The sequence below is a fragment of the Prionailurus bengalensis genome, chromosome B1 (assembly GCF_016509475.1).
Source record: "Prionailurus bengalensis isolate Pbe53 chromosome B1, Fcat_Pben_1.1_paternal_pri, whole genome shotgun sequence".
NCBI lineage: Eukaryota > Metazoa > Chordata > Mammalia > Carnivora > Felidae > Prionailurus > Prionailurus bengalensis.
Window position 1 is genome coordinate 11,019,966 of NC_057344.1, and position 288,358 is coordinate 11,308,323.

The following is a 288,358-nucleotide window of genomic DNA, read 5'->3' on the forward strand; positions in this document are numbered from 1 at the left end:
GTTCTCTATAGTTGACTCTGCATTAATGGCATTATGCTGATTGGACCCAGTGAACAAGAAATAGCATTGAACAAAAGGCCACGTATCCACCATAGGCATTTGTTGACTTTAAATCACCCTATGTATATGGACACATTTGCTACTTTTATCCATAGATGTGTTGTCTTCTTGGAAGTTGTGTTGTTAGAGTAGATGTAGGTTTTTTTTTAAATGGAAATAATGGGGACAGATTGTTGGGCAAAAGTTGAAATATCTTTGAGTTACTTAGAAAGTCTTTTCCTTAATTTCTTACTCTAGTAAAGTGATTTCCCTCTTTCTATTTGCACTCTTGGGTTTGCGGTAAGAAGATACCGTGGGGTTTTTTTTTTGTTTTTTTTTTCCGGCTGATCCATTGCTCCATTGAATTAATAAAGGTTTGTAATTTCATAACCATTGTTTAGGATTTGGCCATTATAATGTATATCGTGTTTGTTACTTTGATTGCTTGAATTCCAAAGAGAAGTTGGAGAATAGTGAATCTCATCTCACTAACTTTTGGCCACCATCACCTAGAAGATCACAGAAATTTCATAAGCAGTGAAAAGATAGAACCATGCATGTCTCAAAAGCATCAAACACAGTATTGTATTCTTTGTTAATATATAAATGAATGAATGAGGACAAGGTTAAAAACTGAATATGAAGGGCATCTGAGTGGCTCAGTGGGTTAAGCGTCTGACTCTTGATTTCATCTCATGATCTCACGGTTCATGGGTTTGAGCCCCATTCAGGCTCCACACTGTCAGTGCTCAGCCTGCTTGGGATTCTCTCTCTCCACCTCTCTCTGTGCCTCTCCCTCTATCTATCCAGATCAATAAGTAAACTTAAAAACAAACCTGAATACAAGGGAGAAAAAGAAAAAAATGTTTGTTTTACTTAGAAAATGGGAAAGGGAGATGTAGATCTTCTGGACTGTTGTCTGCTTCCCACAAAAATAGGTTTTAGGAAGGTAAATGACATCTGTGTTATTAGTTGTAAGGAATCTGCGGTTTACGGGAGCTGATTCTTTAGAACAGGATTTTCAAACTGCAGTATTCCTTCCTTTGGAGGTACCCAGACTTTGAGGAATGAATACTTTTAGCAAATTCCTCAACTCTTATTACACGATTTTCTTAAATTAATCTGCCTTAGATCCTACCTGCTGTTTTATCACGCCCCTTTCAAAATTGCCTTACCGCACCTTAGAAGAGAAGCCCTGACCTCCCAGCCACCTCGAAGACGTGGACCGTGCTGCCCTGTGGCGCATGACACTTCCTGTATGTAGGAGACAATTCACAACATTTCTGTCGGGATTGAAAACGTGAATGACTGTAACAACTGGGTGATCTATCCTTGTGAAAGTCCATCGTTTTCCCTTTCTTTAAACGTTTGAAGGAAGGGTTGAGCTTTAATCTGGTAGATCATTAACCATATTTTTTATTATTTTTTTAAAGTTATTTTGTTTATTTTTGAGAGAGACAGAGCATGAGTGGGGGAGGGGCAGAGAGAGAGGGAGTCGCAGAATCTGAAGCAGGCTCCAGGCTCTGAGCTGTCAGCACAGGGCCCGACGCGGGGCTCATACACATACCGCAAGATCACAACCTGAGCTGAAGTCGGATGCTCAACTGACTATGCAACCTAGGCTTCCATAAACTTTTTTATTATAAATTACTATGTGATCTTTTGTATGTTATTTTGGAGAAATTAAAAGAATTTTACGACTGTTATAAAAAATCCTCTGTTTTCATCAATTTAATGCTTTTTAGATTTACATGTATGTTTTATACTTAGTTTAAAAACGAAAGTAGAGAACTAATGGTCAATAGCGTTTTCTTCAAGCAGTAAATTCTACTAATTAGTAGATACAAGAATGAATTTGAAAAAATAAAATAGGCCTTTCCATCTGTTAAGGATGTATTTCCATCCATTAAGGATGTATTTCCAATAAAACTTTTTTTTAAAGTTTATTAAATTTAGTAATATTATTAGTAAATTATTAAAGTTAGTAATAATATTTCACCAATAATAAAAATTGCAATGATAAATCAATCTAGAAGAGATATTTAAACCTTATTACTCTAAAGCATTTTAAAAAATGCATGTAGGGGCGCCTGGGTGGCGCAGTCGGTTAAGCGTCCGACTTCAGCCAGGTCATGATCTCGCGGTCCATGAGTTCGAGCCCCGCGTCAGGCTCTGGGCTGATGGCTCAGAGCCTGGAGCCTGCTTCCGATTCTGTCTCCCTCTCTCTCTGCCCCTCCCCCATTCATGCTCTGTCTCTGTCTCAAAAATAAACGTTTTAAAAAAAAAAAAAGAAAAAAAATGCATGTAATTTATGTTTTTGATTCAGAAAAGCATGATAGTGTAACCAATAAAATAATTTTGAGTGTAAAATTGTATTTCTTGAAACCAGTATTCTGTAGAGAAAATGGAATGGGGATATGAAGAGAGAATAAATAATATAAAATTTCTGGCTTTTAAAGAAACTGATTTTATTTTGAATGGATAATAGTATCAAAACCTAATATATTTTTATTCCATTGGGTAGATTAATTTTTTTTAATTTTTAAATGGTTATTTATTTATTTTTGAGAGAGAGCAGGGAAGGGGCAGAGAGAGGGGAGACGGAAAATCCCAAGCAGGCACCGTGCTGTCAGTGCAGAGCCTGATGTGGGGCTTGAACTCATAAACCGTGAGCTATGACCTGAGCCAAGACCAAGAGTCTGTTGCTTAACCCACTGAGCCACCCAGGAGCCCCTCCATTTGGTACATTTAAAGTAGTTATGTGCAGTTTATTGTAAAGTGCAAATGTTTACATTTGGCCAAAAATTACATCATTTGCAACTATTTAAATTGTGACACAATTTTGGATATCACAGTAAAAAGAGGTGAAGAAATACATATGCTTTCAAAATACATTACATGTTTAATCCAGCAAATAGTTGTGGTGGCCAGTGCTTTGTAAGATACTAGGAGTGCAAAATCAAGAGTGTGCAGATGAAAAGAGAAAGAGAAAGACGAGTACACAGAACAGCAAAGGAAAAAAAATGCTAAGAAAAGACGTATATAGCATTAGAAGAAGCAGAAGATGACTAAGTACGTAAATGAAACCTCTTCTGTCCTTGAAGAATAACTGGGTCGAAGTGTGGCAGGATAAAAGGAGTTTAAGATTTAAAGTCAGAATTAAGAATAATCCCAGTACTATCACATGTTATCTTTGTACTAGTCACAAAACATAGGTGAGGCTCAATTTTCCCAACTGTACACAGGAAGTCTGTCTTTATAGTTTATTAAAGACTAAATATGGTAATAAATACCACTCACCCCCATTGGACTTGATGAATATTTATTAAATTAATGAGAATTCCAGTAATTAGGAATACAGTATACTTTTTATTATGTCTTGTTGAAGGTGTACATTTTTTTGTCAGCGCCCCAATTAAGGAATCTTAATTAGGAATTGTTTGTACTAGCAATCACAAATCCATGTGGACTTTGCCCAGCATCTGGTCACTGGATTAATGCCCAGAAAAAAAGATGGAGTATTCACCCCTTCATACACCTGAACACCTTCTCTTTGGTAAGAAAGAGGAATGCACGGATAATGCCAGTAGTGTGTGGTATACATGATATTACATTATTAGATGTGTTAAAATCTAAATGCTTGAAATAACCGTTGTTAGAATCTGTATGCGATACATTTAAAATGTAGCATTCTCACATTTGATTTGCCATAAGAGAAACCTCTGCCTGCTAGAAACGCTGGTTAGCCAATGACAGAGTAGAATACTAAACCCCTATTTTTGCCAGACTCAGAGTTAATATTGAAAGAGATGGTATGTTGTCTTACAAGAGACCAAAATACCGCATCTGGTGGCTCAGCCGATTATGCGTCCGACTTCAGCTCAGGTCATAATCTCAAGGTTGGTGGGTTGGAGCCCCGTGTCGGGCTCTGTGTTGACAGCTCAGAGCCTGGAACCTGCTTCGGATTCTGTGTCTCCCTCTCTCTCTGCCCCTCCCCATCTCACCTTGTCTCTGTCAAAAGTAAAATAAACATGAAAACTTAAAAAAAAATACCAAATATGATTGAAATATTTCTAAGGATTGTTCAGCAGTTGAGGGCATGTCTAATCAGAGTTCTGAGATACAAAAGTGTATTATTTGAAATAGAAAGTATCCCACCTATTGTCTGTCAGGCAACCATAATTTGACTTGAGTAGCAAGTAACCTTCACAGTTGCTAGCAGTTACCATTTAACAATAATAATTTTTGTTACAATTAAATAGGATTAATGCCCAAAATATTGTTATTCCTTCTTCCAAATTCAGAATAAAAAAGGGTTCATTCATATCCTGTAAAACTTAGTAACATAATTATATTTATGTAACCACTTCAAAATATTTTTTTTTAATTTGACCTTTTGGGATACTGTTATCCTAAGCAATGTTATTTCTGTGTTGAAATGTAATACACACATTTGGAAATATTAACTGGACCTCAACTAGCTGTTGTTTTCTGAGACTTTGACCTGAACCTCATGTTAATGATGAAACTGAGTAACCTTCTTGTTTGCTCAAGGTCATTGTCTAGAGTGAACTCTAGAAATATGTTAAAGGAGAAACATGTCTTTGGCTGACAGTTGGAGACTTTTATGCATCCTTACGTGAGAGTTAAAGACACTGAGACAAGAATGTGATAAATTAGCTAATGAGGTAATCTACACTTGTCTCCTTTTCTTTATATTTTTATAAGAAAAGTTTCAGCCCCCCCCCTTTTTTTTACATGAACAAAGACAACTCACCAGTCATGGTTTGCTTTACATTATTTTTTATAAATCCTCTAGGAAATTCAGCTTAAATCATTAAGGACTTAAAGATAAAATATTGCCAAAATGTTTATTTCGTATCTTTAGGAAGAGGTATTTATTAATCAGTACTTTGTTTATTCTTTTTTGTTATTTAGGTGAAAAATACATAATATTTGAAGGAATACTTTTCATGGCATGACACAAAATTTATTGGGATTAAACACAGAATTAGAGTTTTTTAATAGCCTGATAATAGCTCCAACAGCAACACTGGTACCTTCATTAGATTTTATCCTTTTTATCATTTTCATAGCTAGTTCTTAACATCTTTTCTCAACAAGGTACTCAAATAGCTTTCAAGTTCTTTTTTTGTCTAACAGTTTTCTTTGTTTGTTGACTTACTTATAGTCAGTAAGATTTTTCAATAGCTTTAAAACCAAACAGCCAAAGCAAACACTGAAAGTTTGTAGCAAGTGATATATTTATGATTATAGTATAAAAATTAAAATCTCTGGTATGTTACGTGTGCATAAATGCTAAATATGTTTTCTTAGTACATGCTAAGCACTCAAATATTAAGCAGCTGTAGTTAACCTTTTATACAAACTATTAATAATGTATTATTAGTAGTGGTATGATATATAAATTTTTAATTAAATACTGGCACATGGCACCATATTGTAATAGTAATACATTTCCATATGAACCAACTCAATTGAATGAGTAATTTTTAAGCATGCATGAAACTGGATAAGCTAAGAAACTGGAAAGGAGTAAGTTCCAGATTACTTTTTCAAATTGTAAAGCCGGTCCTAGGCAAACGGCTGCTGGATTAAGTCTCTTGAATGCTGGTGCATGCTAGTTACCACAAAGCCTGTTTGGTGGCAACATATTTTCATGTTTGCGGTTGTCTGCAGGAAATCCCTTGTTAATTTCCTTTAGGATTAGAGAATGGACTTTCTTGCAAAACTAGAAGTTTTTAACTGGCCTTGACCTTCCCACTGGCTGCCCCCAGTGAAGAAACTATGTTGAAGCACGTTTTCCTGAGTCAGTTTTTCATTCAGTGGGAAAAGAAAACAGAAACCTTTTACGTCTTCTTTTTTGGGAAAAGGTTGTTCAAGCTGCTATCTTGCTTGGCAAATCACTTTATTCCGACTAATTTACTCTCTTCCTCTTATCCACAAATAATTTATATTAAATAATTTCCTTAAAACTCCACTAGATTGTTGCTAGCATTTATGATAACAAACTCCTTTCTTCTGTACCAGCTTTTAATTTTTCAATATAATGGAAATTTTTCATCATACGGAAATTTTGAAAGGATTTTTCAGTGAAAACCCACATAATAGGAATTTGGGTTCTACCACTGATGTGAATGATACACATTACATGACTTAGCACATATCCATCCCTCCGTACTATTTTTCATGCAATAAACGTACAATGCAGATCTCTGCACACTTCCACCAAAAACTTCGTATTTATGACATTAACTACAATTCAGCATTGTTTAGAGTTTTTCTTCTTACGAAAAACTTTGCATAGTGAAAGGCACAAATCTTAAGTGCCCGTTTGCTAAGTTTTGACAAATACATACCTCTTTGTTATCAAGACATAAAGCATTATGATAACCTAAGAGTTTTGTCTTGCTCTGTGTTGCACATCACCATTCTTCTTAGGACCCCCAGAGGCCATCCTCTGTTGCACTGTTTCCCACTACAACATGGATTGGATTGACTTGCTCCGGTCTTATGCACTTTTATGTGTTTGGCATTTTTCACTCGGCACAGTGCCAGGACTGATCATATGGACAAAGGTACCAGCATATTGCTGACTAGCATTTTCCTATGAGCACACACAATTTGTTTATACTTTCACCTCTTTGTGAACAATCTAGTTTTGTTTCTGATTATTATAAAGTTGCTCTGAATGTTTTTATGCATGGGTAGGCGTATCTAATGCATATCTATAATATATATTATAGATATATAAATAGATATTATTTCTCTTTGTTAAATACTTAAGACAGATATTTCTGTATTATAGGCATATCTTTACTTTGATAAGAAAAGGCCAGAAATTTTTCTCAAGTGACTTTATATTCTCACTATATATATATATATATATATATATATATATATATATATGAGAGTTATATAACTCACTATAAATGTCTGAGAGTTCTGGTTGCTTGGCATCTTATTGGTAGCTGGTCTCAACAATCTTTTTTTTTTCAACGTTTATTTATTTTTGGGACAGAGAGAGACAGAGCATGAACGGGGGAGGGGCAGAGAGAGAGGGAGACACAGAATCGGAAACAGGCTCCAGGCTCTGAGCCATCAGCCCAGAGCCCGACACGGGGCTCGAACTCCCGGACCACGAGATCGTGACCTGGCTGAAGTCGGAGGCTTAACCGACTGCGCCACCCAGGCACCCCTCAACAATCTTTTTCCAGTTAAGTCATTCTGGTGATTATCATGCAGAATTTTTAGTGACTGTTTTTGATGTTTTATTTTTTTTAATTGTGTTTCTTAATCTAGGAATTAACTTTGCACTAAATACCAAGTCTTCTTCTAGCATTTAATTGACAAACTTCCAGTAAGTTGATTTTCTGTAAAATGTTATCCATAACTTTATTTCAAAAAAGTATATTATAAGTTTTACAATCAGCATATTAATGTTATCATAGTTCATGAGAGAAAGTAAAGTTCAAACCTTAAAAAATATAAATACTATAATTAAAAAAGTATTTTAGGAATAAAATTATTAAAAAGAAACTTTAATAGTCATCAAGACTTAGATTAAATATTGTTTTTTCAGTATTTTCTTTTGCTATTTTTAAGAGACTGATAAAAGCATTTATATACTCAATTTAGAACAACTTTGGTAAGCTAAAAAAGTAAAAGTTGGAGAAAGTGCCTTTCATAATAACAGGCAATATGTGCAGGCATGATGCAATGAAATTTATTAACCTCTCAATAATTTGATTGATGGGGACAAAGTTCCGTGGAAAAGAACAGTATTCTAGAGGTATAGCGGTGCTACATTACTAATATTCATTTTTCAATTTATTTCTTTTATAATATTCAAGAAACATAACCTTGGAAAATCATTCTTAAATGTTAATGTTATATCATCCCCCTGAACAAATTGCTACACTATAGTCCATAGACAAATCTTTACAATATGGTTGAGAACAGATTTTATTGCTGCAGTGAATGGCTTCTGGACCAGAAAATGTGTACCTTGCTTTTAAATCTTTTATAATGTACCCTTTCTTGCTTCTATAGCTAGGGTTTGCTCATTCTTTTCTTAAAATGCTGTTCCCTTTATTGACTCAAAGATTACTATCAGATGTCACCTATGCTACTTAACCGTATATCATAATGCCCATTAAACTATATGCCTATGAACATATGGAAATAATACTAAATAATGCTGGGCACAGAGGCTCAGTGCACCCATGCATCAGTATAAGTAATAAAATGTTTTACTGACTAGAGATGTGGTACTTTAAGACAGGGTTACAAAAAGTCCCCAGTGCCCTCTTTAAGAGAATATGTCAAATGATTTCATTGGATATTATTCCCATGTAAACCAACAAAAATGAGAGATGTACCTAAGCTATCCTTTCTCTTACTGATGCGTCAAGTAAAGAGAATCACTTGAGTTTAAGAATTTGCTAGGACCCTAATTGTGTCCTTCTGTCTTTCTCAAAGAGTGACACAGCTGGGTGCAGGACGTAACTTCAAATATGGGATGACTATTATAAACTGTGAGAGCATAATTATGTGGTTTATAGCATAAGAACTCTCCAGCAGGCTGCCATTATAGATTAGTGAAGAGTATTGTACCGCTAAAATCAACAAAGAGCTGATGAATATGTAATCCATAAAATTTGAGAGCTAACCACTAAAGTATTGTCTTCTAATTGTTGTGTCGCATTGCTTTAATAATAAGAGTCAGTATTGCAAAAATGGTGAAAATTTTTACAATTAAAAAATTTGTCTACATTAACAGATTCTGCCTACAGTGGAATATTCATCAGCCCCCATGGTCAAAAAGACTCTTTCAAATGTACTCTAAATGTTTTATCTTACTTTGAGGAATAACATTGTTTAATATCACCACAAGTTTATTGTAATCTTTCATAAATATTAGATCATTTCTTAGCCTCAATGGATGTTGATTAATAAAAGAAATATAAAGTTGTAAAAATAACTTAAACCCATTAGTTATTGAAATGGTTACTTTGGTAATCATTTGCGTTCTCCAAGTACAAGGTAGAATTTTCCTTTTTTACCACTTTGAAATTAAATATGACAATGTGACTTGCTTTGGCTAATGAAGTATGGTCAGAAATGATGGGTACCGTCTCCAAACAGAGATGTGAAGACCCGAGAAGGAATTTTTCTAGAGTCTCCTTTCTACTGTCACAGGGCCTTACAAAGATCCAGATGTGATTCCTCTTTCACTCTGGGCCCTGAAGGGAGGCATGGCATTTTAATGGAGACCCTAGCCAATCTGAGATGTCCATAAGACACAAGAAAGAAAGAAGACTTGGGGCACCGGGGTGGCTCAGTGGGTTAAGTTTCCGACCTCAGCTCAGGTCACCATCTCACATTTTGTGGGTTTGAGCCCAGCATCAGGGTTTGCACTGACAGCACAGAGCCTACTTTGGATTCTCTTTCTCCCTCTCTCTCTGTCCCTCCCCCTTCTCAAAAATAAACATTAAAAATATTAAAATAAAGAAGTCTTTATTGTGGAGTCGTTTGTTGCCACAGCATAACCCAGACCATGCTGACTGCTACCACTTTTGGGTGTTGCCATAACAAACATGGTATTGTCTTCATGGTTGATTGGAAAACAAGAAGGAAATAGATGCTGCGGATCAGTGCTGGTGATCCATAAAGTACAGTAGCCAAGTATGTGGAAAACCGTAGCCTCCCTTAATGTGGGAAGGTGACCACATATCTAAAGAATCCACAGCTGTAGGGAAAGATATTGCAAAGTAGAATGTTAATTATGTGTGTTCATTGATAGGGCTGCATTTGGAAAATGCAGTATAAAAAGAGGCAGTCTAATAAGGGAGAGTCTAGTTTAACAACAGGAATAAAAAAGAATAAAGTGCAGAAATACAGGGACTTGAAAGGTTAGAATTAGCAAATGTTCCTCAATCTCAAATGATTCGTGATAAAACTGAAAAGATACTTGAGAGTTAAGGCCAGTTACAACTCGACCTTGTGATAAATAGCGAATCAATGCAATAGTCATCTGACCCATTGTTAAAATATCTAAATAAATTAAGATGACTCAAAGAAGAGATATTTATGCTTGTGACACCCAGTAAATCCTTTGAATTTAAGAAGTGGCTTGGAGAAAGGCTCAATATGGGACTCTTAAATCTAAGTCTTTTAAAGTCAAGATACTACAACTAATTTGTGATAAAAGGCACAGGAAGAAGAAAGTAGTATGTGTAGCAAATCTAAGAGTTGTCTTGAAATAACTTTGGATGTAACTGTTGGCTCATGGAAGTCAAGAGAAATAAAATAGAAAAGAAGCCAAGTAAGTTGGTGGTTTTATTTAGTTAGTTGGTTAATTAGTTTATTTAGTTAGTTATTAGTTTATTTATTTAGTTAATTTAGTTAGTTAAATTTAAGTTAGTTAACATACAGTGTGGTATTGGTTTCAGGAGTAGAACCCAGTGATTCATCACTTACATATAATACCTGGTGCTCATCCCAATAAGTGCCCTCCTTAATGCCTATCACCCATTTAACCCATCACCCTACCTGTCTCCCCTCAGTTTATTCTCAGTTTGTTGATGGTTTCATTCTCCATGCAGAAGCTTTTAATCTTGATGAGGTCCCAGTAGTTCATTTTTGCTTTTGTTTCCCTTGCCTCTGGAGACATATCTAGTAAGAAGTTGCTGCGGCCGAGGTCAAAGAGGTTGCTGCCTATGTTCTCCTCTAGGATTTTGATGGTTTCCTGTCTCACATTTAGGTCTTTTAACCATTTTGGATATTTTTGTGTGTAGTGTAAGAAAGTGGTCCAGTTTCATTCTTCTGCATGTCACTGTCCAGTTTTCCCAGCACCGTTTGCTAAAGACACTGTCTTTTCCCCATTGGATACATTTTCCTGCTTTGTTGAAGATTAGTTGGCCATACGTTTGTGTGTCCATTTTTGGGTTCTCTATTCTGTTTCATTGATCTATGTGTCTATTTTTGTGCCAATACCATACTATCTTGATTATTACAGCTTTATAATATAGCTTGAGGTCTGGAATTATGATGCCTCCAGCTTTGGTTTTCTTTTTCAGGATTGCTTTGGCTCTTTAGGCTCTTTTGTGGCTTCATACAAATTTTAGGATTGTTTGTTTTAGCTCTGTAAAGAGTGCTGTTGTTGTTTTGATAGGGATTGCATTGAATGTATATTGCTTTTGGTAGTTTAGACATTTTAACAGTATTTGTTCTTTTAATCCATGAGCATGGAATATTTTTCATTTCTTTGTGCCTTCTTCAATTTCTTTCATAAGATTTCTATAGTTTTCAGTGTAAAGGTCTTTGGTTAGGTTTATTTCTAGGTATCTTGGGGTGTTTTTTTGGTGCAATTGTAGCAATCGTAAATGGGATAGATTCCTCGATTTTTCTTTCTGCTGAAGAAGCCAAGTAAGTTTTAATAGAATTGCACAAAGAAATTAAGTAAATAAATAACCCACAAGCCATAACTAAGAATGTCTAAGATATCGAACCTCCAACTTTCAATGGTAATAAAGCAGTCTGAGAAAATGGATTGCCTCAAGTAAAAGATATACTTTAATGCCCATAACATACAGATAAGGAGAATAGCAGAAAATAAACCATTTCCTGGTGCAGAAAGAATCAGGGAACAGAGGTTATTACAGACTGGAAAGTCCCTCTTTAGGAAGAAGATTTGTGTCCTAGGTAAGAAATATTATCTACCACCCAAGTCAGAGACCATGACGTTGATGCCCAGTGGGATACCAGAATCACTATGATTTCCCATGGCATGTCTTCCTCAGTGGGAGTGTTTATTGTGGCTGCACCTGCCCCAGTTCCTCCATTTTATATTGAATATGTATGGCACCTAATTTTTTCTGTTTTAGTTCATAGACCTCTAGATGAAAGGAGACCCATGCTGAGTGGATGATGAAAATATCAGTCATTACTCAAGTTCTTGAACCTTTAGGTAGACCCAGTGAGTAATGGACTTTGAGTACTATTTGTCAAAGGGTGTGAACAGATTTGGTATATAGGGAAAAGGATACACTGAGTATTTAGTGATAAGAAATTCAGACTGTGGTCATAATTAGTGTTCCCCCTAATATGCAAATTCCCATCTAGGCACATATGACCATCCCTACCACCTTAAAGTCAAATGAAGCCATTTCATTTTACATTAATATGAAAATAATTGGCATATGCTTCTTTCAAATGCATTCCTTGTGCATTGCTTTCTTGTGCATTCCTTATACTTTCTTTTCTTCTGCTATGCTTTCTTTGCCTTCTGCAATGGTCCAGGTGGTGGCTGTTCTTCAGCTGAGGTTCAAGAATGAAGACACTGTGGAGGGACAACCCTCAGTAAATCTGAGATGCACATACAGCTTGAATGAGAAGTAAGTCTATGTTGGTTTTTTTGTTTGTTTGCTTAATGTTTATTTTTGAGAGAGAGAATGCTAGGGAGGGACTGGCAGAGAGAGAGACAGGGACAGAGAGACAGAGAGAGAGAGACAGAGAATAGGAAGCAGGCTCCATGCTATCAGTGCAAAGCCTGATGTGGAGCTTGACCTCATGAACCATGAGATCATGACCTGAGCCAAAGTCAGACACTCAACCAGCTGAGCCACCCAGATGTCCCAAGTCTATGTGGTTTTAATCACTAAAGTTTGGAGGGTCTTTATTACTAGTGCATGGTCTAGACTGTACTCCCTGACACATTTTATACTATTGATTTGATGTGAACCCACTGTAAAGTGCTCTTAAGTTTTGTATCAGTGGACTATCCTACTACCTGTTGGGATCTTTAGAATAACCTCATCAAATTGGAATAGCTTTAACATAAACAACCTTTTAGATATTTGAGGGAAAATTACTACCTTAATTATAGATGGAATATTAAAACTAAAGGAAATTTGGTAAGTATTTGACTACTGGATTGGTAATAACTGACTAATCGTGTAAGCAATGACAGAAAAAAATACTTATTTTACTGTGTAAGCATCAAAAAAGTTTTACTCCTGTATGTAATAAAATGACAGAAAAATGTAACAGGCAAGAATGTGAACCAAATACAACAAAATGTTAATATCTTTATTAGTGAAAACAAGAAGATAAACACTGGGAGCTCCACAGAAATCTTAGTAAAACTAAGAACAATTCAGAAGAGACAAAATGTAAATGAATATTAAATACTAAAGGTTAAATATGAATATTAAAAGTTGGGTTAATGAGTAATTGTAATCCAAATGAAAACAATGAAATTCCACGTTTGATGTATAAAAATAGGCAATATCTTAGATAGGCATCCCCACATGCTAGAGAGGGCTCTTTTAACCAAAGCCAATTTGACAGTTATATGTGATTTATTTTTTAAAATAATATTTATGAACTTGTAATTTTATATCTAGAAATGTCCTTAAAGAATAACTGTAATCATTTAACACACACACACACACACACACACACACACACACACAATTTGTGGGGCACCTAGGTGGCTCAGTTGGTTGGGTGTCTGACTTGATTTCGTGAGTTCGAGCTCTGCCGATGCACTGACAGTGCAAAGCCTGCTTGGGATTCTCTCTCTCTCTCTGCCCTTCCCCAACTTGTGCTGTCTCCCTCAAAAACATAAATAAAACTTAAAAAAAAAACTTAAAACTTTTTTTTCACCATTGTGAAAAAAGATGTTCATCATTGCTACATTAATAGTTTTAAACAACTAAAAGCAATGTAAAAGTCCAAAAGAATTGGGGCACCTCAGTGGCTCAGTCAGCTAAGGGTCCAACTCTTTATCTCTGCTCAGGTCGTGATCTCATGGTTAGTGAGTTCCAGCCCCAAGTCAGGCTCTGCACTGGCAGTGTGGAGACTGCTTGGGATTCTGTCTCTCCCTTCCTTTGCTCTGCTGCTAATGCTTGCACTCTGCTCTCTCAAAATAAATAAATCAACTTTAAAAAAAGTCCAGAAAAATGGAATTATTGAGTACTTTATGCTATGTCTTCATAAGGGATCATGCAGTTTTTAAGTTGTGTCTATAAGAATTTCGAGAAAACATGAAAATTCTTATATAAGGTTATATAATAAAAGATTATATAAGAATTTTCAGGTTTTCTCAAAATTCTTACATAATCTTTCATTAATAGCAAAATATATAATTAAACACAAAATATGAAAGTCTTAGCTATATTTTATCCTTAGAGTGAGGATTATATATAACTTGAATTTTGTTTTTCCACTGAGTATTATCAAAACTTTCTCTTAAGCTTGAATTAGTTCCTTAGAATAGAAATATAAGCAAAAACCCATTAAGTCTTTTGGAAAAAAGGAGGGAAGAAAAAAATGAATATTATTAGTTAAATGGAAAATAAAAATCTGTGGCTCTTATTTATTTCTAAATATGGGTCACTGACAATAATAAGGAAATAGCAAAATGTGCATGTGCTAAAAATTAACCGGAAGAAATATGGGAAAAAGTACAACCTGAAGACCAGTGATATTCAGAGACACATCCTTTTCCTGCGAGCTTCTGAATCACATAGATTGGGAAATCTCACTCTACTACTATGGTTGTTCCTGAGGGAAGTTTAATGTTCTTTCTGAAAAAGAAACGTACTTCCTTAAAAGCGTCTGTAAACCTAATATAAATGTCCTAAACACTTTACTGTTCATTTAATTTACATGTACTTTGAAGCAGGAAGGAAGGTAAAAGCTTTTAAAAAAGTATTAACTTCATTTTGTATCACTCAATTTTAATAGATGAGTATGTAATCCAATGAACATAGGATAGTTAATATCTTGTGTTGATTATACTTAAAATATACATTGCATCAATATAAAAATGAACTTAATTAGGAAAGGAACCTAGTGTCAAGATCACTATTTTTGTGAACTGTTTCCTATAAAAATCAATGAAGATTAATTTGAAAAGAGTATTGTAGATATCTAATTACACTAAATATGAACTGATCTGACAAAAGGAAGCATTTTATCTACAGGTGAAAAAAAGTGTAGTAATTAAATTCGGCATTTACTTCTGAAGTTTTAAGTTTTTCTAGATATTTTTGCAAAATATGGTGTATGATTTACAGTACTGGTTTTAAGATTTGCATTAAAAATAATGGAATAACTATCACATTGATAAATCTATGGGGAAGAATCTTCTCATCAATTATTTTAGAGTTTCACCTCATTTTTTTTTTAATTAGAAATGACCTTAGAGGTCAGATGATGAGATGAAGGAGGTGAGGCTAATTTATTTGTCAGAAGCTACACTGCAAATTAAAATTCAATGTGGTGTGGAATTCAGACGCATTATAGTTTGTCCAATCTATAAAACTAACATAAGTTTTTAAAGAAGAAAGCAGTATGTACATTTTTATAATATCATAATGTTAATAATGTTTTATATAATGTTTCTTGGTCTTTAATAATGTTTGTTGAAGTCAGTTAAACTGAACTGCTTTAAAATCCATTTTAGTATTCAGAGTAATTTCTTTTGGAATCATTGTTAGGGTAATGTTCATGATTTCAGTAGATAAGAATAAAATCTACATGTCTGCACAGAAACACAAAAGCGTTCAATGTCTGTAGTGTCCACAAAGTTACATCAAATATCAATCAATTTGGGGAAAAATCTATTAGAAAAGAAATATTGTTCAGTATTTTTGAAAAAAAGAGGATTATTGGATTCTCATATTAGTCCTTTGCACAAATATGTGTATGTCTACAAGCTGTTTCATCATTCACAAATATTTTAACATGTAAAAATACAAATTAACCTTTAATCGGGATGTTAGGGATTTTTCTTCATTTTGTTAATGAAAAGCAGGATCTGATTCACTACTATGGATAGATGTTTGCTGATTGGATTAGATTAAGCTATCATCTTTCCATGAATAACTGAAGCCAGTATGCATAAAACCACATGCTGTATCTACACACAAATTGACCAAAGTGAGGCATACAAATATTCTATTCTTGAATATTTGTATAATATTTATTATCTGGGGAAATCAAACATCAAGTCTCTCTTCCACTGAGAATATGTAGACTGGCAGCTTACAAAGTTATGCAACATATAGACATTGACAAAAGCGTAAATTATTGGATTTGAATCCTAGTTTTGAAATTATTGACTCTGTGACATTTCCAAGTCAATTAATTTCTCAAAGTCTTCATTCCCTCATCTATAAAATAGTAGTTAAGGTATGGAGTTGTTGTAAAGAGCCAATGAGGTACTACATTTAAATACTTAGCAACTTTGCTGGCACAAAACAAATTCTCAATTCTCAATAAAGTTTGTCAGTTATATTTCAAAAGTGACATTCATAAAACCACTTAGTATACCAGAAGAATGTTAACAGTATAAACATCTTACTGGCTGAAAAGCAGGGAAAACAAGTGGCTAATCATCTATAAAATGGAAAGAACGATGGGAGAAACAGACAATTCCATGCTTTATGACGGCAATATAAACTAAGTCACGTGTTACAGTTCACTTGGCTTAAGCTATTTATTCACATTTCTTCAGCCTTTACCTTCTCCCAAACAGATTAATCTAAAATTTGTCTATACTTAAAATTCACTTTTCTACAGTTTTCAACCACCCCTCCGCAAGTTCATCTCCTGTTTCACGTATCCTATTTTTAGAGGCCATCGCATTGTCCCGTCAAATGTAACTCTATCTGTATGTAACTATGAATCTCCCTGATCCCAGGCTAACACCTAAGTTGCCAAACAAAAGCATCTGAAAACAGAAGAAGAGGCAAAGGTATATAACCCACATTTTAAACCCACTAACTCAAGTGTGAGTATCTAAAATTGTGCCATTTTTCAGTTTTTAAAGTTGATCTCGCTCACCTTTTGGTACTGAGAATGTGTTTGAGGTTCTGGGTTGGAACAGGTATCAGAATTTCCCAAAAATCTGAGTTCAGGGGTGAGAAATGGATGACATGAGCAGTACTAGGAATTCCAGCACATCTGTGTTGAAAGATGTACAAGGTGCTGCCATCCTGTGCCTGGCCTGGAGCAGGTGCCACATCAGCACATACTGGCCTCTGACTCTTCACACAGACACAGCCAGCAGGGTCAAGCAAGGAGAATTGGCTACTGCTGTGTCAGCCAGAATGCAGCATTTCTCTTCACTTAAAAAAAATCATATTTTCATAGCTCTCACGCAAAAATAGCAATAATTTACAAAGAAGAACAGTTATTTTCTGTTTGACAGTTGTAATGCTGCTAGATTTTATTCACGGTCAGTTTAAAACTCACATGTAAAAATAATCATGGGTGTTTAAGATATTTAAAATATGTTTATGGTTACAAAAATGAGGAGGACAGAAAAAGGTAAAGCAATGTCCTGTGGAAATTTTTCTTTTTTATTAAGTTTATTTGTTTATTTTGAGAGAGAGAGAGATAGAATCCCAAGTAGGCTCTGCACCATCAGCACAGAGCCCAACGCGGGGCTCGAACTCAAATCCCATGTGATCATGACCTGACCTGAAATTAAGTGTCAGATGCTCTTGTCAGATACTGAGCCACCCATGTGCCCCTGTTAGGAAATTTTTCTATGGAATATATTTATGATTGCCTCCCATCATAAAGGAAAAGCAGTCCATAGTGAATATTTTGGTTTAACAATTAACAAGAGATAAATGTGCACTGGTCTGCACTGCTGGCCAGGAAAAAAAAAAAACAACAAAAACTTTGTTTTATATTATTACACACTTCTAATTACTAAGGGAGATTATACATATGTCAATTTCCCCAATGGATTTTAAGAAGAAAAGAACTTCCAAGAAGTGAAGTCAGTATTTTTATTTCTTCAAATTTTCTTTTTCTTTTTTTTCTTGAGAGAGAGAGAGAGAGAGTGGGAGAGGGGAAGAGTGAGGGAAAATCTTAAGCAGGCTCCATTCTCAGCGTGGAGTCTGATGTGGGGCTTGATCCCACAGCCCTGGGATTATGGCCTGAGCTGAAATCAACAGTCGGAAGTTCAACCAACTGATGCACCCAGGCACCCCAAATCACTATTCTTAATACACCAGCCTTGGAGGAGATGAACCACCTGGAGCAGGAGTAGTGGGTCTAGGAGCGATGGTTTGGGAAGTAGTAAGAGTTCAGCATCGCAGCTGCAATACACAAATTGATGTTTAGATCGTGCGGTGAAACCCAGCAATGATCCAGGATCCAGTGGTATTACCAGGTTAAGTAATTCACCCAGGATGACACAATCAGCAAGTGTTAGAGAAGGAACAGGCACTAGCACGGTGTGACCAGAGGCCATCTGGATTTAGAGATGCAATATCAGCTCCTGATAGGGTATCCTGCCCCACTTTTAGACAAGTTAGGAAACGAATGATTCTTGTTTTACTTTTTAAAATGTTTGCCTTCCTCCCTCTTCCACTGGTCAGCAAATAGCTTGAATGATTAAAGAGATTGGTGCTGGGGCGCCTGGGTGGCTCAGTCGGTTGAGTGTCCGACTTCGGCTCAGGTCATGGTCTCACAGGTCAAGATCTCACTTTGTCTTCCTCTCTCTCTGCCCCTCCCCTGTTCATGCTCTGTCTCTCTCCCTCTCTCTCTCTCTCTCTCTCTCTCTCTCAAAAATAAATAAACGTTAACAATGTTTTTTTAAATAAATAAGGAGGTTGGTGCTAAGTGGGCTGCATTTGTTCAAGGCCAACAGATGGCTTAGGAGCAATTGGAATAGACTGCCTCAGAAAGTATTCTGCAATAACGAATAAGATGCAATTCAATTCTTTCCCCCAAATTACAGTGTTGATTAAAAAAAAACTGCCACAGCTCCATTTTTAAAATATATGCTCTAAACTGTTTTCTGCCCTTTAGTCTACCTTGCAAGGCCACATGCAAGCTACAAAAGAAAGCACCTTCTATATAGCAATAAGCAGGCACTTAGAAGCTCAGTGAAAGATCATACAGTTTCCTAGTGGACAAAGTACTTAACTCCATTAGTGCCATAGGCTGATTAAATCACCCACATTACATTTCAACGGGGTTTCAGCCAATTAAGCCAGCTCAATTCATCTCTGCTTTCTGGGGTCATAAAGACATTTAGAAACAAATTTACGATCTGGCCTGTTAGTGAAATGACTTGTGGAGTTGTTTTTAAATCAGAGTGACTAAATTAATAATTAAAAAAAAGTTTAAAATGATCTGAACTGGGTATTTTTTTAATATTCAAAGCCATCATGATACGACCTTAATTACATTCAGCAAATGCTTTTTTCTTTCCTTCTCTAAGCAGACTTAGAAAGCACTGAACTGAGAAACCAACCAACTGGAACAGAGGAAGAAATAAGCTGAATTCATTTTCAGTCAGGTGACCCCATTGTGGAACTATCTTCTTAGAGCATTCAGTTCCCCTGAATGATAATTCTACCAGGCAGCTCACAGGAGAGGGCAGATTTGATCCCTAAAGTGACATGCATCTAGAAAATACAGTTTAGCCAATTAGGTTGTTCAATTTCTAGAACTGTGCAGATACCGCTTCTGATATCTCTGCCCCTGATTCATCAAGTCCACCACAGAGATCATCTATCAACAGACCTTTGCTGAAAATGAAAACAACTGACAAGGTACGGGTAAAAAAAATGTATATATATATGTCAGTGGACAGTGGCAAATACCACATGAATAAATACATTTCTATGTCATTATGCTGGAAAGAACCATAGATTTTGATTGTCTCCAATACATTTTACAAAGGGGTTAGAAATATTTTGTATTTAAGAAGACTTGACTACTTTTTGATGAGAAAAACTATTATACAAGATAGATTTTTTTTATCATAAACTCTCAGAAATTTGAACATGGTTACATCTTGGTTCAATCATTAGAGCACCTCATGCTTATAAATCATCATGGGATTCAGGAACCATCCTTGGTGGTCTTTAAATACATTTGTTTCATAATTGTAGATAATGTTTGTCTGCTTATTATTAGACACATTAGTATCCGTAATGGCTTAGACAAAATAGGATTTGTTGTTTAGTTTTTCTCTCTTTCTCTCTAATTTTCTCAAGTGAGAGAGAATATATAGAGAGAGAATGAGAGAGAGAAAAAGTTATCTAACTCTCCAAAGATAGGAGATGCAGGCTGTTATAAAGGCTCTATTTGAAAAATTCGTCCAAGGACCAATCATCTTCTTAGTGGTCCATCATTCCTGTGTTGTTTCTCTCCAAGCCATTGTGCAGGATGGCAAACCCAACAATTCTGCATTTCAGCCAGCAGAAAAAGGACAAGGGAAACAGCCCTTACTTTTAAGAATACAGTTCAGGAGATGTGTATTTCACTTGCATTAAATGTCATTTGCATAACTTATTCATAGGAAATACTTGGCTCCAGAGGCCTATGGATAATGTTGCAGTTTCTGGCCGGCTCAGTGTTCAGCTTAAACAACTATTATCATGGAAAAACAAGGGAGAATAAATATCTGGACACAACAAGCAAGCTGCACTGTAGATGGGAAGTATAAAATCGCCTGAAACAGGTAAGTAGCAAGAAAAGATGCTCCAGGATGTCCGGGTAGGATGATTTCACACAGTATAGTGTTTGGGGACTTTATTCCTATCTAGTCTCTAGTAATGAGGTGTTGAAAAGTGCATCTTCTAATAAAGCCGCAATTGCAGTGCTCCACAGACTAACCACCAACAAATGCAAACTGACACTTCCGAAATGGATTAATGTGCATATCAACAATCTCCTAATGGCTTTCATCCTTTCTATCACATTTGACCTTGCCTTTTGGAGGCATTTGATAAATGATTAATTATTCATTCTAGAACTTGATCCTTGAACAACTAAACTACTTCCCGGAAGCAAATATGGATGTGTATTAGAGCATCAGAATCAATCAATTATTCATTGATTGTATGACTTGTATTTGCCTAGTGTGTGCCAATCTCTAAGTTAGGCAGTGTGTGAGATATAAAAATAACGGAATACATGGCCTCGGACCTCAGAGGACTTACATGTAGAACGAAATAAATACTAAACAGGATGTGGTCTGGGGTTATTACGTGTGGCTATATTAGTGTCTATCTTCAGGGTCTTCCATGAAGCCCTGAGTGTGGGCCAAATTACAAACTATCTCCAGAGCATGTGGGAGGAAATATGACTGACACAAACAAAAAATCTGAAAATAAACAACAATGAAGAATTTGGTGGTAGTGAGGGAAAAAGAAAATCACCACGGAATCACATTCTAGACTACAATTTTAATACATCGTTATCATCATGCAGGAAGAAGCGAAGAAACAAATAAATAGCTCAGATGTGAGTACCTTGGAGGGTAACTAGTGGGTAGAAGAAATAAAATGAGTAATCACATGCCAGAAGTGTAAGAGGGGAAAAAATGGAATAAGGGAAAGGGAAACTGGAGGCAAAGATTTCTGTCTCAGAAGGGGGAAGAGTGTGAGACCCAGAATAGTTGGTCATTGAGTCAGTTCCAACTCAGGGGAATGAACAGAAGAGAAATTCATGTTTGGACTTTGTGAACGTGGTAAGTGTTGACCCACTGAAGGGTGCATTCTTGATGCTAGAAACTGGCAAAACTTTGAAAGTCCGGAGTCTAGGAGAACCCTCTTCCTTTGAAGTTACAGGTATTCTTTTAAACATTTTTATGTGGAATAATTATATGCACATGGTTTGGTATCTCAAGGAAGTACCAGGAGTCTATTGTAGATAAGTTTTATTCTTTGGCTAAAAGTCAACAGCTGACCTCAACATTCTATAGAAATATCATGTGACAGAGAAAGCAAAGGGCACTTCTGCCAAGTGGTAAGTTTAGAGGAGACTTTAGTCTTGCCCTTTTGCTACTCCTGAGTTGTTCCTTAATTTATGTATTGCTTTATATGTAACATTTGGCATGAGTTCTGGTATAGCTAGGGCAGTGAGTTTAAGACAGAAGTTGTTTGACTGCATTCTGGGTGTTATGATTGAGGACAGGGGTCTTGGAGGCAGATGTATTAGCTATCACAGAGATAGGGTTGACCATTTGAGAGAGAAGAGCATAGAGCGATGATGAGGAAGACAGACAGTAAATACGATAAACGTGGTTAAGAATCTCACTGCAAAATTAGCTCACAATTTCTCAGTGTGTAGCAAACCCCAGGGTTATTTGGCTTGTCTTCACTGAAGTCCCTTGAACTGGTTTTGGTCCTCATTCAGTCTGATAATAATGCCCCTCAATGGTAAAGTAACAAAGAGATACAAAATTTAAAATTTCTTGTTTAAGCGTTTTAAGTTCACTGAGTAAATTGTTTTTTTTAAATTATAAATACCTCAAATATTAATACTTCCTTTAAATACATTTGAAAAAAAATTAGTCTCATTTTATTTGTATTTATTTATTTTTTTTTCATTTTAAATGTTTAATTGAACACCTTACACATTTTCTAAACTGCACTAACAAATTAGCATGTTAGAAAGTATTGAACTATAGTAAATCAGCGTAAAAAAATCTTCTAAGGCACTAATTGTTTTTAAGTGACAACAATGTAAAAATTGAATTTAACTCATTAAAGAGGGTAACAGGATGATGAATTTTTTTTCAAAAAGTACGCCATTCTTACAAAAAGAAACAGACAATCCAAACAGGCCTATATCTATTAAAGAAGTGGAATCAGTAATTAATAAGCTTGCAAAAGAGAAAGCACCAGGCCCAGAAGAGTTCACTAGTAAATTCTACCAAATATTCAAGGAAGAAAATAAACGATTTCTCTACAATCTCTCTCAGAAGACAGAAATAGTGAATATTCCCTAACTCTTTCTATGAGGTCAGCTTTGTCCTTTTTTTTTCCATTCAGTAGCATTTTTCTTTTTTTTTTTTTTTTTTTTCTGAAATTTATTGACAAATTGGTTTCCATACAACACCCAGTGCTCATCCCAAAAGGTGCCCTCCTCAATACCCATCACCCACCCTCTCCTCCCTCGCACCCCCCATCAACCCTCAGTTTGTTCTCAGTTTTTAACAGTCTCTTATGCTTTGGCTCTCTCCCATTCTAACCTCTTTTTTTTTTTTTCCTTCCCCTCCCCCATGGGTTCCTGTTAAGTTTCTCAGGATCCACGTAAGAGTGAGACCATATGGTATCTGTCTTTCTCTGTATGGCTTATTTCACTTAGCATCACACTCTCCAGTTCCATCCACGTTGCTACAAAAGGCCATATTTCATTTTTTCTCATTGCCATGTAATATTCCATTGTGTATATAAACCACAATTTCTTTATCCATTCATCAGTTGATGGACATTTAGGCTCTTTCCATAATTTGGCTATTGTTGAGAGTGCTGCTATGAACATTGGGGTACAAGTGGCCCTATGCATCAGTGCTCCTGTATCCCTTGGATAAATTCCTAGCAGTGCTATTGCTGGGTCATAGGGTAGGTCTATTTTTAATTTTCTGAGGAACCTCCACACTGCTTTCCAGAGCGGCTGCACCAATTTGCATTCCCACCAACAGTGCAAGAGGGTTCCCGTTTCTCCACATCCTCTCCAGCATCTATAGTCTCCTGATTTGTTCATTTTGGCCACTCTGACTGGCGTGAGGTGATACCTGAGTGTGGTTTTGATTTGTATTTCCCTGATAAGGAGCGACGCTGAACATCTTTTCATGTGCCTGTTGGCCATCCGGATGTCTTCTTTAGAGAAGTGTCTATTCATGTTTTCTGCCCATTTCTTCACTGGGTTATTTGTTTTTCGGGTGTGGAGTTTGGTGAGCTCTTTATAGATTTTGGATACTAGCCCTTTGTCCGATATGTCATTTGCAAATATCTTTTCCCATTCCGTTGGTTGCCTTTTAGTTTTGTTGGTTGTTTCCTTTGCTGTGCAGAAGCTTTTTATCTTCATAAGGTCCCAGTAATTCACTTTTGCTTTTAATTCCCTTGCCTTTGGGGATGTGTCGAGTAAGAGATTGCTACGGCTGAGGTCAGAGAGGTCTTTTCCTGCTTTCTCCTCTAAGGTTTTGATGGTTTCCTGTCTCACATTTAGGTCCTTTATCCATTTTGAGTTTATTTTTGTGAATGGTGTGAGAAAGTGGTCTAGTTTCAACCTTCTGCATGTTGCTGTCCAGTTCTCCCAGCACCATTTGTTAAAGAGGCTGTCTTTTTTCCATTGGATGTTCTTTCCTGCTTTGTCAAAGATGAGTTGGCCATACGTTTGTGGGTCTAGTTCTGGGGTTTCTATTCTATTCCATTGGTCTATGTGTCTGTTTTGGTGCCAATACCATGCTGTCTTGATGATGACAGCTTTGTAGTAGAGGCTAAAGTCTGGGATTGTGATGCCTCCTGCTTTGGTCTTCTTCTTCAAAATTCCTTTGGCTATTCGGGGCCTTTTGTGGTTCCATATGAATTTTAGGATTGCTTGTTCTAGTTTCGAGAAGAATGCTGGTGCAATTTTGATTGGGATTGCATTGAATGTGTAGATAGCTTTGGGTAGTATTGACATTTTGACAATATTTATTTTTCCAATCCATGAGCAGGGAATGTCTTTCCATTTCTTTAAATCTTCTTCAATTTCCTTCAGAAGCTTTCTATAGTTTTCAGCATACAGATCCTTTACATCTTTGGTTAGATTTATTCCTAGGTATTTTATGCTTCTTGGTGCAATTGTGAATGGGATCAGTTTCTTTATTTGTCTTTCTGTTGCTTCATTGTTAGTGTATAAGAATGCAACTGATTTCTGTACATTGATTTTGTAGCCTGCAACTTTGCTGAATTCCTGTATCAGTTCTAGCAGACTTTTGGTGGAGTCTATCGGATTTTCCATGTATAATATCATGTCATCTGCAAAAAGCGAAAGCTTGACTTCATCTTTGCCAATTTTGATGCCTTTGATTTCCTTTTGTTGTCTGATTGCTGATGCTAGAACTTCCAGCACTATGTTAAACAGCAGCGGTGAGAGTGGGCATCCTTGTCGTGTTCCTGATCTCAGGGAAAAAGCTTTCAGTTTTTCCCCGTTGAGGATGATGTTAGCTGTGGGCTTTTCATAAATGGCTTTTATGATCTTTAAGTATGTTCCTTCTATCCCGACTTTCTCAAGGGTTTTTATTAAGAAAGGGTGCTGGATTTTGTCGAAGGCCTTTTCTGCATCGATTGACAGGATCATATGGTTCTTCTCTCTTTTTTTGTTAATGTGATGTATCACGTTGATTGATTTGCGAATGTTGAACCAGCCCTGCATCCCAGGAATGAATCCCACTTGATCATGGTGAATAATTCTTTTTATATGCCGTTGAATTCGATTTGCTAGTATCTTATTGAGAATTTTTGCATCCATATTCATCAGGGATATTGGCCTGTAGTTCTCTTTTTTTACTGGGTCTCTGTCTGGTTTAGGAATCAAAGTAATACTGGCTTCATAGAATGAGTCTGGAAGTTTTCCTTCCCTTTCTATTTCTTGGAATAGCTTGAGAAGGATAGGTATTATCTCTGCTTTAAACGTCTGGTAGAACTCCCCTGGGAAGCCATCTGGTCCTGGACTCTTATTTGTTGGGAGATTTTTGATAACCGATTCAATTTCTTCGCTGGTTATGGGTCTGTTCAAGCTTTCTATTTCCTCCTGATTGAGTTTTGGAAGCGTGTGGGTGTTCAGGAATTCGTCCATTTCTTCCAGGTTGTCCAATTTGTTGGCATATAAGTTTTCATAGTATTCCCTGATAATTGTTTGTATCTCTGAGGGATTGGTTGTAATAATTCCATTTTCATTCATGATTTTATCTATTTGGGTCATCTCCCTTTTCTTTTTGAGAAGCCTGGCTAGAGGTTTGTCAATTTTGTTTATTTTTTCAAAAAACCAACTCTTGGTTTCGTTGATCTGCTCTACAGTTTTTTTAGTTTCTATATTGTTTATTTCTGCTCTGATCTTTATTATTTCTCTTCTTCTGCTGGGCTTAGGCTGCCTTTGCTGTTCTGCTTCTAGTTCCTTTAGGTGTGCTGTTAGATTTTGTATTTGGGATTTTTCTTGTTTCTTGAGATAGGCCTGGATTGCAATGTATTTTCCTCTCAGGACTGCCTTTGCTGCGTCCCAAAGCGTTTGGATTGTTGTATTTTCATTTTCGTTTGTTTCCATATATTTTTTAATTTCTTCTCTAATTGCCTGGTTGACCCACTCATTCGTTAGTAGGGTGTTCTTTAACCTCCATGCTTTTGGAGGTTTTCCAGACTTTTTCCTGTGGTTGATTTCAAGCTTCATGGCATTGTGGTCTGAAAGTAAGCATGGTATAATTTCAATTCTTGTAAACTTATGAAGGGCTGTTTTGTGACCCAGTATATGATCTATCTTGGAGAATGTTCCATGTGCACTCGAGAAGAAAGTATATTCTGTTGCTTTGGGATGCAGAGTTCTAAATATATCTGTCAAGTCCATCTCATCCAATGTCTCATTCAGGGCCCTTGTTTCTTTATTGACCGTGTGTCTAGATGATCTATCCATTTCTGTAAGTGGTGTATTAAAGTCCCCTGCAATTACCACATTCTTATCAATAAGGTTGCTTATGTTTATGAGTAATTGTTTTATATATTTGGGGGCTCCGGTATTCGGTGCATAGACATTGATAATTGTTAGCTCTTCCTGATGGATAGACCCTGTAACTATTATATAATGTCCTTCTTCATCTCTTGTTACAGCCTTTAATTTAAAGTCTAGTTTGTCTGATATAAGTATGGCTACTCCAGCTTTCTTTTGGCTTCCAGTCGCATGATAAATAGTTCTCCATCCCCTCACTCTCAATCTAAAGGTGTCCTCAGGTCTAAAATGAGTCTCTTGTAGACAGCAAATAGATGGGTCTTGTTTTTTTATCCATTCTGATACCCTATGTCTTTTGGTTGGCGCATTTAATCCATTTACATTCAGTGTTATTATAGAAAGATACGGGTTTAGAGTCATTGTGATGTCTGTATGTTTTATGCTTATAGTGATGTCTCTGGGACTTTGTCTCACAGGGTCCCCCTTAGGATCTCTTGTAGGGCTGGTTTAGTGGTGACAAATTCCTTCAGTTTTTGTTTGTTTGGGAAGACCTTTATCTCTCCTTCTATTCTAAATGACAGACTTGCTGGATAAAGGATTCTTGGCTGCATATTTTTTCTGTCTAGCACCCTGAAAATCTCTTGCCAATTCTTTCTGGCCTGCCAAGTTTCAAAAGAGAGATCAGTCACGAGTCTTATAGGTCTCCCTTTATATGTGAGGGCACGTTTACCCCTTGCTGCTTTCAGAATTTTCTCTTTATCCTTGTATTTTGCCAGTTTCACTATGATATGTCGTGCAGAAGATCGATTCAAGTTACGTCTGAAGGGAGTTCTCTGTGCCTCTTGGATTTCAATGCCTTTTTCCTTCCCCAGTTCAGGGAAGTTCTCAGCTATGATTTCTTCAAGTACCCCTTCAGCACCTTTCCCTCTCTCTTCCTCCTCTGGGATACCAATTATGCGTATATTATTTCTTTTTAGTGTATCACTTAATTCTCTAATTTTCCCCTCATACTCCTGGATTTTTTTATCTCTCTTTTTCTCAGCTTCCTCTTTTTCCATAACTTTATCTTCTAGTTCACCTATTCTCTCCTCTGCCTCTTCAAGCCGAGCTGTGGTGGTTTCCATTTTGTTATGCATTTCGTTTAAAGCGTTTTTCAGCTCCTCGTGACTGTTCCTTAGTCCCTTGATCTCTGTAGCAAGAGATTCTCTGCTGTCCTGTATACTGTTTTCAAGCCCAGCGATTAATTTTATGACTATTATTCTAAATTCACTTTCTGTTATATTATTTAAATCCTTTTTGATCAGCTCATTAGCTGTTGTTATTTCCTGGAGATTCTTCTGAGGGGAGTTCTTCCGCTTGGTCATTTTGGATAGTCCCTGGCGTGGTGAGGACCTGCAGGGCACTTCCCCTGTGCTGTGGTGTATACCTGGAGTTGGTGGGCGGGGCCGCAGTCAGACCTGATGTCTGCCCCCAGCCCACCGCTGGGGCCACAGTCAGACTGGTGTGTGCCTTCTCTTCCCCTCTCCTAGGGGTGGGATTCACTGTGGGGTGGGTGTGGCTCGTCTGGGCTACTTGCACCCTGCCAGGCTTGTGATGCTGGGGATCTGGCGTATTAGCTGGGGTGGGTAGGCAAGGTGCTCGGGGGCAGGAGGGGCAGGCTTAGATCGCTTCTCCTTAGGTGATCCACTTCAGGAGGGGCCCTGTGGCAGCAGGAGGGAGTCAGATCCGCTGCGCTGCCAGAGGTTTGGCTCCGCAGAAGCTCAGAGTTGGGTGTTTGCGCGGAGCGAGCAAGTTCCCTGGCAGGAACCGGTTCCCTTTGGGATTTCGGCTGGGGGATGGGCGGGGGAAATGGCGCTGGCGAGCGCCTTTGTTCCCCACCAAACTGAGCTCTGTTGTCAGGGGGCTCAGCAGCTCTCCCTCCCTTTGTCCTCCAGCCTTCCCGCTTTCCGAGCAGAGCTGTTAATTTCTGACCTCCCAGACGCTAAGTCGCGCTTGCTGTCGGAACACAGTCCGCCCGGCCCCTCCGCTTTTGCAAGCCCGACTCGGGGGCTCTGCTTGGCCGGCGAGCCGCCCCTCCGCCCCGGCTCCCTCCCGCCAGTCCGTGGAGCGCGCACTGCCTCGCCGACCTTCCTACCCTCTTCTGTGGGCCTCTCGTCTGCGTTTGGCTCCGGCGACTCTGTTCTGCTAATCCTCTGGCGGTTTTCTGGGTTATTTAGGCAGGTGTAGATGGAATCTAAGTGATCAGCAGGACGTGCGGTGAGCCTAGCGTCCTCCTAAGCCGCCATCTTGCCGCAACTCCGAGGTCAGCTTTGTCCTAATCTCAAAACAAGACAAAGACATCTCAAGAAAACTCAATAGCTCTCATGGGCATAGTTGCAAAAATACTTAACAAAAATATTAGCAAATCAAATCCAACAATTTATAAAAATAACTATCTGACCAAGTGAAATTTATGATAAGTATGGAAGCTTGGTTCAGTATTACTAAGGCAATTAATGCAATTCATCACACCAACTGGCTAAAGAAGAAAAATCACATGATCATATCAATAGATGCAGAGAAGCATTTGACAAAATCTAACATCCAGTCATGATAAAATCTGTCAGCAAAGTGTGGATAGTGGAGAATTTCCTCAACTTGATAAAGAATATTTACAAAAAAACCTGTAGCTAACATCATACATAATGGTAAGAATCTTAAAACTTTCCAACTAGGGTCCTCACTGCCTTTCACCATCATACTGAAAACACCAACTAATGCAATAAAACAAGAAAAATAAAAGGTGTACATATTAGGAAAGAAAAAACTATCTTTGTTCACAGATGATGTATTGACCAGTGTTGAAAATCTGAAATAATTCATAAAAATAAAATAAACCTCCTGGAACTATTATGTTATTATTGCAAAGTTGTAGGATAAAAGGTTAATATGCAAATATCACTAGGTTTCCTGTGTACCAGAAATGAACAAGTCAAGTTTGAAATTAAAAAACACAATACCATTTAAATTAGTATCCCCCAAAATGCAAAACTTAGGTGTAAATCCTACAAAATATGAAGATTTTGCGAAAAATTACAAAATGATAAGAAATTGAACCAAATAAATGGAGAGATAGTTCATATTCAAATAAGAATACTATATATTGCTAGGATGCCTGGGTGGCTCAGTTGGTTAAGTGCCCAACTCTTGATTATGGCCCAGATCATTATCACAGTTTGTGAGTTTGAGCCAGAATTGGGCTCTGTGCTCACAGCATGGAGCCTGCTTTGGATCCTCTGTCTCCGTCTCTCTGCCCCTCCTCCACTCGTGGGTGTGTGTGTGTGTATGTGCGCGCGCGCGTGTTCACGCATGTGCGTGCATGCTCACTCTCAAAAATAAATAAACATTAAAAATTTTTTAAATAAAAGGAAGACTGCATTTTGTCAAGATGTCAGTTCTTCCCAACTTGGTTGACGGATGCAGGCTTGATCAAAATCCCACCAAGTTATTTTGTAGATATTGACAAAATGATTGTGAAGTTTATAGGGAGAGTCAAAAGACCCACAAGAGCCAACACAGTGTTGAAGGAGAACAAAGCTGGAGGACCGAGTCTACCTGACTTCAGTTTGCTGTGAAGCTACAGTAATCAAGCCAGTATGTTACTGGTGAGAGAACAGACAAAAGATCGATGAACTAGAAAAGAAGGCCCAGAAGTAGACCCACAGAAATACATCAACTGATTTTTGACAAAGGAACAAAGGCAATAAAATGGAGCAAGCACTGTGTTTTCAACAAATCATACTGAAACAATTCTATCCATATACAAAAATAGTAAATCTAGACACAGACCTCACAATATTCACAAGGATTAACTCAAAATGTATCATAGACCTAAATGTAGAATGCAAAACCAGAAGTACTCCTATAAGAAAAAAATGATAGAAAATTTAGACAAGTTAGACTGCAATGACATTGAAATTAAAAACTTCTTGGTGAAATATGCTATCAAGAGAATGAAAAGATAGCCAGCTTGGAGTGAATATTTACAAGAGATATATGTGATAAAGTACTATAATTCAAAATATACAAAAAAATTCTTAAAATTCAGCAATAGGAGGGGTGTCTGGGTGGCTCAGTTGATTAAGCCTCTAACCCTTGATTTCATATCAGGTCATATCACTTCAGTTCCTGAGACTGAGCCCCGTGTTGGGCTGTGTGTTGACAGCATAGAGCCCGCTTGGCATTCTTTCCCTTCCTCTCCCTTTGCCCCTCCCCCACTGGATCATGTGTACAAGCTCTCTCTCTTAAAATAAATAAATAAACTTAAAAAAAAAAACCTCAGTGATAAGAAAACACAAACCTAATTACAAAGTGGGTCAAAGACCTTACCAGACACCTCACCAAGGAAGTTAATCAGTTGGCAAATAAGCATATAACAAGTGATTCCACATCATATGTCATCAGGGAATTGCAAATTAAAACAATGAGCTACCACCGTGTACTTATTAGAATGGCCAAGATTCAGAACACCATCAAGGATGCAGAGCAACAGGGAGTCTCATACGTTGCTGGTGGGAATTGTAAATGGCACAGCCACTTTGGAAGGCAGTTTGGAGATGTCTTAAAAACTAAGCATACTTTTATCATATGATCCAGCATTCATACTCCTTGGTATTTACCCAAATGTACTGAAAACTTATGTCCACACAAAATCCTATACATGAATATTTATAGGAGGTTTGGATATTTATAGAATTTCTATCCATAACTTCCAAAACTTGGAAGTAACCAAGATGCCCTCCAGTAGATGAAATGCTAAGCAAACTGGGATATATTCAGACAATGGAATATTATTTCTCACTGAAAAGAGATGAGGTATCAGGCGATGACAAGACATGCAAGAAACTTAAATGCATATCACTAAGTAAAAGAAGCCAATATATAAAAGCTTTGTACCGTATGATTCCAACCATATGACATTCTGGAAAAGACAAAACTATGGAGCCAGTAAAATGATCAGTGATTGCCTAGGGTAAGGAAGTGAGGGATGAACAGAGCACAGAGAGTTTTTTTTTTTAAAGTAGTGAAACTGATACAAAATGGTGGACATGTGTCATTATTTGTTGAAACCCATAAAATGTACAAAACCAAGAATGAACCCTAATGTAAACCACGGACTTTGGACGATAATGACGTATCAGAGTTTATCAGTTATAAAACATGGGCCACTTTGATAGGGAATCTGATGATGGAAGAGGCCACATATCTGTGGGGCAGGGATATTGAGGAATATCTGTACCTTCCTCCCAACAGTCATTTTAAACAGAAGGACAGGAAATACAGATGTGTATATAATTACTGAAAAGAAGAAAATTGGAATAAAATTGTTAATCTGCATACAAAACTGAATAATGTTCTATAGAGCAGTACAATTATAACTCTGTTCTGATTTTTTTTTTTTGCACAGAAAACCTTTGCATGATTGCAGAACAAAATTCATTTACATTGCTCTCGGAGGAAAATCTATTACATTGTTACCTATTTTCAACAAGTTAACCTCTATCCTTACAGAGCTGTAAGTTGAAGTAATCAATAGTAAATAATAAGTAAAGCAAAGATACATACCTATAGAGAATGAGATCGTATTTGGATTGGCTTGTTAGGCAAGGACATGAAATGACATAGTCATTCTTTTCTTATTTCCAAGCTTCAGATACTTATTTTTTTCCCCTAATAGTGAACCACACTCAGTGATTTAAGAAAATCTCCACATGGGCACCTGGTTGGCTCAGTCAGTTGAGTATGCGAATTTAGCTTAGGTCATGATCTCATGGTTCATGGGTCAAGTCCCTGTCGGGCTCTGTGCTGACAGCTCAGAGCCTGGAGCCTGCTTCTGATTCTGTGTCTCCCTCTCTCTCTCTGCCCCTCCCCTACTCACACTCTGTCTTTTTCTCTCTCTCAAAAATAAATATAACAATTCTTTAAAATATAAATAAAATCTTCAAAGACTTTTTTAAACAAAATACCTGGTGGCAGCAGAAGGTGCTGGTTAACTCACCTTATTATGTGATATACAAATCAAGTCATACAGTGTTGATTAACTACTAAGACCATAGAGCTAATTTCCATGTAATAATTTTGAAAGGGATCTAGGATTATGTTTTTTTTTAACGTTTATTTATTTTTGAGACAGAGAGAGACAGAGCATGAACGGGGGAGGGTCACAGAGAGAGGGAGACACAGAATCTGAAACAGCTCCAGGATCCGAGCTGTCAGCACAGAGCCCGACGCGGAGCTCGAACTCGGACCGTGAGATCGTGACCTGAGCCGAAGTCGGACTCAACCGACTGAGCCACCCAGGCGCCCCTAGGATTATGTTTTTAATATGCTTTATGACTTGATGAAATTATTGTAGTTGTATTGTTACTTGCTCTTATATTACATGTTTAGGATACTGAATCTCAGATATTCATTTTCAGGTGTTATTTGCAGTATCAATAAACACAGTTGAACTGCTCTCTCCAAAATTTTCTAGGTAACTCACTGATAGTAAGTGACTTCCTCCTTTTATCACCTCTAAAGGGACATTGTTATAGAACTGTTAACAGTTTTTTAGTACTGCTTCCTAGGCCTTGGTTCCAGAAAAATAGTGCAACCCACGTTCCTCAGTGTTGTGCTTGCCATATCTCATTAAATAAATAAAATTTTTTTCAAATACGACACACCAGAAAATTCAAACACCATTTCAGCAACTGATTCATAAAACTGTGTCCTAATTTATTTTTAGGGAGAACTTAGTTTGGTTGTCCTATTTAAATAACTACTGCCGTTAAAAGTGAAAAAAAGTCAGTAAGAACATCTGTTCCTGTATTCTGAGTAATTAAAATAAAGACGGCATACGAATAAGGAAGGGAGAAAGAAGGGAGAATTACAAGGTGGGGGAGGTGTGGGGAGGAGAACCTTCAAGATATCAACAATATTCTAAACAAATAATTATAGTTAACTGTTCTTTGTCAATTCATTCATTCTATTTAACTGACTTTTGTTCTAATACATATCAATTCTCTAGTCCGCTTTTATAAAATCCTCAGCACCTGTGTAAAATTATTCTAAAATTGCTCTGATTCTGGCATCTGTCTATGTGGTATCAGCTCAGAAGCCTGTACTATTAGTCCTTCCCTGAAGTAACAAGAGCTTAGATTAGCTGTTACAGTTCTGTCCATGAAGCTCTGAGCCCTGTGTGGTGGAACACATTTCTACTCTCCAGCATTTAGCCAAGTCTTCAGGATGGATGAGAGAAAAGCAGAAACCACCTATAGATGACTAGATGCCTGTCTAATTTACTACACTAGCCAAAAATTTCACGAATGAAAAGAAACAAATATACTCTAACATAGGTATAATAAATGACTGGTTCAAAAAGACTTCACGAGTATTTCCCCCGAAAGAGACATTTGATAAGTCGTGAGGGCTTCCTAAATATTCACGGGTTTTCTCCAAAATATACAACCTCTGTAACATTTTATATTAACATAGCTTTACCTGAGTACAGTGAACCTTGGGAAAAATGAGTTTCTGATTTAATATGATTGCTGTTTGAATATGATTTAATATGATTGCTCTTTCCAGGAAGCCAATGCATTGTGCTAAGTAAAAAATATGGAACATACCAAAAACAATTACATTTAGCATACCACATATTATATATATATATCTATAATTATAATATTGTTTATATATTATATATAAATTTTGTGTAATATATATGTGTGTGTGTGTATATATATATGTGTGTGTATATATATATATATATATATATATATATATATATATGTGTGTGTGTGTGTGTGTGTGTAGTGTAAAAGACTACCCATCTGGAAATCTTAAATGTAATTTAAATGTAAAAGACATCTTGACTTTTATTTGAATTTAGAGATTCATTTCGGAAAGACCAAATCATGAGAGTTGTCAGAGGATAATAGTTAATGTGATTAAATAATCCAGTAAGTTCTTAGAAATAGTGAAAAGCTGTAGCTTGCCTGTTGTAATTTGAGAGACAGCATATATTTTCAAATATAAATATAAGAAAGTACCACAATCATAAGGAATCTTAATTTTCTCAGAAGTGAGAAACTTGATTATTTACTTAAAATAACCAAGGATAGGGGCGAATGGGTGGCTCAGTTGGTTGAGGGACGACTTCGGGTCAGGTCATGATCTCACGGTTTGTGAGTTTGAGCCCCACATCAGGCTCTGTGCTGACAGCTCACAGCCTGGAGCCTGCTTGGGATTCTGTGTCTCCCTCTCTCTCTGCCCCTCCTCTACTCATGCTCTGTCTCTCTCTGTCTCAGAAATAAATAAACATTAAAATTTTTTTTAAATCAAAGTTAGGGGTGCCTGAGTGGCTCAGTCGGTTAAGTGTCCCACATCAGCTCAGGTCATAATCTTGCATTCCATGAATTTGAGCCCCTCAGGCTCTGTGCTGACAGCTCAGAGCCTGGAGCCTGCTTCAGATTCTGTGTCTCCCTCTCTCTCTGCCCCTCCCCTGTTCGCTCGGTCTCTCTCTCTGTCTTTCAAAAATGAATAAACGTTAAAAAAGTTTAAGTAATCAAGGCTTTAAAAAAGTCAGCATAAAGCTTAGAAAACTACTCTGATGAGATACAAAATCTCTGTCAACTGGAAAAATTACAGAAAGGGGAAAGAAACACTTTTACTACCTTTTGTTATGAGAAGACTAGATATTCTAAAACCAATTTATGATATTAACAAAATTTTGATCTTACAGTATTATGATCTGTAACATAATGTAATCAAGTTGTGTGTGTGTGTGTGTGTGTGTGTGTGTGTGTGTGTGTGTATGTGAATAAATCTACCTAAATTGAGCTAATTTGCCAAAATTTTAGCCCAGTCTATTAAGTTTTACAGAGTCAGCATTTGCCATTATTATAAACCATGGCAAAAATAATATTCCTATCTGTCTGCCAACTTTCTATGGCCTCATATATCCATTCAAATCTTGGTTTCAGGGCACCTGCATTGCTCAGTTGTATAATATTTGATATAACAATAAAAACAGTACTTTTTAAGGAGTCTCTTTAATTTATTAAAACATTCCAAGATAGGAAATATTTCTAATACACACAATAAGAGATAAAAGTTTCTTCTCAATTATAGATGTATAGAGCATAGAGAGCTTTATATTTGGTTTTACAAATTTGGTCATGGTTTAAGTGAATGCAAACACAAGAATCATACCAGTCTAGATCTCAAAGGCTGTCTTCTTTCTAGTGAGATATAATATTGTATAGACAAACAAAAATGGCTGAAAGTCAGATCCTTTATCATCTCTTGTCTGATAGAGAATAGATCCCCATCTCTACATAACAGAGATCATCAACTGGCCAGTCAATAAATCCAGTTTTTTGATCATCAGTAACCAGCAAAGACAAATGATGTATTCGCCATGAGGAAGCCAGACCACATCCAAGCTTGGCCAGTATCAGAAACAAAAGCACAAACAACAGAGGAAGACGAATGACAAAAGAGAAAGGATCAATGATGGTAAAGTTTATTGTATTTGTAATTCATTCCAGGGACGAAAAACTCACTTGAGTCCAAGAATTCCATGTTTAACCAATATATTTTAAGTGGCTTGGGCAATTGTATCATCTTGGCCATCTCGATGGGACCTCCATCAACTGTCAAAGATGGTTTTCAAAAAGTTAATAACATGATTGTGCCACAAATCTAAGCATCTGTTGAAGATTTATTTAATTCAGTAATGAAGGAACCAACAATCTGGGGAAGCCAGTTGCTTAATAATTTTTATGAATTTGATAAATTTTGTTCATAAAGATGGTGCATCTGAAGATATTTTAACTCTAATAATGAGCAACAATTTAGTAAGGCTTTATTTTAAACCATTCACCAAATAAATTACTTAATTCTACATTTTAAATTGTGGTTACAGAACTATGGCTACATTGTTAACATAGCTCATAATTGTGGATTCAAACATAAACATTTGCTACTTCCATCTATATCGAATGGAATTAATAGAATTTTCATTTTATTAATGGAGTTTTCATTTCTATTGTGAATATATATAATTGTCTTTTTAAAATTCTAACTCCAAATATAGTTTTTAACTTAATGGGATACTAAAGAATACAAATGTATCTTTCAACAAAGTTTACAGATTTTTGATGTTTGCCAAAACTTGCATGCTCCCATATAAATTCTATGTAAATGATATCCAGTATAATTTAGGGTTATAACTTGAAATTTTTATTTTGTCTGCAATTTATTTTAAAACACTTAATCATAGGCAATGTTGTGTTAAAATTACACTGGTTAATTTTATTTAAGCCATAGGCTCAATTAGATGCTTTAATTGATAATTCAAATAGGAGGAATTAGGTGCTTGGGGAAGGCCATCCTCTAAGGTGACCACAGCTAGCATGTCATGTCTCTTTGATTACATCAGATGGTTTGTCTTAAACTGGAACTTTTTGCTCTGTCATACCATATTTTGTGTGATATGTGTGTTTGTGTAATACAAATTAGTTTATATCATTCTTAAGTAGGGAATGACATAATTTAAAATTTTTTTTTTTTTACATTTTATTTATTTTTGAGAAACAGAGTGAGACAAAGTGGGGGAGGGTCAGAGAGAGGAGACAGAATCTAAAGCAGGCTCCAGGCTTTGAGCAAGCAGTCATCACAGAGCTGGTGCGGGGCTTGAACCCACAAACTGTGAGATCATGACCTGAGCTGAAGTCGGACGCTCAACTGACTGAGCCACCCAGGCGCCCCAAGGGAATGACATAATTTTAATATAGAAATTGTGTTAATTTATATGTAAAGTTTCCCCCTTGTTCATTTTTGCACAACCAAATCACAGTTGCTGGGATAAAGTACACTGAGACCACAAAATACAGCAAACTGTAGAGAAATACATTGTTGAAAATGATGCCTAATCACCCTAAAGTCTTTCGGGCCACATGACGGTTGCTAGAAAGTCTTGTTGTGTTATTTTCACTGATATTATGTAACTTAACTAAACAGTCTCAACCCATTTTTATACATTTTTCCATGAACTAACTTAAACTCATTTTTAATGGCAGATCTAAAATTTAATGTAGTATTACTGTATTTAAAATTTAATGGAGCAGGGGCACCCGGGTGGCTCAGTCGGTTGAGCACCGACTCTTAGATTCAGCTCAGGTCATGATATGGTTCTGGCTTTGAAGACCACATCAGGCTCTGCAATGACAGCGCTGAGCCTGCTTCAGATTCTCTGTCTCCTCCACTCACTACTCCTTCCCTGCTTGCTCTCTCTCAAAATAAATAAGCATTTAAAGAAAATATACTTTTTGTTTGTAGGTTTGCTTGCTTGATTATAAATATTCATATGCACAGAAAAATTTGTGAAATCTCTTTTCAGTATAACCTAGTAGCAAGTTTAAGGTCAAAATGTTCTTGGCCTAATTCTATCAATTAATTATGTCCATGATACCCCCAATTCCGTTAATATTTGTGCTTAATAATATTGATACAGATCAGTCTGATTTTTAACATTTGTAATTTTCCATAAGTAATTTTTTAAAGGAACACATTTACTCTCTTGGATCTCTCTTATGTTATAGAAGAATGCATTCAGTGTAGTCATCAGTACTATTTGTCAAATGTTTCTGGCCTGTGACTTGTGGTCTCCGGGAGTTGTGGGGGCCATATGTCTGGGTCTTGTGTGTAAACTATGAACAGAAAGGATGTTTATCACTTGCAAACTAGAGTACTTAATTGCTGATGCGGGACCTACCTACAGAGCTTTTTTTTTTTTGACTTTTGGCAGGGTCATTGACATCCTTCACCAAGTTGCTTCTCTGCCAGCTTGAGTCCCGGAGTTATGAGCTGCCTGAATCTCTGAGTCACTACCATTAGTGATGGATATGCAGCCAAGGTAAGCAACTAATCTTTGCTCAAGCCCCTCGGATTTGGGGGTTTGTTAACTACAGCAAAATCTAGTCCATCCTAATGATAAGATGTAAAACTGTATCTTAGGTCAGAGATACCCTTTTAGTCACAGGCTAAAATTTATTGTTTACCTTGTATATTTGGGTACCTAGAGTTCTTATTTTTAAATTATATCTAAAATTCATGTATAACTATATAAAATCATTCTCCAAAGTAATTTACAAATGTTAGATAAATTACAAATATATATGTGTGTGTATATATACATATATGTGTATATATGTGTGTATATATATATATACGTATATAAGCATGCATATATATATATATACATATATATATGTATATATAGTGCAATTAAGTTAGTACACCATTGTTAGAAAACTTTTGCAAATATTCAGTGTTTAGATTTTACTCGGAACTTTTATGATAGAACTCTTAATACATTCAAATAAGATTCTATGACTTTTATTAAAAATCCATCCATAAATGGCACCAGTTTTGCAAATACAGCACAATTCAATTCCAATGCATTTCCTTAAAACCTATGTTTATAGTATAGCTTTAATTATGTTAATTATTAATTATATTTAATTAATTTATAATTATGTATTAATTTAGATATATATTAATTTTATTAATTAATATTAAAGATAATGTTAAATATTAAATAATGCATTATTTATTATATTTAATTAATTTATAATTGTAATTAACATATAATTATAAGTTAATTGAATATTAAATTTAATTATGCACACACGCACGTATTCTTGGATGGGAGCTAAATATTCTATAATAAGTATTAAAATTTTTCTTCCTACATGTTTAGAACAATTAAAAATGAACTAAATTCATCTCCATAAAAAATATTCCACAGTGCAATGCATTTTAAAATTAAGAGAAAAATGTTAAAATTTGTATTTTCATTATGAAGTATTTTTAATCACCTTCTAAAATGTTAAAATATTCCCAACATGAAAAATGTTCAGAAAAATGATAAACGACAATTCTTTATTCTTTTTTAATTTTTAAAAAGATTTTATTTTTAAGTAATCTCCAGACCCAGTGTGGGATTTTTACTCACAGTTTTGAGATCAAGAGTCACTCACTCTACTGACTGAGCCAGCCAGGCATCCTGACAGTTTTTTTTAATAAACAAGTCAGAGATGGTTTATCTATATCTATTTTAACAACTTTTATTACAAAGCAATATTAAACTCTCTTTTTTTTTCTTTCTTCCCTTCTTTCTTTCCTCCCTCCCTTTCCCTTCTTCCTCCCTCCCTTTCCCTTCTTCCTCCCTTTTCTTCCTCCCTCTTTCCCCTCTTCCTTCCTTCCCTCCTTCCTTCCTCTCTCTCTCTCTCTCTCTCTCTCTCTTTCTCCCCACTTCCCTCTCTCTCTCCCCCCACTTCCCCCTCTCTCTCCCCCCACTTCCCTCTCTCTCTCCCCCCACTTCCCTCTCTCTCTCCCCCCACTTCCCTCTCTCTCTCCCCCCACTTCCCTCTCTCTCTGACTCTTTCCAGAGAACTTTACTTAGAATAATTAAGCTTCTTATCTGTTGGCCTATAGCTTCTTTATATTATTCTAACACTTAGAGTTTTCTTAAGACAATCCACAGTGGCATAGCCTAGCATTTAATAGCATGTGCTTGGTGAGACAGCTTGAATCGTGGCTCTAGATCTTATTGTTTGCTTCTAGGGAAGGTTTCTTAACAGTGTTTCTGAGAAGGTTTTACATTTAATTTGCTTAATTATAAAGAAAAATTCAGAAGCTATATTTTTCTTGAATGCTTTTGTTATTTTGTGTCTCTCAGGGTACTTTTTCACTTAAATTTGTTGAGCAAGTACTTTTAAAAAAGTAGTTCATTATATTTTCTTCTAATTTCTGTAGGATCTGTAGTGATGAGCCCTCTTCAGTTTTGTTACTGGTAATTGTGTCATTAATTTTATTATTATTATCATTCTAAGTAAGAGTGTTGATTATTTTCAAGTAATCAACTTTTGGATTTACTAGTTTCTTTTTTTTTTTTTTTTTTGGTCCATTTTGTAGTCATTCATTTTGCGCTCTGTCATTTCCTCATGCTAATTTTGACTTTAATTTGTTCTTCTATATTTTAGCTTAGTAAGATTGAAGCTTAAATCATTGACTGTAAAACTTTTATCCTTTTCTAACATACCTCTTAAAACTATAAATTTCACTGTAAGCACTATTTTATCTTCATTCAACAAATTTTAATATATTCTGATTTTAATGTAAGCAAGTTAGAAATATTTTCTAATTTTATGTAACACACAGTTTATTTAAGCGTTTGTTTGATTTCCAAATCATTTCTTTCATTAAAATCAGAGAACAACCTTTCTTACCATATCAAATCTTTGAACTTTGTTGAGACTTGTTTTAGGGTCTGTTTTGTTGAACACTCCTTATTTAATGAGAAAAGAGTGTTAAAACTGTACAATATAATTGCAGATTTGTCTACTTTCCTTTTAGATTGCCAAATTTTGCTTCTCTTTTTAATCTTTTTGAGTAGGTACATATTAATGATTGATATATTTTACTGATAAATTGATCCCTGTTATAATACGAAAAGTTCCCCTTTATTTCTTTTAACAGTTCTTGTTCTCAAGCCTAGTTTGATAGTAATTTAGCCACCCCAGAATTCCTATGATTAGAGTTACATATCATGTTGTTTTGTTGTAACTGATTTTACTTTTTAAACATGGAAAATTGTATGCATGCTCGCAAATTTCCTTAATCTGTCCGTTTGTTCTTTCTCTTGCTTGCTTGCTTGCTTGTTTGCTTTCTTTCAACTTAAGAAATCTGCTTTGATATATTGAAAATGGGTTTATTTTAGATAGCACATGGTTGGAATTCATTTTTTTATCTAGTTTGAAATTTTCTCTTTTTTTTTTTTTTTACTTTAGGCCATTTATATCTGAGGTAATTTTCCACATGTTTAACTCTAGCACTTTTTAAAATTCCTTATGTTCTTTGTTCCTGTTTTCATCTTCCTAAAATTTATTTTTTAGGAGGGCATTTTTTTCTTCCATTCTTGGCATAATCATTGTAACATTTATTTTTTATTTTGTACTGTTTTTTTCCCCAGGATTTACAATATGTATGTTTATAGTATAATCTACTTTCCTAAAATATAATGGTAATTCACATAAAAAAGCTTCAACAATTTAGGCTCATTCCCTTCTTATCATTTATTCTCTTGTTGAAATATATTTTGCTTCTATATGTTATAAATCCAAAATTAAATTACCAAGTATCATGTACACAAAATAAACTAGGAGGAAAAATTTATGATTATTTGTTTATTTACCCCTATCATTGTTCTCCTTTTATTGTTTCCATCTGTATCATTTTCCTTCAGCCTGAAGAAGTTCCTTTAAAATTTCTTTTAGATTCCTAAACCAGACAGAGACCCAGTAAAAAAAGAGAACTACAGGCCAATATCCCTGATGAATATGGATGCAAATTCTCACTAAGATACTAGCAAATTGAATTCAACAGCATATAAAAAGAATTATTCACCATGGTCAAGTGGGATTCATTCCGGGGATGCAGGGCTGGTTCAACATTCTCAAATCAATCAATGTGATACATCACATTAATAAAAGAAAAGATAAGAACCATACGATCCCATCAATCGATGCAGAAAAGGCCTTTGACAAAATTCAGCAACCTTTCTTAATAAAAACCCTCGAGAAAGTCAGGATAGAAGGAACATACTTAAACATCATAAAAGCCATTTATGAAAAGCCCACAGCTGGGGCGCCTGGGTGGCGCAGTCGGTTAAGTGTCCGACTTCAGCCAGGTCACGATCTCACGGTCCCTGAGTTCGAGCCCCGCGTCAGGCTCTGGGCTGATGGCTCAGAGCCTGGAGCCTGTTTCCGATTCTGTGTCTCCCTCTCTCTCTGACCCTCCCCCGTTCATGCTCTGTCTCTCTCTGTCCCAAAAATAAATAAACGTTGAAAAAAAAAATTAAAAAAAAAAAAAAAAAGAAAAGCCCACAGCTAACATCATCCTCAATGGGGAAAAACTGAGAGCTTTTTCCCTGAGATCAGGAACACGACAGGGATGTCCACTCTCACCGCTGTTGTTTAATATAGTGTTGGAAGTTCTAGCATCAGCAATCAGACAAACGAAAGGAAATCAAAGGCATCAAAATTGGCAAAGATGAAGTTAAGCTTTCACTTTTTGCAGATGACATGATATTATACGTGGAAAATCTGGTAGACTCCACCAGAAGTCTGCTAGAATGGATACATGAATTTAGCAAAGTCGCAGGATACAAAATCAATGTACAGAAATCAGTTGCATTCTTATACACTAATAGTGAAGCAACAGAAAGACAAATAAAGAAACTGATCCCATTCACAATTGCACCAAGAAGCATAAAATACCTAGGAATAAATCTAACCAAAGATGTACTATAAGCTGAACCAAAGCTGAAAACTATAGAAAGCTTATGAAGGAAACTGAAGAAGATACAAAGAAATGGAAAAACGTTCCATGCTCATGGATTGGAAGAATACATATTGTCAAAATGTCAATACTACCCAAAGCTATCTACACATTCAATGCAATCCCAATCATTATTGCACCAGCATTCTTCTCGAAAATAGAACAAACAATCCTAAAATTCATATGGAACCACAAAAGGCCCCGAATAGCCAAAGGAATTTTGAAGAAGAAGACCAAAGCAGGAGGCATCCCAATCCCAGACTTTAGCCTCTACTACAAAGCTGTCATCATCAAGACAGTATGGTATTGGCACAAAACCAGACACATAGACCAATGGAATAGAATAGAAACCCCAGAACTAGACCCACAAACGTATGGCCAACTCATCTTTGACAAAGCAGGAAAGAACATCCAATGGAAAAAAGACAGTCTCTTTAACAAATGGTGCTGGGAGAACGGGACAGCAACATGCAGAAGATTGAAACTAGACCACTTTCTCACATCATTCACAAAAATAAACTCAAAATGGATAAAGGACCTGAATGTGAGACAGGAAACCATCAAAACCCTAGAGGAGAAAGCAGGGAAAGACCTCTCTGACCTCAGCCGTAGCAGTTTCTTACTTGACACATCCCCATAGACAAGGGAATTAAAAGCAAAAATGAACTACTGAGACCTTATGAAGATAAAAAGCTTCTGCCCAGCAAAGGAAACAACCAACAAAACTAAAAGGCAACCAACGGAATGGGAAAAGATATTTGCAAATGACATATCGCACAAAGGGCTAGTATCCAAAATCTATAAAGAGCCCCCCAAACTCCACACCCGAAAAACAAATAACCCAGTGAAGAAATGGGCAGAAAACATGAATAGACACTTCTCTAAAGAAGACATCCGGATGGCCAACAGGCACATGAAAAGATGCTCAATGTCGCTCCTCATCAGGGAAATACAAATCAAAACCACACTCAGATATCACCTCATGCCAGTCAGAGTGGCCAAAATGAACAAATCAGGAGAGTATAGATGCTGGAGAGATTGTGGAGAAACGGGAACCCTCTTGCACTGTTGGTGGGAATGCAAATTGGTGCAGCCACTCTGGAAAACAGTGTGGAGGTTCCTCAAAAAATTAAAAATAGACCTACCCTATGACCCAGCAGTAGCACTGCTAGGAATTGACCCAAGGGATACAGGAGTACTGATGCATAGGGGCACTGGTACCCCTATGTTTATAGCAGCACTCTCAACAATAGCCAAATTGTGGAAAGAACCTAAATGTCCATCAACTGATGAATGGATAAAGAAATGGTGGTTTATATACACAATGGAGTACTATGTGGCAATGAGAAAGAATGAAATATGGCCCTTTGTAGCAACATGGATGGAACTGGAGAGTGTGATGCTAAGTGAAATAAGCCGTACAGAGAAAGACAGATACCATATGGTTTCACTCTTATGTGGATCCTGAGAAACTTAACAGAAACCCATGGGGGAGGGGAAGGAAAAAAATAGAGGTTAGAGTGGGAGAGAGCCAAAGCATAAGAGACTCTTAAAAACTGAGAACCAACTGAGGGTTGATGGGGGGTGGGAGGGAGTGGAGGGTGGGTGATGGGTATTGAGGAGGGCACCTTTTGGGATGAGCACTGGGTGTTGTATGGAAACCAATTTGACAATAAACTTCATATATTGAAAACAAAAAACAGAAAAAACGAAAAAAAATTTCTTTTAGGTCAAGTCTGCTGGCAATTACATCACTCAGATTTGTTCATGTTACTCTTTAGTTTGAGTTTATTTCTGTATTTATTTGTTTATTTGCTGGCTTTATAATCGAAGATTGACAGCTTTTTCTTTCAACACTCTAAAGCTTCATCATTTTGATGAAAAAGTTATGTAAATTTTTATCTTTGTTTCTCAGTATGTAATGATTGTGTGCATGTGTGTTTTCTTGATTGTTTTAGTACCTGTTTTCAACAGGATGATTATAATGTGACTTTGTATGTTTTCATTTTTGTGTCTCTTGTTTTTGTACTGCTTCTTGACCTCCTGGGTTTGTGGCTTTCATCAAAGTGAAACATTTTCAGATACAATTTCTTCAGATATATGTTCTGTCCCTTGCTCTTTCCTAAGATTTCAGTGATGTGTGTTATTGTTCTACAAGTCACTCAGATTCTTTTGCCTTTTTCCCCACTCTCTTTTATCTCTGTGCTTCTTTCTGAATATATTCTATTCCTGAGGTTTCAGGTTCACCAGCTATTTCATTCTCAGGGTCTATTCTGCTATTAATCTCATTTAGGAAAATTTCAGACATAAATTCTATTTTATACCTTTTAGAATCTTTGCTAATTCCATCATTCTTACTTCTTACATTTTTTTTTATTGCCAGATTTTTCTCCTGATGGGTCACATTAAGTTATTTATTTATTTAATTTTTTGGTGAGAGACAGGGGAATGTCATTATTCTAAGATCAGGCCTGCTTTATTTCTATGCTACCATGCACCTGTATCCTGTGTCTCTTGTATTAAGCAGATTCTCTCCATTCTGGTTGTTCATTACTCTAAAAGAATCAGGGAAGTTTGGAAGTTGTTCTTTCTACTAGTTTTTCTTGTTTGGCATTATGGAGTTTAATCCTGAGCATGTATGGACTGGTATTTAGCCAAAGACTCAGGCACCTTGAATTTCTGCAGTTTATTTCTCTGGGTAGTTTCTGCCTCTTAGGTATGCTGACCCACAAATGTAGTTGCCTTCCCTTTCTTGAACACTAAATTCAGTTTCTTCAGCTCAGGGAAAGTGTTGGACTCCGTTGGGGTTTCCTCTCCCACACTACCTTCTGTAAATTGTCTCCAGGCAGAAAACGCACGTCATGAGACTCATCTCTTGTTTCCTTTCTTTCAGTATTAACAGTTCTGCACTACCTGTGGTCCAATGATGGAAACCTATTATTTCCTGTATGTTGTCCAGGGTTCTAGTTATTTGTGTGAGAGGGCAAATCTCATAGAAATTACTCCTTCATAGACTGAAGGACAAAAATCCCAAACACCAATTTAATTAAATAACATTTGTGTTAACTATAGAACTCCAGAGTCTTTTGGAGGAAGACAGAATCCTAAGTATAAACAAAGTCATATAAGATACTAAAGACAACTTTCCTACTTGTAGTCAAATTTATCTACTTAACATTTGTTGCTAATCTAAGATTTTTTATTGTACATGCAAATAATTCTTCTATGCTCTTTTTGTAAGTTTAGACTTACTCAAGTAAAGTCTTATTTCACTTTTACTTTTTGATGAACTTTACTGTATAGAAAGTTAAGGGATTGTTTTTAGTGAAATAGGTTTCTTTTGGGCACATGTGTTAATATTGATTTAATAGCCTGTACTAGCATGCCACATTTCTTGGCATGTTATCTAGGTGTCCATTATCTCTAATGTAGATTCATCTAAGGATCAGGAACTTGAATTACAGAAACAAGAGGGATAAATCTTTTATTGAGGTGATCTGACCAAGAGTTTCCTGGTACCTGCAGAAGTGGAAAATGATAGGCTGTGTGATACAATTTTAAAGGTAGATTTATTTGACACCAAAAGCAGAGGAGAAGAAGAACTAGCTTCTTCAGCTCCTATAAAGGCAGTGAAACCAAGTGAGAATCTCTGGGGACAATACTTAAATGAGGTAATAGGGACTTAATAATTGTAAGGGTTCATCATCCCTTTGAAACCTTCTCCACTTTTGAGTTTCTTGGTTCAAGATCCCAATGTATATTAGTCAATTTGTGGCAAGACTCATCTTTCTATATATACCATGACTTCATGTAGTCAGAATGAGAGTTTAATTTTAATTTTCCATTAAAAATATCAGGAAAAATATACTCAGAACCCATGAAGAGAAAACTACAACTTGATGTCATTTCTGCTATCGTAAGTATGATTTTTTAGACCAGGAACCTTTCTTGTCCATCACAAAATGAGTTGGGTAGATGTCCCCCTGAACCCTAAGATGGGGAAAGATCCTTTTTTAAAATTCTTTCCTCAAATATGAAGGAAAGAGGGAAAGATGTTGACAGAGACACTTGACAGATTGACAAGCAGCCAAGCCCATTTTATGTTTCCTATCTGAGATAACACTGTATTTCAGTGTGATTTCTTTTCAGAAACAAAGTCAGACATGGAAGTCTCTGGCAATAGAGAGGTTGGAAGAGGAGATATATAAAGTAAGTCAACTGTGAAAAAAAGGGGCGCATGGGTGGTTGAGTCAGTTAAGTGTCCGACTTCAGCTCAAGTCATGATCTCGTGGTCTGTGAGTTTGAGCCCCGCGTCGGGCTCTGTGCTGACAGCTTAGAGCCTGGAGCCTGGTTCAGATTCTGTGTCTCCCTCTCTCCCTGACCCTCCCCTGTTCATGCTCTGTCTCTCTCTGTCTCAAAAATAAATAAACGTTAAAAAAATTTTTTTAATAAAAATTAAAATAAAGACAACTGTGTGATGTCGGTACTCACAATGCAGTACTCTCTATTGTAGTAAGTGTATATATTGCTATGAACAATCAAGGCAATGCCAGAATGTTGTAGCAGTTGGGATCACAGACCCACATTTTAGATTAAGACTGTCATTTACTGAAATCTGTTTATAAGAAAACATCATTAGCTGGAGGGTGGGTGGTTCGATTCATCTCCTTCTTAGTAGTTTGAAATTACAAATGCTCTTTTGTAAGGTTATAAGGAACTCTTGTATTTAAGGAGTTGTAACTCATTGTTAATTGACTTTCATTCATGTTCTCTTTCTAAGAACTCTATAGTCAGCGGTCACTTTTGGTATAAGAACATTGTACCCAGACGTTTCTTGTATCCAAAAGAATCTTGAGCATTTTCTGGCAGGAGAGATAAAAGGAAAACAGATGAAGAAAGCCAAGTAGCTTTAGTTAATTGACTTATGTATACATGGTTCTTCAGTCCATTTTTGAAACTGGTTGACAAGGCTACCACCTGGTTTCCGATCCTCTCTCCTCTCTGATTCCCAATCATATTTCCTCCCAGAATCACTTTCCATTCCCTTTGCTTCTACAACATCGAGGGATTCTCAAAGCATGATCACTGGACAATTTCCCCAAAATTTTCCAAATCCACAGAAGAATAGTGGAATATGCCACTCCAAAATCTTCCACTTTGGGATATTGATTATTGGGGCTGTAGGTACTTGAGAAAACAGCAAATGCAGGGAGATTTCTCTGAACCTCCCTTATCTGCTTAAAGGCAGATCTTCCAAAGGGAACTCCTTGTCATAAATCTCCTTCCAAGAGTGTCATTAACCAGGAAGGACTGACTCTTGTCACAAGAGAGGAACCTGAAAGTCAAGATCACACCTAAACTTTGTCACAAATTATCACACTTCCCATCTCTTCTCCAAGTACCCATCATCGTTCCTAAAAATAATTTCCTTTCGCCTAAGAGGCCCACAATCCTCCCCTTTGTCTCTTAGAATGGCACCTAAGCCTGCATTCTAAGCCACCTCACAAAGTTACTCATTTTCCCCAAGGGCATCTTCCATGTATACCTGTGGCATACATGTTAATCAAATGTATGTTTCTTTAACTGTTATTAATCTGCCTTTAATTGCAGGTGTCTCAGCTAAAGACTCTGGAAGATACAGGGGAAATTTTCCTCCCTGTTGTAGACTCTGGGTCTGGAGTTCTCTCTTGTCCAGACAGACAGTGGGATGCAGAATTAAAATGCGAGAGAGGCAAATGTCTGGGAAGAGACTAGAGCCCCGAGTAAGGGTCCTTGCTCCGTTTTCATTAAGATCATAAGGCTTACAAGCATGATGGATGTGCGTAAAGAGACCATGAAACCATGAGCATTAATTCATGAGCATGGGGAAAGGGAGTTTTGAAGATAAGCGGTGTTAGGGGTTTAGGTCAATACAAAACAAAATTGCTCTGCTGGGTGGAAGGTTGTTTACAGCAGACATGAGGCCCCAACTCTGTTTACCTAAACTGGCCTAGACAAGAAAGAGCAAGCACCTTAGGGACAAGTCACCTTTCTTTTGCTAATTAGCTTCCTCTGGGCAACTTTGCCCTGCTTCAGTCTAATGTCCTGTTACCTTTTTTTGTCCTTCCTTTCTGTGAAAGCAGTTTTCTTGTATTGTAGTAAATTGGGGGGCCTTTCTTCCCTGAATACCTAATCTTGCTTACCTAATCTTGGATATTTTCATCCTGAGATTTCCTCCTCTTATACCTTTGTCCTATACTGGGGCCTTTGCCAGGTTTGCCTAATCTTATTTACCCAAATTTGGGTGTGTACATCCTATGCCTTTCTAATTCTTTATGCCTTGTTAACCCATGGTGCAGCCCCAAGGAATTCCTAAGCTTATTCCCCACACCTCCCTATACCACAAATAATTTTCTTGATAAAGCATGATAGTACAAGATCATGGCACAGTGGCTTGAATCCCTTGCACCATATTTATTTGTTATAATATATTCATGGGAACAAATATTGAGAAATAGCTATGTGTGAAGTATTGTTCTAATTACTTCACAGTACATATTCACTTATTACTCATAACCTAGTGAAGTGCTATCATCAGCCACTTTTCATAGATGAAAGAAGTTAAATAATGTTCTCAAGTTTACAGAAATAGTTCCAACCCAGGCAATTAGATTCAAACCCATGCTTTTACACATTATACTATAATGTATTTGTATAGCCTCACAGGATCACACACAGTATTGTACAAATAATGTGAACTCAGTAAATATGTATTGACTAATAATTTGAGGTCAAACAGACTATTTAATAAAATTATTTTCTTAAATGTTTTAAAATATATACTATTAAGCACTATTTTTAAACTGTTGAAGATATTTTGTTCACTTAGAAAATAAAAATGTAAGAAATAATTTTAATATGTGATCAAATAAGGTATGAGTAGATGAGTAGGCCCACTCATTTGGAATTTTCTAAATTACCACATGTAATTTTAAACAACTTTAGCAATTTACTAGGGTTTCTAGAACTCCTCTTAGAATTCTACTTTTGAACAGCTCTCACATTTTGGTAAAGTCACTTAACCTTTCAATTCTCACTTCTGAAAAAGAAAGATAAATAATTCTTACCTTAGTTTAGGAGGCAATTCACAGAGCAGTAAATAAAAAAATCCCACACATTCATAAAATTCTAGAGCTAAGCTTGACCTCAAGAGCTCATTCATCCTCCTGGGAATCAAATTTCTTGTAGGTGAATGTTTTTTTCAGTGTGTTTCTGTGCACCTTCCAACAGTACCAAGAATTTTGCTATAAGGAATTAGACAAGAGTAAAATCTGGACTCTAAATCATTTTCATATCCTATTTTTAAGACACCATTTCAGGTTCAATATTTATCTAAGATGTACACTAACTTTTTCTTATGTTTATAATCCAACATTTAATCTTTACCTTTGACCTTAACATCTCAGAAATGTCTTACTACCCTTTGTTTTAGAGCTACCTTTCTCTTCATCATGAGAGTTCCTGTGTAGGCTCTCCATCAAGATGAAGTCTCCCTTTTTGATCTTAAGGTATTCTTCCAGTGTCTTCCAACTTTACTTTTCTTTGTCCTCTATCTGCTTTGCTTCATTCAAGTGAGAATCCGAAAGAGGTCTTTAGTCTCTGCTTCTCTTTTGTTTTTAAGCTCAACCTGTTTTTTACACTTAGGATGATATCTTTTGAAATCAAAACCTAAATGCTGACCTCATGGCCTATTAATGTACTCCAAGACCTAGGATATTTATATATTTTGGATTTATTAATAATAGATTGTAGAATCTCGGCTTCCTTAGCCTATACCCTCAAAAGACAATTTATTCTAAATACCATATGTCAATTTTCTTTGTACTCTTAAAATTTTAGTGCATGTATACTGGGAATGAGAAACAAAAAGAATGAGAAACAAAAAGAAACACAGTGAATCCATAAAACTTAAAAATGTAATGAATACAATGGACTAGGAAGTATGGAAGGTGGAGATAAGATATCGAACAATGACAACTAGATGACTAATCCTGACATTAATAAGGATTTTGAATTCTGGATGGAAACACATTTAGTGGGAAAAATTGTGGTTATTTTGAATCTGAGTTGCTGGCAATGCAATAAGGTATAATAGTTTTAAAAGTATTTAGAAATTTATGACTTTAGAATCTTGACAATGAGTTAAGGGTTGGAGATACAGACCTATATATTTCACAGAGAGATGAGGGTTGAAGTCACAGAAATAGATGAAATTTTAAAGAAAAAGAATAAAAAGTGAGTGGAAAAAGTGATATAGTGAGAAATGCTGACATTTGGAAAAGAATTAGGAAAGAAATTACAACAGACAGAAAGAAAACTAGGAGAAAAGGGGCACTTGGGTGGCTCAGTTGGTTAAGCATCCAACTCTTGATTTCAACTCAGGTTGTGGTTCGTGGGATCAAGCCCCACGTCATACTCTATTCTCATAGCACAGAGCCTGCATTGGATTTTCTCTCTCTACATCTATCTCTGTCCCTCTTCCAGTCTCTCTCTAAAAAAATAGTAAACATAAAAAAAAGAAAACTAGAAGAATGCATTGTTACGAAAGCAAACAAAGTTTCTAATTGGAAGTACACACTCAAAAAAACATATAACCAAGATGCTTATATGTAGATAGAATTAAGATACTTCAGGGAGTGATACTTGCCAGTCTATTTTAACTCGTAAGTGATTTACTACCATAAATGAGTGAATTTATTGTGGGTAAATTTTATGAGAGATAACTTGGAAACAGTATTTTTAATATCATAATACATTTTAATAACTTGTGCCCAGATTCTGTCTTGTAAAGAGTCTACACGGTCCATGGTGCCTGACTTGAACAGAGGCTGATTCCGAGGACTTCATATTCAGAACGTGCTGAGCAGTTCCTTCTCAGATTAGTATGGTGTGGTCTTCATCTGCCACAGGCACACCGGTTGTGGGAATTGATCTACCTTCCAAACCATGTCACAGGAATGGCCATATTTCATTGATAACTAGAGTTAAATCAAGACGTCCTGGGTATCCAATTGCCTAGTCTTTATAATTTAAACCTGAATTTGTCCTTGGTATTATTAATTCCTTGTCTATCAGCTCCAAAGTAACCCCATTGTTCTACTCTGTGTAAATGGATATGCGCCTTTAAAATATGGTTATTTTTTTCAGGTGGTCCTGAAGCTTTCACAGTAGAGAATGTTAGACACTGTGGGAAGAAAGGGCTTTGCTTCCAGCAAGTTCCACCATCATCCACCATAGGCAACTTTCTGGCAACATGTGAGTCATGGTGGTATACTCTTCAACAAGGTCTGTATCTCAGCAGGATGGGGATATATATGGAGCTTTTCCTTGGGTGTTCATATCAATACTAGGATTGGTGACTACTCTTTATATCTGACATTTTTATACTCTTTAGAGTTGTCTTTACTTATTAGCCCATCTCTCATTATTTTAAACTCTTGTTATACTTCATTTTTCTTTATATTGATATTCTCTGTTCAAATCCTGCATGGTTGCTCTCTCCTGATTGGATCCACACTGACACAATGACCAAATGACATTCTACAATCAAATTTATGACACTTTATGATACTGAAGTATAAAATAAAGATTTTTGTGCTAGTTATCATAATTAAATTGTACCACCTCTCCAAATCTATATCCCACATGGATTATAGATCTAAATGTGAAAGTTACGTTATACAGTCTTTGGAAGAAAATATCAAGGGACATATTTATGGCTTTGGAAAAGGCAAAGATCTCTTACACAGAAACATTATAAAACCCATTAATCATAACATTAAAAAATGAAAAATTGTACTATGTTCAAATAAGAATTTATATTCATCAAAAGTCACAATTAAATAATCAAAAATATAAAGTGACTTTCATTTAATATATAAAAACAACTCCTACAAATGATGACAAAAGGCTGAGAACACAATACAAAAATAAGCAAAAGATTTTATATTTCATAAAACAAGACAGCTACCCAGATGGCCAATAATTTTATGAAAATATATACAACTTCATTAGTCATTAGGAAATGCCAGTTAAATCCAAAATGTGATATGTGATAATACTACAACTACCAGAGAAGCTAAGATGAACAAAATAAAAGTTAAAAATATACATAATACTAAGCTCCAGCAAGAGTGTAGAGCAACCGGAATGCTCACAAATTGATAGTGAGAGTGCAAACTGGTATAAAAACTTGTCCAAAATGTTTGCCAGTATCTACTAAAATGAATATGTGCATAGTGTATCACCCGACATGTCTGTTTACCAAAAATATGTACAAAAGTGTTCATAACAGCACTATACGTAATAGCCTGAGATTCAAAATAACTGCTGCCCATCAGCCGTGGAATGGAAAAAGAAATGGTAGTATACTTAAGCAGTTTCCTACTGTACAGAAATGAGAAATGTCAAACTATTATGTACGCAAGAAGTCAGACAAAGAGCAAATACTTAGAAATCAGCCTCCGTGAACAAAAGTCAACCTCTGTGGAAGAAAGTATCTGGACAGACAAGACGTGGGTTCGGAGATGCCTGTTAATCTTCTGGCTCTTATTAGTGCTGGGATGACAAGTGTGCTGACATTTTAAAATTCATTAAGGTACACACTAATGATTGGTACAGTTTTCTGGATGTTTGTTATACTACTAGAAAGACTTAAAAAATCATAAAAATAAGACGGTTCTTCAATAGAATAAGAAAGATTTTCATACAGGTAGGATATGATATTCCTATCCAGTCATATTACTCACCGAAATATTATTAATTCCCAATTAAATTTATTGATGTTACTTTCTAAAGAGTCCTTTAATTACTCGTATTACTCACCAAAATATTATTAATTCCCAATTATCTTTATTGATGTTACTTTCTAAAGAGTCCTTTAATTAACATTTGTCACTTCTATGCGTCTCTTCTTTGAGCTTATAAAGTAGCCATTCAGTTACATGCTCACAGTCTGAAGCTTTCCATTTCTCACAGATTTATGTGACAAATAACAGAGTTATATTACTTAGAGAAAACTGTATGAGTCCCTTCACAAGCGCCCAGAAACAGGTCATGTATAACACTTTGTTAAATGTAACAACAACCATTCTTGCCTTAGAAACTCAATACTCAAGGTTTATGGGAAAAGAAGCAAGCATGTGAATGAAAGCACAAGTAACAGTAAGAGCTGACATACTTGGCATGTAAGGATCCTTTCATTTTGTGCTACTCCATTTGTTAGAGTCCAGAGGCCAATAGCAAGTTTAAGTTCTCGGGTCTTGATGCCACGATGAAGTGCATTTTATGACAGGCATGATGTGGTGCTCAGCTGGTGGATTAATGTGTTGTGATGGTTGCTATGCTTGTGATCGAAAGAATGACTCACTATTCGTCTATTTATTATTTATGGATTACATGGTGGGCCAGCAGAGAAACAGAAGAAGAAAACTTGCAAACTAAAATCAATACAAATAATAGCCTCTCCCAAGAGAAATCCCAGGGGCTTAGGTATCTCTCTTCTTTCTATCTTTGAGCCTTCTTTTTCTCTCTCACTTTTTTCTTTCCGTCTTTGCTCTAAAAGCAATTCTCTATGAAAGACTGTTTCACTATTATGCTCTCTTCTTCGTAATCATTAATGTTTTTGCTCTGCCTTTTCCTAAATGTTCCATTTTAAATTAAAATGGTAGAGATATGATACCCTTTGATTAATTCTTCACTCCATTATAATTTGTGGAAAGTATATGTTCAATGGTAGACACTCTTCAAGACCAGGAAGACAGTCAATGTGAATAATCAAATATGTAATATTTATATTTTGCTCTTCCTAATAACCATATGAGATAATCCCTTCTTACTAGTCAGTAGTAAGTTTACATGAAGCAGTATGATGAATATACATATGTCTATAACATATACATATACCATTTTGTTCATGGTCTTCAGGATTTTATTTTCTTATATAGGACTATACTGGGATGGGTTTCACATTGATATGAATAGCACCTCAACATTAAATATATTATTAATGGGTTAAAAAAGAAAATGAAGTGAGCAAATTAAAAATTATATATTATCTGGAATCACTGCAAATAGTTTTTTTTTTAACGTTTATTTATTTTTGAGACAGAGAAAGACAGAGCATGAAGGGGGGAGGGTCAGAGAGAGGGAGACACAGAATCTGAAACAGGTTCCAGGCTCTGAGCTGTCAGTACAGAGCCCGACGCGGGGCTCGAACTCACGGGCCGCGAGATCATGACCTGAGCTGAAGTCGGCCGCTCAACCCAGGCACCCCACAAATAGTTTTTTTAAAGCAGCCTTTCCAATATTCTACTTCTGTTCACTAAAGTTGGGTAATAATTTAAGTAGTTGAACAGAAACAGAGTTTATGAATCTATTTACTTCTTGAAAAAAATAAGTGCTGTTCAAAATGTAAAAAGAAATGTGTAAGTTTTATGTTTAAGTTTGCTGGTATAAATTTCTATAATACTTTCTACAAAAATAGTTTCCTTCAATATACTAATCAATACTGTGCCAATTTTTTTTCTTGTATCCATTCATATCAAGTGCTAACTATATTCTTTCTGTCATCAATTGGATTATCTGCCTGACAGTTTATTTTATTGTTTTTCAGTTCAAAAATGGGAACTTGATTTAATATAGCCACAAGAGTGATGGTTGATGGAGTCAAATTATGAAGGGTCTTGTGGCCCACAGAAAGACACTGATTTTGATTCCAAGTAGATAAGAAGCCATTACATAATTTTCACTGATGAAAAATATGGTAAGATTCCGTTTAAAAGCTTTCACTTTAGTCACTCATTTGATAATGGACTGAAGAGGCCAAGAGAGGAACTAGGAAAACAGCAAGAAATGATCAAGGTAGTAGCAGCAGGGATAGTAACAAGGTGGCTGAGTTCTTGGCATGTATTTGAAGGATTTAATTCCCCCAACAGGATTTCCTAATGGCATGAACATATAAAGTGAAGAAAAGAGTTAAGGAAGACTGAGGTGGTTGATATGAACATTTCAAAGATGAAACTGCTTTTAACTCTGAAGGAAAAAACAGAAGAAACAGTAAGGTCTTAGGAAAAACATTAATTTGAGATGCCCATTAGATGCCTATCAAGCATCCAAAGAACCATGTGGTCGAAAAGTTTGATGAAAGAATCCAGAGTGCAAGGAGGGTATAAATTTCCCAGAGGGTAAAATTTCCCAAAGACACATTAAACATTATACTTTGCTACTGAATGTTAAGTTGAAATGATAATTTTTTGAAATTTTTACATAGCATCTTGGGTCCTGCGGTCAAAACTAAGAATATGCATATTCAAAAAGTATGAAATCAAATTTACAATTCATATTGTCTGAATATTGCCATGGTTTACACACCTTTCAAAAAGTTAACAAGTCCTTACAAATATGTGACGTTAGTGGGATTGCTTCATCTTTTGAAGAGGCTATGGACTAATAGCAAGTTTGCATAACTGTTAATCATATTTTGATTTCCATAGCACCTTAAAGGTTGTGTGAGAAATGAATGTCTTCTCTCCAAAATAATCAAAACCTAGCTTTTGACAGACTTATAGTGCAGCAAAGTATGTATTCTTTTCCTTAATAACTTACAGTAAATTATAGGTCCAAATCACATATAGAAAAAACTGATTATACAGTCAGTTCTTCTTATTCATATAGTTGTGCTCTGTATAGTCTCTACAAAGATTGCATTAGCTAATACTGAACAAGTTTTCCTAGGGGAACTATAGAGCTGGTTCCTGCAAACTCTGGTTACAACATTTTCATCAGCTTAGCCTTGATCAGTACATAGCTTTGCCTTATAGAAGTTTCCTTCCAACAGCACCTTACTTAATATATATCACTGAATAATGTACAGTGAACTCATGGCCAATAGCATTGTAACTCATATCTGAAGGGAGCTTATCTAACACATGTACTCATTTCCTTTCTCCATGAGGCACATCACAGCCTTCTTGCACTTAGGAACACTAGACAGCACTTCAGCACTACATCTGGGGTCATTTTAAATAGTAAAGTCACTAAAAGCTAAAAAATGTGAAATATGTCACACTAAATAGACTATGAAAAAGGTGCATTTGTAGTATGAGAGCTGAAATAAGAAGGCAGAGCACTGTACTCTTTCAACTTCCCTGGAAACATACACATAGAATGACTTCAATTTTTAGCCACTCCATACAAATCCAAGCATGACCGTGAATGAGCTGCAAGTATTGGTTTGGGGGGTTACAAAAAACTTGAATGCATAGGCAAGTTGACAAATATAGAATCTGTGAATGAGGATCTATTGGTCATATATGCCTATATTCTTAGATTCACATCTAAATGTCCACTCCTCCCCCATAGACAATAAAATGTCAACTACTTAGTAGCAGAATGGGAAAACAACACAACAAATGAAAAATCAAAACCAAAAAGCATAAAGCCTGTATCATAATGTCAGTGCTATCCTAATGAAGAAAAATTATAATGAGGGGGAAATGATTGCTGGATACTAACAGAAACATTTTGTTGGTCTGTAACTGCTTAGGCTTGATGTAGATTTTCAAACCAGTATTTTTGGTGGTTCTATATAATTTTTCCTTGTAAATATCACGCCTATTATCTCTATTAATGTCATTATTTTTATTTCACTCTAAAATGGGTTTCAGCTGTTATATATGCTATGGTAGAACATGCTGTATTAGTTGATTTTAAATTGATCCTTGTTACCAACATTATCATAGTCCCCTTCACTCTCCTATTGAGATTATTGCTTTTCTGTTGGCCAGGAAGAATAAGATGAATTTTGAATTTTTAAAATTCTACAGAATATATTTGGGCATCTGAACAAAATGAATAATTCTTGATCATTGTCCTTTGTTTATAAGGAAACCTGAATGAGAGAGTATGAGAATCTGTAAATATTTCAAATTAAGCAATATTTTATTATTAACACAATAAGATAATCAATGCACAATGGTTTTTCAAATTACTTTACTTACCTTTGTTCAAAAATTGCCAATGCATTAGGTCTCAATTTTGAATCCTACCAATATCTTTATACCACACTGTTTTACAAATATATTTTAAGTATTATTACGATGTAGGCAGGCCGGCTCCAAGGATCCAGAGGGGGTCCCACAGGACCCACCAAAAGGATCCTTGGCTCTGTACAGGATAGAAATCAAACGTAAGCCAGCAGGAAGTGAATCAGAGTCTACTGAAGATATACAGAGGGAGTTCAGATGCAGGTGGAGAGTCTGGGAGATTCAGAAAGGAAAGGAGAGTCTCATCTTTGCTTTGGGTTTGGGGGTTTTATTGAGGATTGTGCTCTGGTGTATGTGTCCTTCTAGGCATCCAGGTACTGGTAAGAACAAGGACAATAGTCCAGGTGTCCTCCATAAATCTCTTATTCCTTAGAACCAGGGGGTCTTGGTATCAAGACTTCTAGCACTGGTGGTCTGGAATATGCACACGATGGCTTCATCCAGTCATTCTTGCCTGATCCGTCCTTGGATGTTATCTATTATGCTGGAAGCTCTAAAGAATCATTAACTACTTGACCTTTACAAGGAGAACATACAGTATGAAGCCCGTGTAAGGTAGGGGTGCAGGTCTTATCAAGAATAGAAGCAGGAAAAGGAGCAAAAAGCAGATTTCTATGGAGTCCCTTCAGCTTCCCTATTCTCAATTATATTAACAAAAATAGCATTGTATAGTTTTTCATTTGTCCTATCTGATATTTCTAAAGCTATATTTGCTATCTAAATTTTACTTCCTTTCTTTGCTGTATATTTATATTCTTTGAGTAAATTTTACTCTGCTGTTCTAGATTTCAGGTAATTGTCACAGTTGTGTATCGCTTTACCTATCACCTACCAGTGCAGACCAACTGAGCCAGACACGAAGGGAGAAGGATTATGTATGTAAGTAAATACCGAATCACAGTTTACAGAATAATTTAGTCTCACTGCTTTCGATGACTTTTGGAAACTCAAAGTATCTACTAGATATCACACTTAAATGAGCAGTTAGTTATCATGAAAACACAGAACTAACAATGCTCACTTGCACTTGGGTTAGAATTATGCTACCTGCTTATCACTTGGTCATGGTGCTTAAAATCTTTTAATTAAATATCCCTATGCAAATATATTAATATTAATAAACATTTCAAATTAATACATATCTCATATCAAACAATATTTGACTATTACACATTTGATTCAAGATTTGTTCAGCCAGTACTTATACCAACTATCAAAAATTCATGTTCATAATTTGTGTGTGTGTATATCTATATATAGATATATAGAGAGAGATACACAAATTCTACACTCCCTGTTTTTAAAGATGCATCACTCTATTGTCTTTCACTGATTATTTTGCTTTTAAATAATTTCTTCTGGTCAATCATTTTGTCTTGATACCTACTGGCACATTGATTAGTTTTGACACATCAAAAATAAAAAAAGTCAGAAAAAGTGTAGAGTGAAGAAATATTGTAACAGAACTAACTTGAGTTTGCTCCTTGGTGAATCACAGATAGAAACCATAGCAGGTAGAGTTGTTGCACAAAGCAAACTATTTGCAGCAAACAAGGAGATCATGGAAAATAACCGCCACAACTGTGATTTACCAAACAAAGGTAAATGGGTTCCTTTTATTTAGGGTTAGGGATAAATAGTTACAAAGGGAGGCCTTGTTCATCATTTGTAGAGGCAGGCGGAGCATTGCTCCTGTGACTTAAGGAAACATGCCAATCAATGCATTGGATGTCATGTAAATGAGGCTTGTGCCTTGGGCAGAGATCTTGGTATTATAGTGAGATAAAGGTAACTGTTGGGAACTCCAGGAGTCACTTCGTGGTCTATCTGTGCAGGCCTGAGTTGGCATTAAGTTCAAACTGGCCTGGGTGGTCTGGGTCGCTGGAGTTCCTCCTCCAGGTGGTGGTTATTGCTTCCGGGGTAGTTTTGATTTCCACAGGGGATGCTTTGCCTGTATGGTCTTTCGCCACAGTGACAAGATAAACTGGAAAGAGATTACAGAAAATTACGGGACAAAGATCGGTGGGTACAAGCAGGTGAGCAGTAAAGGTCATGTCTTGGGGTGTAGCTGGTGACAATATTATAGCAAAAGAAGTTTTTAAGTGTCATTGCAGGAGCATATATTAAAAGAGGCTGTGGCCTGAAAGCTCACAGAGAGAAAAAACTGAGAGGGTTGGGGTGGGAGGTCAGGACATAGCAATTATTCTGCATTGTTCTCTTCAACTTATTAACCACTAAGTTCCCTGGAAAGAAAATACACACTTGGTTCCTATGAATTACTGGAGCTGTACTTCACATTTTTGTCATCATTTGATAAATAGTACAGTTAAAACATGCATCAGTGTTTTACCTTTCTTGACATTTTAGACACATAGCATTTGGAAAAAGAAACTAATTATAGAAACTTTCTCTTGATTAACCCGAAGTATTTTAGTAAAACAATATCTTGATTAAGCCACATAAATCATAACTCTTAATGTTTTTATCAATGGAGATCATGTATATTTTTACTGAGTCCAAATCAATAACAGAAATAAATTAATGATGAAGTAGCAAAGACCATATGGTAAATTCAATTAAATTAATTAAGAATTTAATTAGAAACAAACATGTGCCTAGTAGTCTATTAAATATTGAAGGGCACACAAAGGAAGCACAGGGTACAGAACATGTTCTCCAGATACATACAACAGCACTTGAAAAATACATGAGATACACACCTGAAATAATTAAGATTAAGGTAATTCAGAACTTTGGAATTGGAGTGGCATGGGTAAAAAACTTAGAACCCCAGCTTCTAAATCTTTAACTTTGGGCATATTGCTTGAATTCTTTAATCCTCAGGGCCTCAACTATACAATGGGACTATGAACAAACACATCAATGGATTGCTTCCAGAGTAAAATGAGGTATGAATATAAAATAGTTTATGAAATACCCATCATACTGTAGATATTTTTAAAGTGGTAAAACGTGAAAATATGGTGGTTCATTCACCTGACACGGTAATGGCTACATAGTATCTAACCATATAGAGATGCAATGATATGGATATTAAGAGGAAAGACTACATCTGTGTACAGCATGATGCTATATGGAATGGTATAAAAATGATTTTTCGGATAGGTTGAAATTATAGGTGATATTTATTTTATGTTTTATTTTGTCTATATACTCTTCAAATTTTTTGGAATAGTTTTTGTAACAGTCATGGATTACTTTTTAACCATGAAATTGAGTAATGAATGAGATACATTGTACTTGTCAGTGTTCTCATGAAGTAGAACCAACTGGAGAGAGAGAGAAAGAGAGACAGAGACAGAGAGAGACAGAGACAGAGATTGGTTGATTGCTTGACTGATTTTGAGGAACTTGCTCACACAATTATGGAGGATGAGAAGTCTCATGATATTCCATCTGTAAGCTGAAGACTAGCAAAGCCCGTAGTCTATCATCCATACACTCTGTGTCCAAAGCCTGAGAACCAGGGGACCCACAGGTGTCAGTCAGCCCCAGGGGCAGACGAGAATGGTGATCCAGATTCACTGTTAGCTGAAACACAAATTCTGCTTTCCTCCAACTTTTCATTCTATCAGGCCTTCAGTGGTTTGGATCCTGTCCACTCACACTGGAGAGAGCAATCTGCTTTACTCAGTCTACCAATTCAAAGGCTACACTCTCCCAGAAACACCAATAATAGACATACCCAAAAATGTTAACCCAACTTCTCAGCACCCTGTGATCCATTCACACTGACACATAAAATTATCCTTCACATATATTGCACAGACATGATATTTTAAGAACAATTAGGTATGGAAAATTTAGTATCAGAGAATAAATACTATCTCTTCCACCCTTCTGTAGTTGTAAGAAGGTTATGCATGTAGGGCATAAGCTTGAAAGCACTGGATATAGTGATGGCTCCCTCTTTGAGATATTTTGTATTAGTCTTCTAGGGCTCCCATAATACAATATCACAGATTGGGTAGATTAAATAACAGAAACATTAAAAAAAATTTTTTTTCAACGTTTATTTATTTTTGGGACAGAGAGAGACAGAGCATGAACGGGGGAGGGGCAGAGAGAGAGGGAGACACAGACTCGGAAACAGGCTCCAGGCTCCGAGCCATCAGCCCAGAGCCCGACGCGGGGCTCGAACTCACGGACCGCGAGATCGTGACCTGGCTGAAGTCGGACGCTTAACCGACTGCGCCACCCAGGCGCCCCAATAACAGAAACATTTTTAATCACAGTTCTGGAGGTTAGAAGTCCAAGACCAATGTGCCACCAGAGTTTCTGGTGAGATTCTCTTTCCGACTTCTAGATGTTTGCCTTCTCATTGTGCACTTACGTGTCCTTTCTTCTAGGCAAATGGGGAAAGGAGATCTTTGGTGTCTGTCTTTTCTTATATGGATACTAGACAAACCAAATTTGGGCCTCACAATTATTGTCACTTAACCTGACCTATCTCCTGAAAGGTCCTGTCTCCAAATACAGCCACACTGGGGGATAGAGCCCCAACATGTAAATTTGGGGGGGGACATAATTCAGTCCATGACATCTTTATTGATTTAAACTTCTATAAGACACAATTTCTTTTGATGTCTCTTATTCTTTTACCAAACCATGATACTGACTTTGTGGGTGTGCAAAATGTGTGTAGGTTCACAGAGTATCCTACTAGAAAGAATCCCGATTGTTTATATTCTTTGCTGTTGTCGTCCTGAAGTTATTAGTAATTTTGATTAATGAATTTTGTTTTATACAGCAGGTTTTGGTTCCCAGGAAAATTAGGTGGAAGGTGCAGAGATTTCCCAAACACCCTCATCCCTGCCCACACACTGTTTCCTCCACTTATCACTATCCCCCACTAGAGGATGAATCTATTACAATTGACTAAACTACACTGACACATCATTATCACTCACAGTCCATACTTTATGTAAGGGTTTTCTTTTGCTTTTGTATATTCTATGGATTTTGATAAACTATATAATGACATGTACCCACCATTCTCCTATCGTGCAGGATAGTTATACAGCCCTAAAAAATTTTTGTGCTGCCTACCCATCCCTCCCTTCCCCCAACCCCTTGATGGTCACTCATCTTTTCACTGTCTCCGCAGTTTTGTTTTTCCAGAGTATCGTGTAGTTGGAATCACACAGTATACAGCCTTCTCAGATTGGCTTCTTTCACTTGATAATATGTATTATATATTTCCTCCATGCTTTTTCATGGCTTGATAGCTCATTTCTTCTTATCAGTGGATCATACTCCATTGTCTGAATATACAAAGTTTATTTATCCATTTTCCTACTGAAAGATATCTTGGTTGCTTCCAGGTTTTAGTAGTTTGGTTTTTTTTTCCATAAGACTTCTAATATTTGATTCCACTCTCTTCTTGCTTGCATGGTTTCTACGAGAAATTGTACATAATTCTCTTTGTTCCTTAAGTTTTTTTCCCCTTCTAACTTTGTTCAAGATTTTTTCATTATCTTTGATTTTCTGAAGTTCAAGTATGATTTGCCTCAGTATAGCTTTTTTTTTTTTACATTTATCCTTCTTGGTGTTGTCCTTAAGATCTCTGCAGATCTTCCTAGATCTGCAGTCAGGTGTCTGACATTAATCTGAGGACATTTTCAGTCATTTATTGCTTCAATTATTTCTCCTGTTCTTTTCTCTTTCTCTGGCATTCCAATTTATGCATTTTGTGCCTTATGTAGTTGCCCCACAATTCTTGGATATTCTTTTTTCTTTCCAAATACTTTTCTCTTTGCAGTTTTTGAAGTTTCTATTGTCTAATCCTTGAGCTCAGTCATGCCCAATCTTTTCCTGTGTCCAGCAAAGACATTCTTTTTTACTACACTGTGTTTTAATGTCTAACATTTCTTTTTTATTCATTCCCAGAATTTCTGTTCACATTACCCATATGTTCTTGCGTGTTGTCTATGTTGTCCTTTAAAGTCCTAGCATATTAATCATAGTTTTAAGAAAATCTCGGATCTGTTTAATTCCCAATTCCTTGCCATATCTGTCTCTGGTTCTGATGGTTGTTCATTTTCTTCAGACTCTGCATTTTTCCTCTGAGTGTGCCCTGGGATTTTTGTTGAAAGGTGTATATGATCTGCGTGAAAGAAACTGCTATAAATCTTCGTTTACTAATGCAGTGAAGTGTGGGGGAACGGGATGTGTTCCGTAATCCCATGATTAGGTGTCAGGCTTTTGGTGGGGCTGTGTACCTGAATTGTGAACTTCACCAGTGCTGCTCTTCTGTGCTCAAATAGGTGAGACGCAATGGCTGAAGTTCACTGAAGCAGTGTTTCCCCTCCCCCCCCACCCCCCCAGAAAACGGCTAGAGGGGGCTGAAGTCGGGGAGCTCCTTGCTTGCAAGTGTCAGACTCCAGTGAAAGTGTCTCCTCAGAGAAAGGTTTGTTAAGAACAGTAAACTCTGGTGTATTTTGGAACGACTCATTTTCCCCTCTGCTTACCAGAACCCTGAGGGGATTTTTCTACAGGATTCACTGTGAGGCCTGGTGCAGCTCCGAGAGGTAAAATTGGGTCCCCCTTGGAGTTTTTCCTCTCTCATACTTGTCTACACGGAGACTCCAGCAATTTGCCAATTACAGTTGCGGTTTCCAGCCCCACTACTGGTTCCGGTGCAGGTCTCTGCACGTGGCTTTCTGGTACCATAGTTGTGATTCTCTGTATCTGCTTGTCTCTCACTCTCTGATTTTGCAGGCAAGAGTTTGCCCTTGGAATCTGACTTTTCTGAAAGATCTATGAAGAGGTTGATTTTTTAGTTTGTTCAGGTTTTTTACTTGTCATTATGATGGAGTGAAGACTTCCACACTTTGTAAATGCTGGACTGGAAACCAGAAATAATTCAAGTTCTCAGCAATTTTTTTAACAAGGGGCCCACATTTTTGAGTACTGCAACTTGTGTAGGACAGACCGTTAGCTCTCTCCCTTCCTGTTTTGTTCTCACCCTCATCCATACGACTGTCTAACCATCTGTCCTGTGCTGACTTCTCCCAGATGCACTATTCCCAACTGCCTACTTGGGATCTTGATTCTCATATCTAGTAAAATTCCGAAATATTTTCCTTGGAGATTTGTCATCATCATCATGAGGATCACCATACACATAATCACACAATCGAAAACAAACAAAAGTCTGAGAATCTTTTTATGTTTAATTCTTGTATTCCCTTTAGATTCTCCATCCAATTTAAGAGAATGTCCTTCCAGCTCTACCTCCAAAATCAATCCCAAGGTAGGCCACATCTCATCCTTTCTATTATTCTGGCATTAACTGCTATCAGTAATCAGGCCACATATAGTATGAACCCATGTATATGAGGTGTCCACAAAAAAACCAAATTTATAGAGACCAAAAGCAGAGTAGTAGTTGCCTGAGGTTTGGGATGGGAATGGAGATTAACTGTAGGTGGACATAATGGACCTTTGGTGGGAAGTGAGGGGGAGGGTATTCTACAACCAATTCATGATGATGGCTAAACTGTGGGGTAGTTACTAAAAGTCAATGATATGTACACTTGAGATGAATAAACTTGATTATATATAAAATATACCACAACAAAGCTATTGAAAAATAAATAAATCCTTAATCTGTTCCTTTTCTCCTAAACCTGTACCTATAGAATGTATTCTCTACTCAACTGCCAGAATAAAAGTTCCATCAGTCACTCCTTGTCAGGTTTCCATTTTGTATTCCACTACAGTCTCAGTGCACTTGGCTGCTTTTGGTTCATGTTTCTTGAACTAGCAAACATTATTCCTGACTTGGGCTATGCTCATATCTGTTGTTATCTTGGCTCGTTGGTTGGGGTCTTCTCATTATTCAAGCGTGATATCAAAACACAAAAGAGCATCCTACATAGCCTAGCTAAATCGCTCCCTCACTTTATCCTAATTTTCTTCATACCAAATATTGGTCTCCTAAATTCTTCTTTCTGTGTTTATGTTTATGTCTTTAGATTTGCTTCTTCCATCAGAATGGAAGTTTCTTGAAAGCAGGGATTCTGCTTATTGGTTCACCATGAAATTCCTTATGCTAAGATTAGTAGCTGTTATAGGTTAGGGGCTTCCATACTTCCTGATTGACCTTAGAAATGAAGCCTAATAGTGAATTCAAAAGACACCTTTAATTGTATAAGAAAAAAGATTTAAAAAGAAATCTAAGACACAGAGCTGCACATCTTTTCCTAAATACTGTGTCATTTTTCATAACATTCATAATATAAATGGGTCTTTAAAATGTTACCCATGCCAGACTTTTTTATCCACATTCCTCATCATTATAATTTTAATACTACTACTTACGAAGCATGGCATGTTCTAGCCTCAAACTGCTTTATAAATGATAACTGACATTAATTAATTAGTCATTATCAATTGATTTGTTGAATTAATCTCATTTCTAAAATTTCATTTTTATTAAAGATAATTAAGAAGGTGTCCAAACAGGATCTCAAGCCATATCTAATCATATCTCCTGTGCATATATTGTGTCTCAGTAAGAAATTGGAAATTCTTTTTTTCTGTATATTTCTAAATTAGTGCAGTTAAAGTGACCTTCAGCTAACACCTAATTTATTCATAGTCTCTCACTTTTCTTTCTAGATCTCAAAAATCTTAAAAATGTCCTATGATAATACATGTTCTTCTCATAGTCCAAAAAGCTCACAGGCAATCAGAATAAATTCCCTATTTCACTTCCTTATCTTTCAAAGTATCTTGAATTTTTATTTTTATTAATAATGTTTAGAAAGCATTTCTGCATTTTATCATACTATATTTTATCCTCAGATTTGGGATATTAGTAAATAACAACAAAAAAACCCCAATCCACATTTACTTTTTATATATAATGCTACACAGAGAACTTCTATCCCCCAGCAACAAAATATCAACAAAGTATGAAAGAACTCATCTTTTCACTAGTATTTCCAAAGTATTTAATACTTTCATGTTCTTCATTAAGAGAGATAAGAAGATACTTTAAACACGTAAAACCCATCCTAAATATCTGTTTTATATCATTTAAGTAGTATGAAGTATAGTAAAATAGTAACACTCCCCGAATGGCAGGTTAAAAGTCTCAGTATTTATGTTTGCTATCTTTATTTTTTAAAATTTTTTAATGTTTATTTTTGAGAGACAGCATGAGCAGGGGAGGGGCGGGGCAGAGAGAGAGAGAGAGGGGGAGACAGAATCCAAAGCAGGGTCCAGGCTCTGAGCCTTCTGCACAAAGCCTGGTGCACAGCTTGAACCCATGCACCGTGAGATCATGACCTGAGCGGAAGTCAGACACTTAACTGACTGAGCAATCCAGGTGCCCCTTGTGTTTGCTCTCTTATCTCTGTCAGTTATAGCAAAACTGAATAGGATTCGAACTATTCTATGGAGATCTATTGTCAACATACCAAAAATAACAAAATATCATAAATGACATGGCTGAGCCAACAACAAAATAGTATAAAACAATATTTTCTTACTTGTATTCCTTTAAAAAATCTAGCTTTAAATTTAGTGTCTTATCATTTGCACATGTGGGTGACCATATTCACAGTACAACCTGAAGTCTACTTTGATGTAGGCATTTCCCCTCCATCGTCTGCTTTTATAATCTTTTTCACTCAAATTCCAACCAAACAAAAACAAAAAATTTACAAAGTTCATGTTAGTGTATCAAACAATATTTCTGGTTGAAAGTAGGTTCACTAAATACAATTTGTGTTACCTGTTTAGAACAACTGGAAACCGACTTAGTTGAATGACTGAATATATTTTTATCTTAATTTGTTATTAGAGGGAAAAATTCCTATAAGCTGTGTTACTGCTTTTCCTCTGAATATAGCACATCATGTATATGAATAATGTGTATTCGTATCCTTTTCCTATTTGGTCTCCATTTAAATCAGTTATACTCTTTATAAGGTTAACCACACAGTTTTGAATATATGGTCGTATGTTTTAGTTGCAATGTAAATTTATATATTAAGGGAGTTACTAGGGTGGAAAATCTATTATTAGTTTTACTATCACCATTTACAATAATGGCAAGAGTATGTATTAGTTTCCTAGGGCTGCTATAACAAAGCAGCACAAGCTGGAGCTTTGAAAACACCACAAATTTATTCTCTGACAATTCCAAAATCAAGGTTGGTGTTGGTGTCATTTGAAGACTCTGAGGGAAGATCTGTTCCCTGCCTCTGTCCTAGTTTCTCGTGGTTGACAGAAGTTTTTGGTGTCCCTTGCCTTATAGATGTATCCATCCAATCTCTGCCTCCATGTTTTCATATTCAAATTTCTCATTTCTTAAAAGAACATCCTTCATACTGGTTTAGAGCCCAAGCCATTGCAGTTTGACTTGACTACACCTGTAAAACCCTATTTCCAGATAAGGTTACATATTGAGGTTATGGGTAGATGTGAATTTGGGGAGAGGACTGGGTTGAACAGTGCCCTCTGAAGGACCAATCCAAGTCCTTCTCATGTGCAAAATACATTTACTCAATCTCAACATCCCTAAAAGTCTTAACCCATTCAAGCATTAACTCTGAATTCAAAATCTCATTTAATATCAACTCAAAAATATTCCAAATCTTATAAAATCAGATATAAGTGAGCCTCTGCATATTGCCCATCTGAGGACAAAATTCCTTTTTGTTCAGTGACGAGCAAAACTAGAAAACCGATTATCTGCTTCCAACATACAGTTATGGGACAGGGATGGAATACAGATTCCCATCCCAAAAGGGAGAAACTGAAACAAACAAAAATATATATATAGGGGTTACTGGTCTAAAGCAAGCATGTATCTCATAAGAGCAAATTCCAATAGGTCTCTAGGCCTGAGAGTCATCTCACATGGCTTGATGCTCTGCCCTCTCAGCCCTGGGACAGCCCACAGTCCTGGCCGTCCTAGGCACCAGACTTGTCTTTTCTGGCCTCAGCATCCTTGTCTCTGGTCTCAGCATCATTCTTCGTTTTGTCCCATCTCCCTCCTTTTTAGTCTAGCCAGTAGTGTAGCTATAAAATTCTCAGAAGCCTTATTATTGCTTTTGTGGGCTGTCAAGGGGATCCATACCATCAAATATGAGGATTCTCCACAGATCCCTCCTGGATAATCCCATCTCTATTCCTGGCTTCTGCAGAGAGGTTTATTGGATCCATAAGTCACATTCCTCATCTCTTTAGTGAAGATTGCCCAGATACACCCTTGGGTTTGTTTCCCAGGCCTACTGTCCTGATATACTGGGAAATTTTCAAGTCGTCAAGTGCTGATAACTTCGTGCTTTTCAGTTTCTCTCTTTCCTCTCACATTTCACCCTAAGCAGCAAAGAGAAATCAGGCTTCATCTTCTCCACACTGCTTGGATAGTTCCTCAGCTAAATATCCAAGTTTGTTACTTACATGATCTACTTTCCACCCAACAGAAGTTAATTCAGTCACATCCTCTGCTACTTTAAAGCAAAGAAAGGATCATCTTATTCCAGTGTCCAATAACGTGTTTCTCATTTGTGTCTGAGACCTTACCAGAAGCACTTGAACATATTTCTGGCAGCATTCGGGTAGTGATAATATACATTCTCCTCAGATAACAGACATTTTCTCTACATCTAACTTCTTTTTGAGACCTCACCAGAATTGCCATTCACATCAATGTTTTTTAAATTTTTAACAATTATTCATTTTTGAGAGAGAGAGAGAGGGAGAGAGAGAGAGAACGAGCATGAGTGGGGGAGAAGCAGAGAGAGAGGGAGACACAGAATTCAAAGCAGGCTCCAGGCTGTGAGCTGTCAGCACAGAGACCAGCACTGGGCTTGTACTCATGAACTGTGAGATCATGACCTGAGCCACAGTCCAACACTTAACCAATTGAGCCGCCCACGTGTCCCAACATTATTTCTAAAAACAATCTCTTTAAGGCTATCTCGGTATCTCTATCCTAAGCATCAAAAGTCTTCCAGGCTCTACCCATTACCAATTCCAAAGCCACTTTCACATTTTCTGTATTTGTTGCAGTTATACCCAATTGGTTAGTACCAAACCTTTATGTTTCCATGGGCTTTTATAACAAAGTCCAACAAACCAGGGGGTTTAAAACAACTGAAACGTATTCTGTTACAGTTGAGAGGCTCAAAATCCAAAATCAAAGTATCAGCAGGGTTGGTTCCATCTGAAGACTGTGAGGTAGAATCTGCTCAATGCTTCTTTTCCTAGCTTCTGGAATCTGTCAGAAATTCTTGGTGTTCCTTGCCTTGTAGATGCATCATCCCAATCTCTGTTTATATCATCATGTTTTGTTTTCCTTCTGTGTCTCTATGTCCAATTTCCTGCATTTCTATGTAGGAATCCACTTTTCATAATTTGAGAATGCACTATTCAACCCAATACAGCATATTTTATGGAAACAGATAAACCCCATAAGATGATATATTCACCGAATAGCTGAAAATTTATTATGTCAACTCAATATTTGGAACTGTGTCAATGTAATTCCTTGAATTTGAAGAAACTGAGAAAAAATGACATAAAATAATTTGGTGCCTCCACTTTCTATAAAACCATCATTATAATATGAATGCCTACTTTACTAACAGAAATTACTACTGATTACTAGTGACCAAACAAAAAGTTAAATATTAAAATTTAACTGGTAAACTTGAATTGATCAGTAACTTACCTTTGAATATTACAAGTTTTATCCTATTTACTTCTCATTCCCCTTCCCTAACCCACATAAGCTATTATTTAGTCCATTTTAACAACTAGGGAAATTAAAGGTCACAAAGATTTAGTTCTTGATTAATGCGGGAATGAGGAGACAGATCTGTTTAATGGCATGTTTTAGCATGCTAAACATGATTATTTTACTACAGTCTTCTTCAATAATTTTTGCTTTGTGCTATTTCCTTTATTATTAAATCTTTCTTCTAGTCTTAGATAAATTTTATCATCATAAATTCCTTTATGATTCCTTTAACTTGAAGGCAGTCTTGCATAACATCTACTGGAGAAAGGATGGTGTTTTGGTACCATTCAACTTTCATTAACAAAATATTAATGAAGGCCATATAATGTATATGCTGATATAGAAATTTATATCTAGGCAGGCTTACAATTATGGTTTTATCAAAGAAATTATTTAAGAGTCAGTCTCATATTCACTATGTATTAAAAAAGGAACCAGGCTTTGGGCAAAGAAGACTGTTCATCAGAATTGAAAGTAAGATTCATGTCATTATTAGTGTTTTCCTTGGGGCCATGGTGCTTGTAACTGCAGTGTCTTCTGTCCTTTCTTCATTGTGTTCTTGGAAAATGGGAGTAAGTGGGGGAGTGGGCCCACGGTGGGGGCTCTGGAGGAGGATAAAAATAGAATTTGTGGATTTATCTACCAGTCAGAAATTTTCTTTAGTAGCTTAAAGTGACTGATGACCATGATTATTACATTAATTTTCATGACACCCTTGGGCGACAGTCTGAAGTATCATTTTCGCTATTTTTAGAGAGAGAAACCTAAGATTCTCAGATTAAATAACTTTGCACAGGGCAAACAAGTCCTGAAGTGGGAACAATGTTCCCAGAACAGGACTTAAGTCGACTCTTTTGTAAAAGTACAGGAAATCTTTCACCAAAGGCAGAACTGTAGTTGCAGATGGGCCTCTTAACGTCCCGTAGGCTTCCAACACGGTGCACAATAGACAGTCTGAACATCTGGATTCAAATCCAGTATGTACCTCGATTATTTCTTAACCAGCGCACGACTTTATGCAAGTTACTTAACTTCTCTGAGCCTCAATTCCTCCCTAACAACTTCACTTCACTGTGTTTTTGCGACTGACTGAGAGCGTATATACCTGAAAACACTAAGCTCACAGTTTGGCACATAACAGGCGCTCCTGGAAACATCCACGTCAGTTCATTACATCCACGCATGCCTCCAGGACACAAGATTGCAAGTCACAGTTAGAAGTCTATTCCTACCTTTAATGACCCTCAGATTAAGTCTCTGAAAAACATTTATTTAACAAGCTTGTTGTTCTCAGCCTGGCATGCTTGAAGTACATTAAAAAGCACCTGTTTGGCTCTTGCAGAAAATCAGGACTGAAGAATGACTAACCTCGTAAGCCAAGCAGAGTCAGGAAATGCTACTAGCATGTATTTCAAACTGGAATTGATGTTTGCTCCATAAAGCAGGCAGGCTACAGTGTAAGTCTCAAATATAGTAAACCGTCAACAAGATGTTAAGGGTAGAAGAAAAGCGTCATATAAATATCAGAGCACTTCTGGCGGAGAAGTGATGCAGACCCAGAAATTACAGCTTGAGTGGTTTTAGGCACTTTATTCCACTAAGGATTGAAAGTGTAATTATTAAACATTTGTGAAATTTCTTCATAGAATATTAACGTAATACTCTTAAACATTTCATTGTAGAAATCTAGGCTCCATTCTAGCAATCCTAAAACTTGAATGTAGGGTTTTTTTTTAATTTTTTAAAAAGTTTTTATTTATTTTGAGGGAGGGAGAAAGAGAGCTTGAATGGGAGAGGGGCACAAAGAGAGAAGGAGACAGAGAATAACAACCAGGCTGGACACTGGCAGTGCAGAGCCTGACGTGGGGCTCACAGCCATGACCTGAGCTAAAAACAAGAGTCTGTCGCTTAACTGACTGAGCCACCCAGGGGCCCCTAGATTTGAAAATAGTTTTAAGGTAGTAATGATCAGGGGAAAATATTTTAAGTATCTTTTATCTATGAAGTATACTTTATTGACTGATCCTTCAAACTGTGCTCTTGAGTTAAAATTATAACATAGACATTAATTCCTCTCCCACAAATATTAGGTTTAATTTTACATGATGGATTTTACAACAATAAAGGCATCTTCATTTTGCATTTTTTGAATATTTGAAGCTTCTCTTCGAAATGTTTTCCTCCTTTAAAAAGTCTATCAAATGCACATGCCTATCTTTCATACACCATTTCCTTTTTCTTATGTAGAGAGAAGACAATAAAATATAACTGTCACTCTTTTGGGATGTTGTTTTAGGGTTCAACAACAGACAGACAAAAGACATCAAAAATACCTTTGTAGCTAAGTCCAAAAGGAAATATTTTCAGGCAGGGTAGACAGGAAATACACCATGCAAATTACAGTGAGTGAAAATGCCTTGGTTAAGAGTGGTGCATGCATTCACGGAGCCCCCATCAAGAGCTGATTCTTGGCTTCTTGTCAGGCTTTGCCTGATCATCTAGGGGTGGTTCTCACCTCAGCGCTTATCTGCAATTTAAGTGCAATATATGTTGATTTAAAAACCATTTGAGAGCTACGATTTTTTCCAAGGAAGTTTAGTTTGTAATTAAGTCCTTGTTTCTGGGAATCAAGTTTGCATATTAAAAAATTTTAAAAAATGAGCATTAACAATTAAAACTATCATTATAGGTTAATACCATTCCCAATATATTCATAGATCAAATAGATTAAATGTGTCTTAACATAAGTACGTGTCTATTACACTAAAAGCAAAAAAAATGTGAATAGAATAAATTATTTCCAGAGAATCAAAAGTTAACTACCCTTTGTTATATATTTTTTTTTAATTTTTTTTTTAACATTTATTTATTTTTGGGACAGAGAGAGACAGAGCATGAACGGGGGAGGGGCAGAGAGAGAGGGAGACACAGAATCGGAAACAGGCTCCAGGCTCCGAGCCATCAGCCCAGAGCCTGACGCGGGGCTCGAACTCACGGACCGCGAGATCGTGACCTGGCTGAAGTCGGACGCTTAACCGACTGCGCCACCCAGGCGCCCCATACCCTTTGTTGTATTTAATAGAACCTGTGAATTGCATATTTGCTTGTATTCTTGAGTTATTTACATGGGGGCCAATAACTTAAAACAATTCTGGAAGGCATAATGCTGGTGATGACTAGGGCAGGTGTGAAGAATCCAAGACTAAATCCTATGTCAAACCTATTATATACCTAGGAGAGTCTTTGGCAAAGAAATTGAATGTAAATATGAAAACAAACGGTTGTCATATATAGTAGCAATATAATAAATCCTTTATCCATGAATTTATCTAAGCTTTTATGAACCTATTTATATTTTCAGTACTTACCACGTTTTGATATAATAAACACCATAGATTTGCTACCAGTAAAACCTTAAGGAGATTGGTTGTCCACATCTCAAAAAACATGGTTATATATTCACACACACACACACACACACACACACCTTAAACACTTTCAATTGCACACACACACACACACCTTAAACACTTTCAATTGCTCTGCTGTCAATAGATCAGCCCAAGGATATACAGCAAAAAGCAAAAGAGAGAGCCAGAAAGAGGGGGACGAAAGAGGGAGGGAGGGAAAAAGGGAAAAAGAGGGAGGGAAAAGAGGGAGGGAGGACGGGACGAAAAGATAGAAAAAGAAGGAATCTAATCCAAATTTCAAAGAGTACACCTAGTGTATTGTATTTTGCTGTTATAACTTGGAGGAAAAAAAAGCCTCTTATGAGTTTATGAAGTCTATAAAAAAGGGACAGAATTTTCACACAAAAGCTAATCAACATGGTAGAAAATAGAGGCAAAAAAAAAAAAAAAAGCCAAGAAAGGAAAATGAAGACGCTACTGGTAATTTGGGACAGAAAGAAAAACTATAATAACTAGAGTATCATTAGACATGGCAGAAATCTTCCAACAAAGCCTGCCCTGATGCCTGAGGTGATTCACATCTCCGGGTGTGCATTGGGGTTGTGAATCCATTGAGGAAGAGAACAGAGAGCCGTGCTTCAAACCAGTGAATTAAGACTTTTCATAAGAAGGCAGGACAAGGTTCGACTGTTCTTGAATGTGCTGATCCTGCAGAATTCTAGAAGACAGAACATCTGGTAAATGGGAATTTTATCATTCTAGAGTATCCACATTGTCCCATATTTACTCATTACTGCAAAGGCAGTAGCTTTTGTTTGACTAACTGGCTTACCTTTAGTAAAAAATCATTTCAGAACCCTGAGCATGCCTAGGAACCGAAGAAGCAGGAAAGGACTCCACTGCCAGGCAACTATGGAAGTAACCGGAAGAAGCAAGGGTGTTGTTGGAAGTACATTTGCTGTCCTCTTGCTCTCTGATTACTTCAGTCATTTCTTTGGTTTAGTTTGTGAAGGAGGGTCTTATTTAGAAGTTTTACTATTCAGAAAATGTTTGGGGATAAACCATTTCATTGTCTGTGACTCCCATTCTTGAATTTATCTAAGTTAATGTTTTGATTCTGGCTTATACGTGTATTCTAGTCAAAGCAAAATATTAATGAAAATTTGAATATTGATTCTAAAATGTCTTCTATTGGAGCCGTCATTCCTCCTTGGTGTCACTGCCACAGTCAGAAGACAGCATTGTGGTGATTAATGGAGCTTCATAATGCCTCCCTCCCTGTGGTATCTGGAAATTAGTCATTCCTTACCCCACCCCCCCCAGCTTGAGGGACACTCTGATATATGATGATGTAAGCACTTATCATATTGTTTCATCACGACTCTCTGTGCCTCAGAAAAACCTAACAAGTGAGCTCTGTTAAGTAGCCTCTGAACTGTTCATCCTTAAATTCCATGCAAAAAAGCATAAAACGTGACAGAGCTTTCTGGATTTTGGCGTTTTTGTTTTTCCTTCAAGTGGGTTCAAGGAGAGCGATCAATTTTTATTAATGTTATTATGTATTCAATGTAAAAATAGGATATCAGAAATTAGATTAAACCTGCTGAGACTTTAAATCTGTTTAAATTTGGAAAAGAAATGTATATCTAGTGTTTTCTAGACACTGCTTCATTTTTAAACCCTTACAAGTTCGTACATCTTAAATTCCGAAATTTGAAAACCCCATTGTTTAGCACAGAGCATTTAAAAGGATTAAAAAATTTACTTTTTGCCATTAAATGCAACTTGGTAGACATTAATTTTTCAGTTTTTCCCACTACTAACCTTTTTGTCAGGTATTAGGACAGAAAAGCCTTGTTTCTTAGTCTAGCATTTTCCACATTAGTATCAAACTAATCCACATAGACAAACGAGTGATTAATTTTTTCCAAATAAATTATTTGCTAAGATCCTTTTTTATAAATTGTTAGTTTAAACCAAGATCAACTATTAGTATTGCAATAGGTGATAGTTTCCAAGAGTTTAATAAGCAAAATTCAGTCTGTCGGCTTTACAATTTCAACAAGATATAATTTATCAAAATCTTCTAAGATTCCTATAAACACTTATATCCACATATTCCTATTTCCCTTACCTCCATCCTTAAATAGAAGCTGAAATGGAACTTCTTCACTTACTAAAGATCAGCTCTTTATAGGGGGGGTATTTTATTTAAAACAGTTTAAATTTGCATAAAGGAAATGGTAAAAAATAGAGGCACCTAATCACTTCTCTTTTTTAACCTTAAAAATGTAATTGCATCAGTAGTTCTTTTATTTCACTGGGGTTTGTTTCTTTGGTTCTTCATTTATTTTCTGTTGGGGCATTTTCTATTTCAGGGAAGGGGTGATTACAAATTAATTCTGATAGGAATTTTGGCTGAGAAGTCTAAATTACACTATGGTGTAGAGCCATAAACATTTCTCCGGACTTCCATAAGAAGATGGCTTGACTTTGTTACAACAGTGTCCAAAAGAGTATGTGTCAGATTATGAGAAGTTGAAAAAGGCACTGAAAACATGGCATAAAGAGCTAATGTGGGCAGTGCTACTGATTAAGTATTTGAAGTGTACTTGGTGTTTATCTTTTCATGCTAACTTCATATGCAGCCACCGTAATAGGGCCATTTAGTGCCATCATGACTTTTCTTTTGATCCAGATGTCATATAAATTCAATTAATTTCAACAGTATCTAGGTCTTCAAAGACCATATGCTATCTCTGGGGAATGTCTGTGCAATCTACTTGCCAGCTGTGAAACCAGAGCTATGAACCAGCAATTTTCCGATTCACAGTTACAGCATTTATGGTCTAATACCACCATCCACACGAAGGAAGAACACAGACCTGCTTCACTCAATGTTTGGTGGAAGGATGTAGGCTGTGCAATAATCTGAATGATCTTACATTAGGCTTGTTTCATTGTGCCCTACCATCCCTAAGGTGCTCTGCCCCAGTGTATTTTGTGTGAGAAGTTAGAAGTATGCATCACAAAGTAAGTACATGTCTCCTTTTAAATGATTTATTGTGTTAATGTAACGTAAACAACTTCTCTCTACAATGCATATCCCTTATTAGAGAATCCAGAGTATCTTTCCTGTTGCAAAATACCCAATTTGTATCTGAAATGGTTAATTTTATGTGTCAACTGGGTTAAGAGATGTCCAGATGGCTAGTCAGACATTATGCCTGGATCTGTCTGTGAGGGAATTTCTGAAAGGGATTAGTATTTGCTTCAGTAGACTGGGAGCTGGCCACTCATAGTGGTGAGGGAAACTCTCTCACTCAGTCTGCTGATGGCCCCAATAGAACAAAAGATGAAAGAGGGACCGATTCCCTCTCTCTTCTTGAACTAGAGCATCTATCTTCTCCTGCCCTCAGGCATCAGTGATCCTGGATGACAGGCCGTTGGACCCAGACTGAAATATACCACGAGTTTCTGGTTCCTCAGCTTGCTGACAACAGACTGCGGACTTCTCAGCCTCTGTAGCCCTGTGAGCCAATTCCTGTGACAAATATCTTCACATATGTATATATATCCTACTGTGGTTTTTTTTTCCCCTCTAATACAATATCTAAGCAAAGTTGAAGATGTCCTAGAACATTCACACTTGATGGATTTATTGTCAAGGGGAAGAAAAGTGGCTGGAGAGGACTGTGTATGTGCATTGGTGTTAAAGCAGGTGGTATGCGTATTCAGATCATAAAATGTAATCTAAGAGAAAACAAAGGTGAACAAAGGGCTGACCCAAACATTACTCAGTGTATCCTGTTTAGCACTTCCATTTTCTTGTGCAGTTTACTTTTTCCTTTATTTTTCCTATTGACTATGTCCTATTTAATGGAAAATCCAATTTTCACCCTCTCTCATTTTAGAAAGACTACATTAAATTCACTTTCCTCCAGCCTTGGACTGGATGAAATCCCCACTCTGAATCTAGCAGTTGTTAACGGTGCACTAAGCCATCTAATGTATCTCATAAGGATTTTTAAGTACAAGAAGTTTTGGAATTGAAATAAAGGTAGCATCCACCTGATTTACCCATGGATGGTGGTTCCACTGGCAGTTTCCATTTTGTTTAGTGGTTCAGTGGTGTTACGGTTTGGTGTAAGTTGTGTTTTTACTACTCGTGGTTTTCTGCATTTTCAGTTTATATATTTACATATCTATATTAGACATACAGGTATATTTTAATTCAAAGAAGATCAGACTGATACAGTGGTGTCTTTCTCATTGGTGTCAGATTTTTCTTTAAAAAATAATTAGATAAAAGGTCACGTCGGGCAAATTCTTTATGAAAAGTAAAGATTTCCGATGCCGAAGTGTAGTGAGCGTGTTAAGCCCTTGTCAAGGAATGTATCATTTCTATTTAGCTCTTCCTAGATAAAGTGACTGTACTGAGTCTTCAGTGAACTCTGTTATTCTGGAGTAAAGGAGAGATGACTCAGAGGAAATACGTGAAGGGCATCTTGAAAAAGGGAATTGTAATTGCAACTCTTCAAACCTTTGCAAATTATAGTATTCTTCTCGAGCTGGAATTCTGCTTTGTGTTCAAATTAAGTCGAAGGTGATTAGTAACCCTTACATTAGAAACTCTTCCCGTGATGACACTGTTAGCTTTGAGAGAAAATTAAGTTAGGAAAACGTTTAGTTTGATAAAACACAGTTGCAGAATTGTAAGTCAGTGTCTGTATCGCTTTATTACTTGGAAAACGACTGGAAGGAAGCAGTATCCTAGCAGTGTTTCCATTCAGGTTTTTCATACTGGAAATGTTAATTCATTTATAAAAACTAGAGACATAGAACTATTACAAATCTTGATTTCAGCTCAGGTTCCCCTAAAATAGAAAAGCTGCCAGCGTGCCTATTTCTGATCCAAATGCGGAAAACACGGTGCCATTTCTCAAAGGTAACAACCCTGCCATTGCTCTGCCTGAGGACTTTATTAGATTTAATACTGAGAGCTCACAGTCAGCTACTGCCAGTGAATCCCTTGAAAGCTGGAAACTTGGATTATCTTTTGTCTACATTTCTATTACACAGACTGTTGTTAACCTTCCATTCCCAACTTGAACCTACTTAATGGTGTTGCCAACCAGCAGCTGTACCTCTGAGGGCCTCCAGCAAAATAAAAGCTGGATTTCACATCTTAGGTGTAGTGTAGATTTCCAAGAAGAAAGGTAACCTGATCTTTTAACATTCTGTTTGTACTTGCAAAGTATAGCACATTTGCAATATGATATTCCTTCTGGGAGATCACCATGTGGATTATTCTGCAACTTTCAGAGGTGATTGAAGTATTTCAAATTAGAGTCTTGAAATAAAGGAGCTCATGGCCAGGAGCATTATCACTTCACAGAGTGGAAAATGAGGTTTACTAGTTACTAAATCAATAGAAATAACAGGATTTGTATGAATAACGTAGGGACTCTTTATTGAAGCTTTTGTTTTCTTCATTCTTTTCCTTGCTTACTCCTAATTTAAAACATAGCAAGTATGGCTTCAACTTCACTCTTCATTATACAATGTCAATATTCTCGGTTTTTTATACATGACACATACACACAACACTGCTCCAGGTATACATAAGGGCATCGTAATTGCTTGCTTACATGTTAAACTAAAATACGTGCCTATTAGTTTTCTCATTTAGACACAGGTAAATGTGAAGGGAATAGTTTTCAACGTAAGAGAAAATCAGAATGTCATCTCTGGATGAAAGTCATTTAACAGTCAGTTCTTTACTGTGCATCCCAGGGCTACATGCTCTTATTAAATATCTAAGTCAATACTTCACTATTGTTTCGTTTTACTTTTTTAAGGTTTATTTATTCTTGACAGACAGAGAGACAGAGACAGAGACAGAAACAGACACAGAATCTGAAGCAGGCTCCAGGTTCTGAGCTGTCAGCACAGAGCCTAACGCTGGGCTTGAACTCACAAACTGCAAGATCATGACCTGAGCCAAATTCAGACGCTTAACTGACTGAACCACCCAGGCACCCCAGGCCAGTGCTTAGTCATTATTAATATTCTGATTAGTTACCACAAAATATTCTTGCATTGAAGCAAGAGTTTTGTTGCATAGAATTCAATGTTCTTATTCAACATTTAGAGATCATGATTAAGGAAATCCTTTACTCAGGATATATACTTAACATGAAAGAAACAGAAAAACAAAAAGAAAAATGATTACTCCCCATAACTTCTTAATGTCCTCAAACTTCTGAAATTTTTTTGTAGTGGCATTCCAGCTTACAAGTATCTTTCCAATGAATAGGATAATTCTTGGCTTTTTTTTTTTTAATTTTTTTTCAACATTTATTTATTTTTGGGACAGAGACAGAGCATGAACGGGGGAGGGGCAGAGAGAGAGGGAGACACAGAATCGGAAGCAGGCTCCAGGCTCTGAGCCATCAGCCCAGAGCCTGACGCGGGGCTCGAACTCACGGACCGCGAGATCGTGACCTGGCTGAGGTCGGACGCTTAACCGATTGCGCCACCCAGGCGCCCCGATAATTCTTGGCTTTAATGTCATATTATCCCAAGCAAAAACTCAGGGAAGACTACACATGCATAAATTAACCTGACCCGTAATTCACAGCCTTGACACTAGCTTCAGAAGGAAAACTCAGTATACACCCAAACCCTACCAGTCAAATATGTGGAATGGTGACTAATGCTTTGCAAAATACAGAAATACTAACCGTTCTTTTTATTTTTTTTTCTAGTATAGTTAACATACAGTGTTATGTTACTTTCTGGTGTACAATGTAGTGACTCAACAATTCTATACATTACTCAGCGTTCATCACCTTAAATATACTCTTATCCCCTTCACCTATTCCATTCCTTCCCCGATCCACTCCTCTCTGGTGATCATTAGTTGGTTCTCTGTAGTTAAGAGCATGTTTCTTGGTTTATCTCTTTTTCTCTGTTCATTTGTTTCTTCAGTATTACGTATTAGTGAAATCATATGGTGATTTTTTCTTTTTTCGCTTAGGATTATACCCTCTAGAACCATCCATGTTATTGCTGGTAAGATTTCATTCTTTTTTATGGCTAGTATTTCATTGTATACATACACCACATATTCTTGTTTTCTTTTTTAATTTTTTAAATGTTTATTTTTGAGAGAGACAGACTGTGAGCAGTGGAGGGGCAGAGAGAAAGGGAGACACAGAATCTGAAGGAGGCTCCAGGCTCTCAGCCGTCAGCACAGAGCCTGATGCAGGGCTCGAACTCACAAACCATGAGATCATGACCTGAGCTGTAGTAAGACACTGAACCAACTGAGCCACTCAGGCCCCCCATACACCACACATTGTTTATCCATTAATCTATGAAAGGACACTTGGGTTGCTTCCACAGTTTGGCTGTTGTAAACGATGCTGCAGTAAACACAGGAGTGCGTGTCTTTTCAAATTAGTGTTTTCATATTCTCTGGGTAAATACCCAGTAGTATAATTCCCAGAGTGTACAGAACTCTATGTTTAATTTTTGAGAAACCCCCATACTGTTTTCTACAGTGGCCACACCTGTTTTCACTACCACCAACAGTGCACAATGGTTCCTTTTTTTCCACATCCTTGTCAACACTTGTCTCTTGTGTTTTTCATTTTAGCCATTCTGACATGTGTGAGATGATATCTGTTGTGGATTAGATTTGCATTTGCCTGATGACGAGTGATGTTGAGCACCTTTTCATGTGTCAGTTGACCATGTGTACGTCTTCTTTGAATAAATGTCTGTTCATGTCCTCTGGCCGTTTCTTAAACTGGATATTTGGGTGTTTTGGTGTTGAGTTGTATAACCTCTGTAAGTATTTTGCATACTGTTTATCAGATATGTCATTTGCAAATATCTTCTCCCATTCTGTAGGCTGTGTTTTAGTTTTGTAGACTGTTTCCTTTGCTGTGCAGAAACTTTCTATTTTGATGTAGCCCCAATAGTTTATTTTTGCTTTTGTTTCCCTTGCCTCAGGACACATATTTAAAAAGTGACTGCCGATATCAGAGACAGGACTGCCTCTGCTCTCTTCTCGGATTTTTACGGTTTCATGTCTCACATTTAGGTCTTTAGTCCATTTTTGAGTTTATTGTGTATGATATGAGAATTTTGTACACTTTGATTCTTTTGCATATAGCTGTCTAGTTTTCCCAATATTATTTGTTGAAAACAATGTCTTTTTCCCATTGCTTATTTTTGCCTCCCTCATCAGAGATTGACCATGTAATTGTGGGTTTTTTTCTGGGCTCTCTTTTCTGCTCTATTGATCTATGTGTTTCTTTCTGAGCCAGTACCATACTGTTTTGATAACTAAAGCTTTGTATTACCTTGATACCTGACATTATGATACCTCCAGGTTCAGTCATATTTTTAAGACTGTTTTGTATATTCAGGGTCTTTTGTGGTTCTACACAAATTTTGAGATTACTTGTTCTGATTCTGTGAAAAAATCTGTTGGTATTTTGATAAGGATTGCATTAAATCCGTAGATTGCTTTGGGCAGTAGGGACATTTTAACAATATTTGTTCTCTCAGGCCATGAGCATGGAATATCTTTCCATTTGTTTGTGTCATCTTCAATTTCTTTCATCACTGTTTTATAGTTTTTCAACTACCGGTCTTAGGGTAAGTTTATTCCTAGGTATTTTATTATTTTTGGCACAACTGTAATGGGATTATTTTCCTTCTCATTCTGCTACTTCATTATTAGTGTATAGAAATGCAACGGATTTCTCTATATTGATTTTGTATCCTGCAACCTTACTGAATTCATTTATCAGTTGTAGCAGATATTCAAATCATGAAAAGAAAAAGCATAGACACTTAAAGCTGGAAGGAACCAAAATCAGTTCATCAGACTCCCATATTGTCTGCAAAAAGAAGGGGGAGGTCAAGTGACTTATAGCGTTAATACAGAGCCATAGTGAAACACATTCCACTTGCATTCTACTATATAATTTAAAATTACTGTATTGGATTTTACCGTAAGATATCTGAAGCCTTCTAGAAGGGCTGAGCTTGCTATTATTTGGCTAAGGCCATATTGGACACGTCATGTGTCTGCTCAGCAGGGCCATTGCCAGAGAGAGCGCACATTTCTGGGACAATTTCCAGCCCTTTATAGTTAGTTCTTCACATACCCCAAACATTACTAAAGCAATTAACCTTGTTGAATCTTTTATTTAAATCACTGACTTGAAGCCTTTGATTTAAGCCAACAAAAAGTCCCTACAAAATGTCGGCAGTTTGTTTTGTGATAACTACAAAAGTACTATCTAGGCTTACAACTAGTTTATTGAGTCAATAAGCTTTTTCAAATAATTCATCAAATATTTATTGAATACCAATTATATTTGAAACAGGGTATCAACTGTCATTCAAGGCTGGGAAAGTACAACTTTTTTTCTCAAGAAGCTTATGAATCATGTGAGTAACTGTAATGTATTGTATTCCAAACATTTGATTGGTCCTAAGAAAATAAAGTGCTCCATGGTTTCAAAGTTCAAATCAACTGTGTTGTTTGAGGAAGATCAGGAAAGTCTTGAGAGATGAGATGATAATTGACTTTGTGCCTAGGTAGTTTTTTAAATTGTAAAGAATGTTTTATATTGTTTTACAAAAGAACACATTTTCAGTATAATAAAAAAAACATAAGCAAAAACCAAAAATACGACATCTAAAATTCCATCATTCACAGAAATGGGTATGCATGATACCTGGTGCATGTTACTCCATACATTCATATGCATGATATACATTATATATCTTACATTTAAAAATAGCTTCATGAAATCAAATATTATCCAAGTAGAATATGGCTGTACATATTTTATTTAATTTAAAGAAACTATCTTTCTTTCAATGTATTTTAATGTCCAGGAAACAGAAAAATCGATCTTTCTATCTATAGCAGAGACTTTTCTAAATCTAATTGAGTGGCAGGAAGCTCCTGAAATGCCAAAATTGTGTTTTTATTTGTTATACAGGATGTAGTGATATTCAAGTTGCATTTTGGAGTTTTGCATCTCCCTATAAGAAAGGTCTTTTAATTAGTAATATAGTAGACATATAGAGTTTATTCATTTTAGTTCTTAATACCACAGTGAGTATATGGTAATTTATTCTTTTACTAATATTCAGTGCCTAGCATCAGGTTACTATATTCTCAGTAATTTATCATCTGGGGATTTTTTATTTAATTTTTTTCTTAATGTTAGTATTAGTCTGCATTAGCAAGTAATAAAATGCATTGCTTCATTAGAACTTCAATAAGGATAGAATACATCTTTATTTCCATATATGTAAACCAAAATAAAAGATTTTATCATATTTTCTCTCCTCAACCAAGTGCTAAATATTAAAAATTTAAATATATACCTACCAGTTTACCAAAAGAAATTTTCCTACAATATGAGGGCCTGAAGATCTGTAAATATATTTAGTTAAGCCAATCATGATAATAGTACATATGTATTTATTCCTAGTGTGTGTTAGGAATTGTGTTACTCAGTGCTGGAAACTTTGAAGATTCACAACAACCTTATGAGTAAGGCATTGATATTATTCCCATTTCACAGTTTAAGTGGCTGAAGCACAGAGATAGTGATTATTATGCACAAGGTTACCTAGGTGATGAGGGCGGGAACTGAGAGAGTAATCCAGGCCATTAGACACTATGCAATACTACTTCTTGTGAAATGAAACTATACTTATTCTTTTACCAAAGGAATATTTTCAGTGGAGAATTTTTTGAAAGATTTTTTTTTTATTCTTTATTTATTTTTGAGAGAGACAGAGGCAAAGACGGAGGGAGACACAGAATCCGAAGCAGGCTCCAGGCTCTGAGCTGTCAGCACAGAGCCTGATGTGGGGCTCAAACTCACGGACCGTGAGATCATGACCTGAGACAAAGTGGGATGCTTAACCGACAGAGCCACCCAGGCACCCCTCAGTGGAAAATTTTTGTTCTTGGTCGAACATCTTTTACATATACCACTAGGCCCTATAAAGACGACACTGTAACTTTATGATTACACAGCTTTTAATGTTTAGATCAACACTTTTAAAAAATACTAGTTTCATGAAATGTTTAAATGTATGACTTGAGGAAAGCTATCCATAATAAAGTAATTTGATACATTTGGGCTTAAACAAAATTAATCAGGCTTCTGTACTATGCCATTTTAGAGACTTTACACGTGAAATATACACTGTGACTCTTCAAGGGTAATAGAATATGTCCAGTTTATCATATGAAAACCAAGCAAGGAATGGGTTTATTGAAACAGTTACGTAATTTTATTGCTTATCTTAAATATGCTACATGATAGTGGGTACTGGATACAGTATAGATCTGTTTAGTGAGGATTTGGTTTGGGGTAAGGTAGACACTTCAGGGTTTCCATTGGTACTGGATTCGAGAGGTACATCAGTTTTCCTGGGCTGGAGATATTTAAAACAATCATATCTAATAATATAACCATTTGGATACTCAAAACTGTATTACCAATTCTGCATATGCCATCTTGTGATTTTTTTTTTCCCTGAGATACAGTGTGGTGCAGATCATACAGCTTAAAACATGTTGAAACTCAAATTCCAAATATCTACTCGAGAATATTTCTCATCTGTTTCATTTATTAGCAGAATGAAAATTTTCATTACCTGTGAACAATTTTCCATTAGAAGTCATTTACCGTAATTTCATAATTTCAAACAGAGGTTCTCAAACTTTAGGGTGCACAGGAATCACCAAGAGGCCTTGTTAAAACACAGATTGCTTATTAGCAGATGTATGTTGGAGCCAGATAATTAGCATTTCTGGCACCACTGGAAGGTTCATCCTTGTGAAGAATGTATATGGCAGTCAATATTTGTGATCATATTATTTTGAAATATCATTCAAGACAAGATATTGTGACCTGTGGATTACCAGATTACACAAAAAGTTATTCAGTTAAATGCTGATATGGTATTTAAAAAACATTTTAGATTACCTCACACCACTAACTACTTTTCAAGCTAAGATATGGAGGAGATTTGAATTACTTGGAAAATATCACACCTAGAATCAATTCTGTACTTAGTGTGGAATGGATTGTTAATAAACCATGAGGTACAAAGCCTGAAACACATCTCTAGTCTCACCTGGATTTGTTAGTGATGACACAATAGATAGTCCACTCATCTGTTCACCACGATGCATGGTATGGAAAAGAAAGAGAAAGTGGTAAGTCAGTTACTAACTTTTTAGACAAGCTCCTTGAGTCAAATAGTACTTCCAGATATATGGTCATGAAGAGCAGACTGCGGTGGAAAGGATTTGAAGGGCTGGATTTTATTGCTCATCGTTTCATGATTATGTCTACCGACAAATCATGTAAACTCGCAACATTTCAATCTATTCGTGAAATAAAAGGATTCTGTTGGATGAGCTCTAAAGTCTCCTGTATTTCTGAAATATACGGATTCTTTGCTTTTGCTCCTACAAATATTTCTCAATTCACTGGCTCAGAACACTGTGGTATTCTGACACCGGTAATGCTCGATTTTACTTATTTAGGAAAATTAATTAGGTGCTCTCTGCTTGTAGTAGCCATAACAAAAATCAATTGGAAGTCATTAAAAGATCGTAATTACATTTAAGCAAGCTCTACTGTAATTCAAAATTCATGTTAATAGAAACTTCTAATAAACTCATTAATTTCAGATTTAGAAATTATAATTATCACGGTTGTATCCACATATTTGCCCATAACAATACAGAAAGATAGCAAGCACAGTGGTCAAGTAGGTAAGAACAAAATACACATTTCTGAATATTTTCACTAAAGTCATATACTCTACAAATATACACATATCTAACTCTTTAGATTGCAAAACATAACGCTCCCATGAAGCAATCATAGAAAGAAAACTGTCCTCCCAAATGTCAATGTTTCATCAAGTGTAAAGATGATCTATATGTAAGGAAGAGTCATTAGAGTCCCAGAAGGAAACCAAATCATAAGCATATTCAGGTGACTGACCATGGAAGATGTTTTAGATTAGAGTCAGAACCTCAAGCCCAAATTAAATACTTAGCTTAAAGAAATGCTCATCAATCTGCAGTTAGCATGGATATGACCCACAATCCAGAGAAAAAAAGGCTGTTGATATGTGTGTGGACCATAAGTCTAAAAACGATACTTTCTCAAAGAGCAAAATGACAGCACCAGATAAAAGAGCAAAAGGACAGACTTTCTTTAACTCAGGAAATTCTACTTAGAGCAAAAATTCCACAACAAAACCAATTTATCAAACAGGAAGACCTGAGAGAAGCATTTTGATTTTAAAGCTGAAATGAGGTTCCTTGCAGGATATATTTATTATTTTGATCAAGTCTTCCAGCCATGTGCTTTTGAGGTACTCTGCTAATATAATATTCTTTACGTTTTGGTTTTGGTAGTATATTATTATTCTCTTGTCACTGGTGTTTCAATATACATGGTTCTCTTCTGGTTAGTGATTCCTTTTAGCATGTAATTAAACTCAAAGAAAACAACAGATTTAAAGTTTGGTTATTATAACATAAACCTACAAACTTGGTAAAAACTATATCCAATGACATAGTGTGAGACATCTTTTGTGTGTCAGCCATAGGGGAAGAAATGATAGGCAGTTTCAAAATGCTAAAATGTGTAAGAACAGGAAGAGAACTCTATCATAACCTATTGTAAAAGAGAAATCTGATTAGTATCCACATACACTAAATAAAAATGTATATACTAAATACATATAATATGGTGTCTTACCAACTAAAATAGATAACTGACCAATGAAAACAGTATAATTTTAAAACAGTAAGAATAAAGAGCGTTTTATACACCAGATGTCTTGTTGATGGAGAACTTTTAGAATCAGCATAGGTAATGAAAACAAATGGCACAGGAATTGAAATCGATATAATTTGTGAAGCAAATATGAAGACAGAGATAAATTACTGAAAGAGGAATAAAAGTAAGCTCATCAACACTCTCTAACTCCTGTAAGGAAACAAATCAGGAATGTGAATGGTGTTTATGACTATTTTTTAAATGATCCACAGTAAAGGGTAAATAAAGGAGGTTACTAGGAATTCAAAGAAATGAACAAATGCAGAATGCAAAATCTGGCCAAGAAAATAGACTCAGAAACACTATACATACAATTCTGGGATAAAGAAATACTCAAACTCGTCATGATGGAGATTAATGACACATTACTGATAGAGAATAATGGGTGGAAATATTGAGTTGAACTCAGAGAAAGGCAAAAATCTAGGTCAGGTTGTCACAAAGTAAGGAGATTTGCTAGAGGACAAAGCTGTAAAATGTTGTCTAAAATGTCAGTGAATAAAATATGTGCATCTTTCTTTTGCTTAATTAAAATAATTATGACATGAACTTTGATTCATGGATAGTTTTTGAGTCTCTGTAATTGAACTTAAATTTTTAAAACACACTAACATTCTATCTACAGCGATGGATGGATAATGTGGTAGTTGTCCAGTACAAAATGACCCCTACTTCCCAGGAAAGGTCTACAACAAGCAGAGTATCACCAGCCAAATTTGTCCCAGTAGCTCTGTTACTCAAATTAAAGCTACAGTTTTGTATACACATACCCCATACAAAGGCAGTTAGAATGACCCAAGCCACATCAATCAGAATTTGGGTACTTTTCAAACTGGAACAGGGGAAAGTTACTTCCTTTTAGCAGGCAGGAGCAGGACAATGTAAATACCTAGTCAACTAGTAGGCTTATTTCCAGATGCATTCCTAAGATTGTGTTTGGAGAAATTAAGCTAAGCGAGACAACAAGAGAAATTTAGAAGTGAACAGAAGAAGAAAAAGAGATCACTCCAAAAGTTCAGTTGTTGGACAACTACTGTGTTAATCTCATTTACAATTTGGCTTAAGGGAGAGTGGGCTTGCAACAACAAAATGTAATCAATAACACACCATGGAGCACTGAATCCCTTTTACCATAAGATTATAATATGGGTAAAAAATGCTCTCAAAATTATCCCAGAAGTTTTACTTCTAACAGTATGTGGGAAACCCCAAGTATTTGGAAATTAAATCACACATTCTAAATAATCTACTGTAAAAGTAGACATCACAAACACAAAAATCTAGTATGTTTAACTGAATGATGATAAGTAGACAACATAAAAGCTTTCAGAATACATATAGTACTTACAGGAAAATGTGTAACTGTGAAAGATTATATTTAAAAGGAAATAAAAATACATAAATATAAAGATCTATTTTTCCCAATGCAGAGATACAAGAGCAAATTAAACTCAAAATAAGAATAAGGAAGGAAATAATTTAAGAACAGAAAACAATGAAATAAAAATAGAGAAATATTAAAGAAAATACATAAAACTTAAAGTTGTTTGGAAAAGATGAATAGATTGATAAATAACTAGCAAGGATGATCAAGTAAAGAGGAGAGACAGAATTGCTCACTTCAGAACAAACTAGAGACATCACAATGTTACAGACATTAAAATAATAAAAATGAAGTTTTGAAAAAAAAAACTATTTGAATAAACTTGACAACACAGAACATTAAAAAGTAATTTGTAATTAAAAACATTTTCACAAAAATTCTCTAGCTCCAGATGATTTCACTGGTAAATTTTATCAAACTTTTAAAGAAGGACAAGTATCAATTCTACTCAAACTCTTTGAAGAAATAAAGGAGATTGAAATTTTTTTCAATTCATATTCTGAGGCCAGTATCATACTGACTGCAAAAACAGAAGTGGATATTAACAAAGTGGATATTACACAGAGTAGTATATCTCATGGACACAGAAACAAAACTCCCTAACAGAAGATGACCAAATATAATTCAAAAATATAAAAAAAAGGATAAGCATCCATAACCAGTGTAGGTTTACTATAGGAATGCAAGGTTGCTAAAACATTAAAAAATCACATCTAGGGGGCACCTGGGTGGCTGAGTCGATTAAAACGTCTGACTCTTGATTTCAGCTCAGGTCATGATCTCACAGTTTGTGAGTTCGAGCCTCATGTTGGGTTCTGGGCTGATGGCACAGAACCTGCTCTGTCTTACTTCTGTCTGCCTCTTCCCTGCTTGCCTTCTCATCGCTGTCTCAAAAATAAATATTTTTAAAAAATACTTAAAAAGTCCAATCTTTTAATTTGCCATATTACCAGTATGAAAACAAAAACAAAAACACAAAAAACAAAGACAATCATTTCAACAGGTACAAAAAAGCATTTGCTAAATTCAAAATCTATTCATGGTAGAATTTATTAGCAAATTAGGTATAGAAGAGAATTTCCTCAGCCTGATTTAGGGCATGCACAAAATGCCTACAGCTAACATTTATTTGTGGAAAATTACAAAACATGCTTTCTAGCTATACATTAAGCAAGGACATTCAACTCTCAATTATGTCACTGTAGAAAACAAAAATGCAAGAAACACAAACATAAACTGTCCAAATCTTACCAAAACTTTAAAAAGAGATTCAATTAGGTTTCACAATTTACTGATTGGTTCTCTACATCCATTTCCTTTCTCATTTCTCAATCTGTATAAAGGAAAAGTAAGTATGCAGGGAAACATCTCTAGGACAGAAGCAGTTTGATAGGGATTTTGGGAAATTAAGAGTGAGATGCGTTTTTTTTTAATATCAAAATTTATTGATTGAATAAGACTGTCAAAAAACAAATTTTATAAATATACTTGTAAGCACATTTTTGTTCATATAGGAGTAGATTCTTACACAGTAAAGACTTCTCATGAATTTTGCTTCACTACTGAAGCATTGAATATGCTTGAAATATTTTGATATTTTACAGATCACATAATCCTGATATTATTTCCAGCATAATTACACAACTTGGAAATTCACTTTCAGAGCTACTCATATTAGCATTCACAGACGAAATAGAAGAAGAACCAATATATACGATGAATAAAGTTAGTAAAATTTAGTATCATATATTTCATTTGAAATATGTATTTTTAAAAACCATGTTAAATTAAAATTAATAAACCTAGGAAAAATATCTTGAAGAAAGAGAATGTTTTGGCAAGTGACAAGTCAGAGTATTTCAATAATAGGGAACAGTTATAACCATCCATTATGTTTTCATTAAATTTCCATTCAGTGTAAGAATGTAGTAATCACTACAAGGGATACAAATAAAGATGAGACACAGCTTCTACACTACACTGGTTTTCTCTTATTCACTGGAATATTTGCAAACATCAATCATGGTGTCCAACTAATTAGGACAAGTTGCCACCAAAAATGACAATTGCAGCAATATCACATTTCATAACTATTATATTACACAGATTTTATATGAGGATTATGGAAGAGGAAGAGGTGAAAATAAAGTAATAAAGCTACAATATAAATATTAATTTATATAAGATAAAACATCAGATAACATTTTGTTTTCACAAACTGCTGAGTTTATTGAAGGCAGGAATAACCTATTCTATAACTCATCCAAAGGACCATTGAAGAATGCTTAATTATAAGACTGAAAGAATAGAAAAAGTATGCGTATTGCTTTCACATAGATTCTTTGAAATGTGGTTTTTAAAAGATGAACTTTAAAGTGCTTAAACGGTGGTTTGTTGACCCTTTGGTTACTTTCATCCTTCACTTTTATAGGCTATATTGATTCAAATACTGGAAGACTATAATGGTAAAAACCAAAAATACACACAAACCCAATAAATCAATAATACTGATATTCAAGCAATATTACATATTATTAAAATAATCTCATTATGTATTTCATCAAAGAAAATTGAAGTTCTCTAATACTTAAAATATATGTGTGACTCATCTATGTGTACACGCATATTATGTAAGTATACGAATAGATAAATACTTGGGCAATATTACAACAGAGACACAATTGACAAATCGAGAGAAGTTTTACTAAATTTTTTTGATGGACAAAAGTTCTTATATTGATACAATGCTCATTAATTCATTTGACAAATGTTTATTAAATACCTACTGTATATTAAGTGTTGTATTATACATTGGTTACACATTGTCAAAAAAGAAACACCTCCATGGGTGTCTGGGTGGCTCAGTCAGTGAAGCATCCAACTCTTTATTTCAACTCAGGCCATGATCTCACAGTCCATGAGATTCAACCTTGCATTGAGCTCTGCACTGTCTTCGAGGGCTGGTTTAGTGCTGATAAATTTCTTTAATTTTGTTTGTCTGGAAAACTCTTTCTCTCTCCTATTTTGAATGATAGCCTAGCCTTGCTGGATAAAGTATTCTGGGTTCCCAGGTTTTTTGTTTGTTTTTTGTTTTTGTTTTTCTTTAAGCGGTTTGAGTTTATCATACAGATCTCTTCTGGCCTTGAAACTTTTGACTGAATCAGTTGATAGCCCTATGGGGTTTCCCTTGAATGTAACTCTTTCTTGGTGATGTGTTTGAAATTCTCCTTATCACTATGTGTCCTGGTATGGACCTCCTTTGGTTGATTTTGTCAGGGGATCTCTGTGCCTCCTAGATCTGGAATTCTGTTTATTTTCCCAGATTCTGGAGGTTTTTGGCTATTATTTCTTCATATAAATTTTCTGCCCCATTTTCTCTCTTTTCTCCTTCTGGTATCCCTACAATGCAAATGTTATTACACTAGATGGTGTCCCCGAGTTCTCAACTTTTATTTTTTGAGTTTTTATTTTTTCTCTTCCTTTTCAGTTTGATTTCTTTACATTACTCTGTCCTCCAAGTGACTGATGTGTTCTTCTCCCTTTATTCTACTATGTATTCCCTACATTTTTAATTGCCATTATGGAGTTCTTCATCTCGGATTGGTTATTTTGTTTTCTCTTTGTTGAGGGTCGCATTGAGGTATTCCACTCTTTTCTCAAGTCCAGTGAATATCTTTATGACCATTTCTTTAAATTCTCTATCAGGCATATTCCTTACCTCCATTTTGTTTAGCTCTCTTGCTGCGATGTTGTCCTGTTCTTTCATTTGGGACATATTGCTCTCTCCCCTCATTTTGACTAACCCTGTGTCTATTTGTATGTGTTAGGAAAGTTAGCTAAGTGTCCTTCTCTTGGAAGCAGTGGTCTTATGAAGAGGAAGTCCTGTGCTGGCTTGCAGTGCATTGTACCCTAATCACACAAACCTGGCACCTCAGGAATGTCTCCTCTGTGTGTTGTGTGCACCCTAAATTTGTGGCTGAGCCACTTCTGCTTTTAGACCATTAGTCTTAAATGGCTCTCTGCTTTTTGTGGGCAGAGTTTGATCCGCTTGTTGTGGGCCACTCTGGGACCACACTGGGCTTGAGTTGTCAGACCAGGTGTTTGCCAGAGATGAAGTAGCACTGAACTGTAGGGTACTTTACCTGAGGTGCCTTCTGAGAAGCTTGGGTTGTTGGGTGGGTCCTGCAGTCTGACTAGATGTCTGCCCCAACACATTGCTGGCACTGCCGTGGGACTAGAATTTAAGCCTCTTGAAAGCGGGAGCCCTTTTTTTATTTTCATTTTTTATTTTGATAGAGAAATAATTAGAGTCAAGCAGGGGAGGGGGAGAGGGAGAATCCCAAGCAGACTCTATGTTGTCAGAGCAGAGCCCTATGCAGGGCTCGAGCTCACGAACCACAGATCATGACCTGAGCCAAAACCAAGAGTCGGATGCTTTGTGTGTGTGATTTCTACTTTGACAATAGATTACTTAGAATGTTATTTAATTTCCAAATACTTGGGGCTTCATACATACATTTAGAAGTAAAATTTCTGGGATAGTTTTGAGAGCTATCATGCTCATTATGCTATATGCATAAGATGTTATATATAAACCTAATGGTAACCACAAATCAAAAGCCAGCAAAAACAAAGAGAAAGGAATCTTTATCACTAAAGGAAGCCAGCAAACCATCAAAGAAAAAGCAAGGCAAGAAAGGAACAGGGAAGAACTACAAAAACAACCATGAAACAGTTAACAAAATGGCAGTAAGTAATACCTGTCAATAATTACTTTGAATGTAAATGGACTAAATGTTCCATCAAAAGACACAGGGTGACAGAATGGATAAATAAGCAAGACCCATCTATATGCTGCCTCCAAGAGACTCATTTCAGAGTCAAAGACAAAGGTAGATTGAAAGTTAAGGGATAGTAAAATAGAAAGTAAAAGAAAGCCAGGGTAGCAATACTTACATTGACAAAACTGACTTTAAAAAAAGACTGTAACAGGACACAAAGAAGAACAGTATGTAATCATAAGGGGAACAATCCAACAAGATAATATACCAATTGTAAATATTTATGCGCCCAACACAAAAGCACCCAAATACATAAAAGCAGCTAATAACAAATATAAAGGAAGTAATCAATAGTGATACAATAACAGTAGTGGACTACAATAGCCCACTAAAATCATTGGATAGTTCATCCAAACAAAATCAACAAGGAAACATTGGCTTTGAATGACACACTGGGACAGATTGATCTAACAAATATATTCAGAGCATTCCTACCTAAACCAGCTGAATACACACTCTTTTCAAGTGCACATGGAATATTCTCCATATTAGATCACAGGGTAGGGCCAAAAACAAGTCTCAACAAGGTCAAGAAGATTGAAGTCATATAACATGCATATTTTCTGACCACAATGCTATGCAACTAGAAATCAACTTTAAGAAAAAAATCTGGGAAGAACTCCAAATACATGGAGGTTAAACAACATACTACTGAACAATGAATAGGTCAACCAAGAAATCAAAAAGAAAATTAAAAAATACAGAGAGACAAGTGGAAATTAAAACACAACAGTCCAAAACCTCTGGGATGAAGGAAAAGCAGGACTAAGAACCAAGTATATAGCAATACAGGGCTACTTCAAAAAGCAAGAAAAATCTCAAATAATCTAACCTTACACCCAAAGGAGCTGAAAAAGCAACAACAAAGCCCAACGCCAGTAGAAGGAAGACAATAATAAATATTAGAGCAGAAATAAATGATACAGAAACTTAAAAAACATAATAGAACAGATCCAAGAAACCATGAACTGGTTCTCTGAAAAAAAAAAATCAATAAAATTGATAAACCCCTAGCACGACTTATCAAAAAGAGAAAAGACACAAATAAATAAAAAAAATGAAAGAGGAGAAATAAGAACCAACACCACAAAAATACAATCTTATGAATATGAGAGAGTATTATGACAAAATATATTCCAACATGTTGGAAGACCTAGAAGAAATGGATAAAATCCTAGAAACATATAAATACCAACTGAAACAGGAAGAAATAGAAAACTTAAACAGAAAGGTAACAAGCAAAAATTGAACCAGTAATCAAAAACCTCCCAATGACCAAAAATCCAGAGCCAGATGGCTTCATAGGTGAATTCTGCCAAACATTTCAAGAGTTAATACCTACTCTTCTCAAACTATTCAAAAAAAATAGAAAAGGAAGGAAAACTTCCAAATTCATTCTGTGAGGCTAGCATTACCTTGAGACCCAAATCAGAAAGACTCCACTAAAAAAGACAACTACAGCCCAATATCCCTGATAAATATGGATGCAAAAATTCTCAATAAAATGCTAGCACACCAAATCCAACAATACATTAAAAAAATCATTCACCACAATCAAGTAGGATTTATTCTTGGGTTGCAAGAGGGGTTCAATATTTGTAAGTCAATCAATGTGATACACCACATTAATAAAGAAAACACTAAGAAACATGATCATTTCAAAATATGCAGAAAAGCATTCAAGAAATACAATATCCATTCATGATAAAAATCTTCAACAAAGTAGGTTTAGGGGGAATATACTTCAACATAATAAAGGTCATATGTGAAAAATCCCACAGGGGAAAAAAAGATTTTCTTCTAAAGTCAGGCACAAGACAGGGAAGTCCACTCTCACCACTGTTATATAACATAGTACTGGAAGTTCTAGTCACAGGAATCAGACAACAAAAAGAAATAAAAGGCATGCAAATCAACAAGGAAGAAGTAAAACTCTCACTATTTGCAGATGACATGATACTTTTTATAGAAAACCCAAAGACCCAACAAAAATTGTTAGAACTGATATACAAATCATCAAAGTCACAGAATACAAAATCATTGTGCAGAAATCATTCATATATCTATTCACCAATAATGAAGCAACAGAAAGAGAAATTAAGGAATTAACCCCATTTATAGTTGTGCCCAAAACAATAAGATACCTAGGAATAAACCTAAACACAGAAGTAAAAGACTTGTACTCTGAAAGTTATAAAACACTGATGAAAGAAACTGAAGATAACACAAAGAAATGGAAAGACATTCCATGCTCATGGATTGGAAGAAAATACTTTGTTAAAATGTCTACACTACCCAAAACAATGTACACATTTAATGCAATCTCCATTGAAATACCAATAGCATTTTTCAGAGGTAGAATGATCCTAAAATTTGTATGGAACCACAGAAGAGCCCAAATAGCCAAAACAAATTTGAAAAGGCAAAGCAAACCTGGAGACATCACAATTCTGGACTTAAAATTATATTACAGCAGGGGCGCCTGGGTGGCGCAGTCAGTTAAGCGTCCGACTTCAGCCAGGTCACAATCTCGTGGTCCATGAGTTTGAGCCCCGCGTCAGGCTCTGGGCTGATGGCCCAGAGCCTGGAGCCTGCTTCCGATTCTGTGTCTCCCTCTCTCTCTGCCCCTCCCCTGTTCATGCTCTGTCTCTCTCTGTCCCAAAAATAAATAAACGTTGAAAAAAAATTATATTACAGCTGTAGTGATCAAAACAGTATGGTACTGGCACAAAAACTAACACATAGATCAATAGAACAGAAGAGAAAACCCAGATATAAATCCACAACAGTATGGTCAATTAATCTTCCACCAAGCAGGAAAGAATATCCAACGGGAAAAATAGTTGCTTCAACAAATGGTATTGGGACAGTGATTGGGTTTATCAAAACTGGACAGCAACATGCAAAAAGAATGAAACTGGACCACTTTCTTACATCATGCACATATACACAAAACTTTAAAATGGATTCAATACTTAAATGTAAGACATGAAACCATAAAAGTCATAGAGAAAAACACAGGCAGTGACCTCTTTGACACTGGCAATGGCAATTTCTTTGTAGGTATGTCTCCTAAGGCAAGGAAAACAAAAGCAAAAATAAACTATTAGGACTTCATCAAAATAAAAACCTTCTGTATAGCAAAACTAAAACTAAAAGGCAACCTATGGAATGGGAGAAGATATTTGTGAATGACGTATCTGACAAAGGAATAGTATCCAAATTATCTAAAGAACTAATAATTCTCAACATCCATAAAACAAATAATTCAATTAAAGACTAGGCAGAAGGTATGAATAGACATTTTTTCCAAAGAAGACATGCCGATGGCTAACAGACACATGAAATGATGCACAACATCACTGATTATCAGGGAAATGCAAATCAAAATTACAATGAGATATCACCTCACACCTGTTACAATGACTAAAATCAACAACACAAGAAAGAAGGGTTGGTGAGGATGCAGAGAAAGGGGAACCCTCTTGCACCGTTGGGGGAAATGCAAATTGGTGTAGCCACTTCAGAAAACAGTATAAAGGTTCTCAAAAAGTTAAAAATAGAACTACCCTATGATCCGGCATTTGCATTTACCCAGCATTTGGGTATTTAGCCAAAGAACACAAAAATACTAATTCAAAGGGATCCATGCACCCTGATGCTGATAGCATTACCTACAAAAACCAAATTATGGAAACAGCCCAAGTGTGCATTCACTGGTGAATACATAAATCTACACACACACACACACACACACACACACACACACGCATGTTCACACACACCCAATGAAATATTACCCAGCCATTTTAAAGAATAAAATCTTGTCACTAAAAAGAATGAAATCTTGCCATTTGCAACAACATGGAAGGAGCCAGAGAGTATAATGCTAAGTGAAATAAGTCAGTTAGAGACAGACAAATACCATATGATATATCTCATATGTGGAATTTAAAAAACAACACAAACAAACATAGGGGAAAAAAAAGAGAGAGAGAAGCAAAGAAACAGACTCTTGGGAACCAACTAATGTTTACCAGAGGGGAAAGGGATGGGGGGATTAAACAGGCATTGGAGATTAAGGAGTGCACTTTTTGTGATGAGTACCTGGTATTGTATGGAACTGTTGAAGCAGTATATTGTACACCTGAAACTAGTATCCCACTGTATGTTAACTAACTAGAATTTATTTATTTTTTTTAGCATTTATTTTTGAGAGACAGAGAGAGACAGAGCATGAGCGAGGGAGGAGCAGAGAGAGAGGGAGACACAGAATCCGAAACAGGCTCCAGGCTCTGAGCTGTCAGCACAGAGCCTGATACAGGGCTCGGACTCACAAACTGCGAGTTCATGACCTAAGCTGAAGTTGGACGCTCAACCGACTGAGCCACCCAGGCACCCCTAACTAACTAGAATTTAAATAAAAGCTTTAAAAAACCCACTATAGAACAGTTCAGAGAAACGAGGCACTGTTTCTTTAAAAAGATCAACAAAATTGATAAATCTTTACCCATAATTATAAAGAGAGAGAGAAATCAAATTAAAAAAATCACAAATAAAAGAGGAGAAATAATAACCAACAAGACAGACATACGAAAGATTATGATAATATTATGAAAAATTGTATACCCACAAATTGAACAGCCTAGAAGAAATGGATAACTCCTCAAAACATACAACCTCGCAAAACTGAACTAGGAAGAAACAGAAAATATGAACAAATCAATACCAGCAGTGAAATTAAATCAGTAATTGCAAAACTTCCAACAAATCAAAGTCCAGGGCTAGATAGATTCACAGGTAACTTCTACCAAACATCTAAAGAAAAATTAATACCTATTCTTCTCAAACTATTCCAAAAAATGAAAGGAAGAAAACTTCCAAATTTGTTCTACAAGGCATACATTACTATGATATCAAAACTAGATAAAGACACTGCAAAAAAAAGAGAGCTATAGGCCAATATCTCAGATGAATATAGATGAAAATATCCTCAACAAAATACTAGCAGAACGAATCCAGTAGTATATTTAAAAAAAATCATCCACCAGGATCAAGTGGGATTTATTCCTGGCATACAAATATGGTCAATATTTAAAATCAATTAACATAACATTGCATAAATACAAAAAAGGTTAAAAACCATATAATATTTTCAGTAGATACAGAAAAAAATTGACAAAGTACAAAATACATTCATGATTAAAAGAAACTCTCAGCAAAGTAGGTTACATACCTATAGGTTACAGGAAACATACTTCAACATGATAGAGATCATATATGAAAAACTCTCAGATAACATTATACTCAATGGTAAAAACCGAGAGCTTTACCCCAAAGATCAGGAACAAGACAAGGATGTCCACTGTCACCACATTTATGCAACATAGTACTAGATGTCTTAGCCTTAGCAATCAAAGAAAAAGAAAAAAAAAAGCATCCAAATTGCTAAGAAGTAAAACTTTCACAACTTGCATATGACATGCTACTATATATAGAAAACCTGAAAGACTCCACCAAAAAAAAAATACTAGAACTTATAAATGAATTCCATAAGGTCTCAGGATACAAAATCAGTATACACAAATCTGTTGCATTTCTATACAATAATAATGAAGTAGCCGAAAGAAAAATTAAGAGAACAGTCCTATTTACAGTTGTACCAAAAAGAATAAAATACCCAGGAATGAACATAACCAAGTAAGTGAAAGACTGTACTCTGAAAACTATAAAGCACTGATGAAAGAAACTGAAGATAACATAACCAAATGGAAAGATATCCCATGCTCATGGACTGGGAAAACAAATATAGTTAAAATATCCTTACTACCCAAAGGCATCTACAGATATAATGCAATCCCTATCAAAATACAACAGCATTTTTCACAGAACTAGAACAAATAGTCTTAAATTTTCTATGGAACCACAAAAGACCCCAGATAGTCAAAGTATTCCTGAAAAAGAAGACCAAACCTGGGGACACTACAATCCCTGATTTCACATATAATACAGAGCTGTAGTGATAAAAACAGTATGGTACTAGCGCAAAAATAGACACATAGGTCACTGAAGCCAAAAAGAGATCACAGAAAAAACAACACCATGATTATATATGGCCAATAAATTTTTGACAAAGGCGGCAAGAATAAGCAATGGGAAAAGGGCAGCTTCTTCAACATGTGGTGTTGGGAAAACTGGACAGCTACACACACAAGAATGAACTGGACCACTTTCTCACACCATACACAAAAATAAACTCAAAATGGATTAAAGACATAAATGTGAGACCTGAAACCATAAAAATCTCAGAAGAGAGCACAGGCAGTAATTTCTTTGACATTGGCCATAGCAACATTTTTCTTGACAGGTCTCCTCAGGTAAGGAAAACAAAAATAAAAATAAAATGTTGGGACTAAATCAAAATGAAAAGGTCTGCACAGCAAAGAAAACCAACAAAACTAGAAGACAGTCTACTGAATGAGAGAAAATATTTACAGATGACTCATCTGATAAAAGGTTAATATCCAAAATATATAAAGATCTTCTAAAACTCAATACCAAAAAAACTCAAATAATCCAATTAAGAAATGGACAGAAGACATGAACAGACATTTTTCCAAGGAAGGCACATGATGGCCAACAGACATGTGAGAAGATACTCAATATCACTGATCATCAGGGAAATGAAAATCAATACCACAATGAAATACCATCTCACACCTGTCAGAACTGATAAATTAAAAAAGACACGTTTCAAGTGTTAGTGAGGATGTGGAGAAAAAAGAGCCCTTATATATTGGTGGTGGGAATGCCAAGCGCTACAGCCACTGTAAAAACAGTATAGAAAAAATTTAAAATAGGATTACCTTATGATCCATTAATTCCTTACTTGGTATTTATCAACACAGAAACCCTATTTGAGAACATACACGCATCCCTATGTCTATTGCACCCTTATTCACAGTAGCCATATTATGAAAGTAGCCTAAGTGTCCATCAATAGATGAATGGATAAAGAAGATGTGGCACATATTTACAATGGATTATTACTGAGCCATAGAAAAGAATGAAATCTTGCCATTGCAACAGCATGAATGGATCTAGAGGGTATAATGCTAATTAAAGTAAGTTAGAAAGAGAAATGCCATCTGGTTTAAATATCAGGTGAAATTCAGGAAAAAAAGAAAAAAAAAGAGACAAACAAAAATCAGACTCTTAACTAAAGAGAACAAACTCATGGTTACCAGAAGGTTGCTTGTGATATGAGATAGGTCAACAAGATTAAGACTGCACTTACCATGCTGAGCACTGAGCAAAGTACAGAATTAATGAATCACCATATTGTATACCTGAAACTAAAATAACACTGTATATTAACTATACTGGAATTATTTTTTTAAAAAGAAGCTTAGGGGTGCCTGGGTGGCTAGGTTGGTTGAGCATATGACTTTGGTTCAGGTCATGATCTCATGGTTTGTGGGTCTGAACTCCACCTCGGGCTTTAGGCTGAGAGCACAGGGCCTAGCTGGGATATTCATTCTCTCTCTCTCTCTCTCTCTCTCTCTCTCTCTCTCTCTCTTTCTCTCTCTCTCTCTGCTTTTTCCCCACTGTCAGCTAGTCAGTCAGTCAATCAATCAATCAATCGTTTATATTTTATTTTGTTTTACATTTACTTGGTGTTCCATAGTTTAGGATTACTCTGTAACACACAGAATCATTCATCTCTGTCAGGAAGTTGCTCTAAGATTGTGTTTATAAAGAACGTAGCAGAAATGGCTCAGAAAGGAAGGCACAAATATATTCAAAAAATACTAATTCCTTGCCACAGTTACCATCCTTCTAACACCCCTATACTAGAGAAAATCAAAGCATGAAGTTTTTTTTTTCCTCATAGACCATTTAACATGATCAATGTTCATCTTTATTTTCCTATGTAAATATTAATACAACAAGGGATATTTCTCAATCACAGTTTGGGAGTCATAGGAAGTACTTATCAATATTTAAGTTGAATCCAATGGTCAGTGCGTAGCCATACTGCTGAACAACTGTGTACTTCCTGAAGAAAATTTCTGGTTCTGAAAGCAAAAACTGTGTGACAAGTGACCTGGCTGGTTCAAGGTAATTTGGGTGCATTCTGGAGGGACACCAAACTAGTTTAAGTAAAACAAGGAAGGTGTCATAAGGGAAGTACAGCCAGAAGTAAGAGCAGAAGTTAGCATCCAACAAAGAAAAAGTAAAGAAGAAGTTCTCCAAGATTGACAGAGGGAAGAGACAAGGAGAGAGGCAAGTGCCTGCAGACATACATATGACAATGGACATATATTTAAGGAGAAGAATTCGACAGGAAATGACAACAGATCTGCCAGAAACTTGCAAAAAGGCATGGCACCATGTTACAAATCTCAGCAAAAGAATATGGAACAGGTGAAGGACTCTACATTGGACATCTCAGCTACGCTCAAAGGCACAAGCTCTCCCACCATCACCATCTTTGAAAAGAAAAGGCAAGGTAGATCATCTTGTCACTTCACCGAAATAGGTGGGGGGTGCTCCTTCTCTTAGATATTACAGGATGTGAGCCGACTACTTCTGAAAGGAAAACTAAAGGATCCTGCAGTTGAGAACTACAGTATTGGTCTTAAATATCAGCTATTGTTTTTTTAAATGATCTTCAAAGGCACCGTTTTAATGTACATCCACCAAATATATTATCATGGGTAACACTCTGGAGATCCTGCTATGAAATATTCTATGTGCGAAATAGAAAATTTCACAGTCTTTCATGCTGCATTTAAAGATTTACTCTGAGCTAACTGGTGTATGGAAACATTTTTACCTGCACAGAAAAAGAAAGCAAGCCATTGTTCTACTATTCAGTTGATAATCATTTGTAGTTTCTGGATTATTGAAAATTCCAGTACTCTAAGATTCAGAAAAAGGACATTGTAGTTATATAACTATTATTATGGGATTTTTATATATTTATGAGAGTTTGATGAAAACTTTTCTGCTTGGAGAAATATAATAAGTACTGCAAAGGTAGCTGTGATCGCAGTCCCTGTGATTAATGTGTCAACTTTGCAAGGCTATGGTACCCAGTTGTTTGGTCAGCCACCAGTCTAGATGTTGCTGTGAAGGTATTTCTTAGAGGTGATCAACGTTTAAATCAGTGGTCTTTGAGTAACTATTCTCAAAGAATGATCTGAAAGACTTGGAGCAGATTATTCTCCATAATGTGGGTGAGCCTCATCTAAGCAGTTGAAAGCCTTCAGAGAAAACCCTTGAGGTTCCCTGAGGAAGAAGGAATTCTGCCACCAGACTACCAGCTTACACTGCAGATTTTGTATTTGCTCGTTCTCATAATCACAGGAGCCAATTCCCTAAAATAAATCTCTCTTCTCTGCGCATATGTGCATCCATTGTGTGTGTGTGTGTGTGTGTGTGTGTGTGTGTGTGTGTGTGTGTGTTAGTTCTGCTTCTTTTGTAAAGCTCTAACGAAATCTTTTATAATCTATGCTTATTATTTGATTCATTTGGCAGATATTTATTGTGCATCTAATTTATGCTTTGCTCTATAGAGTTGGAAGTATAGTAATAAAAAAAAAGCTAACACAGACTCCCCCCTCATGGAGTTTAAAATATGCTGGAGAGTCAGGACCTCATAAACTGGTCATTACAAAAAATACTGAATTACAAGGTGGCTCTCAACTGGCCTGACTTCAGGCAGACTAATCTTTATTTTCTGCATATAGTATTGAGTCTCCAAGTTTGTTTCTACCTATTTAGGAATAAGTTGTTCTTAGTATTCGCATGCTATCTTCCTGTCCGCAAGCAAGAACACATACTACCTAGTAGTGGGTGCTATGGCACTCTGTACAGGTTACCCTTGCCAGGCCCCACGCTCATCTCCGAGCTGCTGCAGAGAATTACCCTGAGCCTAAAGGCAATTACCACCCATCCAGGATACACTCTTTGAAAGTCAAGAGCCAAAGAATTACTGACATGAGGATAAAAAAAGAGAGCATTTGGGGCACCTAGGTGGCTCCGTCGCTTAAGCATCCAACTTCATGATCGGTCATGATCTCATGGTTTGTGAGTTCAAGCCCCACATCAGGCTCTGTGCTGACAGCTGGGAGCCTGGAGCCTGCTTGGGATTCTGTGTGTGTGTCTCTCTCTCTCTCTCTTTGCCCCTCCCCCGCTAACACTCTCTCAAAAATGAATGAATTAACATGTACAAAAAGAGAGAGAGAGACAGAGAGAGCTCCTTGTTCTTGGTGGAAGCAATGTTTCTGATGCAGAGCTCCTCAGGAGAAGAGGCTGGAGACAACATCTGTGTGATGATTTTCTTCTTCCCTGTTTTGCATCTCTCATCCCTTTCTCTCCAAACCACTCTCTCCAAGTCACTCTCATAAAAATCTGCATCAGGTTCTGTTTATAGGGATTATAACCTTATACCCCTTCTGGAGGAGAATCTTTACTACTATTGGAGAAGTGATGGTTTTTCCACCAATAGATATTCTAAAGCCCTAGGTGTTCATTAGAGATAGTTCTGCCTGTGCCACGTGTTCTTAACTCTGGCTGCAGACTCCAGGGAGGACACTATTCCCCCAGGGAGATTTTCCACTAAGGCTTCCCACAATAACTGTCTAGGTCTCAATGACTGCAGTTTTGAGATATGCCATTTTCACTTTATCCTCATACAGCTTTTCCCCTGAAACACTCCCATGTGGCTAGGGGACCAGGGACACAGTCAACCCTCTTTTGTGGTGATCTAGACTTTGGAATTGAGTCCTGGAACCTTTCCAAATGTCCCTCCTGTGCTGTCCTTTCCTGTTACTCCTGTTACCCTCTTTCTACCAGTTTCACTCTAGGCCATCTTATATGTTTTGATCCTTTTGAATCAAGAGAAAAGGGACCACAAGGCTCATATGCAGGTATCCACGGGTCTAATTCATAATTTGTAAAACACTTCCTGATAAATTCATGAAGGAGATACACCACCATATTGCACTCAGTAGAGCACAGACCTAAATATCTACCATATGTTGAAGTATAATTGATATGCCACTCTTCCTTGAGAAAAAAAAGATGTATTACATTTTAATCAAAAACCTTAAAATCAGGTCTAACTTTACAATTCTTCAACACTACCCACCTCTGCTGATAATAAAGGGGAAATAGGAGGTTCTATTATAAACATGTTAGAGAGCTTAGAAAATGACTCCAGGAGACTTAGAGTTTATCTACCTAAAAATTTGCTAATTAAAACAGTTCCAAATTTTAAAAAGATAAACATATCAAAACAAAAATGGTAAACTGAGTAACTGGTTGGAAAATGTATTTGTAGAAAGCTTTTGCTGTTTTTAATGTCAAGGTAATAATCCTGAATACCTTTGTATTTGGGTGCAGTGATGTGGGTAAAAAAGAAGATTGTATTGCAAGTTATAAGGTCATAGAGTTTATTATACAAATAAATCAACCAATCAAAAAGTAGTGAGTTCTAAGGAGAGAGAGGGAAAGCATATAAAAGATGACCTTTTAGTAAATTTCTTAATTATTCTAGTTACAAGTTGATAAAATGACTTATTTTTATGGACATGAAGCTTATTGCCTCAAGTATTCAAGTACTATAAATTTTATTCTGAGTTACTCTGATAGGCTTGAGAAATGACCCACAATCAAATTAATTTATTAACTAAATCTGAAAGGGAACATCACGTGCAAAAATAAGGATGTATGAGAGAACAAAGAAGAAAGGAGAAATAGTTTGATGTGATTGCAACGGGGGGGGGGGCGGTCACGACAGAAGAGGAGGCATACAGGTGACAACTTAATAAAAGGGTTACATGCCTCATGAGCAGATTCACTGATTTCATGAATGTTTCTTAAAAGTGACATCAGAATCATTGTGGGGCATACTTTAAAAGTGCAGGTTGTCCCAACAAGGGATTTTATTATCACTAAAGATTGAGAACCACTCTATAAGTAATGGGGAACCCTAAAGGGGCTTCAAGCAGAAGTATGACAAAAAGTGAGGGCAGAAATAAAAGAAGAAGACATAAGGAGAGAGAGCTATTACCAAATCCAATGAAATACAGAACATGGAAAATAAAATCAAATTCTAATTAAAGGCTATACAGATCACTACTGGAATCAGAGATATAATCAGACCTCTTTTTCAAACTGTGTTGCACAGGATAACTATAAATACAAAGCCAGAAATGTATGTTTTAGACAAATTCAAGAATTACCCTAATAAAGCACACAATTAAATGGAGAATTACATCACTACCTTTTCTCCTTTTAAATAGTCACCTCCAGAGACAAATTTTCTTCTAACCAATTTTGATTTGATATCATTTCAGCTTTACTGGAATTAATTTGTACTTCCCTTTTACTAACCAGAGGATATAGTTAATATTTCCAAATAATTTTTGGTACATGGGATCAGAAGTGGAGAGGTGAGTTTTGATGATTCAATAGCTAATGCTCTGAGCATATAAAACAAAATTAAATTCTGGAATATTTTATCTTTTTATAATTAATTTTTATAAAGTCCTGGAAAGAGCAAACCTAAATCTCAGTGGGTTCCTTGCGGAACAAATAGCTACTAAAAATACTCTTATAATTGCTACAAAGAACATGCATGCCAAAGCCTTTTGGCTCAGATGGTGATAATGTTAAAAATATCAGAACTAAACAAATTTTCTGTATGCAACATCTTTTCTAGCAAATAATACTAGTTTTTAGTTTTAATAAGTATAGGGATATTGAAGTAGCCATGTTTGCTAGACTTGAGACTGTTACTTGGCTCTTTGAGTTCCTTATGCCAGTGAATCCACAGGAGAAAAAAGGTGGGGATTACTGTACTGGCTGGGGTAAGTGATCCTGTCAATCAAGGAATTTTGGTTTTCTACTACAGAATATGTGTCAAGAATGGGTATGTCTATAATGAAACAGATCTATTAGGTTTCTCAGTACTCCCATGCCCTGTGATGAAAGTAATTGGAAGACTACAAGATCCAGTGCAAGCTACACTGCTAGTGGCAAAGAGCCCCCAGAAATTAAGGTCTGGATAATACTACCAGGCAAGGATCCAGCTGAGTATACGTTGAGGGCAAAGAGAATATGGGACGAGTAGTTGAAGAAGGTAATTACAAATACCTTCACAAGAATACAAATACAAATACAAATCACAATACAAATACAAATCATAAGAGTACTTGCAGAAACAAGTTAGGAAATAGTTATGAATATTTCTTCCTTATTTTGATAAATTATGTTTGTGTTTATTATAACCAATTCTTTAACTTTTTTCCATTCTCTCATCTCCTGATCATCTAAAATGAGATGTTAATAGTAATTAGTATTATAGCCTAGTTCAGTTAATGGATATCAAAAGGTAATATGTTTACCTAGAAGAATGAACATCACACAGAAAAAAAAGAGAGAGAGACTTAGTGTCATCCATCATCTTTGTGCCATTAACATTTTTTATTTGTATATAGGATAATTGTTTCATGTTAGGCAGAATGTGACTTTGGTATTGTCTTTAAAGATGAAGTATGTTTTCGGTTGACAAAAGAAAGCCAGAGTAGCTATATGTGTATCAGACAATATAGACTTTAAAACAAAGACTGTAATAAGAGATCAAGAAGGGCATTATATCATAATTAATGGGTCTAGCCACCAAGAAGACTTAACAATTGTAAACATTTATGCTTCAAACGTGGAGGCACCCAAATATATAAATGGGTTAATCACAAACATAAAGAAACTCATTGATAATAATACCATAATAGCAGGGGACTTCAACACCCCACTTACAACAATGGACAGATCATCTAAACAGAAAACCAACAAGGAAAGAATGGTTTTGAATGACACACTGGACCAGATTGACTTAACAGATATACTCGGAACATTTCATCCTAAAGCAGCTGAATACACATTCTTCTCCAGTGCACATAGAATGTTCTCAAGAATAGATCACACACTGGGACACAAATCAGCCCTCAACAAGTACAAAAAGATCGAGATCATACTGTGCATATTTTCAGACTATAACACTATAAAACTCAAAATCAACCTCAAGAAAAAATTTGGGAAGGTAAAAAATACTTAGGGACTAAAGAACATCCTACTAAAGAATGAATGGGCTAACCAAGAAGTTAAAGAGGAAATTAAAAAGTACATGGAAGCTAACAAAAATGATAACACCACAGCCCAAAACCTCTGGGACACAGCAAAGGCGGTCATAAGAGGAAAGTAAATAGCAATCCAGGCCTTCCTAAAAAAGGAAGAAAGGTCTCAGATACACAACTTAACATTACACCTTAAAGAGCTGGAAAAAGAACCACAAATAAAACCCCAAACCATCAGAAGACAGGAAATAATAAAGAGCAGAGCAGAAATCAATGCTATCGAAACCAAAAAAACAGTAGAACAGATCAATGAAACCAGAAGCTGGTTCCTTGAAAGAATTAACAAAATTGATAAACCTCTAGCCAGTTTGATATAAAAGAAAAAGGAAAGGATCCAAATAAATAAAATCAAGAATGAAAGAGGAGAGATCACAACCAACACAGCAGAAATACAAACAATAATAAGAGAATATTATGAGCAATTATATGCCAATAAAATGGGCAATCTGGAAGAAATGGACAAATTCCTAGAAACATATACACTACCAAAACTGAAACAGGAAGAAATAAAAAATTTGAACAGACCCATAACCTTCAAAGAAATCGAATTAGGAATCAAAAATCTTCCAAAAAACAAGAGTCCAGGGCCAGATGGCTTTCCAGGAGAATTCTACCAAACATTTAAGGAAGACTTAATACCAATTCTCTTAAAGCTATTCCAAAAAATAGAAATGGAAGGAAAACTTCCAAACTCTTTTTATGAAGCCAGCATTACCTTGATTATAAACCAAAACATATGGCCAACTAATCTTTGACAAAGCAAGAAAGAATATCCAGTGGAATAAAAACAGTCTCTTCAGCAAGAGGAGCTGGGAAAACTGGACAGAGACATGCAGAAAAATGAACCTGGACCACTTTCTTACACCATACACGAAAAGAAACTCAAAATGGATGAAAGACCTAAATGTAAAACAAGAAGGCATCAAAATCCTCGAGGAGAAAGCAGGTAAAAACCTCTTTGATCTTGGCTGCAGCAACTTCTTACTCAACATGTCTCCAGTGGCAAGGGAAACAAAAGCAAAAATGAACTATTGGGACCTCATCAAAATAAAAATCTTCTGCACAGAGAAGGAAACAATAAGCAAAACTAAAAGGCAACCAACAGAATGGGAGAAGATATTTACAAATGACATACCAGATAAAGGGTTAGTATCCAAAAATCTATAGAGAACTTATCAAACTCAACACCCAAAAAACAAATAATCCAGTGAAGAAATGGGAAAAAGACATGAATAGACACTTCTCCAAAGAAGACATCCACATGAAAACATGCTCAACATGACTCATCATCAGGGAAATACAAATCAAAACCAGGGAAATACAAATACAATGAGGGAATACAAATACAAATACAAATACAAATACAAATACAAATACAAATACAAATACAAATACAAATCAGGGAAATACAAATACAATGAGATGCCAGCTCACACCTGTCAGAATGGCTAACATGAACAAATCAAGAAACAGCAGATGTTGGCCAGGATGCAGACAAAGAGGAAATCTCTTTTGCAGTGCTGGTGGGAATGCAAACTGGTCAGCCACTCTGGAAAACAGTTTGGAGGTTCTCCCCAAAAATTAAAAATAGAACTACCCTATGACCCAGCAATTGCACTACTAGGTATTTATCCAAGGGATACAGGTACACTGTTTCAAAGGGGCACATGCACCCCAATGTTTATAGCAGTACTATCGACAATAGCCAAAGTATGGAAAGAGCCCGAATGTCCACTGATGGAAAATGTGGTATGTACATAATAGAGTATTACTCGGCAATCAAAAAGAATGAAATCTTGCCATTTGCAACTACGTTGGTGGAACTAGAGGGTATTATGCTAAGCAAAATTAGAGAAAGACAAATATCCTATAGCTTCACTCATATGAGGACTTTAAGATACATAACAGAAGAACATACGGGAAGGGAAGCAAAAATAATATAAAAACAGGGAGGGGGACAAAACATGAGACTCTTTAATAGGGAGAACAAACAGAAGGTTGCTGGAGAGTTTGTAGGAGGGGGTGGGCTAAATGGGTAAGGGGCATTAAGGAATCTACTCCTGACATCATTGTTGCACCATATGCTAACTTACTTGGATGTAAATAAATAAATAAACCAATTAATTAAGTTAAATGTAAAAAAATCACACACACAAAAGATTAAGTATGTTTTCAAGAGATGTGTATGTTTGCCAAGTTGATGAGAGGTAGATTGTGATGACTTTGTAATGTATCAACATGGCTAGGCTGAACTATATTTTCCCGAATATACTTTTTTATCAGATTCTGGTTCGAGTGGTCCACAGGAGAGATTCTTGTGAAGATTTGGAGGATGGAAGTAAGCATCTGCCATTTTGTTGCTCACACTCTTCTGTCTGATCTGTTGACTTACCTCCTAGACAGCAGTTGGACCTTAACTGTTCCACCTTGCTCCGAACATTCCTTTTCAAGGGCAGCTATGATGTTTGCTTCTTGACAAGGGTCCCCTGCCCTCTCAGGACACATTCCACCAAGGTCAGAGTGAAAAAGTGATATGGGCTTCAGTCCATTCTCATTGGCTGCAGTGTGTCTGTGTGTGCGCGCGCGCGCGTGCGTGCGTGCGTGCGTGTGTGTGTGGTTTCCAGCTTGTTGCATCCAACTTCTCTTCCCAACTACCTGTCTTTTAAGTCCCAGCATCAGACACAAAAATAAGTCTTACATAGATTGCATATCTGGCTCCTATAATTACATAAGAATATCTATCTGTGAGACATATAATCATATAATATTATTTTGAACTTGACTTAACCTTGACTGATACACACAATAACTTAGAAAGCTAGCATTAGAAATTTCCAAATTACTAATACTATTCATTCCACTCCAACTGACTACACACCACACAAATATTTGAACATCATGTATCACAGGAAATCCTTTGTCCTATTTATGTGTAGCTGTTAGGCAGTTAGGGAAGCATGAGGGAAGAGGGATAAAGCAGTGCTGGCCATCCCTCAGAGCCACTGCTGAAGGTTAACAGCCACAACTTCAGAGCCACCTCTAAGGGCTAACAGAACAGGGAAGGTCTAGCCACAGAGCTGGCTCAAAAGCCACAGGGGACTTCTGAGAGCTGAACATGTGCAGAAATGGTGCAATTTGCCTTGCCTTTAAGATCACAACAAAAGCTCATTAGACACTCATAAATATACAATACATAAATACAATTATAACAGAAGGCATCATGGGTAGGTACACACACAGAAACCAAAATGTTATATAACCACGCTGTCCATCAAAAATGTCAATCAAAGTCAAATTTACCCAAACAGAAAACAGGTTTAAAAGGATGCAGCTAGAACTCCTCAGGCCATTGCCATTCTTGCTTCAGCAGTGACCCACTTTCACTCTTGAAAATATATTATACTTATCTATTCAATAAACTCTATCTCCCCATCCTGGTTTCTGGTCTCAAATTCTTTGGCACATCTGGGACAAGAACTGAATGACCAGGTAACGACTGTGAATTCTGACAAAGATGCTTTCCTTGACCAAACTCTGTTTAGCCTCTTCTGAACTCTCTACTCACACAGGCCTCAACCTTGGCAAGGGAAAACTACGGACTCAAACCACAAATGATTTTCTTCAAACCGCCATGCCTATCCCATACCTACACAACACACTACCAGACATGAACGAACACTAACAGAGATTCTAACCACTCAAGGCCACATCCCCAGGATGACGATTCTAGTGCCCTCAAGTTCTTGCTTAAGAAAGGTCAAAGTGGCCAGAATGTACTATTTGTTCCAGCCGAAACCCAAGGAACAAACCCAATGAGCAGAAAGCTTGCATTATAAATCCTTTCTCTGCCCCTTTGCTATGTAAACCCTCTACCATCAGAACTGTCTTTTCAAGAACCCAAGATGCAAACATTCCAAGGAATCATTCTCACTCCTGCTCCCTCCTGGAGGAGAAGGGCCAATTCAGATGGCACTTGCTACAACCTGCACCACTGTCTCCAGTCATAAAGCTGGGACAGGTCTGTTTGCTCTCTGAGTGTGAGCCATTTAAGAAACCCATATGGCCTGGTCCCATGAACCAAACCTCTTTAACACTACTCAGTGCCTTTCCTTTAACACAGCCCAGGCTTGAAACAGTCTCCTGCCCATTGTTTGATAAAGGTGAATTCAGTTCTTGCTGGAGCCTCTTCCCTTTTGTAATAGTTACTCCTGAACAACATCTATCCTTATGCCTTTGACTAGTGTCAGGCTTTGTTATCTTGGTCAGTGAATTCCCTTTTAGGATCTGTATATTGAGCTACTATTCAGACTAGTGTGGGACTGGGAATTACTAGGACCCAAACACATAGTTGGAGATGCACTTTAGTTGCAACTTTGTCACCTCCTAGGGGTGAATTGGAAAGCCTGGTTGGTTTCAAGGTCTTTTAGCAACTTTCATAAACTATTATTCCCAAGTTATATCCAAGCAGTTGAAAATGGATCTGAGAAGTAACAAGAAACACACCAGGGGTAGCTGGCTAACGTGCCTTTATTTCAGGGACACTACATTCCCTAAACTCGACAAAGCATTACCAGAGGATTGCGGAAATTCCAAAATTATTCTTTCATTATGTGAACTTAAGAAAACTTTACAAAGTATGAGGAATAAGCCTACAATTTCAGATTTCAAAGTAGCTATTCTCTTATCTAGACATAATTTAAAATATATATATCTTTTTTTTTTTCAAAGAAAAATAGAGAAGCCCTTTTGGTTTATTGCATAGAAAAACATTCATTTTCAAAAATACAAATTTAATCTAGATTATTTTACAGTAAATTCAGGGCGAATAATTTCTTTCATTTCCTCTAGACATAAAGTAATCTTGGTTTGAGAAACATTACTACTTCTTGCTATACCCAGTACTGTATGTATGTCTGTATATTTGTGGTTTACAACAATGAAATTACAGATTTATATACCAACTGGGGTGGGGGGGGGTAAATGAATACCAGGTTGCACTATTTCCCCTGGTTAAATCTTTAGCCTATAAATCAAACCATTCTGAATTACCATAGTGTCCTTATAGTCAACTACCTAGCTAACTAGAACGTTAGGTAAACCTAAGAACACAGACATACTGACTCCTCGGTTAATGAGTTCTTTAAAGTCCCTCTTGTATTTGAGGCAATCAACATTAGCGACCTTGTCACTTTCCTTTCCTGTTGATTTTTTTGAATATCATTTTCTTTAACCTAAAAGGTCAGTGAGAAACACAGTGATTGTGTATGATGCTGAATGAATGTGTGTGTGTGTGTGTGTGTGTGTGTGTGTAGAGGGAGAGAGAGATACCGTGTTTATTTCAATAAAATGTTAAAAAATGTTTCTTAACTTTAATCATAATTTGGCCAAGTGAAACACTTTTGGTCTTTGATTTAGTAATACTTCCTTATAAGACCTTCAATTTAAACCTAGTATCATTCAAGACAATGATAAGGAACATGTACAGATTAGTGGGGGGAAAAAGTTGAACTTATTTAAATCATAAATAGCATAGCTTATGTCCCCGACTGGCTGTTTCTGTAAATAAAGAAAATGAACCCGTTGTAGCCAAGGCAGTTTCTGTCCTGACCACATGTGAGAACATCTTGGTTTATAGAGGGAATATCACCTCTAATGCAGAGTTCACTATTTCTAACCCCAATCTTGGTCGTTTTAAAATTTATGACACAACTTATTTTTGAGCGCCTTTTCTACAAAATGCACAATGTCAGTTATTTCTAGATAAATGAAATTGTCTGATGAATTCTAGATGACAATTTCCTTTCCTCCTTTTACCAAGAGGAGGGCTAAGTTCTGGGCATCACTAACACACTGGCCACCTAAATAAAACTTCAGTTGTATAGAATGGTTAGTGGGAGGAGCTGAGTGTTTACTCTCTTGAGCTGACATGAGTTGTCAGATGGCAAGAATGTGATCCAGATGTTCCCATATGGCCAGTAAGGCACAGTGCAAATTAGCTGCGATTTTGGCCAGGGACGGTGCCAGATAGGGGCAAACATACTTCCTGACTAAAGTCATACAGAGTCTATCCAGGCAGTTTTCTGGAAAGAGACATGGGGTCGTGGGGAGGTCTGCAGCGCCATCAAGGGCAGAGGCAGGCAAAGCGAGCAAGGCAGTTCACTGAACCCTGTGCAATGCCTGAGCCAGGTCCTGCATGCTACACCTATTCTCCACGATGTTGTTCTCACTTCTGATGCAAGGCTGAGGGATTTTATCACCGATGAGACTGGGGATAGTATGTTTGGGCAGGCGCAGCCTTATCTTTGGTTCTTTCTTTTGCAGTGGACTTCCTCACAGTGTGTGTTCTTTTTCTCTTGATTTAATCCCCTTTATGAAGTTAGCCAAGAGAAGAAGGTTCTGCTTGATAGAAGTCTGCATTTGACAGTTGCTCTGTCCATGATTTGTGGGAACTTCAACCGAAGAGGTTAAAGAGGTACAAGTTTGGCCCTTGGACAAAGTCTCATTTCACAATCCAGTTTTCCACAAATTGTGTGATCCTTACTTCACTCCCTGTGTCTATTTTTTCTACTGGTTCAGAATTGGGGGCGGGGGGATAAGTGATTATCTGCTTTAAACATCAAAACCTACTAATAGATTATTATATTGATTGATTCACTAATTCACTAAAGAAATTATCATTAAGCACCTACTATATGTTGGGATTGGGGTTAAATCATGGAGATAAAATAATAAAAACATATGATCTCTGAACTCATTATGTCTGTAGCTTAGAAAAGATTGATATTACTAAGATTATTATAATAGCACCTGTGATTTCAAACTGAGATGATCTATTGATTGCAAGCGCGTTGTAAAGGGAATTGATCTTGATAGACTAATTTAAGAAAAAGGAGTGGGGTTTCAGGGAGGACTTCCTTATAAAAATGATCCTCAGGGTTAAATTTGCAGGATGAGTAAATAGCTAACAGACTGAAGGGAGACAGTTCTAGTCTGAAGGACCAGGAAGAGTTATCCCTCAGTCAGTTCTATTTATACTGAAATAATGGGTCAATGGGCATTACTGGGGGCCGATGGTCTTAAAGGAGCCCTGTGCAGATTTAAGGCAGTTTATGTTTACCGGGTCCTTGAAAATATGTTTTTTCGACAGGGCCCACACCTATGTTCTGTGGTCCTGATTGTGGTATGAAAAAACCACAGAACTCCCAAGAAACACAGAGAAGGCTTGTGTGGCTCAAAAGCAGAAACTCAACAGGAAAGTGGGATAGACGCAGGAGAATTAGAAGTAGCACATTTCAGGATTGCATTCATAAGAATTGTAGGTTTTATTATACGAACAATGGGAGGCAACTGAAGTATTTTATGATCAGATACGTGTTTTGAAAGTGTCACTCATGTGGACAAGGAATTGAAAGGTGAAAAGTGATGGCAGAAAAGATATGATAGTATGGTATTTCTATTGTCCTTGTGAGAGATGATAATATTTAAGGTGGTAGCACATGTTTTTAGAGAGGCCTTGAGAACTTTAAAGCTGTAAGTCAGGGAGACAGCTGTGCCATGCAGAAAAGCTTATGTGTCTGACCTGGGCAATTTAACTCATAGTCGTAGTATTCTTGCTTAGGAATCTTGGGTGTAGTCACGGTTTATAGGAAAAGATTTGGGTATAGTTTTGCATATATTTAGCTTAACTTTTATCATACATATATAAGTCAGATCAAATCTTATGTAGATCTGAAACTCAAAGGAAAATTCAGAAGTTCACATATACAATTAAGAGTCATCATGTAATAATGGAAATAAGTAGGAAAGTACATATGGGGATCCTTATGGAGATAACTTTAAGTCACAATCTCAGTATTTCCAAAATTTAATGGTCAGGTGGGAGATGATAGTATGCAGGGAGAAAGACAGGATCGAGGAGCAAAATGTAGGGAGAAAACAAGGAGCTGGTGGATGGAGAGTGATTCAAAAAAGATCAAACGGCCAACATATTTGAAGGATGTTAGTGTTAAAGTACGAGGACTGACAAATGTTCACTGAATGTAATGGCTTTAAAGTCACAGGAAGCATCAGCAACAATTATTTTTGGAGAAAGTCTCTAGAGTCTACAATACTGATATGGGTTAATAAGTAAAGAGTGAGGGAGAGGTCCACACTCATACAAAGTGAGTATAGACAATTCTATCCAAAAGACTGGCTAAAAATGGGAGCAGAGTGAACGGGTGATAGCTGGAGGGCACAGTGAAGCAGAGCTGGGGAAATTGCTTTTATTGTTGTTGGAGATATCGTGTGGTTTAATTTTACAAAGGGAGAACATTAAATTGGATTAAATGTGGAAGTGAAAGATTGATTTCACAAGTGGTTTTTGACTACCAAACTAAGACAGAAAGAATTATAATCAAGGCACAGGTGGAAGTGAGACAACATAATTAATGATTTTCTCAGGTATTTAGTAAGTGCCTACTTAATGAGTCTGAGAAATGGGACCAGGAGGTAATAGGGAACAACACTTCTATAAACCGTGGCCTTCCCTGGGACCATAAAGTAATGTGTCATCAGAACAAAGTTTATAACCCTTTCACATTCAACTTTCAGAGACAGAATGTTTATTATTCTAAAGCTATCTACTAAAGTTAACTCATTTTTTTCATTTGTAATCAGATCCATTTAAAATATAAAACCCTATGTGATACGGTCTTTGCTGAAGTGTTTCTTCAAAAAGGCAGACGAGCTAAATGTATAAACAGATACCTAACTGAACTGTGAAATTTTACTATTGCTATTGTGCTCAATTTACTTTGTTGAATTTTAATGTTAGGATGCTATCAAATCATAGCCACAAGAAAATGCCCTGCATTACAAATGTATATACGGAGTTCCATGAATGTTAATTATTTTATTCACACCAAATTCTCTGTTCATTGAAATATTTGACTTTTTATTCATAACTGTTTTCTATAAAAATGTATTAAAGATCCCAAATGGTAATACAATTATTTTACTATCTTACTGAAGGAACAGAATGACACTGTTGCTCAATTTATTAATAGAAAAAAGGTAAGACTAAAGTGTATTTGTTTTAAAAAGTAAGTAACAATGAAGTTTTTTTTTTTAAATTTCAAGGGCACTTCAACTCATCTGTCAATATAAAATCTAGTCAATATTCACAGAAACTGCCATTTATATATTACAAGGTATGATGAAAGAGTTTTGCTTTTAGCAAGTGCAAAGAGGAAAATTAAAATGCCACAAAATGTATGAAACTTGAAGAATATGCATTCTAGCTTCATTTGACAAGGGAAATTTGTCAAACTCTCAATTGTACTTATTAACCACATGGCTTCACAGTACCAGGTTTTATCTCCACTTTTAAGTTATATTATAAATTTGGCTTTCTAGTTAACAAAATACCCTGACACAATAAAATGATACCTTCTCCACTTACCAGGTAAGATGAACTTTCAGCATCAGCTTTAATTAATATTTTCCTTATTGTATTTTGACTTGCTGAAAACTAGCATATTTCCTAAGTTTATACATAGATGTTCTCTAAATACTCAGTTCTGGACAGTACATCACAACTGAGAAGTCTGGAAATGCTAATAGAAACAGGTGGTATTTTCAAATGGAAAACAGCCACTACTGAGTTCATTTATGTTAGGTAATTACACTTCTCATTACCTTTTCCTGTTGATGCCAGATTGGTTGTGATTCCACAGGGAATACATACCTAAAAACTGCATTTTCACAATTACTAGCACTTATTTTGTTCCAAAACTGATCCAGAATATGAAAATTTACAGATTGCGATGAGGCATGATTTTCCTGCAGCTAGAAGAACGCATGTAAATTTAAAAATTCTCACTCAACACATTACCAAGACATACCCCTTTTCACCTGTTAGCAGGGCCTTAATCGATTAGAAATCTCTTACTGTAAGTACTAAGAAATTCCAAATTCCAAATAACAAAGTACTGTAAGTACTACAAATTCCAAATAACAAAGCATCCTTCTAATATTTTCCTAAAATTAAGTTTTGAATGTTACTAGCCAATATTATGATTTTGAAAGAGAGAAGGCGTGATTGATTGATAGATACTCAATCGTGGGCAGCTAGTGGTTCTGAGCCTTACTCTTAATTGACAATGAAGAAAGTTGTTTGCTTTTGCAAGAACAAAGCAATGAAGATCCATTATTTTGGGCATGGATAGAGCCATCTCAGGATGTAGGATGAAACTTGACCGTGTTTTAGACATGTTCAGATCCATTTGTCAGTTAATGTATGGAGCTCAATTTAAAATCTATTGGACTAAAGATTAGTCCAATCTTTAGTTGGACTGGATTTCAGTCTCCTATCTTGATTATATACTGGCTTTTTATAAGAAAACATAGTATATTTAGTTTGCAAAATGGTGGAAAAATAAGCAAGAGAGAAGGTAAACAAAGAAGCACACATCGACCAGCACCAATGTTAAGTTCCCTCCTCCCGTATACAAATACCAACTGTGTCCCATTTCTGATTCTTTCCACCCCTCAAACTCTTCTAGATTAGCCCTTTAATTAACAAACCAATTACAGTCAGGGACTCTGATATTTTTTCTCTCTTAATTTTATTTTTGTAACTATGAATTTCATCGTATTGGTCACATCTCTACTTCACGTATACATGCAATTCTTATACATCGCAGACATCTCACAGAACTCATGCTTTTAATATTTAAGGACTTCTTTTGTCCCAATAACCAGCAGTCTTGATTATTTCACGTCAAAGGCAGCAGTTTGCATTCTGTAAAGCATCATTTTGCCAGTAGTGCCATTCTTTGTTCAAAGTAATGTGCAATTTCTCTTCACATTTAATCATAACTATTTTGTTTACTTTCACAATTGGGAAAAAACTATTTTCCAATATATGATTTCTCTTCTCTTCCTAACAAACTATTTTCAAATGTTCTGCCCCAGAGGCACTTTCCTTCATTTCTCTTCCTTTCTTGCTTAAGACACCTGTCAGTACGTTTAATATTTTCTATTACCTCTCCAACAGAAGGGGCCTCAGGCTGTAGCCTGACAAAGGCACCCGAAGGTATCGACTTCTCAAGTAGACCCCAGCTGTCACTACTTTCCTGTCCTCTTGTTCTAAACAGGGAATGATTGAAGTGTTTGGTCTAATGATGTTTTAACATTTATTTAGGGCTCATTTTGTGTCAGGTCTTTAACATGTAAAAGATACAGGTCCTCCCTCCAAGGAGCTTACATTCTAAGATATTCAAAGAAGACAGATATGCAAAGAAGCCCTTTGTAAAACATATTTTCCCAAGTGCAAGGGAACATAAATGGAAAGAGGAGAGGGAAACATGAAAGGAGAATTTACGACAGAAGCAAAAAAGAGCACTGGCTCTCTGTTGCCATATTAATTGTAGAGACAGTCTTCAACGACAGAAAATAATTCCCATTAAAGAATCAAAACTGGGGAAAATGAAATTGCATTTCTAGTTTTTATTCTCACATTTCTATAATTCTCAATGTAAATATCAACTTTCAGATAATACAAGATGGCTTATTTCAGGACAAATCTCCACAGAGAACGATTTGTTCTTGGAAGAATTGGAAAGATTTCAATGTTGTTTCACTCGGGGATGAATCTTAACATCAGAGAAATACTGGAATGTCTAGTGGCTTTGAAGTCTGGGTAGAAGAGTAGGGGTAGATTTTAACTCTTCCTTGAATTGTATTCAAATTACAGAGAAAAAGGCATTATGAAGATCATTGGCTAGGAAGACAGCACTGGGGAACAGCATGTGTATTTTGGATTCACAATTTGATAGCAGAGTGATAGGTGATATACAAGAATTTCTCCCTCTATCCGGGAAAAATGGGTTTCCAGGAAACTTTACTATCTGAAAAGAGACTTAGAAAAGAAGATTTGAGGTACATAAATGAAAAATCCTAGATAAAACCATAAGAACAGAGAGTATGAAAAACAACATGTTATGACACAGAAAATACAATTCTCAGGGTGAACAAATAGGGAAAGAGTGAAAATAGTTTCTATAACCTACAATTTCTATATGTCAATAAGCAGTTGCTGCCATCAACACCCCTTTTCGTTTTAATAAATAAGAAGGCAAAATTTTTACCCTGGGAAGCAAATAGGAGATATCCTAGAACAGCAGTCAGCAAATTCTTCCTCTATGTAGCCAGATATTGTATACAGATCTCTTCAGCAATTACGCAATTTTGCCTATATATTGTGAATATATTGCCTATATACGTGTGAAACAGTTACAAACAACACAGAAATGAATGAAAGAAAATAAAGCTTTATTTGCCTATATACGTGTGAAACAGTTACAACACAGAAATGAATGAAAGAAAATAAAGCTTTATTTTCAAAAACAAGTGGATTGGCAGGTTTGGTTCATGGGTCATAGTTTGCCAATCTCTGTTCCAGAACCATTGAGGTTATGTGTAAAACGACTCCCAGTTGGGCTTTTGATCCCTCACTTCTTTTTTTTTTTTTTAATATTTGTTTATTTCTGAGAGAGAGTCAGAGTGTGAGCAGGGGAGAGCAGAGAGAGAGGGAGACACACAATCCGAAGCAGGCTCCAGGCTCCGAGCCGTCAGCACAGAGCCCAATGCAGGGCTCGAACTCATCAACTGTGAGATCATGACCTGAGCTGAAGTCGGACACCCAACCAACTGAGCCACCCAGGCGCCCCAGTCCTTCACTTCTTTAGTTTAATTCTATGGCATTTGATTTTTATTTTTTTAAAAAGGGATAGTTTTATATATAATGTTATATCATAAAAAAACACGTATTTTGAATTTTAAAATACTGTAAATTTGATCAGTATTAATCCATCGGTAAGTTTCAGGTCACCTACAAAGTCAACAAAAGGGAATACATTTATATATCAACAGTGAACTAGGTCACATTTATAAACACACACATTTATTTAAGATCTTAGTGTTGTTACCTCACTCTTTTCTCACTCAGGGCTCTTTGTGAATATTCTTCCCACTGTGCCTCACCTCCTTTAGTCTTGACCAGGGGTACACGTTATTGTCAGAGACAGCCCCTCGCTGTGCTGTAGAATGTCAGCCATGCTCTGATTGGACCTCTACACACTGCTGAGGTGCAAGCACCCAATGTGTGACCGCAGGAGAATGGTTGTTGGGCCCTTAACGGAGCTGAGGTAAGGTGAGGCTCACAGCAAGGAGTGATCTAAATAATCTTATGACTCAACTGGCGTTCTTCCATTCAGCAGCTGTCAAAAGTGTACATACCCAATATATCCATGCTACAGCTACATTCACCCTTCTACAAGATCTCTTTACTGAAACCAGTATGACATTCACAACGAATCAAGAAACGGTCACTCTTGTAGAGGCAGCCCTGCTCCAAGTTCAGCCAATTCCTTGACTCATTTTATCCCCCACTATGAGGAGAGACCATCAGGACACTCGGACCAATACATCTGACTGCTTTGGTCTGGCCTCTCAAAGTTATGGACCAAAAGCTTCAACAAAAAGCATGTACTTTTCCCAATAACAGACATAGTATTTAGCACTTCATACCCTACATCCCCATTTAAGAAAGGAAAGTAAATTCCCAACATTTTGGAGACGTAGTTCTGTTAATAAACCTTATTTGAGATATTCAATTCTGGTCAATGATGACATTACAATTTCCTCTAAGAACAATGAAGCTACTCACTTTATATTTGTGTAACTAAGGGAACCTAATTAGAGATTTTCCCCAAACAAAAGGAAATCTGCCAAAGGTACATTGAATTTCTCTCTACCTCTAGAGACATAAACTGTGGCAACTTTTAAATACATGTAGCCCAGCTCCAAAAAGATTAAGACACCAGGCACCCAATTCCAATACAATTAGAATAAACAAGTATCGACAGCAAATTTCCTAATGTAATCTCTGAGGAAAAACTGAAGGCTTTCAAGGGAAGCTAGAATCAAAGCATGTAGAAGCAACCACTGTAGGCATGCCTTTAAAAGATGAACATGCCTTACGGAAAACCAAATGGAAGTACCAAATAGCTTGAACGCCTATTCACACAAAATATCCTGTTTCCCTGTGTGGTTTCCTCTGCTGGAAAACCGCCCCCAACTCCATGAAATCTGTTTGGTTCACTCCCTCACCTCAACTGGGTCTTCACTCACAAGACTTCTTCCATGAGACCTTTTCTAGACTCCCCACCAGAGACTGAATCTCCCTTCCCCACTCTCCTCCACACTCCATTCCTCTACCTTATTTTGTTTTTCTCATCAGTATTTATCATTATCAAGCTTTGTTTCACCTGGTTTATGTTTTTTTCCCCCCCTCACAACCCTAGATTAGAATGAGTGCTTCAAGAAAGCTAAGGCTTCCTTCTTACACATAGTAGGTGCCAAGTAATTTCTTGGTAAATAGGTAAATGACTGAATGGATGAATGAGCAAGTGAGTAGCTCTTTCCCACACAATAATATAAGCCAGCCCATTTCTCTTCACCAAAATTTAATATGGAGTTAGGATTTGTGGAGACTTTTATGCAATTTAAAAATACTCATTTTCTACTTCAGGTCTATCAATGTTTTCTTTGCTAACTTAAATTTTTCTCAGCTTGTTAGCATTTAATGCTTGATAATGCCACAGCAGACAACCACCCAAATATAGAGGCATTTTATCAGAGGTACAAATAATTGATGTAAAAAAATCAACTTAGTCTACAGGCATGGGGATGAAGAAGAAAAATATTGGTCTAAGTCATTCTACTAACACTTACCTTAGCCTGTTCTCAGTCCTTGCAATGCCAGTCATGAAGTATCTTATCTTAAAGCACAGACTGTTTCTAGGATGTCTATTTGCTCTTATAAATTACATATAATTTAATTCCTTACTGATTAGAAATGTGAAAAAAATATCTCAATAAAATACTTAAATATAAAATACTTGAGCATACATTTAAGAAAGCCCAGAAACTGTGTGAATAACAGTATAAAACATATTGAAGGTCAAAAATATCTGAACAAATGGAAAAGTATTATGTGCTCTTTGATGGAAAGAAAATAATAAAATTGTCAGGTCTCCCAAAATTAATATAAGGATGTACTCCAAGTTCAATTAGGATCCCAATTGTTTTTTTAATTGGATAAATTAAAATGTATATGGAAAAATTAATAACTAAGTGGCAAGGAAATGTATGAATAGAGAATAGGAAGGGAAAAGTTCCTGTGCCTCATTTTGCTGCTGGAATATGAGGAAATGATGCTTTCATATCTTACTATGGGAATATGCAGTGCTATAAGCTTCGAAAGAGAACAGACATTATCTAGTATAATTACAAACACACAGACCCTGGGATTCAGCAATGTGACCCTAGAATTCATTCCAGAGAAATAAAGACCTTGGTATATGAGGCATATGTACAAGGACGATTATTATACCATTGTTCAAAGGAAAAATAGGAAAAATAACTACAAATCTTTCTAATATCCACGGATAAGGCAATGACTGGGAAAATTATGGTAAATTCAAATTATGGAATATCACAAGGAGACTAAAAATCATAACTTTATTCTACCTCAAATGACTTGGAGATATTCATATTAGGAATCATTTAGCGAAGAAAGCACAGATAAATGTGTGAGATATGATGAAGCATATGTATTTGTATCTAAACATATGAATGAATACTAGGCAGGATGTGCAGGTGTGGGTTTTGGGGCAAAGACAAGGAAATGTGGAGATGTGTGGAAAAGCAAAAGTCAAATAAAGGTGGCATTAAAAGTAAGGCATATATAATATGAACACATTTATGCATTCATATAAAGTTATACACACACTCAGAAACCCAGGAAATGCAAATCAAAACCATAATGAAATATAACTTTATGACTCTAGGGATGTTATCATCAAAAAGACAGGTAACAATGTGTCAGCAAGAACATAGATAAATCGGAACCCTCATGCACTGCTGACAGGAATGTAAAATAGTGCAGCTGTTTTGGAAAACATTCTGGCAGTTTCTCAAACAGCTAAACATGGAGTTACCATATGATCTAGAAATGCCACTCTTAGGTATAGACACAAAGGAAATTAGAACACGTGCACACAAAAAATGTACACAAATATTCATAGCATATTACTCAATAGCCAAAATTGGGGGAAAAAAAAAACGTCTATCAGCTGAAATATGGATAAAGTGGATATGGATAAATAAACGTGGAATATCCATACAATGGAATATTATTCAGCCATTAAAAAGGAGTGAACTACTGACACATTCTACAACATGGATGAAACTTTAAAACATGACACGTGAAAGAAGCTAGTTGCAAAGGACCTCCTGGCGTGATTTCACTTAAATGTCCTGGGGGCATCTGGGTGGCTCAGTCAGTTGAGTGTCCCACTTCTGCTCAAGTCATGATCTCACGGTTCATGGGTTCAAGCCCCACATCGGGCTCTGTGCTGACGGTGTGGAGCCTGGAGCCTGCTTCAGGTTCTGTGTCTCCTTCTCTCTCTGCCCCTCCCATGCTTGCTCTTTCTCTCTCTCAAAAATGAATAAACATTAAAAATTAAAAAAAAGTTAAATGTCCTGAATAGGCAAATCTATAGAGACAAAAAGTAGGTTTGTGGTTACCTAGTTCTAGGGGGTGTGGGGAGACTGGCAGTGAATACTAAGGAAAAGAGGGTTTCTTTAAGATAGAATGGAAATGTTCTATAACTATACTGATGGAGGCACAACTTTGTGAACAGGCAAGTAAAGGGGGTCTGAGCAGCTTCTCTACAAGGGACTCTCAAAAGTAAGGCGGAAGAGTTAAGCTGAGTACCCCTCCAAGATGACCATGGACACAACCTAATGGAGGCCACCACATTAGCACAGTCCACGCACATCAAATGGAAGAGTGGATGGACGGTCTGAAGTAAAGAATGCCTCCCTACCAGCATAAGGGGACATTTGTCTCCTCCTCCTCCCCTACCTTTCTGCTCCTAACAACAGCAAAACTACAAGGAGAAGGGGAAAGAGGCACCCCACTGAGTGATCCTGCTCCCATATCGCCTCCATGAAATATTCAGCCCACAGATGAAGTCGCTGGAAATTAGGCAAGGGCCAAAATCTGTTGAGTCTGTGATTGAATTTTTGAAAATGAGTAAAACTGAGACTTACTAATAATTGAAAGTGGCAGGAATTTTATGGAATCTGAGGAACCTGTCAGAAAGCCACCTCCAACCCAGTGGGAAATCTAGATTCCAAAGGTAGTATCTGGGCAAAATAAACTTATGTCATGTTTACACCCCAACGCCTTAGGCAACAAACTGGCTGCATTATCATTCTCTTTCCAGTTGAATCTTTTCCATCAGCTTTGAAAGATGCTTGATTCTTTTAACAAAATATGAAAAAAATGAACAAAACATTTTTTGCTCTCTTGTGTTATCTAAAAGTTTTATTGGGAGTTTGACTACTTGCTGATTTCAGTTACTTTTATTCTCTTTTGTCACCTTACTGCATTATCTGCCTGTTCTCTCTTACCACACCACCAAAGATCTTTATTCTCTGCTATTAAATGCAGAAGACACTTTTCAACCAACACCTACCTAACTCAGACTCACGGCAGCATCTAGTGCAAGTGAGCATGCCTTTAAATGAGCCCAGTTAATAATGTCCTGAAATAATCTAAAGTTCTCATACCAAGATATTCTAAACCTAAATATTTCAGCAAGATTCTCCAGACACAGTCACACACAAATCCATATACAACCAAGACAATATTTCAACATTCTTCATAAATAGTAATTAATCCCTTAAAATGGTGTTATTCTTAGTCCATATTCAAATTTCTACAATTGATCCTAATGTATTTTTTTACGATTAAACTTTTTTCCTGGAAATATCCTTCTCTAAGCTTTCAAGGCTCAAGTGTCCCTATTCTACTATCCATCAGACTTATTCCTCCCTGAGTCTTTTTAGGGCATTAAATATTAGGTTCCTTGTCAAATCCTTCCATGGAGTTTTTTTTTTTTCATTCTAGTCTAGGTACTCCCCCCATAGCTATGACTTTATCACCTTAAACTCAACAAGACTCCTATTTTTATCCCCAGTATCTAATCTACTGAAATGTGTTATATTTACTTCCTAAAGAGTGTTTACTTGTTCACTTTTCTCATCTCTTTAGCCACTGCATTAAGTACAAGCCATCCTTCTCCATGACCTCTGCTATGGAGCCTTTTCACAGCCACATTACCAACTGGTTTTCTAGACATTACTCATTTATTTATTTTATTCATATTTGGTATTTCTAATTTTTAAAATTTTCTTTTGGAGGGAGACAGACAAAGGGAGAGCACATGGGGGAGAGGCAGAGGGAGAGAGAAAAAGCATCTTAAGTAGCCTCCATGCTCAGAGTGGAGCCCAATGCAGGGCTGAACCCCACAACCCGGGGATCATGACCTGAGCCAAAATCACGAGTTGGATGCTCAACCAACTGACCCACCTAGGAACCCCCATATTCGATATTTCTAAATGATGTCAGTATTCACACTTGGCCCATGTTTGCATCTTGTGTCCAAATCCATGAGATATTGGTAGTTGAGAAAGTATTTTGTAGTAAGAATATTCTTTTTAAAATCAAAATATTAAACCACTTTGTTGCTTAAAACTTTAAGTTTTCTATTTCTTTTATGATGAACCCCAAACTCTTTACTGTGAACACCACCAACAAAAAGACTTTTGTGAAAAAAAAAAAAGACTTTGTGTGATCTAAGCCCTAAGTCTCTCTCTTATTTACCAATATGTTCCTCCATGTTTTCTTCATTTTGCTCTATAGGTTTTTCTTTTAGTTCCCAAAGCCCACAGTTTTGGGGTGTTTTTATGGCAGCCATTACCTACAATGCTCATCAGTCAACATCACCTTCATTGCCCACAGACATTAGTTATTAGCTCAAATATTTGGTCCTCAAGAAATATTCACTGTTGCATCCTCTCAGGAAAGCATTACCACAGTTGATAAAAATAACTCCTTGTGATATTCTGGATAGGAGGCTCTCTTCTCCACTAGTCTGTGAGACACATGAGATGTAGCCAGGTGTCTGATTTTAACGGAGTTCGGATGTTCAGCCTTAACACAGCTCCTGTGTCATAGGGATCCTCAATAAATATCCACTGAGTGGGGAAAGAAGTCGACAAATATTTGCTTACTTATCTAAACCATAATATAACTTAGAGCAGGTAGATTTTGTAGCTAGGGTAATAATATTGAGTAAATATACAATATAAAAAGTGCAACAGAAGTTGATCAAAGGCAGGAAAAAAAATTAAAGACGAAGTCATCTCAGACAAAGAAAAAATTAAACTTGAGCAGAAATGATCAATTATGAAAGATATCTTTGCAAAAGTTTTAAATTTAATGACAAAGGTAATATCCTCAGAGAATACAGGCTGAAGTTCAAGCTACTTACAGGGGTAAAATAAACAAGTTCCATCATGACTACCTGTTTTCTGCTGTTCCTGGTGCTATTAATATCCCAATGCAGTGGGAAACCGGCCCTTCTTTGGAAACCTGATGTTGCCATGGGCAATGAAAACAAAGAAGGTTCAAGACACAGAAAACAATCCTATTAATTTGCAGGTGTCAGGGCAGAATGGTTCTACAGTGCAGTTTACACACCATTTAATTAATGAAAGTCTATTGTGAATGATAGTTTGCCAATGAGTCAGATAAGATTCAGATGTGATGGGCAGTAAATCAATGAAACAGACATATCAGCACAGTTGGAAATGGAGAATGAAGAAAAAAATGGATACACTGTAGTAGCAGACAGTATTGGATACTAGAAAAAAGAGAACTTGATAATTTATGTTTCTGTCCCTGCAAACAAGATGCATTCTTAATTAAATAATTTGATACTAGTACATCCTTACTGCTTAAGTATGCTCCCCTTTTGTTTATTTTGCACAAGGTACCTGATGTATGGGCATGTGCATATTGATTTCTTGCTAATTTTGTTTTTTATTAAATGGTCTATGGTATATTTTGACATAATCACAGAAAATTAGATTAAGAATGGTTCTATAAATGTCTCTCTTTCTCCTTTAGTGCCTTCAGAATCAAACACACACACGCACACAAAACAAAAAGCAAAAACAAAAACAAAAACAAAACACAAAAATCAGCCAAATACTGTTCTTCCTTCTTTACTGGTAGATGTAGGAGGCAGCAATTTGACTTTTACTCTGGAGGGTACGTGCTGGCATAATCCTGACCATGAAATTAGACAACATTACTGGTGTCATATCCTGAATCTTCCCCAGGTTTCTCTGCCGTCCTTGGAGCACATGTGTGTTGCCAAGCCTATGGTGTACAAGTCACCTCCAGCTGTGGGGGCCCTTTTGAGGGTGGGCCCCATGTGCCTGCATAGGCAAAACACTCAGGAAGCTGGTCCTACCAGGGAATCATGATGCTGCTGCTGCCCTTGCCCCTGTAGGTGTTATGTTCAATTAATTCTCTCTACAACTTTCTGCAGGCTTAGTCCCCATGACTGCTGGCACATAAGGGCCACCACACGACCTCTATTACTGGGGAGTCCTATCACCCCAACTTTCTGACCATTTCTCCAATCGAACCTGAAACAGATAAGAAAGGACCACCGAACTTTGCAGTTCACTGCAGGCCAAACTGAACTATATGTTTCTTAACAAAATAAGTATTTCACATACATTTCCAAACGTGTTTGTATAGAACTCTATTGGCCAATATGGTCGCTGCTGATCTTATTTGGTTACTGAGGTCTCAAAGTGTGACTACCAGGAATTGAGATCCATTGTTAAATATAAAATAAATCCCAAATTTTGAATATTTAGTAATAAAAAGTAATTATCTCAATGATCTTTGTAATATTCCATGTTAAAATTAAAATATTTTGGGTATATCACATTGAATAAGATCTGCTATTGAAATTAATTTTGCCTGTTTCCTTTTACCTACAGTCAAAATGATTTAAAATTTCATAGGAAGGACTTTTGAATCTGAGAAATAGGTAGAGATGTACTCTTTGTCAGTATCCTGCTAAAGAAAACTAAAAGCCCTAGACATCACATATTAAACATAAGAAGACTCTGAGCGGTTGGGGGGTGGGGGGGTGGGGGGAAGGCAGATCCACTAGGAACTTCAGAACCTAACTTGAGTTCTCTGGATTTTCTTTTTGCTCTATAATATCCCTGACTTAGAGCTGTAGAAGCTAGCAACCCAGAAATTCCAATGAAAGCAGACAAAAATATCCACAAGAAAAGTCCATTCTCTAATCAAAGAACAGGGAAAGGGACTAGCTACACATACAGAAAACTTATAGATAATAGCTGCTCTACTCTAGCCAAACATCACATTCAAAACCGTAGCCTAATGTCTACCCATGCCAGCAGAGGCTGAGTGGGGAGCATGGCCTCTGGTGTTCCTAGGACTGTAACAAGACAACAAACATCCTCCAGAGTGGTATCAGAGAAGGTCCAGTAGGGAGCTAGGACTTTACTCCCACTTACTAATTATAACATTCACCCTCACCCCCTTCCAACTGTGCCCATAAAAACCACATGTGGAGTCTAGATGTTCACCCCTAACCTGCGAGCATCCCCACCCATCCCTGTTGTAGGAATGGCAGAAGTGGTTCCAGGGAGAGTCAGTACTTCCAGCATCCCTGAGAACTAACCATATCCCTGCGCCATAACACAAGCCTCAACTTGTTAAGGCTTAAAATAATGTAAATCATATAGTGTGTTCTACAAACACAATGGAATCAAATTGGAAACCCATCACTGAAAGACAATGGGAAAATCTCCAAACATGCCTAAAGAACCTACTTCATAGCATGTGCATCTCACTGAGCATTTTGAAGCCTTTCTGCCTACAAATTAGCAGGTGAGAAGAAGAAGCATCACGTTGACAGGATAAATGATTCTGATCAGGAGGAAGTAGGAAGGCTTTTACCAATTAAGAGGGGACAGACATATGTTTGGAACCCATGTTGTTCACTTGAGTGCCCCTTCTTACTCTTTTGTCCAAATATAACTGAATGGATGTGTGGAACAACCTGGCATTAGGAGGGCATGATAGCCCAGAGCTCAGACCCTTGTGGAATGAGTTTTGGTCACATTAGAGTTACGCAACCAGGATTAGCTGAGAGCTGAAGGTAGGGTGGATTTAGAATGGGTGGTGCAACGTGGAGATGATGGGCACCATTTACAGCCTCAAGTCCAAGTCTGGAGTTGAGAGAGTCACACCATCTCACTCACTGCCTTCTCCAGAGGTCTCCTCTACAACAGACACCCACAGCAACTTGGAATTGCTTCTCTGCAGATCTGACAGGAGAGGTGAAAACATGCAGGAAAAAAAAAGGTGAACTATGGAGAGGGTACACCCCTCTTTCTCTTGGCTTCAGTATGTGATTTAAAGATACAACTTACCAGAACTTACTGATTCACAATGCGTATTTGATTCTTAGAACTAAAAGGCAAAGGCTTATTTTAAAAGACTTGCTAGTTCTATTTTCTTAGGCACCACATTTTCCAGGAGAACAAATGGACATGGGTTCAAGAACCAAAAAGACCTAATCTTTGTTTTGACTCATGCTTATTTAGCTGCAATAAAGCATGGTGATATCTAGTAATTTTAGGATAAAACCAACTGTTTTTCCTGGGCTCACTGTATTCAGAAAAGTAGAATTGCACCTTGTGGAATTCTTAGAGATTGTTCTGGAAGATAGTTGTAACTAGGGCGTTTACTTCAGGCTTTTACCCCTCCGTTTGGTATAAATGTGTCATATCAAATACATGAAAAAGTTCGATAGTGTTTCCAGCTGTCAGATATTTGTACAGGAAAGTGTCCTTACGCTCCCCATTTATTTTAGATGCGGAGTCTCATACCTATCTTTTGAATTTCCTGGGTCCCCCAACATAACAGAAGATTTTCACTAGTTCTCAACATATGGTTTGTTATCTCAACATTTTCTGAGGTGTCATTTGGAGACAGACCACAGTTTTCAGGGAGACGGTTCATACTACACAAAAAATATGGCTATAGCACTCCAGAACCCAAAAGGTATTCATGATAATGTGTAAGGTAACACCCTCAGTAGCTTGAGCAGCATTTCTGACACGTTAGCTCCAGGCAGTACCATGCAGGGGAGGATTGGAAATGGATGGAGAATCTATGTCTAATTCTGTCAATCTTCCTTCTCTCTCACTCCCTGCTTTCCCTCTTCCCTTTCTTCCTCCCTCTTCCTATCATTCACTTACTTCTCTTCTCTCATTATTTCTTCCCACTTTCTCTCCCTCCTCCTACTTCAAGCCCTCCTCTCTCTCCCTCTCCCTCTCCTGCTTCTTCATTCCATCTCTGACTTAGAGCTTTGTAAGAAAACTAGCTTACCCTGAAGTCAATCTATCTTATTTATTTCTCTAGCCCAAAGAACTCTTATAAGTATGGACCACCTTTTCACAGTTGTTTTAAGAATTCTTTCTTCTGGGGTGCCTGGATAGCTCAGTTGATTGAGTGTCTGACTCTTGATTTCAGCTCAGGTCATAATCTCAGGGTTGTGGGATCGAGCCCCACATTGGGCTCTGCATTGAGCATGGAGCCTGCTTAAGATTCTCTCTTTCTCTCTAAAAAATAAACAATGCTTCTTCACGTCTAGAGAAGGAGAAGTGTCCTAAATGACATATATTTTTTGATTTCTTTAATTCCAGGACACATTATAAAATTATGAGGTCTATTAGAAAGAAGGAAAATCTGGGGCACCTGGGTGGCTCAGTCGGTTGGGTGTCCGACCTCGGCTCTGGTCATGATCTCACAGCTTGTGAGTTCGAGCTCCAAGTCTGGCTCTGTGCTGACAGCTCGGAGCCTGGAGCCTGCTTTGCATTCTGTGTCTCCTTCTTTCTCTGCTCCTCCCCCATTCATGCTCTGTCTCTCTCAAAAATAAATAAACATCATAAAAAATTAAAAAAAAAAAAGAAGGAAAATGTAAGCGGTCTTATGCAGTGAAGCTATGTCTATTTCACAAAACTTACTTAGACAAGTTCATATACAAATGCCCACCTGAGTATAAATGCATACAAAGGCAGAGAAAGACAGAGCACTTAATTTACGATATTCTTAGCTGTGAGTGTAAAACTATATATTGCATATATGTTCTATGACATGTGCTAAAGGAAATAGATCATATTCAGAGATTGTTAGCACCAAATTCATGAATTATATGAGCTACGGCCTACTATTATATAGTCACATACATTTCCTGGAAATACAGCCTTCCTTTCCAAGCGTCTCCTTTTAGCTTGCCCCCCAGACAAGCTTTATAAAACATTTCAATTTATAAACATTTCAATTTCATTCACAAACCCAATAATCCCTTGGTTGGCTACATATTAAAGATGGCATCTATTAAAGAAACAACTTATTACATAGTTCCTTTCTTTTAAAATGGTAATATGGAGCCTTGCAACATAAACATCTCCACTACCATATTTGTAAAGACAATTTTTGTATGTACCATATCTATAAAGTTGCATATTTACACTGCTATAAAATGTGTCAGTTATATAAACATACCTATAATATATATGATAAACTGTACAAAATGCACTATTATGCTTCAAATAATATCAGAATAAAACTACATATGTATATAAGTAATACATATTTTTAAACAATCTTATTATTTCTTACAATTTTAGCCTTCCCTCATGTTTCTGTACTCATCCACAAATGTAAGGTTCATGAAAGGAAATATAAAAATAGCACACTAGCTAAGAGTTTAATAACGATAAATAAGAAAACGGCATACCATGTTGACATGCAACAGTTCCGACACTGGCTTTTATTTTTAATATGACAATGCAAATAAAAGAAGCATAACCTCAGTGGATCTTCTGGAAAAACAAATAAATTCCAAAATGAGGACTGAGTGTCCATCTGTGCATTTTTCAGCCACAATGACAAATTGTTGATTTCATACCATGGGCATTATTAAACTCCCAAGTCCTGCCAACGCGGCTTTCATACACAACAGATTATACTAATTATCATTTGGGGCCAAACTGACACTCTTAATATTAACTCTTATTTACCTGAATGGATAAATCAAGTATATAGAACACAAAAGCCAGCAATGTCCAAAACAAAAAATAATTGGACTGGAAGATGACATTCCCTGGCTAATAAATTCTGATATCAGCTTCGTTTCCAATTTGATAAGGAAACAGAACAATTCTGGGTGTCTCTGAATCAGCCTTTCTGACAATGAAGAGCCAGTGTTGTCATATGACTCCAAACAAAACTGTGGTTGTCTGGATTTGAAATTTTCTTTTTTTATTTTTTATTTTATTTTTTTAAAATTGTTTTTAGTGTTTGTTTATTTTTGAGAGAGAGAGAGCGCGAGAGCAAGCAGGGGTGGGGGAGGGGCAGAGAGAGAGACAGGGATGCACAGAATCAGAAGCAGGATCCAGGTTCTGAGCTGTCAGCCCAGAGCCCGATGTGGGGCTCGAACCCACAAACTGTGACATCATGATCTGAGCTGAAGTCGGACGCTTAGGGATCTGAAATTTTTGACTTCTCCAGAAATTTTTTAAATTAATTCTGATCACTTTTTTTCCCCTCAGTTTAATTGTTCTACTCTCTAGGTAAAATATGGAAAAATATATTTTCCCTGTAACCTATCAATTAATAAATCTTTCATCAATCCTTTATTGAGCATCCACTATGTGTCTGAGAATCTAGACTTTATTACTGGTGCAATTTAATTGTATTATTAATGAAATCCTCATGTTCTGAATCCCCATGTTTTTAGTTGTAAGAGGTCCATAATTATATGACTACCCCCAATGCAAATACTTAATTAAAAAGTTCCATATGTGCTTGTATTAAGAAATTAGTCGTATCCTTACTGAAGTCCCAGGCCTGACAGCACCACCAAATTTCAGCTCGCAAGTGTCCACTGGATCTCTTGCTACCATAATCAGAGCAACGTAGGGAGCATGATTTTTCTGGTTCATCCTGTTGGGAGGGATAGGATCAAGTGTTTCTGTTCCCATGGGATGTGATAACGAGTGACAAAATACAAAATTAATTATAATTAACTGAACGAGAGCCAACATTCCTGAAAAAGTTTTTCCTTCCATCTCACACACAGATAGATGCAAACATGCACAACTCCACCTGATGTCCTTCTCAAACTGGCATTTATTGAACATATTTTCCATAGTGAATGTTTTGGCTTACTTATCTGTAACTCTTACGTGTCACTCGCACTTGACCTTTATCTCCACTTCTTAATTCTATTCTCACTAAAGACACTGCCTTCCCTATCACTAAATCCAGATACTTCACTCTTTATACACTCCAGCACTTGACCAATTGTTTGTTCACTCCACTTTTTCTATTTTAAGATACTATTTTCTTCCATGATATCCCAGGGTCCATGTTTTCCCCAAATTTTCATGCTCATTTTTCGTAGTTTTCTTTTCTTTTGTAGTTTTCCCATCCTAAATGATGAGTTCCCATGTCTTCATCTTAGGTCTTATTTCCATCTCATTTTGTCCTCTCTTCCCTTTTCCCCCCATTTTTTCAACCAGGATATCAATCCACTTTTCTCCTATGGACTTTGCGATGATCTGGACACAATTCAAATCATTATTTCAAGGTTCTATCTCTCTGCTAAACTGGAGACTAGTATATCCAGCTATTAATGACATCTGTAATTGCATACAAACACTTCAATTTTTTTTTTTTTTTAATTTTAGAGAGAGAGACAGAGAAAGAGTGAAAGCAGGGGAGGGGCAGAAAGAGAGAGGTAGGCACAGAATCTGAAACAGGCTCTAGGCTCTGAGCTATCGGCACAGAGCCCAAAGCAAGTCTCAATCTCCGTAACAGTGAGATCATGACCTGAGCTGAAGTTGGACGATTAACCGACTGAGCCACCCAGGTGCCCCAAGGATGCAATACTTCAAAGAGAGCAGCATTTTCAAAACTAGTATCTTTTCTACTCCTTAAATAGATTATCATTAAACTGTACCATTGTCCTAAAAAATGGTCCAGCCCAAAACATGGGATTTTTTTTTATTCCCATTCCCACAGCCTCACTGATAATACCTCTTAAATATTACTCACACCTTCTTTCTGCCTAGTCTTAGCCATCATTTAAGAACTGTCTCTGAATATTTCAGTAGTTTCCAGTATCCTTCTTTATACAATTTTCTACAATGTAACAAGAATGTTCTACTTAAAACACAATCTGATTATTTTATACTTTTACCAAAAGTCATATAGAAGTTTTCCAGTGGCTTTAGAAATTACATCCAATGTTTTGAACAGGATTTGGCACGATTTGCCTTTGTTCATCTACTTAAAGCCTCCTTCCATCACTCTTCTGTTCTTAGTATCTATTCACATGCAACCTTTTCCATATCTTAGTCATTTTTATATCTGTTTTCAATTCCATGACTGAGGACCTCTGAAACATTTGCATAAAACAATCATTCTCAATTATCTCTCCTTCCTTCCCACCTCAAGTGTCACTTAGAATACTGTTTATATATCTGACAATTTTAAATCTCCAGGATGCACATTCACCTAACACCCTGTGCTTATACTCTGGAAAGATTTTTCAGTAGACTATCTCTACTACAGTGGACTGTTTAACAACATTAGTAAGAATGACTGCTGAGGGAAGCAAGACACAATATCTCTTTCTGTGTTAAACTATGAGAGTGGGTGGCCCAATGGATTCCATATGCTATATCTCTTTCATTTCAAAAGCATGATCTCCTTGGATATGCACATCCAATCAGGGAGGGGGACTGGACCATGATGCGTTTTATTACTGCTCACCTAACTCTGTCCAAAATGAAAAGATCTTTCTGATTCCTACATCTTGGGATGGAGTCTGGATTGATGGCCTGTATTTTTTTCTTCCTTATACTGAGTTATACCTAGGAATACAGACTTGTGTTTAGGGATTTCAGTTTGTCTAGCAAGTTCCAATAATCATATAAGCCAATTCTTTTGGATAAGTCCCTTGATACATATCTCCCAGTGGTTCTGTTTCTCTGGTTGAACACTGACATATAGAACATCGCAGAGGCAAGTAAATGAATATTGACAAGTGGAGGCAAATTGATAATGCAGAGGAGGAGACAGTTACGTCTGCAAGGCGAGATACGGGGCTCAATAAGTGTTACAGAGAAATTACAAATTACACTGGTTCTTGGAAAAGCTTATAATGAATAATGGCCTAATATGAAAGCAAAGTCAGGAGAACCAAATACAGGGAGGAAAAGCACATAAAAAAATGGAGGTATGTTAGATTTCAGGAAAAAAAAAGAGTTGACTAATATGTATGACTATATGGAAGGAATAGAGTGAGAGATGATGAATGTAGGAACAGTTAAGCATAGATCATTAAAGTCATTAAATGTCAAGTGAAGTTATTCTGATAAGGTTGAAGCTATAATGACAGACAGAGTGTTGTGTAAAATATAAGCAAAATTTGTGTTTTATAAAAATCCACTTTTTCTGTGTGGGTCATGGATTAGAATGAAGCATATATGAAGGTATGAAGTAAATAAGAGGCACATTCATTGTTAATGTGAGAGATGCTGAGATATTGAACAAGGCCAATGCCAGTGTGGGCAGAGAGGCTTAATTACAGATATATTCAAGAGGACTAATTATCTATTAAATATAGGGCATAAAGGAACTTCCCGAGTCTAGAAAGGTGCTACATTTATAAGTATACTCAAGGAACCAGTACCATCAATGAAGGTACTCAGATCAAGAAGGGAAATAGACTATTAGGGGATAGAAGGGTCAGTATTAAATGCCTTGGGCCTCAGGTACATGTGAAATGTCCCATACATGATGAATATACTTGTGTGTACCTCAAAAGAGAGACTGTTAGGATCCCATGCAGCTATGAATAGCAAAAAGCCATCGCTCGGGTGATGTAAACAAGTAGAGGTCATCAGGTTATGCAAAGTCATGAGAATGGCAATCCAAAATGGACATGGTATTCAGCACTGACACCGAGGACTCAGGCTTCTTCAACCTACATGTTGCACTGGTATGAAGAAGAGATTATTTCCACTCCTATCATAATACAGTTGCTGTAAATTCAGGAAGTGTGTTTGTTCCAGGAAAAAAGGGAATAGGATGAAGGACACAAGGCTAAGCACCTTTTCCTTGGTGTTTGTGCATAGGTGGGAGAGGGAGACAGACAGACACAGAGACAGTGATTCCTTCCCCAGGGATTTCTATCTATACCTCATTGACCAAAATCATGCCAAATTCCCTTCTCCAGCAATGAGAAACTGGGATATTGAGCATTTAAGCTTTCCAGACTCTAAAATTTGAACTTCCTTCTAAGTGATAAACCATTAGTCTCTACCACACAGGTGATGTCTGGAAACACAGGGGTAGGTAGGATTAAACATATTAGTAATAAACGAATTTTTGTGATTGGAAGATGAGTAAAAGACCAGAGGTGTTAAAATAATATCTTGGGCAATGAATAAGGAGTACACCAAATAAAATGAAAGGGAGACATCAAAAATATACACTCATAATATAGTGATGTCAAATAAGTAAAAAAAAAAGCAGGTTCATAAAAGAAATATCCAGGAAATTTATACATGAAGAATATTGTAATGTGAACATTAGACTTGTTAACTGGGGGTGAACCATGAGTTTTGTCAAAACAATTTCACTGGAATATTTTTCATGCAATAGCAGCCTGGCCTCATAAAAAATGTGTATTAAAGAGGGAAAACAGATACATACATTCACAAAAGAATTAAAGGGAACATGAATAAATAAAACAATAAAGTAAAATACAAATAAACAGATTAAATAAGCAAGGAACTAAGAAAATCCAAGAAGTGCATACCATTTAGGTTGGGTTCTCGTAGAAGGTCTCTCTAATGAGACCTAAATAAATGGAAATAATATGTGAAATATGGTGGGAAGGAAGAGATCCTTTAGCTGAGCAAGTGGCAGATGAAAATTCCTTACGATAAGAAAGGCAAGCTATGTTTGAGAACCTAAATTCCAAAGTTGTTAGAGCATATGAAGGAGACTGAGAACAGACAAGGTAAGGTTGAAGAGACGGGCTTGGACCATATCACACCAAATTTAATTTCTTTTCTTTTTTCTTTTTAAAATGTTTTTGTTTTTGAGAGAGGGAGAGATAGCATGAGCAGGGGAAGGGCAGAGAGAGAGGGAGACACAAAATCTGAAGTAGGCTCCAGGATCCGAGCTGTCAGCACAGAGCCCGACATGGGGTTCGAATCCCACAAACTGTGAGATCATGACTTGAGCTGAAGTCAGATGCTTAGCTAACTGAGCCACCCAGGCATCCCACACCAAATTTCTAACTCCATGAAGAAGAGTTTTTTTTTTTTTTTGTTTCAAGTGAAATATAAAATTTTTATGGGTTTTACATGGAAGAAATCACATGATATAACTTACATCAAATTATCACTTTTCTTTTGAATGAAGAAATATTTGAAAAGGGGAAAGAGTGGGGGGAAAAGAAAAAAAAAAGAATGCCAGTAAAAAGTCCATGCAGTACTCAACAAGAGGATGCTAACTTGGATTCAGGGGTGTCAGCCATCTTGGCAAGCAGTCAGTAAATCTGAGGTATATATTCAACAAGCAAGAAACTAAAGGTTAGTTAGAATAAGAATTATGAGGTATTATCTCAGATCAGGAGACTGGAAGGAGACTCTGATATAAAAGATTTGTATTCAGCAGTTTTGGGGAGGTGCCCTTAGGAACACTGTAAGGGAATAAAGAGAGCAGCATGGTGCAGAGGGAGGAGGTTTGATGCACTTGCTCCAGAAGTCATAGCCAATGTCATGGGTGCTCTTGAGCTGGAGAACTATTTGGAGTTGTCCAAATGGAGACAATGGAACTGACATTGGTACACTTGATTGACCAGTCATTTAATAAGGCTATCCTGTGTGTGTGTGTGGGGGGGGGGGGTGCTTAGCCTTCAGGTAAGGCAGCTTTATTGGGTAGGAGTTAATTCATAGGAGATATATTATAGGTGTCAGCAGCAAATACTCCTAGAAGATGGGGAACAAGTGACGTAAGAGGGTCCACAAGAAAGGATCTGGATAATCATCATTTATGCTATAAACCATGGGCATATGCACATACACACATGCACACACGCACGCACACACACACACCCACCACAAACATCTGTGGCTAATACAACCAAGGTCTGAATGTCCTAGGAAAATCTTCTACATGGGTCTCCTATGAAAATTCCTTCCTCTAGTGTATCCAAGAGGAGTCTCTGAATTCGTCCTGAATACCCATATTAGGAGCAAACTCCTTTGGTCATTTTCTTAGTAGCCTTTTTCTCTACCTTCTGTAATTGTATTTCATTTTTGTTATCTTTCATGGCCACACCTGACATGAATATTGGAGAGTATGTCCTCTGTAGGGGCTTTATAGCTTTCAGAATCCAGGCCCTGCTTGGACAAGCAGAAGGGTAGGTAATAAGGATTATTTTTAAGCTTGAATAGTCAAAATTTTTTTTTAGTTCGGGACTATGGTTCATTTGTCAATATGATTTCTTCAGAAAGGGAGTAGGCATCTGATTTATTCCATTTCAGTCAGTTCTATGTGCCTACATTGTTCTTAAACCTGGTTTACTGTGTTTCCTCACTCTATAGTTCTCTCTCAAGTTAATGGAGACCATTCTGAGACTATATGGAATAGGGAGAAAGACCTTATTCTGAACCTGACCTTTGGCCTGAGTTGTTCGTTATTTCTTTTTTTCTTTCTTTTCCTTCCTTCCTTTCTCTCTTTCTTTCCTTTCTTCCTTCCTTTCTTTCTTTTTTACTGAAATGTTTTCCTGGACCTTAGTCATGAAAATCCCTTTTAAATCACAACTCCTAGGATTTATCACAACTTTTAGGATTTATCACCTGTCACCTCTTCCAACCTTGCAAGTCTCTGAACTTCTGGATCCTTTCATTCTGCTTCATACTGGCCAATTCTTCCTGGAGCTCATCTCTTTCTAGAAAATACAGCCAATAACAACCAACCAAAAAACAAACTTTTAAGGTCTGTTTTCCTACCTCTGCCCTAGAGATGCCCATTACAACCTTTTCAGTCTTTGGTATGAGTACCTTCTTGCCAATCACCAAACAGCTAAGCCAACATCATATAATTTAGGTTTGTTATCTTTACTATTCTAAAGTAAGTTAAGTACATTCTTAAAGGACCAACTTCTATGTTAGGGTAAACATTAGCTGCTATAATAAAGAACACCCAAATGTCAGTGTCTCAGTAAAGTTTTATTTCTTACTCAGCTTGTTCAGATTGAGATCGTAGGGGTCTTGTATGTATACATTATAACTAAATATCCTAGCAAGTTTCCATTTGGGAACTATATAAACTCAACAGAATTTCTCTTCTACCCTGTACTGAGGATAAAGCTTGAGACATTGTACAAGTCACCCATGGAAAAGGTATCATCACTTCTATCTATATTCAATTGGCCAGAATTCAATCTTATGATCTCATATAAATGTAGTGGGGTGAGTTGCTGGGAAGCGTAAGCTTCCTGTGTATTTAAAGAAGAATGGAAACGATTGGTGGACACTGGCCACCAGAGGCATGCTGGAAATATAACTGATGTGGGTTTTTTTTTGATGTATTGAGCATGTATGTGTATGTTTTGACATGCCGTGCCAAGAACAGGAGATCCTGAGGAAAAAAAATTATTAAGAGAAACCAAAGCTATAGATTATTATAATATGGTAGATTAATAGCTTCAACATCTCCACGGGTCAGCAGTGGCAATACTTAAATATATCACCTGAAAGAATAGGAGCCAATGATAACAGAGCGACATTTTGAAAACAAAAGTTCAGGTGGTTCAGTCAGTTAAGCATCCGACTTTGGCTCAGGTCACGATCTCACAGTCCGTGGGCTCAAGCCCCACATCAGGTTCTGTGCTGACAGCTCAGAGCCTGGAACCTACTTTGGATTCTGTGTCTCCCTCCCTGCCTCCCCGCCCCCCCCCCCCACCCAACTCATGTTCTGTCTCTATCAAATATAAATAAACAGGGCTACCTGGGTGGCTCAGTCCGTTGAGCATCCAACGTGGGCTCAGGGCACGATCTCGCAATTTGTCAGTTTGAGCCCTGCATCAGGCTCTGTGCTGACAGCTCAGATCCTGGAGCCTGCTTTGGATTCTCTGTCTTCCTCTCCCTCTGCCCCTCCCTGCCTGCTGTCTCTCTCTCTCAAAAATAATAAACATTAAATAAATAAATAAATAAATAGATAAATAAATAAATAAATAAACAAACTTATAGTCTTAAAGTTAAGAGTTAATGCAAATTCTACAGGTAGGAAAAAGCCTAATTATGGTGCATTCAGAAGTAAATAGTTGGTGGGGCGCCTGGGTGGCTCAGTCGGTTGGGCGTCCGACTTCGGCTCAGGTCATGATCTCACAGCTTGTGGGTTCGAGCCCCGCGTCGGGCTCTGTGCTGACTGCTCAGAGCCTGGAGCCTGTTTCAGATTCTGTGTCTCCCTCTCTCTCTGACCCTCCCCTGTTCATGCTCTGTCTCTCTCTGTCTCAGAAATAAATAAACGTTAAAAAAATTAAAAAAAAGAAGTAAATAGTTGGTAAGTATATAGTGATCTTCACTACAGATGAAGTTGTAAGCAGTTTAACACAGAAAGGATGGGAATATTAGCCTGGTAGGTAGATGGGGGCAAAAACCAAGGCCATATTTCTCAGTTTTTTATACCCATACATTTTCTGCAACAACCTTCTTTAAGTATAGGTCACTTTACATTATATATAACTTCATAAATATATAATGTTGTTATAACAATGTGTATCACACAGAACACTGAACTAGAGGTTACATCATAAAACATGTAGCAGGGTACAACTAGATACATCTCATAATAGGGAGATTGAAGTATGAGAATGTAAATAAGCTTTATTTTACTAATATGTAACAGAACATGATCAGTGGTCCTCCACAAACTTTTTTTGCTCATTTATTTAAAGACAGGAAGGTTTAGAGAAAGCAGCATGTTAAATAGGCAACCTTGAAGAAATCAAAACTGTTGAAAGAACTACAGACAGGGGGGGCGCCTGGGTGGTGCAGTCGGCTAAGCGTCCGACTTCAGCCGGGTCACGATCTCGCGGTCCGTGAGTTCGAGCCCCGCGTCGGGCTCTGGGCTGATGGCTCGGAGCCTGGAGCCTGTTTCCGATTCTGTGTCTCCCTCTCTCTCTGCCCCTCCCCCGTTCATGCTCTGTCTCTTTCTGTCCCAAAAATAAATAAACGTTGAAAGAAAAAAAAAAAAGAACTACAGACAGGGAATGACTTCGTTCTAATCAGAAGAGAGAGGTGCCTTTATCCTTTGAGGTCAGAAGTAAAACAATGATGTGTGTGGATGTATAGGTGTGCTAGGAAGTTGAGGGATCCCATGTCTCACAGATCCTTTTGGCCCATGAAAGAAGGAACAAGGTCACGTGTGATCAGTGTTGGGGTTGGTCACAGCCTACTTCTCCACGTTCACCAACCAACATCCCCCCTTTCTTGCTCATTTATATCACACACTAGCTTTTGTGTGTTAAATTTTTTAATGTTTATTTCTGAGAGAGAGAGAGTGTGCACACATGAATAGGGGAGGGGCAGAGAGAGAGAGGAAGACACAGAATATGAAGCAGGCTCCAGGCTCTGACTGGTCAGCACAGAGCCCGATGCAGGCCTCAAACTCATGGAGTGGGAGATTATGACCTGAGTGAAGTCAGATGCTTGACCAGCTGAGCCACCCAGGTGTCCCTATGGTTCCAGTTTAAGTATCACCTCTAAGAAGTATTTTCTGGCCTCCCTTTCAAATTAGATTTTCCCATTGTATTATCTCATAAGATGTTATATTTTTAATAATACTCATTTCCTAATTTTATGCTTATTTCTGTCCTCGTTTATTTTTCCACATAAGGTAAACCATGAGATCAAATAACACACATTATCCTGTGTATCAGCCTCTCCTCGGTGCCTGGGCTTAACTAATATTTAATGAATGAATACATGAATAAATGAATGAGTAAATAAACAACCAAGTGAATGATTAAGACTACCTAGCATAATTTAGAACATCAACTGAGGGTATCAAAAGAGGAAGCTTACCAAGAATAAGAAAGCATATCTCATTGGTAAGTCTTAAAATAAATGCCACTAAAAATTTGATAAACACGTTGGTATGTTTGACAATTCAGTATATATTTACTCCCATGCATCTTCAGATTTTTCTAAAATCTGTGATTATCAAAAGAGAAGAAGTAGTGATCTCATCAAAATTAGTCTCCAAATGTATCGGTGAAGGACAGACAGGAGAGAGTCCATCTCAGAGACTGTGATGGATTGGATCCTCTTAAAATAGAGACATATCAGATGCCTTCCAGAAATAACTGAAATGCAAATGGTAGTTCAGAGAGAAAAGCTAAACAGAATAAACACAAATAAATGGGAATCTCATAGTTCATCTAAAACATTTTTTCCTACTTTCTAACCCCATTAGACAATGACAAATGGGACAGATAAGAGAAGGAGGCAGGGGTGGGTGGGGAGGAGGCAGGGACAGGCACCATAACAAGCATCAGATGAGCATTCTTTACTCCATTCTCATTCTGTGTGACTAATTACATAATGGAAGAGAGACCTACTAATGACAACAATGGTAATAGTTAACCCTGCACAGTACTTACTGTGAGCCTGTACTGTCCTAAGTGGTTTTCATTTTAGTAATCCATGTGTCACAACACCATGAGTTAACTACTATTCTTATCCTCATTTAAAGGAAGGAAACTGTACCAATTCTCCATAAACACTAGATTTATTTTATCTGCAGTAAAATTAATAAAATGTTGACCAAGTTGATCTTTGGATCTTGAGCAAAAAACATTTGTTTAAATGGCAAAAATGCTTGAATGGCATTGAAGCAAACAAAGGTCAACTATAACGAAAATGAGAAGTGTGCTCTGATTCCCTTTACCCAGGATGTCATGGAATCATTAGCAGCCACTTCGCTTCGCACTTATTTTGCAAAGACCATAAACGTTAAAACACTGTACCTCTAAGTTCTCAGAGAAAAAGATATTTAGCCTTCTAAATCAATGCCAAAATTTTCTATAGTACTGGGCATTGGCACATCTTTCCTGTGAACGTTTAAAATCAAAGAATCTTAGAACTTGAGATAATTCTGCTTTATAAGGTTTTAAAGGTTAACGGGATAGAATGATTTAAGTATTTAGAAGAATAAAAGGAGAGTTTTCTGAAGCAAAGAAATCACTCTAAGTTATTCAAAGGCTTCCTTTTCCTCAGGGCAGCTGAAATAATTAGATTCATGGGTATCTGAATCACTGGCAGGGGGTAGAGAGGAACTAACGCCACTTTTTATATTCATCCTAAAATATTTGCTCCACTTTATTATATCATTTAAAAATAAATTCTTTGACAGAATTAAATACTAAATATGCAAAGTATGATGTCAGGCAAACTATTTTTACAACAATGTAAAGGAAATTACATAAAATTCCTGCAACATAAGTTGTATAAATTTAAAGCAGGTTATCACTTAACCACTGATTATTTAGGACAGTTTATTTATAATCTTTTATACATTAACTCATATCTTTATAAGATTGATATTACCATTTAGTAAGACAAATGCCATATCTAACATAATTGTGAATTCTTTATTTTGATTCATTTTTTCCTATGTTTGCTGTTAACTAGTGACCAACATTCTAGCTGTAACAAGATTTAACAAGAATTGGGTAAACAGTTATAAAATATACAGAATCACCTTGACTATCATAGTGTTTTTATATATCACTATCAGAACAGGGGAAATCTATCCCAATTCATTAGTTAATTCACATAATATAAATTTTTGTACAAGATTTGAAGTTAGATTACCATATTCGGTTATAGTTGATGAGGTTAAAAAGAAATACATAAAAGGAAATACTGACTTTTACATCAAAATAATAGAACTAATTCTTAAAAAGAGAAAGACAAGCAAAATTGATGAAACCGTAAAAAAAGATAACTGAACTGGTAACAGAAACATCAAAAGGAAAAAAATCCTTTAACCACTGCCGATACCGTCTATATTTAACACCGAGAACCAAGGCGTTTGCAAGGACCATAGGAAGCAGCATTAATGCTTTTGCCCAGATCCCTGAAGAGACCATCTTCCTAACTACTGATAGAATGTCTGTAGTTGCTAGAATTGAAAGTAGATAATAGTGTGCTTTTCTAGGTGCTGATTTGGTGAGAGTAGCAACTCTGGAAACAATGGGTCATAATAGTGAGAAAATGTTGGGTATGCAAGCACTAAAATGCTGCTTGGGAGGTTATGAATCAGAAGAAAAATAGACCCATATCCTGCTCAATTGGTCATCCTGGGTCAAGTGGGAATAAAATCCAAGCAATAAGACTGGTGATATCTGTGTCTCCTGTCACTCTGAAAAATCTAGAAAGATCACGATTTTTCACAGAGGTCCTTCTTATGCTACCAAACCCCATGAGAAATCCCAATGTCAATCAAATATGTGGCTTGCAGTGAAGATTAAATTTTCTCAGCCACTTTATGATTAAATGGATTTTACTGGATTTGGAGAGTGAACTGAATGATACAATACATGTAAACATCTGCATATTACACATTAGTATATGTAGTTATAATATTACTAAGTAGTTTAAAAATATTTTTTTCAACCTCAAAGGGTTAAGTAGTTATACATGTTAAAAAACAAAATGAAAAGTGATGGTTTGATGGCTCAGGTGGTTAAGCATCTGACTCTTGATTTCAGCTCAGGTCATGATCTCATGGTTTGTGAGATGCAGCCCCTCGTCAGGCTCTGTGCTGACAGTGTGGAGCCTGCTTAGGATTCTCTCTCCCTCTCCCCTGCTCACATGCACATGTGCACACTCTCTCTTTCAAAATAAATAAACACTAAAAAAAAATGGAGAAGATGGAAGACTGGTCATAAAGCCAAAGAACGACTACAGAGGCCTTTTCGAACATCATTTAATATTTACTCTACTGACTACGCAATCAACATTTTTATGATCTTTTATATAAAATTGTGGGTTTGGAACAATGCTATAAAGACTAATGTTTCTGATTTAAAATTTACAGGGGCGCCTGGGTGGCACAGTCGGTTAAGCGTCTGACTTCAGCCAGGTCACGATCTCGCGGTCCGGGAGTTCGAGCCCCGCGTCAGGCTCTGGGCTGATGGCTCAGAGCCTGGAGCCTGCTTCCGATTCTGTGTCTCCCTCTCTCTCTGCCCCTCCCCCGTTCATGCTCTGTCTCTCTCTGTCCCAAAAATAAATAAACGTTGAAAAAAAATTTTTTTTTAAAAAATAAAATTTACAAAGAGTTGTGGATTTTTCATTTGTTGCCATTTAATATATTTTAAAAAGGTTTAGAAGGGAATTGGGGATAATTTCACATTTCTAAACCACTTTATTATATTAAGTACACAGTTTATTTCCTTGATTATAAACTTTAACAGAAAATCGGGTAACACCTAACTTAACCAAGGATAATAGAGTAAGTGAAATTATCTTACATGAGGAAAACAAATACAACTTAGAGCTAAGTCACTATAAGATGATCCAAAAAGCATTAATTTTAAAAGACAATTATAAAGCATTAAACTTTAAATTCATATTAAATGTTTACCAGAGAATGTCTTAATTATCCAAAGACATTGAAATGATTTCTTTAATAAAAGAAAAAGAATAGATGGCACAGTTTCTTTTCACCGGGAGTACAAATAACAGTAAATGTCCTGGTGGGGGGTTTTAATGTTCCTACATGAGGACACTGAGTGTCTTCACATCAGAATGGGCCAGGAGCTCCTTTGAAATGAATATCTAATATATAATAGTTGTTTGTCCTATTTGTTTATTAAATCCTAAGAATTTCCCAAGGAGATAAAATAAAGAACTGAGTTGACGTATATTGAAATTTGATGCAAAGATTAAACAAGGAAATCCTTTGGACATATGCTAAGGGAATATGAACTTGGTTCTTAGCAGGAAAAATTCTAAAGGTCTGAGCATCATCCAGGGAATAAGCTTTTTAGAGAAACAAACTTAGGGCTCAATATTCTATGATACAACTTGTGCACTTCTGAAAATTTGAGAAATATGAACTTGAACTTTTTGAGATAAAGCACTATAAAAAAAAAGTCTGTAAGTCAAATATAATTGTAACCCTAGGGATTCTGGGGGGAAATAGAAGAGAATTCACTCTGTTCAAGATTCCAAATATTAATTTTAAAATCATAATAGCAGTTGGCAGTAACAGTTAAAAGGAAATGATATCAAATTCAACAACTCTGAGTGCCACTTTGAACTGAAGTTAAACTCAGGAGGTTGGGTAGGAACTTGTAATATACATGGAAAACCAAAATGCCAGCAACATAATGTATAAGCTGCTTTGAAATCTGTGAGAGATTTTATTAAAATGATTCAGTCAGGTGAGAGCCCAGAAATCTGATGCAAGAATTTAAGGATCAAAGAATATTATTATTTTTTAACATTGTCTTTATTACTCATACCCAGGTCTTGAATATATCAAAGTTACCCAAGAATAAATTATGCAAAAGACTTAATTAGAAATAAAATATAGCTTAAATAGTCAAATTTCATGTTTTCCATAAAAACAAATAAATATGGGAATTATTATCTGGAGTTCTATTTTAGGGATGTGGAAATTCATAAACTCATATATATGCAGTCAGGAATTAGTATTTCTAAAAATAATAATAATTAATTTGAAGTAATAATCAACTGATAATAAAATACAAGAACTTTCTAAAACAGAAAAAGAAAAGGAGAAGAAAAGTATGACAACAAAACTGCTGGGAATAATTATTTGTTGCTGGATACTCACTGTTATGGACTAAATTGTGTGCCCTCCAATATTCATATGTTGAACCCAGTGCCTCAGAATGTGACAATATTTGGGAAAAGGGCCTTTAAAGAAGTAATTAGGTTAATATTAGACCATTATAGTGGACCCTATTCTAGTATGACTGGTGTCATACTTATAAGAAGAGGAAATTTGGACACACAAAGGGACACCAGAAATGCATGCACACAGAGGAAAGACCATGTGAAGACACAACAGGAAGCCAGTGGCCAACTGCAAACCAAGCAGACAGGTCAAAATAACACCAGCATTCTTCACAGAGCTAGAACAAATTATCCTAAAATTTGTATGGAACCAGAAAAGACCCTGAATAGCCAAAGCAATCTTGAAAAAGAAAACCAAAGCTGGAGGCATCACAATCCTGGACTTCAAGCTGTATTACAAAGCTGCAGTCATCAAGATGGTATGGTATTGGCACAAAAATAGACACTCAGATCAAATGCAACAGAATAGAGAACCCAGAAATGGACCCACAAATGTATGGCCAACTAATCTTCAACAAAGCAGCAAAGAATATCCAATGGAATAAAGATGGTCTCTTCAGCAAGTGGTGCTGGGAAAACTGGAAAGCAGCATGCAGAAGAATGAACTTGGACCACTTTCTTACACCATACACAAAAATAAACTCAAAATGGATGAAAGACCTAAATTTAAGACAGGAAGACATCAAAATCCTTGAGGAGAAATCAGGCAAAAACCTCCCTGATCTTGGCCGCAGCAACTTCTTACTCAACACGTCTCCAGTGGCAAGGGAAACAAAAGCAAAAATGAACTATTGGGACCTCATCAAAATAAAAAGCTTCTGCACAGTGAAGGAAACAATCAGCAAAACTAAAAGGCAACCAACAGAATGAAAGAAGATATTTCCAAATGACATCATCAGATAAAGGGTTAGTATCCAAAATCTATACAGAACTTATCAAACTCAACACCCAAAAAAACAAAAATCCATTGAAAAAATGGGCAAAAGACATGAATAGACACTTCTCCAAAGAAGACATCCAGATGGCTAACACACACACGAAAAAATGCTCAACATGACTCATCATCAAGGAAATACAAAACAAAACCACAATGAGATGCCAGCTCACACCTGTCAGAATGGCTAAAATTAATAACTCAGGAAACAACAGATACTGGCCAGGACGTAGAGAAAGAGGAAATCTCTTTTGCAGTGCTGGTGGGAATGCAAACTGGTGCAGTCACTCTAGAAAACAGTATGGAGGTTTCCCAAAAACTTAAAAAATAGAACTACTCTATGACCCAGCAATTGCACTACTAGGTATTTATCCAAGGGATACAGGTACGCTGTTTCAAAGGGGCACATGCACCCCAATGTTTATAGCAGCACTATTGACAATAGCCAAAGTATGGAAAGAGCCCAAATGTCCATCGATAGATGAAGGGATAGAGAAGATGTGGTGTGTGTGTGTGTATATATATATATATATATACACACACACACACCAATATATATGTGTGTGTGTGTATATATATATATATATATATACACACACACACATATATACATACATACATACATACAATGGAGTATTACTTGGCAATCAAAAAGAATGCAATCTTGACATTTGCAACTACATGGATGGAACTAGAGGGTATTATGCTAAGTGAAGTATCTTATGACTTCACTCATGAAGACTTTAGAGCACAGAATAGATGAACCTAAGGGAAGGGAAGAAAAAATAATATAAAAACAGGCAGGGGGACAAAACATAAGAGATTCTTAAATATGGAGAACAAACAGAGAGTTACTGGAGGGGTTGTGGGAGGGACGATGGGCTAAATGGGTAAGGGGCATTAAGGAATCTACTGCTGAAATCATTGTTGCACTATTTTCTAACTAATTTAGATGCAAATTAACAAAAATAAAATTTAAAAAATAGAAAAAAAAGAAGAAGAAACCAAACATGCTGACATCTTGAATTTGAACTTTGACTTTCTGAATTGTGAGAAAATAAATTTCTGTTGTTTAAGCCACCCAGCCTGTAGCCTTTTATTATTGTAGCTCTAGCCAACTAGTGCACCCGGGTACAGTTGATTCTTGTTATCTACCGAAATTATACTCTATAAAGTTGCTGTAAACACTGAACTAGAAAATACCGGACCATTAGTTTTAGGGGAATTATGGGGTAAGTTTCCTGAAAGTCTCTGGTTATTATAGTTTTCTCAGCTAATCAATATATAGCATTGTTTTATGTAGGTTTCTGTTTAAAGACACCCATTTTAATATTATTGTTGATTCTCTAACATGAAAGTCATGGCCAACAGCACTATAGCTCATGCCTAAATGAAGCTTATCTAAGATCTTTATTATCTCCATAAGGCATGTCACGGCCATCTTGCACTTAGGAACACTGGACAGCACTTCAGCACTATGCTTCGGGCATTTCACAGTGAACTCATCAACAAAAAGGAAATAAATATGAAAAATAGAGCACTAAATAGACCATGAAAAGGACACTTGTTTACAGTATGAAAGTTGAGACAGGAATACACAGCTTTACCTGTTGAGTCTCAGCTGGAAAGGTACACACTCGATGACAAATATTTTGTTGCTCTGTGGTTACTCAAAATGCCATGAAAGTGCCAAAAATACTTTTGAGGATACAAATAAATTTTAGAGAAAAAGAAAATTCCCAAATGTGGACTCCATGAACATGAGGATCAAATAGATCAAGGAATTTTTCTCTTTCAACACCAACCTCGCAGTCTAACACCTGTCATCCATGTCATGCAATGTGTACTAGGAACTCACCTCTCTTGCTGTGCTGACAGCAACAGGAAATGTAGTATTTAAAAGACAACTAGTAGAAATAGGTCACAGAACTCTTGGGAAAGATGGTGGAAGAGTAGACCCTTAAGTCTCACCTCATCCACAGAAACAACTAGCTAACACCCCCATCATTGTATATAACCAAGGAAAAGACTTAAAGTATTTTAACACTTGTAAGTGTTGACACTTATAACACTTTCCATAGCTAAATGAAGAGAAGAAGGCATATCAAAGAAGTTAGGAAGAGCAGAGACCCAGTTGGGAGCCAAAGTGACCCACAGAACTGTCCCTGGGAGGGAGGGACACTGGGGGCAATGTGAGGGGAGAGGACTAGACTCCACTCCAAGCACTGGGGACCTGAAATGAGAAAGGGAATCCCTATAATATTTGGCTTTGAAAACCAGAAGGGCCTAATTCTGCTAGTTCTTAGCATCAGCAGGGCGTAATGCCTGGAGTTTTAAAATTCAGGTGGCTGGGCTCTGGGAGAGCCAGAGAGCAAAAGGAAATGGAGTCCCCACCCTTAAAGACACAGCACAGCAAACAGTCCCACTGAGATACAGCACGGAAGCAGCAGTTTGGGGGAAAAATAACAACAACAACAACAACAAAAAGAAAATGAAAAAAAAAACCTGAGTTATAGGAGGGAGGTTTGTTTACTAATCTCAGAGCATGTGCTGGATGGCAAGGATCTTTGGGAGACATCTCCAACAATAAAAGAGCTGGCGGGCACCATTTCCTGCTCTCATCCACCCAGACGAGACACAGGAACACCAATAAAACCAGCTCAATTCGAACACTGTCCACCTAGCTCACTAACATTGCCAGCTGCCCCTGAGCACGTTTGCAGATCCACCCCCTCCAACTATGCCTGCCTTAGCAGGAGTTTTCCCAGGTGGTAGCAGCTCCCCTCCCTCAGTGGACAAGTAGGACCTTGCTGGCACCATGTGTCCTGCCCCCACATTCGTCTGTGGACTCCCCACTCAAGCCCTGAGGTGTAAGTTTTCCAAAGTGGCTCCAGGTCCCCTCTCAGAGAAGACAGTGTTAAGTCTTGCTAACACCATACAGCTCAATTCCTTTGCAAACCCTGGGCAGGAGTTCCTCCAAAGCAGCATCAGAAATGTGGCAAGGTGCAAACAGCCCCAACAGGGACCAGCACCACTCCAAAGTGAGTCTTGACCCAGAGAGAGGGGAAGATCACCAAACACACCAGACCATCAAGTTACTATAGACTAGACTGCTATATGCATAATATATTATATAAACTTAATGGTAACCACAAATCAAAAGCAGGTAATAGATATATAAAAAATAGAGATGAAACCATGTTTATCACTAAAGAAAGCCAGCACACTATGAATGAAAAGATCAAGAGAAGAAAGGAACAGAGAACTACAAAACAACTAGCAACAAAATGGCAATAAGTACCTAGCTATCAATAATTACTTTGAATGTAAATGGACTAAATGCTCCAATCAAAAGACATAGTGTGATGTCACAGAATGGATGAAATAACAAGACTCATCTATCTGCTGCCTGCAAGAAACTCATCTCAGACCTAAGGACACAGGCAGAATCAAAGTGAAGGGATGGAAAATTATTTGTCATGCAAATGGAAGTGAAAAGAAGGCCAGGGTAGCAATACTTACATCAGACAATAAACTTTAAAACACATTTTAAAAAGAGTTAAATAAGAACACTCTGTAATCATAAAGAGAAAAATCCAAGAATATAACAATTATAAATATTTATGCACCCAACATGAAAGCACCGAAATAAAGCGGTTAATAACAAACATAAAAGAAGTAATTGACAGTAACACAATAATGGTAGGAGACTATAAAAGCCCACTTCATCAATGGATAGATCATCCAAACAGAAATCAACATGAAAACCCTGGCTTTGAATGGCACATTGACCCAGATGGTTCTAACAGATACATCCAGAATACTCCATCCGCAAAAAAAAAAAAAAAAAAAAAAAAAAAATTTTCAAGTACACGTGGAACATTCTTCAGAATAGATATTTTAGGACACAAAGCAAATCTGAACAAATTAAACAAACAAACAAACAAACAACCTAAAGTCATACCATTCATGTTTTCTAATGGTCATGTTATGTGAAACTGGAAATCAACCACAAGAAAAAAAACTGAAAGAACACAAATACATGGAGGTTAAATTACATGCTATGAAACAATGAAAGGGCCAACTGGAAAATTAAAAAGAAAAAAAAACAAAAACCACACACGTGGAGACAAATGAAAATGAAAATACAATAGTCCAAAATCTTTGGGATACAGTAAAAACTGTTGTCAGAGGGAAGTACATACCAATACAGGTTTACCTCAAAAAGCAAGAGAAATCTCAAATCAACAACCTAACCTTGTACCCACAGGAGCTAGAAAAAGAACAATAAATAAAATCCCAAACACGAAGGAAGGAAATAATAAAGGTTAGAGCAGAAATGAATGAAATAAAACTTAAAAAAAAATAGAAGAGAACACTGAAACCAGGAGCTGGTTCTTTGGAAAAAAAAAAATTGATAAACCTTACCTGAAATCAAATAGAGAGACAACTCAAAGAAACAAAATCACAAATTAAATAGGAGAAATAAAAACTGAAAGCACAGAAATACAAAAGATTAGAGAAATTATGAAAAATTATATGCCAAAGAATTGGAAAACATAGAAGTGGATAAATTCCTAAAAACATATAACCTCCCAAAACTGAATCAGAAAGAAATAGAAAATTTGAATAGAGAGTAAGAACATTGAATTAGTAATAAGAACTTTCCAACAAACAAAAGTCAGGTCCAGATGATAGGTCAATCTATCTGTGACCACATCACAGGTGAATTCTATCTAACATTTTAAAAAAAGTTAATACCTATTCTTCTCAAACTATTCCAAAAAATAGAGGTGGGAGAAAACCTTCCAAATGTATTCTATGAGGACAGCATTACCCTGATACCAAAACCAGATAAAGACACCACAAAAAAAGAGAACTATAGGCCAATATCTCTGACGAACACTTATGCAAAAATCCTCAACAAAATACTAGCAAACTGCATACAACAATGAATGAAAAAAAAATCATTCATCACCATTAAGTGGTATTCATTCCTGGGATGCAATGGTGGATAATATTCACAAAACAATTAATTTAATATATCACATCAATATAAGAATGAATGAAAACCATATGACCATTTAAATGGGTGCAGAAATAGTATGTGAAAAGTATAATATCCATTCATAAAACCCTCAGGAAAGTAAGTTCAGAGGGAACAAACCTCAACATAATAATGGCCATATATGTAGAACCCAAAGCTAATAACATACTCAAGCTAATAACAAACTGAGAGTTTTCCCTCCACCGTCAGGTGCAAGACAAGGATGTCCACTCTGATGGCTTTTATTCAACATACTACTGAAAGTCCTAGCCACAGTGATCAGACAAGTAAAAAATAAAAGGCATCCAAAGTTTTAAGGAACAAGTAAAATTCTCACTATTGGCAAGTGATACTATATATAGAAAACACACAACATCACCAAAAACTTCTAGAACTGATAAATGAATTCAGTAAGGCCACAGGATACAAAATCAATAGACAGAAATCCATTGCACTTCTATACATTAATAAGTAGCAGAAAGAAAAATTAAAAAAACAATCCCATTTACAACTGAACCAAAAATAATCAAGTACCTAGGAATAAACCTAACCAAGAAGGTGAAAGACCTTATTCTGAAACTATAAAACAATGATGAAAGACATCGAAGGGATATATAAACAAATGGAAAGCTATTTCATGCTTATGGGCTCGAAGAACAAATATTGTTAAAATGCCCATCCTACCCAAAGCCCTCTACAGATATAATGCACTCCCTATCAAAATAACAAGAGTGTTTTTCACAGAACTAGAACAAATAATCTTAAATTTTGTATGGAACCACAAAAGACCCTGAATAGCCCAAGCAATCTTGAAAAAGCAAAGCAAAGCAAAGGTGGAGGCATAACAATTCTGGACTTCAAGTTATGTTACAAAGGGTAGTGCTGCAAACAGTACAGCACAAAAATAGACATATAGATCAATGAACCCACAACTTTATGGTCAATTAATCTTTGACAAATCAGGAAAGAATATCCATTGGCGAAAAGACAGTCTCTCCAAAAAATGGTATTGGGAAAACTAGAGAGCTAGAATGAAAAAAATGAAACTGGGTAAAATTTTCACAGCATACAGAAAAATAAACTCAAAATGGATTAAAGTCCTAAATCTGAGATATGAATTATAAGGTCCTAAAGGTGAGACATGAAATCACGAGGGAGCACAGGCAATAATCTCTCTAACATCAGCCATAGCAACATTTTTCTAGGTAGGTGTCCTGAGGCAAGGGAAACAAAATAAAAAAATATACTATTGGGACTACATAAAAATTAAAAGCTTCACAGTGATGGAAACAATCAACAAAATTAAAAGACAACCTAGCACATGGGAGAAGATATTTGCATATTACAGAATGGATAAATGGTTAGTATCCGAATACATAAAATTCAACACTGCTAATAATCCATTAAAATTGGTCAGAAGACATGAATAGACGTTTCTCCAAAGAAGAAAACAGATGAGTAACAGACACATGAAAAGATGCTCAACATCACTCATCTTCAGGGAAACGCAAACCAAAACCACAAGGAGATAATCACCTCACACCTTTCCCAATGGCTAAAATTAAAAACACAAGAAACAAGTGTTGGTGAGGATGTGAAGAAAATGGAACCCTTCCACACTGTTGGTGTGAATGTAAATTGGTGCAGCCACTCTGGAAAACAGTATGGGGTTCCTCAAAAAATTAAAACTAGAAATACAATAAGATCCAGTAATTCTACTACTGGGTTTTTACCCAAAGAATACAAAGACTCTAATGTGAGCAGATATACACACCCCTATGATTACTGCAGCATTATGTACACTAGCCAAATATGGAAGCAACCTAAGAGCCATCGATAGATGAACGGATAAGGAAGAAGTTACACACACACCACACAGGAATATTATTCAGCCATAAAAAATGAAATCTTGCCATTTACTACAACATGGATGGATCTAGAGGGTATAATCCTAAGTGAAATAACACAGAGAAAGACAAACACTGTATGATTTCACTCAATGTGGAATTTAACAAACAAAGCAAAGAAAAAAGAGACAAAAAAAAAGGACCCTTAACTGTAGAGAACTGATGTTCACCAGAAGGGAGGTGGGTGGGCCAATGTGTGAAATAAGTGAAAAGGATTAAGAGTACCCTTATCGTGATAAGCACTCAGCAATGTTTATAGAATTGTTGAATCGCTATATTGTACACCTGAAATTAATATAAATCTGGATATTAATTATATTGGGATTAAAATAAGACATTTAATAAACTTAATATAAATAATGTAAAAATAAGTAATAAGCAAAAAAATTAAAAAAAAAAAGACAACCAGTACTCAGGGACAAATTATTTCATATTATCGTTACATTTTTTGGGTAAATTAGAGGTGCAGAATCAGTTCACCCAAACCAGTCTACTTGTGTTTTACATTGCTTCCTGACTCCTCAGGGCTTTGACTCCTTTGCTTCTCTCTAGGCCTCTGTTAGATTCTTAGGTTCAACTTTGAAGCCAAATAGAAGAGCTTTCTCTTCAGAACTCTGAAACTATCTCAGACACAAATTGCTAGTTTTTGTTCCCTTGAGATTCCACAACATATCCCAGTCAAAATAGAATAAATTATGGAATAATCAAGATATCACAGACAATAAGTGTTAACTATTAATACTGCACACATAAGGAAATTACTCTAACATTTTAATTTATTACTTCAGCTTTATTCTTACATTTAGTGCAATTATATTCTCATATTCTTCTGTTGATCATTTACTTCTATGGTTTATAAAATGTTATTTAATAAGAACATTTAATTATTTCAGCCATATGATATCATTCCAGTTCTTCTTAGTAAATTAGTATAACCATCTTTTTTTAAGTTTTTTTTTTTTTCATTTTCATTATCTTTGAATGGTTCTATACTATAATAATAACTGTGGTTTAATCTCTCCCACAGGTAACTTAAAAAGATATTTTAGTCATGATCAGGTTCTTTTGATCCACTGGTAGATCTTTATCAGGCTGTTATTTTCTTGAAGTCTTTGATACTGGAAAACATATTCAAAAGTAATTTTATTTTCTAGAAGTTCAATGAGAGAATCAAAGATTAAAACCTCTAATTAGATGATAGCAACCAAAAATCCTTTTGCGTGTACTAAGCCCTCATTTAAATTCCAAATTAATTCTACCTTTACATAAAAATATCGCTCATTCCATTTTAAGATTCGGTTTTAAAATTTTCTTACTTTAAGACCTTTATATGAATACAAATGAATATGAATTTATGTTAGAATATGTCATTGTATTATAATATAATACAGATTACCCTGAATATAAAATTGTTTCAGAACATTACAAGATGCCTATGTGATTAAGAATTAATAAACTGTCACTATATATGGAATTTATTTTCAAAAGTAATTTTAATGTTCAAAATTATGTTATGAATGGAAATGGCAGCCATGATTACAACAATTATTTCAGAAACCTGTGTAAACTGGTTTCTAAATTTATGAGGATTTGCACTTTCAATTTTTAATTTGGTGCTTCACTTTTTCTGATGAAGCTGGACAAATTACACAGATCACACTTAATAAATAGAGACATATGCATTGTCACTGTGTCAAATCTTCTTTCCCTCTAGCAGGATTTTTTAACCTTGATCTACTCGTTGTCTGAGCTTTTTGCCTCCCGTATACCATCAAGCTTTTATGTACACACAGAAGTCTTTGGATGACTCTACTCAGACAATCCTAAGGACGTTCTTTGTCATGATCATTAACCAATGATTCCTGCATACATCACCTGGGATATGACCCAAATGAAATAAGGCCATTATAAGAAAGAGACAAAACTAAGACTTGAACCCACACAGTGACTGAGGCCACAGGACAAAAAAGGTAAGGCATTCAAGATGGCTAACTGGCCTACCCAAAGATAGAACAAAAGTGTCTCTTCCCCCTTGTTTTCTGAAGGCATCATCTTTGTCATTGGCTCTATTCTCCATAAAAGATTCCCACTGCAACATCGTCAAATATATCTCTGTTTCTCAAAGGTTTGTTCTCTTACCTTTTCTAAATGAAATACCATAGAAACACGGGGACCTATTCACTAAATTCTAACCTAATCTCCTGCTAATCACTGTCACTAACTTTTATTTATTCAATGGAATCAGTGACTTTTCTAAATTTTTCAACAGATCTCAATAGGACCAAACGTCTTTAGAAAAAAATAAGAAAAAGAGCCATTCTTATTCCATGGTAAACAGTCTTAAAATATCCTAAGAAATTTAGGATTCATTTAAAAATTTCTACATGAAAACCTTGACAATAATATATTGAGCTGCTTTTTACATTAGGGGAAGACATAAAATCTTTGTATCTAAAATTAAACATGTAAACTGTTCTTTTGCCTTTGTCCAGAGCCAAATCTATGTAGATTTAAAAGTTTATATTTTATTTGGTCTTGATTTTTTTAAAGGTTAAATGTAGGATGTGGTTAGATATGCAGAATGTTTGACTTGCCTAATTAAAAACAAAATGCAATACTTTAAAAGAATATCTTTTACACCTACCACATAAGAATTAAAAATAATGATAACCTTGTATAGTGTCATATCAAAAAAAATAAAAGCCAACTTCTTGCTGATCAGTAAAATCACAAACGGATGTCAAGCATTTTATAAATCATTTAAATAATATAATTCAAGAACTACAAACTGTTGATAACCTTTTGAACAAGGAATTTATGAAGCAAACGGTCATGTACATAGGATACAATGAGATGTAGAAAATAAGATGATGGTCCAAAAGCAGAAGAGTTGTTAATTCTTGGTATATTTGCAGAATAAATCATCATTCACCAGTTATCAACATGACAGATATTTAGATACTATATTCAAATATAGATGGAGATTATTTTTACTTTCTCTGAGTATGGAGACTAACAGCTAGAACCAAGTAATATAAAGTAACTCCACATTCTAAAGAAAGCCCCGGATTAAAAGATCCAGGCACCCCTTCAGGGTTCTCATTTCAGAGTCTACATTAAACATTCCTATGCTGAATGTCATCTCTACCTTTACTATTACTGACAGGTCATACATTTTGCCCTGAGGTTTTTGGTAGCCAAATGGTGTTGATTCAGTGGAATAAAATCTCAAAAGTAGCATGACGTGTCTAATACTGGGTCTTTGGTCCAATAAGTACTTGACCCGTGAATCTGCATAATGAAACCTAGTTTAATTGGTAGTCAATAACATTTGTGGAGCAATACAGCAACACTAAATGGCCACTTTTGCTGTTTTTGTTTTGTTTTGTTAATTCCAGTGTAGTTATCAGAACAGCGTTAGATTCGTGTCAGGGGTACGATATAGTGATTCAACAGTTCCTTATATTTACTCAGTTCTCATCAAGAGAGGTATACTCTTAATCCTCTCCACCTATTTTATCCATCTCTATGACTCATTAGTACCTAGATTTTTCCTACCCAATTGGATACATCTCATTGCACTGAGAAGACGTAGGTTAGTTTTGGAGGAAGCAGAGACAAGAAAAACTGGTGTTCCTTTTTGTTTATAAGCCTTCCAAGCTGACTTTGTAAAACCAAAACAAAAGCCCTACACAGATTATAATAAAATACTGCCCAACTACAGAGGCAAAAAACGATAGGAGGAAGTGATCCTTTGTCCCATAACCACTGAGGCTACAGAGGGAAGGGAGTGGGTGGAGATCACCCTTGAAATTGCAGGAGGTGGAAGAGTAGTGGGCTTGGGAGGGAGGGAAAGAGAAGCCTGTAGAGCCGCTTGGGATGCAAAGGAGACCTCACTGGAGGCTATCAAGTACCAGTGGGGTCAGCATAATATTAATGCCTGAGGAAAAGTCAATACCATAGACTATAGTAGTCTCCACACAACACCCCGATCTGCAGGTTCAATTTCCACAATTTCAGTTACCCACTGTCAGCTTCAGACCAGGAGTAGATAGATGATCTTCCTTCTGAGAAATGATCAAAAGGTTGACAGTGTCCTAACACTATGTCACAATGCCTACATCATCCACCTCATTTCATCTAAACACAATGGCATTTTATCATTTCACAGCATCACAAGAAGGCCAAGTACAGTGAGATATTTTGAGAGAGAGACCACATTCGGACTTTTATTATTGTATATTGTTAAGATTATTTCATCATATTATTAATTCTTATTGTTAGTCTTCTACTGTGCCTAATTTATAAATTAAGCTTTGTCATAGGTGTGTACATACAGCAAAAAGTGTATATACAGGGTTGGCTTCTGCACTTTCTGGAATCCTCTGTAGATAAGGAGAACTTTTTTATAAGAATTTCACTATGCAAAAGAGCTATTTCAGCTATATTTGTTATTAATGGTGATGAGCCTCTACTAAGAGCCCTCACAGCTCACCTTTGCATTCTTTGGGGATGCATTCTCAGAGTTGGAGAGAGGGGGTTGAACTGGGAATACAATGTGGTGTTTTCTTGTATGAACAGGCTCTGAACCTTACCTTCCAATTTGGTCAACTTCTAACTATAGAGCTACTAAAAAACAAACAAACAAATCCTTCGAAATATCGTGTCAGGTTTCAGCCATGGAAAATAGTAAATATTCATGGCAGTATTGAACAACTCTGGACTAAGAGGCATCCCCAAAGAAGGTGCAAAAGACCCTACCATACCAAGATCCAGAGCGACTCCCAATGTTAAAAGAGACAAAGACAAAATAATTCCCCTGAGAGTAGGCATCTGTAGGTAGGACCTGAGCTGCATACAAATGGAGCAGAATCACTACTTCTGTCTGGTCACATTGACCTGCCAATGCTGACCATTGAGCATTTTCTGTCTTTTTTTCTTCCTCCCTATATTTTGGAGGCCCCCAACCTGACAGTTGTCAAGCCAAGTTCTTGAGACAGGCAAGGAGGTGATGGGATCAACAAATAATGGGTCTAAACTTCGAAATGAAGGGACAATGTGAAATTTTATTATCCTCTCTCGACCAGGCACTGGAGAGCTCCCTCTGGCAAGAATTCTCATTCTCCACTGGTTTCTACCAGTTCTCCCAGAATCCCATCTGCTTTGAGCAAATGGAGTTTAAGACAGAATATAGCTTGGGTATCTACCAGAATTTGCTAGGTCTCCATTAATTTTATTTTTAGTTTCCCCTTGGCTTTTTAAATGACTGGTCACCATTTATCAGAGAATCTCTAGGATTCCCATCAACCATCTCATCAAGTCTCGGAGGGGCCCTTAAAGGGTATGATAGTGGCATCTATAAGACGACTAACTTTGGGCTTTTGTTTACTGTACTATAGTCTACTTAGAGTGGAAAGGCAATGGAGACAGAGGATTAGTAGACTCTGAGTACTCAGGTAAAGGCGGAGAGGGGGGCAATAGGGAGTCCCATCAGACTTACGGTCTTTTGTCTTAGGTACCTCTTGTGTCTTTCATTTTTCCTTAGCCTTTTCAAACAAATCCTTCAATGAAATTATTTTGGAATTTTGAAGCTCTTGGAAAGTTTCCACATGCCAGTTAAAATAACCCATTCTTTTTGTTGATTTGGGATCCCTTGCTTTCAAGGGTATTTTTCAAATAAAGACCTTGTCTAGTTGGAATGTTTTGCATAATGGCCATTGTAATTCTAGGTCATCTTGGTAATATTTTGCTGTTTTTGTAAATATTGGCAGTTTCCAGAACCATGGTTTTTATATCTCAAATAAGCCATTATGCTGGAAAGTGGCATGGCACGCTCAGTTCTTTGAAACTTGAGGATCTCATTTCACTAGCTAAGACTTGGATTTCTCAGAGTTGAATTAATACCTAAGAAGCATGCGCTACTGGGCTAAGGATTTTATGGGGTTTGACAGTGCACCCTGTCTCACAAAAACTTGCCTGAGGTTGCCAGGTGACCTGGTGTCAATCTAACACATCCCGTGACCAACTGATGCTAGCACAGGAGTCTCAGACCTAGGTGGTGATAGCTCTAACAGCTTTTATGAGCTCCACCCACCAATATGATGGCTTTGGCTTCTAAAATTCCCATTAGCAAAAGATTTGTTATTCCTTTCACAAGATTTCTTTATAGTGGCTGACACCTTGATGGCTTTTCATAGTCTGTCTTGTGCCCACTTAGATTTTGACTTTGATGGTCAAGACAATCTCAATTTCCTGTGTTATTTCTCCAAGTCCCTCAAGTGATTTATGCTGTGGATTTACCTTGAGGTACTGTGACTCTCCTTACAACCACCAATGGTTCCAGACACTGGAATCCCTGTTTCCGAGTGCCCTAATGGCCACCACCCACTGCAGACTCCCAGTTCCTGAAAAGTTTCCAGGAATTTAATAAACTCCAGAACCTTTCCAGGGTCCCAAAACCTTTCCGGGGACCATACCTATCTATTTACATAAAATTGGTTTGGATTGAAGAGCTGCACACATGACAAAAACTCAAATCCAAAAGTGACTTACCCACAGCTCTTGGGGACAAGAAGAGCAGTGAACTCGAAGGGTTCAGCAGGTGCCTTGTCTGAGCATCTTGCCCTATAGGCCCTTAACATTCAGCTTCAAATCTCATCCCTTGTTGCCAAAAACTGTTAAAAAATGATTAAAGAAGACAATTTAAATGATACAATCAAACTTTAACACTTCATGAAGCTTATAGATTTTTGTTCTTCTTTGTCAGAGAACTGCAAAATGGGGTAGGGGTGCCTGGGTGGCTCAGTCAGTTAAATGGCCAACTTTGGCTCAGGTCATGATCTCACAGTTCATGGGTTCGAGACCCCCATGGTCAGGCTCTGTGCTGACAGCTGGGAGCCCGGAGCCTGCTTCAGATTCTGTGTCTCCCTCTCTCTCTGCCCCTACCTCACTCTCACTCTCTCTCTCAAAATTAAATAAACATTAAAAAAAAAATTTTAATGGGATGGAAGGCAAGTTTTTATAGGACAAAGAATAAAGAACAAGGAAGAGACAAAGAGAAAATAAGTGATAAGCTGGGGTCCCACAGTCACTTTGTTTGGAGTCAGGAGGCCCAGAGCTGGCTTGGTGTTTGGGGAAAGGCTGACCATTTATCCTGTGTTTCCGGTCAGCTGGAGCAGTGCAGGGACATGGAGATTATCTGAGTTTCAGTTTTCTGACAGGGCATCCCAGGCAGGAACAGCTCCATCTCGGGGCCGGAAATTTGTTTCAATACCACTTACTACATTGTCCAATGTTGTAAAACAAAACACAACGAAACCAAACACATCAAGTCTGCAAAATCCAGCTGTGCTTCCTGGTTGTCTCACATCATTAACATAATATATGCATCTGATAAATTAGGAAGGTATCTCTTGCAATAAAAACACCTTCACACCAAAATAAAGGTTTCTACAAGCATGACATATATATAAATTTGCTTGGCAGCTATGAAATCTTGGTTAGATGCAAGAACAGATTCGTTTTGCAAGCTTTCAAAAGTTGGAAGATTTTTCAGTTTTTTATTTTCACAAACATTTTTCACAACCAGTATTCTGGAAATTGTTGAATAACACATTGTTGAGGATTACACACCTTAAATACTGGCAATATGGATATTTGATGCTGCCAGTAAAGACTACTGTAGAGTCCTGATAATTCTGATGGCAGTATTTTATGCAAGTTTCAAAGCCCATCAAGCACGTGTGTCTCAATACAAGACCACAGGACCTCTACATCCCTAACATCTAAATGCTAATGACTACAAGATAAGGTGTCAGTGCACTTTTTATTTACATAACCAACAGTATGCTTGGCATTCCTTCTTTGAAGTCTCATCTTGAAAAGTCAAGATCAAAGTTAACCTGTCCACAAACTAACTCTTGATTGTTCTTCTCAGCTATCTCTTCAAATCCTACTCAAGTCCAGTAAATGGTAGCATTCTTCGCTGTGTCGTTTAATCAGGAACCCAAGAGTATCCATGCTTTCCGTCTCCTGTTTACATCCTACATGATTCAGTCAGTCAGACTTTTTCATCCTCAACACATGTCAAAATTGCCCAGTTCTCTATACTTCATTGCCAGCATCCTGGTTATAGTCGCTGCTGGTTTTTTGTTGTTGTTGTTGTTGTTGTTTGTTTGTTTGTTTTTTTACCTGGACTATAGCAAGAGTTCTATAATGTATCCCTTACCTCTCTTCTTGCCCCTCCTGTCCTGACTGTCCACATACATTAAAGGGACTAGTTTCCCCCCACAGATTATTCCCCATGCCATGTGTATGTACACCTGTGATTCACACCATCCCTCTTTTCTTCTGGCTGCTCATCACCAAGCTCTCAACTCAATCTCCAATTCTTCTAACTAAGAAGGCTTCTTGGTCTCTCTCACCAGGTCAGATCTTTCCATTAACTCTCACAGCATCCATCATCAATCTTTTAGACAAATTCTAACATTACCATTCTATACTGACTATATGATTACTTAATTGGTATTTATCTTTCCATTAGCTCAAGCTCACGTGAGTTGGCTCATGCCTATTTGACCTCACTTCTAAGAACCTCTGGCTCTCAGTGGATGTTCTAAAGCTATCAGGAGAGTAAGTATATCCTTTATGTAAGCATAAGCCCCCACAGTTCTGGACACTAGCTAACCTTGCTGTAGGTCTCTTTCTCCTTTGTCCACTCTACCCCAGTCACAACGAGCTTCTTTCACTTGCTAGAAAAGCTTTCCCAACTCCAAGTATTCCAAAGCCAGTTACTTCTACCTGGAATACTCTTCCTATAGGAAGTTGTTGATATAGGTGGCTTTCTCTCATCTTTCCATGGCCTAAATGTATCTTTCTCAGGGCTCTGTTACCTGAGCTCCTTTATAAGTTGGTTGCACTTTTTGGTTATTCTAAGTTATGGATATGTCATTATTTTCTTTATATTGCTTATCAAAATCATACTTTATATTTAAGCATTACTTATGTATTATTTCCTCCTCCTCCCCTTTATAAGCTTTCTGCAGAGAGTAACATTATTTCTTTTGCCAACATATACTCAGGATCTAGCACGGTCCCAGACACGTAGGCACTTAATAAATATTCCAATAAATAGCAAATCATAATCATGTAAGAACACTTACAGTTAGATTCAAGATTTTCCTCAGTAAATAATTTAGGACCTATATTCTCTCATATTTGAATGGGTCAGTCTAGGCAATAGATTAGAGTGGAAATGCTTTATGTCTAAATAATTTCAAATGAGGCTTCAGTAAATATTCACTATAGCCACGTAAAAAAGAACACACTCATACAACACCCAACATCAAACAAGGTAATATTGGCAAACTTCTAAGCATAAGTTGAGTGTGGGGGGGGGGGAGTGCATATTTAGTTAACTGAATATGATAGGTTGCTGTATATGGTTTTGAGCTCTAAACCAGTTCTCTATTTTGAGAAATGGCAATTGTCCAGAATAATTTATCTGAGGACTTTCTTTCCTGGCAAGATTTAGGTGACAATATCTGCTATTTCTTACAGCCAGTTGGGATCACTATATTCTACTGATTTAATAGTGTGGGCTGTGGTTTCAGACATATTTGGATTCTAATCCAATTTCTATACTAACCAACAGCTATGTAGAAAGTTGGACAATTTGTTCAACATTTATCAGTTTAAAATAAGGACAAAAAAATGCTTACCTCTTCTAAAATTAGGTAACATTACTTAAAAGATTTTCATCATGACTTCCAATTTATCAATATACACTAGTGCCCCTTGCATCTATAACACATATTATCTTTTGCTTCTTTGTGATAACATCCAAGCAGAGGAGGACTAGACAAGAGATCACCTGGGCAGGCTCCTGGAACGCCGATCTACAAATAGTACCATTTCTCTAGGATTCCAAGTATCACTGAAAATGTAGACAACTGACTTTATCAGCACACATCTCAGGTTCACTTCCTGTGTGCCAGGCAGTGTTACAAGCTTTTTAAAATTACCCTGTTGCTTAAATTCTGCCGCTCAATGAAGACAAAAAGGACAAATGCTTCACTTAGCCATCTAAGGCATGCTGAAAAGCCTTCAAAATAACGTGTCCAGGAAAGGGCAAGCTTTTATTGTGGTTGAGTGGCATATGCAAGTTGAGGGCAAAGGAGGAGTTTCTAAGGGCAACATATTGAGAGAGTACTGACCCCAGGGTCTTACTCTGGCCCTCCTTTTTGCACTGCTTGGTCTCCTTCCAAGTAGATGTTAAACAACTATTTAAAGAATTATGTTTAATAGGTCACCATTCTAATACACTTATATTACTTCCTCCACTTTTGTTTATTTTTGAGAGAGGGAGGGAGGGAGGGAGGGAGGGAGGGAGGGAGAGAGAGAGAGAGAGAGAGAGAGAGAGAGAGAATAGGGGAGGGGCAGAGAGAAAAGGAGTCTTAAGCTGGCTCCATGCCTGCCAGCCAGGCAGAGCCAGAGGCGGGAAGCTGAATCCCACAGGATCATGGCCTGACCTGAAATCAAAAGTCAGATACTCAACCAACCAAGCCACCCAAGTGCCTCTCTGCTCCACTTTCAGATTCAAGTATGTGACTAACTCATAAAACTATGTTAGCAAATCATCAAAAACAAACTTCTATAAGAAGTGTAACAGATTATATTCTTTTTTACCAAATAAAAATCATCACAAAATTTATCAAAGGACCATGTAAACCAAACCTGACTTTTAGAGTAAACATGCGATGTAGGTCATTCATGAACACCAGTAGCCTGCTTTGGAATCAAGTTCATTAAACTTAGTTTGCAACAGGTTCCTCCTACCCATTAAGGAAATTAACAAAAGTCAGAAACACCCTGATTTTAGGGTTTTCCCTCTGGGTTTTGAAAATGTAAACAATTATCAGAGTAGAGACTTATGTGCTCTTTATGCAAAATATTGGCCAGAATATCTCCAATTAGCAATGTAGCAAAAAGAAAACTCAAAACTTTAGAAAGAACACGTTAAGAACACTGATTTATGATTTGGACAAGGCAAAAAATTGTATATCTTACCCTAAAATAATCTATTAATATGTATTCCTCTTAGGAAGGCTCAACAGTATTTTTTCTATGGGATAGTCCTACAAAATAATTGCAAGATATATTGGTCTTCTCAAAATAAAAAAAACATTATTAAACAATGTTTTCAAAGCATTTGAAGCATTTATCTAGGATTAATACTATTCACTTCATTTAAATACTTCTGGGCTTAACACTATATTTTAATCCGATAGTGAGAAAGTAGATTGATATAACCTTATATTTTTTTTATTTTTATTTTTTTTTCAACGTTTATTTATTTTTGGGACAGAGAGAGACAGAGCATGAACGGGGGAGGGGCAGAGAGAGAGGGAGACACAGAATTGGAAACAGGCTCCAGGCTCTGAGCCATCAGCCCAGAGCCCGATGCGGGGCTCGAACTCACGGACCGTGAGATCGTGACCTGGCTGAAGTCGGACGCTTAACCGACTACGCCACCCAGGCGCCCCGATATAACCTTATATAATACCACACTGCAAGAAAAAAAAAGAGGCTTTTCTTAATTTAAAATTTGTAATATCCAGCAAGTAATTAAGGAAACAATAGCGTCTACTGCTTAAAACACAAGGTTGAGAAAAAAAACTTAACAGTACAACAGTAATAACGACAGCAACACCTCGCACGTCCTTTTCCGGACCTCCGTCTCACCCACCCTGCTCCCTCTGGCTGAGACCACCTTCTCACCCCGCAGGCTCCTGGGCGCCACTGAGCTGCAGGGGGGCTTCTTCCAGAACACGCTGGGCGGCGCCACGTCCGTCCGACTGCGCTTCCGTCTGGAGGCGGGGGGCGGGGATTATTACTGCCAGCACCGGGTGAAGTACACGTGGGACGTCGTCAAAGCCCCTCCGAGGCCCCGACCCCTGACGCGCACCTTCCGGGCAGCCCCGCCCCCACGTGCCTCCCTGCCGCGCAGCTGCAGTGGGCGCCTTCCTTCCTTCACGTTCGCACGCTCCTTTCACCTGCCGAGGAAAGGAAAGAGCCCCACGACGTTTAGAGGTAAATTAGCTAGTATAATGATAATAAGGATTTCAACATTTCTGGACTTCGTCTACACCGAGATAAGGTTGTTGTTGGCTTTTTTTGTTGTTTTGTTTTGTATGCTCTACGTGTAAGTGAATCTGTGCCAAAATTGAGGAAGGTAGAAACTATCATTCCTTTTTGATCAATAAGGAGGAAGAAACTTAATCTTGAACAACTTAACCACAGAAACTCAGCTAGTAGGTGGTTGAGATGAATTGTAAGCCATCCATTTGCCCGGAGCCTAGCTCCAAATCAGTTTGCTATACCAGATAGTAAGTGTATTATGTAATGTCCATTCATTAAGATGTTACAGCAGTAAATAATTCTTATAGAATATATTCTTGACTATACATATAGTGCACAGTAAATACATTTGTATATAGCAATGCATTCATTATATTAGAGAAGTTCACGATATATGCATATATATAAATCTTTATACTTTTACTCATATTTGTATATCAATCGGTCTTATTTTATAATTTCTTCATGACTTTGTAATATATTTATTAAACATATCGAAATTTCCAGCCACTCTCCTATTTCTTCTTCTCAAGACTCACAATGAGCAAAAGGATTTTCTATAAACTCAGAAAAAACTTTTTCATAACCTTGGCTTGATTAAACTTGTGAAACATTTTTTAGCAAATATACAGAAACATTATTAAACTACTTTTGGTTGTTGTTATAACTCAGTCTTAGCACATAAGTTTTAGGAGAAAAACATTCACCAAAGTTTTGCTATAGATTCTATCAAGCCATTTGTTTATTTTTTGCTACTTCTTGTTTGTTTTAATTTACAAGTAACCATCTAAGCAAACTAGAGCAGGCTTATAAGATATGCATTATAAATTAAAGTCATCTATTTGAATCTCCAAATATTTAGATCAAGGCAATATTCATTCTTGACATATGCAGAAAGAACAAAATTGACTTCCTGTTCTCATCATGAGCCCTGGTTTGCAAATGAGGAGTGTATGCTTTAAATTGCATACAATTTTGACCTCGGCATTACATGCTGTTAACTTCAGGAGCTATAGATACAACCCCTTTGTAATGCTCTTGAAAAACCTCTTTAAAGTACTCAGAATTTCTGGGAACCATCCAGAAAACCAATTAAAAATGGGGTAGGGAAATATAGTGGTGCTGGAAAGCCTTTGCCATAAGGAGGGAGGCATTAGCTACATCGAATAACCTTACATATCCTTACCACAATCACCTCAGAAAGTCTTCCCTTAAATACATGATAAAAGAAATGCCCCATTTTCATTATAGTTCATTTGTATTGATTCATCACTGCATTCCCTTTAAAAGTTGTGATACACTATATTGAATTTATGGAATTATAGAAATCAGAGTTATAAAAGGCCGATCAACCCATCTTGCTCAACTCATCAGTTAAGGATTATTTGGCGTGACTTATTCTTTAGTGTTTGGTCAAATTGTAAATCAGTTAAGCAATAGTGCTTTTGGGAAATGACCTCAGTGATAAGAAAACTTGGGGCATGCATTTTTCATCATTATCTCTAAAACATGGGTGCTTAACCATATTCTAGACATTGGGATTTCAAACATGTGAGTCAGTTTTTTCCCAGTATTTGAACTTTCCCATAAGGAATATGGCAGTGCTCTGGTATATTTAGTACTCAATACTTCAGACAGAGTAAGAAATATTATCCAAGTGCCCACGGTTATACATTTTAAAATCATACTAATTTGCTACCAGGAAAAAGAAAATGGTTGGATTTTTTTAAATGTAGAATATCAAGAAACGACTCTGTGGGAACTTAAATTCTCTCATTCCTGTCATGACTTTTCACAAGTCTGCCTTACTGGAGAACTTTTCATGGCTGTTTTCTCTACCCTTAGTTAACTTCGAATCCCTACAACTGCATCATCTCCTTTATTCATTCTCACAAGTCTTACTTTCTATCTTTGGAAATAAAAAAAAAATGGCCACAGAATCTTCAAAATATTTTAGAGCAATCACCATAGGTTAATTTTCTACAAATGACATATTCAAGAACATTTCCTTCAGTAAGATGAAAGTTGAATAAATCCCCTGATCCCTCATCAAACTCTGTAAGTCAGTCTATGTTGATGAATATTCTGTTACAAACTATTGTGTCTGTTTCCTAGATTTAGCATGGAGTCTGAAATGGGGAAAATGAGAATTGCTCTCAAATCCAGCTGCAATCAATCATCTTGGAAAATACTCTCGTCCCTGTGAGTGACACAACATAATAATTAAAGTCCTCTTCTGTCAGAAATTGAATAGATTCAGAAACATTTTTGATAGAAATAGACTTTTTAACTTTTAATTTTCAATTGTTCCTAATGAATTCCCATAAGCATACATTAGCTCACTTAATTCTTTATTCTTTCTTGCAGAAACGAAACCCTTTAAGCAATGGGAAATTATTATTTTTTTCCATTTTTATTTCCCTCTGCTCACACATTTTACTATATTTATGTGACACAGTAGAGGTTTTGACAGGATCATGTGTTTGAAAACCCTGCTCTCAATGTCTCTCTATTACTCAATGCATTTATCTATCAGATATAAAGTCATCTTGATGTAGTTTAAAAAGTAATTTGAATGCAGTTGTTTCAAAGTAAATTCATTTTTACAAAGATATTTTATCTAGCTCCATCATTTTCGTGGTCACTTCCTCTTAAAATTCAATATCGTCTCTGTTACTAATTTCTCTCTTATAGTCAGATACCTCATCCTGTTTTACCTCCTCTTTTCAGTGATTCTGTCTCAAAATCATCCAGTTCAGTAACATTTTTCCTTTGTAATTAATCTGATTTTTTCTTATAAAATATTTTTTTCCTTGAGAAATTCCCTACCTTGAAGGAATTGAGGAACCAAATTTCTTACTTTGGTTCAAAATAGGTTCCCATTCACATCCCAAATGCCCCAAAACCATTAAATAATTAAGTCAGCAGTAACGTCATCCTAGTATCTGATCGTTTACTCCCATCAAGTCTCCAAGATTAGCAATTTTGAGAAAATTGAGGTTTTGCTGAATTTTAGATGAAAATAGATGTTGGTAAAAGATAGAAACTCAGTGTAAGCAGAAGTGATGGAAGGTTTTAATGGAGAGTTCTGGACGCCTTCTTTAATTCACGGAATGATCAAGAAGGCACTTAGGACGGTGAGGCAGGGGAGAATGTTTTCCATGAGAGAGTAACTGAAAAGCAGCTGCCAACAAAGAAAGATGTTTAATTTACATGTGTGCCTAAGGATGCTCATTACTACTGCTTAAATATTTCATTAATGTTGAGTGGGCAGTTAGAGTCTGTGAGGGTCTGTGCTAGGTATTGATAGAAAACTATTTCCTTCTTTAATATTAAGTAAATGGAGTAGATAACATTTCTGCTGAGATATCCCATGGTTTTATGTAATGAATAGTTAGTTCAGATTGCTGACAATCTATTTGAAGACAGAAGCAATAACCACCAAGAACAAAATTATAATCCGACGCTTTACCGAGAAGATATCTCACAAAGTAGGTTGTGTTTAAGTCAGAAGTGATTTATATAGACACCATATACCATTGAATGGAAGAGAGAGCACTAGAATATCCATTTGCTGAATTTCATGTCCTTGAGTTTCTCATCTGTAAGGACCTCATAATATATGATACTGTGGTAGAGGATAAATGAGATTGTTATATACACTAAATAATATCTCGTATCATTAAAACTTGTGTATATAATAAAAAGTAGTTGTGAAATGTTCAGAGCTATACAAAGGTTTTTTTTTTTGTTTTTGTTTTTGTTTTGTTTTGTTTTTTAATTTCAAAAGACTATTGTGATTTCAAACAGTGATTCCTACTAGGGACGATTTTATCCCCCAGAGAACATGTAGCAAAGTCTGGAAACAACGTTGGTCATTGTGAGGGGTGGAGGAGCTGCTGGTATTTAGTGAGTAGAGGCCAAGGATGATGTGAGACATCCTGCAATGCATAGAGCAACCCCTTGCCCCAACACAGAATTACCAGCCCCAAATGGCAGTTCTTCCAAGGTTAAGAAACCCTGTTGGAGAGCATTTAGGAAATCACTTGGAAGTGAAACATAAAGTGCACTACGTCTTAAAGAATGCCCATGAATTGAAGAGAGCAGTATTCTCTTTTTCTTTAGTATAATTTATTGACAAATTGGCTCACATGCAGTGTGTACAGTGTATTCTTGGTTTTTGGGGTAGATTCCCGTGGTTCGTTGCTTACATACAACCCCCAGTGCTCATCCCAACAAGTGCCCTCCTCAGTGTTCATCACCCATTTTCCCCTCTCACACATCCCTCCATTGACCCTGAGTTTGCTCTCTGTATTTAACAGTCTCTTATGGTTTGGCTCCCTCCCTCTACAAGTTGTTTTTTCCTTCCCCTCCCCTTCCCCTTCTGTTAAGTTTGTCAGGATCCACATAAGGGTGGAAAAATATGGTATCTGTCTTTCTCTGTATGACTTACTTCACTCAGCATAACACCCTCCACTTCCATCCACGTTGCTACAAAAGGCCAGATTTCATTCTTTCTCACTGCCACATAGTTTTCCATTGTGTATATCAACCACAGTTTCTTTATCCATTCATCAGCTGATGGACATTTAGGCTCTTTCCATAGTTTGGCTATTGTTGAAAGGGCTGCTGTAAACATTGGGGTACAAGTGCTCCTATGCATCAGCACTCCTGTATCCCTTGGGTAAATTCCTAGCAGTGCTATTGCTGGCTCATAGGGTAGATCTATTTTTAATTTTTTGAGGAACCTCCACACTGTTTTCCAGGGTGGCTGCACCAGTGTGCATTCCCACCAACAGTGCAAGGGGGTTCCCGTTTCTCCACATCCTCTCCAGCATCTATAGTCTCCTGATTTTTTTCATTTTGGCCACTCTGACTGGCATGAGGCGGTATCTCAGTGTGGTTTCGACTTGTATTTCGATGATGAGGAGCGATGTTGCGCATCTTTCCATGTGTCTGTTGGCCGTCTTAGATGGGGAGAAGGAATGCGCGGTCGTATAATTTCTAACAGGAACCTTGTTGCTCATCTGTGGATTGTGAAGGTACCATAGAGCAATGAAATGAAGCAGGTTTGTTGGTGCAAATACATGAGGCTGTGCTCTAGATGGTGATTATGTAGTTGACATGGAGGAGTTTAAGACTAGTATAATATTGGAAAATGTATATGGTTAAGGGTGAGCAAATGCTGAGGCAGGAGAAAAAAACAAGAAACAGGAAAAAAATTCCGAATATTTTATAATAGAACTTACTTGTGTTAACGAAGACCTGCCGATGAAAACTGAATGGAAAATGTAGTTGAAAATATGAGGAGATTCCGAAGGGCTGTGGGAAGGTAGACTGAGGGCCATAGAAAAAAAGTCATCACTGGTTTACCTCAGCAATGAATATTTGCTACTTTAGACACTATAGAAAACCTTAATCTGTATTGATTGTTTGACCAATTGCATATATTAGGATTATTTTACTGAGGAACTAAAATTCTGCTCAGAGCTTTACATTGTAATAAGGTAAACAATATATAATATGTATAATATAATATACAAGAAACTATGATGGGTGGCAGTGCCTGGGTGGCTGAGTCGGTTAAGCATCTGACTCTTGATTTCAGCTCAGGTCAGGATCTCAGGTTCACAAGTTTGAGCTCCGTGTCAGGCTGTTTTGACAGCCTGCTTTGGATTCTCTCTCTCCTTTCTCTGGCCCTCTCCAACTCTCTCTGTCTCTCTAAATAGATAAATTAATTGTAAAAGGAAAAAATAAATAAAGAACCGAAACCATGAGAGCTCAGAGGAGTTAGTATGCCCTACTCTAATTTATGATTAAGGAAATTTGCTTAAAGAAAATAAAATGAATACTGACTCTTTAATTAGGGAGAATTCATCACTTCTGAGATCTCCTTTAGTTAAACATCTTTAACTCCTTCAGCTAACTTCTGCTTCCCCAGGGTAAAGAAACATTTTTTTTAATGTTTATTTATTTTTGAGAGAGAGCTCTCAAGAGAAGGAAGGAGAGGGAGAAGGAGGAGGAGGGCCAAAGAGACATGAGGATGGAGGGTCCAAAGTGGGCTCCCGGCTGACAGTGGAGAGCCCCACCTGGTGCGAGAACTCAGGAACCAACCTGTGGGATCATGACCCAAGCCAAAGTCAGATGCTTAACCTTAACCAACTGAGCCACCCAGGTGCCCCCACCTCCTCCCGGGTAAAGAAACTTTTGGGTGTTCTCTCACCGATTGGTAGGTGCCTTAATCACCTCTCTGTCCCCTGGCAGCTCGAACAGGCACACTATCCTTGCCTTACCTCCCAGGACCCCAACAAGAACTGGAGAATGCATATTCTCAGCTGTCATATTCTCACAATATTCCGAAAACAATATCCCTTCCCCCGCCATAAAAATTCTGCAGCCCCGCCCCACCCTGCCATGCTGAACATCTTGCTTTCTCTCCAGACCCTTCTCTTCTCAATACACAACTTAAAGAATTTTATCTTGGCAGTGAAAACTATAATGTGGGAGGCAAGGAGAAAATAGTTCTGTCACATCACGTGTACTTTCAAACCTTCCAGTCTTCCCCTCTTATCAGCACTTGAAATCAAAGCCTGAAATAAGAAGGAGCATCTCCCCTCGCTCTGCAGGTATCTCCTCACCTCCTGAGACAAAAGAGGACTATGGGAGAGGAGCGGGACGGAGGCACTTCAGGGACACTGCCTCTGGGTATATCACAAATCATCTCATCCAGACACCTGTATCACCAATTTGATGAGAACTGGCATTATTGACTCATTTTAGGCATCGTATCATACTGGCGAGGGGAAAAGACATTTAAACTTGTTTAATGCTTTGCTATTCCTTATTGGTTCTGTCAAAGAGAGTCATTTCTAAGAGTTCAAATAGTCTTTCTCAGTTTCTTTATATTACCATTTCTGCCAGTCACCTTGTCATTCTTCCCATCAGCCAAGCTAGGAATGTATCAGTCTTGCGCGATTTTGTTTTCTTACTCCATTGTGGAATTTTCATGTCCTTCTGGTACTTTCCTTACAATATATCTTTGGTTTGTTCTAATCCCTCCAGTTTCTTACATGTCTACTCAGGGCAGCATTTTATACAGCTGAAAGAATAATGTATGTCCTAAATGAATTTTAATCTTTGGTCTCTCTGCCAGTATAACGTGTGAAATACTACCCAACCAACCAAAGGAACGTAACTTTAATGTTACTGTATCTAAAAGTCAAATTAACTCAAACTCATTCTTTTTTATTTTATTACTATTATTATTTTTAATGTTTATTTCTTTTTGAAGGAAAGAGAGACAGAACATGAGCAGGGGAGGGGCAGAGAGAGAGGGAGACATAGAATCCAAAGCAGGCTCCAGGCTCTGAGCTGTCAGTGCAGAGCCCGACAGGGGGCTCGAACCCACGAACTGTGAGATCATGACCTGAGCTGAAGTTGGTCTCTTAACCGACTGAGCCACCCAGGCACCCAAAACTAGTTCTTTTTAAAAAAAAGGTTATTTATTTTGAAAGAAAGGGTGGGGGGAGAGGGAATGAGAATGATCAGGGGAGGGGCAGAGAGTGAGGGAGAGAGAGAGAATCTCAAGAGAAATCAACGTGGGGCTGTCTCAACCGTGAGATCATGACCTGAGCCAAAACCAAGAAGTTTGACGCTTAACTGGTTGAGCCACCTAGGGGCCCCATCATACTAATTCTTTATATTCAGTATTTACTTTGCAAGTTAAATGCAAAACTTCATAAGTTTATAAACATTTACTACATGACTTTTCTTAGAAATAAATGTAATGCGAGTGTTTCCTTGTTTAAGCTTTCCCATTTTCCCATTCTTATTTTCCTTATTTCTTTCAGAATGATCCAAGAATCCTTAAAATATAAAATATCAGTAAACATCTAGGTTTCGAAGTCATCAATTTCTTTATTTTAAAAATAGGGTATTTATTACCATGAAGCTACATAAAACTTTTATTAAAGATTTATATAAAACAGAATCTTATATAAATGTAAAATGATAAACTTGCTAAAACCACTCAAATTGCAGGCATATCCTGAGCAACCTAAATTATTAATCATGTATTTCTGTGAGCAGCCACTAAGAAAGGTTTTCTTCTTGCACCCACTCACTACAAGGCCAGTGGGAAAAACCGCCCGGGCAAATGCTATCCCATTTTATCCCATTGGGTTAGTTCCCTAGTCCTGCCAAAACAAACATAAACTTGGTGACATGAAACTACAGAACTTTATTCTGTCATAATTCTGGAGGCCAGAAGCTTGAAATCAATGTGTGGGCATAGTCATACTCTTGCAGTTTCTAAGGGAGACGCTGGCTATTCCTCCTTCTGGTAGTATGCCTCCAATCTGGGGCTCCGTGTGCCCAGGGCTTTCTTCCTTGTGCCTATCAAGTCTCCCTCTCCTTTCTTTTTTAGGGACAGGGGCCCTTGGATTTAAGACTCCCCCTATATGCAGGATGATCTTATCACAAGACCCTTAACTTAGTTATACCTAGACAGAGTCTATTTCCAAATAAGTTTACATACACAAGTAGGGGGCTACAACTTGACATATATTTTTGAGGTACATATTTTAGTTCATTAGACCCCTGGAAGGTTAAATTTGAACTAATATGGTCACCTGGGTGGCTCAGTCTGTTAAGCGTCTCACTCTAGATTTTGGCTCAGGTCATGATATCCCAGTTCGTGGGATCGAACCCTGCATCCGGCTCTATGTTGACTGCTCGGGATTCTCTCTCTCCTTCTGTATCCCCCCCACCACTTGTGCTCTCTCTCTCTCTCAAAATAATTTTTTTTTAAATCTGAACCAATAGTTTTCCTTTTTTTCCCACTGTAGAAAAAAAATTGTCTCACACATTTAAAAAAATCTCAATGGTCCACTTAACTATGAATTCAATCTTCTCATTTGAAGAGTTGCAAACTCTTAAAGTTTAAAGAGAAACTTTTAAAATGCCTTAGGTGTACATTTTAAAATCTCTTAAATGTACTGAGGGAATCTATAAAAAAAACATATTCAGAAGGTTAAGGCATAAACTTGATGATCAATGGGTCTATTCTTCTGCCCCCAATGCCAGTGCTGCCTGACAATGCAGACCATCCTGCTCCAACCTCCAGCTAAAGAGTGAAGTAGAATAGGTAAACACTAAATCTTGCACCAGTTGCTAAATGAAGCATTACAAATATTTAGGGTGGAAAAGTCATCTGTTAAGCTCTTACACAATTTCATTCCTTCCTTCTGGAGTAAAGAGGGAATCCAAGGATGGGCTGTCTCCCAACTCTAAATAAAAGGCACCCCTCCACCCCTCTTCCTGGGCAGCTCCTTCCCCCCTTCCTCCCTCATTCCTCCCTCCATTCTCCCTTCCTCCCTCCATTTCCCCTTCCTCTGTCCATCCCTCCTTCCTCCCTCCACCCATCCCTCCTCCATCCCTCCTTCCTCCCTCCATCCATCCCTCCTTCCTCCCTCCCTCTGTCCCTCCTTCCTCCCTCCATCCATCCCTCCTTCCTCTATCCATCCATTCTCCCTCTATCCATTCTCCCTTCATCCATTCCCCCTTCCTCCCTCCCTCCCTTCCCTTCCTCCATCCCTCCCTCCATCCCTCCTTCCTCCCTCCACCCCTCTTTCCTCCCTTCATCCCTCCTTCCTCCCTCCATCCATCCCTCCTTCCTCCTTCAATCTCTTCTTCGTCCCTCCATCCCTCCTTCCTCCATCTGCCCATTCCTCCTTCCTCCCTCCCTCCCTCCCTCCCTCCCTCCTTCCTCCCTCCATCCATCCCTCCTTCCTCCCTCCCTCTGTCCCTCCTTCCTCCCCCCATCCATCCCTCCTTCCTCCTTCCCTCCCTCCATCCTTCCTCCATCCATCCCTCTTTCCTCTATCCATCCATTCTCCCTCTATCCATTCTCCCTTCATCCATTCCCCTTCCTCCCTCCCTCCCCTCCCTTCCTCCATCCCTCCCTCCATCCCTCCTTCCTCCCTCCACCCCTCTTTCCTCCCTTCATCCCTCCTTCCTCCCTCCATCCATCCCTCCTTCCTCCTTCAATCTCTTCTTCCTCCCTCCATCCCTCCTTCCTCCATCTGCCCATTCCTCCTTCCTTCCTCCCTCCCTCCCTCCCTCCCTCCCTCCCTCCTTCCTCCCTCCATCCCTCCTTCCTCCCTCCATCCCTCCTGACGTTTGGTTTTCAGAGGCAACAGTGGTAGCAGTCTCCGCGGCAGAGCCCTTGCCCAGACCAGCAGCAGTGCAGACGCAGACCATGGTGAATTTGGTGAATTGTGCTGTGTCACAGTGATATGGGGCTTGGAGCTGTGTGGTGTCTTCTGGGGGTATGACTCCTGGTGATACAGTCTTCAGGGCCTGCTGTGGGCCTTCCCAGAGGTTATGTGGCCTATCTGTAATTACTTCTGAGATTACTTTTCCGTGTTGCTGGCAACAAAGAACAATGGCAGATACATCCACCTGGCCCACGCCATTCACTGGCAGCAACCGATAATCCAATGTATCAATACGAATTTAAAAATTGACTAGGAGGCATAGGGAATGGAGAAGGATCCGATTTTAATGGTTGCTTGCAACACAAAGAAATGAATAAGATCCCAGATTTCTTTTTTTTTTTTTTAATTTTTTTTTCAACGTTTATTTATTTTTGGGACAGAGAGAGACAGAGCATGAACGGGGGAGGGGCAGAGAGAGAGGGAGACACAGAATCAGAAACAGGCTCCAGGCTCTGAGCCATCAGCCCAGAGCCCGACGCGGGGCTCGAACTCACGGACCGCGAGATCGTGACCTGGCTGAAGTCCGACAGTTAACCGACTGCGCCACCCAGGCGCCCCCCAGATTTCTTAATCAAATACTTTATTTGTGTAAAATATAATTTTTAATATGTAATCAGTTCTTCTTTTTCCTGACATTTAAAACTTGTCCAGATAGAAGAAGAATGTCTTATACTTTTGTAGCATGTCAGTCTGCATGGGAAATTATAAACAAAATAATAACCAAGACAAAATGTATCTTGATGACTGATGTCATCACCATTGTTACTACTTTTATTTTTATTATAAACTGTAAGATTTCTTAGCATTCTCTCATATACCCATAAATACACTGTTCTTTTCCCCCAGTAATGTACAACGCCAAGATAAGAAATTTTCACTTTTATTAAATTTCACTATGTGTATTCATTTTGCTACCCGTGTTGAAAAAAAAATAGCCATGTTAAGGGTCTAATTTCATGCAACTTAAATAAACTTTGTAGAAATTAACCAAAGGATCTAATTATGACTCTACACAACTTATTTTCATCAAATGAAAGAATACATTCTGAGTTCCAAACAACAAACTTGTATGTGTAGTTTTGTAACATCACTGCTTAAAAACAGAATTTACTAATTAAGCTTCTTCTATAAGTGAAATAATATGAAGTACAAGTGATTACACGATGTCATTGTTGAAGGTAAGAAATGTCTTTTGCATATTTGAAAGGGTGAGTGTTTAAGAATAGAAGTTTAGATTAGAAAAATAGTTTTAATTTTAGTTCTTAAATTTTGAGAAACATCATGCAAATCACTTTCATAAGAGCCAGGGAAGTGAGATAGAAAAATAGGAATTGACAATTCTCACAATATTAAATGCCATAAAATAAACTTTTGTTTAAGAACTTAAAGAAAATCTTTTTTTTTTTATTTTTTTTTTAAATTTTTTTTTTTCAACGTTCATTTATTTTTTTTGGGACAGAGAGAGACAGAGCATGAACGGGGGAGGGGCAGAGAGAGAGGGAGACACAGAATCGGAAACAGGCTCCAGGCTCTGAGCCATCAGCCCAGAGCCCGACGCGGGGCTCGAACTCCCGGACCGCAAGATCGTGACCTGGCTGAAGTCGGACGCTTAACCGACTGCGCCACCCAGGCGCCCCTTTTTTTTTTTTTTTTTTAATTTTTTTTTTTCCAACGTTTATTTATTTTTTTGGGACAGAGAGAGACAGAGCATGAACGGGGGAGGGGCAGAGAGAGAGGGAGACACAGAATCGGAAACAGGCTCCAGGCTCTGAGCCATCAGCCCAGAGCCCGAAGAAAATCTTTTAAGTGATGAAATCAGCAGTGAAAAATAGTGCCTTTGAATTTTTCCTTAAACTTCCACTGTCTGAACATATAAACAAATCCACTCTGCAACAATCTCAATCAATGACTCATTAAGAACCTTTTAACAAAAAAAATCGATGTATTTTAAAGTCCCTCTACATAGAAAATACATAGGCTACTTTAGCAAGCACTTAGAATTATTTCTCCCCCACAAACACTAATATTTACATATTTGCTGGGCGCTCTGTCATTTGCTATTGCAGTGTTTTTCTCTCTGCCAATTCTTACTGTCTGATGAACAGAAAGATTCCTCAGCTTCTATGTTTGAGTTTAGTTTTCTTGTTTTTATTTTCTCATTTTGTGAACATTGATGTTTGAGGAGGGTTAGACTTAAAAAAGAGTGATTTGTATTCACAGCTGAAGTCAAACTATGCCTTCCTGAACCAGACGTTTTTAAGCACAAATCTTATATTTTATAGATATAAAAAGAAGAAACATAATACAGCTATAATAGGCATAAATGAAGGTTTTTCAGTGAAGAAAATCTCTGGAATTTAAAGTATAAGTTCTACATTAAAAGTTTACATATGTATATGTATATATGTGTATATATATACGTATATATACTTTTCAGTGATTTCTGAAATAAATTATTTTTATAACTCTACTTACAAAACTATTTATTGACTGGTTAATATATAAGAATATTCCGTGCACTACAAAATCACTGAAGACATAAAGCTCACTGAATGGTTTGTGTGTCCTTAAATAGTTAAGGAAATGCAGACATGTAAAAACAAATTACAAATAATATGGGCAATTATATTAAAGAAATTTGTACAAGGTTGAGTCATAGCTTAGAAGAAAATGATCAATAATAACCGTATCCCAAATAACATGGTTTTTGAAACTGAATCTTGAGAATTAATTGATAACTCAGTAATTAAACAAAATTTAAGGAAATAAATTATAAGAAGAAAGAGTAGACCCTGTAAAGACACAGAAGCATGAAACAGTACGTTCAGAACTACAGATCCTTTATGAGTTCTAATATCTGAGACAAATACACTATATTGTTTCTTTGTTTTTTTATTTATTGATATAAAATTCACATATAAAAATTCATTTTTTTAATTTTTTCAAAGTTTTTTATTTGTTTTGACTTAGAGGGAAAGGCAGACAGAGATGGAAAGAGACAATCCCACACTGATAGCATGGAGCCCAACGCAAGACTCAATCTCACAAACCATGAGATCATGACCTGAGCCCAAATCAAGAATTGATCGCTTAACTGACTGAGCCACCTGGGTGCCCCCATAAAATTCATCTTAATCATTTTTGTGCATGATTCAGTGTTTTTTTTTAGTATATTCACATTATTTTGCAACCATCATGACTATCTAATTCTAGAACATTTAATCAACGCCTAAAAGGAATTCTTGTTAGCAGTCAATCCCAATTCCTCCTTCAACCCCTGGCAAGCATGAATCTACTTTCTGCCCTGGTTTTGCTTATTCTGGACATTTAAGATAGATGGAATTAGGCCATATATGGCCTTTGTTTCTGGCTTCTTTCAGTTAGCATAGTGTTTTAAATATCCATGCATGTTGTAGCACATATCAAAACCTCACTTTTTTTTTTTTTGGCTGAATAGTGTTCCATTGTGTGAATATACCACCTTTGTTTATTTCTTCATCAAGTGATGAACATTTGGGTTATTTTCACTTTTTGGTTATTATGAATAATGCTGCTATATACATTTGTGCACAAGTTTTGTTGTGCATATTGTGTTTTCATTTCTTTGGGGTATATACATAGGAGTACAATTATGGGGCCATATAAAACCTCTGTGTTTACCATTTTGAAGAATAGCCAAATTGTTTTGCCCAGATTGTATTACTTTACATTTTCACCTGCAAAGTGTGAAGGTTCTTCTTTTCCTACATCCTGCAGCATGTGTTCTATATATACACACATATATGTATATATAGAAATGCAATTATTTTTAAGTCTTCTGCTGACCTGAGGAACAAAGGATAGGGATAAGGTAAATTAAGGCAGCACAATTTTATTCTCACAGAGAATCATTTGGGTTCATTTTTTGGGGGGTAGGTGGAACTGTCCATATGTTTGTTTTTTAAGTGAATGTTTTACCAGATGGCTACAAGCTTTTGGTTGCATTCTAGGATTACAAAAAAAAAAAAAAAGGTAGTTTTTTGCTACACTTGTCACTGTTTTTACAGAGGGAAAACTCTTAGTGTTTGTCACTCTGACGCTGTCTCTGACATCACACTACTACTTTGTTCCTCCATGGAGTTGGTGGCAACCTGACTTACCCTCTAGAACTACCACCAAACACATTTCCTCTTTTGTAGGAAGAATCTGGGTAGAGCAGCTAGTGAAGAGCAAGTTTTCTATCCCCCCCACTCCACCCCCCTCCCCCAAACACTGGCTTCCTCTCTATAGCACAGGGTAATAGCCCAGGATCTTAAGACCATCTTCTCCTGTCAAGACAACTGACTATATTGGGTCAAACCAGTGATCAATATATGTACCAGAGACTTTTGAAACAGTAGAGCAATTAATGGAGGCTAAGAGCTTGAACAGGCAATGTAATCTCTAGGGCACATTTAGATGCAACAATAATTAGTGAAAATCTTTCTAGTTCAGGGAGTTTAAACACAATCTCTGACCTATCAGTGGCTGACAACTAATTGACCTTTGTCCAGGAGTAGCTCCTAAGAAGTCAACTTCAAAGATAAATGAAGGAGAAAGTATTTGAGCAGGGCTATGAGAATCTGCACACTGGAGTGAATATTAAAGTATGCTTTTTGTAGATGTCATTTTTGTTCAAATGAAGGAGATTTATTTCTTTCAGTGGTTGCCTGAATGAATGCTGAGTTTTGTCAAATAATTTTTCTGCATTATTGACAAGATCATGTGTAACTCTTTTTCTTTCTTTCTTTCTCTCTTTCTTCATTCTTCCTTTCTTTCATCTGTTGTTACGGCAAATTACATCCTTTGATATTCCATGTTGAACCAACCTTGCTTTCCTAGGAAAAGCCCATTAGATTGTGATGCATTACTCTTTGTATGTATTGCTAGATTCAATTTGCTAGCATTTTGCTGATGGATTTTTATCTACATTCATGAGGGATATTGGTCTACAATTTTAGTTTTTTAGATGTGTGGTTTGTTAATGTAGTGTTGGCCTCATAAACTGAGTTGGACGTGTTTTCTCCTCTTCTAGATACTAGAAAGTGTTTTGTAGAATTGATATTATTTCTTCTTAAATGCTTGGTAGAATTCACCAAGGAATACATCTAAAGTTTTCTTTTTTGGAAGGTATTTGAGTAAGAGTTCTATTTCTTCAGTAGATATAGAACTTTTCACATAAATCTTTTTTTCTTGTGTAAGTTTTGGTGGTTTGTGTCTTTCAACATATTGGTCCTTTTCAACTAAAATTGTGAATGTATGGACTTAAAATTGTAGATTTCTTTATTATTCAATTAGTATCTGCTGAATTTCTACTGTTGTCTTCTCTTTCATTCATGATGTTGTTAACTTGTTTTTTCAATCATTTTCCTTGGAACTCTGAGTAGAGGTTGATTAAAGTTACTGGTAGTCTCAAAGAGTCAACATTAAGTTTCAACTTTTTTCTGTTGTTTCCTATTTTTCATTTCATTTCATTTCATTCATTGGTGTTTTTATTTTCTTTCTGTTTCCTTTGCTTTTAATTTGTTCTTTTTCTAGTTTCTTAAGGTGTAAACTTGGAGTATTAATTTAAAAAAGACTTTTTTTTCATTTTTTAAATTTTAGCATTAAGCTAAAAACTTCTCTCCAGCACTGCTTTAACGTTCTCTCACAAATTTGATATATTATGTTTTAAATTTAACTTAGTAAAAAACATTTTAATTTTCTTTTATCTTTAACACATGGGTTATTTAGAATGTTTTATTCATTCCAATTATTTTCAAATTCCCAAATCTCTTTCCACTATTGATTACTAGTTAATTTCCTTTATGATCCAATAACACAGTTATATATGTTATATATATAGTATGTGTATATATTACATACATACTCCACAAAGTTTGTTTTATGGACTAGAATATAGTCACACTTGTTGGATGTTCCGTGTGCTTGAAAAATATGCATATTCTACTCTTATTGACTGTTCTATAAATATCAATTAGGACAATTTGTTGACAGTGTTGTTCAGGTCTTCCAATATCCAGACAAATTTTCTGCCTACTCCTTCTATCAGTGATTGAGAGAGGAGTCTGAATTCTGTCATAATTATGGAGTTGTCTGTTTATCCTTTCAGTACTGTTAGTCTTTGTCTCATATATTTTGAAACTTAGATGTCAGATGCATACAAATTTAGGATGTTAATGTTTTATTGGAGAATTGATCTGCTTCTCATTATGCAATGCCCTTTATCAGTGATAATATCCCTTATTTTGAAATGTAGTTTATCTGATATTAAGTAACCAAAATTTCTTCAGGTTAGTGTTTGCATCCTGTATGCTTTTCCACCTTTTCACTTTTCACTCATGTTTGGCTTCATATTTAAACAGAGTTTCTTATAAACAACATATACTTGGGTCTTGCTTTTTTATCCCATTGGACAGTTACAGGTTTGAATTTGCATTTACACCGTTCATGTTTAATGTTATTATTGAGATGTTTGGATTGAAATCTTCAATCTTGTTAGCTATTTTCTACCCATTCCATCAGACTTATTGTTTTGCTTTGTTTTATACCATTCTGTCTTCTCTTTCATGAATTCCTATAATGTGTAGATTAGATCATTTATTAGATTATTTGTCCCACGTACTTGGTTGCTCTGTTTCATTCATCTGTTTTACTTTTTTTTTCTTTTAGGTGTCAGAATAATTTCTACCAACCTGAGTTGGTAGAAATTCTCAAGTTCACTGATTCTTTCCTCCTTTATACGTGTCTCTCAAAGAGTCTGTATTTTACTTTGAATTTTTTATCTCTATCACTGTTATCATTTCTAGCATTCTATTTCATTCTTATAGTATGCATCTCTGTTGAAATTACTCAAATGATTTTGCATGATTTTTCCATTAGGGTCTTTGCATATTAACCAGAGGATTTTAAATTTCCTATCGTATAATGCCAACATGTGTGTCATATCTCAGCTTGATTCTGTTGATTGTTTTCTCTTTTGGAGGTGTGTTGTATTTGATTGTCTTTTCTCATGCTTCATAATGTTTTCTGAAAGCTTGTTCTGTACTGTAAGACAGTACAGACTAAAATACACAATTTTTATTCTTGGAAATTGGCATGCCTTTCTTTCTGCAAGGCGCGCAATATGGCAGTTTGCGTTAATGCAGTCAACAGCTGAGCTTGGCTCCAAATTTGTTGTCACTAGGATTACCCCCAGTGAACTACAGTCTTCAAATTACTTTAGTGATACCATATATTTAGTGTGAAGGTTGGTTTACTAGATGTTTTTCTCAGTATTTCCTGCGAACTCACCTTTAGGTCTTCCTTTCATATATAACCTCAGTGAGAGACAGCCCCTTACAGATATCACAGTGGTATCCCACTGTGCCCTTTACTGAAAATCGATTAGCTTGGTAGTGAAGGTTTGGAATGTGTAATCTATTCTTCTGATTAAGCCACTGGTTAAGCCTTTTTGAGTCAGGTTGCTTGGCCATGGGTCCTTAGGACACAGCTTTCTCAAGTGTTCCTGCCCTTCCTGCAGATGGTAATTTTTTGGTCCCAGCAGGAACCTCTGCCCTACCACTAATGATGGATAGGCTTATTTTATTCACTTCTCTCAGCCACAATCAGTTTTCAAGGTGCCCTAAAAGTGACAGGGCTTCTTGCCCCTTCCCCCATCCATTGAGACTTGTTTCATAGGAGAGTGTTAGAGACTAAGTCGTGTCTTGTCTCTCCCCTTCTCCCTAGTTTGAAGCCTTAACCCCCAAAGTTACTATACTTGGAGTTAGGACCTTTAGAAATAGTTAAGTTTATAAGAGGTTGTAAAGGTGGGGCCTTAATCCTACCAGGACTGGTGTCTTTATAAGAGGAAGAAATACCAGTGAGCTCTCTGTGCATGCTCAGAGGAGCAGTCATGTGGAGACACAGTGAGAAGTTGGCCATCTGCAAGTCAAGGAGGAAGGCTTCAGAATGAAACCTGCTGTATCCACACCATAGTCTTGGACTTCCAGCCTCAAGAGCTGTGAGAAAGTGAATTTATATTGTTTATGCCATCCAGTCTATGGTATTTTGTTGTTGCAGCATGAGTGAACTAATACATGAAGACAGAAGAGGTAGATTGGATAGTTTTGTGATGCTCCCACAGTGACTGTTCCTATCTTGCCCAAGACGTGGGCTACAAGCAAATCCTTGCAGATACTCTTATCAGGCCTCTGTATGTGCGCAAGGTAGGATTTGTGAAGAACAACTCTTCAAAGGGTTACAAACCACCCTCCTAGTATCTGTGGTCCTCAGAATCTTTCTGTTCTCTGCCTTTCTTCTCATGCACTCAGCCTCCAGCAATGGGCCACATATTCTAGCTTGGTTCTTTGGACTAGTACCTCACTGTGTCTGCTCAAGAAAAGCCAAGTGCTTCTGTCCCATCTGTCCACAGCATACCTCTCTCTCCTTAGGCGAATGTGGTGATTTGGTTGTCTCATAATCTCAGTTCTCCGTGGATTCATGCCCGGTTCTGAATTTGCAGTTTGTCTGACTTTTATGTGGTTGGATGCATTTTCCCACTCTGTAAATATCTAAGCAGAAAAGCAAGTCTGACATATTTTCTATATATTTGTCTATTTATTTGAGTAAATATATTTAGGTGTGTATTAAATATCACCGGTTTCTTTTTGGCCATTAAAAAAAAAAAGAATGGGATTTTAAAATTCAATTATTGTATTTTTATTTCTTTTGGAATAATTTTAATTGTAGAAATCTAATTCTGATTTTTTCACAAATATTCTTCCTTAATGTTTCTACTTCCCTTTGTATTTCTCAATCATTTTATGCATATTTAATTTATTATCTGAAATGATAATCTCAGTATCTAATACTCATGGATCTCATTTTCCTCCTGTTTCTCACTCAGGTTTGCAGACTTGTATAAATTTCTGTATTTATGGATTGAGTAGTGTTTTCTGTAAAACTAAACTACCGTTGAATGCTTAGAAAAAAATATTTTTGGTCATTTTAATACTTTCCTATTTGGTTTTCTCCATTTTCATTTGAAATTTCACTATTAAGACTGATAGGTAATACTAGTCTGGAGTAGTTTTATAACTATAATTTCCTTAGTTTTCACATCCATCTCACTCTATGTTTGGAACAGCTTCACTGTCATAAGATTTATCTTTTTTATGAAAGGTATTTTATGTAGGTAGATAAAAATCTCTAAGTTTGCTTTTAGGTATATATAGGTGTTTAATCACTCTGAGAATATATTTTCTAGTTATTGATCTATTCAATTTTTCTGTATATCTTTTAGTACCACTTGATAACATATTTCAAAGAAAATACTTTCAATCTAAAATGTAATATGTTGTTACATAATTGTATGTAATATATGATTACCCCTTTTTATTTTTTAAGCTTTATTTTTTTATTTCTTTTAATGTTTATTTATTTTTGACAGAGAGAGAGAGGAAGAGAGAATGAGTAGGCGAGGGACAGAGAGACAGGGAGACAGAGCGTCTGAAACGGGCTCTGCATTGAGAGGAGAGAGCCTGATGGAGGCTCAAACTCATGAACTGTGATATCATGACCTGAGCCAAAGTCAAAAATTTAACCAGTTGAGCCACCCAGGAGCTCAGGAATACTGCTTTTTAAAAATTGCATCTAGAATTGAAGTTCTTTCCTCTTTCATTATTCTGTTTGTGCTAGTTATTATTATTATTATTCTTTATTTAAAATATTTAAAAAGTTAAAGTTGGCTTAGTATTCTTTTAATCTGTATTTAAAAATAGATCTTGTATTACTTTTCTAAATGTATCTTGTATCTGTTTTCTGTTTTGTTTCTTCTTTAATTTTAAGGGGGCTATCTTTAATTTATTTGGGGGGATTTATTTTGTTCTTATCTAAGCTAGTTCAATGAATGATGGTGTTAGACAGTCATCATTCACTTACTAAAATACACTAATAAAATATTAATGCTCATTTGACCTAAGATAATGAATGCCTGTATATGACACATTTATTTAGAGAGAGATGTTTTTCATCTAGCCGAAACCTTTGTTAAAGACATATATTATCCATAATAAAAATGGAAGTGTACCTCCTGCCTGTATAAGTGTGGTGTGACCTTCACCTCAGTCCCTTGTAATCCTAAAGACATTTCAGTTGAGCCTGTGAAATCCATCCCATAGCAGAATTACGGTGTTTTTATTTTTTAATTTTTTTCAACGTTTATTTATTTTTTGGGACACAGAGAGACAGAGCATGAACGGGGGAGGGGCAGAGAGAGAGGAGACACAGAATCGGAAACAGGCTCCAGGCTCTGAGCCATCAGCCCAGAGCCTGATGCGGGGCTCGAACTCACGGACCGTGAGATCGTGACCTGGCTGAAGTCGGACGCTTAACCGACTGCGCCACCCAGATGCCTCAGAATTACGGTGTTTTTAAAAGGCTTCGTCTACAACTGAGGAGACCCTTTAGAAAAAATTTGATATGTAAATGTAAGGTGGGAGGCAACAAGGTTCTTAATTTAGGTGAAGCAGGAAAGTACTGAGAGGGTGAGACAGGAGAGTCACTTTAAATGATAGTCCATATCATGTCCAGCTGGCTTCTTTTTCTAAGAAAAATGGTGTGGGTCACATTTAGTTGGACATTTCAAACTCAGTGACAGAGCTCATTATGAGCATTATTAAATAGAAACGCCCATCACTTCCCAATTCATTACTGGATTTGAATTTCCCTCATCACTGGAAATAAACTTTATGGGACATGTTAAGACCAGCTAAAGAATATGGAAACATTTAGGCAAAATGTGAACATGTCAAGTTCATCCTCTTAGAAAACAAATTTTTTTGGGGTGCCTGGGTGGCTCAGTCGGTTAAGCATCCGACTTCAGCTCAGGTCACGATCTCGCCATCTCGTGGTCCGTGAGTTCGAGCCCCGCGTCGGGCTCTGGGCTGATGGCTCAGAGCCTGGAGCCTGCTTCCCATTCTGTGTCTCCCTCTCTCTCTGCTCCTCCCCCGTTCATGCTCTGTCTCTCTCTCTCTGTCTCAAAAATAAATAAACGTTAAAAAAAAAAAAAGATTTAGAAAACAAATTTTTCCAGAACATGTATTACATACTTACCCTACGATTGTTGTGTTTTTTTCCGCTGGTTCACATGCTCTCACGGTGTGCTCTGAAAATAACACTGTAATAACGTTATGCAAAACGTTCTCTGTACAAAAATTCACAGAAAACTAATAAAATGGTAAAAAAATGTTACTTGGAAAGCCAAGGTATGTATCTTCCTTCAGGAGTCAGTGTTCTATTCCTTTGAGAAGACACATGTTTTCAAGCTTCCATTTTTGAGTTTTGATCTATAAAGAAATGTGTCTTCAGTGTCCTAGGAATAGAGCATAAACTTGAAATTGTCTATTTTTCAATTATACTTTACCATTAAAATAGTGGTTTACAGTTTATAAAATGGTTTCTCATATATTACTGCACTAAGATTTTGACAATTTCAGGAAGAAGGTAAGTGAGGTGTTCCCACTGTTGTACATAGGAGGAAGTTGAGATTGAAAACAGATGGACACTGCTTTGATTTTGGTATTCTAACTTCACTCCACTGCCGGGGACATCCCTAAATGAGCAGAAGTCCTATGCTAACCAGAGATAGACATATAGATCTTTTTTTTTAATGTTTTTATTTATTTTTGAGAGAGAGAGAGAGAGAGAGAGAGAGAGAGAGAAACCAGGGGAGGGGCAGAGAGAGAGAGAGGGAGACCCAGAATGTGAAGCAGGCTCCAAGCTCTGAGCTGTCAGCACAGGGCCCGACACAGGGCAAGACCTCTTAAACCATGACATCATAACCTGAGCCAAAAGTCCGATGCTTAGCTGACTGAGCCACCCAGGTGCCCTGACATCTAGATCTTTTATGGAGTCACGTTTATGACACTTCAATTTTGGAATTACTTATAACTGCAGCATAGTATAACGTATCTATACTGTTACTCCTATCACTTCTGCTTATATGGTAATTACTGTTGTTATAAATACGCACATGATAAGATACCTGGTGTGGTGGTACAATAATTTGTTTGAGTCTCCTTTCAAAAACAGCAAAAATTGCTGATTTTCTGATATATAAAATTGTGAAAAATGGTAACCACCTAGAATATTTTTTACAGTACAACTACTAAGCTTCTTAAATAAAAATTCAGTTTTAATTATTCCATCGTATTTGTCTAACAGCCTTTAGCAGAGTGTTCTTTATTTAACAATCCAAATGTAATTCAACTGGTTTTGAGAGATTAAATGTACTGAATTATTGAACTTGATTTCTGGCTTCCTTGAGAGTACCTTCCCCTGCCCCCCCCCCAAAGGAGGGAGTTCTCTTACTTTCTTATGAGCTCAGAATTTCAGGAATTTGGATTTTTGTGGTACTAAATATTTTCAGATTTATAGTTTGCCATATTACTGGAATTAGAATTATGTTAATGGAAGCATATTAAATGTTAAAGGATTATGTATATTTATATATCTATATCTATATATTATCTATCCAAATATTTTGTTTAAGAATCTGTGATTATATCATATGTCTATGAACCAATTAAAAACAAAATACAAAACCTCAAAATCACTAAGCTTCTTGTCTGTTTCCGTTCAGGTTGATAATTACAATCAATCTGTATGCTGTGCCCACTCTGTGATGGATGGTTCTGGAATAGACATCTTCCCTGACATCTGAGTTTTTCTATAGAAAAACTTGGTGTGGTTAGTGTTGTATAAAGCCAAGTTTAAAAAAGGTGGGAGCTGGGAGTCAAAGTTACAGACAGGTTACATAACATGACAAGTCAAATACGTTTTTGAGTCACAATTAAAAACTACTTTTTGTGAGAACATCATGATTTTCTTTTTCTTTCTTTGTTTCTTTGTTTCTTTGTTTCTTTTTTTTTTTTTTGATGTTTATTTTTGAGAGACAGAGAGACAAAGAGTACGAGCAGGGGAGGGGCAGAGAGAGAGGGAGACACACAATCTGAACCAGGCTCCAGGTTCTGAGCTGTCAACACAGAGCCCGACATGGGGCTTGAAGCCACGAACTGTGAGATCATGACCTGGACTGAAGTCAGAAGCTTAACTGACTGAGCCACCCAGGTGCCCCTTCTTTTTTTAAAATGTTTATTTATTTATTTTTGAGAGAGAGAAAGAGAGAGAGAGAGAGAGAGACAGAGAGACAGAGCGACAGAGGGAGAAGCACAGAGGAGGGGAGGAGCAGAGAGAGGGGGAGACAGAGATTCCCGATCAGGCTCCACACAGGCTCTCACCTCAGAACCTGAACTCAGGAACCTTGAGATCATGACCTGAGCGAAGTCAAGAGTTGGTTGCCCAGCCCACTGAAGCACCCAGGCACCCCCATCACGATTTTCTTTTGAAGGAAAAAAAAGGAAAAGAAAGAATTTGAATGTCACCTCTATCTCTGCCACCCAGTTGAGCCCACGTAGGGTGGTTTTGGATTTGGTTTCCCATTTTTGATCTAGAATTGCCTCCCAGCCACCTCTGCCATCCAATGGGGCCAGGTCTCAGCAGGCTGTGGAATCAGTCTTGGTACTGCTAGGTCGTTCTGTTCCTTTTCTGGTCCATGGTGATTTAAAAACAAAACAAAACAAAACAAAAAACTTGAATGAGTTTTAAGTCTTTTTAAAAATCATTGAAGCTATCAGTGTAGTATTTGGGTTTTGGATGGGTAAATTAAGAAAAGCCTAACCTAAATGGAAATTTGTGCCTACTGCTTTGTTTCCTATTGGCATAAACATAGTTTGTATATATAAATGTATCCATTTTACCCAATGTAACGACTAGAACAGGAATCCGTCTTCTTACCACCAGTGTAAAAACGTTACCTACTAGGTTATCTCTATTCCTAGGCATTATCAAGCTTTAAAAATGTGGCCAGTCTTATTTGGTGAAAATGGCACGTGGTTTTGTTCTCTAGCGTTCTGATCGTGGTGAGATTAATCAACTTTCATGAGTTTATTAGCCATTTGTATTCCTACTTTGTTCCTACTTCTATTTTATTTGGGGATGATGGCTATTCTTTACCAGTGTATAGGAATTCATTTTAAATTATGGTTATAAATCCATATCCTGTTGTGTAAGTTGTAAATGTATTTTGCCAATATGTAACCTAAGCATTAATTCTGAATATGCTCTTCAACTGACACAAGTGTGTGTGTTCACATCTGTCTACTTTCTCTTTTCTAACCTCTGGGATTCCTCATTATGTAAACCTTTTAAGCATAGTGCCTGAAACTACATAAGCAATGCAAAATCATTAGCAGTCATTATTCTTTTTGGCTTTCGATGAAATTATCCTGAATTAGAGTTGAGGGCTTCATTTTAGTAGCAAATCTTTCTAAAGGCAGGTTCTCAAAATTCAGGGAAGGAGAAACTCTTCTACACGCATGTACTATATAATTAATAACCTAAGGAGCAGTTAGGTTCCCACAATTATTTCTGCTCATTTTAGTCTGTGATGGCATGGGGAGTTTTTCTGTCTCTTGAGTGTGAAGAATGATGTCCAAAGGTGGTTCTAATTTTATAATGTTTGGTGATAGGTTCACCCTGTCTACTTTGTTTTTCAGTCAAATCTCAACTAAAATTTTCTATCATTTTCATTTCCATCAGTGACATAATTTAGCATGCTCTGTCATCATTATGGATGTATTAATTTTCTTATATTATCTTTTATTAGTCTAACTTGGTGTTTCAGAGAATTTAGGGGGAAGTTTCGGTAACCATACTTCAATCTCCAGTCTTGACCTAGATATTTAATTTCTTACCTTGATAAGCAAAAATCTCACTTTAGTTTTTTTTTTTAATTAGGAAATGAAAAAGGTACAAGTATTTATTGATGATAGGAAACAAATTTCAAAATATGTGACTCATAAGTTAAAGCAAAGGATATTTGAAGGACGCCAAGAAAATGCAAATAAAAAGAAAGAAGGTTTGGCAACATATAAATAAGGAACACAGAAAGCCACAAAATGAGTTTCGTTCTTTATTGAAGATATGTAACATTCACCAAAATAAAATGTACAGCACCAATTTTTTATGTATTGTATGATCATAGTGAACAAAAGCCTCTAAGAAATAAAAGACAAATTTACAAAAAATATGAAAGTGAAACTTGATCACACAGTGCTAATATTTTCTTTAAATCAGTTATGAGTTCGATAATTAAAGTACAATATGTAAGGCATCTAAATAACACTATAGCAGGGCGCCGGGGTGGCTCAGTCAGTTGGGCGTCCGACTTCGGCTCAGGTCATGATCTCACGGTCCGTGAATTCAAGCACTGCGTCGGGCTCTGTGCTGACAGCTCAGAGCCTGGAGCCTGTTTCAGATTCTGTGTCTCCCTCTCTCTGTGCCCCTCCCCTGTTCATGCTCTGTCTCTCCCTGTCTCAAAAATAAATAAACGTTTAAAAAATTTTTTTAAAATAAATAACACTATAGCTAAAATCATAATTCAATTCTGAGAATGCATATTTATTTTCAATCACTAGATGGAAAAATGAAATATCTTAGACTATGAATTATGCTTTCATATAATTTATTTAGGAAAAATCGTGTAGACTTGTTCACTGACCATGTGATATAAATAAAACAAAATTTATAAATTAATTTTAACAGGGAAAAAACAGGACTTCTATCACCACAATCAGCATTACCATATATCAAAATTTAGAAATCAGAGGAAAAAGAATACTAACTTAAAATGTATGTAGTGTGAGCATAACCATTAATAGTAATGCATATGAGTCTTGAGTTATTAGATTATGAGGGAAAATGAATGGTCATAAAGAAAAATCCAACTAAGACTTTTAAAACTGGAACAGCAAAACACCTAAAACAATGTTATAAAGTATTTAGTGAGAATTTTAGCTGAAATTAATACATTATTAAGAATAAAATTAGAAGCACTATATATTAATTACAAATCTGTTTCTAAAATGACTAAAAGTATACACTCAAGTGTCAGAACAGTATAGAATGAAAAAATAAAACGTAAAAACGTTTGGGAACATAATGTTAGTATTATCATAGGTACAGAAGATACTCATCTTATTTTTAAAATGATGATACCAGTACTTTGTTACCAATAATTAAAAATCTCTGGGGCGCCTGGGTGGCTCAGTCGGTTAAGTGTTCGACTTTGGCTCAGGTCATGATCTCACAGTCTGTGAGTTTGAGCCCCACGTCAGGCTCTGTGCTGACAGCTCAGAGCCTGGAGCCTGTTTCAGATTCTGTGTCTCCCTCTCTCTCTGACCCTCCCTCATTCATGCTCTGTCTCTCTCTGTCTCAAAAATAAATAAACATTAAAAAAAATTTAAAAAAAAAACCTTTAAAAAATCTTTATGTAAAATTCTGTGTTTGAGAAAAAATAATTACCCAATTAGAGCAAAAGAATGAGAAAAGCAGTTGCATAGAAATTTATTAAAAAGAAAAATAAATAATATCAACAAGTTGGGGGAGTAGGAGATACCAGTTTTAGTCCTTCTAAAAAAACAACCTTGTCCACTTTTTTATGGAATTGTTTTTTATTCTTTTAAAGAGACAGTGCATGAGCATGGGACAGGGGCAGAGAGAGAGAGAATCTTAAGCAGGCAACATGGGGCTCGATCCTAGGAACTTGGGATCATGACCTGAGCCGATATTAAGAGTCCAATTGTGAACCTACTGAGCCACCCAGGAGCCCCTGGGCAGTTATTTAAAAAGGTAAATAACCCTAGAAGGGCTCAAGTGTCCAATTAAAAAGAATAGTCACCCACCGCATTAAATAACAAAGAAAAATCACCTGAAAACGAAACAAATAAACAAAAACCTCGAAATTTGCATGAGATTTCAGTAGGATGTCCACAAACAAATTTAGTATATCTTTTTCCATTAATTGCCAGATAGAGTGTATTAATATTCATAAACATATCACAAATATAATTACATTGAGGTAAATTTGCAAGAAAATTGTTGAAGAAAGACATGATGACTATTAAACTTTTCTAAACTTTTGTATTAGAGACCAGATATATAAAGAGACCAGATTATATATTTGTCTATGTGATTAAACAAAGGATATTCATTGTATTAATTGTATTTCAAAAAAAGAAGCCACGTCTGTTTTGTGTCTGCCCTGTCAGATCCACCTTCCTCTTGGCTCTTTTTAAAATTTTTTAATGTTTATTTATTTTTGAGAGAGAGAGAGAGACAGAGACAGAGAATATGAATCAGGCTCCGGATTCTGAGCTGTCAGCACAGAGATGCGAGGCTCCAACTCATGAACTATGAGATCATGACCTGAGCCGAAGTCAGACACTTAACCGACCTAGCCACCCAGGCGTCCCCTTCCTTTTGCCTCTTGTCCATTATGAGGGTAACCAGTATATGGAATACATCCAGGGGGCTTTCTTGTCCCGTGATTTCTGGTTGGGTTTAGCCAGTGAGGAGAGCTGGCCGGAGACGGGCAGGGGAAGGAGAGTCTTCGTGGTTATTGACTTGCCCCTTGTCAGCATACTCACCGTAAGCTGGCTGGAACCCTAACTGGATGCCGCTGTGTGTTAAGGTAGCGCATCAACCTACCAGGCTCCCGTTTCGGAGAGCTGCTCACTTCTCCTCTGTGGCCTGAGGGTGGAAAAGCCTTCCTACTACCATTTCCAAGCATGCACCCTTCCATATGTTATCCTTAATATGTAAACATTCTTCACACCATCCTGCTTTAAGTATTCCATCTTCTTCCTCTTGTAACCCTGACAGATTCAAAGGCATTTCTCTGTAAATGAATTTATAACTTTATAAAAATTCTGATCTTTTAGAACTGGTTGAAATAAATCTCCAGGTGAAAATGTGATTTTTTTTTTGGAAAATGTGGTATTTAAAAAAATTAAAATTGTATTGGCTGACTTCACTATTAAATATTAAACATAAAAAACACAGCAATTGAAGCAATGAGGTAACAATTTAAAAATTACAAAGATAAAGGGCACAGAATGTGCCAGGAAAAAAAAAAAAACAACACAAAACCTGTTTATCTGTGGGAGAAGAGGAGAAACAGAAAGAGATCATAATATTGTAGCACAACTATTTATAGACTTTTCCTATAAGTGATATTTCAAGAAGAGCCCTTAATTTGAATCACTCCTGCTCAACCAGTCGTGAGGTAGAAATAAGAAAACAGAGAAGCAGTATAGAATATGACTATATTTGAAATCATGAGAAATCCAAAGTCTGAGCCTTGGCTTTCACACCTTAAGATGAGGAGATGAAAAGTTACCTGCAAAGGAATCTGAGGAGGAAAGAAAATCGGGAGATTTTACCTCAGAAATGGTGTAAATATGCAACAATGATAGTTATATAAATCTTTCTTACTCTGTTCAGTTGAGATTATTGTAAACAGCTGGCAAACATCAGGCTTAGGAAATAATGATAGGGAGAAATATTCTCACTATAATTCAAATAGGGGCACCCGGGTGGCCAGTCAGTTGAGCGTCCGACTTCAGCTCAGTTCATGATCTCACAGTCCATGAGTTCACGCCCCGCGTCGGGCTCTGTGCTGGCAGCTCAGAGCCTGGAGCCTGCTTCGGATTCCATGTCTCCCTCTCTCTGACCCTCCCCCGTTCATGCTCTGTCTCTCTCTGTCTCTCAAAAATGAATAAACGTTAAAAAAATTTAAATAAATAAAACAGGTGACATGATACCTTGAGTATACTTTCATTTTTATTACTCTCTTTATGTTTGCACATAAATGTATTTTTGTATTATATATAAATGTTAAATTGTGAGATAGATATAAGACATTAACATATGACGTTTATGTTTATGCCGTTCTTTATTTCCAGAATTGCCTGCAATAAATACCTACTGTTAGTATAATGATATAATAAATGCAACAAAATACATGATTCCAAAATAAAATAAAACATGAAACGAATTGACTAAAAAGTCAGTGTTTGTTTAGAAAAAGGTTTCTAGAATCATCTAGGCCAGAGAAAGGTATCAGAAGCCTAGAATAATGAACATTTTGATGGCCAACCCTTAGTTAACTAGGTAAATGAAAATCATGGACATTGTGTTATTGATGTTTTACAGTGAAATTAAATTCAAACTTTCTTTATAATTAGATCAGTCATCTGAAAGGAGATTTCTTTCTGAGGACCAAACTTACTATAAATGTGCTATGAGCAACTGATTCCTTAAGAAAATATACAACAGATTTTTGAAACATTTTTATTAGAGTTAAATGATTTTTTAGGAAAACTATGGAGTTTGCACCTTGACTAATTTTCACGGTACAATCACAAATATGTACCATAATCCAGTTTCAGAAGTAAAACTTTGCCACCACCACAGAGATCTCTTCTCATGCCTGTCGCAAAGCCAAATGCCCCCTTGGGGCGCCTGGGTGGCTCAGTTGGTTAAGTGGCTGAGTTTGGCTCAGGTCATGATTTCGCGGTCCGTGAGTTCAAGCCCCGCGTCGGGCTCTGGGCTGACGGCTCAGAGCCTGGAGCCTGTTTCAGATTCTGTGTCTCCCTCTCTCTGACCCTCCCCTGTTCATGCTCTGTCTCTCTCTGTCTCAAAAATAAATAAACATTAAAAAAAAAGCCAAATGCCCCCAAAGTAACCACTGTGCTGACTTCTGTTATCATTGATTAGTTTTTCCCCTTCCTGTTTTGAACTTTATGTAACAAATCATAAAACATCTCCTTTTTGTGTGTCACGTTTCTTCCATTCAACATCTGTTTGGAAATTTTCCATTTTGTTCTGTTTAACAGTAGGTCATTCATTCATTTGCATCGCTCTATAGTATTTCACTGGATGACTATAGCAACGTTTGTTTTTACATTCCTTTGTAGGTGGCTATTTGAGTTGATCTTAGTGTATGTATAAATTGTGCTTCTGTGAACCTCCTTGTATAGGCCTTCAGTAAACTTATGTACATATTGCTGTTGAGTATATTCCCAAAGGGGAATTGTCGGGCCACAAGAAATGTATTTTCAGCATTAGTACCTGCTGCCGAACAATTTTCTCAGATACTTCTATGAAATTGTGATCTTACCAGCAGTGTATGGGAATGCTTTAGTTCTTTGTTTTTAGTAGCATATGCTATCATCTCTTCATTCCAGTTCTTCTGTGGGGGTATAGTGGTAGCACATTGTGTCAATTTGCATTTATCTGGTGATGAATGTGGTAAAGGAAATTATCCTGTTTACTTACAGTTTGTATATCATCTTTCATGCAGTACCTGTTTAAGCCTGAGAAATTTATGTCTTGGATTTTCTCTTATTTACTTGTTGATTCAAACATGCCTTGTGGATGATACAATTTTTTTCCCCAAAAGGTGGTTTGCTTACTTGCTCTCTTGAGAGTATCTTTGGAGGTACAAGGATTCTTCATTTTTATAAAGTACAATTTATCTTTTTGAAATAATTGTGCTTTTGGGTTCCCCTTAAGTATTCTTTCCCTACCTAACAATCATAGAAATATTCTTCTATATTTTCTTCTAGAGGTTTATTAGCATTCACATTTATAAATAATTTTTAGGTAGATAATCTGTCTATATAGCTTTGTTTATGTTACAAGATAGGGATCAAGATGCATTTTTTCCATATGGATATTCAGTATTTCAGTCATTTATTTTAAAATATTCATTTCATACATGTATATAGATGTATATACACACAGATCTCAATCTATGAATCTATTTGTGTATGTATAGGCATGTATATGCATCTTTATATTTGTATATATGTGTAGACAGGTACCGGTTGTACACATACACATGTATGCACATTAGCATGTATAAGCCATATATGAATATATACATACTCATTTATAGCTTGTTACTTATTGATTATAAATAAGGTTATTTTTCTTCTCATTGCTGTAAAATGCACATTTTTTTTTAATTTTAGAGAGAGAGCATGAGCAGGAAAGGAGCAGAGGGAGAGAGAGAGACAATTTCTAGCAGGCTCCAATTCCAGTGCACAGCTGGACACGAGACTGGATCCCACAATTTTGGGATCATGACCTGAGCGGAAACCGAGAGTCGGTCACTCAAGCAACTGAGCCACCAAAGTGCTCCTAAAATGCATTCTTGAGATGCAAAATACTTATTACTGGTGGATGAATTTAGTTGCTCAAAAGGCAGAATGAGCACAACTCTCTTACCTTTTATAGATTTTGAGTATTTAAGTATTATACTCTTTGCAACCACTGTGTACCATTGATGGGGTAGCTGTACTGAACATGCGCAGGAGACGACATTTCCACATTAGAAGTCCTATGACATCTAAGACCATACAGGAGAAACACCAGGGTTTAATTTGTTCACCAGACCCTGATTCCACTGATTGCCATCTCACTGATTGTAAAATGAAATGCTAAATTACTAATCATAATAATAATGAGCAAACTTAGGAATTCAGTCAAGTTAGTACCGTGAAGTGAATACAAGCACACATACTGCACTATAGTTTTCCGAGGTGTTAATGAGTGACAGACTATTGCTATCTTTATAGTGTTTGACTTTGAAGGATAGTAGACCCTGACAAGTCAAGGCAAGCATTAATTATTCTGGCAATAGAACCAAAGTTAATATTAGGATTTGGGTGTTAATTGTTGAATTTAACTAATCTCTAATGTCTTTTCAAGCTAAGAAAGTGTAAATAACGTTACACTAAAAAATATAAGCCTCAAAATTGGGGAATTAGGTAAGTTGTTGTAACATTATTGTAATATCACCATTACAGAGAAAATGAGGGGATAAAGGAAAATAATCATCCTTGAAAAACATTTATTCAGGACTGTTAAATAAAAACATATAAACCTTAATGATAATTATTCTTAGAAAAATAAGCCCTGAATTATCACTAGCCTTAGCAAATAATATCAGAAACTATTCATAGTTTCTGTATTATTTTTACATTTCTCCCAAATTCATATTTGGGAATGCATTTATCTACCAAGTAACAAGACAGTTGCTTAGATAGTCATTGCAATGTAGAAGGCATGTCAATATAAAAGGATTTTTGAAATTGTAATTATTTGAATTTTGGGTAACAATTTGATTCCCACAATTAGATGCAAATAATACTCTTGAAAATGATACAGATATAACAAAGTCAAGATAAGTCAATATGTTTAAACATCCGCACTTAATTGCTTTTGATTGCAATTTAATCTTATTTCAGTCTTATTATTACACTTTGATTAGAATGCACATTTCACATCCATCTTGAATTATATCTTTGACTTAAACATCTCCTGCATGAGTCTCTTTTTTCTTTTATTTTCTTCCTATTTAAGAGGCTACAATTTAATTAAAGATGTCTATTGATGGGAACACACCTACTCATTTTGAAAGGTAACTTTCTTGACAATATCAGAAAATGAAAGAGTATCATACATGAATTTCAGACTTTATTTAATCATCTTTCTCAATACTCTTCCCAATATCTTACTCGATATGAGCTTAGTCACCCTGACAATGCCTCCATTTTTTTGTAAAATGGAAAGAATAATAATGATATATTTGAATGCAATAAAGTAATCCATAGATTGAAGAGAGCTATAAATCTTCTGTGTAAAATTAGTTCAGGAAAACATACAATAAACTAACACCGTGAATAATTCACTACCTATTCCAAAAAAAAATGTTCCATGTAGACTTTGCTAATGAGTTCCCTTAATCTGTATCAATGTTATTCTTCATTCTCTTCATTCTGTTCCTTATTCTTCATTTTATTAACAAGTATATTTCAGTCTTATGCATGTTATTGCCAGAACAGATGTTGTTGGAAAATATTTTATTGAGGTATAATTGACATACAGCACTGTATAAGTTTAAGGTGTATAGCATAATAATTCGATTTACATATATTATGAACTGATTACCACAATAAGTTTAGTTAACATTCATCATCTCATATAGATTCAAAAAAAAAAAAAAGAGAGAAAGACTTTTATTTTTCCGTTGTGATGAGAACTATGAGGATGTACTCTCTTGCATGCAGTTGTGAGAACTGTGGTCACCATGTTGTATGTTACAGTCCAGTACTTTATCTTAGAAATGAAAGTTTGTGCCGTTGACACCCTTCATCCAATTTCCTTTCCCCACCTCACTCCACTCTCACCACTTATAACCATGAATTTGATCCCTTTGAGTTTTTGTTTTTGTTTTTCTTCAGGCTCACACATAAGTGAGGTCATACAATATTTGTCTTTCTCTGCCCGACTTATTTCACTCAGCAAGTTTGGTGTGTTAAGAAAAGAAGGGACCAAGTGGGACTGGATCCTACTGAACGAGAAGGAGAAAGATGGAAATAAAGTTGGGGAGCTGGCAAGAAACAATGGCAAGAGGCTTTGAATGAAATAAAGCCGTCTCAAAATTTAATTTTTTTAAAAAGGCGCTCTGAAAAGGAATGAGCTGAAAATCTTAGAATGAAAAATACCTTTATTACATTTTAAAAGAAAAAGTTAGGAGTAAGAATATATAATGTAACTATTAGGCTATTTGGTGTATACCGCAACCCCACGGATTAGAATTAATGTGCTAAAATATGGAACCAGAAAAAAAAATCCTTGAATGTAAGTTGATAAGCAAAAAGAAGGAAAATCTGAGAGTGATGTGGAACATAGACTGATAACTTGAAACACTAGTCATACCATAACTCAAGAAGGAAGAATATATAGAGATCATTTGAGAGCGTTAAGGTATATAGTTGATCCCTCAAAAAAAAGAAACAAACAAAAATGGGGGATTCATAAGATCCTTATAAAACGCATGTGACTATTTGTAGACTGTTCTTATAAATAAGAGGTAAAATATATATATACACCTTATTCTCACTTAAGAGGACTTCCTTAAACGTAATGGAGAATTCTGCTAAAAGTCCACTTGGCTAGACTACACAGAATTTAATTTAAAAATTACACATTTATTCTCCTTGCCAAAAGCTACTTGCATAAATTTCTGACCCTAGAAATCACGTGCTACCCGCGGGCTTTCTGTAGGAGCCAATGTCACATAACAAAACCTGCATTCAACTACATAAACTTGTACTTGATGAACTCTCACTTGAGAGATTTGTTGTTTCCCCCTCCCGCTTAAACTACCACTGCATACACACGAATTCCGGGGTGTTCTGATCTTACTCAGTTCACAACAATTAATGGTGCTGTGAATCAGAACCAGGTAATGCAATTGCTGGATATCTCTCCCTCAGATCTACATAATACTGACCATAAAAAAGAGAACCTTTAAATCAACAATCTCTATTTTTTGTGACTCCTCCAACTGATAATTCATCTGGCAAATAGCTTTGCAAATTTTGACATGACAGCCCCTTTTCTGCCTTACGTTTAACTGGTTAGTCAAGCTGTCCATGGAGTCTCCCAATGGCAAAGCTCGTTTCCTAAATGAGGTTGAACAATCACAGGTTTGTTTCTAATTCAGGTAAGAGAAAACTAGCTGGAGTCAGGGTGTTACTAAGGTGTGAAGGCAAATAAACAATGACAGCATTAACAAATCTCCAGGGCCTTTAATTTCTTCCATATGGTATATTATGATTGCTCCTGATTGGCTGAAATATTTAGCCTAGAAAGAAATCTAAAAATAAAATATTTTTAAAGAAAGTGATTTTATATAGTCTTTCTGCTTTTAATCCAAGAAGTTCATAATTACTGTATTTCTGTTAATACATTGTACTTAATCATCGTTAACATGAGGAAGACCGCATTTCTCTTTTGATTTGTCTGCTGTTTTGTTATAAGTCTGATGAACAAAAGGCCTTTCATGTTAGTTTTGCATTAGATACAATTTCATGCCAGACAAATGTAACTGTTTTTAACACCCTCTCCTTTATTTTTTAAAGTTTATTTATTTATAAAAAATAATAAAGTTTATTTATTTATTTTGAGAGAGACAGAGATAGTACAAGCAGGGGGTGGGGTGGGGGTGGGAGCAGAGAGAGAGGGAGAGAGAGAGGATCCCCAGCAGGCTCCACAGTGTCAGCACAGAGCCCTATTTGGGGCTTGAACTCACGAACCTTGAGATCATGACCTGAGCCAAAGTTGGACGCTTAACCGGCTGATCCACCCATGCACCCCTATCCCTTTTTTATTAAAGTCTTAAATATTACTTGACAAGAACTGTGAAGAATCTAAGATTTTACCCTACCTGTAAGCTAACCAGAGTTGTTTGCCATTTTTTGTGGATGCTGGCAGAAAACATGAGACTCTCAATCAGAGATGAGGACTTTATTATTCAGGGCATAGCCCATGACAAAAATTCCACATTCACGTCATTCCCTTTGCACCCAAGTTACAGAGGTTGGCCCGCATGAATGATACACATACCATTGGTTTGCATCCAAGCTGAAAATCTTTTGTTGAGATACCACCAAATGGTCTTTTAAGCGACTGCAAGTAGTCTTCACAACTCTGCCCCATAAGTAAACAGTATCTTTATTAGAGTGGATAGCACTTTGCTATGTGAGTAGACACCATCTCTATCTTTCAATGCATTTTGCTATAAAGATATTCTTTGTTCACTTATTTATAAATATTTTCAATAAAAATTTTATGTATTTAAGGTATACTACGTGATGACTGATGTTCATATACATAGTGAAATGATGACTACAGTTCAGCTAATTAACGTATCATCTGCTCACATAATTACTGGTTGTTGTGTGTGATGAGTGCACCTGCAATCACCTCTCTTAGCATACTTCTAGTGTTCAATATAGTATTAAGTATAGTCATCATGCCTGTACATTAGACCTCTAGATTATTCATCCTCCATAACTGCCTTAGACCAACATCTCCCAATTTCCCTGACACCCTCAGCCCCTAGTAATTACTATTCTACTCTCTGCTTTTACGAGTTTGACTTTATATTTAGGTTTCCACATATAAGTGAGGTGATAACAGTACCTGTCTTTCTCTATCTGGCTTATTTCACTTAGCATAATAGACTCAGTGCCCTCCCATGTTGTCACAAAAGGCAGGATTTCCTTTTTATTTATGGCTGAACAATATTCCAATGTGTATATCACAGCTTCTTTATTGATTTTTCCGTTGACATACACGTAGACTGTTTCCATATTTGGCTATTATGAATAATGCTACAATGAACATGGGAATACAGGTAATTTTTTGATACCTGATTTCATTTCCTTTGTTTATATGCCCAGAAGTAGGATTGCGGGATCATATGGTACTTCTCTTGTCAGGTTTTTGAGGAACCTCCATACTGTTTTCCATGGTGGCTGCACCAACTTACTTTTCCACAAAGAGTGCACAGGGTTCCTTTTTCTCCACATCCTGACCACTTGTTATCTCTTGCCTTTTAGATAATAACACTCTTAAGAAGCGAGAGGTGATATCTCTCTGGGTTTGATTTGTATTTTCCTGATGATCAGTGCTGTTGAGAAATTCTCCGTGTGCTCTTGGCCATTTTTATACCCTCTTTGGAAAAATGTCTATTGATATACTTTTCCCACTTTTTAACCAGGTCATTTAGTTTCTTGACATTGATTTGTTTCAGTTCTTTATATATTTTGGATATTAACCTCTTATCAGACATATGGTTCACAAATGTTGTTACTTCCCATAGGTTGTCTCTTTATACAAATATTCTTAAAAATTAAGTACAAAAATACAAAAACTATCCATGCCTCTTCTAATAGGAAGTACAGAAATAAAAGGCAAATTAAAAATTGTCTCTAGCACTCTAGAGCTGACATTACATCAGACTCTTCAATAGATAGTCATGCAACAAAAGAAACAAAAATGTGTAAGTCTAGTCCAACAGCAGACAATGTTCCCTTACAATCCCCAGACCACAAAATATGAGGAACATCGTAGGTCTGAACCCTACAGGTTAAACTCCTCTGCCCTTTTTCTTCATTTGTCCTTGGTTAAAGTAGGAAGATTGAGAGGGGGAAATTTTGTCTGGGAGCCAACAGAGGGCAGCTAGGCCATGATCTTTCATCCTGAAGAGGAATAATTTCCAGGGAGCATTAACAATAATCAGACAGGATTCCCTGCTTGATCATGCAAGAATATGGAAACAAGATCTCTCAGTAATTACCTCTAAACAGAGGTGCCTGTGTGGCTCAGCCAGTGTGACATCCAACTGTTGATTTTGGCTCAGGTCATGATCTCACAGATTTGTGATTTCGAGCCCCACATCAGTCTCTGTGCTGACAGCATGAAGCCTGCTTGAGATTCTCCCTCTCTTTCTGCCCCTCCCCTGCCCGCATTCTCTCTGTCTCTCTCAAAATAAATTTTAAAAAAGAAAATTATAAAAAATATATAGTAATCACATCTAAACAAGGTCAATATACAATCACATTAAAAACCTAGTATCTCTTTCCTCCAGCTCATATAAGTTACTGCTGGCTTATTAACAATGATAACCCTAGCCAGGTGATATTCCTCCAGTCTTTTAATAAAATGTATTAAGACAACCAGTCACTGAATTGTCCTAGTCAGTCAAGAGCTAATTGTTTTCCCAGACTTCCTCCAAAAACTTTAACATATTATGTAACAATAAATCACATAACAAACATCTCCCAACTCTCTCTTGCTCCGATATTCCATGGTTCCTCCAGTGTGTACTTTCCTTGCCAGCAATTTACTAAACGTAACTTTGTTTGTATTTGGGTGTTTTATTGGTAAACATTGACTAGTGGCCTTCCAAATGCCAGCACTATCACCAAAGTTATAAAAACTAAACAGTATTAAATTTTGTATTTTAAAACTTTTCATTTTTAACATTTTTCCTCTCAGTGTCTATCTTCTTATGTATATCAAGTTATTTTACTGGGTTATTTAAGTCATCTGAAATTGTTCCTTTCTGTATGATTAAGTCATGAATTTACTATATAGTTGGATTCTTTAGTTTTACTTTGCTTTTAATATGTAGGCATTGCTTTTGTGTAAAAAAGTCATTAATGTTGTGTTTAATTTTTTAACAAATTATTATGGTTCCCAAAACAAGTATAAGATAAAAATATTCAGAAATATCTATCTTATAATTTTGTGCCCTCCATCCGGTTCTCTCCTTTACCCATATGTAAGAATTGGGGCATACTTAATGCACTTGTACTTTTAAATTTTTTTTAACGTTTATTTATTTTTGAGACAGAGAGAGAGCACGAACGGGGGAGGGGCAGAGAGAGAGGGAGACACAGAATCGGAAGTAGGCTCCAGGCTCTGAGCCATCAGCCCAGAGCCCGACGCGGGGCTCGAACTCACGGACCGTGAGATTGTGACCTGAGCTGAAGTCGTACGCTTAACTGACTGAGCCACCTAGGCGCCCCTTAATGCACTTTTAAAACTCCATTTTGCATTTTTTCCTAACCCTCTGGTAGTTTCCTTCTGATACCATTAAGAGGTATTTTGTATTACTGTTTAGAACTCCATAGTACTCTACCTTGCTTACTATAGCGTATCATAGTTTATTTAACTAGTCCCCTAATTATGAGCAAAGATTTTTTCCCCTATGTGGGGCTATTACAATTAGTGCTGTAACAGAAAGAATGCATATCTCTTTATGTTGTTGCAGGTTAACCTTCAGAATCAAATAATACAAGTGGTATTAGTGAGCCAAAAGCGAAATGCATATGATGTTTCGCTATTTCTAAATTTTCTTCCATAGAAGTTATGCTATTTTAATAGGAATTTTACCATTTTATGCAGGAATTATACCACTGTGCCCAGTAATACTGCAGAAGAATACCTCCCTTCTCATGCCCTCACCAGCAAAGTTCTACATCAGGCTTTTGGACTGTTGACAATACGACAGGTAAAAATTGATACTTTGTGGAGCTTTAATTTGACTTTTTCTTATTTTGCATGTGGTTGACATTTTTATAGGTAAAAGTTAAATTTTCATTCATTTATCTCTAATGGATCTGTCTATATATCTTCTTTATTTTCTGTTAGGTTTTATCCTTTTCCTCTGTATTTGAGACTATCTTTATATTCAGGACATTAACCTTTTTTTTCTGTTCTATAAATGACTTGTATTAATAGTAGTTTGGTATCACACATCTTTTATATAATTGTATTTTACTATAACATATCTTTAGGCTTGAAGTATTTTATGGATTACCCTATTTTGCTTCTCCACACCAAAATGCATGCATAAATTCTTATATATTTTTATGAGTAATTAGAAAATACTAAAACATGGTGTTTGGAAATGCAACTCATAGTGAGATGGTTGAGGGACTGTAACTCATTGTCCCTGAACCAAAAAACAAAAAAAAACAAAAAAACAAAAAAAGAAAGAAAGAAAGAAAGAAAGAAAGAAAGAAAGAAAGAAAGAAAAAAAGACTTCAGTGACCCTACTAGTTCTATCACTTTATTTCACATTTACATCTCTAGGAAAGTTATCATAATAAGATCCAAGATGTGTTTATATTCTAAACAATGGGTATAGGATAAATGTGAACTGAGAATGAAAAGGAGAACCCTCTAATACCTTGCTCGTATGTATGTTCTTAAGCAAAGGAACTTCAGAAAAACTACACATGGAAGTTGAGAATCTGACAAATAATTTCTCCGGAACTACTTGTGTCCACACCCCTTTTGGAATATGTCCATGAATTGCCAGATTATACACACTTCCCTCTGCAAATTGCTAACCTGGTTTTTCAGCTGATAAGGGATGTGTTCTTTAGAAGAATCTGAGAAGTTCAATGTCCCAGGGTATGAATAGTAAATGGAAGGATGCTTGAAAAAGGTGGATGATAAAAATGAGCTAGTTTGACATATAAGTAACTTGAATTTAAAATAAGATATGAGAAGGAATAGATCCAGGAATGCCGTTTAACCAAGTTAATATTAAAAAAGAATGAGAGAAAGAGGAAGAAATTACTCACCTAGGCAAAGCATGGTGGAAATGTTGTAAACCAAAGAGGAAGAGAAAGACTTAAAAACAGAGGTGTAAGGAGGTTGCCTACAAAGGAACTTCAATTAACCTAAGAGCTGAATTTTCAAGGGCAGGAAGGGAAGTAAAGGAAATTGTTGTATCTTTAATGTGCTGAAAGAAAACACATTTCAGTGTTGTAAGCAGTGAAATTATCTTTCAAGAGCAAGAACAGAACAAGGACAGAAAAAACACAGAATGAAAACATTATCTGCAACCAAAAACAGATTTTTCCCAATTCAAATAGCCAACAAGAATTAACAAGGGGTAATTACTTACAAAATACGGTTGAGAATGGATTAAGAAACAATAATGAGCCTCAACATTAGACAATCTATAAAAGAAGAAAAAACAGCACAAACAAGACAAGTCAAAATGCTGCATTCAAGAGACATGCCTGAGACGTAACATCAAAAATCTTAAATAAATTCTGATAACATTACACTAGATATGTATTAATTAAATTAATACTGATACATAATTATTCACAACAAACAAAATAGAAATGAAAGCAAAAGTATTAGCATTGTGTGGACCACTAGCATAAAATACAAAAATTCAAAAAATCCCGGAAGATATATGAATGTAATATATCAGTATGATAAAGAAAATGATCCTGTCACAAACACATACCTAGAGAGATCACATTCATTTGAAATGTAAAATGCTCGTCTAGTTCATAGATCACAAGGAAATTATAATTCAAAATGAAATGAATTAGAATTTAACAGTAAGGAGGGGAGCCTGGGTGGCTCAGTCAATTTAAATGTCCAACTTCGGCTTAGGTCATGATCTTGTGTTTCATGAGTTCAAGCCCTGCGTCGGGCTCTTTAAGGACAGCTCAGAGCCTGGAGCCTACTTCAGATTCTGTGTCTCCCTCTCTCTCTGCCCATCCCTGACTCGTGCTCTGTCTCTCTCAGTCTCTCAAAAATAAAGAATATTAAAAAAAAAAAAAGACAGAAAAAGAATTTAACAATAAGGAATGTGCTACCAATTAAAGCTTGTAGAAATCTTTATCAGAATGTCATATTGGGTTTTTTTGAAGTTTTTATTCAAATTCCAGTTAGTTAACACACAGCGTAAAATTAGTTTCAGGTGTACAATATAGTGATTCAACACTTCCATATATCACCCTGTGTTTGTAAGTGCCTTCCTGAGTCACCATGACCTATTTTCCCCGTCCCTATAGCCATCTTCCCTCTGATAACTGTCAGTTTGTTCTCTATAGTTAAGAGTCTGTTTTGGGGCACCTAGGTGGCTCAGTTGGTTAAGTGTCCGACTTTGACTCCAGTCATGATCTCGCGATTCATGAGTTTGAGCCCCAACTTGGGCTCTGTTCTGACAGCTCAGAGCCAGAAGCCTACTTTGGATTCTGTGTCTCCCTCTCTCTCTGCCTCTCCCCTACTCACACTCTGTCTCTCTGTCTCAAAAATAAATAAACAAAAATTTTTTTTAAAAAAGAGTCTGTGTTTTGATTTGATTTTCTCTCTCTTCTGCCCCCTCTGCTTGTTTGTTTTGTTGCTTAAATTTCATATATGCGTGAAATCATAGGGTATTTGTCTTTCTCTGACAGACTTATCTCACTCAGCATACTACTTTCCAGGTCCAATCATGTCATTGCACATGGCAAGATTTCATTCTTTTTTAAAGGAAAATACCTAGCAATGGTTAGGATCTAGAACAACTTGACTAAATATTTAGTGAAAGAAGCCAGACACAAGAACACATATTCAATTCCTTGGATTATGAAGTTCCAAAATAAATGATGGCTCCTTTAGGCGCTGTGGATTGTATGTGAGAGGGCCAAAGGACACCTGCTGGGATATTGGAGGTATGTTCCATGATGGCATATGTTTCTAAAATATTCAGCAAGTGGGGCACCTGGGTGGCTCAGTCGGTTAAGCATCTGACTTCGGCTCAGGTCATGATCTCGTGGTTCGTGGTTTTGAGCCCTGAGTCGGGCTCTGTGCTGACAGCTCGCAGCCTGGAGCCTGCTTCAGATTCTGTGCCTCCCTCTCCCTCTCTGCTCCTCCCCCACTCAGGTTCTGTTTCTCTGTCTCTCAAAACTAAATAAACATTAAAAAAAATTAAAAAAATAATAAAATATTCAGCAAGCTATGCACCTTAACATTGTGTGCTTTGCTTATGACATTATGGCTCAATAAAAATAAGTAGGTAAATAAATATAAATGGCTGGTGCTCAGTGGGCCTTACCAAAACTTGTGAAATTTAAAGCTACATAGAGGAAAATTCAAGAAAAGAAGAAGAAATTCATAATAAACTATCTCCTTTTCACAAAAAGATAGAAAACAGAAGAATAGGAAAAACTGAAGCAATTAAAAGAAAGAAAGAATAATGGTGAATAAAGCTGAGTGAAAACAAATGGAGGTCTTAAGATAGTAGAGTAGTGTGAGGACTCATGCTTGTTTCATCCCTCAAACACAGCTAGACAAATACCAAATCATTCTGAACACCTAGGAAATAAATCTGAGCACCGAGAGAACAAACTGCATAACTAGAGGGAGAAAAGAGGCCACATCCTGGAAGGTAAGAGGTGCAGAGACATGATTTGGTGGAGAGAAGAATCATAGGCGCTGTGGAGTGGAGGGACCCCTAACCAGGGAGAGAGGAGAGAAGGAGATAGAGCAGCGTGCAATGTACTGCACAAGCAAAAGACTTCCCTAGAACTATTGAGGAAAACAAGAGGGGTTGATCATTATAAGTTTTACAAGGAACACGGCTCAAAGTCTGAAGTTTTAGAAGTCCATGCCATTGCCAGAGTCAAGCCTGGCGGGCTTAGTGGCTCCTATGGAGAAGGAGGGGAGAGGCCAGGGAGCAGACAGCGTGGTTTGAGGATCCCCTGAATCCCACGGGGAGAGACAGTTCCCTTCTTGGAGTGCATTTGGGAGAGGTGGCATGGCCTGTCTGGGGACAAAAGAGCTGGTGGACACCCCTGAGCCGTCCTGTTCATTAGCACAGAAGCAGAGGCAGTGCGGAGTGCAGCCAACCTGAAAGTGGGCTTTTTGCTACACTTTACCAAAAACTCCAAGACCCTGTACATTCATGCAGCTGCCCTTCTGGGACAAACCAGCACCAGCCACAGTGTGGGAAGACATGCCCCCAGAGGATCAGTGCGGTTCCATGCTGCGCCGGGTCCCTAAAATTTGGAGTTTTGAAACCCAGCAGTGTGCCTGAGATAAAACACAAGAACAGTGCACCACCCAGTGAGAGACATCTCGGCCACAGACACAGAGAAGGCAGAGTTCTGAGGGAAGCCTGAGACACATGGACGAGGATTGTTTGTTTTTCTGCGAGGCCTTTCTGAAGAGCGGTGGGCGCAAACTCCCTACTCCTGGGACAAGAGAGCTGGCTGATGCCATTTCTTTCCCCTTGCGCATCAGCATGAACAGACTTCAGTGAGCAGCATAGTGCCCACAGTGGAAGCTTGAACTGCTTATAAGCCTGGCCCCCCTTACCGTGCTCTGCAGGGGCTTTTTTTTTTTACTAGGGCAAGTGTGCTGAGACAACAGCAGCAGGTATCTCCCCCAGAAGATCTGCACGGACCCCCTCACACCCTCCAAGTCTACTGACCATAGAGTACGGCAAAGCTTCACCTCTAGGGAAATAAGGATCTAGGCTCTTTTAACAATCAGACCAAAAGACACCTACTCAACCCACAGTGGACAAGATCCAAACACACCCCAGTGTAGGCAAGGAGAAACTCTTCAGAGGACTGATCTGAGGGAAAGAACAGCCAAAACACAACAGCAAGGTGCACACAGCATTCACTAGAAACACTTCCTGAAGCATCGGATCCTGGACAGTATATAACCTCTTCTTAATACAGCCATTACTCTCAGGAGCAGGAAACACAACAAGATTTCCTAACAGAGATAACCCAGACACCTGGGTAAAATGGCAAGACTGAGGAATTCTCCCCAAAGAAAGAACACGAAAAGGTCAAGGCCAGGGATCTAATTGAAACAGATATGAGTAATATGCCTGACATAGAATTTAAAACTACAACTATAAGAATACTAGCTGGGCTTAGAAAAACATAAAAGACACCATGGTGTCCCTTATTACAGAGATAAAAGATCTAAAAACAAGTTACAACAAAATTAAAACATGCTATAACTGAGATGTGAAACCGACTTATGTAATGAATACAAGGATGAAAGAAGCAGAGGAACCAATAAGTGAAATAGAATATAAAATTATGGAAAATAATGAATCTGAAAAGAAGGTGGAAAGAAAATATTGGATTATAAATATAGACTTAGGGAATTTAGTACCTCCATAAAGTGTAGTAACATTCATAGCATAGGAATCCCAGAAGAAGAAACAGAAAGAGGGGCAGAAGGTTTATTTGAGCAAAATAAAGGTGAAAAATTCCCTACTATGGGAAAGGAAACAGACATTAAAATCCAGGAGCCACAGAGAACTCCCATCAAAATCAACAAAAGCAAGCCAACACCAAGACATATTACAGTACAGTTTGGAAAACACAGAGATAAGGAAATAACCCTGAAAACAGCAAGGGAAAATAAATCTCTAACCTACAAGGGAGGATAAATAAGATTAGAAGCAGATCTCTACACAGAAATTTGGCAGACAAGAAGAGAGTTGCATGATACAGTCAATGTGCTGAATGGGGAAAATATGCAGCCAAGAATACTTTATCCAGCAAGGCTGTCATTCAGAATAGAAGGAGAGTTAAAGAGTTTCCCAGACAAACAAAACCCAAAGGTGTTCCTGACCACTAAATATGCCCTGCAAGAAATATGAAAAGGGAACTTTCTGAATGAGAAAGAAAGACCAAAAGCAATGAAGAATAGAAAGGAACAAAGAAAATCTCCCAAAACACCAATTTCACAGATAATACAATGGCACTAATTTGCTATCTATCAATAATTACTCTGAATATAAATGGACCAAGTGCTGCAATCAACAGATATAGGGTATCAGAATGGATAAAAAACAAGACCCATCTATATGCTGCCTACAAGAGACTCATTTTAGACCTGAAGGCATATGCAGATTGAAAGTGAGGCGATGGAGAAACAATTATCCTGCTAATGGACATCAAAAGAAAGCCGAGTAGGCATACTTATATCAGACAAACTAGATATTAAGCTGAAGGCTGTAACAAGAGTTGAAGAGGGACACTATATCATAAATAAAGGGTTCCTCCAACAAGAAGATTTAACAATTGCAAATACTCATGCTCCCCACTTGGAAGCAACCAAATATGTAAATGAATTAATCATAAACATAAACTCACTGATAACAATATATAATAGTTAGGGACTTGAATACCCCAATTATAGAAATGGACAGATAATCTAAGCAGAAAATCAAAAAGAAAACAATGGCTTTGCGTGACACACTGGACTGGATGGACTCAACAAATATATTCAGAACATTTCATCCTAAAGCAGCAAAATACACATTCTTTTCTAGTCCACATGGGACATTCTCCAGAATGGATTACATACTGGGTCATTACCTCAATAAGTCCAAAACGATTGAGATCATACCATGCATATTTTCAGACCATAATGCTATGAAACTTGAAATCACCCACAACAAAATATTTGGATAGACCACAAATACATATAGGTGAAAGAACATCTTATAAGGAATGAAGGTGTTAGCCAGAAAATTGAAAAAGAAATTAAAAAATACATGGAAGCAAATGAAAATGGAAGACAACAGTCTAAAACCTTTGAGATGCAGCAAAAGCAGTCATAAGAGGAAAGTATATAGCAATACAGACCTTATAAAAGAAGCAAGTGAAGTGTCGAGTATACAACATAACTTTACACCTAACTGAGCTAGAAAAGGAACAGCAAATAAACCTTAAATCCAGAAGAAGAAGGGAAATAGTAAACATTAGAGCAGAAATAAATGATACAGAAACAAACAAAAAACAGTAGAACAGATCAGTGAAATTAGGTGCTGGTTCTCTGAGAGAATTAAAATTTATAAGCCCCTAGCCAGACTTATCAGTAAGAGACAGAGACAGAGACAGAGACAGAGAGAGAGAGAGAGAGATAAAGGAACCAAATAAAAAAAAATCAGTAATGATGGGGGAGAGATCACAACAACATCACAGAAACACAAACAATCAGAAGAAAATATGAAAAATTACATGCCAACAAATTAGGCAATCTGGAAAAATGGATAAATTACCAAAAACGTGTAAACTACTAAAACTGAAACAGGATGAAATAGAAAATTTGAACAGACCCATAATTAGTAAAGAAATTGAATCAGTAATCAAAACTCTTCAAATGTCCAAAAGTCCAGGGCCAAATGGGTACCCTGGGGAATTCTACCAGACATTTTAGTATGAGTTAATACCTATTCTTCTCAAACTGTTCCAAAAACATAGTAACAGAAAGAAAACTTCCAAATTCATTCTACAAGGCAAACATTACCTTGATTCCAAAACCAGACAAATATCACACTAAAAAGGGCAATTACAACCCAATATCTCTGATGAACATGGGTGCAAAAGTTCTCAACAAGATACTAGCAAACCAGATACAACATTACAATAAAGAATTGTTCACCACAAGCAAGTGGAATTTATTTCTGAGCTGCAGGGGTGGTTCAATATTTGAAAATCAACCAATGGGATACACTTCATTAATAAAAGAAAGGATAAGAGCCATGTGATCCTCTCAGTAGATGCAGAAAAAGTATTTGACAAAATATAGTATCCATTCTTAATAAAAAAGAAAAACTTCCGCAAAGTAGGGATAGAGGGAACATACCTAAACATCATAACAGCCATATAGTAAAGATCCACATCTAATATCATCCTCAATGGGGAAAAACTGAGAGCTTTTTGTCTAAGGTCAGGAACAAGACAGGAATGTCCACTCTCACCATGGTTATTTAACATAGAAATTAGAAGCCCTAGCCTCAGCAATCAGACAACAAAAAGAAAAGAAAAGGCATCCAAATCTTCAAGGAAGAAGTCAACTCTCATGATCCCCAAACAACATAATATTCTATGTAGAAAATCCAAAACACTCCAGCAAAAAATTGCTAGAACTGATACACAAATTCAGCAAAGTCGCAGGACACAAAATCAGTGTACAGAAATCTATTGCAATTTTGTACACCAACAATGAAGTAGCAGAAAGAGAAATCAAGGAATCAGTCCCATTTACAGTAGCATCAAAAACCATAAGATACCTAGGAGTAAACTTAACCAAAGAGGTAAAAGATCTGTACTCTAAAAACTATAGAATATTTATGAAAGGAATTGAAGATGACACCAAAAAGTGGAAAAAAATATTCCATGCTCATGGATTGGAAGAAAAAGTATTGCTTAAATGTCTATACTACCCAAAGCAATCTACACATTTAATGCAACCCTATCAAAATACCACCAGCATTTTTTTCCCCCAGAGCTAGAACAAACAATCTTAAAATTTGTATGGAACCAGAAAAGATCTTGAATAGCCAAAGCAATCCTCAAAAAGAAAAGCAAAATTGGAGGCATCATGATTCTGGACTCCAAGCTATATTAAAAATCTGTAGTCATGGGGCGCCTGGGTGGCTCAGTTGGTTAAGTGGCTGACTTCAGCTCAGGTCATGATCTCGCGGTCCGTGAGTTCTAGCCCCGCGTCGGGCTCTGTGCTGACAGCTCAGAGCCTGGAGTCTGCTTCAGATTCTGTGTCTCCCTTCCTCTGACCCTCCCCTGTTCATGCTGTGTCTCTCCCTGTCTCAAAAATAAATAAACATTAAAAAATTTTTAAAAATCTGCAGTCATGAAGACTGTATGGTAGTGGCACAAAAACAGATACATAGATCAGTGGAATAGAATAGAAAATCAAGAAATGGACTCAAAACTATATGGTCAACGAATCTTCAACAAAGCAGAAAAGAATATACAGTGGAAAAAAAAACAGTCTCTTCAAGAAATGGTGTAGGGAGAACTGGACAGCAAGATGCAAAAGAATGAAACTAGACACTTTCTTACACCATATACAAAAATAAATTCAAAATGGATGAAAGACCTAAATATGAGACAGGAAACCATCAAAATCCTAGAAGAGAACACAGGCAGCAACCTTTTTGACTGTGGCTGTAGCAAGTTCTTACTAGATATATCTCTGGAGGCAAGGGAGTCAAAAGCAAAAATGAACTATTGGGACTTCATCAAGATAAGAAGCTTCTGCACAGGAAGGAAACAATCAACAACATTAAAAGGTGACCTATGAAATGGGAAAAGATATTTGCAAATGCCACATCAGATAAAAGGTTAGTATCCAAAATGTATAAAGGGGTTACCAACAAGACACCTGGGTGGCTCAGTCGGTTGAGCATCAGACTCTTGATTTCAGCTCTGGTCTTGATCCCAGGGTAGTGAAATTGAGCCCTGCATCAGGCTCCATGTTCAGCTTTGAGCCTGCATAAGATTCTCTCCCTCTTTTCTCTCTCTCTCCCTCTCTCTCTCCCTCCTCCTCTGTCCCTCTCCCCTGGTAGCATGCTCTCTCTCTCTCTAAAATAAACATTTTTTAAAGCTTTAAAATTTTTAAAAATGAACTTGATACCCAAAAAACAAATAATTCAGTTAAGAAATGGCAGAAGTCATGAGTAGACATTTTTCCAAAGATGACACACAGACGACCATCTGACACATGAAAATATGCTTAACATCACTCATCAGGGAAATACAAATCACATCTACAAAAATATATCACCTCATACCTTTCAGAATGGCTAAAATTAACAACACAGGGAACAATAGATGTTGGCGAGAATGTCAGGAAAGGGGAACCCTCTTGCACTGTTGGTGGGAATGCAAGCTGGCACAGCCACTCTGGAAAACAGTATAGAGATTCCTCAAAAAGTTAAAAATAAAACTACCTACTACCCATTAATACTACTACTAGGTATTTACCAAAGGATACAAAAATACTGATTCAAAGGGATACGTCCACCCTGATGTTTATAGCAACATTATGAACAATAGCCAAATTATGTAAAGATCCCAAATGCCCATTGACTGATGAATGGATAAAGAAAATGTGGTATAGAGAAGCCTGGGTGGCTCGATTCATTGAGCATCTCACTCTTGATTTTTATCTCAGGCCATGATCCCACGGTAATGGGAACCAGCTTTGTGTCATGCTGTGTGCTGAAAAGGGAGCCTCCTTAAGATTCTATCCCTCTCCCTCTGCCTCTCTTGCATGCTCACACACTCTCTCTCTTTCCAATAAAAAATGTATATATATGCAGGTATATAAATGTATATATGTATATATACCTGTATATATATACATGTATATTATGCTAAGCTAAACAGACTTGTCAGAGAAAGACAAATACCATATGATTTCACTTATATGTGGAATTTAAGAAACAAAACAGATAAACATATAGGAAAGGGAACAAAAAAAAGAGAGGGAGGCAAACCAAAAGTGATTCTTAACTATAGACAACTAACTGGAGGGGAAGTGGTTGCGGGATGGGCTAGATGGGTAATGTGTATTAAGGAGGACACTTGTTGGAATGAGCACTGGGTGTTATATGTAAGTGATGAATCACTAAATTCTACTCCTGAAACCATTACAGTATATGTTAAATGACTAGAATTTAAATAAAAACTTAAAACAAATGAACAACAACAAAAAACCCAAAGAAAACAAATGGAGAATAAAAATAAAGACTTCTTTTCATAAAGACTAAGAAAATACTAAAAAATCCTCCCAATATTAATAAAGGAAAAGTAGATAAGCTAGAAGATACATATTTTAAACAAGAAGCCTCATTGTAGATTTATAATTATTCAGATCTTAAAAGGAATATGTGATAAAAAAGGAAATTAAAAACTAATATTGGAAAATATTTAACTTACTCAAACTGACTCAGATGAAATAGCAAAGCAGAATAATTTTATAATCACTGAGGAAATTTAACTTCTCAAAATCTTTTCACAAAAAAAGTTAACAGGCCAAACAATTTTCAGGACAAGTGTTGCCAGTAGCATATAATTCAGATTGTATATAATCTATTCTGATGAAAGAAGGAATCTGTTTCATCCAATGCTGTCAGATTAGTACAGTTTTGATATTCAAACTAGAAAAGCACTTTAAAATGCATAAAAATGATAGGCCTATCTCATTTGTGAATTTAGAAGTAAAAATACTAAGGTGACTATTAGCAAATGAACACAACATCAGGTAAAGCAGATATTATTTCATGATTTATTTAGAGTCATGCAAAGAATGCAAGTTTGGTTTAACATTTCAAAATAAAATGATGTAAGCAGGTATATTTAAAAATTAATAAGAAAATATAATTATCATAATAGATACTGAAAAAAGGGTAATGAAATCTAATATCCAATCTGGGTAAAATCTCTCAGCAAGCAAGAAATAAAAGTTACTTATATACCAAGTAAAGGCTGTATCACAAAATTTACTACAATTAGTATACTTACTAGTTAGATTTTACTCCATTTTCTGAAGATTAGGGTTGAGATACAGATGTGAACCATTTACACTTTTGTTCATCTTTTTTCAGGAAATCCTAGGCAGTTTACTATAAAAAAAGATTTAAATGGGGGATACAAAATTATAATTACTTGCAAATGAAATTCTTGTGTATTTAGCACATGAAAGGAATTTGCAGATTATTTGGCTTAATTACAGAGTATAACATGGTTGATTAACAAAAAATCAATACATGTCAACAATTATTTCTTTATTTTCTAACACTTCCCAAGTATGCTTCCATACTTGTCAACATCAATATTTTTTACAACAGAAATAAAAAATATGAAGTATCTAGGAGTAAATCTAGCAAATGATGTGAGAGGCCTTTAGGAACAAAATTATAAAACTTTATTGAACAATATGAAGGAGAGATACCATTAACTATCATAAAGATAACAATTTTCCCAATTGAATCAAAAGATAAAGGGAATAACTCTAATGTAGTGTATTTAAACAACGGGATAGCATATGGCAATAAAATTAAAAGAACTATAGATGCCTGTGTGTCAAATAGCAAAATATCACTTTGAATAATAAAAGCAAGCTTCAGAATGATACATGTTACAAGTATTTTTGTAAAGTAAGAAAACAAGCAAAATTAAAATAAACATATTGCTTATGACTATAAACCTATATTAGTGAGCTTACTTTTAGCTGCCCTCAATACCCAACTGAAAATTTCAGAATTCATTTCTTTCTCACATTAACAGTCTGGAGAGTGCGTTCCTCTTGGATGGATAGTTTTGCTTTGCTTTCCTTTTATTTTGTGACTTCATAATCCTCTACCGTCACATATTTGTTTTTACCCATTTGGTTGTTGGGGAAAGGGAACATGGAAATACATATGCATTTCTTAAATAGTTCAGAAATGACCCATATCACATCCAACCATATTCCTTTTAAGCAGGGACTTGTCATATTGCCCCATCTACATACAGGGAAGCTGGGAGATACAGTCCTTGAACTATATCACTTCTTAGAGATAGCTTTACACCAAGCAAAGAAACATACATTTCTTGTGTACGTGAAACTACTTTGTTATAAAATGCAAGTGAAAAACTAAAAAGAAAAACATAGGGATGAATAATAGAAATGTAAACCTTGTGGGTTTTTTGAACAAGTTTGGAAAAGAGATCATAGTGGGTATAGTGGGTTTTTCAAAGATAGAGATAATATACATTGCATGTTTGGGGTAAGTACATAAATGTCCATTTATTATTATTATTGAAAATGCACATACTTTCTATGAATACTGTATATTGTTTAAATATAGATTTGTATGTATACATACATATATATGTGAACAATAAAAGATGAAAGATAGGATAGAAGCAAATACAATGGTAATTATAATAATAAATAGCATTTATTAAGTTCTACGGACTGGGAGTTGTTTGAAAGCACTTTAAATGTTAGCTTTATTGATCATCATAACAAATCTATAATAGCGCTGTAATTCCCTCCATATTAAAGATAAAGTGATTCAGAAGAATTACTTGCCAAAGTCACGCAGCTTGAGTGAGCCAAAAATTGCAAAGCTAGTAAGTGGCAAAAGAGATATGCCATTATCTATCAGAAATATGACGACTTTTCTAAAAGCACATTAAAGAGCAGACAGCCCTTATCAGACTAAAGACCCTCTCCCTTATTCTTTAAATCTGTCCTTGTTTTCTGTGTAGTCGTCACTTCTCTGAGGACTTGCCTCATACGCTGTCCTATTCATGATGTATAAAGTCCTGTTTGTCACCTCCCTAGATCACACAGAATCTCTTACCTTGAACCAACCCAAATTCTTTACTTTGAACCCCTTTCTATAGTGCTCTGCAAAATAGTAATAATCCTCATTTAGAAGTAAGGAATAGACACAGAATAGTTAATTGCCATTCAAAAGATAACAAAATTATTACATTTTTTAGCCTGGACAGAAATACAGGTCAGATTTCTAGTGGGTTCGGTAGCTATATCCAAATAGTGTGGGTCAATCAAAGCATGTAAATATGAGGCATTTGCTTAGGCTCAAATATGACCTGCAGTAGTGCAGTTTACAGGTTGAGGAAAATCGTCTGTGTCTTTGTCTTTTTTCCCTCTATTTAGCCCTTAGGGACTTCATTGAGTGCCCCCCAAAAAGGAGCTATAATTTGACAAACTCATGTCTAATTATATCTTCACTGGTTGCAGAATTAGGATAATTTTACTTAACTCTTGAAAAGCCCACATTATTTGCAGTGGTCTTGTCTTCTTAGCCAACAAACTGAAATATGTCAAGTTGTTTGATCAAGGACAAACCTGGGTACCTTCTCCAGTGCCATTGGAACAATGGAAGTTTAATCACTTTTGCTGATGGTCATTTTTGGTGGTCTCATTTGTTCTTGTTTTTGTTCAAGCCACAGTATTAAAACACAATGTCAACCACTCTTAACTATAATTTTGTAAGATCTTCCAAACAATTTTCTGTTTAATTAGAATAACCTCACTGAATACAAAGCGATCCATTAAAGCAAATTAGCCTTCAGAAGACATCAACAAAATATTAAATTTCTTAGTGTGCTAATACTGTTTTAAACATTAAAATATATGTACTCAATGTTCTTAACCTTCTCTTTCTTATTTGAAATTTTTTCTTCCAAAACTATTGTCATGATTATGGATTGAGGCAGAGGGAAATCATGAACCGAGATTGAATAGTTTCATTGCTGAAAAGCCTTCATGATTAAAGCAGTCTGGCATCACTAAGCTTATGTTATCAACACAAAAAGCTAATTTTCAAATATAGAAGATATCACTTCAAATATTTCCAGTCATCCATGAATGTCACTCTGATTACTTAACAAAAGAAAGTTAGAGTTTAGAATTTTTACTAATGAATAATGTGTAAAAGATATTTCACTATTGATAACAGCTATTAACATTTCCATAATGAGAGGCAGCTCTGTGTATGTGACTATAGGGGGGAAGCTTTTAGGAAAAATACATGTATATATATTGCTGAAGTGAGGAGTATTTCTATAAAACTTTTTTTAAAAGCTCTTTATCTTTTACTTATTTTTTTAATGTTTATTTATTTTTTTTTTTTGAGAGAGAGGGAGAGACAGAGCATGAGCAGAGGAAGGACAGAGAAAGAGAGAGAGGGAGACACAGAATTTGAAGCAGGCTCCAGGCTCTGAACTGCCAGCACAGAGCCCAATTGGGGGCTCGAACTCACAGACTGCGAAATCATGACCTGAGCTGAAGTTGGATGCTTAACCGACTGAGCCACCCAGGTGTCCCTCTAAAAGGCTCTTTTGAAGCTCTAAAACATTAACCAAAACTGAAGATCATCTCAAGAGGTAAAAACATTGGAAAATAACATTTTAGCCTGTTAAAAATTTTTACATTTTTCCTATGATCATAATTGTCCTTTAAATATTAAGATTTTCTCATCTATTTTAAATGCATCCACATTTCACAAGACAGCATTGATAAATTCTTCCTCTCGTTTATTAAAATGTTTTTATATGTCAATTGTAAATAATTTAGCATAAGTATAACATGGGCAAAATCTCTGAAAACACATTTATCACTTAATCTTTTAAATATTTACTTATTTTTAATATCCCCATTGTATATTTCATAAACCCAAACTTTAAGGTCAATGAATGTTTTTGATGAATTTGAGAAATTTAAAATAAGAGGGCCTAAGTTATATGAATAAATTTCAAAAAGAGCTGGTAGGAACATTTGTGGGAAAAAAATCTACTTTCTTTATATGAAATAGCATATTTATTATATTTAAGAGAATATTTTATAACTATTTAAGAAAATATTTTATAAATATTGAGGATAAATAGTTTTCCAGTATAAATAAATGTCCAAAAACATAGAGAAAAGGAAGTTATGACCAGGTGATGAATTGTATTAAGCTTACACATATTAAAAAGCCCAATTTCTCATTGCATTCATAAGAGTATAAATTACATTCAACCAATAAAATACTTCCTTAATGAGTTAATAATATAAATTTCATTTAGGTACCATGATATTCCTTAAATATTATTTCTTCTGTGTTTTCATTCAAATGGTAAGATAGGCCAATATTTCATACTTTCTCTCCTTTCATGATGACATATTTAAAGAAAAAAAAGCAAGTATGAAGATAACGTCTTTCACTCCATACCCCATCAACAAGTTATACTGAATCTGATCATATTCAATATTTCTTTAAGATTTTTTTGAAAGAAAACAATGCAGATAAAATCCCTTCTCCCCGTGTACTCTGCAATCCCATCGTATCCATTTCCAAAGGAAATCACCATTTTGTGTTATTGGTATATAGTCTTTAATACCCATATGTGTACATGTTCATAACCACTGTTTATATTATTTTGAATTTTATATAAATAACATTGTACTGAACTTAAATATTTTTTATTGTTTAAGTTTTTATATAAATTCTAGCTGGTTAACTTATTAGTTTCCAGTGTGCAATACAGTGATGCAACACTTCCATAAAACACCTGGTGCTCATCACAAGTCCACAACGAGTTCACCTTTCCTCCTACCACCTCCCCTCTGGGAACCACCAGTTTGTTCTCCAGAGTTAGAAGTCTCTTGGTTTGCCTCCCTCTACTTTTTTTCCACCTTTGCTTGTTTGTTTGGTTTCTTAATTTCCACATATGTGTGAAATGATACGGTATTTCTTTTTTCCTGACTGAATTATTTCTTTTAGCATTACACTATCTAGTTCCATCCTTATCGTTGCAAATGGCAAGTTTTCATTCTTTTTTATGGCCGAGTAATATTCCGTTGTGTATATCCATTCATCAGTTGATGAATATTTGGGCTGTTCCATAGCTTGGCTGTTGTAGATAATGCTGCTATAAACATCAGGGTGCATGTGTCCCTTCGAATTAGTATTTTTATATTATTTGGGTAAATACCTGGTAGGGCAATTGCTGGATTATAGGGTAGTTCTATTTTGAACTTTTTAAGGAACCTCCATACTGTCTGTTTCCAGAGTGACTACACCAGTTTGAATTCCCACCAACTGTGTAAGAGAGTTCCTTTTTCACCACATCCTCAACACTTGTTTCTTGCATTTTTTTTTTAATTTCAGCTATTCTAAGAGGTGTGAGGCGATATCTCATTGTAGTTTTGATTTGTTTTCCCTGATAATTAGTAATGTTGAGCATCTTTTCATGTGTCTGGTGGCCATCTGGATATCTTCTTTGGAAAAGTGTTCATGACTTCTGCAGTTTTTAACTGGATTATTATTTTTTTGTGTGTGTTGAGATTTATTAGTTCTTTATATATTTTGGATACTAATCCTTTATCAGATATGTCAATTTCAAATATCCCCTCCCATTCCGTAGGTTGCTTTTTAATTTTGTTGATTGTTTCCTTCTATGTGCAGACGATTTTAATTTTGATGTAGTCCCAGTAGTTTGTTTTTGCTTTTGTTTCCCTTGCTTCAGGAGACACACCTAGAAAGAAGTAGCTGTCGTCAATGTCAAAGAGGTTGCTGTCTGTGTTCTCTATTATTTTTATGGTTTTAGATCTTACATTTAGTTCTTTCATCCATTTTGAATTTATTTTTGTGTATGGTGTGAGAAAATGGTCCAATTTCATTCTTTTACATGTTGCTGTCCAGTTTTCCCATTACCATTTGTTGAAGAGACTGTTTCTCATTGAATATTCTTTCCTGCTTGGTCAGAGATTAATTGGCCATATAGTTGTGGCTTCAATTCTGGGTTTTATATTCTGTTCCATTAATTTATGTGCCTATTCTTGTGCCAGTGTCATACTGCCTTGATGACTCCAGACTTTATAATATAACTTGAAATCTGAAATTGTGATGCTTCCAGCTTTGCTTTCCTTTTTCCAGATTGCTTTGGCTATTCGGGGTCTTTTGTGGTTCCACACAAAATTTAGGATTGTTTGTTATAGCTCTGTGAAAAATGCTGTTGGTATTTTGAATTGTATTTGTACCTATATTTTTTTTGCATCTTGCTATTTTTTGAGAGTTACTTGTGTTGGTATTTATAGTTTTAGTTCAACCAGAATGGTTTACTTCATCCTAGTTTTCCCATGGTGTAACAATACCTCAGTGTATTTAATTATTCCTTTATTGATAGGTATTATGTTTTCTACCACTTTGGGTTTTTTTTTAGGTTTTATTTATTTATTTGAGAGAGACAGAGACAGCATGAACAGGGAAGGGGCAGAGAGAGGAGAATCCCAAGTAGGCGCCACACCTTCAGTGCAGAGCCCAGTCAGTGATCTCACGAAACCGTGAGATGATAACCTGAGCCGAAACCAAAAGTTGGATGCTTAACTAACAGAGCCACCCATAGTCCCCTGATTTCTACCGCATTGTAACTAATATTACAGTGAGTATTATCATTGTACATGTCTTCTCAAGTACAGGTCTGAGTGTTTATCCAGAATTGGAATTTCTGGTTTAAGCCTATGTATATCTTCAGCTTCCCTGAATATTGCCAGTTGCTTTTGCAGAGTGATTTGGACTAACTCATATTCTAACCAGTGTGAGAACTCTTGTGTGTCCATGTATTGGAATGGATCACATTTAAAAAAAATATTTCATACAGGAGGAGTTTGATCTTCTTAAATATACATTTTTCTGATCAGTGATGGGGTTAAGCTTCATTTATATACTGTGTCTGTTCAGGTTTACTACTTTAAGTGACTTATTCATATTATCTGTCCTTATTTTATGGCTATGTTTGCTTCTCTTATTACATTTTTGTAATTCTTATGTTCTGCTTTCTGTTATTCTTTAATCAGTTACATGTGGTATAAACACATTCTTTCAAGTTCTGCTTGTTTTTCACCTTTTTATGGTGGTTCTGAATTTTTTAATATATCTCTTCCACCTTTCCTTCTAAATTTCCTTCTGAATACACTTGTTTATAATTCTGAAAGTATTTTTTTTAATTTACCTCAAAATTAGCATATAGAGCAACAGTGATTTCAGGAGTAGATACCTTAATGCCCCTTACACTTAGCCCATCCCCCCCTCCCACAACCCCTCCAGTAACCCTGTTTGTTCTCCATATTTAAGAGTCTCTTATGTTTTGTCCCCCTCCCTGTTTTTATATTATATTTGTTTCCCTTTCCTTGTGTTCATCTGTTCTGTGTTAAAGTCCTCATATGAGTGAAGTCATATGGTATTTTTCTTTCTCTAACTGACTAACTTCGCTTAGCATAATACCCTCTAATTCCATCCACATAGTTGCAAATGACAAGATTTCATTCTTTTTGATTGCTGAGTAATACTTCATTGTATATGTATACCACACCTTCTTTATCCATTCATCTGTTGATGGACATTTGGGCTCCTGAAACTATTTTTTATTTGAATAATTGGCAAAAGCAATAATTGCAAACATTCCATAATGTAAATTTCAAGCATTATAGTCTGACCATGACTTTCCCTCTAATTTCAACCTTAAATTCAAGGATTCACTATCCCCAGTGAGATCCCTCCACCTCTCTTCCTTTAAGTACTATCTTTTCTTTTTCACATTCTTTAATTCCCAAGACTCATGTTTATAATTAGTCTACCCTAACTAATTTTGTTTGTCTCTCTCTCTAGCTCTATTTGGCTGGAGAAAAATAAAAAAAATCATGCTTAAGATCCTCTCTTTAAATTAATGGCAAAGAACTTTAAGCTGTCTTTCACTCAACCTCCAGTTGGAGTATCCAATTAGTTGCTGATATTGTAGATATCTTCTTGTTATTGATTTATAATTTAACTCAACTGTAGCTAGGTAACCTACTTTGTAAGAATTATATCCTTTTAAAAATATTGATTTTATGGCTCAAAATAGAATCTATCTTGACAAGTGTTTTGAATGCACTTGAGAAGAATGTGTATCCTGTGATTGTTAAATGGATCATTCTATAAAGTGTCAATTAGGAAGTTTTGGTTGATAATATTTGTCACATATTTTATATCCTTACTGATTTTCTATGTGTTCTATCAATTATTTTGAGAGTAGTGTTGTGGATAATTTTTCCTTTCAGCTTTGTCAGTGTTGTCTCATATATTTTAAATTTCTATTACTTGCTAAATGAATGATTAGGATTGTTTTGTTCTCCTGATGAATTGACCATAATTTTATCCTTCTCTTGATCTCTATTATCATTGTTTGTTCTGAAATCTACTTTGTTATTAATAGAGCCAAACTAAATTTTATTTTCATTGGTGTTAGCATGGCAAATCTATTTATACTTTCATATACTTTGACCAATTTTGTGTTTTATAGTAAGTAGATTTCTTGGAGGCAGCATGTATTTGGTGCTTATTTTTAATTTCAATATGATAATCTTTGTATTTTAATTTAATTGGTGCACGATTTACATGCAATGTGATTTTTTATATGTTTGTGTTTAAAACTACTATATTCTCATTCATTATCTCTTTGTCCTATCCTTTGTTTCATTTTCTCTTTATCCTGCTTTCTTTTGAAATAATAATTTTTATGATTCTTTTTTATTTTCTTTGTTGATTTATTGCCTATAGCTCTCTTTTGGGGTGTTATTTTAGTAGTTGCTATAATATTTATGTATACATTTTAACTCCTCACAGTTTACTTTCAAAAGATAGTATGCTGCTTAACATAAAACACAAAATCATTATAAGAATGTACTTCTTTCTATCCCTTCCCAAACTTTACATTATTGTTGCCATACATTTTACTTAAACGATGTAAACCCTACAGTACATTGGAGTGTGTGTGTGTGTGTGTGTGTGCGCGCGTGTGTGCGAACAGTGAATTTAACTTTAATTATTTAAATAATAATGATAATCTTTGTATTTACTCATGGATTTTCTGGGGTGTTTATTTATTTTGAGAGAGAGAGAGAGAGAGAGAGAGAGAGAGAGAGAGAATGAGTGTGGGAGGGGCAGAGAGACAGAGGGACAGACGATCCAAAGTGGGCTCTGTACCGACAACAGAGAGCCCAACATGGGGCTCCAACTCACAAACCATGGGATCAGACCTGAGCTGAAGTCAGACACTTAACCAGCTGAGCCACTCAGGTGCCCCTGGTTTTTCTATTTTTGATAATCTTTGTTTCTTTGTATAGATCCTGGTTTTCTTGTGGTATTTTCCTTCTTTCTGAAGGACTTCCTTTAATATTTCTTTCAAAGACAGTTAGCTTGTGATGAATTCTTTTAGCTTCTGTACGTCAGAACAAAGTCCTTATTTCACCTTTGTTTTCTAAAAGATATTTTTTCTTAGTAAAAGATTATAAGGTGACTTTTACACTTTTTCCTAGCACTTTAAAGATATTGTACTACTGTCTTCTCCCTTGCACTAGAAAAATTTGGCCATTATATCTTTAATATTTATTGATACCCTCCTCTACCCCCAACAGACACACCTACTCTAGAGAATTCCAGTTACCCACAGACTTGGCTGCTTGAAGTCATTCCACACTTCACTGATACTTTGTTCATTATTCCCCCATTCGATCTTTTTCCCCCCCTCTGGTTCACTTTTACTTAGATTTCTTTGCTATACCTTCAAGTTTACTGATCTTTGCTTCTGAAGTATCTCATCTAGCATTTATCACTTTAGTGTATTTTTATCTCTGACATTGTATTTTTCATGATTCAAAATTCAATTTGGGTCCTTTGTTATTTCTTTCATATTTTTGTGTAACATGTTCAATCTTTGCTATAGCTTCTTGATGGAATATGCAATAGAGTAATAATTTTATTTTGAAAGTCCTTGTCTATTCTATTTGTGCCATTTCTAAATCAATCTTGGTTGGTTTTTCTCTCCACCTTAAGTTATAATTTTCTATTTCTTTGCCCGATTTGTATTTTTTAATTGGGTGCCACATGCTGTTAATTTTAGGTCATGTGTCCTGGATATTTCTGTATTCTCATAAAGATTCTTGAGCTTTGTTTGCTAATTGACTTAGAAACAATTTCATTCTTTTGGGGCTTGCTGATGAACATTCTCAGGTCAGATCAAAGCACTTTTAGTGTAGGGTGTTTTCCCCTGCTACTGATACAAAATCTTCCATGTACTCTATTCAGTGTCCCATTAATTTGGGGATTTTGAATTCCAGTGGGAGGGAACAGGCACCAGTCCAAGCCTTGTTTGAATGTCACACACTGTTCCCCCTACTCCCTTTAGGTGGTTCACTGACCAACCTCTCTTAGTTTCCTCACACACTTGTGCTGATCAGTATACGGATGTACACCTGAAGGGGATCCTTTGTAGATTTCTGGAATTCTTTCTCTGTGTCCTTTTCCTTCTCAGATACTTGGACCTGAACACTGAAGACACTTGAGTTGCCTACATACTCAGTTCAGTGTCAGGGATGTCAAGGTCTATATCATGACTTCAGATATCTGTAGGCAGTAAACTAAAGCAGTTAGATGACTCACTCCATTTGTTTATTCCGTATCTCTGAAGGATCTCTATATTTCATTGCCTGAATTCTAATTTCTTGAGAGCCACAATTCTGTTAAATAACAAAAATTGAACTGAGTAAACCTGTAAGATCCAATTGGTTTAATTAATGACTCATAAATCAGGCAGCATACCATCCAAAAACAGAAAGGAACTCCAAAAGGCTACAAAAAGGAAAAACATTCTAAAGGCAGGGTAAGGAATTCATAAACAAAAGAATGATTGTGTCTGGTGAGGTATCGTCCTTTGGGGGACAAAAGGATCTATCAGGGAGATTACCTCCTCTTCTTTTGGGGAAAGAAAGGGCCTAAGTGGCAGGTTTTCTCATTGGTGCTGATGAGAAAACTCCAGACTTACTGGTTATGCTTTACATTCCTGGGAAAGATTGAAACAGCAATTAGGTTACGTATAAAACCTTGGTTTGGTGTCCTGGGCTTAACAGAAAGACTCCATTTGGGGACTATTTTTTTTTAAATACAAATAATAAAATCTGGATATTTAATTGATAAAAATAGGGGTGGAAGATGTAAATCTGATCCTAGTGACTGTGTTGTTGAAAGGTGGATGTCCTGAGTGACTGTTTAGCAAGGTAATTACTTCTGTGTAGATACCCATTGTTATTACTTTCATATACAACTCCATTTACTTCCAGCATGAATTGCTGCTGTAAAACATTGTTGTAAACCTAATTATCATTATGCTAGTTAATATATTTATTTTTTCTAGTATTTATTTAAAAATACTTCTTTTTGAAGTATGGTATTCATACTTATTCAAAAATACCATTTTTGAAAGGTATTTATTTATCTTAGGAGAGCAAGAGAGAGGGAGAGAGGGAATCCCAAGCAGGGGATTGATCTCAAGAACCTTGAGATCATGACCCAGCTGAAATCAAGATTCAGTTGTTCAACCTACTGAGCCACCCAGGCACCTCTAAAAATATTTCTTTATTCCTTTTGCTCGGTTTTTGAGCACATGACAGCCTATGTGTAATTTTTTTTTTTAATTTTTTTTTCGACGTTTTTAATTTATTTTTGGGACAGAGAGAAACAGAGCATGAACGGGGGGAGGGGCAGAGAGAGAGGGAGACACAGCATCGGAAACAGGCTCCAGGCTCCGAGCCATCAGCCCAGAGCCTGACGCGGGGCTCGAACTCCCGGACCGCGAGATCGTGACCTGGCTGAAGTCGGACGCTTAACCGACTGCGCCACCCAGGCGCCCCAATTTTTTTCACTTCTAATATACCAAGTGCTATATCTACATCAAGCTTTTCTGAGAAAAAATACTCAATAGTAATTGAATTATTGAAATAATTAAATTTTAACTCTGAATATCACTTCTTTGCTGTTCCCTTGATTCTCTGTCCTCCCTTCACCTTCTCAGAAAAATATTAGCTTCTGAATTTATCTGTCTTCCTCTTTCCTGTTTTTTACATTTTTAATCTTTTTCATCTTTGATGCTTAGTTCTGTGTGATTTTTCTCAATTTTATATTCCGATTTACTATTTTTATACTGCCTAGAGTCTGTGCACTTTTAAATTTTAAAGGCGGCATTTTTCATGTGGAAAAAATTTAATTTGTTCACTTTCATATTTCAGTTAGCCTGCTTCATTTGATTGTGTTTTTGTTTCATCATTTCTTATTTTTTATGGTTGTGATTTCTTCATTTATTTCTTTCACAATAAATTTAAAATACTAGAATTGTCTTTACAATTCATGGGAAAAAACATGTTAGTTCTCTGTTATAATTGCTTATCTTTCATACAATTGGATTTTTTTTCTACTTGCTTTTGCATGTTCATTTTAAGCAGGACGTATTTACTCTTTCGGTTCACTTTTATGTGATTTTACTCTCTCTGTTCTTCTGTTCTCACCCCTTCTTAGATAAGGATTATGGAGTTGTCATGTTCAAGGACAACTACCTGCCTGGCACATTACACCTTTCTAGCCTCATGTCTTTATAGGCAGAATCTCTTGACAGTTGGTAATTACTGCTTTTGTGTGTATTATCGTTCCTCCCTAGGCTCAGAGTCTGTAGCCACAGGCGGCCTACTGAGAAGTGATGCAAGCACTACCCAGCCTCATACCTTGAGACAAATCTTACATGGACTCCTTCTAGTGCTCTTTAACCTACAATTTTCAAACCAGCACTACTCTTTCTTGCTTTATGGAACAGTAAACTTAGTACTCAGTCTCAAGCACCATGTTATTCATTTCCTTTTTTTTTTAATAATCAATAGTAACATTTCTGAATTATATATATATAATATATATATACATATTATATATATTATATATATATAATTAACTAAAATTGATGTATTTGAAGTAGGAGCTGTAATCAAAACATACATTTATTATGCAATTATTCTATAAAATCTTTAACTAGATTATTTATTATAAGCAGCCCATATCCATACCAATTAATAATTGCATTTACAACACTTTTATTCATTCTAAAAGTTTTCTAAAAACAGAAGAAAATAAAAACCCTGGAAGAAATCAACAACAGAGATGATTTTCTAGCCTCTCCTACCTTCTTCATTTTGTAAACTGGAGGCAAACATTAATAATTTTCTTTCATGGAAATGAAATGATTCTTAGAAATCATTTTTTTCAAAGAGAAAACCATAAAGAAGGTCAACTATTTATAATGTGAAATGTAGGAATTAGACTAAAATACCTTAGTATTCATACCCTAGTATGAATTACTTATGAAAGTACTTCTTCAAACTTTTAGCTTAGAAAGTGTGCATCCAATTAGCCATGACATTATAGGCTTTTCTACTTGCACCTCTTGAGGTAAGGGTCAAACAGAAGAGTTAATTGGAAATTTCAAAGTGGAATTTTAGGACAAATGAAAATACTGCTCTCAGAAATATGATTTTTTAGAGATACTTTGTAATTTGCCTGAAACTGTAGTCCACCAATAACTTCATGTAAAGTAGCTTTATATTGACTAACAACACAGAATGCTAAAAGGTATATTAGTTTAATTCCTTCATTGAATGTATGGTCTCAATTTGGTTGGCCTGTTTAATGATGAATTAAAAGTAGAAAAATATACGGTGTTAAGAAAGATGGCATAATTGTTATTTAACCTTACCTACATGACAATCTCAACCCCGAGCACAAAGTTAACTATATTCTGACATAGAACTCAGCTATAGGCTACTATTTAAAAAGATAACTTATGGATGCCTTAAGACTATTGTTATCTTGAATAATTTATTACCACTGACTTCCTCTATCCCATCAAATTTCACTATAAAAATTGTTCTTTTCGAAGAAGGCAGTGACATTAGCTTGCTTCCTACCATTTAGTCACTTCTGTAGTCTCTCCGGAATAATCACACAACCAAATAAAAAACAAAAATTGTATTAGCTTGTTTAGTATGTGCTTAGGTTAAATTGGAATAGGATCAAAAAAAGATCCTGACTCCATTTAACGATTTCTTTGTTCTTTGGCATACATTCTTATTTTTATTGGAAAGGATACAAAAAAAATCCCTGGGAAAATGTTGCCCAGATGTATGGGGAGTTATGCTCAGGCAGTGTTGCCTAAGAAAGAAAACCCCCACATATCAAACTATTAAACACACACACGCTCACACACACACACACACACACACACACGTGCATACATACAAATTTATTTTTAAATTCACACGGATATTTCTATCACTGTGGATTCAGTGATGGTTCAGTGCAACTTGTAGATCTTCAGGGCCATGAAAATGTCCCTCAAATATTTTTCCCTTTCTCCTCAAAACAAAAACTTACTATGTCCAAATGCCATGATCTTTTTTGGCTTAGGGTTCTACCTTTGTTGAAGAGAGACTCTGATTTGGTGAAGAGAGGGATTGAACCGCTAAAGAGCTTGGGAAGATCATCTTTTTCTCTGAATTAATGAAATATATCCTCCTTAGTATTTTGGGGGGGGATTATCAGAAGTCCTTTTGTTAACCCTGTTTGTTCCAGTGTGTGACCCTGAGGGTATTCAGTAATTATTACTTATTCAGTAATATGTAATTCAGTAAAAAAAGTATTCTACTCAATTATGGTTGGCATTTGAGGAAATTTTGTAAATTAAACAAAGATTTTTTTCCCGTAGATGTTATATTACTGAGAGCTATCTGTATTTTTGTGTGCCGTGTTAGTCCATTCACTTTGCCATATTGTCTTGCATTATGTCATAGTTCATTCATGTGCTCACTTGTTTTAGGTTCTTTTGTGTTTTGTCTTGTGACGAATACTGCTGTAATCTTTCTTGTACATGTCTTCTCTTTATATGTGCAGGATCTCTTCTGGGTTATCTACCTGTGGTTGGGATTACTGCAGTAACATGTGTGAAATGTGATATCAGTTCATCTCAGCAACCAGCTCAACAGTGAATGCTAGAATTGTGAGTAGCTTTACTTTGATTTAAAACCTTAGCGAATTGAATTAAATTTCGAATTATTTAATTAACTTTTGCTAAATTTTAGAGTATGTTAAAACATGATAAATGTCCATGGACGGTAATAGAGCAGAGAAACGAAACTATGATGTTCTGGGGAATGGAGCTGATTGTTCTTACAAAGAGATGATCAGGGTAGGACCTAGTTAAGATCAAACTTGATCCTGTACTTGAAGAAGGTGAGACAGTGACCATGAGGAATAAGTGATGAAGAATATGGAGGAAGAGGGAATAAGACCCTAAGGTAACGTTATGCCTGGATGTTTGGAGAAGAACAGAGAAGTTCATATGGCTATCGTAACATGAATGAGGGGAAAATAACAGAGATGAAATCTTGGAGTAACAAGAGAGGGATGTGGGCATCTCATGTAGAGGCCATTGTGAGGTGTTTGGCTTTTACTCTATGTGAAAGGAGGGGCTGTCAGATGATGTTAATTGCTCAGAGGAATACTATGATGACATATTTTAAAAGACCACTCTGGCATCATACTTGCAGAGGGAGTGTAGCACAGAGAATGATGCATGTGAATCCAAAGGCAAAAAATGAGTTTCAGAATACGTCTTTATATTTGTTGTGGTGCATACTTAGGAGAAGAGGTGTGTTTGTATATTGCTAGTCTGCCCATGGAAGAGAGGTGGTCGACTTTCCCTCCACTTCCTTAGAGGGGACAATATATAGAAACATATATTTGTGAAATAAATGAAGACTCTCACTTCGTCAGCCTTAAAACAGTATTCCAGGCATGAAATGATTTCCCTAAAAGTCTAGCCCAGTCATCAAATTATTTTTTATACCTAAAAGATGACTGATGGATATTAAGAGTTAAAACAGTACGGCTATCAGACAGTTGACTAGGGATGTCATTGGTCATGTGAAAGTGAACATTGAACTGGGGAAGAATTTGGTCTAATCTTCAAGGCATCTGAATTTATCATTGTAGTGTAAAAGAATCTCTATTCTGCTTTCAAATCTAGATGAGGTATTTCTTCAAGGTCTGAGGAGAAGTTTCTTCTAGACTCTTATACTTTCCCTAAAGATTTTTTTTTTTTGCAGAGGTCATTGAGAAAAGTTTTGTCCTTGAAAGGTTAGCCAAGTCAGTAGATTTTTATTTGAAGTTGGAAACACTCTCTAGCATTTCAGCTGGAGGTGCTTATTTCTGCAGTGGTATGAGACATTGTTCTTGTAAAAATTTTAATCTATATGGTAGAAAATCAAAAGCAAGTATTGTAGAGTGTATTATTTTCTGTCAAAGGTTATTCGGAGACTGTTGAAGGATGAGGTTAGTGCTTTGAACAGCTAATGCCATTCTCAAGAATCTATTTGATACAAGTAACAATTACAATAGATAAACTTTAAAAAGCAGTTTAAGAAGTTAAAAAGTGACTCTGTTATTTTATGATTTCATGGAAAGTGAAAAACATGCAAACATTTTCAAGCAGTTTCATGAAGTCTCAGAAAATAGGAGATGATATTTTTATTTATAAAGAATTTATGAGGATAAGTTTCTTTAACCTATGTTAGAAAAGGCTGGAAAATTAGTATCATTTCCATAAATATTAAATTGTTTTGAGACATAAAATTTAAGATATAGGTTTTGAGTCTCCTGTCTGTCTGTCTGTCTATCTATCCATCCATTTATCTTCTTTACATATAGAATATAAAGCCTAGGAAAAAAGTGGAGAGTTAAGTAAGGAACTTCAGAATTAAAACATATAGAAGTGATAAAGACTTTGAAACTCCTAAAAGGGGGCAATAGATGATTAGAAGATGTGCTGACATAAGAAAAACATAAAATCATGGATTCTGGTTGGCTCAGTCTGTTAAGCGACTGACTTTGGCTCAGGTCACTATCTCACGTTCATGAGTTCAAGCCCCACATTGGGCTCTGTGCTGACAGGTGTCAGTGCAGAACCCCGTTCAGATGCTGTTTCCCTTTCTCTGTCCTCCCTGGCTCACGTTCTCCCTCTCTCTCTCTCTCTCTCTCTCTCTCTCTCTCTCTGTCTCTCTCTCAATAATAAATAAACATTAAAAAAGGGGAAAAGCATACAAGGTAGGTACAACCTGGCACCCCTTCCATTTTCCTCGTGCAGTCACAGAAGTGCTTAAGCACTGAACACAGTCCAGAAGTTCTGTCCAAGAACTACACTCCCTCTGCAAGTAAGATTATGCGGGCAACTGCTGTGACTAACCAATAACAAGGGATTTGAATGTCAAACCGCTCCCTCCCTGCCCCCCTTTTTTTTCTTCTTTTCTTCTTTACCAAAATTTAATGGCTTACACCTGTGATGAAGGTGTGAAGGAATGATCCAATAGTCATTCTCTTTGGCCACGTAACTTCAGCAAAAAATTGGTAGTGTTAAGTCCACTGGTCTGCCTGCTATTTAAAAAAATATATTGTTCTGGAGGTGTGCCTGGGTGGCTCAGTTAGTTGAGCATCCGACTCTTGGTTTTGGCTCAGGCCATGATCTCATGGTTCATAAGTTGGAGCCCCACATTGGGGTCTACACTGTCAGCATGGAGCCTGCTTGTGATTCTCTCTCTCTCTCTCTCTCTCTCTCTCTCTCTCTCTCTCTCTCTGCCCCCGCCCCCACTCACTCTCTCTCTCAAAATAAATAAACTTGTGAATAACAAAATAAAATAAAATAAAATATTGTTCTGGAGATGTCATTTGGCAGCCTGTGAGGACTATTTTTGTTTATAGAAAGCAGCAGTGTCAGATTTGGTTGGTGACACGATTACAGAAATCTTCAAAGCCAGGCATCTCCTCTCAACCAGGCCACTCGCGCATGGCAGGGACAAAGTCGATAAAATGCTGTCACTCACAGTGATGGAATCAGAAGGTGGGATACAAAGAGACAATGACATTGGGTTCCTTTTGGCAGCTCTGTTGGAATTGAGGATGAGAGTGACAATGGCCAATGTCCACTAGTGCAACAATAAAAGCATTCTAACCATACTAGTGCTGAGCTGCTGAGCCTCTGGTATCTTGCGGCCCTGATGCCAGTGAGATTGCAGAACCTGCTTTTCCAGGCTGCTTATTCCATGAACCACTTCCTATATTTCTAAGCTGATTGTCTACGTATGTGGCCAGAGTGGATTTCTGATGCCCATAACCAGCAGCCAAACAAGCTGGTGCAAGCACTGAGGCACGCTTTCCAGACAGTGACAGCTTTTGTTTGTGATTCACTGATTTTTGTAGCTTTTAGATTTTCATTTTTAAAAAACGAAGCTGGTGCTATGATAATTTATGCAGCACTTTCTCTCAGGATTTGTCACAGAAGTGTACTATATGCATTGGGTGAGAATGGATTTTAATGAGTAATTTTTGTTATTTTTCACCTTGGTGATTTTTGGGTGACTCATCCTAAGTGCTTTCTGGCAGTCAATACAGTGCTTTTGTTAATTGTTTAATAGCAATACATAATTCCACTAATGTAACCTGGAAATATTTATTTTAATTTTGTGCATTTAGAAAGCAAAAAATCATCTGAAATTTTTGTTGAGGTGAATTTATTTTTAAAGGATAAAAATGAGGGGCCCCTGGGTGGCTTAGTGAGTTAGGCATCCGACTTCGGCCCAGATCATGATCTCGCGGTTTGTGAATTCAAGCCCCGCATCGGGCTCTGTGCTGACAGCTCGGAGCCTGGAGCCTACAGCCTGCTTTGGATTCTCTGTCTGCCCCTCCTATGCTCATGCTCTGTCTCTCAATAATAAATAAACGTTAAAAAATTTCAAAGTAAATAAGTAAATAAATAAAGGATAACAATGAAAAAGCCATCTTACAAGAAAGAAGTAATATTTCCATCTTTTTTCTGTTCTTTGACTTTTAAACTCTTTAAGTGGAACCAAGTATCCACAAACACTAGGGAGACCTGACCTTTCTGTGACAAGTATAGAATAAGTGGATGTACCTCAGGGGGCATATTTGAAAGGAAATACCCTAAAGGTAATTAAGTAGATTTTTCAAATGAGGGGAAAAACGCCTGCGTGGGGCATATTTTTAGTTGAAGCTCATTTTTTAACCTAAAAATACAGGAGAACGATTATTGTTGCAGGTTTTCAATAGGAATTGCCTTGAGAATCCTTCTCTTTGAAGCATTTCCCTGAGTTGCATAGAAAATTTGCAATAACAAAGTGATTATTATCTTTGCTTTTTTTTTTTCATACTTGACATACCCTGTAAGTGAATCTATACCAAACTAAGTACAGTTCCCCTTCAGCTAAGCCTGTACTTTCACCTTTGCTTAAACCAGAATGGAGAATTTAAATTAATGGAATGGTGAGATCCGTATGGATGAAAGGAAAGGTTGAAAACTAGGGCATCCTGGATTTCTTAGTTCAAATCCCATCTGATCTCTTCTTTTGCCTTGGTATAAAAGTTGGCCTTCATATGACCAAGTATAAAACTGGCCCAAGTCTAAGTAGAATCTCATTTTAAAAAATGAACGCTAAACTAAAGCTCTTGAGCATATGAATTATAAAGATGCCCTTATGACCACAGATTTCGTAGATGGAAACAGCACAGAGTGATTTGGAGTAGAAATAGTTACACATGATGTACTCTGTTCATCCCATGCACAGTCTGCTGGCAACTTCAATGTCAAGATGCTCTTTATACAATGTTGTAAGCACAGCTGTAAATATATGCTGTATCTTTTAAATCTTGATTTTTATTGCCATTATACATAGTCGAGATGTGAGAATTTCACCGGGGATTTGTGTCAAGTTTAAACAGTCCTTGAAAGATTTTAGTGAAGACTGGAGATATCCAAATCCGTGATACTGAAGTGTTTCATCAAAATCTACATTGAATAGAAGTAGATTATATAGCATGACATATGATTCAGAAATGCCGTAAAAGAAGGTAATAGGGAAAAATGCAATCAGTCATGTAGCTCTGTGGCAATAATTGTCAGATCGATATCATATAAATGGAAATAGTTACCTCAATTAGCTATTAGTTACCTCAATCAAACAGGAACTCTTTTTTGAGCTCTTAGTTGACAAAAGGATACAAGTCCTAACATTTCTTGTCACCTTCCATACATTTGTTTTCTCAAGTTATATGTGTCGAGTTCCCATTGTGTGCAGTGTGCAAAGATGGGTTACAAAGATGGCTGAAATATGAGTACTGAAGCAAGGTGAAATTATCTTTTGGGTGATAAGCCGATGTGACACTATGGATTGAAAATCAATGTTATGTTTCATTGTCCCCTCTGTAGTTCAGAGAGCCAATCAAAATATTGCCACTTGCTCCCAACAAATAATTGAGTTTTTAAATATTTCAAGTTGAGTTTTTAAATATTTCAAGTTAAGTGAGTTTAATGACAAAACAAAATATAGTTTTGGATAGAAAAAATCTGAAAAATACCACACTATATAATAATTCACTATAAAATTAAAAATTCCCAGACTTATAAATGATACATTTTATTTGCTTTGTGATATACAAAGGCCAACAAACTTGAACTAACATATGACTAATTTACTGTAAATGTTTTTAAAAATTAAGGTTTATACACGGTTGAAGTGTATACACAAGGCACACAACAAAGTGAGTTGTTGTCCAAGAACTTTGTTTCAAGGTTCTTTCATCGATTTTGATGTATTTTAAATTATTTGAACTTCTAAAGGAAAAATATAATAAGCAAAATAGTTTTGATTTTATTAATACATATTTTTCTCCTTCATTTTATTAATAAGAATACACTACCTTTTTCCACCACCCCTTTGAAGCATGTAGGTGTTATTATCTCCATAATTCAGGTGACAAATAGAGAAGTGCAGAGGTTATGTCCAAGGCTACTGCTATAATCAGCAGCAGATTCACAATATGGATAAGTATTCCTAAGCAACTTCATTTGAAAGCCATAGGGCAAAAGTATGTGTTTCTCTCTTTTACTGTTTCATGAATTTTCCTTCTCTGTTCTACTCCTTGCCAAAGCTTTGTAGGAGAGTTGTCCAATTATGCTTCAAAATAGCTCTTTAAAATTAGTGGTGCAAAATTTGAAAAGGGAAAAATAACAAAGTTTACTATATGAAGTGGCTTTACTGTCCTGGGTCAATTGCAATGTACATTTGCATGCATTCAAGTATAATGTTATTTGACATCTCAGTTGAGGTTTCAATGAATAGAATATGATTCAAACATAATGCTCTAGGATAATTTTTAAATAGTCTGGAAAAAAAAGCTGTCATGAGGATCAAAAAATTTGATTTCGTTTAACTAGGACTAATAAAATTGATATATAAATGCCCTCATAAACACACACACACACACACACACACACACACACACGGATATACGTATGTTTGAAGAACATAATGGAATATGTGAGAAAATTCTAAAATCTCTATAATAATTGAAGATGCCAAAAAATTTTTGGTGGTTATGGATGTCTAGAATTTCTAAGTGGTCTAAGAAATTGAGACATGATAATTTTCTTTTGAACAAAAAAATAAATTAAAGAACATTTTTATTTTTGACAAATGATTATCTTTTATATACTGGTAGCAATACAAATTACATTATGTCAGACCTTACATCACCTCTTCAAAGCTCATTTCTTAATTAAAATTCTCATGAGCTCCAGGCCCAGTGAAAATTAGTGAGTTGGAAAATTGAGGTGAGAAACTCTCCCAGAAATATTTTTTGAAGAAATCTTAGTTAGAAACAAACGAAAAAAAAAATCAATACAAAAGCTAGAATTCATAGGATTAATTTCTAAGAGGAACCTTTGAGTAAAGGAATGAACTGGAAAGGATAGTGTGTGTTTATAGAAATAAATATCAAGCACAGCATTCCAGAGGTATAGAAAAGCATACTTTAATATAAATGTCATAGTTTGTGTTCCCCATAAAACAGTGCTGGAATCCAGACGGACACATTGATCCTAAGAAGCAAAAGTAAAGGAGAGAGTGAGCTGGGGTAAGGAGAATCTGGTTTGCTATTGAGCAAATGAGGCCTCTTTTTGATGAGGAGCTTCAGACCTCCACAGACCGTATTTCAGATTTGTCTTTCCTAAGGACACAAAGTTGGGATTTATATCCACTGACTCCCAGAGTGGCCTTTTGGGGGTTAACTCCTGAATCATGTGGCTTGTCTACAAGCTGAATAAGCCCTTTCCCTATGGCTGAAAAGCAGAGGTGCTAGGCTCCTGAGGTGAGTTGCTGTGAATGCATGGAGAGAAGGTTCCTTCCCTGCTGCTGGAGCGGAGGGGATGCTGTGCAGGACTCTAATGTGTGTCTAATACATTCGCACTGAAACGGCCGGCCCGTAAAACCCAAACAGGAGAAACAAGAAATAATTTGTGCTAGACACATGCTGGGGGAGTTTAGGAATATCAGTGACAATCTCCCAGAAAGAAAACAAAAATAGATCACATAAAAGGAAAGAATATGAGATCAACATCAGGTTTCTCCACGACAACACTGAGTGGAAGAATAAAATGAGGCAATATCCCTAAATTGCTGTAAGTAAAGCACTTTACACTACCGTTTAAATGCATAAGTGCCAGGTTAAGAGACTTGAGGCGTTTAAGTTCTCAGAAAACTTATTGTACATAAAACATATCTGAAAGGGAAAAAAACCTTTATTTTATAAATAGGCAATGACTTACAAATAGAAACATCAGATATGAGTGTTTGGGAACACTAGAAAAATGTAAAAGATGTGTAGAGTGGAGAGTGAACATAACGATAAGCTTTAACCTTGATAAGGAAAAAAAACTAGAAAAGCAACTCAAAAAACATTGGAAGAATATAATGGGTGTAAATTTACCTTTAAATTTAAAAATTGCTAATATTGTGAAGTTCATCACGTTTGAAAAGAATATATGTTGCAAACACACTCACACACACACACACACACACACAAATACACAGCTTAAAGAATACTAATAAAATGTTGTCCACATCCAGGTTAAGAGATAAAACATTAGCTGGACCTTGACGGTCCTTTAAACTTGATTCATACCTCTTCTTCACTTTGAGACATAATTATAACAATGAATACTTAATCTTTGCTTGTTTTTATGATTCTACCACATATGTCTTTATGTATCGATCTATTTATCTATCCTATCTATCTTCCATCAATAATTTTGAGGCTTCTTTGTAGTGTATTTATTTTATGACTTGCTTGCTTTCTAAAGTTACAGTACATTTTGAGAATCAATCATGTTTATGCATACAGCTTTAGTTCATTCATTTTTACTGCTACATAGATTCTGTATTGTGATTATACTATAATGTAATCCTCATTTTCTTCTTCCATCCATTCTATTATACTATTAATGGAAATTTAGGCAGCCGCTTGCTTTTTTTCCTTCCCTATTTTGATCAGTACAGCTTCCCTATCTTGATCAATCAGATACAGGGCTTCTAGTGCCAAAGATTTTTCATAGGGATTTTACCATAGTGCACGGTTAAATACATAAGGGAGATCAAACTTGAAAATTCCTTTAGCAGACAAAACTATTTAAGCCAACTAAGCAAAATTGAATGAAGCTTATTACTTCATCAACACAGGGAAAACTTAGGTCATTTCTTATAAATGCCCTTGACAATCATAAAATAAACTTAAATCCTCTTTCTTAGAATGATATAATTACTTTTAACCAATCCCTTATCCTTGCCACCTGGAAAGCCCGATTGTTTTTTATTCTTTTTAATTTTTGTTTTTTTGTTTTTTTGGTTTTTTTTTTAGAGAGAGCAGGGGCTAGGGGCAGAGAGGGAGAGAGGGAAAAGAGAGAGAGCATCTTAAGCAGACCTGACGCTCAGTGCAGAGTCTGATGCAGGGCTTGATCCCACGATCCTGGGGTCATGACCTGCAACGAAATCAACAGTCAAATGCTCAACCGACTGAGCCACGCAGGCACCCTTGGAAAGCCCCAGTGTAATAATCAGTCATGACAAAAGTTAAATAACTTCCTCATTTTCACTTACTAGGTTTTCTTGTGATGTCATGCCTCTGAGCTTCATATGAGTTTTGCGTTTGAAGACTGTTGTTTTCTGTACAAAAAACTCTTACTAAATACTACTTTTTGATTAGATTTTAATTTTTACTGTTTTTGGAATTTTGTCAGTGCATAAAGGTTCAACTTCTTTAAGAGTTTCTAAATTGTTTTTCAACGTTATTATACAAGTTTACTCTCCAAAATCAGTGGTGTATAATGAGAATATTTGTTAATTTTGTTTTGTTTTTAATGAAAAGTTTGTAAATTTTGATGAAGACAAAGTAATCAATATTTTCCATTATGGTTTGTACCATTTACATTTGATTAAAGAAATCCTTACTGTCCAAGGAGGAGAAACTACAGTTTTAAAATATGTTCTAATCATCCTTTGTCTGTTTTCTCCTTCCACAATACTGCATACACTTACTACTGTCCATAACTATTGTTCTGTATTTTTTCAGGAAAGGCTTGGCTCTTTCTTACTTTTTTGTCCTTTCATATAAATTTTATAATCATCTTGTTCAGTTTTAAAAAATAAAAAAAAACACCATCGAGATTTTGGTTATGATGGCATTTATATGTGGAGAGAATTGACAACTTCACAACATTGACCCTCGCAAACAAAATTATAGTAAATTTCTTCCTTTGTTTACATCTGCTTCAATGTATTTTATTAAAGTTTTATTATCTTTATGTAAATACTCTTCTATAAGAGTTGGCATATTCTAGGTAATTTATAAAATAGTTATGTGATTGTCATTTTTAGGTTACATTAAAAATTGCTGTTCTTGCACAAAACACTGCAATTGACTTATATATTAATAATCCAAAAATGGTGGCATATTTATTTATTAATTCTACAATTTCCATGTCATCTCTTTTGAGTTTTCTGCATGGGGAAATCATATGATCTGAAAAAAAATGATGTTTCATTTCTTCATTTTCAATCAGTTTTTTTTTCCTGCTCTAATATTGATGGTATCTACCACAATGTTGAATAAGAGTGGTGATGGTGTATTTAGTCCAAAAGCAAATGCTTTTAATGCATTGCTATTAAATATTGTATTTGCTGTATTATTTTGTGATACCCTTCATCAGGAAATTCCATTTTAAATTCTAATAACATATTTTAATCACATATAGATATAAATTTTTACTGAAACTCTTTTGTCTATTGAGGTAATTACATACTGTATTGTTTTCTCTTTTTATCTGTTAATGGAAATCAACACAATTGTGTCAAGTTTACTTTTTTTTCCCCTTCATTACTACTTTCATTTGGCTAATACAGTTCTGTGTGTTAATGACCAGAATGGTAAGTAATTTTTTTTTCCTATTACCTTTGTTGTCAGCTTTTCATATCAAGGTTTTATTAGCCTCATGAAACCAGATGACATATGTTCCTTCTTTTTCTATTCTTTGTAACAGTCTATGTAAGAGTGGGATTATTTATTCTTTCTATATTTGGTAGATCTTCTTTCTAAGGCCCCTTGGATTTAGTCTTTCACTTATGTAAAGATTTTAAAATATTGGCTGAAATTCTCCACCCCCCCAGCATTATTGAGTTATACTTGGCATACAACACTGTATAAAGTGTACAGCGTAATTATTTGACTAATGTATATTGTGAAATGACCAGAATAAGTTTGGTGAACATCCATCATCTCATATAGATATACAAGATGAAGAAAAATATGTTTTTCTTGTGATGAGAACTGTTAGCATTTACTCTTTTTTTTTAAAATTTTTTTTTTTCAACGTTTATTTATTTTTCGGACAGAGAGAGACAGAGCGTGAACGGGGGAGGGGCAGAGAGAGAGGGAGACACAGAATCGGAAACAGGCTCCAGGCTCTGAGCCATCAGCCCAGAGCCCGACGCGGGGCTCGAACTCACGGACCGCGAGATCGTGACCTGGCTGAAGTCGGACGCTTAACCGACTGCGCCACCCAGGCGCCCCAGCATTTACTCTTTTAACGACTTTCCTATATACCATACAGCAGTGTTAACTATGTTCACCATGATGTTCATTACATCTCTATTACTTATTTATCTTATATGTAGAAATTTGTAGAAATATGTAGAATTTTGACCCCTTTTCTCCAATTCCCTCACTCCTAACCTTCATGTCTGCTGACCACAAATCTGATCCTTTTTCTATGAGTGCTTGTTTGTTTTGTTAGATTCCACATATAAGAGGGATCATATAAAAGTTATCTTTCTCTGTCTGACTTATTTCATTTAGCATAATGCCCTCAAGGTTCATCCATATTGTTACAAGTAGCAGGATTTCCTCATTTTTATGGCTGAATAATATTCCATTGTATATATACTACATTTTTTTAATGTTTCAAGTTTTTATTTAAATTCTAATTAGTTTTTAGTATATAGTGTAATATTGGCTTCAGGAGTAGAAACCAGTGATGCATCACTTACATACAACACCCAGTGTCCCTCACACATGCCCTCCTTAATACCCATCACCCATTTAGCATATCCCCTTCCCACCTCCCCTCCAGCAACCCTCAGATTTTTCTCTATTGTTAGGAGTCTCTTATGGTTTTCCTCCCTCTCTCTTTTCTTTTCTTCCCCTATGTTCATCTTTTTTTTATTGTTAAATTCCACATATGAGTGAAATCATATGATATTTGTCTTTCCATGATTAACTTATTTCACTTAGCACAATATACTTTAGTAGCTCTATCCACGTTGTTGCAAATGGTAAGATTTCATTCTTTTTTATGGTTGAGTAATATTCCATCGTGCAGGTGCATGTGTGTGTGTGTGCGCGCGCGCGCATATATGTATACATATACATATATATCTCACATCTTGTTTATCCAACCATAAGTCAGTGGACATTTGTGTTATTTTCATAATTTGGCTGGTATAATAATACAGCTCTAAGCATTGGGGTATGTATGTCCCTTTGAATGAATATTTTTGTATCTTTGGTTAAACACCTAGAAATGAAATTGATGGATCCTAGGGTAGTTCTATTTTTAACTTTTTGAAGAGCCTCCATCCTGTTTTCCAGAGTGGCTGTACCACTTTGCATTCCCACCAACAGTGTAAGAGCAGAATTTCCTATGTTGTTAATTTTAGCCATTTTGACAGTGTGAGGTGGTATCTCATCATAGTTTTGATTTGTATGACCCTGATGATGAGTGATGTTGAGCATCGTTTCATGTGTCTGTTGGCCATCTATATGTCTTCTTTGGAAAAATGTCTATTCAGTCGTCTGCCCATTTCTTTAAAAAATTAATGTTTATTTTTGAGGGGGAGAGAGAGAGAGAGAGAGAGAGAGAGAGAGAGAGAGAGAGAGAGAGAAAGAGAAAGAGAGCGAGCATGAGTAGGGGAGGGGCAGAGAGAGAGGGAGAGACAGAATCTGAAGCAGGCTCCAGGCTCTGAGCTGTCAGCACAGAGCCCAACTCGGGGCTGAACTCACAAACCACAAGATCAGGACCTGAACTTAAGTCAGAAGCCTAACCGACTGAGCCACCCAGGCACTCCTCTTCTGCCCATTTCTTAACTGGATTGTTTGTTTTTGGGGTGTTGAGTTTGATAAATTCTTTATACATTTTGGATACTGTATACTATAAAATCTTTATCCATTCATCCATTGATGGGCCCTTGGGTTGTTTGTATGTCTTGATAATTCTAAACAATGCTGTCGTGAACATGGGGATGCATATATCTCTTGGACGTAGTGTCTGTTTCCTTCACATATATCCCCGAAAGTGGAATTTCCAGATCATATGGTATTTCTGTTTTTAATTTTTTGAGGAATTTCTGTTCTGTTTCTTATTGTGGCTGCCCCAATTTACATTCCAAGCAATAGTCCATAAGGGTTCCCTTTTTTTTCCACATCCTTGCCAACACTTGCTATTCCCTGTCTTTTTATAATAGCCATTCTAACAAGTATGCATTGATATTTCGTTGTGATTTTGATTTGCATTTCCCGGATGATTAGTGATGTTGAGCATCTTTTCATATACCTGTTGGCAATCTGTATGTCTTCTCTAGAAAATAAAAGTCTGTTCAGATCTTCTGCCCATTTTTTAAATTAGATTTTTTTTTTTGCTATTGAGTTGTATGAGCTTTTTAAAATATATTTTGGATATTAGCCCCTTATCAGAAATAGGATTTGCAGATGTTTCTCCCATTCTGTAGGTTGCCTTTTCATTTTGTTGATCATTTCCTTTGCTATGCAAAAGCTTTTTACATTTTCTGAACAAAACTAGATTCTTTAGAACCATTTAACATTGAAGGCATTTCTATCTATGCAATTTTTGTCCATATCTATCTGTGATTTTTAACCTCCCAGTTAAACATAATCATTATTCAACCAATATTTGTTTTTATTTATTTTTTGTCTTTCTGGTTTTTGTTTTTTAGGGTTTTGTTTTTGTTGTTGTTGTTGGTGTGTGTGTGTGTCTGTGTGTGTGTGTGTGTGTGTGTGTGTGTGTGTGTGTGTGACTCTTCGTGCATACTTTCCATCTGGATCACTTTTCTTTGTGACTACAGCACATTTTTTTAAATTGAGTCACTTATTTTATTAAATAAAGTTTTCAGAAGGGAAAGCTTTATATCAACTTTTAACTTTTGAAAGCATTTAAAAGTGCACAATAAAACATTATTTTGTGTCAATCTCAACCTGTCAGTATTGGGGCTATCAACTTGGAATGCCTGAGGCCCATTCTAGGATGATATTACTTATGGCAAATTTCAACTGATTTTCCCCAACTAGGTCCACTGTTGTGCCTGGACTGGCCCTTGAAGTACTTATCATGATTGCAAGATGCACCTCAGCAATAACTATAAGGGAACTTTGCAAAAATTAGGTTTAGCACTAACAAATCCTAGAGAGTACTAGGAGGCTGGGGGTCACACAGCAAGGCCATGGGTAGAAAGAGATAGAGTGCCAACCTGGGATTCTGCATTTATTGGAGTCAAGTATGGGGTGACCAGGCTTGCATGGGTTTGCTTTTTTGGTGAATCAAAAATAGCAAAGTGGGAATTCAAGCATAGGAAGGTAAAAAGTAGAGTCAGTGAAATGATCAGTTATCTGGGTCATTCAGGGTTTTCTAAAATGGGGATTTCATGGGTAAGGCAGTCTGGCTTTCTATCCAGTCATATGATTGGTGTTGTGTTTATTCAAGGTGGATGTCTTGGAAGTGGATGCCTCCACAGTCAAAAGCTTAATGTCAGGCACTTATTAGACTATTAGAAGTGTTCTTCTGGGGGCGCCTGGGTGGCGCAGTCGGTTGGGCGTCCGACTTCAGCCAGGTCACGATCTCGTGGTCCGTGGGTTCGAGCCCCGCGTCGGGCTCTGGGCTGATGGCTCAGAGCCTGGAGCCTGTTTCCGATTCTGTGTCTCCCTCTCTCTCTGCCCCTCCCTCGTTGATGCTCTGTCTCTCTCTGTCCCAAAAGTGAATAAACGTTGAAAAAAAAAATTAAAAAAAAAAAAAAAAAAGAAGTGTTCTTCTGTACCATTACAAGCGAAATGACCCTTGGGAAGGGAGTGACCAAGAACTATACTTTAGATTCAGAGTGTTACAGAAAATTACAGAAAATTGTGTAACACCTTCTTTATATATATTTTAAATGGAGGTGCCTGGGTGGCTCAGTCAGTTGAGCGTTCGACTTCAGCTCAAGCCATGATCTTGTGGTTTATGGGTTCCAGCCCCTGTGAGACTCTGTGCTGACAGTGCAGAACCTGGAGCCTGCTTCAGAGTCTGTGTCTCCCTCTCTGTTTGTGCCCTCCCCCCAGAATAAAATAGACTTTATAAAAATTATATGTATTTTAAGTGAAGTTGTGTTGGCAGTAAATGCAATCAATTTATATGCTTGATTGATATTTATTTTCTCTGAACTTGAAAAGTTGTTTTGCTTGGTGCAGAATTTTAGATTGACAGCTATTTTTTTTTCCCTCAGCACATTCTTCATGGTATCCTGTTGATTTATGGCTTCCAAATGGTGCTGTTATGAATCAACTTTCAGATTAATTTGTTCCCAGGTGATCAGCATTTTTATTTGGCTGTCTTTAAGATTTTCTATTGTTCATGTTTTGCAGGATTTTTTAATGTTTATTTATTTTTGAGAGAGAGAGACAGAGTATAAGTAGGGGAGGTAGAGAGAGAAGGGAGCACAGAATCTGAAGTAGGCTCCAGGCTCTGAGCTATCAGCACAGAGCCCTACATGGGCCTCGAACCCATGAACCATGAGCTTATGACCTGAGCCAAAGTCAGATGCCTAACTAACTGAGCCACCTAGTTACCCCTATGTTTTGCAGTTTTGAAGGATCAATCCTGTGTGTGGCTTTTTGTTCATTTGCCATGGTAGAGATTCCTTGCAGCTTTCTAAATCTGAATGTGGCATTGTTCAGGAGGTCCAAAATTTTTTTACTCACTTTATTATCAAATACTTTCTCTTCTCTGTCTATATATATATTTAAAAAAAATTTTTTTTCAACGTTTATTTATTTTTGGGACAGAGAGAGACAGAGCATGAACGGGGGAGGGGCAGAGAGAGAGGGAGACACAGAATCGGAAACAGGCTCCAGGCTCTGAGCCATCAGCCCAGAGCCTGACGCGGGGCTCGAACTCGCGGACCGCAAGATCGTGACCTGGCTGAAGTCGGACGCTCAACCGACTGCGCCACCCAGGCGCCCCTTCTCTGTCTATATTTTATCATTCTAAACATTCAAGTAGATGTATATTACACTTGCTCATTATATCCAACATTTTTTTTAAGTTTTTATTTATTTATTTTGAGAGAGAGAGTTGGGGGGAGAGGCAGAGAGAGAGAGAGAGAGAGAGAGAGAGAATCCCAAGCAGGCTCTCTGCTGCCATGGGGCTAGATTCCATGATCTGTGAGATCATGACCTGAGCTGAAATCAAAAGTCAGACGTTTAACAAATTGAGCCTCGCAAGTGCCCCTCCTACATATTTGTTAAACTTTTAAAATTTGCTCCATTTTTTCTTGTCTTTGGGATGTGTTCTGAATACTTTCTTAGCATCTGTCTTCCAGCCACTTATTCTTTCTTTAGTGATGACTAATCAGTTTGAAATTCTTTTATTCAATTCTATAGATAGATATGGATACATACATTTCTACCAGTAATATTTAGTCCTGTATCAAATCTATCTGGTCATTTTCTTATTGGACTTTTGTCTGTTTATCATACTTTCAAACCTTTTATTTATGAAATCCTATTAAATATAATTTTCTTACAGTTTAATAATTTCATTATGCAGTCTTTGAAGGCCTAATTCTGTTTGTATTAGTCTTGTCTTTCATGCATGGTGCCCATTAAAAAAAAAAAAAGCTATATACTACTCACAATTTTTGAGGCTGTTTGTGTTTCTCAGGAATGAGTTATGGTTGTGTCTATTCAGGGATTGTTTGCATGTCTTGAGGAAGACCCTATCAATCTTGGAACACTTTGAATTAAATGATTTGCTTATACTTGGAAATCACACATGTGGTTCCAATTTGGGTTTTCATTTTCTTGATATCCCAGTTTTTATTACCAAACTGTGAAGGGATTTTTCTTTTTCCTCTTATCTCTCAGCACCAAATTAAGCCAAGAGTCATTTTCACAGATGGGATTAGTTCTTATTTATTTGCATGTTTACTGTCAGCCTTATATGGAACATTCCTATTAGACTTTTCACCTTGGGCAGTCTATATACTGGCTGTCTTTGGAATGTTGATATGCTTTCAAAGTGGAAACTCACACATCATTTAACTGGTATCTTCAAAAGGAATACTTTGGGATTTTCTTTCATCCCAAGGTTACTGTTTTCAATTTAATTTTGGCCTTTGTGTATATCTTATATTCTTGCCAGGACAGGTACTTGTTTATGAAGATTTTAAATACATTATTCAAATTATTTTTCTTTAGGTTTTGTCAGAACTATAATCAGTGTACCTAGACAGCAATGGTGTTAGAACACATGGTGTAACATAAACCAAAATAAGGAGAAATCTCCGTAAGTAAACAAATCATTAAAAAGAACCCCCCTCCCCAAAAAAAACCAATATAGATAATAAGAAGCCAAAACACAAAAGCTTGATATTTTGAAGACCCATAAAAGATTTGGGTAAACTAACTCAGAACAAGTAATTAATTTCAGTAAATTTAAAGGTCATAATTGAAAAATGAAGACTGAAATATTGCACAAAATTACTCCCGTCACTTGAACAACAATAAACATAATTCATCAAGGAGTTGTCCAAAAATAAAAAAAATACTTAAATTGATACCATGAAAAATTATTTTAAAAAAATTGAATTCAAGGCACATGTTCAGTGCCTGGGTGGCTCAGTCGGTTGAGCGTCTGACTTTGGTTTGGGTTATAATCTCATGGTCTGTGAATTCGAGCTCCATGTTAGGCTCTGTGCTGACAGCTTAGAGCCTGGAGCCTGCTTTGAGTTCTGTGTCTCCTCTCTGCCCCTCCCTTACCCATACTCTGTCTTTCTCTCTCTTAAAAAATTAATTAAACATTAAAAACTTTTTTTTGTAAAGAATTCAAGGCCAGTGTGAGCCAAATAAAGCAAGGTTAGCATTTTTTAATTAGATAATTTTAATACCAGAAAAATAGAATTTAATAAAATAGTAATTTAAATGACTTAAAGAGATATATGCCCAACAGGATAAAACAACAGGATGTAACAATTGAATGAGCTATTGCTTTCATAATCTTCTTTAATCAATAATCCTAAAATCTCAATGGCTAAAACAGCAAACATTAATTTTTCTTATTGATACACATCAAGTGTGGCTCTGTTGAACTCAGTCCATATCAGCTGAGCTTGGTTTCATACTATGATTATGTACAGGTCTGCTTACATGTGTCTCTGTTCTGATATCAGAAACTACATTAGAGTGTTCTTGTGAAGGAATTCAGAAGTACAAGAAGTCATTGCCAAGCTGATCAAGGAAATTTAAGCCTCCTCTCACATCATGTCAACTAACATTTATTGATCAAAGCAAGTCACATGGTTAAAAAGCCATTGATGGGGTAAGAATGCTTTTTTCTACCTATCCTGCTATGATGCCCTCAACAATTATTGGCAACGGCGTAGAAGTATAAATAGGGAAGTAAAGAATTGGAAGAAGAATTCAGTCTGCCACAAGAATCTTTAACATATTTGAGATTGAACTTTCTAAAAAATATATACATATGAAGTATACATGCTGTAAGTAATATATAATATACATGATATATCTATAATACAATTTCATCTGGCTACAGTATTCTTTAATATACTAACTTTCAGAAGTCAGTGGGATACTATCCTTTTATATAACCCAGAAACTTTATGTCAAATGCATAATTAAAGCCAACATAAAAGAGATGCAATGCAATTCCAGGACTCATAATCTGTTTTTACACAAATTGGCTTCAAATTGCTTGAGAATATATTCATGTTCTTCTTTCCTTACATATAACAATTACTCATTAAAATATAAAAAATAACAAATCTAGGTAAATCTTTAAGAAATGTATATACCATATATAATAAAGCTTTTAATTCATTGTATTGGGAGAATTTTAAAAATGTGAAAGGTAATACATAAAAATCCTGAATGGAAAGACTTAGACGTTTTGGAGAAAAATCTCCATTTTGCCCAACATAAACTATAGCTGCATAACATGTAAATTATGGCAGCAAAAGTTCTATTACATTCATGTTTTTAGTCTGTTGTGAATTGGTTATGGTCATACTGCATATATCTTCATTCTAGAGCCCAAGTGAATGAAGCTATTCTTATCCCGGGACATTGTTGTTCGTGTGGCAGAGGAAAAACAAAGAAACATGGGGGAAACGTGTGATGGGTCTTAAAACTTCTCCTTGGAAGTAGCATGTCACTTCTGCTCAGAATAACTAATTAAAGCAAGTCACGTTATCAAGAATGCTGTCAATGTGGTAGGCAGGTATAATTTCTCACAGAGATGAGAATCGAAAGTCATTTTATTAGTTTCCTACTGCTGCTGTAACAAATTACCATAAGTTATTATTTTTTAGATTTATTATCTTATAAATTTAATTTACAGTTCTAAAAGTCGGAAGTTTTAAAATCAAGATATCAACAGAACTGCATTTCCTCTGGAGATTCTAGGGTGGAATCCATTTCCCTGCCTTACCCAGATTCTGGAAGCTGCCTACATTTCTTGGTTAACAGCCTCTTCCACTATCTTTAAAGTCCACAGCATAGCATCATCAAATGTCTTCTCTCTCTCTCTCTCTCTCTTTCTCTCCCTCTCCCCGCCTCCCCTCACCTCCCTCACCTCTGTCTCTCACCTATCATCACATCTTCTTCTTTCACTCTGACCCTCCTGCTCCTCTCTAATAAGGATGCTTGTGATTACATTGTGTTACATTGTGCCCACCTAGATAAGGCAAGACTGTCTCTCATTCAAGATCCATACACTAATCATAGCTTTGGAAATATTTTTGCCATGTAAATTAACACATTCATAGTTCCTGGGGATTAGGACATGAACATCTTTGGGAGATCATTATTCATCCTGAATAACCAAAAGGAGGAGGTAAATATTTGAAAATCAAACAATTTACACACTGTTCTCTTGGTCACAAAAATTTACCTCCTTTTACATGCACCTATGTTCACCCTCTTCACCCCTGCAGTGTACATCCAAGAATCTAGTCTAGATTTAGAATCATCAGAATCAGTGTCCTGGGTCTGTGTCAGATTTGCATATAACTTCTCTTGATGTAGACATCAAAGAATTAAAAGAACACGTCCCTTAAATACAGGATAACCTCAAACACACAGACACACAGACACACACACACACACACACACACACACACACACACTCAGGAAAGGGAAGAATGTAAGTTGCAGAGCAGACACCACTAGATAAAAATTCTGAAGTCTCACTGGGAGAGGAAGCACTGTGGTTTACTGATTTCAGTGATCCCTGCCTCTGCCTTCTGAATGTTCTTTTTAAATGTCGTTCTTGGTTGCATCTGCAAAAAGCATTACAGAGAAGTCTGTCCTTGGCTGCTTAAGCAGATTTTCCATAATCTGGGGGATTTGGGGTTTAAGGTCAATCACTGGTGGATTGTTTGGTGGCTTATCTCTCAAAAACTTATCTTTTCCTCCAATCAGCTCCATGTGTTATAACCATACCCAGAATTTTTTGGTCAGCATCTCTCTCTAGCCATAATTACAGGTACTTTGAACTTAAAAGGATAGTGATTCCTTTGACCTTTTCCTCTGAGCCAATTTTGACCAATTGTTAGTCTTTTCTGGGTACCAACTTAAGCAGTGTTAGAAGTTGTAACAAAGGAAATTACCTTAATTCAGTCCTTACCACAGGTTGATTTTCTATCTTGCTACCTGATAGCCTTTTTTGTTTTGTTTTTCACAGTTAAATGAAGATCAGTTGCATTTATTTACCCTACAAGTCTCAGAATGTACACTCATTGACTTTTCTTTTAATTCTATTTGTAAAGGATTTGCTTCTCTAAACTCGTTTTATAGTACTCTGTGAAATGTAGCCAATGGTAACCAATGGTCCATTTCCTGACCCAACTAAAGCCATGGACTCATTTAGTACATTTATCTGCCTTCTGAATTGCTACAGAAGGCACTTAGAAAATGTTCCCCCTCTACAGTGCAAGATTCCTCAGATGTCTCACCCACAAAGAGAATTTTGGATACACATCACACAGATGTAGCTTATAGGACAATTTCCAAGGAGAATGCCTTGTGAATATAAAGATTCTGGGTTTGTTTTCCAAAAAGCAATCCTAAACTGCAGACAGTCTGCTGAAACCATTCCACAGATAAAGATTGTCCTCATGGCAGTATAATTAGTCTATTTGCCAAGAGGTCCAATTATTAGCATGCTTCTAGGAAGATTAGCCTGGGTCACCTGCCTTCCTTCTCAGAATGTCCTGCAGGTAAGGAAAGAAAAATGGGTCATGGTCCATTTGCTTTAGCATACAATCATATAAGCAAAAGTAACAACAAAACTGAGAAATAGATACTTACTAGTTTTCTTTTGCTTCACATCACTGTAAGTTAATAAAATGGCTTTTTAAGTCAATTGACCAGTTTGTTAAGAAACTAGAAACTATGTGTACTTCTTGATTGAGAAAAGTATTGAGTACTCATTTATCTAGTGGGACAAATATAGGTATAGGTAAAAAGCTACAAGGTAAGATTATACATATTGTGGTATTAATTATAAAAGGGAAAACCCTTAACAGCCAAAATAAACTATAGTATAAGAACAAATAAATATATTAAAATGTGGCAACTCCATGTCGACATGATAAACTGATGATCCTGAACACCCATATGTAGAAAGAGTCAAATTTACATCTCCAGTGTTATTTCTAAGTGTCTGTCTTTATTCTCTGCCCTTTATTGTAAAACATATGAAAATTCGTGAGTTATTCAAATTGCTTCTTGTGTATGATAAAAGTAGCATTATGTTTTCTTTGAAATTTTGGGCAACAGATAATAGAATTGCCTATCAAATAAATTAAATAAATAAATAATCTGTTAAATACATAAATAAATCCACCTCAAATTTTAATGCAAAGAAATAGCCAGAGCTAATGTTTCTCAGAACTGCAGGTACACACTCATTGTAGCAAAATTAGTATGGCCCTAAAAGAATAGAATATATAGACAATAAAAATATAGTTTTTGGGGTTAAGTTTCCTTTATCTTATACTTGGAGTACAAAGTGAGTTACAAATCAAAATTAATTTACTCTTTAATGATAGAAATGCCTTTTGCCTACAAAATTTGATATAAGTATCATTGCATTACAATAGCTTATCTGTATTTTCTTAAATACACCCCTAAGTCCAAAACCCCTAAGTCCAGAGTAGACCCTAACTATGGACCTCTGTATTGTTTAATTGGTTTCAGGTTAATGTTAAAATTTAATGATAGCAATTCTGATCTTTTCGATGCTTCTGATGGTTTTGTGATAATTTGAGTTGAACAGTACTAGAATTTTTGCTTAGGTGATATTAATTTTTTCCTTTCTACAGTACATTTTCTTCTAACACTTAAAAAGATAAATCACTTTTAAAAAATATTGAGTAAATAAATAAATAATAAACAACTTTAAAATCTTTCCTTTTCTTCATGTTGATCTCACTCCATCCCAGGACAGCAAGTAGATATAGATGTAATGTGTTTTATTGCCAGCTTTTTTCCTTTCATCAATACAAAGGGATCCTACACAGAGCCTTCAGATTTCAAATGCAAATACCTTTATATACTGTAAATGTAAGGAAATTTAAATGCAAATAAAAATTTCAGAATTTTTAGTTCATATTTAATTACTGTAAACCTTGGATATGATCCATTCTGCTTTTACTTTATTCCCTTTCCGTATGCTGAAAAGGTAGACTACAAATTATACTACAGCTCTAGAAATGGAGCTGCCCCACCCTATGTTGTTATAGCACACTCAAAACCGGGAAATAACAGCCTCAGAATATTAAAAAAAAAAAAAAGAAGCATAAAGCTTTGAGTGTATTTAAGATACCTAATTTAGAAACTATTTTTATAATTTTCTTTTTAAAGGAATAATTCAAGAATTGCTCCTGGTACTCCCCTGTTTGGAGAGAGTTAGGAGAAAGACATGGATGTGACCATGATTCACAAAATAAGTATACAGAGTGGCAGAACCTAATTTCGTAGAGCTGAAATTGACAACTAGATTGTAATGTAAGGAAGGCTTACTTCATGAGATAGAAAACCAAATTTTGATACCACAAATCTATAGTTTACTTTTGCCATACACAATGTTTCTTATCGCCCTCTTGGTGGCATTTCCTTAGCTTTTGTTTCAGCATTAAGGTTATTAAATTTGCCTTTTTTTGTTCTCATTGCTAGAATATTTTATAGGTAAATCCACTCAAGGAACCTATTGTACTTTCTGATCAAAGCGGAAAGTGATGCCAAGCTATAATAAGCAATTTAATTTTTAATGAGCTTATTCGTGCCCAAGGTCATAACAAAGGTAAAAAAAAAAGTTAAAATAAAACTACAGGAAAACACTAATGATAATGGCCCACATATGACCAGGGCAAAATAATATTTGGCAGAGAGCACTTTCAAAGTATCTCAGTGCTATTTTTTAAAATTTGCTTCAGAATAGTAACTTAGCTCAAGTAAGGTATAGCATATTAAATAGCATAGACATAGATAAAAGTGCATGAGACTTTGCTCCTAAAAGAAGTAAATTAAGCTGCTTATGGAACTTAAATTTCTAAACTAAAAAACGTTTAAATGTCTTTTAGTAAAACACTGTTGTTAACCCATCATTATTTCCTAACCAAGGAGATAAAAATTTGGCACATTCTTTTACTTGTGTTTTCCTGCATTAAAAAAAATTTTCTTAACTTACAGCAGCAATGACGTGGTAGTACTTTAAGTTATGTATTGTCTAGATAATCATTAGTAAATATTTGAAATGTTACAGGTAAAATTCTTTCAATTAATAAGCTTTGAACAAGCTAGAAAAATATTTTAAAAATAACATCTATTTTATATTTTAAATTATGATGCTTTTGAGTTTGCACTTTTTTGTTATTTTTCTCTGAATATATTATGTGTTAAAGGAAACAAAACTTCTTGGTTAAAGCTGCTTTTGAGAAAAACTAAGACCGTTTCGGCTTAATAGGTATGCTGAGCCCTGTTTATGTATTTAATGTCTTCAAGAACCATTTTCATTCTTTCTTGTTAATAGGGACTGAGCAATGGAAAAACTTTGAAAGTACCTTTGGCTCAATAAAGATCTTACATTCATTGACCCTACTGTCCACTGCTAAATAATAATAAACTAACAAAATAGGAGAATAGGACAAAATTAGGAAAAAAATTCAGTTAGCTTATATTTCTTGATTTCTTTACCCATTATTTTAAGATCCAGTTTTATATGCTAACATTTTATCTATTCACTATGTAGTAAAATCTAATGATTTTAGTTGAAACAAAGATTTGTTCTTGGTTCGCCCACGGGAGGAAAGAAAGAGTGTAACTGTTTTGCTCTCTTGTTTTGCAGTCGACTTATATGTTTTTCAGTCAACTTATATATTTCTGGGAAAAAGAAGACAGAAGTGCATTGACTTAACAGAATTAGATCACTGCATTAAGCCCGAAAATGTTCAGGGAGTGATTATATTAACTAGGATTAATAATTTTTCTGATTCCATGTTAAAATTTAAAAGCTGTTAACAGTCCTCTTCTTTGATTGAAATGTAATTGGATGAGTTTCAGTTAAATATTATTTTAGTGTAATGTCAGTAACACTGAAACAGATATCAAAACCAGTGTTGACAATCCTTAAAGATTCAGTTTCTCATTCCCTTTATCGTTCATTCATAACATAAAATTCCCCACATTTTCCAAACAAAATTGGAACAGTAAAAATGTCTTAAAATATAGAGATATAAAAAGTACTAGAAAATGTTGAAAAACATCTGGAAAATACATATAATCTCCTGAATATATCATTAGATGATAGCATTGTACAAAAATAACCCAGAAAAAAATTAGGTGGTATTCATGACTTTCTACCAAATCACTATTTTGATTTATGAAGCAAAATATTATCAAGACTGACCAACTTGACAGGCAATTTTATACAGTTTTTAAATTTTACCAATTTTATAAAAGTTTTCAGTTGTACTTCAAGCTTTGTTTTTGTTTGTTTGTTTTGTTTTTGTATTATTTTTCTTCTGCTGCATGACAAATTACCACAAACCTGGAAGCTGAAAACAACACCCATTTATTAGTTTACCTATCTGAATATCTGAACCTAGACACAGGTTTGCTACGAACTCCGCTAAGGGTCTCACAGGCCAGGGTATCAGAAATACCATAATTGTGTTTCTTTCCGGAGGCTGTGAGGAAGAATTGGCTTCCAGGATCAATCAGGTTGTTGACAGATTTCGTTTTCTGGTGGTTGTGGGATTGATGTCCCTGTTGCTTGTTAGCTGGTAAGTGAGACAATTCTCAGAAACTCCTGCTTTCCCATCTATGCAACATGGCTGCCTCTGTATTCAAAGCCGGAAACAGAAAACCTCTCTCCTGCTTCTAATCTCCAGCTTCTTCCTATGTGACCACTTGGAGAAAATTTCCTTTTAAAGGGCTCCTCTGATTAGGTCAGTCAGGTCCTAGAAAATCTCCCTTGCTTAAAGTCAACAGTGCCATATAGCATAACCTAGCAATGGCAGGAAAGTCCATCCTATCAGTCTCCAGGGATTAGGCAGGTTCTGTACCTCAGGGAGCAGAAATGGTGGGAGCTATTTTTGAATTCTGTTTATTTAAGATTGTATTTTAGTTATTTTTTTTGTTGGTAACTATCTGAATCATAGAAATCTATACATTATATAAAAGTGAAAACTATTTCAGATATAATTAATTAAAATAGCTCCAAGTTTTCTGTTGGGATGTATAGGTGAGTGCTTTCCTGTGTATGTATGTATAGACACACACACACACACACACACACACACACACCTGAGTTTGATTCATGTTTTATATTCTGTTTGTGCTAAGACTGAAAAGCCTTAATACAATTAAGATTTAGAGAGGTTGAACTTACATTAAAAACTCCGAGGTATCTTTGGTCACCACTTACCAGAGATAATTAATGGTTTACCCTAACACGTGCAGAAACTTATTTTACAATTAGAACAGCCATATGTTCACTTTCAAAATCTTATGATATCATTATTTAATGTTTTTTAAATGCTATAAAAGATATAAAGAATATATATAAAAGAATCAAAGATGATTCTTGAAATATATGGGTGGCTCAGTCTGTTGAGCGTCTTGACTTCGGTTCAGGTCATGATATCACAGTTCATTAGTTCGAGCCCCACATCAGGCTTGCTGCTTTCAACCTGTCTGCACAGAGCCCACTTCCGATCCTCTGTCCCCCTCTCTCTGCCCCTCCCTGCTCGCACTCTCCCCAAAATAAATATTTTTAATTAAAAAAATAAAATGTAAGTCTATAACTTCAAATCATAATATCCAATATTTTAATATGTTCAGGTTGATGTAAAATGGAATTCTCTATCTGTGTGATTAAGTGTAGCATGGCTGAGGAATCCACATTGATATTCTTTCTCTACAAATAATTCAAAGGATGTTAGAGAGCAGATGAAAATTTAATTATCAAACCCTTGTTCTTGTTCATAATTTGAAAAAAACAAGATCCATGCAAAATAACAGCCTGTTTTATGTAATGTGTAATGTGTGTATAAGAAAAGACTAATAATACTCTCTACCTGTGAGGCTTTACTGAATCTTCTTATAATTTCAGTTACCTTTTTTCTGACTTTGTTTCTTAAAGTGTGTGTGTGTGTGTATAAAACAAGACAATACATAGACTGTTGAGTTGAAAATTATTTTAAATATCATGTTGTACAACCTCATAATTTTGTCTAGTCTAACCATATAATTTCACAAGTCGATAAATACCATGTAGTCCAAACCCCAACTTTCACAAATCAGAAACCAGAAATAGTCCTACAAATTTGAATGACTTACAAAACACAATGGCTCCCCACACTATAATTCCATCGTCCATATTTCTTATCCTGTTCATTTTTCAGACATATTAAAGGTATATGAGTATTTCCTTATATCCACAGCTTAATATATATCTATATCACTATGGGTATTTATGGAGCTCCATATAGATTAACATAAGAAATCCCATGAAATAGTATTCTTGGCTCCCATATCATGCTTTATTAGTCTTTTTTTTCTATCTTTGGTCCTAGGCACACAGACTTATTCCATGTGTCACACACACAAAAAATCGACAGATTACAGTAAGTGGTCAATAAATTTAGTTACTACTTCGTCTTTATTTGAATCCTTTAGATGTGAAACAATTTATTGGGAAAAGAATCCAAATAAATGACATTCAAAAATATTTCAAGAAATAGTTAGACAAGAAGGAGTGGGATAAATATGGTTTTGTTTGTTACATATGCCTTTTAATAATCCTGTATGACACTGTTCTTTTTATTCTCTATTAGCATTTTCCTTAGTGTGGGGAAGGAATATGAATATTTTTATGCTTGCTTTTGATCGGGGCTTCCTGAGAAAAAATTAATAAACTCCTCAATTAAATGACAAGCTTTAGAAACTAAAGGGTGATTGAATAAACAGAATTCCAGAGTTTTAGATATATTTTTTCAAAGTTATTTGTCCACATTCCAAAGGATTGTAAACCAGTTCCATTTCCTTTCTCTTTCTGGAGAGATTTTTTTTAGAAAGATGGGAAAGAGAGGGTAGCAGGTAAGTGGCAGGTACCATCTAAGACCCCAGAGTCACAATTTTGAGATTTCTCTGGTATGGTACAAACCCCACCAGCATAGCCATTTGACTCTTTTTGCATTGCCCTGAAGGAGATGCATGTGCTTCTTTTAACTCAGCCTCTGATTCAGAAACTTTGTGTGCATTTTCTGGACCAAATAAGTATAGCATTAAAAGTATGTCATGCATTTGGTATGTTAATAGAACATTATAATGCCTCGCCAATAAATTAGCACTGTAGACTAATATCTAATAAGAGACATAAGTGAACAAAGAAACGTTTAGTAAAATATTTTGATCAATTTCATGAAGGTAATAAGCAAGGAGCATTAGTGAAAAATAGGAGATGAGAAAAATGCAATTATTTTCTGTACTCTTATATAATATTAAACATAACTCCATGACAACAAGTATAATGTAGTATTGCACTCTTATATAATATTTAACATAACTCCTAATAACAAGCATAATGTATTATAAATTTGTTTTCCTTGGCTTCCTTTATCTATTGGTTTGTGAGATTTTTGATAATAATGAATAACCCTGTTCTTTCTATCCCCCGGAAGTGGTATTTCTGGGATTAATAAATTGATGTGTAACTTCACTGTTTCACTTCAGATTTGCTAATCTCAAGGAAGTTTTTACCTTTGCACTTTTCTTTCCAACCTAAGTATGCTACCTTGAGAACTCTTGAAAATCTGGAAAATAATCTCTCTTGATTTTATGAAGAATTTTTGACTATTGATAATATTGATAATATAATGCCATTTATTTATTTCAATTAGACTTGATACTATTTATTTATTTGTTTGTTTATGTATTTATGTATTTATTTATTTATTTATAAATGTTTAGGTATTTGTTTTGAGAGAGAGAGAGAGAGAGAGAATAAACATGGGAGGGGCAGAGAGAGCAGGAGAGAGAGAATCCCAAGCAGGCCCTGTGCTGTCAGCATAGAGCCCCACATGGAGCTTGATTCCATGAAATGTGAGATCATGACCTGAGACGAAATCAAGAGCTGGATGCTTAACCAACTGAGCCACCCACGCACCCCTAGTCTTGATACCTATTTAATTTCAAAGTCTCCAAACTGAAATACAAGGAAGAGAATCCTAATATTCAAATTAAAATAAAAGCTATATTCAATAGAAAATGAATCCCTTCTGTTTTAGAGGCCCCTATGACACAGATGCAATGAAAACATTATTCGTACCTACAAGGACCATTTTTTTAAATGAAATAAATAGGGATATTATGACAGTAATACATTTTCTATGACCCTGAAAGAACTTTATATCAGCTTTTTTTTTTTTTTGGATTCACTTTGATTTTCATGTCTGTACTCAACCCTACTTTTGGTGGAGTTATTTTCTTTCTATTTCATTTTCCATCTCATAACCCTCATGCTTTTGTGAGGAAAGCACTCCAGATGTTGTGGTTTATGCTCTGATGCTCTAGTCTCCTGCAGAAGAGCCCCACTTGATTTGCTCATGTGTATACTTCCTTTTAAGCTGGGGCTTCTAATATGCTTCAAGAGCTGTTTTCTTACTCAAGTGTAGCTCTGCCTTCTAGGTGTATTGTTTGGAGACATACATGTCTCTGGGTTTCTGGTTGTGTTTCTGAAACGAATACTCGTGTCTGTGCCTATGCTGTATTACTTACACTGTACTTATTTGTATATAGTGGACTGAAGGGAGCTTTCTGAACTCCCTCTGATGAATAATTATACCATTTCTGATATCACATAATTAAATATTTTAATTCCTTCTCCATTAACCTTTCTCCATATCAAATAAAGGTCTTAGTAAAATTATAGGTGAAGTCAGGAATATCATGGAAACATTGAAGTTTTAGCTTCAAAATGTATGGATATGTTCATGTTTCACTGCATCTTAAAGATAAGAGCAGAAAAAATTGGATGATATAATTGCCAACTGTTAAAATGGGAGTTGGTAAAACATAAATCACTCAAATGATATTTTCCATCGTGTAGTGTAAGTACTCTTGATACATGGACAGCTGAAGTATGTATTTGTATATTGTTCCCCCGTAAACAAAACAAGATTGTTTTGTAAGAGTCACATAATAATTATATAATATACTGAGATTAATGGAAATAACATATTAAAATATTTTATTAAATACTAAAAGAACAGTTAAAAGTGAAAACTTCATCATTAGCCTGCCTGTGTTTATATTCCAATCCAATCATTTATTAACCGTGTTATTTGGGCAAATTACTTAACTTCTTGGGTTATTCTGTAGTTTTTATTCAAGTTGAATGTAAACTTAATTGAAGACACACCATTGGATTTTGTACCACTAGGAAGGATATTATGCTTCCCATTTCAATTTTAGACTTACCTTACAATGGTAAGATGCCTCCTAATGAGGGGGAAATAGTGATTCTCTTAGAAGAAAATCGTTCACAAACATGATGAAAATTACTGGTTATGGAAAAGTGTGAAAGGGAGAAATACCTAACACAAGCTAAATATCATTAAATAGTAAAATTATGTAATTGTTAGTGAAGTTTCCCTGATCCTGAAATTATAGTAAAAATATAAAATAGAATTATCCTATTAATTTAGCTTTCTGTTTACTTTTATGGGAGTTTCATGTGCTATTTTAGGCGGAGAGATTTTAGTGAAACTCAGAAAACCTAACACTGACAGGAACTAAACTAATGGATGTGACACGTGTGAGGAAGGCGCTGTGGAATCAGTAGTAGAAGAAGGGGAAGAAGTTAAATCTCCTTCCTAGAGTGAGGTACCCTTGACTGATTATCTGCAGTGCTTTTTCTTAGGAAGAAAAAAACAACAACCACTGCTTCCTCTTAAAATTGGAATTTTCATCTTCGTTTCTTTTATTCTTATTGTAAAAATTCCTCAGTGTACTATAATTTTTTTCCTACTCCTTATCATGAGGTGAAAATTATCTCCATATAATCATTAGTAACCTTTTAAAAATTTATTTGTATTTTTAAAATGGATGTTTAATTCATTTTTATTTTATTATGTTTTATTTTAGAGACAGAGAGAACACAAGTGGGGGAGAGAAGCAGAGGGAGAGAGAGAATCTTAAGCAGGCTTCATGTTCAGGGTAGAGCCGGATGCAGGGATTGATCCTCTGACCCTGGGATCATGACCCTAGCTGGAATCAAGAGTGGGAGAGTCAACCATCTAAGCCACCTACCTACCCCTCATCAGTAACCTTTTAATGTCAAAAGAATTTCAGCTTCCTAGTCCTTCATTCACCGGGGGTCCATCGAACACATAATATGGGCAACCTAATGCTCAATGTGCTGTAGTACTTGTGTTCTGGAAAATGCACCTGCTAACACAGTCTGCTGGAGGACAGCAAAGAAACATGTAACCAAACAAAATGACAAATATCACTTCAAATATCAATAAAGGCTGATAAAAGAGCCATATGCCATATAGTGATCGGGGAGAGTGGACCGCACGGTATCGATGTCTGAGAAACGTCTCTCTCGGAGGTGGCACTGGAATTGTAAAAACACTGAATGTGAAGACTGATGGGAGGAGAACTCCATGGAAGGAGAACACCAAGCGTAAGTGGATGTAGGTTGGAGTCAAGTTTATTTGAAGACATAAAAGAAAGGCACAGTGACATGCAGAGAGTAAGGAGGAGATAAATGAGATAAACTAGGGGCACCTGGGTGGTTCAATCAGTTGAACGCCGGAATTCAGCTCAGGTCATTATCTCATGGTTCATGAGTTCGAGTCCTGCATGGGGCTCTCTGCTGTCAGCACAGAGCCCACATCAGATCCTCTGTACCCCTTGCTATATGTCCCTCCCCTACTTACACTCTCTCTCTCTCTCAAAAACAAAAAGAAAACATTAAAAAAAAGTGAGACAAACTAGAGCCATATAAGTTTGTTTTGCATCTTTTCATTTGTTTGTTTGATTGTTGTTTTGTCTTTCCCATATCCAAACCCTGCCACCTCCTACAAAAACCAAGAGGATATCCACACTCCCTGTACCCTGCCAGTTAATGGGTCATACTATTTTAGCTCACATTATCTAATAAAATGTCTCTGGAAAATGATTGGGATATTGGGCAAGTAATGAGTAAATACAAGGACAGTTGTAATTAATCTCAGAGAAGAATTCTACAGTGGCAGGAACCCCAGCATCCAATGAAGAAAAAAAAAATGGGAGTCTAGTAGGAACTGCCTAATATGGGTTTGAGATTAGACTATGTTATGTTGTGTTGGGTAACCTTGGCAATGGTTCCTGATCACCAGAATCTTTTGGTTATATCTGTTTTTTGAGATGGTTCCCTAGTTTCCGTAATCTACTAAAAACTTGTCCAATTCCTTTTTCTCTTTTTTTCTTTCTTTCTTTCTTTCTTTCTTTCTTTCTTTCTTTCTTTCTTTCTTTCTCTCCTCCTCCCTCCCTCCCCCTCCATCCTTCCTTTTCTTTCTTTCTTTCTTGTCTTTCTTTCATTTCCCTTTTTCTACTTAAATAAGCAAGAATTAGTTTCTATTACTTGCAACCCAAAACTCTTGACTGATAAGTCATTATAGAATGCTGTTCATTATTGCTGACATATTAACATTCATTCCTTTCCTGAGACCTAAAATAATTATCTCTGAAATAGTTTCTACTTTCCCACATACTATAATGAGTTTCACACCTTAATGACTTTGCACATGATCTTCTCTCTGTCTACCTGCAAACATCACTCTTCTCCAAATCCTTTCTTACTCTACCAAACAAAGTCAATTCTATTATTTTTGCTATTTCCATATTTTATTACTAGGATAGTCTAAGCTGTGCTATATTTAATAAATGTCTCCAAGATCTAAGTAGCTTTCCAACTTTTACACAGTTCACCAGGAGTCCTAGTCATGGCCAAAGGCACTGGTCCACCTCGTGGTACCCAGGTAACCCAGTCAAACTTGAGCTTGTGGCCTCATTAAAGACTTCCATATTTGTCACTGTGAAGGAATGGAGAAACTAGAGGTTGCACACAGGATTTTCACAGTTTTAACTTTGAAGTGGTCCATTCTAGTTGGTCTGCATTTAATCAGCTTGGTTAAAGGTCATATGGCCTAGGCTACCTGCATCGAGTGGTAAAGGATAGTTTTCATTATGCTTAGGGAGAAATAATATGAGTAGAATGTGGTGAATTCATGATACTGCGTCTGATTCATGTATCCCAGTTTTCCCTAATTTTCTATGCATCACATTGTATTATAACATACTCATTACAAATTGGTTTGTGTCTTCACTATACATTGGTCCTTAAGAATAGGGACCACTTCTTTATTTCTCTCTGAAGCCTCAATGTTTACTACAATGCTTGGATCTCAATAAACCCTCTATAAATGCGTACTGAATTTATAGGATTTATTGAATGAAAAGATGAAAAATGAACATTATTTTTTCCATGGTGATTTTTTTCTGTATTATAATTCCATGATACAGTATCAGCCATCATTCACTGAATAACACAGCATCAAAGTGCTCTGTAGGGACTTCTGTTTCCACCAGTATTGTGGATGACATTCTCTGAGGAGCCTTCCTGAAACAAAATCCGGCATAAAAGATAAATTATACTTCATTTCTGGACTTGCAGGATGCAAGAGAAATCACTACAAATAAAGAGAGAACTAGAACACACATGCTAGAAAGAGGGAGAGAGACAGACAGACAGAATGAGATAGAGGAACAGTACAGGCTTCTACTGGAGTGGTGAGCCCTGCAAACACATGAAGGACAGGTTTTGTGGACAGGAACACATTATCAGTACTGCTTTTGGGACACTGGGCCCTTCTCTGGATTACTGAGACTAACATATAAACCTGAAGACTTGGCAGGGGATAATTGTGGGTCTAAGTTTGAAGTGCTCGAGGCCCTGGGCGTATCAAAAATCAATCACTCTGTGCCGGAAAGCATCTTTCCACCAGACCTCCAAAGTTTCTGAATAATGCCATCAACCAAGTATAACTCCTAACCAAATAACAACAAAGGGACGATGAATAAACCACCTTCATTCAGCATTAGAAAAGACAACAAAAAGTTGATTTAGGTTATGAGCGACTTGATGGTTACAGTATGTGAACTCTATTCACATGGATGATGACTTTGTTATCCTCCCTTGGATGTTCAGTGAAGTTTTTAAATTAGGGGTGGTTTTTAATAAATGCACGAAACTTTGTCACATGTGAGACATCCCTTTTCTCACATTTTAATTTTTTCAAATAACTTATGTAAAAATACAGTGAATAAACTATGAAATGTCTAATCTCTATATTGACATTTCTCAGACTGAGCGAAGAATTATTGACCTTTTGGTATATTGTCTTTAAAATAAGTTAGGTAGGTGTGCCTGGGTGGCTCAGTCGACTGAGAGCCCAACTCTTGATTTTGGCACCGGTCATGGTCTTGCGGTTCGTGGGGTCGAGCCCTGTGTAGGGCTTTGTGCTGAGCATGGAGCCTGCTTAAGATTCTTCCTTTCTCCCTCTGTCCCTCTCCTGCTTTTGCATGCTCTCACTCTCTCTTAAAAAGAAACTTTAAAAATAAGATAAATAAATGTTTTTATGTTCCTATATTCATGGTATTAGTTCAGGTAACTCTGTTAACTCCCAATTATAAAGTTCATCTTCATTTTAATAAGTATTTGGTAATATTGTCCTATAATTATGAAAGTGGTAGGAAAAAATTTAAATTACATTACAGCATTTTGAGTTATTACATTCCCTAAGTCATTCTCAGCAAATATTATTTCTGTGTCATACCACACAAAAGGAGTTAACATAGCAGCCCTGAGCCTCTTATCCTTACAAAGGCTTGCTTGCCTGGGTAGCTCTTGACTGGCTTGAGGAAACACAGTTCCAATAGAATTTCCACCACCCTGACTGAATAAGAGTGTCACAATATCCTTAAACAGTTTGTGCATATAAAATGGTCACTGCTGAATATCTCTTTTCTCTCTGGGGGTCTGGAATTTTGATATGTACTAGCCAGAGAATGCCCACATCACTCACCCTGAATTAAAAAAAAAAAAATCCCTGGGCACTAAATCTGCCATGGGCTTCCCTGGGAGACAGCACTACACACGTGTTATAAAATTCATTGCAGAAGGAATTACGTGTGTCTGTGTAATTCCACAAAGAGAGGACTTGGAAGGTTGCACTTTGTTTCTTCTGGACTTTGCCCCACACACCCTTTCCTTCTGTTGACTTTATTCCTTTTGCTGCAGTAAAGCATAACCTGGGGTAGGACTCTATATATGCTAAGTTCTGTGGGTCCGCCTAGCTCATCAACAGAACTGGGAATGATCTTGGGCATACCTGACACACAGATACAATGCTTGAGTATGTTGTGATTACCTAAATGTATGAGTAAGTAAAATTTGATAGAGATTTAGTCGTATTACCATAGTGAAAGGGAAAATAAGATTCATGATTATGAAGATATAATTTATTCTCTTTCCAACAAAACAACCACAGTTGGTGTAGTCATTAAGTGAATTGTGTTATTCATGTTACTCAGTGTCTTAAAAAGTTCTTTTTAAGGGCCACCCTCATTGGAATGGTTTCCACAAAAAGAGCCTTAAATGGTATGCCACATTAGAGTCAGTTTCTATTTTTCATTGTTTATTACTAAGAATAGATTTTCATGGAAATAATATCTTATGATCATTTCTAATCTATTTATGTCAATTAATGAGCCTTAAATTGAATACAACTACAACATTTGCAATATACATTGCTGCATGTTAATCTGTAGTTTTCGTAGAAGTAATCTGTACTACTTTGTAGAAGTATTTTAAGGTAATTTTCTTTTATGTTCACTTACTTAATAAGAAAGAGGCCATAACTTATAAAGTACAGAATGACAAACTAACTTTAAAGATACGTCAAATTCTGTAAAACAAAGAAAGAAACAAACAAAAACAGAACAAAAAGAATTCTTTCCAAAGACAATTTGAAGGACATTGCACAAATAAATATATTTGGTTGTATTAGCTGGTTTATTTTTCCATATAATATTTTCCACATATTTACTATAAATCTCTTTGAACATTTTGTTGCATTTACTAAGTGCAAAAAAGAAGCTTTAAATTTTAACTTCTTAAGTTTTTCTTTTTAAAAAAATTCTTTTTTTCAACGTTTATTTATTTTTGGGACAGAGAGAGACAGAGCGTGAACGGGGGAGGGTCAGAGAGAGAGGGAGACACAGAATCGGAAACAGGCTCCAGGCTCTGAGCCATCAGCCCAGAGCCTGATGCGGGGCTCGAACTCACGGACCGCGCGATCGTGACCTGGCTGAAGTCGGACGCTTAACCGACTGCGCCACCCAGGCGCCCCAACTTCTTAAGTTTTTCTAAAACTCATAATCTGTGAAATCTTTATTAATGCATTTTTTTCTGTAGGCTTTAAATAACTCAATTTTTTCTTCACATATATTAGTTATATGTTTGACCATTCACACAATTTGCCATTTCTCTGTATTTTGAAAATTTCTATTTCAATAAAAATGTATACTATAGTATTCCATTTTTCAGTTTTAAAAAAAGTATTAGCAATCTTAGAATTGGCCATCTTATTAAGCTATATAACTTTATTTTAATATTTCCTAATATCATTTCATTTTGACAATAAGCCTGTGAGTTAATTTCAGAAATAAGAAGATGAATAAGACTCAACAATATTTTTGAAATTTTTACTATGACATATTTTTAGGTTATAAAGGTGTAGATGTACATAGTATAAAACATAACTTCTCATTACAGCAGAAATTCCCAGGATTGCTGAATATATTATTTCAAAAGGGGATAAAAAACAAGTCTAGTAATCAGTGGGTCGGTATTCCTTGGAACAAGGCCTACCTTATCGCAAAGCGGGTAACAACAACTCAGCCCCAAATAAAAATAACTCCAAATGTAGATACCTTCACCTGATTACCATCTTGGATCCTAGTGTCTTCAAAATCATGTGCGTTTATGTTTCTCACTAAAGTATTGGCAAATAAATAATTCAGATTGCCAAGGCACCAATATTAATTTTTTAATAAAGAACTTAATACAGAAAACTCAATAGAATAACCTTGATCTTGACATTTGTGTGAGTTAGTTGGCTATTACTTAATTTTATACCTTTAAGGTAGGTAATACTCTAAATATTACATAAAGATAATATTCTTGATAAATTGTTGTAAAACACATTTCAAAAGCTAGACTTTTCTGTTTCCAATAATCAATTGCCAATATTATATTTCTAGAATATACTTATACTAACAGAGAGTAGTAATAAAGCTGATATCAATTGAAGTAAAGATCATTTTCTTTTATCTAGAAAATGTAAGAAAAATAAGAAACTGAATAATAAAGATAATGCAAGTAATGATGTGACAACTAAAGATATCTAAATGCATTTCATTCAAATATCTCAATATTTTTAAAGTATTTTGAGCACCAAAGATCTTTTTATATTTTTTCTTTATTATATGCCATGTGACAAATCAAAGACACATAAAAATGTATCATCTTATAATAAATAAGTATAACATTCATTAATTGTGGTCTGATTTAAGAAATTTTAGGACTGCCCTCTGAATGAGTTATACCTATGCCTACCAGTCTGGAGAAATATCACTGAGATAGAGTTATTTGGTAAAAATATGTTGTGAAATAGTATATATCAAGCAATTCCATTTTAAGGGTGAAAAGGAAGCAAATACTAGGGAAAAAAATCCTAAACTAATTTTTTGTGTATGTGATAGTGTGTGCATTCAATAAGGCAGAAAAGACCTATAAACAAAGCCAAATAAAATAAAGTTTATTTTCAATTATTTATTTTAAAGTGTTTTCTCTTTATAACTTTATAATGAAGCATAAATACATTGTCATTGAAAAGGGGGAAATACAAAGATTAAAATTTTAAATTTTCCTTTACAAGCTCCTTTGACAGTTTTTGTGATTCTCAGTTATTGGTTAGAAATTGGGTTTCCAGGGGTGCCTGGATGGCTCAGTTGGTTCAGCCTCCAACTTTTCATTTTGGCTCAGGTCATGATCCTGGGGTCATAGAATTGAGCCCTGTGTAAGGTTCCATGCTGAGTAGGGAGCCTGGTTAAGATTCTTTCTCTCTCACTCCTCTCGCCTGGTTGCGTGCACTCTCTCTCTCCAAAATAAAAATAAATTAATTAAGTAATTAATTAAAAAATGAAGAAGCTAGGATTCTAGTCATTTTATCGATTCACACGTATACCTTATTTCTCTTATTCCTAGATACCTCTCAGTTTCCAGGTCATCCATTCTTGTAGTACATTTGAACCACAAATCCGTCCTTCTCTCTGGATCCTGGGATATATTTTCCACACAATTCACGTGAATCTTGTAGACTAACATCTAGCTCAGCATTTCCAATGTCTGTATGTTGTAAATCCATTAGTTATGGCCATATGGCCAAGACATTCATTCTGAGCATAGAAGATCCTGTGAAATAGCATGATTTTTCCTCAGTTAGTCTCATATCGTCATCTGAAAAGGCATCTAATATCTTAAGAAATCGTGTATTTGGAAGTTACGGCAAAACAAATTTCATTCCTGAAATCTATTTTTAATTTAATGCTCCCTAGATTGTGTTCTCTGCCAGTATGCCCCATACAGAAAAGAGAGATCATTTGCAACAGTGACTTTCCTGCTGTAGCTTTGGGTTTCTGGTATCATTCCCAACTCATCATGCTTAAGGATTAAATTGGGCCTTGATCCTGTTCCAGTTGACCAGTAGTATTAGTGAAACTATGCTTTTGGCTTAATGCTAGAGACAGAGTTAGTCCAAGATACATCTTTGGTTCAGAGCTCTGGAACAGTCTTATCCCACAAATATAAGGTTATTAAGGCCATGACTTGCCTATTTTAGTCCCTGAAAATTTGAATTTAAATCAAGTTATAAGCAAGCATTAAAAATGACAGTTCTACTTCTGGTTCTGGATAAGGTGATGTTACCACACTCTACCCTGCCTCTTTCACTGACTGTAACTGTAAGGCCTGAACACAATTCCTGAAACAGCCACCAGAGGACTAATCAGGGGGATTGGGATTGACTTCAAGAAAGTCTGAAGTCTTACCTAATTTCATCTAAATCAGATGTGGAATTCATCCTGAGTCAAATTCCTCTCCAACTGTGAACCTGTGAAAACAAACAAGTTATGTGTTTCCAAAGAATGGTGGGGCAGGCAAAGAATGGACAGACCTAGGGTAGGCAGGCAAAGGATAGAAAGTACACCTTCATTACAGAAGGGAGAAATAGTAAAAAAGAAGAGGGTAAAAGGTCCATGTTCTAAAACCTAACAGGACAAACAACAGTCAACTTTCAGTCTCTAGAATAATTCTCTTGGCTGAATGCTCTGCCTTCTAGGCCCAGTGGAGTGACAATGTCATCCCAATGACTGTAAGGTCCAAGACGAAGGAATCAGTGTCTGGTGATATCCTACTTCCTGATTCACAGGTGGCCGTCTTCTCGCTGTGTCTTCAACATGGTGAAGGCAGCAAGGAGCTCTCTGAGATCTCTTTTATAAGGGCATGAATTCCATTCATGAAGGTTGCACCCTCGTGACCTAATTACTTCCCAAAGGCTCTACCTTTTAATGCCATCACTTTGCAGATATGAATTTTGGGCGGTGCAAACACTTAGCCTGCAACAGAGGCTCTAGGAAAGAACTGATTCCTTGCTTTTCCAGGTTCTAAATGTTGGCCCACACTCTTTGATTCATAGGTATTTTCCATATTTATAGCCCTCAATCGCATAACCTAACCTCTGCTTCTCTTCTTAGATATCCTCTGCCTCCTCCATCTTCCTCCGTTATGACTACATAGGGCTCACCTGAATAGTCCAGAATAATCTCAAGTCAATGTCCTTAATTTAATGCTATCTACAAAGTATCTTTTAGTTTTCACATTAACATATACTCAGTTTCTGGAGATTAGAAAGTGGCATCTTTGGGAGGCCATTATGTTGCTTACTTACCATTATAGTCCGAACAAAACCATTAATGAGTGATCATGCAGATATGAAAGGTAAAACTTACCAGGTAATAATTATTTTTGCTCTGTTGTATCAGGCTTTTCTATTTTTCCTTGGCCTCTTAAAATTTCAATGAGATAATACCAGATGTAGGTTTGGCTTCAGGCCTTGTCCAGCAAAGCCGATGTCCGCAGAAAGGATTACTCAGGACTCCATGCAAGTCAAGAGAGGTGAGAGGGAGGCTAGGGGAAGTCTCCCTGAGCGGGTCTCAAGCTCCCTAAGTATTGAACTGCATTTAGGGTAACATTGCACAATACGCCAGTGGGTTACATGCCAGTAAGAACCTATAGAAAACATGCTGAAAAACAAGACAGGGTAAAATATTCCATGCAATAACATGGTCTAAGGAATTGATGAGAATAGGCAGGATCTAACCCCTAGATATACATTAACTAGATAAGTGAAGTGAGTGCCCCCTAGATAGGCACGAACTACATAAGCGAAGTGTGGTCTGCTGTTCTCAGCAAGGCCAGAAAGCAGTTTTCTGCTTTGTAATGTGTTCCTTATGATCTCCTAACCCAGGACATAGCTATTTAATTTCCTACAAGCAGATATGGAAGTGTTTTCACTCGTCTTTTTTCAAAATAAGGGATTTGTAATAGCCATGTTTTTTTTTTCTTTTTGAGCTCCAATAATTATTTCTTTTTTCTTTAAAAAATGTTTTTTAACGTCTATTTATTTTTGAGAGAGAGAGCACGAGTGGGGGCAGGGCAGAGAGAAAGGAAGACAGAGAATCCGAGGCAGGCTCCAGCCTCAAGGCGGGGCTTGAACCCAGAGACTGTGAGATCATGACCTGAGCTGAAGTCGGTCGCTTAACTGACTGAGCCACCCAGGTGCCCCTCTGGTAATTAATTCTATCTTTTGGTCATTTACTTCTCTTCATGTCTCTATTATTTATGCAATACCTATTTAAAAGATTTTCAGGGGCACCTGAGTGGCTCAGTCGGCTAAGCGTTCAACTTTTGGTTTCAGCTCAGGTGATGATCTCACAGTTTTTCAATTTGGGCCCTGCGTTAGGCTCTGCAGTGACAGAGCAGAGCTTACTTGGGACCCTCTCTCTGCCCCCCCCCACCCCCCCGTTGCTCGTGATTTCTCTCTCTAAATAAAACTTTAAATGAAAGGTTTTCAAGTTTATGTGTATATTCTCTTTGTTTCGGAAACATACTGTCCATTCTCCCTTTGCATTTAATTCTGGGAGAAATATTAGACTTCATTTTTCTGTTCCCTAATTTTTCTCTTTCTCTGCATTAAACCTAACAACTTTTTTTTTTCTATCAGGGAAAAAAAAAATTATTTTCTGTAGCCTCTACCTCTTTCACCCCACCATTATGTATGCAATTTCCTCTCACTTTCTTCTGAGGGTGGCTATTTAATTATATTTTTTAAATGTTTTCTCTTTCTTTTATTCTCTCATAACTTTGTCTTTAATGATGTTCCTCTTTTTCTTTATTGTTGTGAGTTATTTTGTCTCAGGGTGCCCAGTGTCCTCAATTTCCTATTGACATTTTATTTACTGGTAAAGATTACTGTTCACTTGTTCACAGATACTATGGATGCTGCAGATTTTGTCCCCAGATACTGCTTCTGCCTGAGAACAAACGCTTTTGACACTGAGTGTCCAGAATACGGAGGGGGGCTGAGCTGCGCAGTCCATTCTGAATGTGCGCCTCAGTCTGTAATTCCAACAATTATCCTCCATTCAGTCCACTGCTGGGGCAGCCACACCTGCCTCCATCCAGTGTTCTTTGTATTCTGAGACCTGTGATTGGTTTCTTGTCTGCTTGTTCTCTGTTGTTCTGATCCCATTTCTTTTCTATCTGTGAGGAATGCCTCAAATATTATGGTGTTTTGATAGCACTCTTTGGTGTTTTCCAGTGAGAGTTAGTATAAATTTTTTTTAATGTACTTTCTATTATTTCATACATTTCTTATAGTTTCATTTTCACCACTTTCCTTTATTCAATTTGCTGACACCTCCCATACTTCAAGGATCCATTGACATATCCTTCCTCTGATGTGTTTTGTTTATTTCAGCTTAGAAAGGTAACTCTTTAATACTCTTACAAATCACCTGATTTTTTTTCTCCTTTTTCATGCTCATCAACTTGGTACTAGTTCATTGCTTCTCCCTCGGATGGTGAGTGACACAGACAGGAGGATAGTTTTGCTTTATTGTTCTCTGTTATAATCACAAGGATTAATAGATCACTTAGCACATGGTTGTTACAGTGTTTTTTTTTTCAATTAAAAATAGTTTATTCTTGAAACCATTCTTTTGTTGTTGTTAAAGGTGTGTGAATGGCTACAACAAACGATGGGGTTTTTCAGCAGCACCAGTAAGAACAGGGAAATAGTACATTTGTCACAGGGAGCATAAAGGCATCTAGTCACAGGAGACACAGGAAAAGATATAGGTAAACTTGTCACATACATTTAATATTGATAAGGGAAGTGTAAGAAGTTAAAGAAAAGGGAAGAATTATTCAGTAAATAATACGAAATTATTGACTAGTAATTTACAAAGAGGTATCTTAACACCTTAACATTATGCTGTATTTCAAAATAAATTTCACATTAAAATATCGATATAAACACAAAAAATAGAAGATAAAACCAATTAATATTTATCCAACATCTGTTAAAAGATGATCTTCTACACTTCAGAGCTATAAATCACAAGGGAAAGGATAATTGGAATTAACCAGATGAAAATTTAAAACATCCATATGAGAGAAAAATAAGTAACAAAAACGGGGAAAAACTTGGCAGTGTTTTAGCTGAATTAATAAGTTAAAATAATTAATATATTAGTGTTATTTTAATTTTTCAACAGCAAGAAACTGAACTAAAAATCCAAGACTGTTTCTCGCTTTCATTGTTTCTTTAAAAAAACCTTTGAGTACCTCAAGAGCATTACTAAAGCGCACTCATTTAATCAGGATTCCATATAAATCATAGATTTGGAAATAATTTTATTTAAAGGAAAGATGAATGAATTACTAAAATTGTAAAACAACTGGAATCAGGAGATCTTTTGAGAGAAAAAAAATGACACTTGACACTTGCATTGAAGAGTGGTTCAAATGACCTAACCTTACATGGTTTGGGGAGGTGGAACATTCTAAAATTTCTCCCCTAAAATGGTAACATCTTGTTGCAAGATAAAAATGATTTCTCACTTCTTTGTAAGTGATATAAAAACCAGTTCAAATTCTGGCTTTCAGGGAACCAGCAGGGAATGAGGTTTTTAATGGGACTGTTGAGGCTCAGAAAAGTAAGTGACCGGATATTCAGTTCCTGTTCTCATACAGAAACCATTGTGTCCATAACTGTAAAAGAAGTTTTGATGTCGAGACTCAATTTCAAAGGTGAATGTACCTTATTTTATGAATGAACATTTTTTAAGTGAGATACTGGCACCCATAGTTATGTACAGTATTTTTTTCCCTTAAAAAAAATGAGTTTTCAATTGGGTTCCACGGTGCGTGATCACAGTCTGAGCGTTAATGCCCGAAAGCTACTGAAGGGAGCTTATGAAACTTATTCTTTGCAGATTCAGGAACAAAAGTTTCATGCTACCAAAAGTTGCACAAAGGATAGTGCAGGAGAGAGAGAAAATGTTGTGTGATTTCTCAGGAACCCTTCTGAATGGCCCAATGATTATATAAGCCATTTCTATGCATGCTCCCTTGAAACACTTTCTTCCTAAGTAAAAGAACCCACTATAGGAATGCACATTTTCTTTGCTTTCACTACCTTATTATTCTTTGTGACAGAACTTGACACAAAGCATTAGAAGGTTTAGTTTTGTACATATGATTGAGTATGGTTATTTCTATATTTAAATCATCAATTCATTTAAAAATTAAACATTCCACAATACCCATGGCCTTCCTATTGACAATGTTATAATTATATCAAGGTGAAATGGACTCAAGTAAGTAATGAAATTAGTTACAAAAATTATGTTAGGTGTTGCAATATGCTAGTACTGTTCCAAACAAATTATACTGATGAAAAATAAAAAAAACAGTTATTGCAGAACAAGGAAAGAAATTAAAGATTGTGAGGCTGTTTGCAGTGCACCAGTCCTAGGCAAATGAATGCATTAAATAAAGATTTTTTTGAGAAAGTCATTTAAATTGATCTTTCTTGATTTCCCATTTTTTTTTTTCCAAGCAGCTCCTTTCACCCAGCTACTGGCCTTATCTTCTTGCTGCCCCAGTGCTTAATGACACTCTGGTTGCGGCCCATTAAGATCTGTCTCTGGACTTTCCGTGTCCTCACATCCACTATAACTGCAGCAGATTTTTTCATTCCTTCAAGACCTTGCTGGGTGATTGGCTGACAATTGCTGAGAAAACCACACTGAGTTGTCAGTAACACCTTCAAGTCTTTCTTCTTTCCAGAAAGATTGGCCACAAATTAGGATCATTTCAGTTTCTCGGGTGCAAGGCTGAGTTTTTATTATTATTTTTTTTGGCTGTTATTGCTGTTTTATTGTTGTTTGCGGTGAGGGAAGGAGAGGATAAACTAAGGAGAAAATATAAACTTTTTTTAAATTTTTTTTTCAATGTTTTTTATTTATTTTTGGGACAGAGAGAGACAGAGCATGAACGGGGGAGGGGCAGAGAGAGAGGGAGACACAGAATCGGAAACAGGCTCCAGGCTCTGAGCCATCATCCCAGAGCCTGACTCGGGGCTTGAACTCACGGACCGCGAGATCGTGACCTGGCTGAAGTCGGACGCTTAACCGACTGCGCCACCCAGGCGCCCCGAAAATATAAACTTTTAATCCTGCCTCTAATAGACAGAGGTTTTCAAAGGGTAGTTATAAAAGACCAAGTTCTAGGATACTAGTACCAAGGGTTTTCAGGCACACTATTTACAGATTTGGAGTTGAATGTCATCAGACTAGCATGGTTCGTTGTTTACTATTGTTCTTATCAAGGCTGCTGGTCCTGTTTGCAGATTGCCTGGCCCCTGAAGGCATGTCAGTGTGCAGCAACTCTCACAGGCCTTATTCTCCCACAGGTAAAACCTGGACTGACTTTTTCTAGAGTTTTACTGATTTGAAATTTAACAAGACAGAAACAGACAAACAAACAAAAAAAGATGATATATATTTATTAATAAATAGTATCGATTGAGGATGAAGTTTGGGGCCACTGTTTTTTTTAGGCTTACTGTCTATATGAATGAAGCTCTTTGGAAAACGGACTCTATTTCGCTCCTTTGCCATAGAGTGTTGATGGCGATGGTAACCTAAAACAATCACTGCAAGTAGTACTTGACCTGAATGTTCACTGCCTCAGCCTAGTTTACACCCAACCATTGTTGAATGTGTACATCCGCTATGGCACTTACATAGACCTAGCAGCAGCAAGGCACCCTGGGCTCAAAGTCTAGGGAGACACTCACATTCAAGTGTAAGGACTTCACCAAACACCTGAGGAGTCCCGAGAGTGAGCACTTCCTTAAATGTTGAGCAGTAGGCGTCTGGTTCTGAAGAAGAAGGAACGCAGAGCAAACTTACTTGTAGCAGTCATTACAGATCCATGATCTGGCCATACAAATGTATTATACTGGGCTTAGCCCCGATTTATCATAACTTAACAAAAAGTTCTCAGTTACTACATAAAAAATAAGTTCCTTTTTTTTAGAAGACTGGAGACCTGGTGATCTGACCTCTGTTTCTAAACCATATCAGTGATTGTGTCTTTGGTTGTTTGTTTTTTGTTTGTTTGTATCTTTGTTTGTTTTTTACAAAGGAGTTTGTAAAACTCAAGTATCCATAAAGTATCTACTCATTTAATTTTACCTGCTCAGCTCCATTGTAGTCTAATTCACCATCATCTCTCCTAGGGCTACCGTTATGTTCCAATTTGTATTCATTGTAGAGGAGACATCATTCTCCTGGGTGCTTCATGGGACGCTGCATGGTCCTATCTAAAGTGATAGACCCATTTGTCATTTTGGACTTTATTGTAGATGGGGAGTCATCCCCTTGGATGATACTTACACTAAGGCACAGGTGAGGGGACATTATCAGTTTGGGAACCAGAGTAGAAGAAATGAGAATTGACTCCTATTAGGACATGTTTTTCTTGGAAATTAGCAAAAACAAAAACAAAAACAAAAACAAAAACAAAACTAAAGAGACTGAAGATTTGGCTTCTTCAAGTGGGCATTATCATATAGAAATACGAGTATTAATATTTCATGACCTCGTAAGTACCCACATGCTAGTAAGTTCTGGGTTTATATGGGTTACATTTAAAAAAAATTATCCAGAGTAAACTTCCTCTCATTGTTTACCTTTTGACAATAAGTGCTAAGTCCTTAGAATAAATGTAGGCACTTAATAAGTTTTGTGCATTTAATTATTGAGAAGATTCAACATTTAAAAGCTATTTTAGAAAAGCAAACATTTAAAAAATGGTATAGGCTCTGTTCATTTGTATGAAAACTGGCAAGAACTATCTGTTCTTATTTCTTAAACAAAGGTTCTCATTTTCTTCCAATCCACTGAACAATGTGATGACTAAGCAAAACTTAACCTTTAATAAAATAATTGACTGCACCTAAAATTATCTTGAAAAATTCAGGCAATCATTAGTGATTAATATTGGAGCATTCTGGTATGTTACATGCTGGATACTATGAGCTATAATTTGAGACATAGTCTACTGAATTTCCTTCACTATGAAAATTCATCATTTTCTTTTCTGGTTAAGGATTTTTTTTTTTTTTAGTTTTTACATTGGAGTAAAATATGATTTGATTTTTAAATGATAAGTTACTTTTTCTTACCACGTAGAACTATTTTTAAAATTACATAATATACTTGATATGTACATAAGAATGTCTAACAATTAATCTCTTAAATTAAACATTAGAAATTAACTGATGCTAATTGTGTTTCCTTGTGTTCTCACCATTTCCTTTTCTCATCATTGGAAGTAATCACTACTCGAAATTTTTACATTCAAACACTCTTTTTAAATGAGCTTCAAAAAAATTAATATCTGGAAGTTGAATGGCTGAGTCAGAGCTTTACGTACATTCTAGTCTGTAGGATAGTTTCAAGTAGTTTTCTAAAGAGGTGGATCAAATCACTTCCATTAATAGTGCCTACTGGTTCAAATTGATTGACACCCTCACTATCACTTGGAATTATGATACTTCTTAATGTTTCCAATCTGGTGAGTATAAAATTGTGTCTCATTATGGTCATAATTTCATTTCCCTGATTACCTATATAGTACAACATCTTGTTGTAGACTAATTGGCCCTTTCCTGTTGTGTAAATGTCATTTCATGTCTTCTTCCAGTGTATTTCTGATTTTTTTGTGTGTGGTCTTTCTCTTATTGACTAGTAGGAGTTATACATTTTAGACATTAACACTTTCTTGCCTGTGTGTTCTTAAATATCTCCTTATAGTTCTAGTGTCTCTTCACTTTACTTAGGATGCCCTGTGATAAATAAAATGGCTTAATTTCAGAGTAGTCAAACATTCAATATTTTATATATGTTGGTTGTGTCTTTTAAATACATTCTCTTCTTTAAATTGTTTTTAAATGCTTATTTATTTTTGAGAGAGAGATAGAGGACAAGCAGGGAAGGGGCAGAGAGAGAAGGAGACACAGAATCCGAAGCAGGCTCCAGGCTCTGAGCTGTCAGCACAGAGCCTGACATGGGACTAGAACCCACAAGCTGCAAGATCATGGCCTGAGCTGAAGTCAGACGCTCAACCGACTGAGCCACCCAAGAGCCCCTAAATAAATTCTCTTCTAAAACAGATCCATGAAGACCATTATTATTTCTCTTGATTTTTAGATGCTCAATCCATTAAGTTTTTTTTTTTTTATTTATTTGAAGTAAAATAGGAAATCAATTATGTTATCCTTTCACCCTTTAAATAGCCCAGTTTTTCCCATGGTATACAGTGTCACCTTGTCATTTAGCCCTTCTCCTTATGTATGTGGGTCTTTTGTTTATGTCTCCACCAGTTTTTCATTGGCTTGTCTGTAAATTTAAGAACATTTTTTATCTGGCAAGGTCATAATTTCCATCTTATAGCTCTTCAGGAGTGGTTTGGCTAGACTTTTATTTTTCCATACTAATTTAAAATTACCCAACCAAGTTTCTCAAAAAGTCCTGTTGAGGATTTGATTAAAACTAAAGCTACTGGGGATGAATGTGAGCTTAAGTTGTTGCTTTCTTGCTGTAAGCATAATATAGATTGCTCTCTAATGAAGTTTTGGGGTGATGGTGGGGTAGTCCAGAATCAATGGGCAGGAAAGAATTCTTGAAGATGTCTTTGGTGCAAAAACGTGATTTTATTCAAGCATGGGGACAGGACCCGTGGACAAGAAGAGGTACCCTGGGGTTGTGACGGGTAGCTGATTATATACCTTCATGGTGAGAGGGGGGTTAGGGATAGAATAAATCTTCAAGGTATTTTGGAAGCAAGGTTCCCAGGACCTTGAGAGGTTAGGTGTTGTTAGGAAAATACCATTTATTACCATTCAGTAAAACCTCAGTCATGAGACCCTTCAGATGTATATCAGGGGGCCATGAGCTTGGAATATGATTGCCAGCATATATCTTGGGGCAGTTGAGATAAAGGAAGTTTCCAAAGGGATTTTTATATGTTAAAGTAGACTTACAGGATCCTGGGGGATCAAGATAATGTTAAGCCAAGATTCCCTTTGCTCTCAGCAAAGTGTCATCATCAAGGCAGCTGAGCTCCTGGAGGGAGGTTACTCTGCCAGTTTCAAGGACTTGTCAATGGGCTGTAGGTAGTAAAGAAATTTAATATTTCATTTGCCTTAGTTTCTCACATCACCATGGCAAGCACATAAACCCTTTCCTTTGTTCTTGGGTAGCCAGGAATGTCCAAGGAATATCACACAGATCCCACCTGGTTGGGTGATGCTGTTAGCCTGTACTTTGCCCTCAGCTTGCCCCACGCTCCTTCATCACTCTCCATTTAATTTTGCCTTTTACTTAAATTTTATTATCTTCTCTATCACAAACTGCCCAATTTTTGTTAGATTTAATATAAATGCACGCAAACATTTCCTAAGTGTTTTGATATATGGTACCTGATTTTAATTAAGTTGCAAATGTTTCCTAATTCCTTATGATTTTTTTATTAACCTGATTTTTTTAGTTATGTTAATCAATTTCAAATCATATGTGGTTTTATCTTTATATCTTTGTTATTGATTAGTACTAGCATGCTTCCACCATTATCAGAAAACATCGTATATGTAATTCTAATTATTTGAAATTTGTTGAGATTTGACTTAACGATCCAATACGTGGTTAAACTTTTATAAGTGCTTTATGATTGCTTTCAGAAAATGTCCATGAACATTGTGATTGTTAATTTTATCTGTCAACTTGATGGGTTTGGAGTGCTAAGATTAAATATTATTTCTGGATGTGTCTGGGAAGATGTTTCCAGGTGTTTTTGATTAGCATTTGAATTGGCATACTCAGTGAAGTAATTGCCCTCCCCACTGTGAGTGGGCATTTTCCAATCCCTTGAAGACCTGACTGGAACAAAAGGCAGAGAGAAAAGAATTTGATTCTTTTGCTTTCTGCCTGTTTGAGTTGGGGCATTTCATTTCATCTTCTCTGGCCCTCAAACGAGGATATGCACATCAGCTCTCCTAGTTCTCAGGCCTTGGGAAACTGAATTAAACTGACTGAAATATACCACTGGTTTGCCTGGGTTTCCAGTTCGCAGAGCTGGATCTTGGGCTTTCTCAGCCTCCCTAAAGACAGGAATTAATTCCTCCTAATTAATTATGAAGCTGATTCTGTTTCTCTGGAGAACTCAGACTACCACACTTACTAGTTATGTATGTTGAAGTTAGTGTACTAAAAGTGTATAGCTTTAGGATTTTCAAATTTTCCTCATAAATGGAACTATTCACTATTAGCATCTATTTACTCTTACTGATCTATTTTATCCATGACAGTGTTTTCTTATTTAAAAGTGCTTTTATGTATTATTAAAATGTTAACTCTCTTTGTCAAATATTTCCCTCTAATTTTTTTTTTTAACTTTCAGTATTGTAGTGAAGTTGCTTTAATGTCTACTCCTTTTTCTTTTCTTAAATTAAGACCATTGGGAGCGTAGTTTTAGTTTCACAGAAAAATTGCAGGAAAGGTAGAGAGACAACTTTTGCCTCCATACCTGCATAGCCTCCATCATTATCAACCTCCCCCACAAGAGTGGTACCTTTGTTACAAATGATGAACCTGCTCTGACACATCAAATCACCCAAAGTCTATGGTTTACATCACAATTTGTTCCTGATGTTATACACTGTGTGGGCTTGGACAAATGTTTAATGATATATATCAACAATCATGGTATCATACAGAGTATTTTCATTGCTCCACAGATCCTCCGTGCTTCACCTGTCCATCTATCCCCTGACCTCCCTTTCCCTACCCCTGGCAATCACTGATCTGTTCTCCGTCTCCATAGTTTTGCTTTTTCAAAATGTCATATAGTTAGAATCATTCACTATGTAGCGTTTTAAGAATGGTTCCTTTCACTTAGTATCATACATTTAAGGTTCCTCCATTTCTCAGTGTAGATTATAGTTCATTTGTTTTCAGTGCTAACTAATATTCCATTGCCTGGACATACCATGATTTATTTATCCATTCACCTACTGAAGGACATCTTGGTTGCTTCCAAGATTTGGTAATTATGAAAAGAGCTTCATTAATATATATGCACAAGTTTTCATGTGGACATGAGTTTTCAGCTCCTTTGGGTAAATATCAAGGAGTGCAAGTACTAAATCGTATGGTAAGAGAATGTTCTGTTTTTAAAAAAATTACCAAACTCTCCTCTTTTCCAGGGTCTCTGCACCATTTTGTATTCTCAGCTATAGTAAATGTGAGTTCTTACTGCTCCTTATCTTCACAGAAATTACTGTTGTTAGTATTCTGGATCTTGGCCCCTCTGATAGGTGTGTGGTATTATCTCATGGTGGTTTTAATTCACATTTCCATAATAATGACATATGACATGGGCTATCTTTTTACCTGCTTATTTGCCATCTGTATATCTTCTTCTGTGAGGGGTGTGTTAAGGTCTTTGATGCCTTTATTATTGTTGAAGTTTAAGTCCTCAGTATATTTTAGATAACAGTTCTTTATCACATATGTCTTTTGTAATTATTTTCTCCCAGCCTGTGGCTTGTCTTCTCTTACTCACAGGAGTGTATTTCACACAGCAAAAATTTTTAAGTTATGTTTACCCAAACAATAGTTTGTTTTATGGATTGTGGCTTTGGTATATCTTAGAAGTCACTGCCACACTCAAAGTCATTGATATTTTGTCCTGTGTTATCTTCTGAGAGTTTTATAGTTTCATGTTTTACATTTAGGTCTGTGACCCATTCTGAATTAGTTTGTGTAAATGGTGTATGGTTTGTGTTTAGATTCACGTTTTTGCATGTGGATGTCGGGTTGTTTTAGCCCTAGTTGCTGAAAAGACTACCTTTCTTCCATTGTATTGCCTTCTTTTTGTGAAAAAGATCAGACGACTATACTTATGTGGGTGTATTTCTGTCCTCTCTGTTACATTCTATTGATTTATTTATCTATTTTTTGCAAACATCATGCTCCCTTGATTACTATAGCCTTATAGTAAGTCTTGAAGTCAGGTAATATTAGTCCTCTAACTTTGTGTTTCTCCTTCAACATTGCTGCTTATTCTGGGTCTTTTGCCTTTCCATATAAACTCTAGAAACAGTTTGTCAGTATCCACCAAATAACTTGCTGAGGATTTAATTGGAATTTTATTGAATCTGTACATGAAAATTGGAAAGCACTGACATCTTGGTTATATTGAGTCTTCCTGTCCATGTGCATGGACTATCTCTCCATTTATTTAGTTATTCTTTGATTTGTTCATCAGACTTTTGCAATTTACCTCATATAGATCTTATATATATTTAATGAGATTTATACCTAAGTATTTCATTTTTTAGGATGCTAATATAAGTGATATTATATTTTTATTTTCAAATCCCACTAGAGCAATTGCTAGTATACAAGAAAGTGACTTACTTCTGTACATTAACCTTATATCCTGCTATAATCACTTATTAGCTTCAGGAATTTTTTTGTCCATTCTTTTGGATTTTCTACATGGGCTATTATATCATCTATGAGGAAAGGCCGTTTTACTTATTTCCCAATATTTTGACCTTTTCTTTCTTTTTCTTGTCTTATTGCATTAGGTAAAACTTTCAGTACAATGTTAAAAAGAAGTGATGAGAGGAAACTTCTTTGCCTTATATCTGATTTTGATAGAAAAGCTTTCAGTTTCTTACAACAATATATCACATTATGAAATTATATTTGAAATGTGCCTCTTGTAAACATAGCTTGATTTGGTTTGCATTACCAATTTGACAATCTGTTTTAATAAGCAATTTCATTTTGTTTATAGATATTGTAATTACTGATATATCTGAATTACCTTAATTATTTTTAAAAAAAATTTTTTTTTCAACATTTATTTATTTTTGGGACAGAGAGAGACAGAGCACGAACGGGGGAGGGGCAGAGACAGAGGGAGACACAGAATCGGAAACAGGCTCCAGGCTCTGAGCCATCAGCCCAGAGCCTGACACGGGGCTCGAACCCACAGACCGCGAGATCGTGACCTGGCTGAAGTCGGACGCTTAACCGACTGCGCCACCCAGGCGCCCCTGAATTACCTTAATTATTTATGTTCCACTTTTTCCATGTTCACATTCTTCTCCTTCCCCAAATTTTAATTAATTTTATTTGACTTATCCTAGTATCTATTTGAATTAAGCCATCTGTTTATCTTAGTGCATACAAATGAAATGTTTGTGCATACTTCATTTAATGAATTACACTGTTCATATATCCGCCCACATTGTTCAAAATAAAAGAAACTTATAACACTGTAAATTTGTTAACTACCCATTCCAATCTTATATGCTATTATTGTTCAATGTTTAACTTCTTCAGTATGATTTACCCCCAAATTTAGATATCAATAATATTGTTTCATATAGTCAATACTTGCTTGGAATTACCCAAGTTTGTAAATGTATTTGCACATTTTTCTTTGTTTCTCTTCATGTATGTTTAAGATTAATGTTTTTCTTTCTTGAAATTCACCCATCAAAAGTTCATTTAGTAAGTTTCTCTTTGTCTGAATTGTCTTCCTTCTACTCCCTTTCTTAGTTTATATTTTAGCTGCATATATAATTCTAGATTAACAAATATTTCTCCTTGTCAGCATGAAAATATTTTTGCAGTATCTCCCTAATTCCAAAGCTGTTGTTTATAATTTAACTATCAAGGTCTTTCCTCTGTGAAGTAATCTGTTTTTCCTTTCTGTTTCTAAGGTCTTTCTTAATTGTTCAGTAGTTTTACTTTGATGTGTTTAGGTATGAGTTTCTGTTATTTGTGCCATCTGGGATTCATTGTGCTTCATAAATCTGATGATTCATCTATATCATTAGTTCTGGAATATTCTTGTTGCTATTTTTCAAAATTACTTCCCACAGTTTTTTAAATTTGTTGTGGATCTGCAGTTAGATGCATAGTAAATCATTTCCTTCTGAATTGCTCATATTTTCCATTTTCATTGCTGTCCGTAGGTGAGTTTGTATAAAGGACCACTTTAAGAATTTTCTTAGCCCAGGATTTCATGGGATGACCAGCAAGATTACAGTGTGATTAAAAGAAGGTCTATGTTTTCAAATGCTTTCAAATGTGATTTTGTGGGTCCTCAGCTAGACCCTAATCTGAAAAAGAAATATTGCTTATTTAGTAAGTTTATTATGCCAAAAGGGGGATTATTTTATTGTAGGCCTTCCTTTACCTAAATTTGAGAGCTCTGAGTTTATTCAGGAATCTTGTATTTGTATAATTAGGACTAAATTTAATGATGTGTAACAGAAAGCTTCAATATTGAAGTCGTTTCCACAATAAAAAAAAAAAGATTAATTTTCCCTAAGGTTAAAAAATAACTAGAAGTAGTTAGTCCAAGATAAATATGATGATTCAATAATTGTCATGAACCCAATTTCCTTCTATATTTATACTCTGCCAACTGTAAGATAAGACATTTATAACGAAGGATACCTGATTACAAATGATGCTATATCCCTATGTTCTCTGTTGCTGACAGAGAGAAGTGAAAACAAGAAGAATATATACACCTATGAGCAGGCTCCACTAAAGAGATTTAACAGGTCACCCCCTCAGTATTTACACTTGTACATCATAGGCAGAATTTACATTTGCATCATTACTTGTATATGGGAAGATGGATGGAAATCTCGTCTTTAGCTGTACATACTGCCACCCAAATAAAATCGGGGTTCAGTAATTAAGGTGAATGGGAAACGTATATGAGATAGGCAGCAGACTTTCTCTGCTACATGGAACCAAACTCTTTTCTTATTCGCTGCAGTCATTGACCTTAAGACTATAAATCAAGCGTACTGCCAAAGTCAACAGAGATAGTCCAGTCCAAGGACCATAAGAGCTTCAGCTTTACCTTAGAACTAGGGACTAGAGGTCCCATCATGTTTCGAACACCTATTTACTTATAAGCTCAGCTATGCACTTCAAAACTTGTTTGCAGTATTTCATCAAGGTCTTCATTGCAAAACATTATTTCAAAAC

At 36.3% G+C, this 288,358-nt stretch overlaps 1 long non-coding RNA gene across 1 annotated transcript; it reads right to left on the reverse strand.

Moving 5' to 3' along the window:
• Window positions 1-59,278: 59,278 nt before the first annotated feature.
• On the reverse strand, window positions 59,279-163,159 carry LOC122470397. Its single transcript, XR_006293906.1, has 3 exons — window positions 163,043-163,159; window positions 86,436-86,475; window positions 59,279-60,030 (listed from the first exon to the last, which is right to left on the reverse strand). It is a non-coding gene; the product is annotated as an uncharacterized LOC122470397 (long non-coding RNA).
• Window positions 163,160-288,358: the final 125,199 nt, after the last annotated feature.